Source organism: Mytilus californianus, unplaced genomic scaffold, assembly GCF_021869535.1.
Source record: "Mytilus californianus isolate M0D057914Y unplaced genomic scaffold, xbMytCali1.0.p SCAF_3, whole genome shotgun sequence".
NCBI lineage: Eukaryota > Metazoa > Mollusca > Bivalvia > Mytilida > Mytilidae > Mytilus > Mytilus californianus.
The window spans coordinates 96,619,684-96,831,602 of record NW_026262679.1 but is presented as its reverse complement, the minus strand read 5'-3'; the positions used below and the strand labels follow the sequence as shown (position 1 = coordinate 96,831,602).

General features: G+C 31.9%; 2 protein-coding genes and 1 long non-coding RNA gene across 11 annotated transcripts; 2 read left to right on the top strand and 1 right to left on the bottom strand.

The window, feature by feature from the left end:
- Positions 1-537: 537 nt before the first annotated feature.
- LOC127733286 (unconventional myosin-IXa-like) lies at positions 538-105,305 on the top strand. 8 transcript variants are annotated; one of them, XM_052242641.1, is made up of 46 exons: positions 538-768; positions 19,061-20,066; positions 29,290-29,384; positions 33,266-33,328; positions 36,552-36,651; positions 38,504-38,619; positions 38,848-38,902; positions 39,219-39,296; positions 40,243-40,332; positions 40,883-40,996; positions 46,777-46,911; positions 51,225-51,346; positions 51,884-52,025; positions 54,285-54,375; positions 55,115-55,216; positions 55,529-55,552; positions 56,243-56,327; positions 58,974-59,162; positions 59,527-59,566; positions 62,827-63,015; positions 64,358-64,468; positions 65,639-65,761; positions 69,686-69,835; positions 70,357-70,532; positions 71,088-71,249; positions 74,125-74,301; positions 75,000-75,036; positions 76,064-76,174; positions 80,239-80,428; positions 81,238-81,300; positions 84,269-84,337; positions 85,663-85,982; positions 86,731-86,856; positions 87,464-87,691; positions 88,146-88,251; positions 88,808-88,881; positions 89,329-89,409; positions 93,855-94,047; positions 94,497-94,625; positions 95,248-95,353; positions 97,666-97,797; positions 98,440-98,575; positions 99,993-100,138; positions 100,499-100,650; positions 101,193-101,239; positions 104,640-104,764. In XM_052242641.1, the coding sequence occupies exons 2-45, from the start codon at positions 19,197-19,199 to the stop codon at positions 101,225-101,227; spliced, it is 6,033 nt and encodes a 2,010-aa protein (XP_052098601.1). In that variant the 5' UTR covers positions 538-768; positions 19,061-19,196; the 3' UTR covers positions 101,228-101,239; positions 104,640-104,764. The 8 variants fall into 8 exon arrangements, with proteins under 8 accessions (XP_052098601.1, XP_052098594.1, XP_052098595.1 ...); XM_052242634.1 differs by lacking the exon at positions 101,193-101,239 and having other exon boundaries at positions 104,640-105,305; XM_052242635.1 differs by lacking the exons at positions 55,529-55,552; positions 101,193-101,239 and having other exon boundaries at positions 104,640-105,305.
- A 20,741-nt stretch (positions 105,306-126,046) lies between these two features.
- On the bottom strand, positions 126,047-129,868 carry LOC127733315 (uncharacterized). 2 transcript variants are annotated; one of them, XM_052242692.1, is made up of 3 exons: positions 129,316-129,854; positions 128,402-128,548; positions 126,047-126,776 (listed from the first exon to the last, which is right to left on the bottom strand). In XM_052242692.1, exons 1-3 carry the CDS (start codon positions 129,518-129,520, stop codon positions 126,295-126,297), a joined length of 834 nt encoding a protein of 277 aa, XP_052098652.1. In that variant the 5' UTR covers positions 129,521-129,854; the 3' UTR covers positions 126,047-126,294. The 2 variants fall into 2 exon arrangements, with proteins under 2 accessions (XP_052098652.1, XP_052098651.1); XM_052242691.1 differs by lacking the exon at positions 126,047-126,776 and adding an exon at positions 126,793-127,316 and having other exon boundaries at positions 129,316-129,868.
- A 32,594-nt stretch (positions 129,869-162,462) lies between these two features.
- Positions 162,463-167,741, top strand: LOC127733334 (uncharacterized). The gene is made up of 5 exons (XR_007997084.1): positions 162,463-163,092; positions 163,465-163,545; positions 163,834-163,911; positions 164,317-164,398; positions 164,903-167,741. It is a non-coding gene; the product is annotated as an uncharacterized LOC127733334 (long non-coding RNA).
- Positions 167,742-211,919: the final 44,178 nt, after the last annotated feature.

Below are 211,919 nucleotides of genomic sequence, written 5' to 3'. Positions count from 1 at the left end.
TTCTCTTTTTTCTCCGGAATAGGCTATTATTCAATATTTTATTGGAAAGAGCACAATAGAGGCGTGATCCAAGTACAGACAATAATATATCCAACCATAACCTCTTCTATAAATGAAATAAAGAATTAAAAAAAATGATTTATCTACTCTATATGTGGAAAATTTTGTGAAAATATAAGAAGTGGCAATTCTTACCTTTCATACCTTTAGTTTCATTGATAAAAAATAATTTGGACTCGTCCAGTGTCCAGTTTGGAGATCATTCAAGTTACTGTACACATTCATGCATGTTCTGGTTCAAATCAATGACCCCCCCCCCTCATTTTTTAAAACTGCAAAAAAGGTCATTCTGATTGGTATTGTCATAAGGTGCGTTGAAATGAACCGTGGTATAGCAAACATCGAATTCCCTCACAAAATGTTATCACGCAATAAAACAGAAACATAGGATAAATAGTTTATTTTGAAATTTCCCGCGATTAAATATTTTAAAATCCAATCAAAATACCTTATTTCTTCACTGCAAGATATGAGTAATGACCGGAAGGAAGTCAAATAATTTTCCGACCCAGACTGTGGACAAAATTGTTATGATTTCTATAATGGCAGGAGCGTATTAGCTTGTTAAAAGCAATATCCTATCCAGCACAATTTTTTACTAGACTTAGAAGGAAAATGCATCATTTGTCATACCACTGTTATGCATGAAGAGCAAAAAAATCAGCGATACAAGGAAGTCACCGAACCAAAAGGCAATTTGTAGTTTTGGTCAGTATCAAATAACATTCATTGCATTTACACAATAAAAATACGTCTATGAAAGAATTCTCCAGAAAATGAGACTGGTTGTCAAGTGATTAACCCTTTAGAATATTGTCTGTTGACAGTTGCCTTCCCTGTTCACCCGTTAACTGTTGCTGTTTATAATCATGAATGCTAGGACCATGTACAATATATATGATGTACCAAACATTTTACAATGCAAAACAATCATTATATAGGATTTCAGAAAAATATTTTTTTAGGTCTGATCTCCTGTACTTGGTGATCACTACACTACTGGAATAAAAATGTTCTGTTATTGTACCAGGTCAGACAGTATTGTGGTTTAACCTGTTAAAAAATTATGACATGACTTTACATGTACATTTGTAGCCAGGTCAATACCATCAACAGAGGCGGATTTAGAGGGTTTTTCAGGGGGCCCGGGCCCCCCCTTTTGTGGTTTTTTGGTTGATTATATAGGGAATCACTGAAGCATGACTGGAGCGGGGCCCCCTTATGAAAATTTCTGGATCCGCCACTGATCAACTTTTGGTTAATGTCACTTTCTTAGAAATTGAATGACATTGATCCTCATGAGTTTATATGATGTATCACTGATAAAAGTGATATAATTTCAAAGGAATCAAATCTGATAGTTTGGTACAAATAATGGTATCCCCAAAAGTTAGGAAACCGAAAGATGTTGCTTTTAATTTTAATTGTTAATTGCACTTTACAATATAAGTATTTCAACTTTTTCACTGTAAATTTATATTCCAATTAGGATTTATCTCCCACAGGTTATTATATTTCAATTTGTAGTATTCCCAACCTGTTTATATATATTTCTTTCATTATTATTTCATGGTAAAATCTAATATAAAACATGTAAAAAAAAAAAGACTAAATGATGGTAAGTTTTAACAATTATTGCAAGAATTGAGGACTGACTTTAATGGCATACATGTATGATACAGTAGCAACCAGATAAATTGTATGATTCCAATTTAACATTATACCATTCACTTTTCTCCCACCACAGTTACATGTATTTGTATATGGTTTTGATGAATAATGTGAATACTGTAAAAGACATTTATTTTTCACTTTTAGTCCTTTCTATCAGACTTTCTAGCAATATATATATCATTTGGAGTTTCCTGATTTTTTTTATGTATTTATATAAGGAAAGACCCAAGTTTTACATATTCCTGCAATTTTTGTTTACATTCTTTTTATACTCTCTAATAAGAATCACTCACTACAATTAGTTGGTTTACAGTAGTTGCAAAGCAATGTTTCAAAAAGAATACATCACAACCTAATTCAGTACTGAAAAAAGGGAATTATGATGATTTGGATTTGCAGCATTAAGAAAGCTAGGTTTCTTGTTTTTAGATCAAAGATGAGCACATGGAACCAAATTTTTTCTTTTGCGCTCCACAGAGTACACTGCAAAAATGTTAATTGGCAATCTGATTAATATACCGATACGGTGTCCAGGCTTTACTAACAAGGATCAGAGATTCTGAGAACATTCCTTTCTACTATCTACAGACTAAGTAATTATTAATATTATACCCCTGCAAATAAATTTTGGGGGGTATGTTGGAATCACCATATGCATGTCCATCCAGCTTCGTGTCCCATGCATAACTACAAATGTATTATACCGTAAGACTTAGGTTAACAAACTTGGTATACAGTTGCATTATGGGTTGGGTGTGTGTCATATACCAAATTCAGGTCACTGACCTTGACTTTGACCCCTATGATAGTAAAACCTTTTACAATTTGTGTCCTACTGGAAAGTTTTGTACAGTAAAACTTAGGATAACCAAACTTAGTTTGCAGTTGCAGCAAGGATGAGATTGTGTCACATACTAAAGTCAGGTCACTCTGACCTTGACTTTAACCTTTGACCACTGTGATAGTAAAACCTTATTCAATTTGTGTCCGACTCATTACTTTTGTACTTTAAAACGTAACTTAACAAAACTTGGTATGCAGTTGCATCATAGGCTTGGGGTGTGTCATATACCAGTCAGATCACTTTAACACCATATGATAGTAAAACCTTTACCAATGGGTGTCCAACTCATACATTTATCTTTTGTACCGTAAGACTAAGGTGTCCAGCTCATAACTTTTATACTTAAAAATGTAACTAAACAAAACTTGGTTTGCAGTTTCATCTTGGGCTTGGGTGCGTCATATACCAAAATCAGGTCACTCTGACCTTTGACCACTATCATAGTTAAACCTTGTCGGATTTGTATCCTGCACATAAATTTTGTACCATAGAACTTAGGTTGACCAAAATTGGTATGCTGATACATCATGGGCTTGGGGTGTGTCATATAAAAATAAGAAGATATGTTATAATTGCCAATGAGACAAGTCTCCACAAGAGACTAAATGACACAGACATTACAACTATAGGTCACCATACGGCCTTCAACAATGAATAAAACCCATACTGCATAGTCAGCTACATGTATAAAAGGCCCCGAATGACAAATGTAAAACAATTCATACATGTATACCAAAATCAGGTCACTCTGACCTTTGACTCCTATAATAGTAAAACATTACATCTGATTTGTGTTTGGTGCATAACTTTTTGTACCATATCACTAAGATTGACAGAAATTGTATGCAGAAGCACCATATTGACCTTTAATTTCTGAATTTACAGTATTCAAATCTCTGTCTTTGTTCCTTTAATTCTTTCAGATTGACCTATCAGTAACCATGTGTCAATCTTTCACAGTGGCAATGATTACCGGTATATAAAATGAATGTCTGAAAATCAAAAATCTCAAAATGTCATTGCTTTGATAAGCAAAGGATAGACACATGATACATGTATGTATTTCAATCAGATTTGTTGATTTGAAATCGCAAGAAAAAATCACCAGTAGGTTGATTTTTGTCTGCATATTTGTTATAGCAAAAAAATTGTCTAATATTGTCACAAATACTTGTATGATTTTACAAAAATTTTAACGGCATTCATTTAAGGGACACATTTTAGAGCCTATTAAATAAAGAAATCTTGGATAGATGAAAAAATAACTTTCCATTCAAAAGTTTTAAGGAAAGGGATTAAAAAATGAAATTACATACTTGTATGTTTTGTATAAATACTAGCAAATTTCAAATATTTTGTAAAGTAAGTCATGAAGGTATGTTCTTTGACAGTCTAACTTATGTCAAATTTCAACTTGACAAGGAAAAATCATTTGTTTCTTGCTGCTACCAAACACAATAAAAAGGTATGTGTTTATAGTTTCCTGACCTACATTTGTACAATAGTTTTGAGCGGGACCAAAATATTTTTTTAAGGCCCCGTTGCAGCAGTGGGGGCGTTAAGTGTTGCCCTTGCACGTAAATACATACCAAAATTGGTTTCCATTCATTTTGCCATTCTCTAACTTTAGTTTGCTTTAACAAAATGTTATGAAACTGATACACAATGCTTATTACCACAAAACACAGATCAAGTTTTGAATTTGGGTGGCGTCACTTTTACTGTTTTAGTGTTATGTCCCTTTACAAATGGAAAAAATTGCTGAATTTTTCGTGTCTGTTCTCTAACTAAAGTTTGCCTCAAACAAATGTTATCAATCTTGTACACAATGCTTATTACCACAAAACACAGATCATGTTTGAATTTTGGTGGGGTCACTTTTACCGTTCTAGAGTTATGCCCCTTTACAAATGGAAAAATTGATGAGAATCAGTATTGGATTAAGCCATAATTTTAGTTTTATTTTGTTTGTAGTTGATTGTATACACAAAAAAGATATAATAGGCATTTTTAAGACCTATTTTCCAAGGTTTTCCTCTTAAGATTATTATGATTAAGGTATAAGACAGTTTTTAAATCATGAACTTTTGACCACTTGTTAACTTTGAATTTTTAATCAAATGCCAGAAATGTTTGTAAGTGAAAATGAGTATTTAATGAATCTGACCATCTTTCAGTAACCACAGATAACATGTATGAGATAAGCCTTGGAAAGCTTTTGTGATGATACATTCTTGAGGATTGACCTGTGTTCTGTCACTTTTATTATTTATTTTTTAAAGTTACCTTTCATGTGCTTAGAAAAACAAATAGAGTTGTATGTGTTATGTACATTTGTAAACAAAAACTTCAGACTTGAGAGGAAAAGTAAACCAATTATCACACAAGAGGTATATATATGTATGATGTATAAGATATGACTGGTTTTTAATGTTGTCAATTTCATCAATGGGAAAAGTCAAAAGTTGCTAGTCTAGTGAAAAACGGTCATAGATTAAGATAGTATTTGCTTTCTGTTTAACTGTAAGTTAGTATTTAATTAGTCTTGTCTTGTGTAAATAAGTCAACATTATATATTATATTCATAAATGTTTGAAAATCTTAAATACTTATTTGAATAGCATATATACATGTACTTGTCAATATTTTTGTTTTGAGTATGTATAGTGATAGGTTAACATGTTAATTGTTATAATGAAAATATTTACTGTAAATCATTACCATTTACATGTATTTACATGTAATCCATAGTCATCAATATTTGAAAAGGGGAGGATGCTTTTGCACTTGATTGAATTAAGAGACAGATTTCTCTAGATACATGTACATGTACTCTATCCACTTTTTATTTTTTTAAGTGTGTTTTTGATATAATTCTGGCAACTTTCTATTTGTCTGCTGCCTAATGTAGGGTTCCATATCATTTTTTGTATCACAAAACTCTTATATATTTGTAGTTTAGTACAGATTTTTTTTATTTAAAAAAATGTGAAATGCATGCATATTGCAGTAAATGTGTTATGCTTTGCTGTCTTAACAAGCTAGAATAGTATCTACCATTTGAACTTGAACTTGCTTCTGCCATTACAGATCAATTTAACTGTCACTGTCAGTGCAGTGTGGAATTTTATTCCTTGTGGAAATAGAAAAATAATTGAAATGAAAAAAAATGTTTAATACATGAGCATGTACATATATATATAAAGTAATGTGGTGCTAAATTGTTGATAAACTAAGAAATTATTTAGAAACTAAGGTTCTAACTCCCTCGGGAAAAGTTGACTATACATGTAGATGAATTTGGTTGTTCTTTTTACATGTAGGTCACTTTTGCTCATATACATGTATGTATATAGCTCCTAACGAGTCTACATGTTTTTACATCCCAGCTTTCATATGTATGTTTAGATTTGAGCTTTCCTGATGAAGGTAAATCCAGAAAAGCGCTTAAGACACAAACTTTATACAGTGTTATTTTCATCATCTTAGGATTTTTCCATTGTATTTGCCATACTAGTGTCAAAAAAGATCAAAAAGATACAAAAATTGAAACAATATGAAATAATATTTGGATTGAAATCTTTATTCTGACAAACATTGAAACAGAAAGAAAGGAAAAATATAAAAATATGTAATAATACATTTGTATATAAATTATATACTAAATAAAAGAATTTTTAGTACTCTTATAAATTTGTTGGTTATCTTTTGCTTCTGTCTTACAGTATCCATTGTGTACCCCCTTCCATGGTGCATACTCTTTGAAAATTTTGACTAAACAAGCCCTGAAATGAAATTAACATTGTCTTGAAATAAAACATCGCACATAAATCAGTATTTAAAGGAAAAGATATAGCTATATAGATATGCATGTACATTCATAAACAAATATTTTAATTAATTTCAATATCTTTTGTTTGTACCATACTATATCTATATATATATACATATCACTGTTTTGGTAATACAAAAGTTACATTTTAAATTTTCGATCAGATAATAGGTCTGTGAATCATCCATTTCCTGTTGACAACTTATATATTTTGATTTTAACCTGGTCAGATGTATATGATGTATCTAAATTGATTTAAATCGTGTGATAATAGCCAGACTTATAAGTAAGGCATGATTGTTTTGTTTGCTCATGGAATGTTTAATCTGTTAAAAAATTGTTATTTGAATGAAATAATGAATGGATCAGACCACACCAATTCATGTCATTTATGGAAACGTTCTTGTGGTTTGATTAATGGTATTAAAACTTTAGGGAGTTCTTTCTTTAGCTTATTGAATTCACAACACTGTAAAACAAAAATCTACATACATTTGCCCCCCAAAATAGGACCTAGCATGCACCAAATGGAAAAAAGGCCCTGTCACAAAATGCACTAATATTTTTATGGTTGTAATTGGACAAGTAAAACTAATGTCTTAATATGCTTTCTTCAAGCAAAGGAGGTCATGTATTCCATTTCAACCAAGGTCAAGCTAAATATTTTTTTTAAATGGTACTGTACATTGTATGTGCTGCCGTTTCACCGATGATAGAATAATGTACGCTTGGTCTCATTATACTTTTGCGGTCGTATATTGCTATCTTTTGGTTTCCGGACAATAACTTAAGTTTAAGAGTATGGATCTCTATGAAATTTAACCAAAAGGTTCAATACCACAAAAGGAAGGTTGGGATTGTTTTTGGGGGTGATGGTCCCAGCCGTTAAGAATAAGGGGGTAATTGCCCAAACCTGTTCATGAATTATGGGCCAAAAAGGGTCTAAAACAAGCATTTTTCTAGTTTTCAGACAATGACTTGTGTTTAAGTGTATGGATGTCTCTTAAATTGTACCACATTTTACAAAAAGAAAATTTCTTCAAATATTATTTTTTTGGGAAAAGGGGGGGGGGGGGGGGGGGAGGTCAATTTTTTTTTGGGGGGGGTCAATTTTTTTTTCTTAAGATTTAAGAAATTGTCGATTTTCCAAAGAAAAATTGGGGGTACAATTTATTTTGCTAATTATTTGTATATAGTCTGAAAACAGATTTGCTAAGCATTGCGCGACAGTACAGTGTATTGCACAACAGCAAGAAATCTTCAATTGAATATAAATTCAAATCGTATAACCAATTTCAAGTTCTACATTTATTCTGTGTCAGAAACCTATAATGTGTCAAATATTTAATTACAGTCCAAATTCAGACCTGTATCAAGCTTGAATATTGTGTCCATTTTTGCCCCAACTGTTCAGGGTTGGACCTCTGCGGTCATATCCAGCTGCGCTCGGAGAAGCCGTTTATATTTTTTCCTGCAAAGATGTAGGGGCATTAAGGCCCGGTTTTGGCCCAAGAAAAAGTTTTTGAGAACTATTTCAAATTTGCACATAATATTTGAAAATGCATTAATTCAAGAAATATAAATGAATTACATTAGATTTTTGACATATTCTAACCAAATATGAAGTTGTTTCTTAGGTGTGCACATACTTTTCCAATCTCATATATACCTAGAGGTTGACGTAAAACAAGGAAAATCATGTAAAATATTCACATTTTGTCATAGTTTGTTGCCATGGTAACTCGTTAAATGTGAAATTTGTTTTTATTATCTGAACACCTTGAACCGTAGTGTAGTTTGAACAAAGTTAAGAATATGTATGGTAACTTTTCAATTTGCACTAATATTTGGACCAAATAAGGGCCTTATTGCCGTTACTTCTTTCTGTTTTGTTAGGTTCATTTAATTTTATGCTCATAACGTCATTCTAGTACAAAATACAGTTTTAATATATTTATATCACACTATTGGCCCTGAACTCGATAACTGTGAGTACTCAAGAATACTTTGTGTCTTGAGGCTTTTTGTAAGTTGTTTTTGTGCTTTGTGTTGATCAGATGAGTCAAGCCTTTTTCAACTGACTTTTACAGTATATTGTGCTGTTACACCACTGTCCCAGGTTATGGAAGGTTTGAACGATTGCAAACATGTTTAACCTTGTCACATTCTATCTGACAATATGTGTCTATCCTAAGTCAGGACTCAGGAGCCAGAAATTCTGTGCATGTTGTTGGTCATTGTCTATCATATTTGTATTCTAGTTTGAATTGTTTTACATATTGTCAGAGATTTGTATACGACAGCAAAAAATTTTGCGGTCGTATATTGGTATCACGTTGTCTTCCGAAGACATTTGGTTTCCGGACAATTACTTTAGTATTAGTGAATAGAAATCTATGAAATTTAAACATAAGGTTTATAACCACAAAAGGAAGGTTGTGATTGATTTTGGGGGTTATGGTCCCAACAGTTTAGGAAAAAGTGGCCCAAATAAGCATTTTTCTAGTTTCATGACAATAACTTGTGGTACAGTGTATGGATCTCTCTGAAATTATACCACAAGTTTCCATACCACAAAGGGATAGTTCGGATTGGCTTTGGGGGGTTATGGCTCAAACCATTTAGGAATTAGGGGCAAAAAAGTGAGAAAAAACAAGGGTGTCCTGGTTAATGGACAATTACTTAAGTACAAATTACAGTGTAAGGGAGGTAATTCAAACACAACTTTGAATTACCTCCCTTACACTGCTTTTAAATTATGTAAAAAGAATTTTTGTATTGTCTTGAGGTGATAAGCTGTCAATTCATTTTTAGAAGTTACTATTTTAATAATTTTAAAAATGCTGATTAAGGCAGTGATATTGTTGTCTTTTTTCAAAACTACCTCTACCGTTTTTTATTGGGAAAAATGCATATTTTTTAACTGAAATTGGGAAATTTGTATTTTTTATTCTAAACACATCTCCGATTTTTTGCTGACCTTTGCAGTCTTTTTTGCACTGTTGTTTTCATGTATATTTTGGTTGTCAGACATTTTCAACTTGAAAGGTACTTTTCGGAGAGGGGAAAGAAACAGAAGCAATGATGGTACTTAATGCATTGAAAACCACATGTGTTACAAACACCATGATGATTCTGATCAGAAAACCGGATCTCAAAAGTGCTTTCTAATATCAAAATAATAACATGAATACAATATTTACAAACATTACTACCAATGCCATCACTGTTTGGGGAAAATGTAAAACTTTTTGGGAGTAATTTTAAGCCATTTTTTTTAGTAATTGGGAATTTTCTCTAGGGGAAAAAGCCGAATTTCGGCTGTAATTTGAGGCAAACAATATCACTGTAAGGTTAATTAATTCTAGCTATGATTGTATGTCATTTTCTATTTTAAGACTTTTATGATGTATTTAAATGGGTTATTATGGTTGCAAACTCCATTGGAAAATTTGAATTGAAATTATGACCATGACTGAGGGAAAGAATTTTTTTTTGGAAAAGGGGGGGACAATTTTTTCTCCTCAAGATTTCAGAAATCAAAAAATAAATCCTTTAAATTTTTTTTTTTTTTTTTGAAAAAAGGGGGGGGAGGGGAGGTCAAAGAAATCAAAAAATAAATCCTATAAATTTTTTTTTTTTTTTTTGAAAAAAGGGGGGGGAGGGGAGGTCAATTCGCAACAGCATAGTGTATTGCAGAAAAGCATAAAAATTAATATAAATTCAAATCATATAACCAATTCTAAGTTCTTTGACTACAGTTATTCTGTGTCAGAAACCTATTATGTGTCAAATATTGAATTACAATCCAAATTCAGATCTGTATCAAGCGCGAATATTGTGTCCATTTTTTACCCAACTGTTCAGGGTTGGACCTCTGCGGTCGTATCCAGCTGTGCTCGGCGAAGCAATTTATTATAGCTTACTTTACAGTATGGGATTTGCTCATTGTTGAAGACCATATGATGACCTATAGTTGCTTAAATCTACCTCATTTGGTCTCTGGTGGATAGATGTCACTGACAATCCTACCACACCTTCTTATTTTTAGTCCCCTACTGTCGAAATCGAAGGGCACATTAGGTTTGTACTCTGTCTGTCTGTCTGTCTGTCCATCCATCAGTCTGGCAAATCAGTTTTCCACACTTTTTTTCTTCATGCTCGAAGATATTGATTGATATTTGGTATATAGTTTTATCATGACAAGTAACAGATCAAATTTGAATTTTGTTCCGGTCTGATGATTTTGTCCAGAGTTATGGTCCTTGGACTTAGTAAATTCACTTAAATAATCAGTTTTCTGCACTTTTTTTCGTCATGCATGAAGATATTGATTTGATAATTGGTATATAGTTTTATCATGACAAGTTACAGATCAGGTTCAAATTTTATTCGGGTCTGATGATTTTGTGCAGAGTTATGGTCCTTTGACTTATAAAATTCACTCAAATAATCAGTTTTCCGCACTTTTTTTCCTCATGTTTATAGATATTGATTTGATATTTGTTATATAGTTTACACCATGACAAGTTATAGATCAAGTTAGCATTTTGTTCCAGTACAATGAATTCTTAACTGGTAGGGGACTACATGTATTGTCTTGAGGATAAACATTCATAATAAAGTATTTAAAAAGTGCAATACCTGTGGAATTATGTCCTTAATGAAAGACTTGATTTAGATGTATGGTTACATTGTCTGAAAATACTGTCGCTCGTTACTGATCATTTTTACAATGTAAGTACAGAGTAAGAAAAAGACTGATATCCTCTAACAAGCATGGGAAGCTGCCATTATAAGGTCATATACTCTGAAAAGATATTGTCTTAATCAGTGATAACAATGACTTTGCCCTGTTGTTTCTAAAAAAAAAATTTGTATATTTTTATTGTTTGAAAAATGAGATGTGAAGATATAAGTTGTGAAGGATTACCTAAATCTGGGTCATTTATGACAGCAAGTCAAGTTTTATAACAATAAGAAAAATGTACATACTTCCTTAAACCTCCATATCCTTCTTACAGTGTAAAATATGTACATACTTTGTGTGTTGTATTAAATACTGGTAAGTTATACATTTATTTTCTCATTTTGTATTCTATGAAATTGATTGTTGTAAATCTGTATATTTGGAGAGAGGAATAATAGTAATCATGGTAATTCAAAAGAAATTTGAATACAGGTATTGTAGTTGAAATTTACAGCTGTTTATTTTAAATGTAAGTTTAACACATATGCAAAATGTATATCGGTAGTTTTCTAAAAAGGATGAAACAGGATTTTATCATTCAACATTTCTGTCAATTGTATGCATGACCTATCAGTGTACAAATTGATCAATCCAGATTTATAGTTTTTCTTGAGGAGGGTACAGATTGAAATTACAATATGGTCGAAACTACTTCCTATTGATTGATTGATTGTTGGTTGTCTAATGTCCAGTGTCAAATATTGCATGCATGATCAAGATGAGAACAAATAAACAATAAATACAATAGGCAGTTCCTGTAATAGAGGCTTTTCGGGATGAAGGTATGGGAAATTTGGAATGCCTCTGGAAAATGAGGGTATATTGGATAGGGACAGAAACTTTGCCTTGCAACAGGCTATAAATGTACCTATGGACCCACTTCCTATCAAACATCAAATGACAGATTGAATCCATTTAGTTTAGGTGTTTGTCATGTATGAAGAGGCTTGCTTAAATTCCAGTGACATTTTAGGTAAATTAACACAATCAATTAGCAACTTGTCCCTGTGGTGACTTTATCTAACTTTTTTTGTCATTTGTCCTTTTAAAAAAAGATCAATGGTTTTCAAACTTTTTTTTAAAAGAGGAAAAAAAGACAGAAGACACCATAGGTACAAGTTAAAAGATTAGTTTTTTTTTAGAAATTTTATTTTTCATTCTTTATATACCTTTAATTGATTTAAATTTTAACTCTAGGAGACTAGTTCTGCAATATTTGTTTTAGAGGTAAAATTCCAAATAATGTTTCATTATTTTTATCAACCTGGTATTGAACTACTTTAACTTTAAAAAAAATTGATAAGCATGACTTTTTGCAGTTCATGTTTTCATAAAAAAATAATAGTGATATTTAACTAAGTGAAATACCTTTTGTAACATAAAAGTGATATTTAACTACATTTGTAAGTGAAATACCTTTTGTAACATAATACAGTGTATATACATGTACATGTAGAAAGAAGTACCTGTACATCCAGATTTGACAAGATAAACAATACACATACATACCAAAATGTCATAAGATATCAACATAATCCGCTAATAATTTATTTCTCTGTCCAGATATGATACTGGCCCTCCTAATCATATTCCTTATCTTAACTGCCAGGGGAGATTTTTTAATTGGTAGTTTAGTTTATGACTTATCAATTGGGTTCTGCACTCCAAAATATTTTTACTAAAGATTTAAGTGATGGAGGTGGCTCTCAAAAACAGTTTATGGCTTTATCATTTGGATTACTGTACACAAAAATAAATTGTCTTTGGATGCAAATGATAAAGGTACTTGTAGTTTTCAAAACAAAGGTCAGTTATTTTTTTTTACTAAAATTCATACTGATTCCGGATTATCTTAGCAGTTAACTTATTTGTGGTCATTGACATAAAGCTGCTCTTTCTGGTTGATGGAAGTTGCAAGTTCAAAGATTAATGCAAGGAGTAAAGAGGGTCTCTTCCTTCTGGGCTGAGTTTGGTTTAAATAAAGGGTGTAATTATTGTTATCACTTGTATAGTAAATATACATTTGTAGTTTTAATTAGAAAGGGTGTCAGTCCTGTTACCTAAGACAAAAGTTTAAATTTCATGTTTTTGTCATACAATCAGCTGACCCACAAATATTTTTTTGAGTGGATGTTAAGCAACCAGTAATCAATCAATATTTGTTGAGCCTGCATTAAAAAGATTCCATTAACATGATTAAGAAATATTATGAATATTTTCTAACTCATACTTTTAGGACAAATGTATTGTACCAAAATACAGGTCAGGATATATTGATTTAATTATGGTCCCTCAATCCTTTGACTTTTCTTAGACATCAAAGCAATAGGATCCTAGCTATTTTAGAATTTAGAATAAGTTGTTGAATTTTCAGTCTTAATGAAGCTTTTGAGAATGAAAGTTTGATTAATGATGTGAGGTTACTGGGAATATCAATTTCCTATCTAGGGATCACCACAGGCTTTTTATACGACCGCAAAAATTGAAAATTTTTTGGTCGTATATTGGTATGACGTTGGCGTCGTCGTCGTCGTCGTCGTCGTCTGGCGTCGTCCGGCGTCGTCCGAAGACACATTGGTTTTCGCACTCTAACTTTAGTTTAAGTGAATGGATCTCCATGAAATTTTACCATAAGGTTCAATACCACGAAAGGAAGGTGGGGATTGATTTTGGGGGTTATGGTACCAACAGTTAAGGAATTAGGGGCCAAAAAGGGGCCAAAAATAAGCATTTTTGTAACTTCCAGACAATAACTTGTGTGTAAGTGTATGGATCTCTCTGACATTGTACCACAAGGTTCCATATCACAAAGGGAAGGCTGTAATTGATTTTGGGGGTAATTGCCTCAAAATTTTAGGAATTAGGGGCCAAAAAAGGGGCAAAAAACAAGCATTTTTCTAGTTTCATGACAATAACTTGTGTGTAAGTGTTTGGATATTTCTGAAATTGTACTACAAGGTTCCATATCACAAAGGGAAAGCTGGAATTGAGTTTGGGGGTAATTGCCCGAAATGTTTAGGAATTGGGGGCCAAAAAGGGGCCAAAAATAAGCATTTTTCTAGTTTCCAGACAATAACTTGTGTTCAAGTGTATGGATCTCTCTGAAATTGTACTGCAAGGTACCATACCACAAAGGGAAGGCTGGGATTGAGTTTGGGGGTGATGAATCATAAGGGGGTTCAAAAAATTTGGGGGGGGGGGGATTTTTTTTTTTTCTTTTTTTTTCTTTTTTTCCTTTTTTTTTTCTTTTAAAATTTTCCATTTTAAGTTGGTTATTTCTGATTAATATTTAAAAGCAAATAATAATGATATGGTAGGAGATACACACCAAACAGGATGTGTAAATTATTATATAATAAGTATTGTGCAATAGCAAGAAATTTTCAATTGCACAGTATTGCACAATTGCAAGAAATCTTCAATTGCACAGTATTGCGCAATAGCAAGAAATCTTCAATTGCACAGTATTGCGCAATAGCAAGAAATATCCAATAGCACAATATTGCGCAATAGCAAGAAATTGTCAATTGTACAGTATTGCACAATAGCAAGAAATATTCAATTGCACAGTATTGTGCAAAAGAAGATACTTCGTATAAATTGCTTATTTCTTGATCAATTTCAATGGGGTTTTATTCTTGAATTCTTGGGGTTCTTTAATATGCTGAATCTAACCGTGTATTAAGTTTTTGGATTTTGGGCCAAATTGAGGTCCAAAGGGTCCACATTGAGGTCCAAAGGGTCCAAAATTTAACTTTGTTTGATTTCATCAAAAATTGAATTATTGGGGTTCTTTGATATGCCGAATCTAACCGTGTATTTAGATTCTTAATTTTTGGTTCCGTTTTCAAATTGGTCTACATTAAGGTCAAAAGGGTCCAAAATTAAACTTAGTTTGATTTTAACAAAAATTGAATTTTTAGGGTACTTTGATATGCTGAATCTAAACATGTATTTAGATTTTTGATTATGGGCCCAGTTTTCAAGTTGGTCCAAATCGGGGTCCAAAATTCAACTTTGTTTGATTTCAACAAAAATTGAATATATGGGGTTCTTTGATATGCTGAATCTAACCATGTATTTAGATTTTTGATTTTTGGGCCCCGTTATCAACTTTGTCCACATTGAGGTCAAAAGGGTCCAAAATTAAACTTTGTTTGATTTCATCAAAAATTGAATTGTTGGGGTTCTTTGATATGCCAAATCTAACCGTGTATTTAGATTTTTAATTTTGGGTCCTGTTTTTAAATTGGTCTACATTAAGGTCCAAAGGGTCCAAAATTAAACTTAGTTTGATTTTAACAAAAATTGAATTCTTGGGGTTCTTTGATATGCTGAATCTAAACATGTGTTTAGATTTTTGATTATGGGCCCAGTTTTCAAGTTGGTCCAAGTTGGGGTCCAAAATTAAACTTTGTTTGATTTCAACAAAAATTGAATATATGGGGTTCTTTGATATGCTGAATCTAAACATGTATTTAGATTTAAGATTTTTGGCCCAGTTTTCAAGTTGGTCCAAATTGGGGTCCAAAATTAAACTTTGTTTGATTTCAACAAAAATTGAATATATGGGGTTCTTTGATATGCTGAATCTAACCATGTATTTAGATTTTTTATTTGTGGACCCCCTATCAAATTGGTTCATATTGAGGTCAAAAGGGTCCAAAATTAAACTTTGTTTGATTTCATCAAAAATTGAATTATTGGGGTTCTTTGATATGCCAAATCTAACCGTGTATTTAGATTTTTAATTTTGGGTCCTGTTTTTAAATTGGTCTACATTAAGGTCCAAAGGGTCCAAAATTAAACTTAGTCTGATTTTAACAAAAATTGAATTCTTGGGGTTCTTTGATATGCTGAATCTAAACATGTGTTTAGATTTTTGATTATGGGCCCAGTTTTCAAGTTGGTCCAAGTTGGGGTCCAAAATTAAACTTTGTTTGATTTCAACAAAAATTGAATATATGGGGTTCTTTGATATGCTGAATCTAAACATGTATTTAGATTTTAGATTTTTGGCCCAGTTTTCAAGTTGGTCCAAATTGGGGTCCAAAATTTAACTTTGTTTGATTTCATCAAAAATTGAATATATGGGGTTCTTTGATATGCTGAATCTTACCATGTATTTAGGTTTTTTATTTTGTGGGCCCGCTATCAAATTGGTTCATATTGAGGTCTAAAGGGTCCAAAATTAAACTTTGTTTGATTTCATCAAAAATTGAATTATTGGGGTTCTTTGATATGCCAAATCTAACCGTGTATTTAGATTTTTAATTTTGGGCCCCGTTTAATAAATTGGTCTACATTAAGGTCCTAAGGGTCCAAAATTAAACTTAGTTTGATTTTAACAAAAATTGAATTCTTGGGGTACTTTGATATGCTGAATCTAAACATGTGTTTAGATTTTTGATTATGGGACCAGTTTTCAAGTTTGTCCAAGTTGGGGTCCAAAATTAAACTTTGTTTGATTTCAACAAAAATTGAATATATGGGGTTCTTTGATATGCTGAATCTAAACATGTATTTAGATTTTAGATTTTTGGCCCAGTTTTCAAGTTGGTCCAAATTGGGGTCCAAAATTTAACTTTGTTTGATTTCATCAAAAATTGAATATATGGGGTTCTTTGATATGCTGAATCTTACCATGTATTTAGGTTTTTTATTTTGTGGGCCCGCTATCAAATTGGTTCATATTGAGGTCAAAAGGGTCCAAAATTAAACTTTGTTTGATTTCATCAAAAATTGAATTATTGGGGTTCTTTGATATGCCAAATCTAACAGTGTATTTAGATTTTTAATTTTGGGTCCCGTTTTTTAAATTGGTCTACATTAAGGTCCTAAGGGTCCAAAATTAAACTTAGTTTGATTTTAACAAAAATTGAATTCTTGGGGTACTTTGATATGCTGAATCTAAACATGTGTTTAGATTTTTGATTATGGGACCAGTTTTCAAGTTTGTCCAAGTTGGGGTCCAAAATTAAACTTTGTTTGATTTCAACAAAAATTGAATATATGGGGTTCTTTGATATGCTGAATCTAACCATGTATTTTGATTTTGGACATTGGACCATAATAGGTAAATTAAAAAGATTTAAGTTCTTAGACCACATTCTTTCTGTGTCAGAAACCTATGCTGTGTCAAATATTTAATCACAATCCAAATTCAGAGCTGTATCAAGCTTGAATGTTGTGTCCATACTTGCCCCAACTGTTCAGGGTTCGACCTCTGCGGTCGTATCAAGCTGCGCCCAGCGAAGCATTTTATTAAATATAGTGCTCCTCTACCTTCAATTTTTAACATCACCCTTCGACTTCCAGCATCACTCTTGATTTTCTCAGAATAAACCTTGAGTTTTGAGATAGTATATCACTTTGGAAAGTAATTCTTATAAGTGTAATTTTGAAAGACTATAATTAACATCAAAATGCATTGTGAAAGTGAAAAGTGACTTGTCTACCATGTAGGTAAGAAAGATAACTGTAGAAAGCCAGTGGCCAGAACATCTTAAAAATGGTTTAATTACTACAATAATGTAAAATATGTTCCTTATTGAAATTTCTACCCATGACTATTATTAAGTTTTTTTTTGTTTTTTTTTTGCCATAGAATAAAGATACATACATTTTTTTATGTCTCAGCCGTGTTACCCTTGTCCGTCTGAACATTTAAAACGTACATACGTCCAGAAATTGGTTTCTGTTTTCTAACATTAGTTTGCCTCAACCAAATGTTATGAAACTTTTTCACAATGCATATTACCACAAAATGCAGATCAAGTTTGAATTTGGGTGTTGTCACTTTTACTATTCTAGAAGTATGCCCTTTACAAATTGAAAAATTGCTGAATTTTTGGTTTCCGTTCTCTAATTTAAGTTTGCCTCAACCAAATGTTATGAATCTAATACACAATGCTTATTACAACAAAACTCAGATCAAGTTTGGATTTGGGTGGCGTCACTTTTACCATTCTTGAGTAATGTCCCTTTATAACGTTATATGTAAGTGGGGGCATCATCTGTGTCCCATGAACACATTCTCCAATTTATTGAAATACATGTACGTACATGTATATGTATTTCTATTTTAAAATAATTATATATATATAAGTACCGCCACTACTGCAAATTGAGTGCAAAAGGTATAAAATTTTTAAATATTTTTCTTTTTCAACTGTAAATGCTTATGTAAAAAAATATTTTAAAGGCTCATCCTATAAACATTTTTCTGATCTCTGCCATATCATTTATGTGTACATTTAAAACTTGAATTATTAACCTGTTGTAAATGATATTACTGATTCTTAAAGGATTTAAAACTGGAAGGAAACAGTTTTTCTTCTTCCTGTCAATTGTGTTTAAAAAACTTAATGAACAACCGGTTACAGAAAATTATTAAAACAAAATCTACCTCATTGGTTTTTAAACATTTTAAAGTCTATTTCCTGCAATAGCTGTCTCGTTTTTTCAAATTTTTCTGTAGTTTAATTTTATTTCTAGGTACATTAATTCAAGTCTTTTAATTGGGTTAGCTAAGTGCATTTTTATTAAATACAGCACAACCCAAGAAGATGTAAGTACTCTCTGACGACAATCATAAACAACTTATGACTTATTAATATCTACTGTAAATTCAGAAATTATTGCGTGCATTTATTATTGCGATTTTGTCAATTCAGACCAAAATGCGATTATTATTTTTGCGATACTGAGAAAATTTCGCTTAATTCATATAAAAAAATCCAAAATGTGAGTTTAAATTATTGCGATTACAACCCTGTCACATTTTTCGCAATAATAAAAACATCGATATAATACTGTATTTACAGTAACTTGAAGACTGTCATGCTATTTAGCCCTTTCAAATATCATTTCCATCATGTGTTTGTTTTTCTCATTGCAGGTTGACTAACTGTAACCATGCCAGGAGAGGTATTATCCTCCCTTGTTTGCTTTAACCCTATTTCCTGCTGCATTATCAATAACCTAAATATATATATACTTTATATATAAAACAAGGCATTCTGGAATACAAAAAAATGGCTGCTTCAAAGAAAGGAAGTGTTAGGATTGTCCGTAGGATGAGTATGGAAACGTACATGGTCCGCGTTTATGCAGGACAGTTATGCACAGATGAGTACACTTCAATAGAAGCAGAGAAGACCACATGTTCTGCGGATATTGTAGCAGCGGCGTGCCTTAAACTGAGACTAGGGGACCCTAATAATTATGAACTAGCTGAAGTTTTCTCCTCATCCGGTCAATTATGTAAAGAACGTAGATTGGAGCCATCTGAAACACCTGTCAGAATACAACTCATGTGGCCTAAAATAATGAATAGTGCAATTGATAGAACTTCTGGATTAACTGGTTATAGGTTTTACATACGAAAAAAAGATCTGGAAATTCCTGATCGGACGTTGTCGTGGAGGGAATGTTCACAAGAATTAAATGCAATAGAAACCTTTTTAACTAGCTTTCTACAACAAGTAACTTGTAACAAGGAATATTCAGATCTGTGCAACCTTCCTGATCTAAATGAGCGGACATTGTTAGACAACGTTAAATCACGATTTCAGAATTCAAATATCTATACATATGTAGGATCTATATTAATAGCAGTGAACCCATTTAAATTTTTCCCAATTTACAATCCCAAATATGTTAAAATGTATCAGAACAAACGATTAGGGGAACTGCCCCCTCACATCTTTGCAATAGCGGACACAGCATTCTTTACAATGTTACGGAAACGCAAAAATCAGTGTATAGTAATATCTGGCGAATCTGGATCTGGCAAAACTGAAACAAACAACTTATTATTACATCACTTGACAGCCTTAAGTCAGAAAGGAGCCCATGGCAGTGGAGTTGAACAGACTATTCTTGGTGCAGGCCCTGTTTTAGAGGTTTGTATTTTGAAAGCAGTATTATGTAGTATCCTCTTTTATGATAGGACACTTTTTTGATGTAGCAAGATGCGGGTATAACTGCCTTATCATATTAGAATGAATATTATACACAGTGTAGTAGAATATTTAAAAACTTTAATAATTATTTTTATGAATAGACACTTTTCTAAGTAATAGGGCAGAATTTTATAGATACCCCTGCACATCATGTTATTAGCTATAGTTTGCTGTTAAATAAACCCACATTTCTTTTTATTCATACATACACAGTACTAGTTCCTCATTTTATATTGATTTTCATACATGTAGCTCTCCCACCAGAGAAGATTCACTCACTCCAGAGGATGTTGACCTTTAATACACCACTTCAAATACTGTCAACCAACACAAGACATCCCATCTAACTACAAAAATGTACTTTCATTTTAACAATTTCAAAAGTCAAATTAAATTTGGACATCCAATAAAACAGTCATTGACAAAATTCCTGGGAATTAGTGAAATGGACAGTTGATGCCTTCAAACAATGACATTAGATATGACTTTGAGAAGCTGGCTTAAATTTTAGAGATTTAAAGATGGGTAGTACCGTACTAAATGTATTGCACTGTGTTTTTGATTATCTTCTTTTGCAAACATTTTTTAAATATATATATCCATTCAAAAGTTCTTTGGCTCAATGTCATGAAAAATATGTTTATTTTGAGGCGAGCCAGAATTGGTCAGATAGTATTAATAAGCAGTATTAGTAGAGAACTGCAGCATATGTTGCAACAGGATTGAACTATTCATTTCTTTAAGATGAGGGTTACCCTTCAAGTGATGGAATATCTCTTTTATAAGGAGTAAAATTCAATATCAAAGTAATAATTTGGAAATGGTTGATTTGTCTTTTCCTTGCCTATAACATGAATAAAGAATAAAATATTGTGCTTTGTTTACATGTATTTGATTATAATTATGATATATCAAAAGGGATGAAAGGAAACGCTTAAGTTATTGCACAGTATATCAGACGACATCAAGCATCAACACACAGCTTCTCCTGAATAAAACCCCCAGACAATCAAACAAAGACAAACAACACTTTAATACAAATCAGTTTTTACCAATAGAGTTTGTGATACTTTAATTGAAGGTTATACAATATCCTTTATCTTGTAGTGAGATTGTCTTACATACATGTACATGTATATAGATCAGCTTTTGTTTAAGGGAAATCCCTTGTTTTTGTCTTAAAACATTGAACGTCACTTTTGAAGAAAAGTAAATACACATACTGTATCCTCATGATTTATTTGCATACATGTTACTCACATGACACATTTTACTTTTACTAAAGTCAGCTAACTGAAAGGAAGTTATCTTTTCCTATCACCAAATCTATTTCCTCTTTCAAAGTTAGGCTAATTATGTTTTAATGTGATTTATATATATATGTTTGTAAGGACACCATCAGATTAAAAAAGTCGTGCACATAGTGTAATATTCTTAAATTTGGAATGATTAGTACATGTATGGAGAATTGCTCAAATATATATATGCAAAAGGAAAATTATGAACTGAATTTACTAATTTGAACCATGCATTTTTGTGCATAACTATAATAATGTTTTCTTTACTTGCAATAACATTTACAAATGTATGGTTTTAGCACAAGGATTGATAATAAGACTAGCCTGTATTTGATTTTTCTTTGCGCTTGGTAGAATTTAAGGAGATGTGGGGTATAGGTTTGTGAGACAGCAACCCAATCACATACAAAAACATCTAAAAGACATCTAATGCTCTACATACAAATACATTCTTCCACAGTAGAAAGATGTCTATTCCATATGCCAAGCTTTTCACAATGCTCTAAATTGCTTCAAAAGTGAAAACAAAAGTTAAGGTAATACATGTATCGTACGTACATAGATATAAGAAGATGTGGTATGAGTGTCAATGAGACAACTCTCCATCCAAGTCACAATTTGTAAAAGTAAACCATTATAGGTCAAAGTATATATATAAGTATCTGTATTTGTATGTTGATTTTTGTCGAGCCTGCGACTTTTGTCGCAGAAAGCTCGACATAGGGATAGTGATCCAGCGGCGGCGACGTTAGCTCACTTCTTAAAAGCTTTATATTTTAGAAGCTAGAAGGCCTGGATGCTTCATACTTTGTATATAGATGCCTTATGTTACGAAGTTTCCGTCTGTCATATGTCCATTGTCCTTGACCTCATTTTCATGGTTCAGTGACTACTTGAAAAAAAAGTCAACATTTTTTGTAATGTTAATTTCTTTCTTATTATGAGTAATAGGATAACTATATTTAGTAAAAAAAACCTTGCAAGGTCCTCATGCCCGTCAGACAATTTTCATTTGACCTCGACCTCATTTCATGGATCAGTGAACAAGGTTAAGTTTTCGTGGTCAAGTCCATATATCAGATACTATAAGCAGAAGGTCTACTATATTTGGTATATGGAATAATTGTAAGGTGTACATGTCCAACTGGTAGGTGTCATCTGACCTTGACCTCATTTTCATGGTTCAGTGGTCAAAGTTAAGTTTTTGAGTTTTTGTCTTTTTTTCTAATACTATATGCAATAGGTCAACTATATTTGGTGTATGGAAATATTTTATGATGTACATGTCAGTCTCGCAGGTTTTATTTGACCTTGACCTCATTTTCATGGTTCATTGGTCAATGTTAAGTTTTCATGGTTAAGTTTGTTTCTTAGATACTATAAGCAATAGGTCAACTATATTTAATGCATACATTGATTGTAAGGTGTACATGTCTACCTGGCATGGTTCATCTGACCTTGACCTCATTTTCATGGTTCATTGGTCAATGTTAAGTTTTCTTTGTTAAGACTGTTTCTTAGAAACTATAAGCAATAGGTCAACTATGTTTGGTTTATTGAATGATTGTAAGGTGTACATGTATTTCTCGTTTGGTTTATCTGACCTTGACCTCATTTTCTTGGATCATGTTAAGTTTATGTGTTACTTGTAGTTCAGCTTTATATTTAGGACTACATGTATCAACATAAAATCAACGGTTAGTAAAGAAGGCGAGACATTTCAGTGTGTGCACTCTTGTATCAGAATGTTGTGGGAAAAGTGTTTTTAAATGCATGGTAATTTGGGAAGTTTGTAAAGCATAAATGAGGTCATGTGGGAATCAGAATTATTGAGGTCAATTGATCATGAGATGTTTGGGAATTCTGTATAATATTAATATATTATCTTTGAGAATGGGTCGTTCGACTAGAAAAATCTATGTATTTTCATAAAGAAGTAAATATGCATGTAGGTAATTAATTCTTAAAAAAGTAAAGTTTTGCAAATGTACGTTTTGTACCTGAGAAGTTATCGTTTTACTTATTTTAGTTTAAAAAATGAATACATATGTGTATTGACATATCGTCCATGTACCAGAAATCTTTTGATATGTATTTAATGTATGATAATAAATAAATAATCACCTGTCTGTGTGGGTGTCTGCCATTCAAATATAAACCCCTAATTCTATATCACTGACCTATGTAATCAACACTTAAGAGCTTTGTAAGTTTATTTGGAGCACAGGTTGATCTCTGCTGATCAGATGCTTTGAGGTTGCATACATGTAGTTGTCCATCAGAAAGTTTTGAAATGTCTTAGTTTATTTTTAGTAAACTAAAATTGTGTTGGTCCAATGTAGTAACTTTTTATGTATTACATGCAAAGATTATCAAAGAAATTGCTCTGATATCTGACGGCATGATTGGAGGACTAGTGGCAGCCCTGGCTGAATAATACTGGTGCACTTAATTCCTTCAAACCTAAATTTCTTAGGTCAATTAATATTAGTCTTAGAAATTAAATGTCATATCATCTTCATTCTAGCTAGAAAAAAGAATTCAAAATGAGTAGAAATCGCAGAGCCACCGTAAAATAGTAACATGTACAATGATATTGAAATCTAATGGATGTGAAAAAAAAACAAATTCATAATTTCACACCTGACTTCTTTACATTTACTAACAACATGTCATAAGTCATAAATAAAAGTTGACATAATCCATGGTTAACAATGGTGTGTGTATAATGGTATTCAGGGCATCTGTTTATGAATTTCTTATTGCTAGAATAGTGAAAAATGATGTTCTGTTTACCTGTAGGCCATATAATTAGATGTTGTCAAAACAATAAGGTTATGTTGTAGATTGTACAGGTTAGAATTTTTACCTGTCTCAAATTTGAAATTTTACCTACATGCACATTTACACAGTACAAATGTAGTTTACATGTACACGTGCATTGAACAAATGCTGTAAAAAGGTTTAATCTGTAAGTCATGACTCAGCTATATCACAGTGGCAAGAAACTCTTGTTTGTTTTTTTTATTTCATATTTAGAAATTGTCCTTTTTAAGACGGTATAAATTTAGTGGTACCCCTAGAGTAGACAATTTAAGAAATAGGGTTTAGTCTTCTTCCTTTTGCAGCTTTTCCCCCTTGATATTCATCATAAATCCTTTGTCCCTTTAGCTTTGACAATTTTATCCCTTTTGCCTCCTGCTTTTAATGAAATTTTCTTTGTGCAATAGCGGCATGACTGTTCCAGAATCTTGCAGAAACCATGTGAATTTAAATGTCTTACTTCTGTTGCTTTTGAACCCATATTGCTGACAGAATAAGCATTATTATATATACAAATGAAAGGTGACTCAAAAAGATGTCTTGCCTAAAAAAAAAAAAAGCAAAAAAAAAACCCCAAAACCCAATATGTACAAACAAATGACAAATGAATGATGAGACACATTTTGAATTTAACAGGATAAAATGCGCTCACCACCATAGAAGCCAGCCAAGTAAACCTCAGGCTCCTGTTGAACATTGCTGCTCATGGGGAAAAAAATCCAAATCCCCAGAAACCACACTAACAGACATGTATACATAATTTGGTATTACGTGTACATGTACATGTATTTTAGAATGTATCATCAGTTTCATAAATCTCCTGCTTTTATTCGATTGAACAACTTTGAACCAATCTTTTTTGTTGAACAATGAACCTAACTTGTGTCTGTAACATGAATGTATCCTACAACTGGACATCACATTATTGTTACTTAGGTCAGGAGGGGTTTTACCATGGACTATAGTGATAGGACCTACACAGCTGCTGTATAAAAAATGAAAACAGCATGTTATGTATACCTTAAGCCTATAGCTAGCTTAATGAAAGGTATTTCCATGAAAGTTGTGTTTTTTGATAATTATTTACCCAGATGCTACAATTTTAAGACTGAAGATGTTACTTCAAAGGCTACATGTATGTTGATCAGAATGTTATCAAAAATTTCTGGGAGACGACTGTTTATGTACATTTTTTTGTATATATATATAGATTCTAAGTGATCAATACAGACTCGTTTAAGTTTCTACTTTTTGTTGCATTATAGTATACACATATACTTTAATTATATTTTTTTTTAAATCATTTGTATCTGTCAGTGATTGAAGATTCAAATATAAAATAAACACGATAAACCCACACAGTTATATCATTGAATTGAAGGAAAAAATCAACATATTTACATGTAAATTCAAAATGTATTTTATTCACATTGAATCATTGATGCATACAAGCCTTACACATTGAAAGTCACAAAATTCAGTTAATTTATGCATGATATGTACATGGAAAATCGGATTTGATTTGAATATGATATTTTATAGATTCCCTTGGGGTATTGGATACTATTTGTGGTATATTGATTTGGGTTAGTGTAATTCTACTAAGTGCTTTAACATAAAGGTCTGGTTTCTTTGAAATGTCAAAGTGGAATTGGTATCAAAATCATATTTTGACCAAAATTAGAGTTTACTGATTATATAGGTGTATTTTTTTAAATTCTTTTTCAACTATCATTACTGTGAAAAGCAAAGTTACGATTAAGAACAATTGCTGCAAAATCGCTTTTCAGCATGAAAAATTAAAATACAGTTTTACTTCTAGTAAATTTTCAATATATGTTTGAATTAGTTACTGCTTGAAAAAAAATGTTTAATCTCAAGTGACCAAAGGAGTTTTATGCTTTTAAAAGATGTTTGTTTTGCATTAAAATAATGTAGGTACATTAATGTGGTTTATATTTATAAGCAGAACTTTATTATGAAATATAATTTATGGTATCAAAATTCAGAGTGTTAGAAAAGAAATATTATGCAAAATCATTCAAACACATGAATAAAAGATCATGATGATACATACAACGATGACAGGAATAACCAAAAATATTGACAGTACATGTACATGTACAGCACCAACCACAAACAGGACTTTTCTGAAAAAGCAGACATACAAACAAAGACAACAACAAACAACATGAACATGGTTTAGATAGCCTGACTTGAGGGTTTAATTAGGAATGCATTGTCAATTGTATTGCGGGATTTTCTCTCTGGGTTGAAGATCATTGGTGACCTTGGGCTGTTTTCTACTCTTTGGTCGGGTTGATGTCTCTTTGACACATTCCCTGTTTCCATTCTCAATTCTATTGTATAGATGATAGAAATTGTGTAATCTTTGAATGTGAGAAATAATCATAATTTTAAAGATTTTTTTTTTTAAATCTCTTTCTCTGAACTTTTTTTAAGGAAATGAAATGACAATGTATTTGCATAAAAAAAGAAGCATGAACCAAAGCTGGCAAGATTAATGATGTTAGTCTAGTATTGATTGATTCAGTGACATATTTTTATGTGTATCAGTTTTGACAGTGAAATATGACTACAGGGTACTGAGGCTATTACCTTAAAGATCTGTGTCATGTGATTGTTTATTCTTATCTCAACACAATACATTAAATTCATATTTGTGTATTGGGGGAATTTGCAAAAATCAAAACAAACTTTGAAGTTTTTTCACATGGTCATTTCTTGTTTACATCTGTTAGACTGTTTGACTTGTGTCTTTTCGAAATTTTGAGAATGACATCTTGGAAATTGAAATTTATTAAATCCATGGGGAAAAATTCTTTCAAGGATAGAAGGAATTTTGTTTTCAATAATTTTCAACCCTTTTGAAGGTTTATGGATGAAATTTGGATATATTTGTGTTCATTTTTCGGATGTTTGCTTGTTAGTGTTTGTATAATTGTAAATATTACAGTGAAGAAGGTGAGATTAGAAACAGAAATTTCAGTATTCATTTATGTATACAATATAATGGTAAAAATTTTACTAATGTTTTTCTCTCCAAAAATTAAGAACCGAACAAGCATTGCAGACATTTTTGTACTAGGCAGGACTTATATTTCCAGTTAGGGCCACATTTCAAACATAGTTGATGTAAAAGAATTTAAAAAAGTTTCGGCATGGTGCACTGGACACTAACTGGGCCAATGGACAATCATTATTTACTGGTAAAAATAAAAAAACCTGAACAATCGATATTTTTACATTTAGTATAATCCAGCCTTGTTGAACATTTGGTTCTTATTTTGACAAGCTGAGTAAGAATTCAGATACAATTTAACTCAATAGTCTTGAATATTTGATATGAGAGTCAGCTAGACACCCTCATTTTTAGTGCATTCTCCATATTATTTTGGTAATTTTTTCAGGAAAACATAGTTAAAACTATATCTTCCATCAATGTTTGTTTTTTTTATACATTACACAATATGAGGCCTTAGTAATGTGTTGCAGAGTTATCCCTGCTGGACCGAAGAAGTCACTTTCCTGTCTGTCATTTTGCTTTTCCCAGCTTCCAAAAATGTTATCCCGTTACGTGAGGGATTCTGCTTGATTTTCATATGATGAAGACATAATCTTTCAATCAGTTTAATTGAGGTCTGGAGCTGGCATGTCAGTAACTGCTAGTAGTCCTTTGTTAATTTATGTTAATTATTGTCATTTTGCTAAGTTTCTTCTGTTATCTATTCTATGTCCCTTTACAAGTTGAAAAATTGCTGAATTTTTCGTTTCTGTTCTCTATTTTTATTTTGTCTCAACCAAATGTTATGAAACATATACACAATGCCTATTACAACAAAGCACAGATCAAGTTCAAATTTTGATGGCGTCACTTTTACCGTTCTAGAGTTATGCCCCTTTACAGTCTCTAACTTAAGTTTGCCTCAATTAAATGTTATGAAACGTATACACAATGCTTATTACCATAAAACTCAGATCAAGTACAAATTTGGGTAGAATCACTTTTACAGTTCTTGAGTTATGTCCCTTTTTAACTTTATATGCAAGCGGGCCCATCATATGTGTCCCATGGACACATTCCCCATTTATTCAATTTTGGTTCATTTATATGTTTCGGAGTTTAGTGTGACGTCCATCGTGCTGAAGTAGTATACATTATTGTTTAGGGGCCAGCTGAAGCCCGCCTCTAGGTGTGTGATTTTCTTGCTGTGTTGAAGACCCATTGGTGGCCTTGGGCTGTTTTCTACTCTTTGGTTGAGTTTTGTCTCTTTTACGCATTCCCTGTTTACATTCTCAATTTTATCTAGTCACCAAGGTGTTCACAACAGTTGTTTTCCTCCTCAGCAATTTTCTATTTTTACCAAATTAATGAAACAGCAGTTTTATTAGTGTACATGAATGATAATGAATATAATGCTGTGTTACACTTGAAGTTGGTATATTATTTTCTGTTATTGAAGACTGAACAATGGGTTAATATCTCGAGCTAGCTCATTGCCATAGATTATCCTTTCATTCACATAGACAGGAAAGCCTGGCCATTTTCAGTCTTGCTATTTTTGTGGGCAACAATTTTTGAAAATTGAGGAAAAATTGCAATTTTGAAATTAATTGAAATTAATTGAATCTTGATGTCATGGTTTTGGCCATTTCTTCATTTGAGCCTTAAAGAAATTTGGACTTCGATAACAAAATTGTGCTGTATTTATACTCATCAAATTCACTAAAAATCAGTACCAAACAAATAATAAAGAATCCATGTGTATCAGGTATGAGGAATAGGTATACATACAACATGGAAAACATGAAATAGGGTGGAAAATTATAAAGTAAAATGTGTTGTTATTATAGCTGTTTGCTACATAACATTAGGTACAAAAGTATAATCTGTGAAATCACTTTCTTAAAAAAAAAAAAAGCTACGGAAAACCTTACCATAGAATTATGGGAAACAAGTTACACAAATGAAAAGTAACGTTACCAGACAAAAGCTAAAATTGTATTTGAATTTATTTCAGGCTTTTGGTAATGCTAAGACAGTACACAATAATAACTCCAGCAGATTTGGCAAGTTTGTACAAGTCAATTACAAAGAAAATGGAATGGTTCATGGGTAGGTTTATTTGTACAAAGGATTTTATTTCATAATAATGTATGTAGATATGCTTATAATACATCTGACATGATATAGCAGTGGCGTAGCTTGTCTTCTGTTATTACCGAACAGGGCTGTTGAGGTTTTGCAATTTGAACGAGCGGAATCTATTATAACTGATAGCAGTTGTTTTATTTTACTTCATCATAATAATGTTAATATTCCTTGCACTAAGTTATACTACAGATTTATTAGTAAATTACAGGTACCTACATCCTTTTCAATGTTCTGATGAATACATAAATGTTCTCAAAAATATTTATCACTTTTTCAAATTGAATCCTTTCAGTGAACTTTCCAGATTTTAAATTCTTTATGAATAAAAGGAAATGGGTATGGGGTTTACTTTAATGACACAGCAAGTCAACAATACAGCTGTGAATCAACCAAGAGTAACCATGTCAGCTGACTTACAGAATGAAACAAATTCCGGATCTCAGCTAGCGCTTTACAAGTGGATGCAACAACAAGACTCAAAACGTGCACTCTGCAATGATGATAATATGCTCTTGGTTGGATTTGCTGTATGCGGGTTTTAATACCAGAAACATTACCAGACATCACTCTAGCACCATTTCTTAATAAAACTAGGAAATAAACACATGCTACATGTCAAGTACACCACAGCATTTTTATTGGTTGTGATTTGCCCTGATATTGCTTGGAAGGTCTTCAAATTCTTACATGGTTTTGAACTTTTTCACATTGTGAAAGTGACAACCGGAACTTGAACCGGTGAAGTACTAACGGAAACATTTTTGTTTTTTTGAAGTCTTTATAATGAATGAAAACAGTATTTGGTTGAAAATTTTATACAAAAACTGACATATGTATGAACTAACAGACATCTACAATACCTTGCTGGAATTAATGACTCCTTCAAATATTTAAAATTCCCTGCTAGTGAAAAACTATAAATTTAAAATAGTGAGAATAAAACTTGAGAACAACATACAAATTATTTTCTGTGCATGTTGATTAATATTGGTATATTTTATTATAATTGGCATCAAAGTCAATGAAACTCTGTGTACAATTGAAGTACTTCATGTAGGGGGGATGTCAATACAATAGGTGTTTGGAAGACATGGAATTATTGAAAAAATTCTGTCTGTCATTTGCTTAGATATTTAATAGAGAGTTGTATAGATCAGTATATCAGTAACATGGCTTACCCTAATATCAGACAGGTTAATTATGCTAAACTAATCATCTAAAAAAAATGTGGAACATGGAAGGTTAGACAACTTATTGTACAAACTTAAGAAAAAGAAGGATAGATTAGCTCATTGTCTTTTTATATATTTTAAGGTGGTTTTCATTGCATTTATACTTTTTGTAAGTTGATTTTTCTTTAAGGAAGAGTTTACCTTTACGAGGATGTTGTAAGACATAACATCCTTATTATGGATAATCTCATTGTGTAAACATTTAAATTTGCATGTTAAAATTACATTGATGTAAACTGTGTAAACCTTTTATTTTTATGTAAGAATTGCATTGAAGTAAACTATCTGCGTATAATGTTTCAATGAATGAAAAAATGGTCAGATTGACAATAAAATATACAAAATAATGTAGTTGTGTATGACAGGGAAAAAAATTGCAGTAATGTCATTTTGTATCCTTATCTCTATTGTTAAAGGTCAAGGGTGAGGAAAATAAATTCCATTGTTCTTTTAAAGTTTTTGAAATACAGAAATCATCAGTATACACTATGAAATAAATCACATTGTAAATGAATTAAAAATTATAAAAAACCCAACTACATGTCAATTAATTTCTTTGTAGCAGATAATTTATTTGATTTAGTACATGTTGAGGATGTGTGACAAAGCATAAAGTAAACTGTATGATTCAGTGGTTTGTCAGGGCAATGGAGTACCAGTTTTGTTAATAAATTTTGTCAGAGTCTTTGTTCACGAATGTGCATTAAAACTTTAGGGATCAATAGATTATGGTCTTTCAGTTTACAAAGGGTACTTGTTCAATAGTTTTAAACCATTGTTCTTATGTAACAGGATTAATACATGTAACTTGGATTCATTTATTTTCATTTGTTCCAATTTTGAGAATACTTTTAAGGTTACTGTAAATTCAGAAATTATTGCAATGTTTTTATTATTGCGAAAAATGCGACAGGGTTATAATCGCAATAATTTAAACTCGCATTTTGAAATTTTTTATATGAATTAAACAGGATTTTTCTCAATATCGCAAAAATTAAAATCGCATTTTAGTCTAAAATGACAAAATCGCAATAATAAATGCACGCAATAATCTCTGAATTTTTTACAGTATAGAATTTCTTCAAGTTCCTGGAAAATTTCATTTTGTTGGAAGTTTTATGGTTACCTGTACTATTGAAATCCATGAGAAATTAGTACCCTGTTCAAATTTCAAAGTTTTTGAAATTAAGCCACCTTACTTAGTTGGAAGGAAAAATGCAGTATATTAGTACACAAATGGAACAAAGTCTTGGTCCTAGATTACAATTACTCTGTGCACAGTCCTGCAGTTCATTTAAAAAAAATCTTTGGTGGATTATTTAATAAATTAAGACAAGGTGCATCAAATGGGTTTTTATCTTCATGAATTCAATATCACACCAATTTTTAGCAGTTAAACAATTTCACTGTTCCCATCACAGCCTGCAGACAGAATACCTATATCTTATAATGCATCAATATCTTTAGTTGGTTCATTGCCAAACTCAATAACTATAAGTTAACAATGATTTATACTGCTTGTTATTTTTTTATTTGAAAAACTAAGCAAGGAATTGGTTGTTAGCAGAATTATTGTTTTCACGAAAATGTAAAGGAAATGTTTGTTTACAGAATTAAAAAATGGGTCTGTATCTTTGAAATGAAAAAAATAAAAGTAAGATTAATGTGGCCTATTTTATCTTAAAATGTAAATGTATCAAAATAAGATTAGTTTGGCGCTATCTAGAACCTGTCTTAGAAAGTTTAGAATTGCAAACTAAATTGATATTCAGCCTTCTGTAAGTAGTATATATGTATTTACTCTTACCAAACATACAATACTAGGTTTTCAGGGTGCAGATTTGGTAAAATTGAAATTTCCAGTAATAATGGTATAAAGTAAAAAGATACAAGGCTTGGGGAATTGAAATGATAAGTAAGAGGAACAAATCTGTTTCCAAAAGACAATAAAAAATCAGAAAACTGAAGATTGAGCAATATCAAGAACTCTCAAGATATGCCAAAACCTATTTTTGTTCAATTTAGGGGTAGATGCCCTCACTTATCCAAAATTCTGTGCTTACCCTAAACAAAAATATTTAACTTTTATTTTAATTAGGAACCAGAAGGATTAAATAATCCATAGGGCAATATGGTAAATTAACCTGAAATGATAATATTGATTGTTGTTTGCTTTACATCCAGTGGCAAATATATCATACATATTCAGGATGATTAAATGCTGAGAAACAACTGTGTGTTTGTTTAATGTGTATAAAAGTCCTTTTTATATGACATCCAGTGGCAAATATATCATACATATTCAGGATGATGAAATGTTGAGGAACAACTGTGTGTTTGTTTAATGTGTATAAAAGTCCTTCTTATACGACATCCAGTGGCAAATATATCATACATATTCAGGATGATGAAATGTTGAGTAACAACTGTGTGTTTGTTTAATGTGTATAAAAGTCCTTATACGACATCCAGTGGCAAATATATCATACATATTCAGGATGATGAAATGTTGAGGAACAACTGTGTGTTTGTTTAATGTGTATAAAAGTCCTTCTTAATGAATTAAGTTTATTCAAAACACATTATAAGTTAATACTTCATCTTTTACAGAGCTATTGTGGAGAAATATCTTTTGGAAAAATCACGAATCGTCAGTCAAGCAAAAAATGAAAGGTAAGTTGGTCTCCATTCTGAAGGAATTTGTACAGTTTCATATCCTTTATTAAGGTAGCAATACACAGTTAGAAGTTAAGTTTCGCATTTTGGCCATGGTGAATTTTTGAAATATGAAAGTTTTTATTTTTGCGGTCGTATATTGGTATGACGTTGGCGTCGTCGTCTGGCGTCGTCCTGCGTCGTCCGAAGACACATTGGTTTTCGCACTCAACTTTAGTTTAAGTGAATGGATCTCTATGAAATTTTACCATAAGGTTCAATACCACAAAAGGAAGGTTGGGATTGATTGTGGGGGTTATGGTACCAATAGTTAAGGAATTAGGGGCCAAAAAGGGGCCAAAAATAAGCATTTTTGTAACTTCCAGACATAACTTGTGTGTTAGTGTATGGATCTCTCTGAAATTGTACCACAAGGTTCCATATCACACAGGGAATGCTGGGATTGATTTTGGGGGTAATTGTCTCAAAATATTAGGAATTAGGGGCCAAAAAAGGGGCAAAAAACAAGCATTTTTCTAGTTTCATGATAATAACTTGTGTGTAAATGTATGGATCTTTCTGAAATTGCACTACAAGGTTCCATATCACAAAGGGAAAGCTGGAATTAAGTTTGGGGGTAATTGTCCAAAACGTTTAGGAATAAGGGGCCAAAAAGTGGCGAAAAATAAGAATTTTTTTAATTTCCAGACAATAACTTGTGTTCAAGTGTATGGATCTCTCTGAAATTGTACTGCAAGGTACCTTACCACAAATGGAAGGCTGAGATTGAGTTTGGGGGTGATGAATCATAAGGGGGTTTAAAAAATTGGGGGGGGGGGGGGGATTTTTTTTTTTTTTTCCTTTTTTTTCTTTTTTTCAAAATTTCCATTTTAAGTTGGTTATTTCTGTTTTATATTTAAAAGCAAATAATAATGAAATGGTAGGAGATACACACCAAACAGGATGTGTAAATTATTATATAATAAGTATTGTGCAATAGCAAGAAATTTTCAATTGCACAGTATTGCACAATAGCAAGAAATCTTCAATTGCACAGTATTGCGCAATAGCAAGAAATCTTCAATTGCACAGTATTGTGCAATAGCAAGAAATATCCAATAGCACAATATTGCGCAATAGCAAGAAATTGTCAATTGTACAGTATTGCACAATAGCAAGAAATATTCAGTTGCACAGTATTGTGCAAAAGAAGATACTTCGTATAAATTGCTTATTTCTTGACCAATTTTAATGGGGTTTTATTCTTGAATTCTTGGGGTTCTTTAATATGCTGATTCTAACCATGTATTAAGTTTTTGGATTTTGGGCCCCGTTTTTAAATTGGTCCACATTGAGGGTCCAAAATTAAACTTTGTTTGATTTCATCAAAAATTGAATTATTGGGGTTCTTTGATATGCCAAATCTAACCGTGTATTAAGATTCTTAATTTTTGGTTCCGTTTTCAAATTGGTCTACATTAAGGTCCAAAGGGTCCAAAATTAAACTTAGTTTGATTTTAACAAAAATTGAATTCTTAGGGTTTTTTTGATATGCTGAATCTAAACATGTATTTAGATTTTTGATTATGTGCCCAGTTTTCAAGTTGGTCCAAATGGGGGTCCAAAATTAAACTTTGTTTGATTTCAACAAAAATTGAATATATGGGGTTCTTTGATATGCTGAATCTAACCATGTATTTAGATTTTTGATTTTTGGGCCCCATTATCAACTTTGTCCACATTGAGGTCAAAAGGGTCCAAAATTAAACTTTGTTTGATTTCATCAAAAATTGAATTCTTGGGGTTCTTTGATATGCTGAATCTAACCATGTATTTAGATTTTGGATATTGGACCATAATAGGTGAATGTCCAATTTAAATTTTTTAAATTCTTAGACCACATTCATTCATTGCTATGTCAGAAACCTATGCTGTGTCAAATATTTAATCACAATCCAAATTCAGAGCTGTATCAAGCTTGAATGTTGTGTCCATACTTGCCCCAGCTGTTCGGGGTTCCACCTCTGCGGTCGTATCAAGCTGCGCCCTGCGGAGCATTTTATTGTACAATAAAATTGATTTTTAGATAGTTGAAGAATGATATAGCCTTCCAAGTGGGTTTATATGAACCTCTAGATTGTTTTTAGCATGGTTTATAAGCAACTTTTCTTATTGACAGTCCGTATTTTCACATCCGTACCGCCCATAGGTCCAGAAATTATTGTAGTGTTTATCAAAGATTTGACCCTCGATCTTTTCAATTCAATTTTATGGAAAAACGAGCAGAAATGCATATGATTTTTTTTGCACCTCTTGATAGATAAATGTCTATGGTTTCAGGAAAGGTACCATAGACATTTATCACTCAAATGGATTGGAATTCTCCTTTGGACCAAATTTTGGAGACTTTTATGACATTTTCACTCCCCTTTTTGCAATAATTTGTATCAAATAGATACCGATTGTTGCTATGGTTACACCAAAAAGAGATTATATTTCAAAATTGTAACTATTGGAAATCAAATCTATGGAAGATGCTCTTTCCATAAATATACACATGCATAACACAAATATAAACCCTTATTTGTTAGATGGGGAGGAAAAAAGGGTGGTGAAAAATTATGAGTGTCAATTTTAAGTTTTTTCCTAACTATGTATTGCTACCTAATGCAAAGAAAATAAAAAAAATACTGTTTATTTATTCAAAACATAATGTAATTTTTTTTGTCTTTTAAAGTTTATTGAAGCTACTTTATCTTTAAGTAAAATATTACACTAAAATAGGAAAGAATAAATGAATAAGGGATAGTAATAATTTTATTTTGTCCACAATATGGCAAAAATTTATATATATTATCATGGGAAATCATGAAGCTCTAAACATTTCATGAAAATTTCATCTATACGAAAAAAATCATATTCTCTTTACCGGTAGTACCTTGGACCATGGTCATATGATGTTACAGACACGTTTCACAGAAAACATCAGCTTTTGTTTAATTTTTTCATGTATATGTTTGATTTGAAATGTGCCTGGATTAATTTCATATTTTGTACCTGTTTGTTTGTCAATATTAAGTATTTGTCATTATTATTTCATTTTTTGTATTCACTGCACAAGATTTCATGAAGTGTGATCTTCAAATGTGTTAGCAGAAAAAATTAACCTTAAATGAAAAATTTGTAAAATTTAGATTCTTTTACTAAACATAACAGTCAAAATATCATGTTTTCGTTGTAGAAATTACCATGTGTTCTATTATCTCCTGGCTGGATCAGATGAAGAAGAGAGAGAAACATTACATCTACTGGAGCCACAGGATTATACATATTTGAAACAGGTTAGGGCTAATTCTATCTCCAACCATTACAAAATCTCTACAGTATTGTAAAGTTTAGGCTAGAGAAGAGATGCTGTGGATTTTTTTATTATTCGTGGGTACCAATTTTTGTGGGTAAAGATAAATCACAAATTCAAATGTTCAACAAAGTACACATTTTCTATTGACTAATATGCAGACTTCAGAAAAACAATGAAATCAAATATCCATGAAAATAGAGTTTTTCCTCATTCCACGAAATTGTTTCCCCAGAATATAAATGAATCCTCCATAGTATGATAAGTCCACTTCCCTCTTTAATTCAGAAATCCAAAAGTATTGTCTCTCAAATGATTTCCTTCAGATGTTCACAAGAATTTAGTCTGTTGTATATCACAATTTGTGTGTTTAAAATTTGTTACATATTTGCTTTAGGACTTGATACCCTTTTCACTGAAAATTTTCCCAAATTGCCTCATTTTTGGTGGAGTTGGACATAGTCCCCAACACCTCATAATAAGGAGATGTCTATGGGAACTTGGATATTTTTCAGCAAAATTTACAAAAGATGGTACCAGTTTTGTTTAATCAACTGATCCTTTAGTTTTCAAAGCAGATCCCTGAAACTTCACAGAAAGATTGCACTCATGCTCAAGTTGTGCACTTACTTCTATGAAATTGTTTAAGAAATTTTTTCCCATTTCTCCATACTCTGGAACTTAATTATTTTCCAGCAAAATTTACATAAGATGATGTTGTGTACTAGTTTTGTGTAATCAGCTCCTCGTACAGTTTTCACCCCTTTCACATATATTGGAGTAGTGCACCTGCTAGTATGGAATTGTTTTAGGAATTCATTCTCATTTTTATTATGCCCTCCCTGCTAGTTAAAAGGGGCATTAAGTGTTACCCTTGTCTGTCCGTACGTACGTCGCAAAATTGGTTTCCGTTCTCTAACTTTAGTTTGCCTCAACCAAATGTTATGAAACTTATACACAATACTTATTACCATAAAACACAGATCAAGTTTGAATTAGGGTGGCGTCACTTTTAACTTTCTGGAGTTATGACCCTTTATAACTTTATTGGCAAGCGGGGGCATCATCTGTGTCCCATGCACACATTCTCCATTTATTTCACTCTTGGGACTTGAGTCATTTTCAGCAAATTTTTTAAAAGATAGTTTTAGATTTTGTTTTCAACCCCAATCTTTGGTACTTCACACAAAGTTGACAAACCTATCTAGGTTGTGCACGTTATGTTGTTGTTTAAAGATTGTTTTCCCATTTCATATATATTTCCATATATTTAAATGTTTATTATAGACCATTCTTCATTGTTAAAGAATAGTTCTGCGCAACTCTATATATATGTAGCTAGCTATCTGTCATCGATATAATGATATGAGCAACAAATTGCATAAATAAATATTTGGTTCAAGTATTGTATACAAAGGTGTTTATGTGGATAGAATATCTTTTTGGATTTGTACTAAATTTCTCTAATTAGTATGTGTAAAAAATATGTGTCATAGTGACAGCAGATGAAATAATCCTTTTCATTTGTCAATAGAATTAACACAATTTTGATTGCAAAAATTCCTCAATACATAATTTGATTTCTGTAAGTCAGAAGAAAAAACAACAAAACAACACTTGTGTAAATACATGTATCTTAGCTTTCACTATCTGACATCTTTAAAGAAGATTTGGAAAATAATTATCAGTGACTCTGACAAAATGAGTTATTTTCCAATACTTTGAATATTAATAGAGTATACTAACACGATATTTTAAAATCTTGCTCTCTGTTGTGGGCCAATTACTTGTCCATATCAAGTTTCCAGCATTTAAACAAATGTTTTGTTTTGTAGAGTGAATGTTTTATATTAGATGGTCTTGAAGAAGAAAGAGTAGATGAAAAATATGAATTTGAAAGGTTAAAACAATCTATGGAAATGGTCGGATTTTCAACAGTAACACAGAAAAGGTAAATTAAAACTCACCCCTAAAATAGCAAACACATCTCCAATGTTACCTAAACACTTCACACCAATATCACCACTAAAATTTGAGACAAAAAGACTAAACATGAAAAAAAGCATTTGTCAATTTGACAAAGAAAAAAATACTGAGTTTTTGATAACATGATTGTTATGTATGTTAAATGTTTTTTTCTTATCCAGGTTGTAATATTTCTTTATTTTTTTATTTTCAGAATATTTTCTGTGTTATCAGCCGTTCTGTTGCTTGGAAATGTAGAATTCAAAAAAGTAAGAAAATTTCCTTTCAGATAATGAAAGATTGTAATCATTCTTTAATGTAAAGTGTATGATCCAATTAAATAAAATCTGTTTTCATTTTACTGTACCCTAATTATAAGGTAATTTCTTATTTTGTTGGCTTGCAACCTTCTGTGTCAGGGCTGTTGGCATTTACTCTGAATTTACAGTATTCTCTTTATAAAGTATTCAGAGTAGTTCTTCCATTTAAAGGAATTTTTCTTCAGTAACATTTATACATTATGCATGCAATTCTCTAATACAGTGAACATTTCTTATAAAATTTTTTAACCATTGTCCATTGTAGAAAGGTGATCAACATCATGATGAATCTGTCACAGTGAAAACAGAATCCGTGGTACAAATCATTTCAAGTCTTCTAAAGGTAAATAACAAATGTATACAAGATACAGTGAAAATCATTTTATTTTCTATGTAATATCATATTATACCAGCTTGAATAGTTATAATTTCTAAAATAGTTTTACATATTTTTTTTGGATTTTTCCTTAACTTTAAAGGTTATTGGCTAAAGTTATAAAACCAAGCTTCATCAGGTCATGTCATACTGTGATATGTTTTCATTTCTTTTAATGTTTTATTTCCAGTTTGTTTAAAAGCTGGTGTATAATTAGTGAGCAATAGCTTACAGTGCATTTTGGTTTGCATATGCCAGTTCCGAGAAAGGGTAGTTAGTTGAATCTGTTTTGTGACTTCCATCACCATGTGACCAAAATGTAGGTATCGTCACTTCCAACACATGTTGAGTGAACAGGTGAAAAAATTTGATGCTATACTGCACAAAATGTTAGGGAAATTAAAATCTAATTAGTTGGTCACCCTTCAGTCATACGGGAATTAAGATTACTTACTAACGAAACATAAATTATTTCTAGAATACCCTGCAGAATGATGATTCTGAAAATGCTTGAAACTTTAATAGTGCAAGGATACAAGCCCACCTTCTATCTAGTAAATGACGTCATAATGGCGTGCGAAATCAACTCTTTTCCCGGTGAAAGACATGATTCAAGAAAAAGCCTATTATCTTTATATTATTGTATAAGGAATTTACAGTACTTTACTTTAACAGTAGTCCGTCTCTAAATATATCCACGACTGCCTATTGATCTTTGGCAGAATGCTAGTATCAAGGGTAGGAGCACTTGGGTTTCTTCTCTGGCCATGTTAAACCAGACTTCAAAATTATTATTTACTTTTTCCTCTGCAGGAATTAAAGTGACATTTCTTCCTCTTATCTGTGACTTTGTGAGCTGGCCTGTTTAAAAACTTCTTGCTCAATTTCTTATTGTAATCGTTACATTTTCCAGGTGAAGGAGAAGACATTAGTAGATGCCTTGACACAGAAAAGAGCTACAGCAGGAGACGAGACAGTGTTCATGAACTATAAAATGGAGGATGTAAGTGTTTATCCTCAGGAGTAACCATAGGCTTTTATTTTCATTGGTCCAAAATACCAGTTTTGAGAAATTTAGCATACTTATATTTTGGAGGTCATATTTTTATCAAATTGAAAATGTTAAATCTATAAAAAGAAATCACAAATTAAGATTTTTTTTTTATTATTTTATTTAATTTGCAAAATTTAATGAATTAGATTGACAAGCATAAGTTTGTCAGTCAGATTTTTGTCAAGTATAAAGTTAAACTACACTATACAAAGTGATATTGTCTCTGGCTTTCTAAAACAGGCAATTTATCTCTTCCTGAATAATAATTGAATAACTTCTAATTCAAATTGTAATTTCTTACTGAAAAAATATCATGGAAGACCTGAATACTGTAAATTCAGAAATTATTGCATGCATTTATTTCAAAATGCGAGTTTCAATTATTGCGATTATAACCCTGTCGCATTTTTCGCAATAATAAAAACATCGCAATAATTTCTGAATTTACAGTATTTGTATAGCTTTCTAATAATGAGTGATACTTGTTATTTGTTTTAAGGCAATAGCTACCAGAGATGCCATGGCAAAATGTTTGTATGGTGCTCTGTTTGACTGGATTGTTCTGAAAGTGAACCAGGCTCTGTTAGCAAAACGACATCACAGTGATCATCAGGTAAAAGAATTGTAAACAAGTTAGCGTATTCGTAGGATAAAATCAGTCGCTTAAAATAGTTTAGATAGGTTTTAAATCAAGAATAAGTATAACATAAATATCAGCGACTTTACTGAAAAGTTCTCTTCAAGATGCGTATAAAGCCGAGATATTTTGAAAACGAGCAACAGTAGTAATATTTTCTATGTTAGATTTGCATTTTATGGTTATCCAGTGTTTTCAAAAGAGGATTATACATAGTGTGGCCCCATGCATTTATTTAGACACCATCCTTCAAAATTTGAAATTCCCTATTCTTTATAAGCCCCATCCTTCATAATTCATGACCACCATTCTTTCAGACACAATCTCAAATCCTTAAAAATTTCTATGAAAAAAAACTGTTATTTGCGATTAAAATATGCTTGTTTGTAAAAAAGGGATTCTTTATTTTTCATAAAAGAAAATACAGGAAGTGCTTTCAGGACAACAAGTTTCTATATTGTGTTCTCTTTAAAATTTTTCTGAGCAAAATTTGTCATTATCAACATTGAAATATAAAAATATGGTACAAGAAATATCGGATGGAAATAAAAATGTATTTCTGGTTTCAGTATACAGGCCAATCAAATAAAGTAGTGAGTTCTATTTCTGTTGTATGTTAAAGAAACAAATTATTTATAAATAGCACATTTCACTCAGGGGTTTCATAAACTCATGGTAGCAAAGAAACACACTTAATGCACTGAGGCTGAATGAAAAAGGAAACTTAGTTGTGTTGTCATTCTCTTTAATGTCTGTTTTTCAAAATGCATGTTTGTAAAAGTTTAAACATCACATTGGTAAATATAAGAGCATTTGTATTGTTGTAGTTGTAGACATTTAATTTCCTTATTACTTTTTAAAGACAATATTGTGAAAGACTTTTGATTTCCTTGACAACTGTTTCATTATAACATACGTTGTACCTAGGGAAGGTGCTTTCAAAATGAGGCAACCCCTATGAGGAGAAATTTTGAATTTTGGTCCATTATACCTCCTCTATAATGTAACTTCTATTTACCTTAGGTAGAGCTATTTTCTCCACTTTTCATGTTTACTAAAATCATTTCCAAGATGATTGTTATACGTGGATGCCCTTCAGTTACTTTGGCAATTGTTTTTAGATCAACCAGTGTTGACTTCAAAAAGAAGCCTTCGTACCTGCCACCTTTTCAAAATCTGAATGGGTGATTTTAAGTGTAAGAGGAACTAATGCTCCTGTATTGAGTCCTATCATATTGCCATAACAATTTTTAATCTACTTCTATATTGTTTGATTGAGTATTTATATACTTAAATACCATTTTAAGTCATTTGAATGCCTGTTATGAGGTGTTCAGTTTATAAAATAGAGAATTCCAAAATCAAGGTCAGCACCTCTCATGGGGGATATCCCCCCATAAATCGTGAAAATTGGCAGGTCTGAGCTGCCTTTTAAAAAAATGCATTTACTATGGCTAGAATGATACTCTTTATTGATTTACTATGGTACTTTGCATACTTTTTTCAGACTAGAAAAGTGAGTATAAGGCACACCTTCTATTCATACATCTTTCTCTTAGTATATGCATAATATGCATATACATGCATTGCCAGGCAATATTTGTGGGTCTTACGTCATAAGTAGGAAATTCTGTTAAAACTGCATTTAACCTTACCAGCTTTGGTGAAATAAAACTTGGGATTTTTTATTCAACATTAATAAATTAAAAGGTGTTTTTCTAAAGTGAAAATAGAGGACTGATCATTTATATCTGCTTCACAGCATTCAACAACTTTAGTAAAAATCTTTTACTTCTGAAAATATTTTGTTGCAAGTAATCAGTTTTGTTTAAATTTGATCTAGAGCTGTTTAAAAAATTTGTAGGTGTTGAAACTCCCAACGGCTCAAGTGAAACTCAGATATTTGTAATGTAAAATCACTATTCAAGCTGTTTTACCTGAGCAATACTAGTTTCAACACACAATATTTGTCTAAATAGATCTTGATAAAATTTAAATTGAACTTATCTATTGTATGAAAACAGGTCAACACATATTAGTGGTTTCTCTTGTAATATCTGATTTATTTTATCCATAAGAACTTAAGCATAAGATGAAATTTGTTTTCACTGGAATATATGCTTATTTGAAGATTATTGTTTAAAATTTCAAATTAGATTTAAGTGAATCATTATAAGTATTACTATTTCCTCTATAATTTGAAAAAAATGTATTCCAATTCTTTATATAATCTTTTTGATACCAATTCTTTAGTGGATGTTTGAAAAAGTATATAGTCTTTCCTTATATTTGTATATGTGTTCCTGTCAGTTTTAAACCTCTCAATATTCCAATAACTTTTTGTATTCACTGTGTAAAAAATTTCACTTCTATACATAAGAATTATTGTCCTAAAAAGATAGTTTTTGATATAATGTCATTTGAGTTGGAGTTATTTCCCTTGGCTCTGTGTTTGAGGTGAAATTGGCTGATTTTCTTATTAGTTCCAACAAAATTTAAACTTGCTGTACAAGCAAGTCTGAGAAGAGATCTGTACTTAATCATAGTGATGAATTATGCAAAGCTTAAACAAATTAAAAGTGTTCAGAAATTAACCTTTTTAAGTCTAGAAATCAGTAGAACAAGTTGAATTTGATTGATTTATGAACAAATTCATGCAATGTTGATGGAAAACATGACTGGAAAGGTAAATAACTCTTTATTCATACTATTAGCTGAAGACTAAAGCCTGGCATAGTGTGTACAATATCAATGTGAATTGTGTTGTATGTTTACAAAAGATAGTAACTGTAAGAGCAGTATTCTGGGTGAAAACAAATTTCACAGCATTCAGATACCATACTAAATGTTCTATACTACAAATAGGTAGAAGTTAAAACTCAATTGCTTTAATGTCAAATTTTTATTTGAATTATTTTTGGTTAATAAAAAATATATATGGAAGACTTCAATGAGACAGCAACTCAAAAATCTGGTCTTCCAAGATTTAACATAGGAGGGATCATATTTATATCAATGCAACTTAGTGTCCTTGTCATTTTATTAACACTACCCCAAAAATAAGTAGAGAAATAATTTAACAAAGACAATAAAAAATATGAAAACTGTTTCATAAAGCAATCATGATGATGGAAAAGAAAGGGTATGGTGTATCAATTTGTGATTATAAATCACTTCCCACACATTCAACAAAACAAGAACAAAGGAACTGCTTTTATTGCTGTTATTCGTCTCAAAGTTACAGTGCGACCTTCAACATTAGTTTATGTAAAATAAAAAGAATTATGTGTGTGTAATTGATTATGTACATGTATTTTTTATGCAAGTAAGTTGTAGGATTACTTTGTGATACAGTTAAAATTAAACACTACATTTGAATATGTTTATAGCATAAACCAAGTATGTGTAAACCAATTGTCTTACTAGTTTTCTGTTCTATTTTAGATTTATCAATAGATATTTGAAATAATGTTGGATATGGAAACCAAATTTGCTTAGGCAAATCTATGATAAAGTTACCTCAAATAAGCTTTTTCATACGAGTAATATTGTTTTCAACATTTAATTTTTTTAATATTCCTAATTAATTTTGGGTTAAACTGACTACGGTATTAACAATTATTTTGGTGAACACAGTAATGGTTTATTCTGTAAAAAAGGAAAAGATGTTTGAAAGACAGTTATAGTTCAAAAAGCACTTGTATATGATATAAGGAGATACACATATTAATTACCCTGGATACACATATATTACCCTAGTGTAACTCTAGATGCAAGCATTTCCAAAACTCATTCATTACGACTTGAGCTTTTCACGTTTAATGCTTAGGCTAAATTAAGACTGAAGAAAGGTTTTTACTTCTAAAACAAAATGTTTAACTTGAAGGTAGATGCTTTGGCAATAACCATGTGCATTATTAAGGAAAGCCAGATGAATAGGAAAATATGTGTATGTGTGTGTTTGATTGAGAGCATGCATTTTATGTGTGATGTATTTTTTGTCTTCAAATTTAGAATAAAATCTGCATGAGATAAACAGAAAATCTAGATGTTGCATTGCAAAGTTTTTGTAATTGTGGGTATCACTTTATTCTTAACATGTGTATAAAAAATTCTTAACATATGTTTAAAATATTCTTAACATGTATATAAAAAATTCTTAACATGTGTATAAAATATTTACCATAAGTATTATGACATGCCATTAAGATATCTGATTTTTACTGATCACACATGCAAATTTAAGCTATAACATGCATTTTTTCAATGAATGCAGGCTTTAATATATTTTTATGCCCCGTCGCAGCATAGAGGACATTAAGTGTTACCCTTATCCATCTGTATATCCATCCTTCCGTCCATACATCCCAAAATTAGTTTCCGTTCTCTAACTTTAGTTTGCCACAACCAAATTTTATGAAACTTGCACACAATGCTTAATACCACAAAACACAGATCAAGTTTGAATTTGGGTGGCGTTACTTTTACTGTTCTTGAGTTGTGTCCCTTTATAACGTTATATTCAAGCGGGGCATCATCTGTGTCCCATGGACACATTCTCCATTAATATTTAATTCCTCTACAGAATTTACTAATAAACAATGTAGAGAGAGTAACTGCTTACATTCAAACACATTCACAATTATTGGAGATTTTGGTTTGTGGTTATGTTTACTGAACAACATAGCCTTTAAAAGTTAGAACATGCCTTGAAATTTAGTAATGTGAGGTTAATGATTATCCACTGAGGTTACATCAGGAAGGATTAATACACTCTCCAGTTTTCAGGCAAATGGTCAGTCCAGTTTAAATTCGTCATCAGCTAAATTTTATAACAATGTTAATCTTTGGAATCAATATATATGGCTGTGATGAAAAAGCTTTGACCTAGTGACTTGAACTTTGTTTAAATGGAGTACGGTTTAAGTATTTTTGGTTTTAACACCTGAAATATGGTACTTGAAAGAAAACAATGAAGGGTTTCTAGTGTAATTATACCTTGTTTTTATTAATTTTTGACTCACATAATAGCAAAGCTGTAATGACACTTAGGGATTACCTTGGTTGTCTTGTGTCATCATCCATGTTACATATGTGTCACACTTTGTTGATTCTAACTCTATGAAAACGGCTTGACAGAATTCAACCTGCACAGATTCTTTTGCAGGTTACATAGTTGTGTACCTGCTATTTACATTTTTGATCTGAATGATTTTCCCGGTCTCTCATACCAAAACATGGACTTCATTATTTCTGCTGATATTTTTTGGAGACAGAAGGCGACAAACATTTCCCATGAAAAACATACACATTTTCATAGTTACAGAATCTTGTATTTTGGAAAAGTAAAATTTATGCTACTTTTGGACTAATATTGAAAATTTTGTTGAATATTTATGCATGTTTTTTTAATTTCCTAAGAAATAGAAATAAATTCATGGTTCATTACTAATGATAATGAATAAAGGGGGAGAATAGTGAAAAGAAATAAAAAATAAAAAAGACATAAACATACATATATATATATATATTCTCAAAATTTTTTTGAGCAATTAACTTATATGGCAGTTTATGTTTTATCTCTACTTTATGTTAGCAAATTTAAAAAGAATTAAGTGGTTGAATATTTTTCTCTTCACACTGCAAATAGGTTTACATGCTAATTCATGTTTTATGCACAAATGGAAACATGTTTCCTCTAGATATTGCAGTCACTAAATACATACCTTTCTAACTTTAATTATGTCTTATTTCAGGGTAACTCTATAGGAGTGTTAGATATTTTTGGATTTGAAGATTTCACAAAGAATAGTTTTGAACAGTTCTGTATAAACTACGCCAACGAACATTTGCAGTATTACTTTAATCAACATATCTTCAAATTTGAACAGGTTTGTTGGCTTTGTAATCATATAGGTTCTTATCATATACTTTATACACATAATAGTCAACCTCGGAACAATATCTTAGGTCTATTATTGACCAGTTAAAAGGCAAAGAGCAGGCTAATGTTTATGAAAATTGCAGTTAAATTTGAGAGCTTGCTTTTTGGGCAATGTGTATATAGTTCATGTTTAATCTTTAAACTATTTTTTCTGCTAGTGTGTGATTAAATTAAAAAATGTCAGATTTAACGGCAACATTGTTATTAGGGCCTGCCGAATGGCGGACGTCCTATAGTGATCAGTCTGTCCGTCTGTCCATGTCCATCCGTCCGTCCGTCCGTCCATCCGTCCGTCCATCCGTCTGTCTGCCCGTCCGTCCGTAACAAATTGTGTCCACTCTATATCTAGAGAACCATTATGATTTCAAAGTTTATACTTGACATGTATATTAACCAACACCAGAGGGTGTGTCATAATGTATGTACAACTTCCTAGGTCAAAGGTCAAGGTCAAAAACTTTGGTTATATTTGACAACCCCATGTCCTATGCGTCGCTTCCAAAATTTCCTGACGACAGCCGGACATTTTTCAAAGAAATATTTTTGACGGTCAATGATCAGCTGGATACTTAAATGTAACTGAGAGGATGCATAAATTGATATATGTGTCTAAATAATTAGTAGTGTTATATGCAATAAATTTATTTATAACTGTTTTGTTTTCTTCATTCTAAAAATAAATAAAATATTATCCTCGGTATTGTGTCATTTTTCTGTGTATTGTAATACAGTAACCATCATTGCATCAATCAGCTTCAGTACCTGACTGTTCTCATGTTTTTTTTCTGTTTATATAATCTATCTTCTCTCTGTGAGTACTTAACACTTTGTAAATTAAGGCCATCTTATTTGAAACTGTTGATGTTGGCTTTAATTGCAGTACAACTTGATCATCAATACACGTGATACTTTTCTTTTTGTGTATTGATTACCTGACCACGTGACTTTTACAACTGATGCGGTATTTATAGATAACATTGAGGAGGCCCAATGAAGGATATTGTTTTAAACCGTGTAAAATCTACTGAACAGTGATAACATTTTTCTTTGTACAATGATAAGTACAAAATTAAATGTTTTTGCGTAGCCAGATCAGTTGACTCGTCGATCATAATTCCCACGGCGGGACTTAACTTTACGTCGGACATCACCTCTTTCTCTATAACATCGGAAATTGTCTGAATAAATTCGGAGGAGGCAACATTGTTCTCTTGATATAATTTAGAAGTGATCACGGCACCATTTAACTTAGTTAAATCATTTATTGACTGAAATTTGTCCATTGGTAAGTTGTCTTTAGCAATAAAGTAAGCATTACGGAACAAGGTGCACATTGCGCCGTTGTCAGTCTTTTCATGAACTTTCTCAAATACTGATACAATTGGATTACTTTTGGAAGCTGTCTCTAATTTAAGAGCTTGAATGTGGTCATTGCTATAAGCATGCTCTACAACGGCTGACTTTCGAAAATTTGTCGAACCAGGCTTTACAAAGTTATTTTTAAGTTTATGTTTTTGACAAATGTCACAAAACATGGCATTTAGCATACTGTCAAATCTTAACCATAAAAACAGTTGTAACCATTTATGAATAAAGCTTCTAGCAGATTTCGAATTTTGATCGGAATCGTCACGTTTACGTTTGCCCATGATGGCAGATTTGTAAAGTTCAATTTGAGACAAAGTCTTTATAACAGTCGGAGATTGTCATGATTGGATATTATTCTTTATGATTTTAATTATAAAAACAGTTTTTAATATGAAAACAAGAATAGAGAACGCCCCCTTATTTATTGGACAACTCAGCTTGGTACAGTTTTTCCTATATATTTTAGTAAATTTTCCCCTTGAGAGTACCCCAGTATTTAACACGATGTACAGTGTTAAATAAAATAATATATATCATACTTATTCATTTACAATTATCCTTATTTGAAGAATAACTTTTAAATATCAGGATACTTTTTTAAACTGAATGCTCATTTAAAATAATATCTATAAAGCGTAATTAAATAGGATGTTGTTCCATACACGCTTACATGTTTGACCTCGTTTACCTGATTACCTTTATGTACATTGTTATGAATCATTAATTCTATTGATAAAGACAAGCTAAGGACACCTCATCAAAGGTAACAAACCTGTAATCAGTGAATGATTTATGGCTTCAATATAACTTATTGAAGGGATAATTGTTTGACAGCTTGTTGTTATTTAAATAAAAGAAAACGTGTTTTTTCTACTTTTTATTGATGTACACAAGCTAAAGACCAAGCCGTACATTTATGTACCCAGAGGATTAGACTAACTGAGACACTTCAAAGTATCTGAAATATGCTGCTTCTGTTTTATTAAACCCAATTATGACCGAAATATCTTTGTGAAATAGATTGCCACAATTATAAACTAAAATGCCCAAACGGACATTTTTATCGATCGATAGTTGGTAAAAATTGAAATGACCGTTTCATGAAAATGCCTTGAATAACAAAATGTGGCACACCAATTCTATTTGACCGTTTGAGGCTGAGAGCAGCCGGTCTTTTTATGAAAGTTTCGGTCAAGTCCGGAATATATGACCGTTTTGGAAGCCCTGGTCCTATGGTAAAGATCGTGTCCGCTCTATATCTTGAGAACCGTTATGATTTCAAAGTTTATACTTGACATGTATATAAACCAACACCAGAGGGTGTGTCATAATTTATGTACAACTCCCTAGGTCAAAGGTCAAGGTCAAAAACTTTGTTAAGTTGACAACCCCATGTCCTATGGTAAAGATTGTGTCCGCTCTATATCTTGAGAACCGTTATGATTTCAAAGTTAATACTTGACATGTATATAAACCAACACCAGAGGGTGTGTCATAATTTATGTATAACTTCCTAGGTCAAAGGTGAAGGTCAAAAACTTTGGTTTCAGTGTGATAATTTCATGCGTGACACACATTATTCAGAATACTTTCTCACATGCGCAGTTCATCGTAAAGGAAGCACCTGTTTGACTCGAGAAAACAGTTCTGAATGTTATGAATAAAGTTCTATCTTTTTGATCGAAATTGTCGAAAGGTTTTGATTAAAAGTTATATCAAATATGATGAAAATACGTTCATTTGACGAAACTACGACAAGCGAACTGCAAATTGTGATCGTTTGAGAAATATTGAAATTAAAATGCGAACTGTCCGAGGGAAAACTCAAATGACGAAACTACGACAAACGAACTGCAAATTGTGCTCGTTTGATAAATATTGAAATTGAAATGCGGACTGACTGATTTTACTGGGAAAATAATTATGATGATCAATTATGAGGTTGATAAATAATTAACGCATTATTGACCCATCCGATGGCGATAAGCGGATTATCTGTAATCACAACTTACAACACCTGTTATAAATGTTAATTAGCTGAGGGTCATGAATTTGTCAGAAACAATAAGACAGGTAGAATTATAGTATTTTCATGCGAAAATATTTTTACTCTTTCTAAATTTAAGTGATGAAATTGATTTGGAAATTTTAGTCATTTTGAAATGACCAAAATGACGAGCGCTAGCAAATCACTGATTATTGTAATACTGGGTGAAATTCAAAAAAAAAAAAAAACAACAAATGTTTGGGTTGATAATTATAAGGATTAGACACATTCTGTTAGTGAGTACTGTGGATTCATTATTGTTCTTGGGATACCAGTTTTCATGGATTTCGTGGCTATTGGTAAACCACTAATTTAGATGTTCAACGAAGTACAAATTTTCTATAAGCTTGAATGCAGACTTTGGCCAAACCAGGAAATCAAGTATCCACAAAAAGTTTCCTCAATCCAAGAAAATTGGAACACACGAAAATAATTGAGTCCACAGTACATCAGCTTCGGTTAGTTTAGGATAAGACCTAAAGTGTTAGTTTAGTATAGCCCTATGTTGACAAGGTGAAATATTTGTGTAGATTTCATACATAGAAAATGAAAGGATATGGAGTAAATGTATATGGGACAAAATCGTACACAATACATAGAAAACATAGAAAATTATCAATGAACAGGGCTTTTATTCCTGTTCTTCATCTTGACAGTTGATGTTGGGTCTTCAACAATGAACGATTCATTCATACCCTACAACAAGGTCAAGACGGCCCCTAGCGTCGACTTAAGCGGTACTATTGATAAAAATAAAGCAAAGTTCACCTTATAACTACATTCAATAAGTCCATACCATTTTAAAGAAAATTTTGATAATATACCTATGTGTTTATTACTTTCAGGAGGAATACAAGAAAGAGGGAATTCAGTGGAAGAATATTGAGTTTATAGACAATACTGGATGTTTAGAATTGTTTTCTAAGAGAGGAACTGGACTTTTCCCTCTCTTAGATGAAGAGTGCAAGTAAGTATTTTATGAAGTGGTAATTTGGAAAGTAAGGGAAATTTTATATTCCCATACCAGTTGATGCTCTTATTTATTAACCTTGTCCAATTTAACTGAAAGTGGTTGTTATGTAATACTCAGCTTCAGTGTAAGGAATAATTATTAACTTTTTGTTCTCCAGCTTGATAATGTTAAGTAGTAATTAGTAAGCTAGTTTAAGGATAACCTTGTTTATATTTTTAAAAAAAGACTGAAACTAACAATACTCAAGAAATTGGCATAAAGGGAAAACATATATAGTGCAGATGAAAAGGTTAGTAATGCAAAAAAATTTGAGAAGTTTTTGAAATACTAAAAGCTTGTTCATTATTTTAGTTGCATGTTTAATTCCATTCATAGAATGAAATTAGAATTAATGATAACATAAATCACACATGTATATACTGTGTTCCTTTCTGTTGCAACCCCAGCACTCAAGGGTTCGAAAATAAAATACAAAATGAGATTGAGATAATGAAAAGAAAATCATGAAGATATTTATTTTGTTTCTTTCAGTTTTCCTGGTGCTACAAATACCTCTTTACTGACTAAATTTAATCACCACAACAAAAGTTACACATATTATCAAGTACCACAACTCAAAGAAGAAGCTTTCTTTATTGTACATTATGCTGGCAAAGTCAAATATCAGATCAAGGTATAGTGTTTATATTTAAAATTAATTTATCAGTGACAGAAATACAGTTTTGACATTATAGAATTTTAGCCTTGTAATTGGCATGTTCAATAGGTATTAAATCTTAAGTATACAATGTGTTCTCTGTCAGGGCTAGCTGATTCAGATTAAGTCCACATCTAAAAAATTTGCCTGTTAATTTGTTTTCTTATAAGGCAATAAAGTTTGATAAAAAAAAACAAAAAAGGTAGTTTCCTGGTAGTGTGCTGACAGACTGCTCAAGGTTGAAGATTAGTCTCCGACTTGCTTAAATCAGAGACTTCAGAATGGGTAAGATCTGCTCCCCTTTGATACGGTAAGTGCAAAAACCTGTCGGTTTGGAGGATATTATCATAGAACTATGTCAACATTATTGAGTATAAAATTTTAGCCGATAAACTTCTTATGCATATGGAGTTTGTGAATGGATATACCCTTTGGCATCCTTTTTTTTATTGCTATGTGAATAGAAGTCATATAGGTAATGGTTTAGAAAGCTAAGTTCTGAGCAATTTGTGCGAATTAACTCTACATCTGATGCATGATTCACTGTTTAAATGTTGTTCCAAGGAAAACATGAAAATGCTATATCAAGTGATCAGGGTTTAAGCATGGATTTTGTGGGCTTTAGTCACTTTTGAGCGATATGAAAATCAACCTTCTTTTGTGTAACAGCAAGGGACCAAGGATGTATATTACCATCTATACATCTTTGTCAGACTTTGAAGGACTTAAGCATGCTTGGCAGTTATAGCATGATTTGACTGGTTTGACCCTTATTATAAAAAGATTCCGATATAGGATCCGAAAATCAAGTTCCCATTTCACATCAGTTTGTTCCAGGGGACATTCCTGATCAACAAAAGTTGAATTCCATTTTTATAAAGGAGTCACAGCAGAAATGAACTTGCAATGATTATCTCACTGCATAATCATTATCCTTATAAAACGTTTAAATCAATATTTGGAAATCATTTCTACTAAGTCGAAACTAACGATGTACAAATCCTCATTGGAATGATTCTAATGACTGTAAGGGGGTTGTAAATATTAGATCATGTTTACTTTCAGTTTTAAAATGAAATGAAAACGGGAAGTGACACGTGAATAATAAATTCAAAATGAATCTGGATTCATCTACGGATTGGTTCGTGTTTTAAAAAAGGCAGGAAACTATAATTTTCTAAATTAATTTGCTTAGTAAGAGAGATATATTTGTCTCTCTTGTTTAATTTATACTAAATAATTTCGTATTTTAATGTTTTAGAGTCAATACTTTCACGCATGCGTAGTACATAGTACAGGAAGCACCTGTTTGACTCTTGAAAACATTTCTTAACGTTTTGAATAAATTAAGTTCTATCTTTTTAATCGAAATTGTGGAATGTTTTTGATGAAAAGTTATATCAAATATGACAAAAATGCATTCAAATGACGAAACTACGACAAACGAACTTCAAATTGTGATCGTTTGAGAAATATTGAAATTAAAAACATGCGAACTGTCCGGGGGAAAACAATTTTGATCAAATGACGATACTACTTGTGGTTGTTGAAATGCCGACTGACTGATTTCACTGGGGAAAATAATTATGATGGTCATTTTATGAGGTTTATTAATAATTAACGGATTAGTGACCCATATGATGGCGATAAGAGGATTAGCTATCACAACTTGTAACACCTGTTGTAAATGTTAATTACCTGAGGGTCATAAACTTGTCAGAAACATGAAGACAGGTAGATTTATAGTATTTTCATGCGAAAATAGTTTTACACTTTCAAAATTTAAGTGTCAGACGAAATTGATTTAAAAAACTATCGTCATTTTGAAAACCGTTTCGTTAATGACGAAAATGTTGAGCGCTAGCAAAATCACTGCCAGTGATGGTCATCATACATGTATAATAATAAGTAGGTGATTTTGACCTACATTTAATGCCTTAGTGTATTAAGCTTATTGGTATATATGTTAAATCAACTCCAGTTAGGCAACTATGACTTAGGACTGTTCCATTAAAACATGTATGGTACCCAGGGAAGGAACTTTCAATACGAATAAACAACCTGTAGAGACAATTTCAGAAATTTATTTTCCATATACCAAAAAGTATTTGACACCCACCAATAGTTGAAACTTCAAATTTCCTTCCCTAGGTCCCATGTTTGATTTTATGGAAAAGCCCTTGATGATTTCAAATAGTTAAGTAGAATTATAAACAAATTTGATTGATTTTGCAGGATTTCAGAGAGAAGAATGGAGACCAGATCAGACCAGAAATAGTCAGTGTACTGAAGAGTAGCTCACTCACATTTGTTAGAGAAGTCATGGGTAAGTTAGAATCCTTAAAAAAAGATTTTTTGTATATAACATGCCTTTCAATTTCACAAGAGTCTAATGCTTTTATATATTAATGGCAGTGCTTACTTACATTTAATAAAATGCATCTTTGAAACATACAATGTCACATTTGACCAAAACAAACAGCACACAAGAATTTCCTTGTCTTTAAATTACAGATTTTAAAATGTCCACAATACAGATATATTTTAAAGAAGTTCTGTGTAAAACATATAGTCCTATTATGTACAAACTGACTTCATAATTGTTGAAGCCATCAGACGTTTTAGCAGCCAGCAATAAATTAGTACAGTAAAATAGGAAGATACCAAGGGAACAATCATAATGGCATATCTATATACAACACCATGACAAATCAGTCTGCACCGTTAGCCACCAGTTCGATGCCCCAGACTAGTAAAATTTAAATGCAATTAAAAGCATTTGAAACAAAAAAATGTCTCTTTTAAGAAAAATGAGACTAGAGATCAGCCTACTTTATAGCTAAATATTACACTAGTTTCTAAAGCCATTTTTATTTCTGAAAATAGATCTGACAAATTACAAGAGAATATTTATAAGGTTAAACCATTGCCATTAAAACATCTCTTGTGGTGAATATATATAAGGTTAAACCATTGCCATTAAAACATCTCTTGTGAATGTATAAATATTAATTGAGCTGTTTGTTTCAATGTCGAAAAATGACATAGTATTGCATTTTTTTCAGGAATTGACCCAGTTGCCTTACTACGGTGGTCTATAATTAGAACGTTGATTAGAAGTGTATTTGCCTTCACTGCTGCAGGGGATAATTACAGAACTTCTAATAGTAAATATATAGTTAAAATTCTTTTCTTTAAGGTAGTTCAAAACTTTATGATTATGTAAGGACTCTATGTGTTAATGGCCTCATTAATCCTGTAAAATGAAATATGTCCAATTCATATGATTTATTCGTCTTTAGTTTGAACTATTTGGTTTTTCAGATTTTGTTTATTTCAAATATTATCTAGCATAATGAGGTCAAAAGAATAGGCAAATTTAAATTTTGTTGATGAAATGACAAATTGATAAGTTCACTTAGTGAGTGAAAAGCAGGAGCCGCGTTTGAATATTTATCAGAAATATGTTGTTCATATAGGCAGATGCTGTTGCAAATCACCTAGTAAGTTTTATGCATGCACTCAATAATTTCAAATCTAAATATAATAATGAAATACTTTAAAAAATATTTTTTAATTAGTTTTATTGTGCTCTAATGACTCCTGAAGTATTTGGTTACATGTAGTATTAACCCAACTTAAATATGGACATCTTACAAAATTAATATTTTGGTGGAAAATTAGATCTAATTTAACCCTATTGTTCTCTTTTTTAACTTGAGAACATGTTATAATAGAGATATCTGTAAAAGCAATCTAACATATACTTTATTAACTTTTCTGACATACTTAAAAAGTTTGTATTTGGTGATGGAACTTCTTTTTCATAAGTGTATCCATTCTCAAATATATAATGGTAAGTTCATTAAAAGCAGAGTATATGCAATTGGGTGATATTTCAGAATTTGCTTTTTGAACTCTGTGATCTGCATCTACATGTACACATAGAAAAAAAAATTTCATGTACCATGTCAAATTCAAGGGATACAATCAATTTGTGAAACAGTTAGAATGTATGTAAAAGACAGTGAAAGAAATGCATTTTTCACTTTAATTTGCCATTTCTTGAAACCTGTCCACAGATATTTGTTTAACACTTGTTCAGCATTATATAATTGAAAAAGTGATATGAATTATTTTGAAATGATTATTTAAAAAAAAATTTGTTTTTATCCGTGCTTCAATTATTTCAGGATTAAGGATAAATACAAATTCACAGAGAAGAGGATCAGATTATTCCCTACCAGATTCTCTCATACCTAGTGAAAATTTGCTCAGGTAGGATCTGTTTAATTAAACTTGTCACTCAAAGTTACATTCTCTTCTTTATTATGTTTTGTACACTTGAAAATATATTCTTTGTAAGGTCTGTATATTTCACTCATTTCCTAAAGTTTTTTTTCTCTTAGAAATTCATGTAAGCACAATGCTGGAATTTGTTTTACAGCACACATACTTATTTCACAGATGACTAATAAACTCTATGATTTTATCTTTTTTCCAATTTTCCGAAAGATGGGAGACATGTTATTTTTCTTTCAGTTCATCCTTCTGTAAAGACAAATTCTTTCACTGTTTACTTCTTAAGTAAACTTATACACATTGTTTTTCTCCATTATTAAATGTCAAGTTTTGTGTAAGTAAGCCCAAGAGTGCTTGCCACTGTTTGGTATAAATCAATGTTACCACTGCCACAAATGAGTTAACCTGAATGTAGAAGCCCAAATTTGGGTTTATCATTAGGTTAAACGTTTACTGTAATTTGTATTCAAGTAAGTTAAATTTTCATTTTCTTTGATGTTTTTTTATATCACTGTGTTTATTTTTCTGCTTTATAAGTTTTTAGTCACATTAAAATATTCATAGTGACTTAATTATATTTCTTTATTTAAGTGAGTGTTTATCTACCCCACTTGTGTCCCCTCCTTAGTTCAGCCAACAAATTACCAAAATGAAAATATCCATCATAAAAGATTTTAATATTTGTGAAAGCAAATATATTAGACTTCATTTCATTAATTCTTTTTAATTAAAAATGAAATAAACTTGAATTGACTTTCAATAGATGATTTAACTCAGCGAAATAGTTTTTTTTTACATTGGTAACTTTTGTACTTTAAAGATTTGTGAAGATAGCCAAGACGGCTAGTGTTTTAAGGAAAATTCAGTAAGTTAAAATGTTGTTATAAAATTGTTCCGATGCATGAAGTGGTATTTGGATGGCTGTGGAAACAATGTTGTAAGTTTTGATTGATATCTGCTGGTGATTATGAACATTGTTTTGTGGATTTATAAATATACTGGGATTTTCATACAATTTTCCTTTAACCTGCATTTGTGATGCAGGTTGTCTTGTTTTGATGTTTTCTTTATTTTGGGATCCCAGAGTGCCATATCTTTAAAAATAATTTCCAAGCCAATTTTATGTTGGGAATTGGAGAATACCATATATGTTTTTATGTTAATTTCCATATGGTTTTAAGTGTTATATTTTTGTTAAATTGATTTTTTGATTTTTACAGTTTTTTGCAATAAAAAATTAACAATAGACAAATTTTGTAAGCTCACTCTTAGCAGAGGATAATGGTCAGAATTCAAACGATCATGAAATTGTGAAAAAGTCATGGAATTTGTTTTCAGCAAAATATGACATTGAAATTTCAGTACCAAATTCTAAATTTTGATGAGATAGTCTTGAAATGTCATGAAACTCATGTTCGTTTCAATAGAGTTTATTAATCAGCAGAACAGTTCCAGAGCATGTCAAATGGTGAATATGATTTGGACTTTCGTGCAATGGTTAATACCCTTTGATGATCGTTTTTGAGATCTTGATCAATATTATATAGTTTAGAAATTTAAATACTTTCTGGAAAAAAAACACAACACATGACTAAATTTTTGCTTCTTTAAAAAAATTGTTAAGTAAACAGAACTAACTTTTGATATTTAGATTTGTCAGAATTTGTTACCCCCCTCAAAAGAAAATCAGTTTTATTATAATAAATGTGAATTTTGTATCTTGTTAAAGATCTGATCTGACACTACAAAGTGTGCATCAGTGGAAAAATTCAGAATTGCTCACTTCTAGTTTCCTCTTTCAGTAATCCATTGAACAAATTATTGAGTTAGATTTTCCTTATGTATTTTCTCTCTCTGTCTCTCTCTCTACAGACTTTTCTATTTCCTTTTCTTTTTCACAAGATACCTCCCCTTCAGCACAGCAAAAAATACCTTACATGGTAGGGTCTACTGTAGTTTACTGTTCATCTAGAAATAAATGTGTGCATTCATTAATGTGAATCGTCAAAAAATATCTGAAATGGGAAATTTATCACTGTGATCGCAATAAATTCTATTTAGATATGATTGATTAAAATTCAAAATATAAGCTTTATATAATACTATCGGAACACATTTACCTAATGAAAATGTCACATTGATTTCTTTATTTACAGCCTTTGTTCTTTCTGTTCATCATGATATTTTCCAACATTCTCTATATATGTAATATTGTCGTATAAATGTGCTTCATTGATTTAGAATGTATGTGTACTATTGCTGTTTCATTGCTATGGTTTTGAAGTGTAAATGTTTCATGAATTGTAAATTCTTGCTTTATTTCAAAATACAATAAAACCTTGTTCAGACAAATTACTATTGTTACCTTTGCAGCATTTGAATAGAGCTTTAAGGTTGACATATGATTTTATCAAAACACAGGACTTTTCCTTAGTCTCAATGAAAATCTTTGCTGTTGGGACTACCTAACTGAAATTGCAACCATGTCTAGACTACTTAATTGTGAAATTGCAACAGTTACTGTTTATCTTTAACCAGAACAAGGTTTTATTAATATTTTTGTTTGTTTTTTGCATCATGTTGTCTTTTTCTCTTTTAATTTGCATTACTTTATCTGTATAGTGCACGAAGCAAATCTCCATTGCATGATAAATCTGCATGTAATAATACAAAAGAAGACAGCGGTTGCTTCGATCCAGACGATGATGATGCTTTCTTAGACAGTGATCCAAGTGGAAAAATTTGTCTTACAAGTCCAGGATTGTCAAAAGACGAAAATCTTCTCATGCGTAAAGCTGAGAGAGTTTTGAAGTATGTTAATGATAATCATCGATTGTTGAAGAAATTCACACATGAAGATATTAATTAAGCAGAGAATATAAATATATATGCATTTCTTAAAAATAATCATTATAACAAGTTTTCCATGCTTGAAATTGCCTTCAATTGCATGTGATATTACATTTTAAAAGAAACTTGAAAATGTATTAACAATTAGAATCAATTCCAAGAAATTCTTACTTCATAAAGCATGATGCAGTATGGTGCCTAATAAAGCTTTCTGACACAATTGCCTAACAAATGAAAAAATACTGACACAGAAGCATACATGTTTAATAATTATTTCAAAGATATTAGATGTTATAACTTTTCGCTTGCCATTACTCTGTTACAGGAAAAACAAGTCATTCCGACCAAAGTCAAAGCCGCCTACAGTAAGTTTTTGTATGAAGTATTGCTTTATTTGTTTATAATTCCCCAATGATATAACTTTCTCTCTATTTATACCTCTGTCTGTCCATCCATCCATCCGTCAGTCTGTCAGTCCGTCAGTCCGTCCATCCGTCCCAGGTAAATTTTTTGTCACATCTTTCTCAGGAACTACAATACAAGGATTTCTGAAATTTGGTTTCAGTGTTTATATAAGTCAGCTATACCGTGTGATGCATTTTCAGATTCATCACTCAACAACTTTCTATTTACCGTCAAATATTTGGGCTGGGGGTATCATCAATGAGCAGTAGCTCGCAGTTTCACTTGTTTTTTTTAAGTTCATTTTTTATACGACCGCAAAAAAATTTTTGTGGTCGTATATTGGTATGACGTTGGCGTCGTCGTCGTCCGGCGTCGTCGTCATCGTCGTCTTGTCGTCGTCGTCGTCCGGCGTTGTCTGGCGTCGTCCGAAGACACATTGGTTTTCGCACTCTAACTTTAGTTTAAGTGAATGGATCTTTATGAAATTTTACCACAAGGTTCAATACCACAAAAGGAAGGTTGGGATTGATTTTGGGGGTTATGGTAATAACAGTAAAGGAATTAGGGGCCAAAAAGGGGCCAAAAATAAGCATTTTTGTAACTTCCAGACATAACTTGCGTGTTAGTGTATGGATCTCTCTGACATTGTACCACAAGGTTTCATATCACACAGGGAATGCTGGGATTGATTTTGGGGGTAATTGCTTCCAAATTTTAGGAATTAGGGGCCAAAAAAGGGGCAAAAAACAAGCATTTTTCTAGTTTCATGACAATAACTTGTGTGTAAGTGTATGGATCTTTCTGAAATTGTACTACAAGGTTCCATATCACAAAGGGAAAGCTGGGTTTGAGTTTGGGGGTAATTGCCCTAAACGTTTACGAATTTGGGGCCAAAAAGGGGCCAAAAAACACATTTTTTTCTAGTTTCCAGACAATAACTTGTGTTCAAGTGTATGGATCTCTCTGAAATTGTACTGCAAGGTACCATACCACAAAGGGAAGGCTGGGATTGAGTTTGGGGGTGATGAATCATAATGGGGGTTCAAAAAATTTTGGGGGGGGGGATTTATTTTTTTTTCCTTTTTTTTCTTTTTTTCCTTTTTTGTTTCTTTTAAAATTTTCCATTTTAAGTTGGTTATTTCTGATTTATATTTAAAATCAAATAATAATGATATGGTAGGAGATACACACCAAACAGGATGTGTAAATTATTATATAATAAGTATTGTGCAATAGCAAGAAATTTTCAATTGCACAGTATTGCACAATAGCAAGAAATCTTCAATTGCACAGTATTGCGCAATAGCAAGAAATCTTCAATTGCACAGTATTGCGCAATAGCAAGAAATATCCAATAGCACAATATTGCGCAATAGCAAGAAATTGTCAATTGTACAGTATTGCGCAATAGCAAGAAATCTTTAATAGCACAGGATTGTGCAAAAGAAGATACCTCCTATAAATTGCTTATTTCTTGACCAATTTCAATGGGGTTTTATTCTTGATTTCATGGGGTTCTTTAATATGCTGAATCTAACCGTGTATTTAGTTTTTGGATTTTGGGCCCCGTTTTTAAATTGGTCCACATTGAGGTCCAAAGGGTCCAAAATAAAACTTTGTTTGATTTCATCAAAAATTGAATTATTGGGGTTCTTTGATATGCCGAATCTAACTGTGTATTTAGATTCTTAAATTTTGGTTCCATTTTCAAATTGGTCTACATTAAGGTCCAAAGGGTCCAAAATTAAACTTAGTTTGATTTTAACAAAAATTGAATTCTTAGGGTTCTTTGATATGCTGAATCTAAACATGTATTTAGATTTTTGATTATGGGCCCAGTTTTCAAGTTGGTCCAAATCGGGGTCCAAAATTAAACTTTGTTTGATTTCAACAAAAATTGAATATATGGGGTTCTTTGATATGCTGAATCTAACCATGTATTTAGATTTTTGATTTTTGGGCCCCGTTATCAACTTTGTCCACATTGAGGTCAAAATGGTCCAAAATTAAACTTTGTTTGATTTCATCAAAAATTGAATTATTGGGATTCTTTGATATGCCGAATCTAACCGTGTATTTAGATTCTTAATTTTTGGTTCCGTTTTCAAATTGGTCTACATTAAGGTCCAAAGGGTCCAAAATTAAACTTAGTTTGATTTTAACAAAAATTGAATTCTTAGGGTTCTTTGATATGCTGAATCTAAACATGTATTTAGATTTTTGATTATGGGCCCAGTTTTCAAGTTGGTCCAAATCGGGGGTCCAAAATTAAACTTTGTTTGATTTCAACAAAAATTGAATATATGGGGTTCTTTGATATGCTGAATCTAACCATGTATTTAGATTTTTGATTTTTGGGCCCCGTTATCAACTTTGTCCACATTGAGGTCAAAAGGGTCCAAAATTAAACTTTGTTTGATTTCATCAAAAATTGAATTCTTGGGGTTCTTTGATATGCTGAATCTAACCATGTATTTAGATTTTGGATATTGGACCATAATAGGTGAATGTCCAATTTAAAATTTTTAAGTTCTTAGACCACATTCAATCTGTGTTAGAAACCTATGCTGTGTCAAATATTTAATCACAATCCAAATCCAAAGCTGTATCAAGCTTGAATGTTGTGTCCATACTTCCCCCAACTGTTCAGGGTACGACCTCTGCGGTCGTATCAAGCTGCGCCCTGCGGAGCATTTTATTGTAGATATGTTTTCATTGGGTTCTTAATAAAATTACATAAATAGTCAATTTATTTATATGAAAGTAAGGAAAGGGGTATTAAAATGTTATAATTTCCAAATATTACCTATTTTGTTAACAATCTTAGTGGACAGTATTGAGTAGTTGTTGATTAATTGAAATTTGATATTGGTTGTCCCATCTATGTCGGGTTTTGATGTAGACTGAAAGTGTCTATACCCATCACTCATTTGTGTGAGGAGTACAATGCTGTTTGAAAACCATGTTAAAAAATTGATATTAGATAATTTACACCATAAATCATAAAAAAGCTAATAGCCATTTCCTTGCATTCAGTTCAGTAAAGAAATAATTCATGTCAGCCATGGTTTACTGGAGATATAAGAGTTTTAGGGAAGGGTTAAAATTTGACAAATAATTCATTTCCTCTGGCTGCCATGAATTATTTCTAATTCACTAGGACAGCTCAGAACATTTGTTCTAATATATGACTATGAAAGACTTATTTGATGACTTTCAGATGCTAAGTGATATAAAAACACTAAAAGATATAGCCAGTCGTACTATGTATGGTAGTGGTAGAGATCCGTCTAGGAAACAGAAATCCAGTGTCAGTGCTCAATTCCAGTGGTCTTTAAATAGACTGATGTCAACGCTACAACAAGCTAACCCATTCTTCATCAGATGCATAAAATCTAATGCTGACAAGGTAAGGAGTGGCCCAGAAATTTAGAATGGTCTTCCCCTAAACAAGGTAATTAAGTGGTCCCCATTAAGAGTTATGGACTCTTTGATGAGTCTCTATTAAAATACTGATTTCTTCTTCTGGAATGAAAATGTCATCTTTCCAACCGTAATCCCAGTAGAATGAAGGTAAAAGACACAAGATCGTTCCTACATGTGAAGGATCTTTGGTTTAATAAAATAACTTACTTCTTTTGTAACATTGAAGTTTCAAAGACCTAATAGTTAACTACAAAACTAAAATTTAGTCATAAAGGTTGATATTATTTAATTGTATAGTCAGATATAACTATCTTCCTATTGTTCTAAAATCAATAATTTATGGAAGAACAAGTCAGTGGCACCGACAGGCAAACCTATTTTTGTCAGATGTAGCAAATATTGTAGGTTAAGAATTGAAGAGCTTCAATACCTGTTGTTAAGGTGTTCTCAATAAAGCATCAAACACATGGCAACAGACTTTTAAATTTTATTAAATGTGTCAAATCAGAGAATGTCTAATGCTGTCAGTAAATTTATAAATCCCTCTTTTATTGATATGCTTTTAAACAGAGATGGCAGTACAGCATGGTATTTATTGGTTCTGAATTTAATTCCAATGCTGACTGGAACTATAAGGAATGGAATTCTAGTATATGTAATCAAGTGGTCCTTTCTTGAAGCTTTATTTATACTTCAAATGCTCCAATGTTGCAACTGTCAACATGGGGCGGTTGTTGAGGTAAACTTGGTTAAGAAAACTGCAATTTTCATTTGAATGCCTCAACAGTACAAGCACTAGTGATAGTAGTTGGAAACAAAATTTAATGGACAATCACATTTTAGGCCATAACAATTATAACTTTAAAAATATGTAATAATCTCAAAAAATCTAAATACAGAATACATATTTATTTGGCTTCTTTGGTGTAAACATGAAGAAATATGTAACACTGTGGCTTTGATTTGTTATTAAGAAAACAACTGTTATAGTTAACTCCATATTATCTTAAGCTTTATATTTATTGTTTCTTTGTTTATTTGGAATCATTATATGTAACATGCCCTTTATGTGCCGATGACTGGTTTAATAAAGTATTTGTAAACATATGCGTAACAATTCCAAAAATTTTAAAAAAGGTATGAACAAGCCTTATGCTACACACTAACCTCCTTATAGGATCTTGTAATACACTTATACAGGTTAGCTCTCTAACAGTTGGAATTTTTGTATCACCAAACTTAAAAATTCTAGCTTATAATTAAAAAAAAAAAGGGATACAGACTAAATTGTTGATCTAATATTTATTATACCTCCTTATTTGTAGCTGCCTTGTACATTTGATGATGTATTGGTACTTAGACAGTTGAGATATACAGGAATGTTGGCAACAGTCAAGATAAGACAGTCAGGGTATAATCATCGACTCACATTTGATGTTAGTATTGTTGATGGTATTTTTGTTATATTAACATATGTCTTGTTTTCAATGATAGCAAAAAAGGTTTTTCTAAATATTCTATCAGTTAAAAACAGATTTTTTTAATATTTTTTCAATTATGTTAGGTGTGCAGGTGATAATTGATGATTTCAAAGGGTGTTAATAAAGTTTTAAATTGACTCAAAGCAACAACATTAGATACATTGTACATACAGAATTTTATTGTGCAAACAATATATTAGTCTGATGGAGAAATATTCCCTGTAAATTTTAGAAGTGTGTTTATCATAGTTTCAAAGAATTGATCTCTACTGTACTGTGTAAATGTACTTATTTCAGTCATAAAATTAATGTAAACTAATTACTGATTTACAGCTCTTTTCATAATGCTAGCAAGACAAAGGTTTGTTTGACTTGCTTGCTTTGTTTGTATAAATGTTTGCTCAAGCATTGTAAATAAGATTGACATCTGCAAACAATATAAGTAGGCGGAGTTAAACCTGTGTATAGGTAAATTTGATTATTTGATAATGTCCAATCAAATTTAAATATAATGTATACAAGTTTAAATCCGCCTTTTTATGTTGTCTTCAGATGTCAATCTTAATTACAATTCTTGAGCAAACATTGAAACAAACAAAGCAAGCAAGCCAAACTAACCTTTGTCTTGCTAGCATTATGAAAAGAGCTGTAAAAGAGAGGCGGAAGATACCAATGGGATATTCAAACTCGTAAGTCATGGTCAAACTGATAATGCCATGGCAAAAAACGAAAAGACAAACAATAGTCTACAAAACACAAAAAATAAATGATAGCATGTTGTAAGGGCCACTTTATATTGTTTGATGTGTTTGAGCTTTTGATTTTGCCATTAGTTAAGGGACTTTTCGTTTTGAATTTTCCTTTCCTTCTCCTTTCATGTAAGCAAAGTTAATTCTAGATCTCTTTCATTGTATATCTATAAAAAGTATGTTTAACCTACGGACCATAATATTTATAATACTATAACAGAAAATGGACATATTTTGCTGAAATACATGTATGTGTAGATGACAAGATTTTTCATATGTAATTCATTGTATTTTACATTTTTAAAATGGTATTTGTATATTGAGAAGTGTAACTTTAAGCAGTGTTAATGATATGCATTTTATTTGATATTTTCAGGAATTCATTCAAATGTACAAGATATTACTGCCTAAAGGATTACTGAGTTCCAAAGATGATGTGAAAGACTTCTTAGAACATATGAAATTTATGGAGGAGAATTATCAAATTGGAATAACTAAGGTATTTTTATACGACCGCAAAAAATTTGCGTTCGTATATTGCTATCATGTCGTCGTCGTCCGAAGACATTTGGTTTCCGGACAATAACTTTAGTATAAGTGAATGGATCTCTATGAAATTAAAGCACAAGGTTCAATAGCACAAAAAGATGGTTGGGTCAGAAAGGGGCCAAAAAAAGGAATTTTTCTAGTTTCCGGACAATAACTTTTGTATAAGTGTATGGATCACTATGAAATTGTACCACAAGGTTCCATACCATAAAGGGAAGGTTGGGATTGACTTTGGGGGTTATGGCCCAAACCGTTCAGGAATTAGGGGGGGTGGGGGTGGGGGGGGGAATGGGAAAAACAAGGTTTTTCAGGTGAATGGACAATTAATTAAGTATTAGTCTATGGATTTCTATGAAATTGAAACTGGCTATGCTGGTTCTAACATAAATTATTTCTGATTTATACAGAGAAACAACAAATACTGATATGGCAGGAGATACACACCAAACAGGGTGTGTAAATTATTATATTTAGTTTGTAAACAGATTTACTAAGTATTGCGCAACAGTAAACTATTGCACAACAGCAAGAAATCTTCAATTGATACTAAATACAAATCTTTTAACCAATTTTAATGAGGATTAATTTAAAGTCTTGAATTGTTTGAGGTTTTTACCATGTATTACCATATTGGATATTTGGACATTTTTAAATAGGTCTACATTGAGATCCAAAGGGTCCAAACTTAGACTTTGTTTGATTTCATCAAAAACTGAATTCTTGTGGTTCTATGATATGCTGAATCTAACTGTGCATTCAGATTTTGAATTTTTGGCCCTGTTTTCAAATTAGTCCACATTAAGGTCCAAATGGTCCAAAATTATCCTTTGTTTGAATTCATGGTTTTTTTTTATATGCTGAATCTGACCATGGAATTAGATTTGGGATATTGGATCATTAAGCAGATTAAATGTCCCATTTCAAATTTTTAAGTTATTTGACCACATTTATTCTGTGTCAGAAATCTATAGGTTGCATTTCTGTAAATATTGACAATGCAATTTCCCATAGGAACTCCTTTTACGGCTAAAACTGTACCACTTTTACTATGAAGTTTTGAACAAAATCTTATCCTAGAATTGAAAGTTCATATGCACTACAATTTTTTTCAAAGGTCAAAATATAGGGCTGTGCGGCATATTTTCAACGTTTATATGCCCTAAACTTTTCAGAGTTTAAACTAACACTAATTTTCTTAACTACCCCTACCTCGAATGAAGGGTTACCACAGATTTCAATGTAAACAATATGCACATGTATATTTACTGGTAACATTCCCAAGTTATGTCTCTATGAGATGGAACACAGAGAGCATAACTGGGAACCAGTATGTAAACAAAATTAATTTTCTATGAATATTCTAAATCTCCCCAAAAGAGGCGTGGTTTGAGAAACAGCTGTATTTACAAAGTGCAACCTATACAAACATTTATTCAAATAGAAAACTCTCTAAAATCAGTTTTTCTCACATTAATACTCATTTATCAGAATTATAGCCTGAAAGAAATCACTGTGTATACTCTAAGTTTTTTTTTACTGAACATTTTATACCCCTCCCCTGTTTCAATTTTTAAAAGAATTTGAAAACAAGACTTTAATTATTGCCAGCTTACCCTATTTGCATATTTTCTGATATAAAATGCCTAGAACCTGTTTAAAACTGTTTTGATAACATATTGAAAGCATATCAGAATACTATAAATGTTATGTTTAGCAGTCAATCATTACAACATTCAAGATTATATAAAATATCCAATCCTGCCTCTGTCTCCAGTCCACATCTTACTGTATGCCTATTTGTCAATTAAAGTTCACATTTTCTACCTCAAATGGTCAATTTAGAATTCTTGTCACAACAGTATCATCTGTAACCATATATCTGACACAATTTACCTAATAAATATACTAGAAGTGTTCAAACAAAGCCATATTTGCAATAGTTGTATGTATGCAGATACCAGTCTGAGATATAAATTCACTTAAAATGTTATAGAGATGACTGCTAACATCTAATTTTTGCATAACTTCCAAGCATAGTTATTGTTTTCTATATCAAGAACTTAAAAATCATAAAATCATAGCATTTACAAGTTAAATTATCTGTTTTATGACCCAGGGGGTAGGCAATTTTCTCTGTTTTTTGCCCCTGGGGCCTCAAATTTCCTAAATTATTCTGCTGTTTCTAGTAATTTGGAATATTTAGTACATATTCAGGATAGAACACACTATTGTAAGTTTTGTTGAGATATATTTGTATTTCTAGCTTGTATTTTTTATGCGGTGGTGACAAAAAAGCAGATTTAGGTGTTATGGCTTACTTTTGGGTTAATGACAGGACACAAACATCCCATAAATAATATTCAGGAAGGATCGATGAGTTTCAATGACTGCGAAGAGTAAATATAAGCACTTCTTAACAATTTAATTTACAAACATGCAAATATTATGAATTAATTTTGTATTCAGGACTTTAAGTAAACTATGCATACTGTAAACTGTGAATTTATGCTGAGTCATCATATCTAAGGCCCAGGATTCTATCAATCTTCATGAAATATTTATAAAACTTCATATTTGAGTTAATTTCTTTAAAATCTGTGAGATAAAGCAAATTTGGTTAAATTCTGAATGTTTTCTTTTTTCACCCTATATAGGTTGCATTTCTGTAAATATTGACAATGCAATTTCCCATAGGAACTCCTTTTACGGCTAAAACTGTACCATTTTTACTATGAAGGTTTGAACAAAATCTTATCCTAGAATTGAAAGTTCATATGCACTACAATTTTTTTCAAAGGTCAAAATATAGGGCTGTGCGGCATATTTTCAACGTTTATATGCCCTAAACTTTTCAGAGTTTAAACTAACACTAATTTTCTATACTACCCCTACCTCGAATGAAGGGTTACCACAGATTTCAATGTAAACAATATGCACATGTATATTTACTGGTAACATTCCCAAGTTATGTCTCTATGAGATGGAACACAGAGAGCATAACTGGGAACCAGTATGTAAACAAAATTAATTTTCTATGAATATTCTAAATCTCCCCAAAAGAGGCGTGGTTTGAGAAACAGCTGTATTTACAAAGTGCAACCTATAATGTGTCAAATATTTAATCACTATCCAAATTCAGAGCTGTATCAAGCTTGAATATTGTGTCCATACTTGCCCCAACTGTTCAGACTTTGACCTCTGCAGTCATATCCAACTGCTCCATGCGAAGCGTATTTTTAATGGCATTTTTTGACATTTAAAACATAGTGTATCAGTAAGTCACAGTTAAAGGGGCATCATTAGCTGTCAAATTCATATTCACCTATTTGAATCAAAATTCTCATATTTTATTTATACCACACTAAAAAGTATATCCAATTCACAAAAGTCCAAAAAGAAACAATTAACAATGCATGCACTCATTATTTATTTGCTTTTTGTGCATATTTTTGACTAGGTGCCATCTAATGAAACCTCGAGATGTCCTCAGAAGACTGCCGATGGTCATATAACTTTATATAAACATAAACATAAAAATAAATAGACCTACAAGCTCGTGCAATCGTATAATGATGATTTGTTTAGATTTGTTTAATTTCATGTCATAGATTAGAAAATATTTAAATCATTTTATAAGAATATAAAAATAAGAAGATGTGGTATGATTGGCAATGAGACAACTCTCCACAAGAGAGCAAATGACTAAGAAATTAACAACTATAGGTCGCCGTACAACCTTCAATAATGAGTAAAACCCATACCACTTAGTCAGCTATAAAAGGCCCTGAAATGATAAATGTAAAACAATTCGAACGAGAAAACTATAAGCAATTGATAAAATTGGTCCATATATTACAATTCACAAATGTTTTAGGTGTTTCTAAGAGAAACAGAAAAACAAAGATTGGATCAAGCCTTACATGTGGCCATCATGGAAAGAGTAATAAGAGTTCAAAGATGGTTTAAAACAATCTTTGAAAGAAGGAACTATGTTAAGATGAGAGCTTGTATTATAGTGATACAGGTTAGTTTTGCAAATATATTTAATTTGAAATTTTTTTTAGAAAACTGCATTGTTATTATAATCCTAGCAACACAGTTAATGAAGGAATAATTTTTTTTTACTCTTTGAAGTCTAAACCATTTATGTATGAGGAATGTATGAAAAATAATCATTTCTTCTGACAAAATATATGATGACCCCTAATATTTTCATATCAATATAATTGAAATGTTTACAGCAATAACAATTTATTTTAATCATAATTCTGTTGACAAATTTTCTAGGAAATGCAATTTTAACAGAAAAATTGCATATTTGTTGCCACTTCTTATGCACATATTATACATTTATCAACCTTTTTCGTAAAATTGACTGTTTCTCGGCAAGTATATTATTTTCTAGATAGTCAGATGGAGTTCAACAAGTTCTTAATGCAAACAAAATTTCATCAAAATCAGAAATATTGGCAAACAACATGTACTTTCCCTAAATAAAAAGTTTTAAAAAAAGTTGAAAGTATTATATATGTTTAACCATTACAGGCTTGTGTAAGAATGTTCCTGGGTAAAAGAAAAAAGCTAAGATTAAAACAGAACATATCAGCCTTGTGTATTCAGCGTTACATGAAAGGATGGCATCACAGATATACATTTCTCAAGACGTTATCAGCCACTCTCATCATACAGTGTTGGTACAGAGGTTATAAAAGTCGCAAGATGTATGTTTACTTTTAGATCAAATGAATACATTGCAAAGGAGTAAGTTTGATAAGGCCCTAAAATATCTACATGAATTTAAAAAAAATTTTATCTTGAAAAATTTAACTTAATAATCAGGGCCATATATGACCCATACCGAACTTACTCCTTTATCTTGGAAAGTTTAATTAGCAGAGGAGGGGGAACTAATGAACCAGCCAATTGTCTTATTTCATAATATTATTTACAAAGTTAATATAATAACAAGTAGGGAAATGTGGGTGTTAGAAGGCAATTTTTGCTCAAAACACTTTCACCCATGCGAATTTAATAAGATCTAATGTAATGGAAAATCAATTTTTTAAAATTTTTATTTTGATCAATGAAATGATTTTAATTAAAGAAAAAAATAAATTTCAGTTTGGCAGCTTTCATTTGTTGATCTTTTTTTTTAATCAAATCTGGATAAAAAGTTGTTTCTCTACCCTAAAAAAACCAAAATCTCAAGAGTATAAACTGCATTTAGTATTTTAACGAAACTTTTGTAAATGCATAATTTTGTATATACAATACAGATATAGGAAGCTGTTACTTGAGAAACAACTTGAAGAAGAGAAAGCCAAGCAAGCACAAATAGATGATTTACGATCCTCTAACAGTGATGAAGGTATTCTGACTAAAGGATCCAGTGGTGAAGAACTAGATGACATTGGCAGATCTCCTAGACGTGATTCATCGTTAGTATTTTGTTTTTGTTTTGTTTCTTGAACAGAAATGAATACATGATAATTCTTATATGATTTGCATATTAGAGAATACGTTAATATGATTGGTCGAGAGGACTTCCGGTAGATGTTCTTGACATTGTTTATTTTTCGATAGACGATGTTGACCGAACTTCTTTTCATAACCAATGAAAACAAGATGGCAGCGATAATAACACAATCCGGTTCGACGTTAACAAAATTTATTTTCACTTGGCGTTAATTGTTAAATTAAATAATAAACAAAAAACATTCGTTTGAATGATGATAACAGTTTTTGTAGTTTATATTTTATCAGATAGCAAATTTCATGGAGTACATATTTTTGTGTTAACAAACAAATATATTCATGCGCCAGGTCTATTCAATGACACTAATATACAATTTACGTGTGATAGAGGTTACGAGTGTGGAAAAATAAATTCTTTATCTCCAATTTTTAAGAATTATAAGGCTTAAACGCCTTTTTAAAGGAATTTATTGGTGTATAAACTGGACCAAGTCATTTGTTTGTGAGTGAATTGGTCCAGTTTATACATCAATAAATTCCTTTAAAAAGGCGTTTAATCCTATAACAGATGAGCAAAGCAGCAGAAAATATGCCTGTAAAAAGAAATTTGAAATAATCTGGTATAAGACTTAGTGATTACTTATGAATATACATTTTCACGTTTTGTAACTTTACAACCCAAACTCTTATGAACAATTTGAAATGTTATCAAGAAAATTCTGCAGTTCATTGAAAAATCTTTTATTTGGCCTAACTTTTCACTGAAATTAAATTTTGATTTAAGATTTACATTTATGTATGTTTTTAAAGTTGAGATAATACAAAACAAAAACAGGTAGTTTACGATCCATGAAGTCGCAATAAAAATAGTTGTGATGGCATGAAAAAGTTCCTTCTACATACATGTATGTTCATGAAAACATAATAGCTTTTGGTCAATTTTCAAAAAGTTATTTTGCCAACAAATATAGGGTATATGCAAGTACCTATAAATAGTTTACCACAATGATGTTCTGTATGAACCACACCACTTATGTTATTATTTTAGCAGTACATTTCTGGCTCACAATAATATTTCAAAATATGAGATTATTGTCATGTTTGTAGAAAATCTTTTGAAAGCAAAATCTCAGGGATAATTCTTAGTATTTGAAAGATCTTAAGAATTGAACTTTGCACTTACCTTTTAATTATCTTAAGGATTAAATCAGCTGATTTTGTAATACTTCGATATTTTACACTAAAAAGTAATCTCTCCTCTTATGGTTTTAAACATTCCACAAACTTCAGAATGTTTTTTTCTTTTACTACGATTCTGTTTTAACTGTAATTATGCAGAGTCATGTTTGTAAGAAAGCATTATTGTTAACCAAATGACTTCTGTAGTTGTTTATGCAGATACATGTTTGTAAGAAATAAATAGAGGCCATGTAAAATAAATGTTCTAGTTCTCAGACAATGACTTTAAAAAAATGAATGAGGGAGACAGGGTATTTTTTGGGGCGTTCAATATTTTTTAAAATCTGGTATGTATTCATGTTAAAGAATAAGATACCTAGGGGTTGATAATAAAAATCACAAAATCATAGTAAATACAACATGGTTGCAATACAAATTTGATTCATAACTGCGGATGTATGTGTATACACTAGAAATATACAAGTTGTAACAGTCTGATAGGTATGTTGTTTTTATAACACCAATGAGGTATGTGACATGAAACTGACATATCAAACCACTACAGTGCTATGCTGAATGTCAGAATAAAATGGTGTCTAATAAAATTATGCGTGCTAAAGATGAAAACTTTTGAAACCCCAAAATGCCTTAACAGAACAGCCAAAACTGTAAATTAGTATGAATGAATTGAGACACTTGGTATATGTAAATGAGACCCCAACCTAACAAGTCACAACACACATTGAAAACAAAAACATACAGCCATCCAGAGAGCTGCATAGGCAATCTGTCAGATAAATTAAAAACATGTTTGAATTGTCTGGATTCTAGAAAAGTTGTGAAAATTAAACAGAGACTAGCTGGAGAGAATTGTAACCTTAGTTTTGTTCAACTAAATAATCTTAATAAGTCTCTCATTAAATCAAAGTCAAACAATAGTTTTTTCTTTGGATTTTTGTCCTTTGGGAAATGCATCTTTTTGTCTGTTTTATATTTTGAAATAAACAGATAGAGCATCTACATCTATCTTCATGCTTTGTTCATAAAGCCTTTTTTGACAACATGTTCCTTAACAAATATCAAAACACATCAATTTCTAATGATTTCAATATGGTTATTTCCACCCAAAAGTTCAGAGATATTGCTTTGTCTATATATAATCAAAGATTGTGTATAAGTCTGAGGTTTTAGGCTGCACCAACAAAGCTCATGTATCAAGTGTATCTTAAAGGTCACGCAAGCAATCTCTTTGAGTAATTATATTGCACTTATTTTTTTACAGTTGTTTCATCTGTAATTTTAATGTTCACCAAAATATAGACCCATTTTCAGTTCTGTTTACATATTGGCATTTTGCAACTGTACGAGTTTAAAAGAAGTCTAAACTTCTACAGAGGTAAAAACCTGGGTTTTCAGAATGCATTGGAGTTATCACTCTTGACTCGTTTGAAAGCGATAAAATTTGAATAACACAAGTTTTTGCACATTCTATTTATTTGGTTTGGCGATAAATACAAGCCAAAGCAGGTTATTGGCTGGTGCGGCAGTGTCTAAGACCCAGAAAGTTAATTATTCATGGCCTGATGTAAATCAAATGACTACTCCAGCTGCATTTTGTATGCAGATACATGTTTGTTAGTAAAATAATTTCTGTTGCAGGAGTAGTGGTGTTCATGATGAAGACTCAGAATCTGAGACTGTTTCCCTAGAATCAAAAAGTCGAGATGGCTCGATAGTAACCCCACCTCCAACACCCACTGATGTTAAAATTATAGTGCAACCCACCATTAAAATAGAAGCAGATGAATACCTTAGACAAGACAAAAGATCATCAAGGTAAGCTGATCAAAAGTTTATTTTTACAAAAGTTGCCTCCCTTGTCTTGGTTTCTGTTTAGGTGGTTTAAAATGGGGAATTCAAATATATTTAAAAATGTTGGCCATTGAAAGTTTTTTAAACAATATTGAAAATAAAATTTCAAAATGAATATGTCAGAAGATGGTTAGGCTGAAGCTAGAGAAATATCTATCAAATGCCAAAAAATCATATAAATAGAAGGAAACTTTATCAGGTATAAAATATTTACATATAGTTTATATTTTTAATATGAAATTCTACGCAACTTCCTGTGTCAAAATTTACCATATATGGTTGGTATTATTGATATCATACTTTTATAGGAATACATTTCAATGGTATTCTGTAAATATGTTGATTATTTAAAAAAAAAAAAAAAGATTCAGATACAATAAGTTTGTGTCTAAATTAAAAAAAAAAAAAGTCAAATCAACAGTTTTGATATATTCCTTTATTCTTTCAATCAATATTGCTTTCAAATATTTGGCTTTGATAGTTCCTAATGAAGGTAAATCCAGAAAAGTGCTTCAGATGCATGCATTTCACTTTATTTGTTGTTGATATGGTAATCATTTCTGTCCTCATGAAAACCATTTATAGTAAGATAATGTATAAAGTAATTTTCACAATTCCAGGTTAATATTTAATGTATTTCCTTATTTTATTAAATTTTACAGAGTTCAAGATTTGGCCAGATTACATGAAGCAAAAGCAGTAAGTAATCTATTTTTCTACTTTTTCTCAAATTCTTTGAAATTAATGGAATTGTTTGTAAAAAACTTTCCTAAGGGAACATCCCAGTTACTATAATGTTGTAATATGATAAAATCCAACTTCTAAATTTTTCAGCCTCTGCATTGTTGTTAGGCAATGTATAAAAATCTTGTTATGTTTGAATGTATACATTATATAATAAAAGGTCATGCACAGATAATTGTAAAAGATAAATGTATGGAGAAAGCCTTCTGCTTGAACATTCAGAAATTGGATTTTATAATGAAAATAACACATTATATTTAAGGTTCTTAAAACTGAAAAAAATCTAATTGATATATTCTCTACTTGTGTAAATAATCTTGCATGTTTTCAAACCAACACCGCATGACATGTGGAATCTAAACATGCATGATATTTTTAACCTTACAGATCTTGAACATGAACCCACAAAATTTCTACATTTGTAACCCTTCCTCTCCCTCTTTTGCATATTGAAATTTTTATTTTTAGTAGAAAAAGGATTTTCTTTTGTTTGGTGAATTTAAGTATAACAGAACTCATTGATAAGGTTTTCACAAGGAAAACACAAATAACATAATGAATAAACAATATTATTTTTATGAGTTGTCTCCCATTTTAAGACTTGTTTTTTCAGTGTTTTTATCCACAAACTTTTTATTTTATGAATGATTTTGAAAATTTCTTTAAAATATGTAGAAAAAGAATATGATGGATATGAATCTTTCATTTGTCAGCAAAGTACCTGCTTGCTGCTGGTATTTTGACAATGTTCAGAAGGTACATTTTGGTTCCCTTTTCGCCCTGCAAAAATTGAACAATTGTTGAGGGAGGACTATTGAGAACTACTTCATACGTAAAAACAAATAAAAAGATTACAAGCTGGATTTTCTTTTCTTCTGAATACTAGCGAGAATTGGCTTTTCTAAGTACTTTATAAGTAAGATATGACTTGCTAAAAAAAAAACACTATTTCTATCTGTTGAATGGAATATTCTGATTCAAGGATGCCTTGAAAGAGAATTCTGACACAGTATCTCTTGAAAGAGGTCCAATGAAGAAAAAGCCGAAAGTTATTCCTGCACCTCTGGCTAAGCAGGAGTCGTTCTCTGATTTGGTAAGAAGAAGCTTTGTTTGGGTGTTATATCAGATTTTGCTTGAACCACAACACTTCAAAAACTAGATTCTATTCCATATATCTTTATGTTTGAATATGACACTAAACCTCTATTTGTCAATCAGTCGTTTGTAAGATACTGTAGTGTTTTTCTTTTGATAGACATCTTGAGCAATAAATATTGATATTAATCTGGCTTCACTTGCCATCAATATTTTATTTGCTCCCTCAAAATTTTTCAACTGCAAGGGCTTTCTTAAATATAAACATATGGTCAGTTTGGTTTCTCCAGTCAGGCTGTTAGACCCATGCTGATCTGGCTTCTATTTAGCTGTGCCTGCTATTTAATATGCAGCCATATCTTATTTGAAATGACTTCAGATTAGAGGTGGTTTGATTTTGTGTTATGAGAGTGTCTTGTTCTTTCCTCCCTATCATATAATTAATATTGAAAAAATGAATGACAAAATCCTAATGCAAAAAATTGAGAGCAAACAGTTCTGAAGTTATTGTTGAGGAAATAAACATGGGTTCAAAATTATGTAGGTCAGAGGTCTATAACCTTTTATTTTCACAACTTCAATTTTGAAAATTACAATGCCCTGAACCTTTAAACTTTGAATATTTTTTTTTATAGCAGCCCACTGACTTTGTAAAAGTGGCTGATAAGTTTGTAAATCTCCAAAGTCCAGAACCTTTCATCTCAAAAATCTATGTTGAACCCCTGAAGGAATTAGACAATATGTATACCTTCCAACATGAATCTTCTGATGAGAATCTAGAATTTGAATTGTTGTGGTCCAGTAGTTTGCAGAGTGTGCTTCATCTCTGTTGTAATAGTCAGTTTCTTGTCTGTTGTGTACTCTTTCACTTTGCACTCTACACTATGTTTCATACACCTGTCGCCGCTATATAGATCTATATAGATACTACACTCTTATCTATGAACTAGCACTTTGTATTAGGACTCTTACAGAGAACATATATAAGATTGTATATAGATTTCTCTAGTGTAAATTTTGATGTCAAGCAAGATAGAATAAAACATAGTATATAGCTGATGTGTTTTGAAAGTCTTGTCATGTTGATAAGTAAAAAATAATGTTATAAGAAATGTAGATTAAAAGAAAAAAATGTAGATTAACTATGACTTTTCAATGTACTGTGAATTGATTTATTTTCCTGGTACCAATTTTTTTTGTGGATTGAGAAAAAACTATTTATTCAAGGATAAATGATTTTTGTGATTTTGCATACAATCCTACTTTAGACAATTTGTTCATGGTTGGACATTTAAATTTGTGGTTCACTTAAATCAACAAAATCCAAGAAAATAGTGTTCCATGAATAAAAATGAATCCACAGTATGTAACATGGTGTGGGGTAGGTTATATAACATATAGTATAGGGGTACAGGTATTTTTCATAATTCCATGAGTTGTTTTCAACATACTTATTTATAATTTTTAAGTCACATAGGATCATTTTCGTCGAGCCTGCGACTTTTGTCGCAAAAGCGAGACATAGCGATTCTACATTCCGTCAGCGGCGGCATCCACAAATATTCACTCTGTGGTTAAAGTCTTTGAAATTTTAATAACTTTCTTAAACTATCCTGGATTTTTACCAAATTTGGACAGAAGCTTGTTTATGATCATAAGATAGTATCCAAAAGTAAATTTTGTATAAAAAAAATCCAGTTTATCCGTATTTTACTTAAAATGGACTTAGTTTTTCTGCCAGTTAACATTACATTCACTCTGTGGTTAAAGTTTTTAAAATTTTAATAACTTTCTTAAACTATCCTGGATTTTTACCAAATTTGGACAGAAGCTTGTTTATGATCATAAGATAGTATCCAGAAGTAAATTTTGCAAAAAAAAAAAATCCTGTTTATCTGTATTTTACTTGTAAACATGATAAATGGACTTAGTTTTTCTGCCAGTTAACATTACATTCACTCTGTGGTTAAAGTTTTAAAATTTTTAATTACTTTCTTAAACTATCCTGGATTTGTACCAAACTTGGACAGAAGCTTGTTTATGATCAAAAGCTAGTATCTAGAAGGAAATTTTGTAAAAATTTATTTCCTGTTTTTCCGTATATTACTAATAAATGGACTAGTTTTTCTTCCAGTTAACATTACAAAGTCTGCAGTTAAAATTTTTAAAACATTTATTAGATTCATAAATCATTCCAGATTTTTACCAAACTTGGACAGAAGCTTCTTACAATCAAAAGATAGTATCTAGAGGAAAATTTTTAATAATTTTTTCCCCATTTTTGTTGAGTCTGTGACTTTTGTCGCAAAAACGAGACATAGCGATCCTACATTCTGTCGTCGTCTGAATTAAGGAATAAATCATCAAGCCATGTAAAAATTGTCTTCTTTATCATTCGTTCATTCAATAAATTTATGTTTCAACTCTTTTATAAATCTATAGATTTGATTGCATACTGTATTCAATTTTTACAAGCATAACTTTTTTCATACATTTTAAACGTTTTATTTCATTAACTGTAAGTCTATTATGAGCATTCCCCTATCACACTGAAAACATAGACAACAGCAAAAGAAGGCGAGACACTGGGTTCCGCGGAACCCTTACGAATTTTTATGCACAGATATTAGATATTGTTACAGATCAGTAATTGATAATTTAAAAGACAGTCAATTCATTAGTACATTTTAAAATTAAAAAAAATGTAAAAAAAGCTGCATCACCTACTTTAAGGTGGAATAACTTAAATGGAATTTGAATAAAAATGATAGTAAGGGCTATTTAATAAAATTGGATGTGGGAAGGTAGGAAAGTGATTACAGCACCCCCACACCCATCATACTTTCTAGGAGTAGTTTTGCATGCATCAAGTTTATAAGCAACCAAAAATGACCGATCACTCATGTCCAAAATTAAGAATTTCTTTCTTACCTTCCTGCATCTATTTTAATGGAATAGTCCTATGTTATCTTGTAATAGGTGAGAGGATAACTCGTAGAACATTACTAATACTATAGTGTTATTAAATGTGTGTTTTCATATTGATCCTGTATTATGTCCAAGTACAGTTGTATTGGGTCAGGGCTCAGCCGAGGGTTAATACAGCTAATCGAGACCCAATATGACTGTATGAGGACATGATACAATATCAATATGAAACACCTTTTTTATGACACCTTTATTAACCCAATGATTTAAAATAATTACCGAAATTTGAAATCTGAAATACGACTAAAAGAAGACTTATAAGGATCAATATGAACTCATTTTCATTTAAATGCTAGGATTGGCGGATAATTCTAAAATTTAATAATGTAAGACAAATTATAGTTTTATTCAAATTGGAATAACCCTTTGAGCCTCTTGATTTATGCACAAATTATCCCTCATTAAAATGACGTCACAGGGGTATGTAAACAAAATGTCAATTGCAAGAAGTCTGTAGAGTGATGAAGAAACAAGCATCTAATGCAGAGGATAGCTTTCACAAACGACCTTTATTCGGAAACCTTCTTGAACCAATAACCAGAAGTTAAAATGTTGTAGTAAACATATTTTCTGTATTAGACCTAATGACCAGTTTTCAGACACATGGAATTGTAATAAATAAACAATTAATAATATATTTTAAGTCATTGGTTAATAAAATGAAAGAATGTGTGACTTGTTATTTGATATAAATGTGAAATATAGGTAATAGTTTGGTGAAAGAGTAAAAAATATATAGAAATAATGCTGTAAAGAGATTCAGACCTATGTTAATCCATTTTGTAAATTGATGTTTTTTCAGCCTGGCATAGATTTTCATTTATTCAGAGAATGTAAACTTTTCTAAAGAGCTTTTTCAAATAATAAGTAGACCAAAGGAACTTTATTACTTTACATATTTTCTAATGTGTACAGCTTGTTCATTATAACTTCTGATATTTTAAAATAAAATCTTTATTCGCCAAACAAAAAAAAGTTAGTTTTGAATATTTCTCAAGTAAAAAAAAAAGTTTGAATCGTACAATTCAGTATTAACTTCTGAATTTAACACTGATGAAAAATGTTTCTTTCTAGGAACCAACATCACCCTCGGATCAGTATGTTACTTCAGAAAAGAAGCGAATGGTTGAAGAGGCTCTAAAGAAGCCCCCACATCTGAAAGACCAGTTGGATGCTGAATCTCCATCATCAACATTTTCATACACAAGTCCATTAAGGAAGGCCAAAATATTTAAACACAATAGATTAAAGAACCTTTTGGGAGGTGAGTTTTTAGTTTTATTTTCAGAATCCCAACAGATTTCAGAATTTTATTTAACATTTTAATACCATAGCTGAGATTTGTTATTTTTACATAGAAAGGATAACAGAAAATACCCTCCGAAAAAAAAAGATCTACCAACAAAAACAAACAAAAACTAACAACACATAGTCCAGATACCTGACTTGGGATAGGCAGAGAAGTGGCGGTCATGTCTTTTGGTGTTTTTTTTTTTTTTTTTTTTTTTCTGTATCATTGAGTTATTATCTCAGTGATCTTTACCCCATATATCTTTTTAATAGTAGATACATAGTATCAAGAAAGTTTATAAATATGTTTAGTCTGTAGTTTCCATGGAAATGATAACTAGCTGGCAACAATGAAAATTCTTATCCAGTTTATTTACAAAAATATTGGATGCCTAGGTCTTTTTATTTTTATATACAATGACCAACAGGATGACAGTATTTTATCAGATTGTGAGTTTATATTTTTTACTGGAATAACCTGTGAAATTCTAATGACATGAATGTAATCTGAACTGACAAAAGTTAAATTATTTTCTAAGTACAGTAAGGTTTCTTGCACAGAAAAGTGCATTAAGAAGGAATCAGATCTAAATAAGGGATTATGTACTGTCTGCAAAAACCTCATTTTTTTCGTTTCATTTTTTTCATGCTTTTGTTTGCAGTCATATATGAACTCTATATACACATTATTATATTCGTAACTATATATTTTTAATAAAAGCCTTGTTAAGTGAAAAATATTTAACAGTAAATTTTTTATTAAAATGACAAGTTTGTTTATAGATATAAAAGAGTCTACTCAAACTTGTCGCAGATCGTCTTTTCGATTTCTTCATCGGGACAAGAGTGAGTAAATGGCCAGTCACTAAACATATAGCATGTCACATGACAGAATAATGGCTGATCGGTTGATATATTTGTAATAGACCATATATGGGGTTTGTGAAAACGTAGGCATGCAAAAAGGATGTAGAATGAAAAAAAGGTCTTTAGCTATTTAAAGGAATGGAATTATTACAAATCTCACAAACTCTATTAAGACTGATGAACTTTCGCATATATTTGTGTTTTTATAGAATTTAAAAGCATGACTGACACATTAGAAATGACAACCACAATTTCTTCATTTATGAACTGGCTTTTGCTATCCCTTTCATTTTTCTCTAGAGCGTGAATGCTGTGTGAGAAGCTTCAGAATTTTTGACATAGAAAAAAAATGCTTTGCTAGTGTTTTCTCTCCTTTGTCTTCTCTATTGAAGCATGTTGTACAACGACTCATCCCTCAAATCCTCAAACTTTTAAGCTTATCCCTCTATAGAATAAACATGAAAAAACTCAACTCCAGCAAGAGTGATTTTATCTGAAACTTTTTGTGTGTACTGTAATACCTAAATGTTGATTGTATTAAAATTCTCTCTCTGTGAAAATATCAAAATATGAAGTGGTTTATTTATCCATCAACTGTATTCACATAGCAAACAAAGGGGTAACTCTTTTCCATTGGCTGAATTTCACTTAAGAATTGAATGCTTCTTTTTGTAAATTCATTGGGGTGTAAAAGCGTTGACCGAAGTACATTTCGTATTTCCGCGCTTCGTTCTAAAAATGTACGCATGGTCAACGCTTTTACAACCCTATGAAATTACTAAAAGAACCATTCAATACTTATAATTACATTTTTTCGCTATGATCATGAAAACACGATTACTGTCAAGTTTTTCTTTTATTTACCTGTGCACTTTATTGTTGAAACGTGTGTCATCATGTATGTTACAACTCATGAAATTTATTTTGAAATGAAGAATGAAGTGAGATTCCTGTTAGCCAATCAAAATAACGTATAATAATGAAACATACATCTAATGTAATTATTTGTTTATGAGGTGATCAGCCAATCACTGTATTTGGATTATCACCCAGATTTCATGGATATACAATACTATGAGAAGCCAATCAAAACATTGTCGAGAATTAATCAGAATTCACTAACCACTGACGCCTCAGTGATAGTCATTGAAAAATCAACCAGTCAGTTATTATTTATGAATACTGAAGCAATAAATTAGAAAGTGATGCCAAAGGTAATAAATCAATCAGTATTTTCTTTAAAAAATAACATATATAAAAACACAAATAATCATGAAAATTCGTTCCTTTTATTTCAGCATTTTTATCAACTTTTTGGGGTAACAGAATTTTATTGAAATTTTTACCTGCAAGTACTTTAATGTAACACATATATACTTTGGAATCCCTGTCAGCTTTTACTAGTAATCAAATCTTGTCTTCATGGCTGCCTTATGCATTGAAAATTATAAATCCAATCTTATTTGCTTATGCTCTGTGGATAGTCCTTGTCTTGAATTAAGCTGTGACTTCTTTGTTAAAAATAGAGAGCATTGAGATACATAATTTGTGGGTAAGATATTTTGTAAATTATATATGATAATTTAACAGTGCATAGTTATCTTCTATTGGAATATTAGTTTTATGTAAAATAGATGAATATAAAAGACTGAACTGTTTTGGATGAAATGTAATCTAGCCTTTACCATCACTTCACTTTCTTTGTCATTGCCTTTTTGACAACTTTTAAAGCAGCCTCTACTTACATTAAATGATCCATATGATTAAATGTCCAGTAAGAAGTGTATTCACCAACTGTTGAATTTTTCAGTATATTTTTTACTGTACTTGGTCCTCAAACAAGAAGTATTATTTGAATGACCACTTCTAAAAAACACTTGAAGTAGATATATTACTTCCTCTTTCTGGTCTAATCATTTCCTTGCCTTATGTGTGTCAGTACAAACAAATTTAGACCTTTACCACCAAAACGCCCATATTTCAAGGTCTGAATTTTCATTCCTTCAGCCATTAAATTTTACTGAATGCCAATAATAGAAAAATTGCATAGACTGGGAGAAGTATGTTTTGTAAAATAATAATAGCCTAACTCCCTTTTGAAACTATGGAACACTATAGGAGACCAAAAAATGAAAATGGCTACTAACCCATCTAAGTTGACACCCGCATTGTAAGGGTTAATATACAAAAGGGCAAATTGTAAAGATTAGTAATAGACCTCTTTTGGCTTATCTTATTTTGATTTACAAAATGCATCTATTCATGCATCTTTTCTGTGATAAAAGACTTATTCAATAAATAACACATAGCTGAGAGGGTAATAGAGAAAATTGTTACCCCAAGAAAACATCAACTGAGGCAAAGCCAAGATTGACATTGCTTTTTTCCGTATTTTTTTTATGTTGACAGTCTTTGAAAAAGGCCTGTAGCCAAAACTTAGAACTTGAGCATTAATTAATTCCATTATACTTCAAGATTTTAGCAAAAAATACCATCTGTATTTGATAAAGCGCACAAATGATCAATTGCTCTGTGAAGGGTAATAATATATAAGCCATGACATAGAGTAGAATGTCTTTCTCGTATTAACCAATCAAAATCTGGTGTGAAGTATAATAAACTAAATTGATGTATGGACATTAATCCATACAACTTTAGACTAAACAATATTTATTCAGATAAATAATGACATAACAATATAATACACTTGAAATTAATATCTAGGATTCAGAAACAAGCACAGTTGCTTTTACAAATCTGTCTCCTTGCAACTTTAAAATTTTGTATAGGGTTAAGTTGTTGACCTCCCCCCATTTGAAATTTTGTGAATGTAGTTGTACTTTTCTTAAATTTGGAAGTTTTATACTCTTCATGAAGTGTGAAGAAATTAATCATATTTTCATTTTGTGAAGAAACCCGAACTATTTAATAAATTCTCATTTTGCAGGTAAAAAACCAAATCGTGAAGACAGTGATGAAGACCAAAGTCCAACTAACACTGATCGTAGACCACCATGTAAGTAGATTTTGTTTAACTCCAACCAATCATAATATAAAATTTTCATTTTAAATTTTTTTACAAAATTCTTAAGAAAATGCAACAACCTACAATTTATTAGTTTGATTGCCACCTATCTCCCTTAAAATTCTCTTAAACTGACAAGATTCTGAATTGGATTTATCACAAGGAAAGTCTTGTCATTAAATTTTTCAGGGTAAAAAAATATTGCATACAATAGAAATAATATTTATTTACATGTATTGATGTGTCCTTTAGGGCAGGCACCCAGTTTATGTAATAGGTCATCGACATCAATATCCATCTAATTATTTAAGAAAAATCTGAGGTGGCATTTTCATATAATTACTGAAAAAGGAAATGGCTTTCAGAGTTTTTTTTTATTAAATCAAGGGTTATCTATGAATGTTTTTTTTACATACATACAAAGGTGAATTTAGAATGATAAAAAAAGGCAACCATTTTGTTTATTTTGTATCCTTATTTCATAAATTAGCTGTATTAAAGTAATTCATAATAATCCAATAATAGAGTCATAGTCATTCAACAGAAATATGTTTATTTGTTTAAAATAATAGGTAAATATACATACTTATGGAATCATAACACTAGTATGACATTTGGCTTTTATAAAGGATATAATAATTTAGGTAAGAAACAGTATTTTGTGGTTTAATGTTAAACGTTTTTTTCTAAGACTGGAATCTTATACAGATTATATATGAATTTCATCAGCAAGAACAAAATTGCAAATCAAAGTATAACTTTTCCCTAAATTTTTAACATCTATTCAAATTTAATTCAGTAAACGATAAGCTTTGATCTGTCTGTTATGTATACAAAGGGTTGAAGAGTATTTGTGCATTATAGGAACCAGATTTTCTCTGTATAACTAGTAAACATGAATTTTTCCTAGAAGCAAATTATATTTGGTAAAATGATTGTTCCAGACATAGTTAAGGATGGTGATATGAATTTAGGATTAGCCTCTATGAGATAACAAAAGTAAACACAAATAGACATGATAAACTGGCTTTGAACTAGTTTTCAGTTAATGCCAGTACTCTCAGATCTGTAATTTATGTTTTTGTTATTTGTTGTGCTCCATGCTGATCTGATGAGTCAAGACCTTTCCAACTGGATTTTACAGTTTGTTCTTATGCTTTGCTGGTACACCACTGTCTCAGGTTTACTTATTGAATTTGCTGGTTGGTTTTTTCTATAGACTCAATTCTGTTTGAAAGCTTAATTTTATTAATATTTTGTGCACATGGGACAAATGATATTTTATATGAAATTAAAACTATGATTTGACCTTTCAGTTGGACTTATTGGAGGCATACCTGTTCTTCCAGGGCTTAGACCAGATCAGCTGTCCCCAACATCTCCCAAATCACCAACAGATGCCAAATATTTTCCTGGTGTAAAGAACTTATCACAAGAAGATATTCATGACAAAAAGAAGACACCAAAACGAGGAAGTAGTCGACGAGAGAAAGACCAAAACGATACACCTAAGCGAGGTGAATCACCTGCGCGGGATGTGAAATTTGGAGAAAAAACAGAATGGCAGTATCCTAGTGATCTTGTAATTACAGATTACAGAGAGTTAGCTGCCTTGGATGATTTTATTCTGAAAAAGGTGAATATTTTTTGTACTTTTTCAAATTTCAAAAGTGGTACTTTAGAGTAATGTTGCTGCAATGCAGTTTTTTTTTAGTTTTTCTCTATTTTTCACTCCTTATGACTGCTCATTTAGAAGCCCATAATTTTTAGCATGTTTTATTTCAATGTTAAGTTTTCAATTTTTCAACAACTAAGCAGCCCCCTCAAAAAATATAAACATAAAGTCAGTTAAAACATAATTCCTAAGGGTCAAGATTTGGTTTCATAATCAAAGATAATACTATTTTTTGCAAGTTATAAAGCTAGAGCAAGTCTATTTTTCTGATGAAATTTATTTACCCTGCTCTCTTCCTTATTAGTACTTCTGTATGTCTGTTTATAAATACTTTGAACTGCATGATGGATTTCAATGAAACTTGATGTAACATCCTATCAATTATATTCATTGATCAAAATAATTTTAATATAAGTATATTTTGAATGGAAAGTATTCAATTTAACACCTTTTCATATATACATTTGTAACACTTGGGAATATTGCATGCTGACTTTTGAATATAGAATACAGATAATTTTACACTTCTATACCATATTATTGATAATTTACTTAGATGTTATTGTCATCAATATAGTTTCTATTAATATATGAAGTGAATTCAGATTTCTGCAAGTTATCATCTGACTTTCCTTAACTTTTTGCAACAAAACTTTTTGTCTTTCTTAAATATATAAACCCTAAAAGTCTGTTTTCATTTTTTTCACAGCTGATTGACTATAGCAAAGAATTAAGTAAAAACAAGCAGAGTGAATCTGTATTTGATGATGTTTTCATGAGGTCAATGTCAGAATTTCATCTAGAAATGCAGGCCACTTTGTCAGTTGAAAAACAGGTAACAACAATTTTAATATGCTGAAGACTTATTTATGGAAATCTGGTGTAATGTATTTATGATATCATTAATCAAATGCTTTGATAATTGTTGCCACAGTTTTGAACTAGTAAAATTAGAATGTTTCAATTTCACTTGGTTGATTCAAATGTTTATATTTTACTTGAATTCTCTCCTTTATGGCCAAGTTATATCTGCATTTGTGGTTTCAAATGGATTGTCAATGGGTTTCTCAGTCCAGTAGAGTGAGAACACAATGAAGTCATATGACAACATCATTGAAGTTGCCTAGGAAAATAGCTATAAATAGATTACTGTGGATTCATTATTGTTCGTGTACCAATTTTCATTGAATTTGTAAGAATATGTGACCAATGATTTTAAATACTTTACAAAGAATAAAGCCAACCCAAGAAATCAAATATCCTTTAAAATACAATTTCCCCCCAATACATGAAAATTGGTACAAACAGAAATGAAAAAAACCACAGTATATTTGGTCTTTCAACTCCAGAAAGTTTCTCGGCTACAATCTCATTAAAATGCTATATCTTCCTCTCATTTTCAAAACCATAAAATATCTATAATTTAGAATAATTCATTGCAGAAAGGGAATATAGACATTCCATATAGAGATCTTCTACAGAAATTTGCTCAGATGCTGGAGGCTACATTAAAGAACAGGCACACTAAAGGCACTTTCCCAATTACAATGGGAGTTAATGCATTCCGTGGTTTTCTTGACGAGTTTATCAAACATAAACGGAAAGAAAGGAAAGATGACCAAGTACCCAAAAAGATTCGGAGAAGAGATAGGGCCAAAAAAGATATTTATGTGAGTAAATTTGTGTAGGCTTTCATAAGGAGCAGTAACCACATTTATGATCCTTTAAAATAAGGTTTGGCACTTGCAGAATAAGTAGAAAGCTTATATTGAAAGCAGTCTAAAATTGTAACGCAGTTGACAATGTTTTTATAAGTTATCATTTCTGATGACTTATGAATTCATCAAACTTTGGTATTGACCAATACAATACTATTTTCTCAGCAATTACTGGTCGTAGCTTTGTGATATATATAAGGCACTAAGCTTCATCTGGTCATGCCATTCCATGTGACATTTAAATAGTTTCTTTGATGTTCATCTTCCTATTTGCAGACAACTTTCATCTTGAACATTTCATGCTCATTTATGAAATTTCGTCAAATTTAGTCAACATCATTGAGCGGGGTGTTATAACTGAGTGTTGAACAAGTTAGACTTATTTTTATTTTTAAAATATTTTCAGGAGGTGATGGGACACAAGTTTATGTTAGTACAGTTTGGTATTCCAACATTTTGTGAATATTGTTCCAACCTTCTGTGGATCATGGAAAAGGGTAGTGTTTGTCAAGGTATGGATACATCATAACAAGAATATAATCAAAATATTACAATGTGTTAATTTATTTTATGTTGGCTATGGAAAATTTATTCATTGTTTTGTTGTCCCAACTGTTACAAATATCTATTGATATGAAGGAAACGTTTAAATTTCATGGCATAGACGTGGAGGAACCGTTAAAATTTCATGGCATTGACATGGAGGAACCGTTGAAATTTCATGGCATAGACATGGAGGAACCGTTGAAATTTCATGGCATAGACATGGAAGAACCATTGAAATTTCATGGCATAGACATCACAAATAACAAACGGCTTAAATAAGGAAATAGTTCACTAAAATGACCAGCATTCTTTTATGCAATACTTGTTATTACTGTTTTGTTTATACTTTAATAATGTTTTGTTGTCTTTTAATATATTATAGTATTATTGTTATCATTTCATGAAAATTTACCCCCAAAAGGAATTTGTGCAGATATATTAATTGGTTTCAGAGTGCTCCGCAAGTTCTTCTGTTTATGAATTTATTATTATAATTTAGATTATTGATTTATTTATTTATAGTGTGTAAATACACCTGTCACAAGAAATGTGTAAATAAGACAACAACTAAATGTAAAGGTGTTCAAGACAATCAGGTAAGGACTTTGTCAAATGCATGTGTCAATTCTTGGCAAGTGAGAGTGGGCGATATAAAAAAGGTTTAATTATAAAGGGTAATGAAACAAATGTATTTTTAGACACCATAAATTGTTATAGTTCAAAATAAAGTAAAGAATATTTCAGTTCAAAAAATGTGTCATTTAAAGGTAAAGTAAAAAATGTGTCAGTTCAAAGCAAAGTAAAAAAAAATGTGTCAATTCTAGGCAAAGTACAAAATATGTTATTTCAAGGCAAAGAGAAAAATATTTTGGGTGAATTTTATTTTAGAAATAATGTAATGAAGAAAATAACCAAAAAATTGCTATGACTTGTTAAAATTTTAGAATTCCCCCGTCCAAATATGAGGAATTTACATCATACTGAGTTGAAAGAAAAAAAGAATAAAAAAAAAATTATAGGTTAAACTGTACTATACATTTCAGATTCATGGCTCCTCGAGGCCATTTATTCTTCCTCCAATAATGGGTCCGAGAGGAAGGTCTCTCTTCAGACACCATCATAAGGTTTCAAATTTTAATGGAACACCATTAGATATCAATAGAAATTTGCTGACTATCCCACGAAAAAATGGAAACTTCTCAGTTTGCATAAATTGTTGGAGTTTAAAAAAAAAACTGATGTTTCAATGTCAGAAATTTAAACAATCGAAAATTCAGTCCATCAATGTGTCCCCTCAGGAATGTAAATGATCTACAAGATGTTATAAGTTAATGTCCCCTGCACAACATGGTACATGAATACAAATACCTTGTGTCTGTCATCTATTTGTCCTTCTTGTCTAGGTAAGGACTCTCATGTATACAATTCTTGCTAGATTTTTATAAAATTTATATCACTGGTTCATGTCAGCAAGGTCAGAGACAAGTTAGAAAATCAGTGCCAAATAACCATTTTTAAAGGGGCATTTCCCCATGGAAGTATGAATTATATGGAAAATTGCTTTGTAAGCACCCTCAAGCCTACATTTCTTGTAGGACTATTATGAAATTTATAGCGAAGGTTTATATCAGCAATGTCTGGAAAAATTTAGAAAATCTGTGCTGATGAATTATTTTTACAGGAGTTATGTCCCCTGGAAATGTAAATTTTATAGATAATTGCATTGTAGGTGCTCTTAAAACCACAATTCTTGCCAGATATTTATGAAATTTGTATCATAGGTTTATCAGTGTCCGATGATGCAGCTTGCAAACCAACATGGAATATGGCAGACATTGCTAAAAATAGAGCATAGGGTAAAAATGTTCAGAATGTTATGATCTTCATCCTGCCTATACACTTAAAGACTGTCAGATGACTTCTTTTAGGAGTTATTGTCCTTAAATGACAAATATTACTATATTTTGTTCATTTTTGTCTTTTATCTTGAAAACTAGAACAGATAGAAACTTTAAAAAGCTAAGATAATCAGCAAGACTTCATCTACAAATAAGCAAACATGGCTGAAATTGTCAGACGACTCCTTAAAGGAGTTATTGGTATTGATATTGACAATGGAAGATAAAAATGAACCCAATAATACAGCCTGCACAAGAATTTCTTAATATTACTAGTTGAGGAATATAAACTATACAAAACAGAAAGTGTATCTTTTAAATACTTTTTATTATGCTTGCCTAAGTCTAATTATTATCCTGTTCTCAAACTTTTGAAGTCTATCTTGATGAATGTATGAGTAAAGGGAGGTAATTCATTCGCTTCTGAATATGTAAAGCAAAACGTGAGAATTAGTCAGCAGATTTCTGTTGTAAAGCTTGCTGTAAAACTAACATTGTTTCTTTAACTGTTTATTCTAACCAGTACATTTGGAAGTGTAGATGTTGCTTTAACGTAGCATCTGCTCGCTCATCTTGGGAATTATTAGTGAGTTTGATTGTTGTCCATATTAAAAACAAGTTTTACTTACACCTGCATTTTTTTGTTTATACGATGTTTTTTTTATAAAATATTTAAGTTTTCATATTTAATGTTGTTTTTGATAGGGAGAGGAACTAAATGTATATGTTAGTTGAATCATTTTACACTTTTAAACAGAGAGAAAGTGGCAGTTGTCAGTTTTTTGTCACATCTGCAATGAATTGTTGCAGAATTTGAGACATAGATATGCTAATCCATCAAAGTCATAAATCATTTATATTAAGCTTCATATAATAGAAAGATTCAATAAATTTTATACAGGTTTTTTATAGTTTGAAGTTTTTTTTTGTCACATGATTTTTATTATACGACCGCAAAAATTAAAAAAATTTTGGTCGTATATTGGTATCATGTCGTCGTCAGCGTCGTCCGAAGACAGATGGTTTCCGGATAATAACTTTAGTATAAGTAAATAGAAATCAATAAAATTTTAACACAAGGTTTATAACCACTAAAGGAAGGTTAGGATTGATTTTGGGGGTTATGGTCCCAACTGTTTAGGAATTAGGGGCCCAAAAATGCATTTTTGTAGTTTCCAGACAATAACTTGTGTTAAAGTGTATGAATCTCTCTGAAATTATACCACAAGTTTCCATACTACAAAGGGATGGTTAGAATTGACTTTGGGGGGTTATGGCTCAAACCATTTAGGAATTAGGGGCAAAAAAAGGGGGAAAACAAGGGTTTTTCTGGTTAAAGGACAATTGAGACAATTTAAAAGCTGTGTAAGGGAGGTAATCCAAATCAAAATCCAAATCAATTTAAATAACAATGTTTGATTACCTCCCTTACACTGCTTGTTAATTATGTATTAAGAAATGATGATTGTCTGAGATACTGACCATAACTTGAGGGAAAGAAATATTTTTGGAATAAGGGAAAGGGGGAGGTGAAAAAAATTGGAGGGGGACAATTTTTCTCATTTCAGATTTCAGAAATTAAAAGAAAATTTCTTCAAAAAATTTTTTTTGGGGGGTTAATATTCAACAGCATAGTGTATTGCACAAACGCAAAAAAACGGGGTAAAATTTAATTTTTTTGGGGGGGAGGGGGGGATGGGAGGTCAATTCGCATAATGTATTTCACAAAAGCAAAAAATTGAATATAAATTCAAATCATATAACCAATTTGAAGTTCTTTGACTACAGTTATGCTGTGTCAGAAACCTTTTATGTGTCAAAAATTTAATTACAATCCAAATTCAAACCTGTATCAAGCGTGAATATTGTGTCCATTTTTGCCCCAACTTTTCAGGGTTGGACATCTGCTGTCGTATCCAGCTACGCTCAGCTAAGCAATTTATTTTCAGTTTATTTGAGGGAGTAATAGTACAAGGATAACTTTGCAAGGTATACATATCCATTTGACAAGGTTCACCTGACCTTGTTTTCATGTTCATTGGTCAACATTAAGTTTTTATGATAAGGCCCTTTTTCTTAGATAATATAAGCAATAGGTCAACTATATTTGGTGTATAAATTGATTGTAAAGTGTATATGTCTGTCTGACAAGGTTCATATCATTTCCATATATCATTATGCCCCACACTTTGAAGTAGAGAGGTATATTGGTGATGACCTATCATCATTGGTCATTGTGTTTCCTGGATGATAACTCAAATTCTTTATATCAGATTGCAATGGTACTTGGGATTATGGTCACATACAATGAGAGTAATATCCCTAATGATTTTGAGTCTAAAGCTCAAGGTCTTAGTTACTAAAAATAGACTGAAATTTGTGCAGACGAGTGGTTTCCTGCTGCCTATTCAAATGCTGAAAATGGGATTGTAACCTTACTTGTATACCAAGGTGTAAAATCATAACAGAATTGAATCATACCTTAAATACACAGAAAAAAGAATGCCAACATGTTACTACAAGCTTTTTCACTTCACATTTTGGGTGTTGGGTATGTGTGAGTGCACTTTAATAGATAATTTGAAGTTTATGTGATACTTGTAAAATTTAGATTTTTAAGATATTACTTTCAACATTAAATTCAGTATAGCAGGCGAGACATTTTTGCGTACGCACTCTTGTTTATTTTATTTTTTTTTTGCAAATAAGATCTCATGTTATTGCTGTTGTATTTGATCAACAATATGAAAGTGTTTTTTTTTTCTTTTGTTAAATGTGAAATTGCAATTGCAGTGGAATATTTTCAGTAACAATGAAAAATATTTGTGCTCCTTTTAAGTTCTTGTATTTATTTGGTAAGAATAATATATTAATTCTTCTTAAAACAACTAATATTAAAATGTGTGTGATTTTTTTTAGTTATTTTATTTTTTTTCAGTTTTTGTGTGCCTTATACATGTATACAAAGTTAATGACAGTTTATGTGCTTTTCAGCTAAGTCTAATTCAATTTTTAGCTTACCTAAAAAAATTTCAAATTTTTCTTGAAAATTGTGTTTCAATGTTAAATACAGCTTAATCTACATCATTTGCTTCTTTTTGGGAATATTCAAGAAGTTAAGATAATTTTTTTTAGTTACTGACTGCATACAACTTCTTACCTTATATGTAAAATGTTTGCTTAACTTTAAATATATACAATGTACTTTAATCAAAGCAAAAAACTTCATTGCAATTAAACATGTATATATAATATGTAATATATATATTTAAAGGCTAACATGTAAGATAAATGAACTTAAATTGATAATTTTTGAAGCCTTCAAATTTTGTCTGCAAATTGTGATTCCTTAATGAATTTAAACTTCAGAAAAAATTCTTCTAAAGTGATAGTTAATTTGTTAAGATGATTAATGGTGTGTTTGGATAATTTATGACAAATGATAATATTTTTTTTCTGTAGAAATTAATCCAGTCCTAATGTTAGAATATGTTGTACAATACAAAGTTTGATTTCTTCAGAAAGTGATAAGACTATAAGATTATTGAAAACTTTAAGTTGAAGTAAACTTACTTGAAATATATGTAAATAAAATGAAAGTTAAGCAGTTAACCAAAAAAAGTTAGTGACGTGAAATTCTTAAAAAAAATATCTGCTTTATTTTTCTGCAGTTTGCTGGAACTCGTGTGTTTGGTGTACAGTTATCTAGTTTAGTGTCGAAGGACAGAAAAGTTCCTGTGGTTGTGGAAAGACTTATAACTGTTATAGAGCTTCATGGATTATATGTAGAAGGATTATATAGACGAGCTGGAGCTCAGGCAAAAGTCAAAGTGCTAAAACAATTAATAGATAGTGGCAAAGAAGGTAATATGTTTCATGTATTTAAAGTATTAAATGTGTAAAAGGGGAACCCTGAACCCTGTTTCTGTAGGGGAACTTGTAAACATATCCTATATTAAATCTTGTCACCAGGATAACACCTTCATTTCTTCTCAGATCCTCTTCAAATTGTATAATTGGTTCCACTCATCAAAACCTTTGAGGAAAAAATGTGTAGGTCACATAGGGGAAAATCAGTAGTTGGCGAATGAAATATAAAGTTATCTTAAGAAATTGATAATCAGAAAAATTTGAAATTAGGAATTTTATTTTGAGACATGGAGTTATAAAAAATCCCATGTCAATTATGTTATGCTGGGAGATATGAGAGCATGTTCACCAAAGGTTCTTTCATTTAAAAACTCAGAAAATTCACATTTACTAAAATTCTTTATCGTTTACATGTTACATTAAATCTGTTGTCCTATTTGCAGATTTAGTGGCCATAGATACAACTGAATACCAAATTCATGTCCTAGCAGCAGTACTTAAGGGCTTTTTCAGAGATCTGCCAGAACCAGTATTAACCTATGACCTCTATGATGACTTCATTAGAGCAGCAGGTATGTAGTTTTAGGATAACCAGTGTTATATGTAAGTTGATAATAATTCTTTGGGTCAATATTATGATATTGAAAATACTTACATTATTTGTTTAATGTGCTAGGCTATTCAGAAATTATTATGATATAGAAAAAGAGAGGCGACAGATACCAAAAGTACATTCAAACTCATAAGTCGAAAAGAAACTGACAATGATTAACAATTAAAAGACAGCAGTAAAATACATAGTATAGAAAACTAAAGAGTGAGCAACACCAACATAACCGGGGGGTGATCTTAGGTGCTCCGGAAGGGTAAGCATATCCTGTTCACATGTGACACCCCTGCTACTCCTATGAAATACATTAATTAAGTTATATCAAGTTATAAGGCAGCATGTCTGAAAATAAGATTTTAAATATATGTTCTCCTTCGTTTGTAAGTTGGTAACAATAATTTTTGGTCAACTAGTTTCAATTTTAGATTTTCAACATACATTCTTTAGCTTTTAATTTTATTAAACTTTTGTGTTATGAATAAAGAAACATTTTAAATTGTTGAATAAAGGTAAAATTGAAAGACTGGAGGTGTAGAAAAAATATTTTATGTGAATAAAAGAATATGAATAATTGTACATTTCAGAAATTCATGATGAGAAAGAGAGAATGCAGTCTTTGTATGCAGTCATTGATAAACTGCCAAGACCTAATCATGATCTGTTTGAAAGAATTATATTTCACTTGGCTAGGTAAAGACCAGTTTTCAATGTTTAGTGTCAATTAAGATATTTCAGATTAGATTTTTTTAATGCATTTAATTGTTTTATTATCTTTTGGGGCCTGGCAACTTGGATTTTCTGCCCGGCAACATGGATTTTCTAAAATATAAATGGCAAGTTTAGTTTTTATACGACTGCAAAAAAAATTTTGTGGTCGTATATTGGTATGACGTTGGCGTCGTCGTCGTCCGAAGACACATTAGTTTTCGCACTCTAACTTTAGTTTAAGTGAATGGATCTCAATGAAATTTTACCATAAGGTTCAATACCACAAAAGGAAGGTGGGGATTGATTTTGGGGGTTATGGTACCAACATTTAAGAAAAAAGGGGCAAAAAATAAGCATTTTTGTAACTTCCAGACATAACTTGTGTGTAAGTTTATGGATCTCTCTGACATTGTACCACAAGGTTCCATATCACAAAGGGAATGCTGGAATTGAGTTTGGGGGTAATTGCCCAAAAAGTTAAGGAATAAGGGGCCAAAAAGGGGCCAAAAATAAGCATTTTTCTAGTTTCCAGACAATAACTTGTGTTCAAGTGCATGGATCTCTCTGAAATTGTACTGCAAGGTACCATACCACAAAGGGAAGGCTGGGATTGATTTTGGGGGTAATTCCCTCAAAATTTTAGGAATTAGGGGCCATAAAAGGGCAAAAAAACAAGCATTTTTCTAGATTCAGGACAATAACTTGTGTGTAAGTGTATGGATCTTTTTGAAATTGTACTGCAAGGTTCCATATCACAAAGGGAAAGCTGGGTTTAAGTTTGGGGGTAATTGCCATAAACGTTTAGGAATTTGGGGCCAAAAAGGGGCCAAAAAACAAGCATTTTTCTAGTTTCCAGACAATAACTTGTGTTCAAGTGTATGGATCTCTCTGAAATTGTACTGCAAGGTACCATACCACAAAGGGAAGGCTGGGATTGAGTTTGGGGGTGATGAATCATAAGGGGGTTCAAAAAATTTGGGGGTAGGGATTTTTTTTTTTCTTTAAAATTTTCCATTTTAAATTGGTTATTTCTGATTTATATATAAAAGCAAATAATAATGATATGGTTTGAATTAGGTAAATTAAAAATTTTTAAGTTCTTAGACCACTTTCATTCTGTGTCAGAAACCTATGCTGTGTCAAATATTTAATTACAATCCAAATTCAGTGCTGTATCAAGCTTGAATGTTGTGTCCATACTTGCCCCAACTGTTCAGGGTTCGACCTCTGCGGTCGTATCAAGCTGCGTCCCAGCGGAGCATTTTATTAAGGTTGATTTTCAAACAATCAAGGAAAGTCACACAATGTGAAATATTTTTTAACTTTCAATCTGTATCCATGTTAAAACTTAGGTGTCTTGTAAGTAGTTATACATGTAGCTGGATTTGGAGGACATTGAAGAACTTTTTATTAGAACTTTGAGTCTATTTTTAATTGCTCGTCACTAATTGTATTAAATCACCCAATGCATGATGTCTTTATATCCTTCCTTCAGAGTACTGACTTCTTACTGTATGAACAAATACATACTTAAATGTGTTTTTATTAGGGCCCCCAAAATGGGGGAAGCCCTATAGTGATCAGTCTGTCCGTCTGTCCGTCCTTCCGTCCGTCCGTCCATCTGTCTGTCTGTCCGTCTGTCCGTCCATCCATCCGTAACAAATTGTGTCCGCTCTATATCTAGAGAACCGTTATGATTTCAAAGTTTATACTTGATATGTATATTAACCAACAACAGAGAGTGTGTCATAATTTATGTACAACTTCCTAGGTCAAAGGTCAAGGTCAAAAACTTTGGTTTTAGTTGACAACCCCATGTCCTATGGTCAAGATCGTGTCCGCTCTATATCATGAGAACCGTTATAGTTTCAAAGTTTATACTTGACATGTATATAAACCAACACCAGAGGGTGTGTCATAATTTATGTACAACTTCCTAGATCAAAGTTCAAGGTCAAAAAATTTGGTTTCAGTTGACAACCCCATGTTCAATGATAAAGATACAAATTTTTTACCACACTTTATTCACAGCGGGGCCCACAGAGATGGCTCCCAATTGCAATGATATCTAGTTATATCTTCATATCTTGTTTATAATTACCAGAACTTACAGTAAAAGTGCCTGTTGGTAAAGAGCATTTTTATCTCTCTATTTTATGATCAAAATGATTGATTAGGTGCCCTATAGCAAAAATAAATGATTTATTGGGTCTTCCTAAATGTACTAAAGTGACTTGTTCTGTCATTTCTCTTTGTAGTAATAATCTAAATAAAAGAATATTTGCCTATTTCAGAGTGGCTCATCATGAAGATGTTAACAGAATGAGTGTCAATGGTTTAGCCATTATTTTTGCTCCAACTTTCCTCAGAACAAACAAAAAACTTCAAGCGCAAGAATCTTTGAATCAAGTGCCAAAACAAACCATGTAAGTAATTTATATATTATAAGATTAACCAGAAAGCAATTATGGCAGACAACAATCAATGGACTACAGGGTCCTGGCTTGGGTAACGACACATGTTTTGCACAAAGATAAAACATTATAAATTGAATTCCAAAATATGAACCTGCAATAAAAGTATAAGTCAATCATATTAGAAATAAGATCAAGAAACCAATAAACAATGAAAAATTTGGACTATGATTAAATCCCTTTTAGTCAAGGAAGGGTTGTATAGTGATCATTTTGTCAGTTTGTTAAATTGTGTATATGTTTTTTAGTCCTTTTTTCCTCCTTCACAATTAGTGCGTTTAATAAAACTATTTCTTAAATCTTCAGTTCAGGAATTTTGAAGCATTAACCACCTTCTATTTTAAGTTTGATGTGAAGTATTTTAATGGTTTCTTGTAAAAAAAGAACAAACAACAAAAACATGGAATTTGGATAATTTTACAAATGAGGTCCATGCTACTTTGAATTTATGAGCTCTCTTTAATTTTTGTGGTTTATATTAAAAAAAATATTCACTTAACATGGTTGTTAGTCATATGTCATTTTATTTTCACCAATTTCTCTTGACCTCAAACACAAAAAGTCCTTGATAATTGCATGGTAACTTTCTTGCAGAGTAATTGAAAAAATCATCAGTGAACAATTAGACAAATTAAGATCAACATTAGAAGATCTACAGACACTTGAGAGTGCAGAGATTACTGCAGTAGATCGGCTACAAGTCGTCAGAACAAGCATGAGAATCTCTAAGGTAAGAAAGTCAAGCATGAACATCTCTAAGGTAAATAAGTTGTCAGAACAAGCATGAGAATCTCTAAGGTAAGGAAGTAAATGAAACAAGCATGAGAATCTCTAAGGTAAGGAAGTAAATGAAACAAGCATGAGAATCTGTTAGATAAGAAAAAGATAATTAGGGCCCCGCCAAATGGCGGACGCCCTACAGTGATCAGTCTGTCCGTCCGTCCGTCCGTAACAAATTGTGTCCACTCTATATCTAGAGAACCGTTATGATTTCAAAGTTTATACTTGACATGTATATTAACCAACACCAAAGGGTATTTCATAATGTATGTACAAATTCCTAGGTCAAAGGTCAAGGTCAAAAACTTTGGTTTTAGTTGACAACCCCATGTCCTATGGTAAAAATCGTGTCCACTCTATATCTTGAGAACTGTTATGATTTCAAAGTTTATACTTGACATGTATATTAACCAACACCCAAGGGTTTGTCATAATGTATGTTCATTTCCTAGGTCAAAGGTCAAGGTCAAAAACTTTGGTTTCAATTGACAACCTCATGTCCTGTGGTAAAGATCGTGTCCGCTCTATATCTTGAGAACCGTTATGATTTCAAAGTTTATACTTGACATGTATATAAACCAACACTAGAGGGTGTGTCAAAATTTATGTACAACTTCCTAGGTCAAAGTTCAAGGTCAAAAACTTTGGTTTCAGTTGACAACCCCATGTCCTTTGGTCAAGATCATGTCCGCTCTATGTCTTGAGAACCGTTATGATTTCAAAGTTTATACTTGACATGTATATAAACCAACACCAAAGGTTGAGTCATAATTTTTGTACAACTTCCTAGGTCAAAAGTCAAGGTCAAATACTTTGTTTCAGTTGACAACCCCATGTCCTATGGTAAAGATACACATTTTTTAACGCACATTATTCACAGCGGGTCCACAGAGATGGCTCCCATCTCAATGATATCTAGTTTTCTCTACTAATTTGAAGGCATCTGTTGAAAAGTAATATTTCCTGGCAAAATCACAAATTTTCTGATTCATGGATAAGTTAAAAAAAAATTATTTAAAGAATAGAATAAAATTTGTTTTAAAGTTCATTTCCAAGAAAATTATGATAAAATACTAATTTTGTACAATTATTTGCAAATTTTACTGATATATAATACCAATCTTAAAAACAATCAACAAATCCAGATTGCAGTCTACATTTGCCACAATACGTCTAGCAAACAGTTAGTCAGAATGCAGTCCCTAAAGAAGTTATGTTTGAGGGTCTAAATAAGAGGGTCTCTTCTTTGGATATAGTGTAAAGATTAATTTATACTTCTGACTCATATATCTAAACTCTTGACAGGTAAGTTCTTTCAATCAGCATAGTTTAAGTGATGGGTACATTGATGTTTCTTTTCTATTTAGTCACCTACCAGGGAGAGAGCTGTAAGTCCTATGATACCAGATGTTCCTGTAACTGAGGAAGAGGAAGAGGAGGTAGAGATCTCTACAGATGTGGAGGAGGAAGAGAAAGCTCTGAAATCTCATTTACGATCAATCAGAAAGGAAAAGTATGTTGGTTATGAATCTGAAAACTCTAACATTTTTTTCAATACCCTGTGTCCGAGCGGCAGGTGATATTGTGCATTACATGAATTCGTCATATTCCCAATTTGACATTTATAGAATCATTCTTGTTTAATATTGTTTTAGTCTTCCAAAGGGACACAAAAGCTAAAATTTGATAAGTGTAGGCATCAGTTTATAATTGCAATCTCATGTTTAACCATATTTAACCATTTTCTGTAAAAATTAATGACATTCAAATAAAATTGTTTCATCTTGAGGCAAATTTTATCAAATGAACTTGTCATGGTGATTGTTATGTAATGATCTTTTTTTTTTCATGACACCATTCTTATCTCTTGCAGACAAAATTTAACATCAAAATTGCCAGCATTAGAATGTCGACATTTGTCATCGGATGATGACATCAACAGTACAGATGATGTTGACAGTACATATGATACTGCTGATGATTTTGACGAGAGTGAAGAATTTGCAATGACATTTGAACATCCAGGTAGATTGAGAAGCAGCTTTAGATGAACTTTGACCCTACAACTGTTACTGTTTTGAGTTACTACTGCTGCTATGCTCAGACAGTGTAAATTAATGGTTCAAATATCTCTGGCTTCAATTTAACATGTGATAATTATTGTGCATAAGATACTGTTCTTGGGTATTGAAGCTTTGCAGGAAGTTACGAAAAAACAAAAAAAAGTTATATGACACTAGGCCTTTGAAAACTTTCTTCAAGTCTGTTTCTGATATCAGTCCAAGTTTAACTATCTTTATTTCTGAATTTCTTAATTCTGGATGTATGCATGGTTCAATTCTATTCTAACCTCCATAACCATTTCTAAATCAGTTTGATAGGTATATAGATACATGTATAACAAACAGTTATTTCATTCCTACAGTGAATTTATATCTATAATTGATCTATCTGAATGTATGTCTGCTATTTACCACCCATAAGAAAAATGGTTAAGACAAGTTCAATGAAAAAATGCAATAAATATACAAGCGAAAGAAACAATTTTTTTTATTATATGTATTCAGACAATAAAGCCCAGAATCATGGAAAAATGCACTGAAGCCACAGTTAGGTAAAAGTACACATTTTTAGAAACTTTTGAAGCACTGATTATAATTATATCTAAAACCAGTTAAGAGCTAATGATAATTAGTTTATTTTAGTTGCTTTGGTGGCAGGACTAGAACATAACCAATTACTATCAATTCACGTTTATTATGTTTGCACACAAATAGATTTTTATCATAAAATCAGTTTTCTTTCAAGCTTTTTAACCTTTAATCGAAATAGTTATTATGGAAAATGTCTGGAATAACAAGGTGATTTTCTGTGGAACATAATTTTTATTTTGTTAGATGATATATTTTCTACTGATTTTATAGTAAGAGTTCATTACTCAAGGGAAATAACTCCACAGAATCAAAATGATTATATCAATCCACTCCAAGTTAGAATATTGTTCTTTGGGTTGTTTGCAGATAAAAGTAATGATGTCAACAATATTTTAGTTTTATTAGTGACCTCCTAAGATATGAATTCATAATTTTTTATTTTATTTTAAGAATTTTTTGTTGAAAAAATGATTTTTTTTTATTTCAATTTAAATTCTAATTATTCTTTTTTTTTTTTTTTAAAAGGAGAAAAAAATCATCTGACAAGGGAAAAAGAAAATAAATAAATCTAAATCTAATGATGGGTGAAGCTTTAATCAAGAAAATGTAAGAACAACAAATTAATTTGATGTGATCTTTTGGATGTGTTATATTTAACAAACTTGTTACTTACTTATCCTCTTCATCCCCAGTGGGACTATTACAGTTACAGAAACCACAACAAATGAACAAACTTGTGCGTTTGCATTAAAAAAACCTGAGGTTACACTTCATATTTAAATTTTGAAATCAGTATTCATTTCACCCAGAGCATTGTTAAGAATTTTTTTTCTGTTTATTTATTGATGAGAGTAGAATCAGTTATACAATTATTTCAAAGTGAATATTTATCTATGGTCTAATTAAATTAAAGGGCGCTTCTGCAATCTGGAAAGACAAAAATGGATGGGTGCTTGAATGGAGGATATAATTGTAAAACACAATGTATAATGTTATTTGTAAATAATTCATGAAAAAAAGTAATCAAAGTGTATTATATATATATATGTGGATGTTTGATGTGGTTAAAGATACAAAATGGAAGAGCATTTATGAAATGGTATTGAAAAATTGAAAAGCAAACATAAATTTCCTTCACTTGACTTCTTTTAAGGTAGCACTACAGTCAGAATTTTCTGACTCCAACCAACAGTCTTTAAAGATTAATTTCTCCAAAACTATTTAATGGATTTTTAAAATCTTTAACTCATTTTAAAGCTGAAATATAACTCTTTCTTAATCTATAGATAAATTTATTTTTGGTATGATTAATCTCAAAATATAGCTCATTAATTGCCAAAAAAGTGGTCTTCCAACTTGGATGAAAATGGCACATTCAGGTCAAATGGTAGTAAAAATTTGTTTTCATCCCTTTAATCAACTATTCACAATCTTCAAAACTGTGTCTCAGATTTTTGATATATGCCTCCAGTAATAAGATATATTATTTTTACTGCTGGATGCCAAACCTCATTTCACCTTTCATCTTTGGAGACCTATAAATTCATTTAGAAACAAATTATCCAAAAACTGGGACACGGTATTGTAGAAAATACTCCCTTCAATCACATATATCAAAGTCAAGCCAAAGGGGGTACCCATAAAGTTTCTATTTTCATTTTTTCCTTACAATTCTCATGAAAAATTGTTCTGAGAAATGACCTTAAAACTGAATTTCCTCTTAAGAACCCCTATAAATGCCACATAAATACAAAAATTCCACTGGGAACACCCCAGGAGTGTTCTGACACCATTACTTTATCAATAGAACCACACACATTGTGTCTTTGATGCTCTAATGCTGTAAAATTTGCATTTTGTGTGCACTGTAAAACACTAACTTGGCATTTGGCGGGAGTTTGACGTCACAGATTTGACCAACATCTGAGATGTAGTAATTAAATAAAGACAAAGCTCCGCCTCTGTCCAGACAGTCTAAGATAAGAGAATAACACGATTGGCCAGCTGCATCATAATTAATATTTAACATCATTATTCTCACAATAAAGAATAGTTTTCATTTGAATTTTAAAAAGAAATATAATATGATCATGATGACTGAAATTAGCTAAAATATTAAAATTGTGCATTAAAAGACATGTCCATAAAAAGATCGAGACCATCCCCTTCTTGAAAATAGACTGTCCAACATGATTTATGAGTTTCATGGAATTAAAAAAATTCACATAAACTTAAAATTAGTTTAAATGCCTAAAATTATTTTTAAATGTAGAAGACCAAAGACGAGAAATTTATACAGGCAGTCAGAGGCTTTCAAAGATACTTTCACACTCTTTTCCATAGTTTTTTTTTTCATTTTGGTAGATTTTTTCCCTTTAAATTTTTTCCTATTCATAACTTTTTCTTTTTCTCTGTTCTAAACTTCCATGTTTTATAAATTAGTTTTGTTGCAATGCAATGCGATATTTATCTTGTGGTCAGGGATTAACAGCTGTACACTGGTATCAACAGATGATTGACATATTAGCCCCTCCCAAATGCATATATATTTAGATTAATTACATGTGCTTTTATTTACATAAGTTCATTATCAATTTACTCCCTGTTGTGATATGATAATGACTTTGGGATTTTTACAAACTGTGCAGAATAATACTTACTTCAAAATTATGTGATAAAAAAAATATCTTCAAAAAATCATTTTTAGACTGTAGTGCTACCTTAAATATATATGAAAATTATGTGTTCTAAAGACACTCTCTGATGAAATAAAAATATCTATTTCTGATTTGATTGTGAAACAATTTAACACTTTTTATTTGGGGATTTGTATTGAACATGTGGAATCAAATTTCAGTCAATAGACAGTTAGTTTTAAATTAAAAATCAAACCTTTAAACTTGTTAGTTGTGTAAGGCCAGAGGTACAGTAATAGATTGTAAGTTTTAACATTGTCATGAATAAATTTCTTTCCTTCATCAGTTCTTGATACTGTTTATAAAGTTTCTTCAATACCTTTTTCTTCTCATTTCATACTTAAGTTGTTCCTTGATAAATCATAATTCATTTTAGGTGATGGCATTACTATCATTAACTTTAGAAGCCTGTAATATTTAATTTAGATTTACTTTTTGTATGCTCGGAATGATCAAAATTATATCTTTTAGATTAAGTATTTCCTTAGTTACTGATTCTTTTCACATATATTACCCATAATTCTTCATTTCATATTTATTACCCACAATTCTGTTGCTATTTAAATTGATTTCCTGTCCTTGTAGTAGTTTGCCTTTGTGTATATATACATTGCTTGCTTCTTGCATTGCCATTTATTCTCTTTTCTGTCTGCTTCAATTTCAGTCAGCCCACCAAAACAATTAGAACATTTGACAAAACGGAGAGCTTCAGTGCCATCAGCCAAACGTCTTCCAACAAAATATCAGGCCATATTGGACAAACAATCTGATGAAGAAGCTTTGTGCAAACAATCAGAAAATATAAATTCAAACGACTTGTGTGATAGCAGTGGTCAGTTAAACACACTGACCAATTGTCAAAGTGCATGTGAGATGACACATAGTATTCTTCTTCCAACATCAATGGAATCCAGTTATGTTGCATTACCTGCACGAACTTTAGACGATGACGACGATGATGAGATAATGGTTTGACAACAGGAACCATAATCTATAACGCAAATGTGCCAAATTAGTTAAGCCTTCAAAATGTCTCTGCATGATGCTATGTTAAGCTTTAAGAAGCTGAAGTCAAAATGAAACAGAATTAAATCAAAATAGTTTTATGGAAGGTAATTTTGGAAAGTGATATCATTTAGTGCTTAGGCTAAAAGGAGCTAAAAGTTAGTGTTTCAATACTAGTGACATTTCACAGGAGAAGCACAAATACCATACCCAGCTGTGCTGTGGCTTATGTAATTATTTAAATTTATTTTTAACAAAATACGTGTTGATCATGTATAAGCTGATTAATGTCAGTCTGAGAACAAAATAAAACTCCACATTTAAATATTTTTGCCTGTCTTTGCAATATTAGAACACCTCATGTTCATTGATGACCTTGAATAACCTTGAATTCTTGCATTGTAAATACATCATATTTATAAAGTTTCTATGATATTTCCTGTAATTTGAATTTGATATCTTGACTTGTACACTTTAAAATGAATATAATTGATAGTAATGTACCTTCTTTCCATAGTTTATATCTACAATGTAGGTCAATCCAAACCAATCAAAACTTTAAAACTCAAAATTCATTTTGGGCTTTCTTATAGATTTTCAGAGCAACATTCTGATACGCTCCCCAAAAATTGTGTAGATATATTCCCATTTCATTTTGGATATCATCTTTAAATGTAACTTTTTATCTGATATTCATTAAAGTTCAATGATTTACCTGGACATAGATTGGAAAAATTTTATGTTCGGAAGTTTAAATTTAAGTATATGAGTAGTATTTAGTAATGGTGTCTTAAAATTCTGATATGTCTTCTATCTCTTTTTTAAGAGTGCCTTATTAATTGTTATAAAGATTTTTTTCATAGTTGGTTTTGAATTTTTAACATAAGTTTAGGTCCTAGTTATAGCACACAGTAGCTAGCTTCAACTGGTTTTGGTAAATTTGTTGTTTCAAGAAATTGAAATAATAATTTTGTTTTCAGTTGTTCAAAAGATTGAAAAAAGATCTCACAACTAAAAGCTTTACACCAATTATGATATGTTGTGTTGTTATAGATTGTTCTCTTTTTAATTAATGTGAAATTATTTGTCTGACTTCTGTTTTAAATTTGATTTGTTGGGGAGGGGGAGGGGTGTTGATTGTTTATATTGATTAAATGTAATTTTGGATAGATGGTTAGGATTAAGTCAGTTACACAAATACTTGATTGAAAAAGGGATGTGTACGTTGGAGACAAGCTTTGAAAATTTCATCAGCCTTGTACTGTTAGAGACAAACATTTAATCTTTATGAAATTTTTTGACTTCCAAATTGCAAACAAAAGAAAATTTCAGAACAGCAAATTATATAGACCTTAAGAACTGGACAAAATCTAAACTTTAATAAAGTTTATGTTCAGTAAGAGAAATTTTAGCCAATAAAAAAGAAGCAGAAATGGACGCTTTTATTGGCACAACTTTTTTTTGCATCTGTTGCATCATATTTATTTATAGGGTAGGATAGGGATCTGTAGTGCTAATACATATAGATGTGCAATATAGCAATTGTGTTTACAGTTGCATTAGTTCATTGTGATGTCACTGCAAGGCATAAACATTTTTTTTTTTTAAATTTCATAAAAGTCATGTTTGAAATAATAAAAATTAAAAAATTCCACAGTTCAAACATTTTAAATTTATTTATTCAAATTTAATTATACAGAATATTTTACCATCTTTAAGCAAAAATCCTTCTTGTCATGTAGATTTTGTTTTTGTTCTTAATACACACAATCTCTAATAAACCTAAATGTCTGAAAAAATTTAGCTTCAAAGCAGCAAATATTTCAATTTTAAGTTGTTTTGTTTTGTGAATGTGATAATTTGTTTTGTGATTCAAAGTATTGACAGTGATATTAGATTAGAAATTTGAAAGGTCTACAGTAGATTAATTACTGCTTATATTGAATTATATATGATTTTGTAAAACATTTGTTTTCTTTGTTTGATTTAAAAAAAAATTTTGAGCAAAAGATGTGTTTATTATCGATTTCTGATAAATTTATTTTAACACTACATACTTATCTATAGAGATACAAACATACATTTGTGCTTGAGTAGTATGTGCCACATTGCTTTTTTTTAAATGATAACTGCAGTTTTAATTCAGCCTATAGAGTGGTAAAGGTATATATATTTAAGTTTTAAAAAATATTTGCAAAAAGAAATGATCACCAAAATGAGAAAAAGCTTATTTAAAGACCAAACAGCCTATTGTTGATGCGCATCAACTAACGCAACTTGGTAGTGACATAAAAGCTCTATGACGTTGTTTCTAGCCATGAAAAAAAAACGTCAAATTATAACGTCCTATTTCGCGTTTTTCACGGATTCCAACATGGTGTACGCTTAAAACTACGTCTTCCAAGAAAAGTGGAATTAAGCGTCGCACTGATACCTAGTGGAAATTAAACACAAATGGACACAAAAGATACTACACTATCTGTAACCTCCGTTCAAAAAAAAAAATAGTAAAAATATAAATTTTGAACTCGGCTTTTTGCATTTGCGCCGATCTGCATTTCACTTTTTTTCTTTCACTTACGCCGATTTTGTATTTCATTTGCGCCGATTGTGTACAGGTATATTATAGGTGAAAGTTATTTTTTTATTTATCATGTAAACCTCTTCCGTTAGCCAGTTGTACATATGTTATGAATTGTCAATTATAACATGTATATAACTGTTGTCCCCTGCTCACAAAGGGGAGGTGGGAGTAGAATTTCGAGAAGGATAAGTCAATTTAAAAGATATTTGTGCACTCTGTTTACATCCACTAAAATCACGGAGTAAAATTCTATTTACAGCATTTCAAAGCACCACAATAAAATCCATAAAAATGTAATACTAGTACAATGAATTATTATCTTGCCGAGAATTTATATGCCACACATCTGATATATAATTCTTTCTTGTCATTTTATCTTTTCTATACTTGTTGTACTTGCCAATAACGAAATCCATCTTTTCTTTCTCGTGTAAAAACGAAGTTCTCGAACAGTATGACCAAAATTATCTTAAACATTAGGGAACACTATTTATATCCATATATTACCATGCAATATACATTCTAGGTTTACTGCATGTACATGTATTTACTCGTATAGCAAATAAAGAATCGGGGCTAGTGATAAAAAAAATAAAATAGGCGCTAATGAAAGAATCAAATCGGCGCAAATTAAAGATCGAAATTTTCTTTAAATCGGCGCAAATCTCGTACGCCCGTGTAACTTTACACTGGTATATTTATATGACTTACGCTTAGAATTTTAACTTAATATGTGATTTTCAAAACTGAGTTTTCAGAAGGTTAGGCCGATAAACAATACTTTCTAGAAGTTTCGATATACTGGCAACGTATGTATGATGAGATTAACTTATTTCTTTAAGATTCTCGTTAATTAATGGTGATCTTGCAATGAAGTTAAATTTTATCTATACTGCTTAATTGACAAAATCTTATAGTAAAAATAAAAATGATAAAGGTACATTGTATTTTGTCTTTTGTTTCATTTCAAATTGTCTCAAGGAGAAATGATAAAAATATAAGAAATTAATATACTGAGTGAATGTGAATTAAAATAAAAACTTACGGTTTTTAAAACTAAACTTGTTGTAAATTTAACTTATGACAAAAACAATTGCTTCAAGAATAAGATCCAACATAAAATTTCTCACTTTCAAAAAGCTACAATGACCGGAAAGATTGAAAATAAATTTCGATTTTCAATGCCGGCAATCCGGCTATACATACAACCTTGTCTTTGTTTTAATTTCCAAAGTGAGCTATTTAGATTCATAATATTTCATCCTGTTTTGAGAAATACTTTATAGTTTTCAACGGAAAATTATTTCTTAGATTCTAAATCTATTTTTGAATTAAAAACTTATTTGTATTTTATATTTACTGTCTCGTTTATTCAAAACACGTGAGGTAGTAATAACGGGGATCGTATTTTATGATAGGTTAAATGGATGTAAAACGTTTTGGAATCAAAAACTTTAATTCATATATTATACCTATAATTTAAATTTTCTTATATTTTAAATATTTGAAGAAATAATGAATCCACAAACTAGATGGAATAATTTGTATACGCTCGTCTTAGTCGGGACACATAATGGTATAAAGAAGTCCGTCCGTGCTAATGTCTGTCCGTCTGTCAATAGTAGCGAAAGTGTGCGCTAGGGCGAAGTTCTGAAATTGACGCGACAAAAAAACCCACACATCTTGTCTAATATAGTCAAATAGTCTGTAAGTAATCATCTTTCATTTCTCTTTTTATTTTCAATGATTTTGCTAATGAGATGGAGAGGACAAAAACAGACTTTCCTTTCTAAAGCGTCGTAAAAGGTTATTTCGAACAATTTTTCATTCCGACGGATGGTGTTTCTGAAGGTTAATTTTGTGCGGCAACAACATCATGAGATCTGATACTGATACATAAATGTGATCGCTTGTATTACCGGATAATAAAGTAGGTGAATATAGTTGTTATTCTTGATTCTTAAAAATTTAAATGTGGGTTTCAAACGTCCAATTTGCAATGTTTTTTCAAACCGTGCGACAACAAGGAAAACTTGTACTATGACGTCAGATTCAATGTTCTGAAGAACGACAACACTTTTCTTCAAAACGAATGAGAAAAAAACATGAAAATTAATCATAACTTTTTTGAAAGGTCGGTGACATATACATTTTTTTGCTTTATTTTGAAGAGTACACATGGCACTTTCTTTCTTGAAATTTTTATGAAAAAATCACTGGTAGATATTTTTTAATAATTGAAACGTTTTTCATTCTTGCGTTTTATTTTTGGCGGGAATGAAATAAATCATATTTTTTCAGATCAAAACAATAAGAGTCTTAAAGTCTTGAACCTGTATTTGATAGACACAAATCTACTCTTTAACATGAAACAAGAATTATGCTTGTAGGTTTGATATAATGGTATTTTTTGAGAGTTTAAATAACAAGCAAATATCATGTTAATATTCGGGAAAACACGAAACTGAGGTTGCTATAGTGACAAAACTAAGTCGGTGACCCCCAATTTTTTTTATCATATTTTGTTCCTCAAAACATGAAATACCTTCACACAAAATTTTAAGGAAAAATCACTGGTAGAACTGAATAGGCTGTTTGGTCTTTAAAGTAGGTATTAATGGTGCAGAAGATTTTTTTTTTATATGGATTTTCCATCCCAGTCCTTTAAACCTATTGGATGGGGAAAGTTATGATTTGACTTTGGCTGTATGATAATGATTCTACTGTACATTATGGATATGTATAATTCAAGATTTATCACAATATATAGATTATATCATAATTGTTGTTCATGGTGAAATGTATGTCCACTAAGTTAATTTTAATAAGAAATGAGCGCTTGATGTGATTTGTTTTTGCATCAGTTAACTGTATTAAGATTTTCAACAGGTTCCTTCTCCCTTTGTTTTTCTTTCATAATGGGTTGGGGGAGGAATTTAAATATCCACATTATGTACACTCCTGATGTTGCACCTCAATGGTTTTGATCCCTTTAAGAAATTTTTGTAAATACCAATTACAAACCAGTGAGAAGTTTCTTTTATGTGGTATTGGCTCTTATCCATTGTTGACTACCAGATAATGACGTCTAGATGTTTGATTTTGGTAAACTTGTATCTTCTGGTTTATGTTTCATTGACTTTTATCCCACATCTCCTTTATATTTACTGGGTGCCAAAAAAAAATGTCTGTGTCTTATACATTTGTTTTTGCAAATTGAAAAAACGATCTCTTCTCACAGCCTGTTTTTATTTTATTTTTTTCACATTTTACATGCATATTACCGTCATTATATTTGTCAAATGTTCAACAGTTCAGTTTTCACCTTATACATTTGTAAAATAGGAAAATACATGTAATACATGCACACTTATAGTTAAAATGTAATTCAAATTACAGTTGTGTTCAATAATTGTTTGTCTAATATAGTTTGTAACTACACAATATAGTTTAACATTTGCAAGGGTAATAGGTCGCCATGATACATGTTATCAGGATTGAAATACATGGGCTTTCTTTTACTGAAGGGGTCATATTACAATAGGGTCGGGGTTAATCTATAGTTAGGGTTAGGTTTTAGAGATAGGGCTAGTGTTAGTGTTACTGTTACTATAGTATAGCTCTATATGGGTTGGGACCCTGAAATAATGGAAAGCCCATGTATTGCATTCCTGATTTTGCTTATCTTTGCTTTATCACTGATCTAACCGTACAAATTAATGTTTTCAATGGATCAATAAATTTTCTGCAGCAGTCCCTCCAGTGTTGTTGTTTTAAGACTTTCTACTTTCTAAATTAATGTTTTGATATATAGTTACATTTTTGTTGTACACACATACGTATGCACATAGTGATTTTAGATCATGTTGTTGTATAGTGTAGTTTATATCATAAATTAATATAAGGCCAATACTTATATATAAAAGTTAAAAAAAAAAGTGCAATTTTTTCTTTGAATTGAAGGTCTTCCGTTTTAAATGCTGAACACATTTGTGTCTTATGTTGATTATTTGGAAACAAAACTAGTGATTTATCTATGTAAATGAAATATTCCTAAATTAGACGAGGTTTGCTTTTCACCTAGGTTCATAGGACTAATGACAAGATGTAAACCTTAAAAAATTAAACAGAAACGAATATGGCTATTGATGAAACACAGGCCTGTATTGTGCAAAATGTTTTGTGTAAAGGGTTGATTTCATATTAACCTATTCTTTTACTTAAAAAAGTATAATTTAAGTTTATAAATTGAATGCAGATAGGACTCATGGACTTATTAGAAAACTAAATTTGTTTAACAGCTCAGTAAAATGAAAGATATCATCATTTTCAATACTCAAAATCATTACCATGACATCGAATGTATTTGATATTTGGATAGTAATATTTTTAAAATTGAGTTCTTCTTTCACTATTTTTTCAAAAAATCTTGCAGGGTTTGATGGCATTAATAGCTAAATAAACTGCTTTATAGATAATGTTTGTCTTTTGTGAACATTTAGATAGGGATTTATGTCTGCCTGCTGAAATAACTGGGTTTATGTGGTCTTCAATTGTCAAATAAAAAATGAATAAAATATAGACAACAACAACTATATTAGCTGTAGGTTGAAAGTTTGATTTCTATGTTACTTGTAAGAAAAAACAACCACTGTATACCCCACAGGGATCTACTCAAGTAGCCCTGCAGTTCACCAAATAAAAAAATGTTCAATAACTATTCCAGGCAATCGACTATCACTATAGTTATAGCAAGTTACCTTGTTAAGAAGTGTGGTTTAATCTGCTCTAACTCTCTTGATTCATACACAAAAATGTACATGCTGTAACATGAAATTGTACAATGTTAAAGGAAGTATTGTAAAAACCATTGGGACAAACGATGTAGTGTTTTGATTAAATATGTTACATTTTATATTAAATACATGTTATCTGAAGAACTGCAGACTTAATTGTTGGTTTTAATTGTCTAAGTATACCTTATATTCATGTACATTGTATATATACAATATATATTTATATAATCTCCTCAGGGAAAGAATGGGACCATATTACTTAATCTCAATGTAAGATGAATATAGTATGCTCAGATTATCAGGCCTAGTACTTTAAGAAATTCCATTAAATTAGTTTTGCCTGAACGAAATTCCATGTTGTAATGGAAATACAGACTTTTTTGGCGACATGAAACATAGGGTAATTTTAGATAGTAAAGATGCAAGAACTTCATTAGCTAACATACATGTTCATGTTAAGAATATTATTTAATCATGCTGCCCTCTCATCATCAAGATTAAGGGACATTACTCTTAAAAGTCACTGGTACGTTTGTGTCAACCATTTTCATCAATACATTCTAAGATTCTAGGTTACATAGATCATTTTCCATCTGTTTCAACTAAATGCTAAAAATGCATTGATGAAACTGACTATTACAAACATATTTCTGATTTTAAGAGTTGTCTTCCTTAACACAGTTCAACCACCCTTAAGCTTGATAAATGTATCATGGATTTGTTACCATTTAGGCCTTTAAAGAATATTTATTTAGGGTAAACAAACCAAGTTCCTTCATCTCTTTGTCAGGTAAAGAAAAAAATGATTCACACTGACAAATTATTGTCTTGCACCTCAGCAACAGTATTTACATCTATTTCCATCCAATTGATCAAGCCTAGTGTTAAATTAAATCAATTTGAAATTTTGAAATTTTGGGGAGTTTTGCAATTTTTTACCCATAGTGAACAATTCTTCATTCAAAAATAAACCATAAACTTACATTTTTTTCTCCATTTGACATAAATTAATTCTTGTTTCTCTAAAGTATATTGGAGTTGATTTGCAAAATTGTTGTCCTATGTTTTTGGTCTTGTGAACAATTATGATTTACTATGCAGAAGTTTTTATTTATTAATATATAGAACTATGAACTTGATGCGGAGGCCTCATAAATCGAAAAAATCTAGTCAGCTGTAACAATGTTATGTAAACAAGATTTATTGCTAACTTTATAGAGGTGGTGTAAAGTGAAACATAAATACCTATCAATCAGACATTCTGTTTTGTAAATATCGTATATAGTCTGTAATATTTATTCAAAACAAATTCAAGCCACTTGACTGAAGTTTGTAATAGATTTTCATAATGCATGTTTTAAATTATATTATATCATTTTTTTTTTGTTGATAATTTGAAGCCTGCAAATTTTTTCAAAATAGATAAATTTGGATCGGGGAACTGCTTCATAAAGCATGATGGAAGACTTGTTTGTAAGTACTTATTACTTAACAAATTTGTTTTAGGTGAATTTGTCTTTTTTTAGTTTAAATCCCCTGATGAATTTATTTATGACTAGTGCATATTAGATTTAGAATATTGCTATGTGCCAGCATTTTTTCCATTTGGTAAAAATAATTCATTAGTGCTTACACCAAATATCAGTTTCCAAACAAGTTAATTGGTGACTAATTGCTGAAGTGTTACTCCTAGTTATGGATTCTTTATTGAACAGTTTTAAACTAGGACATCATACTTTTTTTACCCCGATCTCGGAATAGGAAAATGTAAAAAGTCACATGACTTAATCTGGTTTAGTGTATTATATAGCTTAATTTCCTTTCCTTATCACTTGATCTGCACCAATCATGTTTACTGTGTTATTAATAGTGTATAATATTATTGAAAGGAACTTTGGCCCATTTATCTTACTGTGTGTATGTACGGATAGGGTCCTGTAACAAATTAAAATTGTTGACGATGTATAAAATTATAGTGCATTAATTGTTGAAATTTGTGCTCATGTCATATTACTGTTTATTATTGTATATTTATAAATATAAGTTACGTTATGAAATATGAGAGAGAAAGAAAGAAGAAAAAGAAAGTAAGAAAACAATGAAAGTGACAGAAAACTCAGAGTGAAAATTAACATTATTGATGTATGTGTTTGAAGAGTCAACACTAAGTGCTGAAATGATTAAAAAAAATATTTAAAAATTTTCCTTGTTCATTTTTGTCTCGCCTTGACGGATTCAAAAAGCGAGACAAAGGTATGCTGTTTCCGGCGTCAGCGGCTTCAACAATGTATTAGTTTGTGATTAGGTCAGTTTATTGGGAACCACTAGTGGTAGGTCAATAATATTTGGTATGCAGTTGTATAAGCATTAGCATATCTCATTTCCATGGAGATTATTTGGCCCCGTCCACTCAGTCATGGTCTATTGACTTTAAAACTTTTGCTTAGTTTTCATGTATTAGTTTGTGATTAGGTCAGTTTAAAGGGAACCTTTAGTGGTAGGTCAATGATAATTGGTATGCAGTTGTATAAGCATTAGCACATCTCATTTCCATGGAGAATATTTGGTCCTTACCCCTCAGTCATGGTCTATTGATTTTGAAACTTTTGTGTAGTTTACATGTATTAGTTTGTGATTAGGTCAGTTTAAGATGAACCACTAATGTTAAGTCAATGATATTCGGTATTAAGTTTCATTTCCATGGAGATTATATAACCCCACCCCCTAATTATGGTTCATTGACTTTGAAATTTTTACATAGTTTACAAGTTAATGTTTGTGTTTAGGTTTGTTTAAAGGGAACAACTTATGAAAAGTCAATGGTATTTGGTTTGCAGTTGTATTAGCATTGGCACATCTCATTTCCATGGAGATTGTTTAGCCCTGTACCTTCAGTCATGGTTCATTGACATTGAATATTTGCATAACTTACATGTTAAGGTATTGCTATTTTAATTTCAACATTTGCATTATCAAAATAACAAATAGGCGAGACATATCTCTGTGTTAACAGTTTATATATATCTTTAACAGACAGGCATTCTTTCTAATTCTCCAGTGCTATGATTGAACAGGCTCACTTGTTAGCTCACCTATCAATATAGGCAGTTTGAAGTATTTTCCATTTCTTGAAAATTAATGTCCGTCTGTCAATTTGAAGCCTTTTTTATACGACCGCAAAATTGTATATTGGTATGACGTCGTCGCCGTCTACGTCGTCCGAAGACACATTGGTTTTCGCACAATAACTTAGTTTAAGTGAATGGATCTCTATGAAATTTGACCATAAGGTTCATTACCACAAAAGGAAGGTTGGGATTGATTTTGGGGGTTATGGTACAAGCAGTTAAGGAATTAGGGGCCAAAAATAAGCATTTTTCTAGTTTCCAGACAATAACTTGTGGAACGGTGTATGGATCTCTCTGAAATTATACCACAAGTTTTCATACCACAAAGGGATGGTTAGGATTTGCTTTGGGGGGGTTATGGCTCAAACCGTTTAGGAATTAGGGGCAAAAAAGGGGGAAAAACAAGGGTGTCCTGGTTAATGGACAAATACTTTTAGTACAAAACATAATTTAAAGCAGTGTAAGGGAGGTAATTCAAATACATCATTTGAATTACCTCCCTTACACTGCTTTTAAATTATGTATAAAGTAATGGTTAATGAACAATTAAAACAATGTAAAATCGGTGTAAGGGAGGTAATCCAAATACAACGTTTTGATTACCTCCCTTGCACTGCATTTAAATTATTTTTAAAGTAATGCATATTTATAAAGGAAGACCAGTAAAAATATCTGCAAATGTTGCATTTTTTTTTTTTTTACAAAAAAATCCATATGAAAGATTTTACACCATATTTTAAATTCTATTATAAAATAGATTAAGTTAGCACTATGGTAAATTTAAATGGGTAATTATGGTTGCAAAACTCCATTGGTAATTTGAATTGAGATTATGACCATATCTTGAGGGAAAGATTTTTTTGGGGGAAAAAGGGGGGCGGTAAAAAGAAATTGTGGGGGGGTCAATTTTCTCTCATTTCAGATTTCAGAAATTAAAAAGAAAAATTCTTCAAATATTTTTTTTTTTGCCAAAAAAAAGTGTGTATGTGTGGGGGGGGGGGGGGTTATACGCAACAGCATAGTGTATTGCACAAAAGCAAAAAATTGAATATAAATTCAAATCGTATAACCAATTCTAAGTTCTTTGACTACAGTTATTCTGTGTCCGAAACCTTTTATGTGTCAAATATTTAGTTACAATCCAAATTCAGACCTGTATCAAGCGCGAATATTGCGTCTATTTTTGCCCCAACTGTTCTGGGTTGGACCTCTGTGGTCGTATCCAGCTGTGCTCGGCGAAGCAATTAATTAGAAAATGTTATTGTTTCGGAAATCACTTGGTTAGTTACAACCAAAGTTGGCCTAAGTCATCTTTAGGATGATTAATTTGAATTTTTTTCCTAAAATTCTGTTGCAAGCCCAACAGAATCATCTTTGATATAAATATTTTGCAAAGGTCTATTATAATTTGTTGTAGATGTGCGTTTTGTTCCATACCTTTGATCAAATACAGTGATTGGACAAACTAATCATGAAATGGCAGGTTTTCTAATCCAGGGTCAGCCCTCCTTGTAGATACTGATCTGATATTTGTTAATAAACTGTACAATGGATAGATATAGATTACAAGTCTTTTATTTTGCTTGATATACTTTCAAGTTATAAGAAACTTGCTTTTCAGATTAGTGTTAGGGAGGATTGAAAACTCTTTAACATTATTCAAACTGTTAAACCGATTTATGTACTTTTTCCAAGCCTGGAGCAATATTGGGGTTCAATTTACATTTTTCCTGGTTATACATTGTAAGATTTAAATTTTGTGATGAAAGAAGTAAAATGATTTTTATAAAAATTCAAAAATGTAAATTGCCAGAAAAATATGTATTTTCCAAAGTTTTATAATGCGATCAAATTCATTAAGCAGTAAACTTTTATAAAAAAAAGTACTTTCCCATTTTGATTTACTTTATTGTCTCGCATGCGACAAAAGTCACAGAATGTGAGACATGGGGATTACTATATGGAGGCAATGTAAACTATTTGTATAAAGCTTTATATTTCAGACAGGAGAAGACCTGGATGCTTCATATCTTGTATGCAGATACCTTATGTCATGAAGTTTCCGTCTGTCATATGTCCATTGTCCTTGACCTCATTTTCATGGTTTCTGCGACTGCTTGAAAAACAATTATGTTTTTTTTTTGTAATATGAATTTCTCACTTATTATGAGTAATAGGATAACTATATTTGGTATAGCGGTTCCTTGCAGCGTCTACATGTCCATCAGACAGAGTTCTCCTGACCTCGACCTAATTTCACGGACCAGTGATCAAGGTTAAAGTTATGTAATTGGGTCAGTTTCTCAGATACTATAAACAGTAGGTCAACTATATGTGGTGTATGGAATGATTGTAATGGGTACATGTCAGTCTGGCAAGTTTCATCTGACCTTGACCCCATTTTCATGAGTGATTGGTCAATGTTAAATTTTTGTGTTTTGGTCTTTTTTATGCCCCTGCCATAACAGAGGGGGCATTAAATTTTACCCTTGTCTATCTGTACATCCGTACATACGTACGTCCTATTGTTGGTTTCCGTTCTCTAACTCTAGTTTGCCTCAACCAAATGTTATGAAACTTATACACAATGCTTATTACCACAAAACACAGATCAAGTTTGAATTTTGGTGGTGTCACTTTAACTATTCTAGAGTTATGCCCCTTTACAAATGGAAAAATTACTGAATTTTTCGTTTCCGTTCTCTAACTTAAGTTTGCCTCAACCAAATTTTATGAAACTTATACACAATACTTATTACTACAAAACTCAGATCAAGTACAAATTTTGGTAGTGTCACTTTTCTTGTTCTTCAGTTATGTCCCTTTATAACTTAATATGATATGCAAGCTGGGGCATCATCTGTGTCCCATGGACACATTCCTCATTTATTTTCAAATACTATAAGCAATAGGTTAACTATATTGATGCATGGAATGATTGTAACGTGTATAAGTCTGTCTGGCAGGTATCATTTGTTTTTGACCTCATTTTCAGGATTCATTACTCAATGTTAAGTTTCTGTAGATTAGTCCACTTCTCAGATACAATAAGTAAAATGTCAACTATATTTGGTGTATGGAATGATTGTAAGGTTTACATGTCTGCCTGGCAGGGTTCATTTGACCTTGACCTTGACCTCATTTTCATGGTTCATTGGTCAATATATAGATTTTCCCTTGTTGAGCCTGTTTATTGGATGTTATGAGCAACTGGTTAACTGTATTTGGTGTATGGAAGAAAGACTGAAATCAATGCTACATAAATTGGCTGACCATACAATGTATCAGTGTCTCAACTCACTAGTGATATGTTTTCATGGTCTTAGATCTTAGATAATGTAATAGTCCTTTGATCTGTAAATTTGATGAGTGTATCCTATTCCTGATTTTGATATTTTGACAAATTAGCATGGTGGGGGATTCATGTAAAGTGCATGCCATTCTCTCTGTTTTTGTGAGATTTGAACGTTGGTAAACTAATTTTTCCTCAAATTTTAAGACACAGTCTATTTAAAACAATAAAGTTCTATATGAAAAATGGTTGTTATTCACCAACAGACGTCCTCAAACCTTTCATTTGGCATTAAGTGTACTTAATATAAAAATTGTCTAAATAAAGTAAAGAAATATAAGAATTACTTTTGCACTGTAGGTAAAAGATCCCAAAAATACAATAGCTAAAAGTGTTTGTCTTGTATAAAGAAATTTTTGTTTGAATTTCGGATTTATTTAGTTTAGCCATTGTTTAAAATGGAGGAATAAAATAGCAAATTGAAGGACAGACATCACTATAACCAAACTAAAGGAAGAAGATAAAAACGATTCATAAAACACAAACACTACTCTGAAATTTGAAGACCGAGTAACACGAACCCTAACAAGAAACTTGGGTGCAATGGCTTGGACACCAGTCTTGTTGCACATTACAAGCATAAAAATGATAACTTGTTCGATTAAGTTACAAAAATAGACAGAAGATACAGAAATTGACAATCAAACATCGTAAGTAAGATATAACTGAGGAAGGATGGCAGGATTTTATGGTCATACTTCACAAAAGATCTTTAGAAACTGTCAACCAAGTAGAACATTCGAAGGTTCTTGGCCAAGGAGATTCCCTGTAAGCAATATTTCTGTATTAAAAAATCCACGAACTGCATGCTCTTGAATAATGTTTCAATTGGTAGACATATACTCTATATGTGTTGCTGCTGAAATGTTTTACACAAAAATGGAAGTTTAAAAAAAAGAAATTTTAAGGAGCCTCTTTTCCTGTATTTTAGTTCTTAAAGTCATTTTACACGAATTTCTGGTAATTATAATGTTATGGAAATAATTGAATCAATGGATGTATATAGACTAAACAAAGCCCTCGGTATACGTTTTTTAAACATTTATTACGAATCCATAACGTATTATAATCGCCAAAAAATTACATTCTGTGATTGCTGATCGAAATCTTTGGCTGCTAATTGAGTTAAACATTCTTATTTTGGTGCCGAAGACTAACACTGGTGCATTCAGAATGTTTGGACTTGAAGTCAATATTGAGATCCTTCAACGCATGTTTGTTATTCATAATTTAAGTCGCAATTGGCTGGGTAAAGGTATTATAGATGATAGGTACAGACTTGTCCTTGAAGTACAAGAAGCACACACAGATGGGTTATGAAAAGTACGAGAACACTAAACAGATTATCATATTCCCTATGTTATTTTTCTTAGAAAGAGGATCTACGTGCTTAAAATGTATGCAATTAAATCGGCTGTGATCTTGAATGCACAGATGGAACATGATCGACATTTCGGCTTAAATCGGTTCTAGGGGATGACTCGAACTCACAGTGCGGTATGAGCTTTTGCACATAGTTTGAAGGACTGACTGTTACTTTGAAATAAAGAATAGTAAAACAAATGTGGTGTGCCTATGCTGTTTGTTTGTCGGAGTGCATGTAGGGATTTTGCGTGATGAATTAATGCAAAAAAATCTTATTGCCATCTTCAAAAAACATCGTCCATAATACTTGCTAGTTTTTTTTTATGAAAAATGTCTCCAAACATCCCGGAAAAGAAATAACTGACGAACAAAAGTAGTAGGCTCGGCTCGGATCGAACAAACCTTTTCAAATAAAAGTGATTGGTAGAAGCATATTTAATAGGGTACCAAACCCATTTTATGACATCATTCTAGTATCACTTGGAGTCAATGTCCTTCATCGGGCTTGGTTGTATCATGATAAATGTTTTATTTACTAATGCATTCCGCACCGTCAAACAACAGAAACCCCTAAGCAACAGTTAGTTGTCAGTTTATTTTCTACTTATGAATTTGAATGTCCCTTTGGTATCTTTCGCCTCTCCTTTAGCAACGTTTCCATGATTTGAATGAACCATGGCTTATTTCAATTATTTTGAATGACAAAAAATGGCAAATATAAACCTTCGGATATTTCCAAATGAATGCATGGAGATAAACTCCACCTGGTACTTGTTTTGAATATACATATATCTATTATTCGTTTTATGTGTTTGAGCTTTGGATTTTGCCATTTGATAATGGACTTTCCGTTTTGAATTTTCCTTGGAGTTGGGTGTCTTTGTTATCTTACTTTTTATATTTGTCAATGGGAATTTTGTTTTTGATAGGTAAAAAGAGGTTATAGTTCAATGATATCGTGATTAAATCATGTTCGTAATGGTTCAGTACTGAGATTCTTATCGTTTACCAAATAAGAAAAGTAGTGATGAAAATGAGCAAACGTTATATATGAATATGTTTTAGAAATAAGCGACAAGGATAATGTTTTATAATGATATTCAAGTCTTACAAAAAATGTTTCAATAGTAATTTTCAATAAAAGAGAGGCAGAAGATACCAAAGGGTGAATCTAGAATCATAAGTCGGAGAAAAACCGACAAAACCAATCAAAACCAGACAAAACCAGACAAAACTAGACAAAACCAGACAAAACTAGACAAAACTAGACAAAACCAGACAAAACTAGACAAAACCAGACAAAACTAGACAAAAACGAAAATCGACGAAAAGACAACCAACATTATATATAAGTATAGGTATAGTTTGAGACGTACAACAGATGGTATTATATATTTAGTGTCCTTAATCAATTACGTAAATACACCAAAATATTCGGATATCGCGAATCTTCCTATTTGCAAACTCAAAAACCAAGATTCCAGGTTGTTGATGAGGATATTATCTTTAGTATGAAAGCAGAATTAAAGTACATATAAATTACCAGCCGTTAAACACACTTTCAGTTACTATGATTAGATCCAACGAATGCCTGTATAAAAAAAATATTATGCCCATATAAGTACCGATTATCAGGTTGTCTGTATATTAATATTGTAAAATATCAGCTACGATTCACAATATGAAGCTTTTTGTCGAGTGAGCGCAGCGGACGAGTTCAAAAAGGCTTCATATATTGTCTCGACGAAACACAATAAAAAACACACAAAACACACACACAAAACGATAATATTTTGAAAAGAAAGGCGGGTCCATTCCCCAAACGCCTAAGTTGATAAAGTAATTCTTAATCATACAAGGCTGTTTGATATTTTTATTCCCTTACGGTTAAATGTTTCCCCCTCTAATTAGAAAATGTCTGCTTTTTAAAGACAACCTTTTAATAACTTTTTAAAAATCTAAACATAGCCGATAAAATCTTGGAACCAACAGTCGTATGCATCTCCTATATTTAGACTGTGAACTATTATTGTGAATGTAGTTTCATCAATAAATTCACAAATAAAAATCAGTTTAAGAAATTCACGTGAATCATTATTAGTAATTACATCAATCCCTATACATAGTCGAGATCTGATTTTAGAGTTGGAACGATTTAGGGATTTACATGGGAAATATCGTCTAATAAAGTATTCAGTTACAAAGCAGTCTTTTCATATTGTCAGCAATTCATGTCAATTTTGAAATTCGCATATAAGTGGACGGATTTTAAATGTCATGAATCCGACAAAGACTGAAACCTGTAGGAGCCTCGCCTGTTATGGCGTAGTCTTATGCGATATAAAATGTCACTAAACTTTTGATTTACTGACATCTAATCTAAATTCCACTGATGACGATCATGAAGGTCAGAGTTACTGGCAACAACACTATGCACTCGACGTGTCCGGGATATTACAAATACTTTATTTTGAACATTTTACGAGCATTAGAATTGACAAACACAGAAATATGTTGAAAGCGTCGTAAAAAAAATCTTTTGCGACAGTCAAATCCATTGTTGACTCAGATCTCTCTTCTAAAACAGAACAGTTACTTCTTTATTGACATTGAGATTGAAGGAGATGCACTAGTATGGACATATTAAGCAGGCATCTTATATGAACATTTTACTTCTGGTCATTTCGTATGGAAAAAAATATATTAAATTTACATATACATGCATATACATACCATAAATTACGTAAAACTTTTACCAAATTCTTTCATAGATACAAAGATTTGATTAGTAAATTTGGCTGTACCTGTAGGAAACTGATTAAAAACGGTATTTCACATCCTAAATTTTACGGTAATATTGTACTTAAAGCGCGGAAATCACTATGTGATCCGTGTAAACTCATCGAACCATTAAACAAACTTATTAGTAAAGGTTATCTTACCAATGTTGTAATTAGATCTTTGAATATAGTTTACATTGGCACTAATATCGATTTTGTCATCAGCAAATTAAAACATAACTAAATTTGTATTCTTTTCAAACGGGATGTATAAAGACACACCCACGTTCATTTTGATCTATAAAGAGGTTAAACTAACTATCCTACTGCCTGTCGATACATTTATTTTTGGCATTGCACAAGTCATGTCTTTTTTGCCTGTCCATGACGTTAAAATACTAAATCCCTGGGATGTGTTTTAGTTGATTTTAGTCTCTGATGCATGATTTTTTTATTATTAATTGTTTTTGGCTTTTAACTAGCTGTCAGTAACTGCGAGTACTCTCAAATCGTACTTTCTTGTTTATTTGACCTGTTGATACTAATTGTAATGCTTTTTTGTTATTTAATGTTATTCAGGGTTATATCTGGTCTATATACCAGCTTTGATAAGTGTTTGGTATTACTATAAATTTTCACTTCGTACTATGAACATCAAAATTATTTATTTTGTAAAAATATTTCCTTTCTCTATTTGAACTGTACACGTATACCTAACAACAAAATTATTTTCATTTACCTGTGTTTAAAGTAATTGCAAATGGCTGATATTTTTGTTCGAGCATATTGTTTTTCTTAAATTTTTTAACATTTCATAGCGGTATAACATGTTACTTTTATTATTCTTCCCTTAGTTTATTTATTTTATATTTACATTGTATCATAGGTCAAATTTATTTGTTCAGTGTATGTTCACTGGTGTTAATATGTCCTTTGATTGAGTTAAGCTATTTCAGTTGATATTTTATAGAGTGTCTTTCTATGTTGTGATGTTACACTATTGTTTCAGAAAAAGGGTGAAGGTTTGGTACCATTAAAACGTTTAAACCCGCTGCATTTGTTTGCACCTGTCCTAAGTCAGGAATCTGATGTTCAGTAGTTGTCGTTTGTTGATGTGGTTCATAAGTGTTTCTCGTTTCTCGTTTTTTATATAGATTAGACCGTTGGTTTTCCCGTTTGAATGGTTTTACATTAGTAATTTTTGGGGCCCTTTATAGTTTGCTGTTCAGTGTGAGCCAAGGATCCGTGTTGAAAACTGTACTTTGACCTATAATTGTTTACTTTTATAAATTTTGACTTGGATGGAGAGTTGTCTCATCGGCACTCATACCACATCTTCTTATATCTATGATAAAAGTACTTGATAAATTATAAACCAAGAGAGATAATTTTAAGCCAAGAGAGCAATTATTTTAATCATCATTTTCCAACAGAGACTTAACCGTACATTTGACATGTCAATTGTATCAGTCACATATTTTAAATTAAATTTAATAAATAAGAGATGAGTGAATATTACATAATAACAAATCTCTCTCTCTCTCTCTCTCCCAAAAATATACACACTCACCGCACAAACAGATGATATCGGAAAATTATGATATTAAAATGTTTTATGATCATATTAGTAAATATGACCGGTAAAAAGTTGATACTCATTTATATTGTCCTACATGTATGTGCCCGATATCTGCATTAACACGAATATGCGATTCATTCGTAAAGTAGGTACACTGTAAACAACATTGCAGTAGCAATATTATTATAAGATAGAAAGAAAGAATAAGAATTTGCAATTTGATAGAAATCCGACTGACTTAACCTTCTTAAAAGATACCAAAGGGATAATCAAACTCCTAACTCCAAAACGAACTGACAATGTCATGGTAAAAAACCAAAAAAACGAACTGACAATGTCATGGTAAAAAACGAAAAACGAACTGACAATGTCATGGTAAAAAACGAAAAACGAACTAACAATGTCATGGTAAAAAACGAAAAACGAACTGACAATGTCATGGTAAAAAACGAAAAACGAACTGACAATGTCATGGTAAAAAACGAAAAACGAACTGACAATGTCATGGTAAAAAACGAAAAACGAACAAAAGACAAACAACAATACTTGAGATTTGTGATCGTAGATACAACACATAATTTCATGAGCTTAATGTTTCCTGGTATCGGTTCTACAACATTTTAAAACGATAGACGTACCAAGTCAGAACTATGGCAACCAATTAACACATGTTCCAATAATAATGGTTTTCCGGACAATGGAGAGAGCATTGGACTTCACTTTTTTTTATTTTACCACATACAGTTTTAATTTTCTTGGGGTTGTGTTGAATGATGATTGTCTGTCTTTCTCAGAATACGGGTTTGAACGTCCTTGTGGTAACATCACACTTTTTTACATATCTTTTGATAACAATTGTAAAGCCGATGACCAATATGAACAGCCTTTCTAGCCATGTGTTATTAAAAAAAACAAACATTTGTAACTGTTTTCTGATTTTTTTTCATGGAAAATGAACATAAATATATATAACATACTGGTTTCGACTCAGAACTAATCTAACATAAATTAATATATTGAAATCTTTCTCGAATCATGTAGTAATTATACTGATTTCGTCAAGTGCATAACTTAAAATAAATTATCAAACAGTCGCTTTTTTTTTTTTTTTTCAGAAACTTCCTAATAGTACACATGCACATGTTTAACCCTAAAATGCTCTATTTCTGGTAGATTCTTTGACTTGTTGTTTCTCAATGTTGTGCGATTATTTATGCAAGAAGTGAAAGATGATTTAGCTAGCTGATATCTGAATTTAAAATTATTTCTTTCTTGTAACAATAAAAAGAATCGAAATACACAGAACATTTATATAGATATAAGAAGATGTGGTATGAGTGCCAATGAGACAAATCTCCATCCAAGTCACAATTTGTAAAAGTAAACCATTATAGGTCAAAGTACGGCCTTCAACATGGAGCCTTGGCTCACACCAAACAGCATGTATGTACGCTTAATGAAATCGATAATAAGTTCAATTCGTATGAAAATAAATAAATCTTAAACAAATTAAACTGAAGAAAAACAATAAATGTTAATAAATAAAAACAAAACGTGAAAGTCCGGTAGTCTAAAACTTCATTTCTCAAACGACTTCTGATAACTCTCCAGTACAACCATGTAATTACAAGTCTTTACTCTAATGTTCATCTACGTTTTTGCAAGAATATGGTTGATAGATGTTCCAAATCAATGTTATCTATTTCACACAACAAAAACTGTGCTAAAACCTAAAACACTTGGTCTCGTTGAAGTTTGATAGCTGAGACATCGTTGAAAGTTGGACGTGAACTTTGCAAGTTGCTAACGTTGTTAACCTTCAGCGTGTTTGGATTATCTACAGCCATTGGCTGAGGCATGCTATCATAAGTTGTTGAACTGCTCATGCTCGTTGAAATAGTCCTACCGGAACCAGAAGTTGACGATGTTGAAGGCGGCGAGTCAACATTTCTGGCATATCTTGGTTGACGAGGCGAATAATTTTTTGTATAATTACCTGGAGATATTCGTGACCGTTTTTCGTAGTAAGAATCATACTCATCTTCATAGTGACCATAAAAGTAGTTAAAATTCTGAACTTCCGGAACAAATAGAATACCGGCTATTATCGCCAAAATGAGAGCCACCAATGTTAATCCATAAGACCAAGCGATGGAAAAATTCGTCAAAAGTGCAAATATCCAAAGGACACTTCCGGTAAATAACAAAACAGCTGAAATAACAAAAGTAATGCAAAGTTCATGATGCACAATGTTTCTTATTTACAAGATTGGGGTTATACCTCTACTAGTAAAAGGTGTCGGTCTTCCAGACAGTGACGTTAACCCAGTTGAAGGAGGTAAACCACTGAAGCCTGTCGATGGAGGGTAAGCACTAGATATGCCGGTTGATGGTGGGTATCCTAACGATGATCCAGTGTATACCCATCTAGCCGGTTGTGATACAATAGGATCAGATCGAAGCGCTTTCCTTGTTGGTGGGGGAGTGGGACTAGGGGTTCGTTGCTCTTCACGACAACAATCACAATCACAAGCGCAGCAGTCTCCTCCCCCACAAACACCTGCACACATGTTTGACGAATAGTAACCGGAATTTGAATATGAAGAACACCATCCTAGTTCTGGTATGAGAAGGAGACCAGCTATTATTGCCAATATTGCTGCTATGATCACCATACCACACGACCATGCCATATAAAAGTTTGTCGGAATGTATGCCAGCCAAATAAATACGCCTATCAATGCAATTGCAGCTGGAAAGAAGAAAACGGATCTAAATTTCGAACTCTTGTTTTATACATCTATATATGCTACCACGATGGAGTGTGTCAAAAGCATAGAAAGATTAAATAAGCAAGGGATTTACTAAATACGACGATATATATGTGTCTTGCAAGTGTTTCGATGTTATTCGATAAGCCAATGGTAAGGATTCGTTCCAAATGCATTTGATAAGTCAATGGTAAGGATGCGTTCCGAATCTATTTTTTTAAGCCAATAGTATGGATGCGTTCCGAATGTATTTTGTAAGCCAATGGAAGGTAAGAGGGTAAGGATTCTAACTAAGGGATATAAGTGTAAATATGTGTATTGGGAAATATATACTAGTACATGTGGGAAAAAAACAAACAATAAACAAACAACACTTATAACACAATAAACAATAAAAAAATAACATTGGAAAAACAATACAAAACAAAACAAACCAATTTGTTCTTACCGTGTGCTCTTACGCCACTGTATGTATGTGCCAGTCCCAAGTCAGAGGCCAATAATTCAGTGGTTTTCATCTGTTGCTGTATATCCTATTTGTTTTTCGTTTATTGTTTTTTACATAAATCAGGCCGTTAGTTTTCTCGTTTGACTTGTTTTACATTTGTAATGTCAGGCCTTTTATAGCTTGCTATGTGGTATGGGTTTTGCTTATTGTTGAAAGCCCTACGATGACCTAAAGTTGCTAACTTCTGTATCATTTGGTTTTCTCATAGAAAGTTGTATGAACTTGTATCATTGGCAATCATAGTTTTTACCACAAATTAATGACTAGTATTTGTTCAGTATCGCATAAACAACAATTTACCAAGATTTATGGTTCGGCACCAAATAATAACTTATCAGTTCCAATCTAGGACCCTGCGTATTTTCAACTGTAGTGAATGCACAAAATCTTATTGGCTGTATATAGACAATAGTCGTGCTTATTTGCAATAATTGTTGTTTGCATAATATATTTCCCATGCTTTCTAATGAAAAAACGAATCTGAATATACAAAGATCGATTGTACTTTCGAAGTATTGGTAGAGCTGAGAACTGAAAATATTTGCTGTATAAACCCACCTGTTAGAAAACACATGACCATACAAAACACTGCATAATTGTATGTCCGGGCTCCTGCAGCGAAGACATAAATCCCTAAAAACACTGGGGTCACAAGGAACATGATCAATGCCATTACCTCAAAAGCTTGGGTGGCTCTGAAGTTATCTGAAATACAGAAGATTTATGTATACATGTAAAATTTTCTGAGATATTATTAACTCTAGAAGACAACAGTTACTATCTTATACTATATATGATGTATGTATGTTGCTTATTTGTAGTATGTAGTCAATAACTGTATAAAGCCTTCGTTGAGACGTATCGCCACATATTTCCGCAGAAGTTTTATTTCTGACGTTACACAGGATTACTGGTTTGGGGAATTTTCATGTATCCCAGCTCATGTTCCAAATTCTCGGCAGGTTTCTCATTTCTATCGGTTTCTAAACTACTTCCTTCAAACTTTTTCATATTGAAGGATTGGTGTGTTAATGTTTTTATTATCAGTGTTGTAATACATCGTATTTTCGGACAACGAATTACAGCATGTCATTGTGTAGTCATAACCAATAATCTATGTAATTTTTGTAATGTATGTAAAGAAATTCTTGTAAAAGTTATCTTATGGACGAATATTAAAAAGTGTCCGCTTTACAATAATGTTTTGGCTGTGGGTTTGTGAAACATTGTAGTGACTGTCAATGTAGATCAACTACAATCTCACGAAAAACTATAAAAATTACCAATTTAGTGAAGGAACAGTGTTTCTGATGAAAAATTCTCTCTCTCTCTCTAATTGTTTTTTTACTGGTCAATTCAAACATACTAATATATGTCGTTTTATCGACTTTTTTTTATAAAATACAAATAAGAATTAAAATTAGCATGTCTTTAATTTCCATTTGTATATCAGTTAAATATACTTTGCTTACCATTTTTATAAGATGATGGTATACTTTGAGTGTCACAAGTCCCAGATGTACACGTCTGAGCTTTCCACAAACCGACACTTGTCACCGTAGTACTATCATTTTGCATCCAGTAATTGGTTGCAAAACCCACTATGAATAAGATAGGAGCAATACACATTATAACAAAAGCCCATTTGGCCCAACCTGTTGAAGTCCCAAAGGGCATTTTGTTGAAACGCTTTTTATCCTTTTCCACTGAATTACTAGCTTAGAGATCACACGTATAGTATATCATACGCAATTACATTTTTGTGATGTTATCCAACTCTTGTTTGTCTAACAGTTAACTCAATTCGTGTCCTTTTATAATTTTTACTTTTTCTTCCTAAAAAATCCTGTTTATTTAGAAACTACTACATCGAAATTATAATAATTTTGTTTCCGTTATTCCTATATAAGTTTTTATATTTTGTAAATATTTGATTTCAAGAGAAACAGCTCTGAATAGATAACTATAAAGTATATATTTTATCTATTGATGTGAAATGTATGATGAAAATTAAATTCATGTATATCAGGGGTGATGGTCGTCAATCACATTAACTCGTTCAGAAACGTAATCAGAGATATTAAAAAGACTTTTGTATTTGGATTTCTATGCCTTTTTATACATGTGAATGCCAAATGAAAATACTAATATGATGTAAATTCTGACGATTCATAAGGTATTTTAAATAGTGTTGAAAGAGCGAAATTCAATGAACGAATTCAGTATTCAAGACAGAAAGAAATAAATGATCCGTTCGACAAGTTGAAAATATACAGAAAGGATTGTTTGTAATGTAATTGCTTCGTATCGAATAAAGTAAATGTCACAAAAATATTAAAAAAACATAAAGTGACGCATAAGTTAATATTAACCATTTCATGCTTTGAAATTAAATACACCGAAGTGCAGTCATAAAGTAACCACACAAAATATTCGTAAAATTGTAGACCATTAACATTTAGTTAAAACAATTAATTGACAAACGACAGACGAGGTGTTGTTAGGGTTTACAGGATAGAGGATAATGGGTGAAAGTGGAGAAAAAACACAAAAAACACAAAACACAGAAAAATTGCCTAAAAAATTAAAGACTATAGAAAGGAAGGACCTCCCCCCCCCCACCCCCCCCCCACCCCCCAAATTCCAAACCCTAACTTATCATTGTCATTGTTATATAAATGATTTATTTTCCGGATCTTTTTGATATTGTTACTTTTGAGAAGTTGAAATAAGAGCGGATATTATATAAGACCTTCATTATAGTATGAATATTTTACCCCATAGAAGTTTGTTTGTATCCAGAGCAAAAAATAACAAACGAGCTTCTGTATAGTATGAACATTTTATCCCATTTAGGCCTGTTTGTATCCAGAGCAAAGGACAGCTTTAATCTTACAGTAGAAGCCAGCTGTGTGGCAGAATTAATTTTCTTAATGTAATAAATGTTTAATTACCTCTTCACATAAAAAGCATGCAAACAAATTATTGATGCGTGGAAAGCCTACGAATAATAATTTTTAATATTTTGTTCAGAATGCGAAGTTATATCAAAAAGCTACTTATATGTTCTACTTAAGCTCGTGTGAATAGGAAACATAAATCATTTGGAATGCATTATGAAAATTATGTAAAGAGAGATCACTTCATGATATGTAATGTATTTCTTTGTGACTTTCGAATCAATTTTCTTCCATGGACAGACAGTATGAGAAGAGAACCATCACCCGTTTCATGATGTTAACAAAGCAGTAAATCAAATAACAAAATTACATATTGGTTGTTTTGATTCATTTTTGAAAATTCAGTGACCTCAAGTTTCGTTGCTACTGCCGAGCGTAGCGAGGCGAAACATTTCATTGTACAATTTTATGGTAAAAAATGGTACATTTTCCGTACGCTCCCTTGAGTTCCTCATCACCGACAGTAACTCTGTATCGGCTATTATGTTCATGGGACATGACGAAATGTTTCTGTGTTCCCTTAACTTAATCAATACAACACCATTGATAAGCGCTGTAGCACTTCAATCTCAAACTTGATTTGATTTTAGAGCTTTTTTCCTAATGCTTGTAGTTTGAAGGTTTGGTTGGCTTGCTTGCTTTGTTTGTATTAATGTTTGCTCAAGCATTGTAATTAAGATTGACATCTGCAATCAATAGATAGGTATACATTATACTCTGCATTATACTTAACATCCAATAACAATTAAGTATAATGTATACAAGGTGAAGCTCTGCCTATCTATTGATTGCAGATGTCAATCTTAATTACAATGCTTGAGCAAACATTTATACAAGCAACGCAAGCAAGCCAACAAAACCTTTTAACTACAAGCATTAGGAAAATAGCTCTAATTGAAAATTACAGGAACATGTTTCTTTAACTATCTTCAAAACTAATGGCCATCTAAGAAAAGGTAGACGACACTAAAAGGACACAAATTGTAATTCGAACATCATAACCAATATAACAGTTTTTTAAGTGAAATTAATGAAAACTATTTTTTAAATATTTTTTATGAGTCTCAGGTGACACTTATACCATAGACATGTACACCATACATCAAACCTATTGACTAAATACAATAGCTCTATTACAAATACCGACATAATATCCTACACATTAAGATAAACCTATTTCACCAAATAGAGTTGACCTATAATACTTGTATTTTTTAGAAATCCATGTCATCTTAAAAACTTAATGTAAATATTTTGGATTCACCCAGCTATGAAAAGTAGGTCGATAGTCAGTGTGCTTTCTACATTTTGAAATGTGAACCTTTTTTAATTGCCTTAAAGGTACTGCATCCTTAAAATGATACATCTGTATTGATTGGTTATTGTTCTCGTCTTGTATACGCATGAAATATTTGCTACTGGACATTCAGCAAGCAACAATCAATTAACTTTCAATCACATTATCATCACCATCTTTCACTTTCAGCAGAAATCGTCCTAGGTGCGAAAACAAATGAAAGTCCTATTCATATATCGTAAACGTAATAAATGAGCTGCGTCGGATAGAAATCGACCTTATGCAAGTGCACGTATAAATGTACATGTATAAGACTTTTATTGAAGTTTTGGAACATTCAAATACGGAATAAAAGATGAATGTTGGTCTGTTTTGAAGGGTTCCTATAACACCTCAATTTTCAAACAGTTGCAGACTTTGGTTTTTTTTTCAACCCGAAATAGGTTAACAGATACATTGATATTCATTTGCATAAGGTCGATTTCTATCCGACGCAGCTCAAATGATGACTGAGCTCTAGAAAAAGGTCAATATCATACACATATTCAAAAGGCTATGAAATAAAAAGAAAAAAAGAATTAAATGAACAGCTATCGACAGTGGTGCAAGCTTAAGACCACAAGTTTAGCAAAGTAATAAATCAAAACCTGTTCATTTCGGTATATTTTATTTTCTCTAATTCTTTGGCAATTTAACCCTTTCCGGCCCCAAGGCTCGGACTTTAAAATTCGATAATTTAACTATCTCAATTGGATAAATCCGATAATCCACTGGTACTAATGTAAGTATCTATATGTACATTCCATTTCTACTCTCAATTCAGTAAGTGTATCAATAAGCGTGTCTTGTATTGCAGAACGTGTAAATAAATACACATTTCTAACTCTGAATCAACCAGAAACCTGTCTTGATAATTCTTGTATCAAAATGAATAATATTTTTCAATGCTGCCACTTCAACCATGTCTAGTTCATGTCACACCTGTAGTATATGAAGCAGGAAAGACGAATATATTTTGCAAAGATTCTAAGAGAAACATTTTTGCTAGTAAAAATAGTAAGTTCTGACGCATATAATAATACATTTTATTTTAAAACATTTTGAAAAAAAGATTAATGACTTACCCATTTCATTTATCTCTAGTTTTATTTGGAGAAGTTAATTGTTCTTTTTAGGAAGCTATGAAATCTTTTTGGCGCATTTTTTTTAAACTTTGGGTTTTCAATTCTCATCAACTTCGTTACTGGTTTGACCTTCCTTCCAATTGTCTTGCGAAGACGAAACGCGCGTGTGGCGTACTAAATGACAGGTCTTGTATCTTTGGTGAGTTTTTAAAAAACATTTTCCCCGCCATTTTACTTTCTTCCGATCCTGTCTTTAATCAGAAGTTATATTCGGACAACAATATGCAAGCAACTACTACTTTTCTGGGCAATTTTTCCCAAATTTTTTGACTTTAACAAAATACCAACTTTATAAGTACTGCGGCTTTTTGTTTGTGGCAGAAGCGACAGAATAAATTCTATGCAGGAAAAGGCACATTGATTGAAATGAACACAGCATGACAACAATAGAAAGGTTGAACAAGTGAAGTAAGAGAGAACACGACATTGAGTTAGTAAAATTTCGAAACAAATATTCCAGAAAGAGCGCCTTCTATATCCTAGTAACACACACAGAGAGAGAGAGAGAGAGAGAGAGAGAGAGAGAGAGAGAGAGAGATTCTATATCCTAGTAACACAGAGAGAGAGAGAGAGAGAGAGAGCGAGAGAGAGAGAGAGAGAGAGAGAAGAGAGAGAGAGAGAGAGAGAGAGCTATGCTATTTCAGTTTGAAATAACAAAGACAGGTAAAGTCGAAATCTGACTTCAAATAAGTAAATGCAAATTGTAGATTGTGCTCCTTTTTGCAGCCTAGCCTTTAATATTTTAGAATGGTAAGAGCTACAGCTAACTTATCAAATTACTCAAAATGATTTGTCTTTAAGAAATGAAATGTTAACATCCAAATTCGCCTAAAATATACATTAAAAACTAAGACCACAGAGAAAAGAGTACCCCTAAATTTTACTCCTACTAAACTGTTAAGAGAGGCGAAAGATACCAAAGGGATATTCACACTCATAAGTCGAAGACAAGCTGACAATGACGAGGCAAAAAAACGAAAAACGAAAAACGATCAAAAGACAAACAACAGTCTACAAAACACAACATATGGCAAACAAAAGACTGAGAAACGAGAATTCCACCAAAATACAGAGTGATCTCAGGTGCTGCGGAATGGTAAGCAGATTCTGCTCCACATGTGGCACCCAACATAGGAATCAAAATTGCAGATACAGGATGTGCTACAACACTTCACTGCAAAGAAGTAATATATATATATATTTGGTTACTCTGCCTTGTAAGATCTTGTAAGTTACAACGTATTGTTCAACAAGGCTGTGGTCAAATGAATTTTGTGAGTAGTTTTATTGCCGAGGGTGTGTCTTGTTTTGTGGGTTTTCATTGGTTTGATGTGTTGTGACCTTCAATTTTTGGCCAGTGGAAAATTTCCCGCCGAAGTGTTTCAAATAGTCCTTTGTCTTCAGGCACATTCGGACAAAATTTAGAGAAGAAAAAGATTTGATGTGATCGTTGAAGCTGTTCGTAAAGTCACACATACAAGGTAGCCTGATATTTACCCCTTGATATTTTCCCAGATTATTTTTGTTTTATGGATCAAAACACGACTTTTTACATCTTTTCTCATAAATTTTGGATATGATACAGAAAACCATCTGACGTTGAATTTTCGATGAAGTTATGACTTAAATATGATATGCACTCAACATGGAAAGCAAAAATATGCCTTCATGGCTCGAGATATTTCGGTATAATATATGATTTTGAATTTTTGAGGTAAAGACGCAAAATTTCAGATTCCAATACTTTGCGGGATATTTTTTTGTTAATACTAAATCAAAAGAATATATAATTTTATAATGATTTTCGAGGTCATATTAGCGACATATTAATCTTGAATATTCGATTTACTTATTTATTTGTATTTAAAATTTCAAAAGCAGCGACTGATGAAATTGTGAAGCGGGCTCGTGTTCACTGTTGTTAGACAATGGAATAAATGCAAATAAATAAACGGAAGAGCTTGCACAGGTTATTAAAAAAACCAAGAGCTTATGTCAATGCAGAAAAATTAACTTTGCAATAGCAAGTACCTTGATATTTGTAAAGTGGCACACATTGAAAAAATATATATTCATTAGTGCAGATAGCATATTTTTTACCCAACTATGATATATGATACATTTTTTTAAAAATTTTACCCGCCCCCTGGGTTCACCTTCCTCTTTATATACAGAAAAACATCAACTGGTTGATGATTACTTTCTGGCGCATGCCTGGTTTAACAATATTGTTAATCATTAAAAATGTATTTTTGATTTATAATAATTTTTCAATTTTTATATATACAAATGTATATGTAAGTAATATTTTTCAATTTTTATTTTTAACTTTTGGTATGAGAACCTTGTTGAAAATTCTGTACCCTCTTTAGTCTCGATCACCCAGACGCATTATGAATATAGCGACGTTTGATTTATAAAATTCAAGCGTCTGGGTAACTGAGACTATACCCTCTTCTGGTCGACAACTTTTATTAGAAAACGACACATCCACTGTGTTCAGTTCCTATATACTAGATGTCCCTTTCCCAAACCCCATTTTGTCTATTGTTTATTAAGTTTCTGCTTTTTAGGACAGTCGTTTCTATTTACTTGATCGTCCTGAATATGCATGAAATATTTGCCACTGAAGGTCGTGCAAGCCGAAGGAATAATCAATTTATTAGTGATCCCTATTTTTTAAAAGTCAAATCGAATGAACCTTTGTCAGTGGTCAAGGTCAATGCAAGTGGGAAATGCTTTTAGCCGAGATTTTAACCTCTCGGCGCATGCATTTTTAAATTTGAACGGAATTCACGATTTGAGTCTGCAATTCCTTCACAACTGTTACGTTGAGCATCGATAGAAACAAAAACCAGTGAGTGATTGTCTTATTTTGTCAATATTTTTTCAGCTATTGGCCATAAATAAGGGGAAACAGCATTTTAGAATCTGAAAAAGGCGAAAAATATAACAAAAGGTTAGTAAAAATGTGTCCATAATTATTCTTAAAATGAACGAAAGTAACATTACAGGTCAGACAGGTCAGGAATAATCATCAATTGGTGGATTATACCTCAATTGACGTATAATCCACCAATTGACACATATTGGTATAGACCAATTGACGTATAATGCAAGTTTTTTGTTATAAAATGCTAGTGTGAGATAGGAGCATCATTTTGCAACTTACAACCTATTTTATGACCATTATTGAGTCCTCCGAAAGTTTCAGTTTTGTCAAAGCCTGCTGCATCTCTTGAGAATGCATGTGTACAACAAATCTTTTGTTGGAACATCTGTACTATTGACTATGATTGACTTTTAATAATGAAAGTCAAGTATTAACAAAGAGCTTCATTCACCTGTGGAGTTGTACTCATAATCACATGACTGCAGCCAGTATTGATGTCCATTGACAGGTGATTAGTGGTAAATTTGCCAATCAAGAATTGACAAGGTAACAATAGAAGAAACTGCAAATACAATTATTGATTAAATGCAATATGTTATGTCACTATACTAAACTAGGAATGTTTGACATGTTTTCATACAATAATATGGTTTTAAGAAAACAATGCTCCATTTTGGTTGAATAATTTGCTTTGAAAAACAAAGAATTATACGTCAATTGGTCTATACCATTATATGTCAATTGGTGGATTATACGTCAATTGAGGTATAATCCACCAATTGGTGGTTATTCCTGACCTGTCAGAGGCTGAGGTCTTATAGTCTCATAAATAGGCAACAAATGGAGAGATGTAATCCTCCTCCCATAAAATATTTTGTTTTTTGTATTTGAATTTTTTATAGTTAATATTCCTTTATATTGTCACTTATTTAAGGTTCATGTGGACCCTTTGGTTAAAATGGCTGCATTTTCACCTCGAAATTTACTGTGAGTACAGACAAACCTGTGTATCTGGAAAAGTTTTAAGGTTAGCATGCCCTAGATAAATAAAATTCAAATATATATTTTGTTTTAGAAAATTAAAAACATAACAGGATTTTGCAGTGCACTTTTTTTCATTCCTCCAGAAGGTGCCAAAATAAACTAAGTTGGGAAAAAGGTTTGAGAACTCCCCTACAAGTAATAATTGAAGTGAACTGTATTGATTGACATGAACAATATATGGACAATAGATACCTGACAATAATTGGTGATTTAAACTGTGTACCTGAGTGGACCATATCAAGTGAAACTTAACTGTTTGTTAATTTTATCATCTTCTGCAGGGACGAAAAAAAATGCACTGCAAAATCCAATTAAGTTTTAAATTTTCTAAAACATACAATGCATTTGAATTTTATAGATCTAGGGCATGCTATGCCTTAAAACTTTTCCAGGTGTACAGGTTTGTCTGTACTCAGAGTAAATTTCGAGGTGAAAACGCAGCCATTTTAGCCAAAGGGTCCACATGAACCTTAAAGTTGGCTAAAATGGCTGCGTTTTCACCTCAAAATTTCCTCTACAGACAAACCTGTGTATCTGGAAAAGTTTTAAGATAAATAAAATTCAAATGCATTGTATGTTTTAAAAAATTTAAAACTTAACTGGATTTTGCAGTGTACTTTTTTTCTTCCTTAAGAAGATGATAAAATTAACAACAGTTGAGTTTCACTTGATATGGTCCACTCAGGTACACAGTTTAAATCACCAATTATTGTCCATATCTATTGTCCATGTCAATCAATACAGTTCACTTCAATTATTACCTGTGGGGAAGTTCTCAAACCTCTTCCCCAACTTAGTTTATTTTGGCACCTTCTGGAGAAATGAAAAAAAATGCACGGCAAAATCCTGTTAATTTTTTAATTTTCTAAAACATAGAATATATTTGAATTCTATTTATTTAGGGCATGCTATGCTTTAAAACTTTTCCAGATACACAGGTCTGTCTGTACACAGAGTAAATTTTGAGGTGAAAATGCAGCCATTTAAGCCAAAGGGTCCACATGAAACTTAATGTGTTCTAGCTCCTATCCATTCATATTCAGGAAAATAATAGAGGGCATCATGTGTAAACTACTTTTATTGTCGAGCCTTCGACTTTTGTCGAAAAAGCGAGACATAGCGATCCTACATTCCGTCGTCGTCGTCGTCGTCGTCGTCGGCGGCGTCCACAAATATTCACTCTGTGGTTAAAGTTTTTGAAATTTTAATAACTTTCTTAAACTATCCTGGATGTCTACCAAACTTGGACAGAAGCTTTTTTATGATCATAAGATAATATTCCAAAGTAAATTTTGTGAAAAAAAAAATTCCATTTTTTCCGTATTTTACTTATAAATGGACTTAGTTTTTCTGCCAGGAAACATTACATTCACTCTGTGGTTAAAGTTTTTGAAATTTTAATAACTTTCTTAAACTATCCTGGATTTCTACCAAACTTGGAAAGAAGCTTGTTTATGATCATAAGATAGTATCCAGAAGTAAATTTTGTAAAAAAAAAATTCCATTTTTCCGTATTTTACTTGTAAATGGACTTAGTTTTTCTGCCAGTTAACATTACATTCACTCTGTGGTTAAAGTTTTAAAAATTTTAACAACTTTCTTGAACTATCCTGGATTTCTACAAAACTTGGAAAGAAGTTTGTTTATGATCATAAGATAGTATCCAGAAGTAAATTTTGTAAAAAAAAATTCCATTTTTTCCGTATTTTACTTATAAATGGACTTAGTTTTTCTGCTAGTTAACATTACATTCACTCTGTGGTTAAAGTTTTTAAAATTTTAACAACTTTCTTAAACTATCCTGGATTTGTACCAAACTTGGACAGAAGCTTGTTTATGATTAAAAGCTAGTATTTAGAAGGAAATTTTGTTAAAATTTTGTTTCATTTTTCCGTATTTTACTTATAAATGGACTTAGTTTTTCTTCCAGTTAATATTACAAACAGTCTGCAGTTTAAGTTTTTAAAACATTTATTAGATTCATAAACTATCCTGGATTTTTACCAAATTTGGACAGAAGCTACTTACAATCAAAAGATAGTATAGACAGGAATATTTTTATTAATTTTTTTCCTCATTTTTGTTGAGCCTGTGATTAACAGCAAAAGTAGGCGAGACACTGGGTTCCGCGGAACCCTTACGAATTTTTGTAATAGCATATGAATAATAGCAAAAACACATTCAAGAAATGAAAATAAGTAAAATTTTTACTAAAAACAATAAAACAAAATATATTTCGAAAATAGGTCTTCAACTGTTAAAGTGCCTATGGGTAAACAACCATATAGATTTTACACATGGTGGTCTTCTTTGAGCCTGATGACATGGCTACTTGTTTCTGCAGATTATAATATTATTGTTAGCCAGATCTTCTTCACTGTGTTTTAGCTCACTTGGTGAAAACATTGTGTGTCATTGAAACATCCTTGTCAGTTGAAATACCTGCATGAATACAGATTTTTTTTACTAAGTTTGAAATTAGTCCTCTATGATTTGTTTTGTTACTTTTTCAGAATTATTCAATGGTCAAACTGAAAGAAATATATTGTTAGGTTTGTCTTTGGGTTTTTTTGTGTTTTTTTTATATACATTCTGTGTAATTTTAGTTGAATATTGACATAATTGGACATTTTCATTGTTATAATGTTATAAAATGTTGAAAGGTTTTATTAAAAGTAATTTTTGTCGAGCCTGCGACTTTTGTTGCAGAAAGCTCGACATAGGGATAGTGATCCGGCAGCGGCATTAGCTAACTTCTTAAAAGCTTTATATTTTAGAAGCTAGAAGACCTGGATGCTTCATACTTTGTATATAGATGCCTTATGTTACAAAGTTTCCGTCTGTCATATGTCCATTGTCCTTGACCTCATTTTCATGGTTCAGTGACTACTTGAAAAAAAAGTCAACATTTTTTGTAATGTGAATTTCTTTCTTATGAGTAATAGGATAACTATATTTAGCATGTGCGTACCTTGCAAGGTCCTCATGCCCATCAGACAATTTTCATTTGACCTCGACCTCATTTCATGAATCAGTGAACAAGGTTAAGTTTTCGTGATCAAGTCCATATATCAGATACTATAAGCAGTAGGTCTACTATATTTGGTATATGGAATGATTGTAAGGTGTACATGTCCAACTGTTAGGGTGTCATCTGACCTTGACCTCATTTTCATGGTTCAGTGGTCAAAGTTAAGTTTTTGAGTTTTGGTCTTTTTTGTCGAGCCTTCGACTTTAGTCGAAAAAGCGAGACATAGCGATCCTACATTCCGTCGGCGTCGTCGGCGTCGTCGTCGTCGTCGTCGTCGGCGGCGTCCACAAATATTCACTCTGTGGTTAAAGTTTTTGAAATTTTAATAACTTTCTTAAACTATCCTGGATTTCTACCAAACTTGGACAGAAGCTTGTTTATGATCATAAGATAGTATCCAGAAGTAAATTTTGTAAAAATAAAATTCCATTTTTCCCGTATTTTACTTATAAATGGACTTAGTTTTTCTGCCGGGAAATATTACATTCACTCTGTGGTTAAAGTTTTTAAAATTTTAATAACTTTCTTAAACTATCCTGGGTTTGTACCAAACTTGGACAGAAGCTTGTTTATGATCATAAGATATTATCCAGAAGTAAATTTTGTAAAAAAATAAATCCATTTTTTCCTTATTTTACTTTTAAATGGACTTAGATTTTCTGCCAGGAAACAACACATTCACTCTGTGGTTAAATTTTTAAAATTTTAATAACTTTCTTATACTATTTTGGATTTGTACCAAACTTGGACAGGAGCTTGTTTATGATCAAATGCTTGTATCTAGAAGGAAATTTTGTTTTCTTCCAGTTAACCAAACTTGGACAGAACCTTCTTACAATCAAAAGATAGTATCAAGAGGAATATTTTTATTGATTTACTTCCTCATTTTTGTTGAGCCTGTGATTAACAGAAAAAGTAGGCGAGACACTGGGTTCCACGGAACCCTTACGAATTTTTACTAATACTATATGCAATAGGTCAACTATAAATGGTGTATGGAAATATTTTATGATGTACATGTCAGTCTCACAGATTTTATTTGACCTTGACCTCATTTTCACGGTTCATTTCTCAGTGTTAAGTTTTTGTGTTTTGGTCTGTTATTCTTCAACTATAAGCAATAGATCAACTATATTTGATGTATGGAAGGATTGTAAGGTGTATATGTCTGTCTGGCAGGTATCATCTGACCTTGACCTCATTTTCATGGTTCATTGGTCAATGTTAAGTTTTCATGGTTAAGTTTGTTTCTTAGATACTATAATTAGCAATAGGTCAACTATATTTAGTGCCTAAATTGATTGTAAGGTGTACATGTCTGTCTGGCATGGTTCATCTGACCTTGACCTCATTTTCATGGTTCATTGGTCAATGTTAAGTTTTCTTGTTTAAGACTGTTTCTTAGAAACAATAAGCAATAGGTCAACTATGTTTGGTTTATTGAATGATTGTAAGGTGTACATGTATTTCTCGTTTGGTTTATCTGACCTTGACCTCATTTTCTTGGATCATGTTAAGTTTATGTGTTACTTGTAGTGAAGCTTTGTATTTAGGACTATCAACATAAAATCAATGATTAGTAAAGAAGGCGAGACATTTCAGCATGTGCACTCTTGTTTGTAACTTGTATGCATAAAGTGGTCAGATCACAGTAATGTTTTTTTAAAAACTGTTTTAGTTACTTTACCACACAAGCATCAAATTATTTTTTGTTTTTGTCTCGAAAAGCACATTTTTTTTCTCTTCGTAACATACCATTAAATTTAGAGGCAAATACCCAGAAATTTGTTTTCCTTCAAAATATTTAAAAAAAAACTAACCCCCTTCCAAGATTCCAGCATGATTTTAAACATCCTTCAATCAATCAAATGATTTCATGAGCCATCTAAATACATTGAATGATAGAGACAATGGCTTTGTAAAGAGAGTACAATTGCTGTTTTGTAGGAACTTGCTATTACTGTTTTAGATGGAATTTAAATAAACAGAATGACTACATAATGACAGGACAGCTAGCCATAAAGGAAAGAAATTTGGCTGCTGAATGGTAAGTAAATGTTATTATATATAGCGATTACATTTTTATTAAGCAAGGAAGAAATAATTTCATTATCAGAGAAAATCTTGAATTATCTCCCATATTTATAGTATATTAGAGCTATTTTCCCAATGCTTGCAGTTTAAAGGTTTGGTTGGCTTGCTTGCTTTGTTTTTATGAATGTTTGCTCAAGCATTGTAATTAAGATTGACATCTGCAATCAATAGATAGGCGGGCTTCAGCTTGTATACATTATACTTAACATCCAATAAGTATAATGTATACAAGCTGAAGCCCTGCCTATTTATTGATTGCAGATATCAATCTTAATTACAATGCTGGAGCAAACATTAATACAAACAAAGCAAGAAAGCCACCCAAACCTTTAAACTACAAGCTTAAGGAAAAAAGCTCTAACATAAAGTTTAATATGTCTTTTCTAAATCAAACTTATAAGAGGGAAAAAAATTTAAAAGAGGATAATACAGAAATAATATTCTATATATGTACCGGTAACAGGAAAAATAGTTTTTCCTGATGAAACGTTTTGTAAAAATTAACTAGAATGGAACCCACTTTCAATTTTATAGAATTATCTCCCTTTAATCGGCAAAATATGTCTTCAAAGGAGAAATATAAACATCATACTGAAACCTGAGATTGAGTTGTGATATGATGAGGGTAAACATATTGTTAGAAAATTCATCAGCGTAGCACAGGTTTGCTTGTCAGTGTTTACAATCTGTTTCAAATCAAAATGAATTGTAACCTTTGGTTGGCAAAACACAAGAAAGCAAGAGCATGGCATGGATTAACATAGCAGCGGCACCACCCTACCATAACCAACTGCATGCATTCAGCATAGTATATAACAAATGCTATGCTGACTTACTGATCTTATGGTTGTTTTTACTCATCAATTTGCAGTAAATTTTATTTTAACTGACAGAAGTTGATGTATTGATAGTTTTCTGATGTGCTGGTAGTAACCATGTCCTACATCCTTAACTTATCAGATGCATGTTAACCTGTATCCTTCATGTATTATATGTATGCCAGCCTGTGTCTCATTCATGTATTATTTGTATGCCAGTCTGTGTCCTTCATGTATCATATGTAAAATTGCCAGCTGTATCTTAAATGGTTTAGATGTTGCCAAACCTGTATCCTTAACTTATCAGATTTATGAAAGCCTGTATCCTTTATGTATCAGATGCATGTCAACCTGTATCCCTGATGTAGTATATGTTTGCCACTCTGTGTCCTTCATGTATCATATGTATGTCAGATATATCTAAAATGTTTCAGATGTTCCTTAACCTATCAGATGAATGCCAGCCTGTATCCTTAATGTATCAGATGTGTGTCAGCCTGTATCCTTCATATATTATATGTATGCCAGTCTGTGTCCTTAATTCATGTATCATATGTATGCCAGCTGTATCTTAAATGTTTCAAATCTTTGCCAACCTATATCCTTAACCTATCAGATGTATGACAACCTGCATCCTTAATGTATCAGTTGCATGTCAACCTGTATCCTTCATGAATTATATGTATGTTTGCCTGTATCCTTGATGTATCCTATGTATGCCAGTCCGTGTCCTTCATGTATCATATGTATGCCAGCTGTATCTTAAATGTTCCCAATGTTTGCCAACATGTATCCTTAACCAATCAGATGAATGTCAGCATGTATCCATAATATATTAGATGATGGATGTATGTCAGCCTGTATCCTTCATATATTATATGTATGCCAGTCTTTGTCCTTCATGTATCATATGTATGCCAGCTGTATCTTAAATGATTCAGATGTTGCCGAACCTGTTTCCTTAACTTATCAGATGTATGACAGCCTGTGTCCTTTATGTATCAGATGCATGTCAACCTGTATCCCTCATGTAGTATATGTATGCCAGTCTGTGTTCTTCATGTATCATATGTATGTCAGCTGTATCTTAAATATTTCAGATGTTCCTTAACCTATCAGATGTGTGTCAGCCTGTATCCTTCATGTATTATATGTATACCAGTCTGTGTCCTTCTTGTATCATATGTATGCCAGTCTGTGTCCTTCATGTATAATATGTATGCCAGCTATATCTTAAATGTTTCAGATGTTTCCCAACCTGTATCCTTAACCTATCCGATGAATGCCATCCTGACTATCCTTAATGTATCAGATGTATGTCAGCCTGTATCGTTCATGTAGTATATGTATGCCAGTCTGTGTCCTTCATGTATCATATGCATGCCAGCTATATCTTAAATGTTTCAGATGTTTGCCAACCTGTATCCTTAACCTATCAGATGAATGCCAGCCTGTATCCTTAATGTATCAGTTGTTTGTCAGCCTGTATCCTTCATGTATTATTTTTATGCCAGTCTGTGTCCTTCATGTATCATATGTATGCCAGCTGTATCTTAAATGTTTCAGATGTTTCCCAACCTGTATCCTTAACCTATCAGATGTATGACAGACTGTATCCTTAACTTATCAGATGCATGTTAACCTGTATCCTTCATGTATTATATGTATGCCAGCCTGTGTCTCATTCATGTATTATATGTATGCCAGTCTGTGTCCTTCATGTATCATATGTAAAATTGCCAGCTGTATCTTAAATAGTTTAGATGTTCCCAAACCTGTATCCTTAACTTATCAGATTTATGACAGCCTGTGTCCTTTATGTATCAGAAGCACGTCAAACTGTATCCCTCATGTAGAATATGTATGCCAGTCTGTGTTCTTCATGTATCATATGTATGTCAGCTGTATCTTAAATGTTTCAGATGTTCCTTAACCTATCAGATGAATGCCAGCCTGTATCCTTAATGTTTCAGATGTGTGTCAGCCTGTATCCTGCATGTATTTGTGTATACCAGTCTGTGTCCTTCTTGTATCATATGTATGTCAGTCTGTGTCCTTCATGTATCATATGTATGCCAGCTGTATCTTAAATGCTTCAGATGTTTGCCAACCTATATCCTTAACCTATCAAATGTATGACAGCCTGTATCCTTATAGTATCAGATGTGTGTCAGCCTGTATCCTTCATGTATTATATGTATGCCAATCTATGTCCTTCATGTATAATATGTATGCCAGCTATATCTTAAATGTTTCAGATGTTTCCCAACCTGTATCCTTAACCTATCAGATGAATGCCATCCTGACTATCCTTAATGTATCAGATGTATGTCAGGCTGTATCGTTCATGTAGTATATGTATGCCAGTCTGTGTCCTTCATGTATCATATGTATGCCAGCTATAAAATGTTTCAGATGTTTGCCAACCTGTATCCTTAACCTATCAGATGAATGCCAGCATGTATCCTTAATGTATCAGTTGTATGTCAGCCTGTATCCTTCATGTATTATTTTTATGCCAGTCTGTGTCCTTCATGTATCATATGTATGCCAGCTGTATCTTAAATGTTTCAGATGTTTGCCAACCTGTATCCTTAACCTATCAGATGTATGACAGACTGTATCCTTAACTTATCAGATGCATATTAACCTGTATCCTTCATGTATTATATGTATGCCAGCCTGTGTCTATTTTTCATGTATTATATGTATGCCAGTCTGTGTATGTAAAATTGCCAGCTGTATCTTAAATAGTTTAGATGTTGCCAAACCTGTATCCTTAACTTATCAGATTTATGACAGCCTGTATCCTTTATGTATCAGATGCATGTCAACCTGTATCCCTCATGTAGTATATGTATGTCACTCTGTGTCCTTCATGTATCATATGTATGTCTCTCTGTGTCCTTCATGTATCATATGTATGTCAGATGTATCTTAAATGTTTCAGATGTTCCTTAACGTATCAGATGAATGTCAGCCTGTATCCTTAATGTATCAGATGTGTGTCAGCCTGTTTCCTTCATGTTTTATATGTATGCCAGTCTGTGTTCTTCATGTATTATATGTATGCCAGCTGTATCTTAAATGTTTCAAATCTTTGCCAACCTATATCCTTAACCTATCAGACGTATGACAACCTGTATCCTTAATGTATCAGTTGCATGTGAACATGTAGCCTTCATGAATTATATGTATGTTGTCTGTATCCTTGATGTATCCTATGTATGCTAGTGCATGTCCTTCATGTATCATATGTATGCCAGCTGTATCTAAAATGTTTCAAATGTTTCCCAACCTGTATCCTTAATCAATCAGACGAATGCCAGCTTGTATCCTTAATGTATTAGATTATGGATGTATGTCAGCCTGTATCCTTCATTTATTATATGTATGCCAGTCTTTGTCCTTCATGTATCATATGTATGCCAGCTGTATCTTAAATGATTCAGATGTTGCCAAACCTGTATCCTTAACTTATCAGATGTTTGATGGCCTGTGTCCTTTATGTATCAGATGCATGTCAACCTGTATCCCTCATGTAGTATTTGTATGCCAGTTCATGTTCTTCATGTATCATATGTATGTCAGCTGTATCTTAAATGTTTCAGATGTTCCTTAACCTATCAAATGAATGCCAGCCTGTATCCTTAATGTATCAGATGTGTGTCCGCCTGTATCCTTCATATATTTTATGTATGCCAGTCTGTGTCCTTCATGTATCATATGTATGCCAGTCTGTCTCCTTCATGTATCATATGTATGCCAGATGTATCTTAAATGTTTCAGATGTTTGCCAACCTATATCCTTAACCTATCAGATGTATGACAGCCTGTATCCTTAATATATCAGATGTGTGTCAGCCTGTATCCTTCTTGTATTATATGTATGCCAATCTGTGTTCTTCATGTATCATATGTATGCCAGCTATATCTTAAATGTTTCAAATTTTTGCCAACCTGTATCCTTAACCTATCAGATGAATGCCATCCTGTATCCTTAATGTATCAGATCACTACAAACCAGTAAAAGTCTGAAATGGCCTATATCTGTACTCGACTGTACTGATTTTTACTCGACCAGTCTGAATTGGTCTGAATTTTACTCGACATTACTCGACCCCAGTCTTAACCATACTCGACCGTACTTGACCCTTATCTTTGCCATTGAAAATAGTCTGAACTATTACTCGACCAGTCTGAAACAGTCTTAACCCATTCTCGACCTGTACTCGACCAATTTTTTCAGTCTAAACCATACTCGACCAAAGGTCAGAACAATACTCGACCAGTCTGAACTATACTTGACCAAAAAACCTATACTTTTTTTTAATTTTAGCTGTTAAAATTAATTCCTTTTTTTCTGACATGACAACAGCCACAATAAAATAAAGATATATATATATAAACTTATTTTTACATCCTTACATGGTTCTCAAATTTATCAAATAGAGATAGTTAAATAAAATTATCTTATATAATAATTTAATTATATTAATTTTAAAGTTTTAGAGTTTTGTTAAAAAAAAGATTTTCTTTTAATTAAAAACCACACCTTTACTGAGGGTAATAAAAACTTATTAAGGTGCTTCTTGTTTGGCATGTGTGTTTTTTTTTTCAAACTTAATTTTCCTAAATTCCTAAAGAAAAACTATAGTATATAGGTTTCATGGTTACATACAATAGTTATATAATTATCTTTTTAATGAGGTAACAACAGCCAAAAAATCACTGAAATTGTTTAACCTTATATTAGAAATATATTTATTCTTATTATAATTTGGGATATATTATATATAATATATATCAAAAAGGGATAAAAAAATTAAAGAAATAGATAAAATTTTTCTTCTGATTAGTGGTAGAGTATAAAGTAATACCTCCTGCTTGGGGCAAACTTCAAAAGGATCACACCTGGTCAGAGAGTATTAATTGCTAATTAACATTCATTAAAAATTGCAACATCCTGTAAAACTTAAATCACAAGGCCTTTTGAATTCACTAGATAAGTAATACACGAGTTTAAGAAAAAAGGACTTTCTTTTTACCTGTAAAACACACATGTACTGAGGTAATTAAACCTTATTAAAGTGCTTCTTGTATGCCATATCTTTAATTTTGACAAAAGTTATTTTAATTTAATTGAAATAAATTTTTTCTGCAACTTTGGAACACATTTCCTTTTTTAAATGGTTATCAAGGATTGCTATGGAAGTTCTATTACATGTATCATGATTATATTAAATTCTTGGTTTTACAAAACAAAGGTGTGATTTTTAAAATTTATTAAGTTGCTTTATATACCATTTTAAATATATTTTAATAAAAAAAATGTTCACTGCATTATTAACTAAACTCAACTGACACCATAAATCTATACAAGGCTTAAGTAAATGGTGAAAATTGTCCAGTAACCATAAAATATATCTGAAACATTCAAAAAAAATTTGAATAACATTGAAAATATTAGTCACAATTCAGTTTTGAGATTATTTGATCAGCTTGTTTTATTTTTATTTTAAAGGTGATATACATATGTAAGTGTTGATAAATATGGTGTTGAATTTATATTATGTTTATTGTGAAATTTTGGTTTCAATGCCAAATTGAATACATTTTAAATTTCAAATTGTTGTTCAAATTTCTAGCCAGGGGAAATAGCTGTTAAAAAGAGTTCCTAAATTGATGAAATACAATAGATAGATACAAAAATACGGTCTAGGTTGGTAAAAACTTAGTCGAGTATGGTTCAGACTAGGTCGAGTATGGTTCAGAACTTCAGACTAGGTCGAGCATGTCAGACTAGGTCGAGCATGGTTCAGATGAAAATAAAATGGTTAAGTACTGGTCGAGTACAAGTTCAGACTACAGTCCAGTATTATCAAGTAAATTTCAGACCAATTCAGACTGGTCGAGTAAAAATCAGTACAGTCGAGTACAAATATAGGCCATTTCAGACTTTTACAGGTTTGTAGTGGATGTATGTCAGCCGGTATCGTTCATGTAGTATATGTATGCCAGTCTGTGTCTTTCATGTATCATATGTATGCCAGCTGTATCTTAAATGATTCAGATGTTGCCAAACCTGTATCCTTAACTTATCACATGTATGACGGCATGTATACTTTATGTATCAGATGCATGTCAACCTGTATCCCTCATCTAGTATATGTATGCCAGTCTGTGTTCTTTATGTATCATATGTTTGTCAGCTGTATCTTAAATGTTTCAGATGCTCCTTAACCTATCAGATGAATGCCAGCCTGTATCCTTTATGTATCAGATGTGTGTCAGCCTGTATCCTTCATGTATTATATGTATGCCAGTCTGTGTCTTTCATGTATCATATGTATGCCAGCTATATCTTAAATGGTTCAGATTTTGCCAAACTTGTATCCTAAACTTATTAGATGTATAACAGCCTGTATCCTTTATGTATCAGATGCATGTCAACCTGTATCCCTCATGTAGTGTATGTATGCTAGTCTGTGTCCTTCATGTATCATATGTATAATTGCCAGCTGTTTCTTAAATGTTTCAGATGTTTGCCAACCTGTATCCTTAACCTATCAGATGAATTTCAGCCTGTATCCTTAATCTATCAGATGTATGTCAGCCTGTATCCTTCGTATATTATATGTATGCCAGTCTGTGTCCTTCATGTATCATATATATACTTGCCAGCTGTTTATTAAATGTTTCAGATGTTTGCCAACCTAAATCCTAAACCTATCAGATGTATGACAGCCTGTATCCTTAATATATCAGATGCATGTCAACCTGTATCCTTCATGTATTATATGTATGCCAGTCTTTTGTCTTTCATGTATCATATGTATGCCAGCTGTATCTTAAATGTTTCAAATCTTTGCCAACCTATATCCTTAACTTATCAGATGTATGACAGCCTGTATCCTTAATGTATCAGTTGCATGTCAACCTGTATCCTTCAAGAATTATATGTATGTTTGCCTGTATCCTTAATGTATCCTATGGTTGCCAGTTTGTGTCCTTTATGTATCATATGTATGCCAACTGTATCATAAATATTTCCCATGTTTGCCAACCAATATCCATAACCAATCAGATGAATGCCAGCTTGTATCCTTTATGTATTAGATTATGGATGTATGTCAGCCTGTATCCTTCATGTTTTATATGTATGATAGCCTGCGTCTCATTCATGTATCATATGAATGACAGTCTGTGTCCTTCATGTTTCATATGTATGCCAGCTGTATCTTAAATGTTTCCCATGTTTGCCAACCTGTATCCTTAACCTATCAGATGAATGCCAACTTGTATCCTTAATGTATCAGATATGGATGTATGTCAGCCTGTATCCTTCATATATTATATGTATGCCAGCTATATCTTAAATGTTTCAGATACTTGCCAACCTTTATCCTTAAGCAATCAGATGAATGCCAGCTTGTATCCTTTATGTATCAGATTATAGATGTATGTCAGCCTGTATCCTTCATATATTATATGTATGCCAGTTTGTGTCGTTCATGTATCATATGTATGCCAACTGTATCTTTAGTATTTCCCATGTTTGCCAACCAATATCCTTAACAAATCAGATGAATGCCATCTTGTATCCTTTATGTATCAGATTATGGATGTATGTCAGCCTGTATCCTTCATATATTATATGTATGACAGTCTGTGTCCTTCATGTATCATATGTATGCCAGCTGTATCTTAAATGTTTCAGATGTTTGCCAACCTGTATCTTTAACCTATCAGATGTTTGCCAACCTATATCCTTACCTATTACCTATCAGATGAATACCAGCCTGTATCCTTAATGTATCACATGCATGTCAACCTGTATCCTTCATATATTATATGTATGCCAGTCTGTGTCCTTCATGTATCATATGTATGCCAGCTGTATCTTAAATGTTTCAGATGTTTCTTAACATATCAGATGAATTCCAGCCTGTATCCTTAATGTACCAGATGTGTGTCAGCCTGTATCCTTCATGTATTATGTGTATGCCAGTCTGTGTCCTTCATGTATCATATGTATGCCAGCTATATCTTAAATAGTTCAGATGTTTGCCAACCTGTATCCTTAACCTATCAAATGAATGCCAGCCTGTATCCTTAATGTATCAGTTGTATGTCGGCCTGTATCCTTCATGTATTATTTGTATGCTAGTCTGTCCTTCATGTATCATATGTATGCCAGCTTTATCGTAAATGTTTCAGATGTTTGCCAACCTGTATACTTAACCTATCAGATGCATGTTAACCTGTATCCTTCATGTATTATATGTATGTCAGCCTGTGTCTCATTCGTGTATTATATGTTTGCCAGTCTGTGTCCTTCATGTATCATATGTAAAATCTTAAATGGTTTAGATGTTGCCAAACCTGTATCGTTAACTTATCACATTTATGACAACCTGTATCCTTTATGTATCAGATGCATGTCAACCTGTATCCCTCATGTAGTATATGTATGCCACTCTGTGTCCTTCATGTATCATATGTATGTCGGATGTATCTAAAATGTTTCAGATGTTCCTTAACTTAGACGAATGCCAGCCTGTATAATAATTAAAAATTTATGAATGAGATGGGTGTCAGCCTGTATCTTTCATGTATTATATGTATGCCAGTCTGTGTCCTTCATGTATCATATGTATGCCAGCTGTATCTTAAATATTTCAAATCTTTGTCAACCTATATCCTTAACCTATCAGATGTATGACAACCTGTATCCTTAATGCATCAGTTGCTTATCAACCTGTATCCTTCATGAATTATATGTATGTTTGCCTGTATCCTTGATGTATCCTTTGTATGCCAGTCCGTGTCCTTCATGTATCATATGTATGCCAGCTGTATCTTAAATGTTTCAGATGTTTGCCAACCTGTATCTTTAACCTATCAGATGTTTGCCAACCTATATCCTTACCTATTACCTATCAGATGAATACCAGCCTGTATCCTTAATGTATCACATGCATGTCAACCTGTATCCTTCATATATTATATGTATGCCAGTCTGTGTCCTTCATGTATCATATGTATGCCAGCTGTATCTTAAATGTTTCAGATGTTTCTTAACATATCAGATGAATTCCAGCCTGTATCCTTAATGTACCAGATGTGTGTCAGCCTGTATCCTTCATGTATTATGTGTATGCCAGTCTGTGTCCTTCATGTATCATATGTATGCCAGCTATATCTTAAATAGTTCAGATGTTTGCCAACCTGTATCCTTAACCTATCAAATGAATGCCAGCCTGTATCCTTAATGTATCAGTTGTATGTCGGCCTGTATCCTTCATGTATTATTTGTATGCTAGTCTGTCCTTCATGTATCATATGTATGCCAGCTTTATCGTAAATGTTTCAGATGTTTGCCAACCTGTATACTTAACCTATCAGATGCATGTTAACCTGTATCCTTCATGTATTATATGTATGTCAGCCTGTGTCTCATTCGTGTATTATATGTTTGCCAGTCTGTGTCCTTCATGTATCATATGTAAAATCTTAAATGGTTTAGATGTTGCCAAACCTGTATCGTTAACTTATCACATTTATGACAACCTGTATCCTTTATGTATCAGATGCATGTCAACCTGTATCCCTCATGTAGTATATGTATGCCACTCTGTGTCCTTCATGTATCATATGTATGTCGGATGTATCTAAAATGTTTCAGATGTTCCTTAACTTAGACGAATGCCAGCCTGTATAATAATTAAAAATTTATGAATGAGATGGGTGTCAGCCTGTATCTTTCATGTATTATATGTATGCCAGTCTGTGTCCTTCATGTATCATATGTATGCCAGCTGTATCTTAAATATTTCAAATCTTTGTCAACCTATATCCTTAACCTATCAGATGTATGACAACCTGTATCCTTAATGCATCAGTTGCTTATCAACCTGTATCCTTCATGAATTATATGTATGTTTGCCTGTATCCTTGATGTATCCTTTGTATGCCAGTCCGTGTCCTTCATGTATCATATGTATGCCAGCTGTATCTTAAATGTTCCCAATGTTTGCCAACCTGTATCTTTAACCAATCAGATGAATGCCAGCTTGTATCCTTAATGTATTAGATTATGGATGTATGTCAGCCTGTATCCTTCATATATTATATGTATGCCAGTCTATGTCCTTCATGTATCGTATGTATGCCAGCTGTATCTTAAATAATTCAGATATCAGATGTATGACGGCCTGTATCCTTTATGTATCAGATGCATGTCAACCTGTATCCCTCATGTAGTATATGTATGCCAGTCTGTGTTCTTTATGTATCATACGTATGCCAGTCTGTGTCTTTCATGTATCATATGTATACCAGCTGTACCTTAAATGTTTCAGATGTTTGCCAACCTATATCCTTAACCTATCAGATGTATGACAGCCTGTATCCTTAATTTATAAGATGTGTGTCAGCCTGTATCCTTCATGTATTATATGTATGCCACTCTGTGTCCTTCATAAATCATATGTATGCTAGCTATATCTTGAATGGTTCAGATGTTGCCAAACCTGTATCCTCAACTTATTAGATGTATGACAGCCTGTATCCTTTATGTATCAGATGCATGTCAACCTGTATCCCTCATGTAGTTTATGTATGTCAGTCTGTGTTCTTCATGTATCATATGTATGTCAGCTGTATCTAAAATGTTTCAGATGTTCCTTAACCTCTCAGATGAATGCCAGCCTGTATCCCTTATCTATCAGATGTATGTCAGCCTGTATCCTTCGTGTATTATATATATGCCAGTCTGTGTCCTTCATGTATCATATGTATAATTGCCAGCTGTTTCTTAAATGTTTCAGATGTTTGCCAACCTATATCCCTAACCTATCAGATGTATGACAGCCTGTATCCTTAATATATCAGATGCATGTCAACCTGTATCCTTCATGTTTTGTATGTATGCCAGTCTTTTGTCTTTCATGTATCATATGTATGCCAACTGGATCTTAAATGTTTCAAATCTTTGCCAACCTATATCCTTAACCTATCAGATGTATGACAGCCTGTATCCTTAATGTATCAGTTGCATGTCAACCTGTATCCTTTAAGAATTATATGTCTGTTTGCCTGTATCTTTGATGTATCCTATGGTTGCCAGTTTGTGTCCTTTATGTGTCATATATATATGCCAACTGTATCTTAAATAATTCCCATGTTTGCCAACCAATATCCTTAACCAATCAGATGAATGCCAGCTTGTATCCTTTATGTATCAGATTATGGATGTATGTCAGCCTGTATCCTTCATGTTTTATATGTATGATAGCCTGCGTCTTATTCATGTATCATATGTATGACAGTCTGTGTCCTTCATGTTTCATATGTATGCCAGCTGTATCTTAAATGTTTCCGATGTTTGCCAACCTGTATCCTTAACCAATCAGATGAATGCCAGCCTGTATCCTTAATGTATCAGATAATGGATGTATGTCAGCCTGTATCCTTCATATATTATATGTATGCCAGTCTGTGTCTTTCATGTATCATATGTATGTCAGCTGTATCTTAAATGTTTCCCATGTTTGCCAACCTGTATCCTTAACCAATCAGATGAATGCCAGCTTGTATCCTTTATGTATCAGATAATGGATGTATGTCAACCAGTATCCTTCATATATTATATGTATGACAGTCTGTGTCCTTCATGTATCATATGTATGCCAGCTGTATCTTAAATGTTTCAGATGTTCCTTAACCGATCAAACGAATGCCAGCCTGTATCCTTAATGTATCAGATATGTGTCAGCCTGTATCCTTCATGTATAATATGTATGCCAGCTATATCTTAAATGTTTCAGATGCTTGCCAACCAATATCCTTAAGCAATCAGATGAATGCCAGCTTGTATCCTTTATGTATCAGATTATAGATGTATGTCAGCCTGTATCATTCAAATATTATATGTATGTCAGTCTGTGTCCTTTATGTATCATATGTATGCCAACTGTATCTTAAATATTTCCCATGTTTGCCAACCAATATCCTTAACAAATCAGATGACTGTCAGCTTGTAACCTTTATGTATCAGATTATTGATGTATGTCAGCCTGTATCCTTCATATATTATATGTATGACAGTCTGTGTCCTTCATGTATCATATGTATGCCAGCGGTATCTTTAATGTTTCAGATGATTGCAAACCTGTATCCTTAACCTATCAGATGTTTGCCAACCTATATCCTTATTTATTACCTATCAGATGAATACCAGCCTGTATCCTTAATGTATCAGATGCATGTCAACCTGTATCGTTCATATATTATATGTATGCCAGTCTGTGTCCTTCATGTATCATATGTATGCCAGCTGTATCTTAAATGTTTCAGATGTCTCTTAACCTATCATATGAATTCCAGCCTGTATCCTTAATGTATCAGATATGTGTCAGCCTGTATCCTTCATGTATTATATGTATGCCAGCTGTACTTTAAATGTTTCAGATGCTTGCCAACCTTTATCCTTAATCAATCAGATGAATGCCAGCTTGTATCCTTTATGTATCAGATTATGGATGTATGTAAGCCTGTATCCTTAATATATTATATGTATGCCAGTTTGTGTCCTTTATGAATCATATATATGCCAACTGTATCTTAAATATTTTCCATGTTTGCCAAACAATATCCTTTACCAATCCGATGAATGCCAGCTTGTATCCTTTATGTATCAGATTATGGATGTATGTCAGCCTGTATCCATGTTTTATATGTATGCCAGCCTGCATCTCATTCATGTATCATATGTATGACAGTCTGTGTCCGTCATGTATCATATGTATGCCAGCTGTATCTTAAATGTTTCAGATGTTTGCCAACCTGTATCCTTAACCTATCAGATGTTTGCCAACCTATATACTTAACCTATCAGATGAATGCCAGCCTGTATCCTTAATGTATCAGATGTGTGTCAACCTGTATCTTACATGTATTATATGTATGCCAGTCTGTGTCCTTCATACATTATATGTATGTTTGCCTGTGTCCTTAATGTATCCTATGTATGCCAGTCTGTGTCCTTCATGTATCATATGTATGCCAACTGTATTTTAAATGTTTCAGATGTTTGTCAACCAGTATCCTTAACCAATCACATAAATTCCAGCTTGTATCCTTAATGTATCATTTGCATGTCAACCTGTATCCTTCATGAATTATATGTATGTTTGCCTGTTTCCTTAATGTATCCTATGTATGCAAGTCTGTATCTTAAATGTTTCCCATGTTTGCCAACCTGTATCCTTAACCAATCAGATGAATGCCAGCTTGTATCCTTTATGTATCAGATTATGGAGATATGTCAGCCTATAACCTTCATATATTATATGTATGCCAGCCTGTGTCTCATTCATGTATCATATGTATTTCAGTCTTTGTCCTTCATGTGTCATATGTATGCCAGCTGTATCTTAAATGTTTCAGATGTTTGCCAAACCTGTATCCTTAACTTATCAGATGTATGACAGCCTGTATCCTTAATGTATCAGATGTATGTCAGCTTATATCCTTCATGTAGTATATGTATACCAGTCAGTGTCCTTCATGTATCATATGTATGCCAGTCTGTGTCCTTTATTTATCATATGTATACCAGCTGTATCTTAAATGTGTCTGATGTTTGCCAACCTATATCCTTAACCTATCAGATGTATGACAGCCTGTACCCTTAATGTATCAGATGTGTGTCAGCCTGTATCCTTCATGTATTATGTGTAGGCCAGTCTGTGTCCTTCATGTATCATATGTATAATTACGAGCTGTATCTTAAATGGTTCAGATGTTGCCAAACCTGTATCCTTAACTTATCAGATGTATGACAGCCTGTATCCTTAATGTATCAGATGTATGTCAGCTTATATCCTTCATGTAGTATATGTATACCAGTCAGTGTCCTTCATGTATCATATGTATGCCAGTCTGTGTCCTTCATTTATCATATGTATTCCAGCTGTATCTTAAATGTTTCTGATGTTTGCCAACCTATATCCTTAACCTATCAGATGTATGACAGCATGTACCCTTAATGTATCAGATGTGTGTCAGCCTGTATCCTTCATGTATTATGTGTAGGCCAGTCTGTGTCCTTCATGTATCATATGCATAATTGCCAGCTGTATCTTAAATGGTTCAGATGTTGCCAAACCTGTATCCTTAACTTATCAGATGTATTACAGCCTGTATCTTTTATGTATCATATGCATGTCAACCTGTATCCTTCATGTAGTATATGTATGCCAGTTTGTGTTCTTCATGTATTGTATGTAAAATTGCCAGCTGTTACTTAAATGGTTGAGATGTTCCTTAACCTATCAGATAAATGCCAGCCTGTATCCTTAATGTATCAGATGTGTGTCAGCCTGTATCCTTCATGTATTATGTGTATGCCAGTCTGTGTCCTTCATGTATCATATGTGTGCCAGTTATATCTTAAATGTTTTAGATGTTTGCCAACCTGTATCGTTAACCTATGAGATATATGACAGCCTGTATCCTTAATGTATCAGATGTGTGTCAGCCTGTATCCATGTATTATGTGTATGACAATCTACCCTTCATGTATCAAATGTATGCCAGCTATATCTTAAATGTTTCAGATGTTTGCCAACCTGTATCCTTAACTTATCAGATGTATTACAGCCTGTATCTTTTATGTATCATATGCATGTCAACCTGTATCCTTCATGTAGTATATGTATGCCAGTTTGTGTTCTTCATGTATTGTATGTAAAATTGCCAGCTGTTACTTAAATGGTTGAGATGTTCCTTAACCTATCAGATAAATGCCAGCCTGTATCCTTAATGTATCAGATGTGTGTCAGCCTGTATCCTTCATGTATTATGTGTATGCCAGTCTGTGTCCTTCATGTATCATATGTGTGCCAGTTATATCTTAAATGTTTTAGATGTTTGCCAACCTGTATCGTTAACCTATGAGATATATGACAGCCTGTATCCTTAATGTATCAGATGTGTGTCAGCCTGTATCCATGTATTATGTGTATGACAATCTACCCTTCATGTATCAAATGTATGCCAGCTATATCTTAAATGTTTCAGATGTTTGCCAACCTGTATCCTTAACCTATCAGATGAATGCCAGCCTGTATCCTTAATGTATCAGATGTGTGTCAGCCTGTATCCTTCATGTAGTATATGTATGCCAGTCTTTGTCCTTCATGTATCATATGTATGCCAGTCTATGTCTTTCATGTATCATATGTATGCCAGTTGTATCTTAAATGTTTCAGATGTTTGCCAACCTATATCCTTAACCTATCGGATGTATGACATCCTGTATCCTTAATGTATCAGATGTGTGTCAACCTGTATTCTTTATGTATTATGTGTATGCCAATCTGTGTCCATCATGTATCATATGTATGCCAGCTTTATCTTAAATGTTTTAGATGTTTGCCAACCTGTATCCTTAACTTATCAGATGAATGCCAGCCTATATCCCTAATGTATCAGATGAATGCCAGCCTGTATCCTTTATGTATCAGATGTATGTCAACCTGTATCCTTCATGCATTATATGTATGCCAGTCTGTGTCCTTCATGTATCATATGTATGCTAGCTGTATCTTAAATGTTTAAAATGTTTGCCAACCTGTATCTTTAACCTATCAGATGTATGACAGCTTGTATCCTTAATGCATCAGATGCATGTCAACCTGTATCCTTCATGTATTATGTGTATGCCAGTCTGTGTCCATCATGTATCATATGTATGCCAGTTGTATCTTAAATGGTTTAGATGTTGTCAAACCTGTATCCTTAACTTATCAGATGTATGACAGCCTGTATCTTTAAGGTTTCAGATGCATGTCAACCTGTGTCCCTCATGTATTATATGTATGCCAGTCTGTATCCCTCATGTATCATATGTATGTCAGATGTATATAACATGTTCAGATGTTCCTTCACCTATCAGATGAATGCCAGCCTGTATCCTTAATGTATCAGATGTATGTCAGCCTGTATCCTTCATGTATTATGTGTATGCTAATCTGTGTCCTTCATGTATCATATGTATGCCAGTCTGTGTCCTTCATGTATCATATGTTTGGGAGCTGTATCTTAAATGTTTCAGATGTTTTCCAACCTATATCTTTAACCTATCAGATGTATGACAGCCTGTATCCTTAATGTATCAGATGTGTGTCAGCCTGTATCCTTCATGTATTATGTGTATGCCAGTCTGTGTCTTTTATGTATCATATGTGTGCCAGCTGTATCTTAAATGGTTCAGATGTTTGGCAACCTATATCCTTAACCTATCATATGAATGCCAACCTGTATCCTTAATGTATCAGATGCATGTCAACCTGTATCCTTCATGTATTATATGTATGCCAGTCTGTGTCCTTCATGTATCATATGTATGCCAGCTGTATCTTAAATGTTTCAGATGTTTGCCAACCTGTATCCTTAACCTATCAAATGTTTTCCAACCTATCTCCTTCACCTATCAGATGAATGCGAGCCTGTATCCTTAATGTATCAGATTATGGATTTATGTCAGCCTCTATCCTTCATGTATTATATATTATATGTATGCCAGTATTTGTCTTTCACGTATCATATGTATGCCAGTATGTGTCCTTCATGTTTCATATGTATGGCAACTGTATCTTAAATGTTTCAGATGATTGCCAACCTGTTTCCTTAACATTTTCCTGTGGCAGCCCAAATTTCCCTGACATTCATCCTCCTTGACAATCTCTATTACAAGACCTACCTATTGTATTTATTGTTAATTTGTTCTTGTCCTGAACATGCATAAAATATTTGCCACTGGACATTAAACAACCAACAATCAATCAATCTTATACAATATGTCAAGCTTTAAAACACTAATCTAGAAAAAGTGAATTAATTTAGCTGAGACTATCAAAGATCTTCCATCAACAAATTGCTAAATAATAAAAAAAGATTTCAGTTTTCAGGTTCATGGAAAACTCAATTTGGATGTCAGGTAATATTTTGTAAATGGTGAACAATAAGCAATTGAATAAATTCAAGATATTATTAGGTGTTAATGGTCATGATTATCTTATGTAAAGGGGAATATGTGCACTACATTATGAATTGACAGAAAAATGTGTTTATACAAAAGTAAATGTATTAATGCAAATAAATATCAAATAATGAATTCAGTAATACATCTTACTTACTAGCCATTTCTGTACTAACATTTAACAATATAACAGACCTATCCTTTTTTCTTTATCATTGGTAAGTCTAAGCTTTATTGGTCATTTCTGAGTTGTATTTTCTTTGTTTCTTGCTTTTTTGCTGGTTTGAATGGTTTCCCATATTTGATAGTTGAAATGTTATCTAGTTTTTGTAAGAGTTCCTTAGTTATGTATTCTGAATTTTATTTATTTGATATTTAAGCTTTAAAGTTTTTTCTACAGGTGTCACTTTATAAAAAGTTATTTCAAAATTTAAGCATTGTAGTGCATATAATTCATTTACTAAAGTTGTCCAGATCCTTGTCCCATGTTGTCTTATATCATTTATGTTTAGAGAATTTGGTGTTGATAGCAGCTCTTAAATGGTTTCTGTTTTTAATGTATTCAAAAATATTCAATGCTTTATTTAAAGCAGATTAAAAAAAAACATTGATAGACATTTTTGTCGAGCCTGCGACTTTTGTTGCAAAAGCGAGACATAGCGGTCCTACATTCTGTCGTTGTCGGTGGCGGCATCCACAAATATTCACTCTGTGGTTAAAGTTTTTAAAATTTTAATAACTTTCTTAAACTATCCTGGATTTGTACCAAACTTGGACAGAAGCTTGTTTATGATCAAAAGCTAGTATCTAGAAGGAAATTTTGTAAAAAAAAATCCTGTTTTTCCGTATTTTACTTGGACTTAATTTTTCTTCCAGTTAACATTACATACAGTCTGCAGTTAAAGTTTTTAAAACATTTATTAGATTCATAAACCATCCTGGATTTTTACCAAACTTGGACAGAAGCTTCTTACAATCAAAAGATGGTATCTAGAGGAAAATTTTTAATAATTTTTTCCCCATTTTTGTTGAGCCTGCGACTAACAGCATCGCTGTGGCAGAGGGGGCATTAAGTCTTCGTAACCTGTTGTCTGTACGTCTCAAAATTAGTTTCCGTTCTCTAACTTTAGTTTACCTCAATCAAATTTTTTGAAACTTATACACAATGCTTATTACCACAAAACACAGATGAGGTTAGCATTTTGGTGGTGCCACTTTTACTGTTCTTGAGTTATACCCCTTTATAATGTTATATGCAAGCGGGATATCATCTGTGTCCCATGGACATATTCTCCATTTATTTTAGATTGTGTCACCATGTACTATAAATCATTAAAACACAGTTAAAATATGAACTGCCAGTCCTTTTATGATGCAACAGTTCTTGAACTCAAGTGGTAAGTTTTTTTACAAAAACAATCAATTTATCACTTTTTTAAGATTATTTTTGGAACTGATTGTTGCGTTCTAGCTGACTTTGAAGCTTATAGTAAGGCAACGGTAAAATATTCATTTTTATGTGGTCTATTTTTTGGTTGAAGCTTCAAAGAACTTTTTCTGAATGTGAACAGTAAAGAAGAAGCCTTGTGTAGGGAGAGTGATCTCTGCACGTTAAAGAACACTTGCAACAACTCTCTGAGGGTCTGTAGGTTACCTGTTGCAAGGCAAAATTTCTGTCCCTCTCAAAGTTGCCCCTTTTTCCTAATGGTAGTTTAAATTTAAACCCTTCAACCTTGTTTACCCACTTTGCAAAACCTACCTACTGGAATTATTGTCCTGAATATGCATGAAACATTTGGAAATTAACTGGCTGCAATGAGATGGAATATTATGAAAGATTTATTATCCTAGCAAGAGATCTCCATGGCCAGAGCAAAGGCCTGATGGAAGATGATATGGTTTTCATTGGTGATGAGACTAATTTCAACCAGAAAGATGGGTCATTTCAGATGTATCAAGAAATCAAGGCTTTTCCATGTTTATTTTAAAGTATTCCATTTTGTTTATATAATTTTGCTTGCATAAGTTGTTATATTGAGAAAATGTAATTAAGACAGCAACCTAACAGAAGATATTGTAAACTGGTGAATAAGAGGTAAAATTATATTTGATTATTCACAGTAATGCATTGCTAATTGAAAAGTTAATGAGCAGAAAATACTAAGTAAATTTTTTTTTTACACTTTAATTTTAAATTTTTATTGCATATATTTATTCAACATTTTGTAGATTTCCCATTAATGGATTATAAAAAAAAAATTAAATGCCAGTGGTGAAATATATTTTATTTACAAAAGTTATTCCATCCTTTTTCAGATGTAGAGATCACACAAAAAGGAAAATTTAATGTTGCTGCAGGACTAGAAAAATTTGATAATGTTTTATCTCCGGTTCGTTAAAAAATATTTTAATCGTAAAGAGAGCAATGGTTTTGTCAAAATTTTGTGACATAGAAAAGTGGATGGTGATTATTTTATACTGGAAAACATTCAAATTTAAATCTGTTGTAAAGATTAATTTTAATTTTATAATTGGGAAATCAGGGTGGATTTATCTTCTTTTGGAGTAAAATGCTTTTGATATTGCTATGGATTTTAAATTACTGTAAATTCAGAAATTATTGTTTTTTTTCCTCCCAATGTAAATAGTGTGACTGGGTGAGTATAGCAATAATAAGAACTTGAATTCTGATATAGGATAGATATATATATGTATGCAGATTTTTCTGGAATCGCAATAATTAGTCTCATTTTCCAGCCGTTCATCAAAAATCACAATAATAAGTTTATAGCTAACTATTTACATCCTTTTTCAGATGCCGACATCACACAAAAAGATTAATTCAATGTTGCTGCAGGACTTTGCTGTTTTATCTCAGGTTTGTTAAAAATATTTAATGTAAAGAGAACAATTATTTTGTTTTGTTGCTTTGTCAAGTTTACTTATATCTTTAACGGGAAGTAACTAATGAACATAAAGTTTTGCAAAAACTAACATGATTTTTAATCAAAATTCTGTTACAATAAAAGAATTATTACAATTAAGGATGTTGATAATCTTTTAAACTGGAACACCTTCAAATCTAAATCTATATCAAGGAATTGAAATTGTTTAATTTGTAATTCAGCATTCAGGGTGAATTTAACTTCTTTAGCAGAAAACTAATATTGATGTTGAATTGGACCTGAGATCATTTACCTATTAATAGTTAATATTTTAAGATATATATAAACTTACTTTTTATTTTCAGTGTGGAACAGAAATTGAGATACATTGATGTCAAAAATTCTGGAGACTTGAGAATGAGAAACAACATTTCATCAACAGAACTGTTAGTAGCATATTTTAAATTCATTTAGGAGATAATTTTCATTTTTGATGCATCCATTCAATCTTTGTATTAAATAGACACAAAGAAAAGTCAGGTGCCATTTCATGATTATAATTAGAAGAAAGCGTGAATGAAATATTTCAAAGTTAAGTTATAGGAATGAAACTTTGAATATCATTAAAATCAGATCATATGCAGTTCCAATTATATCATTTATTTTAACTTTAAGCATTTTTGTTGTTCTTTTTTTCTTAAAGGAAACTAAACTGGGACTTTTTGTTTTTTCAGGATGAAAATAGCAAACAGGAAGTTGTCAAGAGATTGTTACCTCAAGTCTGAAAAGGTTCAATGCAAATTAAACACGAGGTAATCTTTTCTTAAATTTAAACAAATATTTTAGAAGGTTGATATGTATTATGGTCAAGTGGTCATATGTATCAATAAGACCCAGTCATCTAGAACTCTCTTATTTTTTACTAATATTGAAAAAATACATAGAAAAAAAAAATACAATCTGAATAATGGATGTGATATTCTGGAGAAATTGTTCAATTTTCAAAAATTATCTTTAGAACACTGAGCAACGTAAGCTGATTTTTTAGTGCCTGCTCAGACAGATTGGATTACTTTTACAGAATATCTAAAAAAGAAAAGAAAAAAAGACATAAAATCCAGAATAGAAATGAATTATATTCTAATATTCTACTGCTACCAATTAGAAGTTGAAGAATAAATATAAGTATCTCATGACAGTAAAATTTATTTTTTCAGCTTCATTCAATGCTGGCCTCTGTATTCACAAAGTGCCATGATTAGATGAAACTTGATGGGAAGAAATTTACTTGATGTTTGGGTAAGTCAGCATTACTACAAAAAAGCTACACAAATGCATTGTTAAAGAGACAGGTATCCTTGTATTAAATTTCCTTGTTAAAGAATTTAGATGACAGTTATTTCCCTTATTTCTACCAGTTTATATATTTATAGCTTCAAGGGGGGGGGGGGGGAGGGGAATGCATTGCTGAAAATTATTTCAAGGGAGACAATTTGAGTGATTTTATTGTCTTCAGGATTAATTTATAAATACAATGGTTTACAATAATCAAATCAGATTTGCTAATAGACCCGAAATAACATCATGATCTTACTGCAAGATTGATTTTGTATGCAAGAACCACCATTTGAAACATTTTCATATTCTTAAAACCAAATATTTGCCGTCTGGCTTGCATTGTAAATGGATATTCATTGGACACAAAATGGTATAAAAATCAAGAACCTTTTTGACTTAGCAGCAAATATTGTGATACAGAAATATTTTTTTTCTCCTTTTTATACTTAAGAATTCCATTTGTAGGTTATGTTTGATGGTTCCAATTCTGGATATTTTGGAAAAAAAGGTGAAAATGAAGGAAGGACATCAACACACACACCATCAGTTTTAAAAGAGAGAGACTCGGTTACAAAATATAATGCCAGAACTAATTTGCTGTGATAGTATATGGACTAGAAATACTAATTGGCTCCGGAACAAGTTGTGCAAGGGAAGAGACTTAAAATAAAACAACAGACTCAGGAATATGTTGTGCAAAACAAGAAACTTTTATTAAACAACAAAACAATAGGATATAATCAGTGATGAAATAAAAACTTTGTTTAGCATGAACTTTTTTATTTATTAGTTATAAAATTGAGGAGAGAAAGTCAATTATAATTTTCAAAAATGATTTTCAGAAATGTGTGAAAGGAACAGAGAGAGAGACAGCTAGGTTTTGTCATGATTAAATTTGTTCATTTTAAAGCTCACTGCTTATCTTCAATGTTTGATTAAAAATTTGTTTTTTTCTTTAGATCTGTTGAGTCGTCATGTTAAAATGTGAGAGAGGAAGAATATTCAGTTGTAAATATTTATCCTGTTTCAACCATAAAGCTCATAATATTATTACCATTTTTTTTAACAAGCAGTTTGACAATAGACAGTCACTCCTGGTTTTTTTTTTTTTTTTGCATTTATGGTTTAGACAAGATTAGTCTAAGAGGAAGGAAAAATGCAGTGTATGAAAGAGAGAAAGAAGGACTATGTAAAGGTCTATTCTTTTTCAGCAAAACAGCAGGTTCTTCGTTACAACTTTTTGTATTGAGATAATCAAGCACCTGCCAATTTGTTTAAATTGGATAAATCTTGGATGAGTATAACATTGTGTATGGAAAACTGTATCTTTAAATATGCATTTCAGACACACTTAGAATATTACATATTAGAAAATTTAGATGCTAAATATTCATTTTATATCTAAATAATCACAATCATGCTATATATTAAGTGTATCATTTTTCTAAATATTTATTTTCAAGTTTTCAACACAGGAAGTGTAATCTAAGTATGATGAATGAGGAGCTAATAGGTTTAAAATGGGCAAGGGGAGGGAATATACATATTTACCTCCTAATACTGGTTGCTTCCTTTGATGAAAGTTGATTTATTATACAGTATATTTAAGGGTTCATCAAATGTTATCAAAATTTGCCATTTTAATTGTAGAGCTTAGTAAAAAAAAAAAAAAAAAAAATAAATAAAAGAAACAAAAATTATAAAAAAGAAGAAACACTGTTATCTAAGTTCTAGGAAATGGCAGTATGGGTTGTTCTGAAATTTATAAGATGTATTGGATCCAAAAGTCTTCTTATAACTTAAATGCATCTGGTGTGTGTGTGAGGGAGCAAAAAATATTTTGTGAAGGTTTATTCTCTTTCAGCCAAACAGCAGGTGCTTCTTACAATTTTCAGTAGATGTCTCAAATGAGTTACCGAAACCTGCCAGTTGGTTTAGATAAGATAAATCTAGAAGCAGAAGATAGTATTTTTAGATGCTAATTTTTATTTGATTTTTTAGGCTTGAATCTATGAACAAAGAATATACACACTGAATATGACATGGATTAAAATTTTATTAATCAGCTCTCATTTTTTTTTAAACATTACAGTCCTGTTCTATTCTATGTGTATTATATCATTTTTTAAACTTTTCAACACAGAAAGCAAAATCCAGGTGTGATGAATGAGGAGCTTAAATAGAGTGAAGTTTAAGGCAAGGGGAGGGAATACACCTATTTACCTCCTTATTCTGGTCGCTTCCTTTGGTGAAAGGTAATTAATTAGACATCTATAGGAGCACATCAGATGTAATCAACATTTGCCATTTTGAAGAGCTTAGTAAAAAAAAAAAGTAAACTAAGTTCTAGGAAATAGCAATATATGGGTTGGTTTGAAATTTAATGATATCGTTTGGATATAAAATTCTTTTTACAGTTTTAATTCATCTGATTTGCATATGTGATAGAGAGAGAGAACAAGACTTTGTGAAGGTTTATTCTGCTTCAATCTAACAGCAAGTGCTTCTTTCGTCTTATTGCAGTCATCTCTTATGAGCAATTTTCAATAAAATAACTAAAACCTGTTAATAGATTAAGATTGAATAAATCCAGAAAAAGGGTCAAGTATTTTCAATCTAATTGAAAGTACTAAAAAATCAATTATTTTCATTATTTGGATTAAGTTAATATTGTTTTATTATAGACATTTTTCATAATTAGTTGTTAGATGAAGATGGAGACCATGATATTTTATTAAAACATTCAAATGTTTTTTTTTTTAAATTAAAAATTCTTTGCTGATAATTTTTAAAAGAAGCTATTACAAATTTGACAAATATTTACAATGGAATGAAAAACAGCTATTATCTCCCTTTATCAAGACACACTTTTTACAATAAAAGAAAACATGTATAAGAAAGCGAAAATATTTTAATAATTTCTAAATTTGCATATTTGTACTTTTTTTTTTTTTTTTTAACTCATAATGATTTTTTTTTTAACACTAGCTCATGATCTTTGCTAACTATTTTTTGTTCACAACACATGGAAAGTATACCAATTCGTTTTTTTTCTGTCTTTGTATGCAAAGATGAGTGTTTTTAAGAATAATTTACTCTTTTTGTATTACAAAGTTGCAATCTAACCAAACCGTTCACTGATTATTACCAGCTAGAGACCATTTGTTATATATATATATATATATATATATATATATTAGACATGTTTAGACTTGTTCATATATATATATATATATATATATATTGCCAGTAATAAAATTTACTTAAGAGAAATGCAGTCAGCTTCTATGTTAATATGGAATAAATGAAGGCTTTTTGTGTATGGTAATTGAAATAATAATATTCATTGATAAAAATTATTGAAAATTAGCAGTGATGGCTTGTTGTCCTATTATATCCCTACTCTAAGAGTTGGGCTATATTGCATTCACCTTGTCTGTCCCTCTGTCTGCCAGTTTGTTCAACAAATATTTCTGCCTCATTTTTCTCGGGTACCGCTGAACAGAATGACTACCATTTTGGTCAAATGCTTGTCAGTGATGAGTTGTAACATGTGAGCATAAGATCTGTCAGACACCTACTTTTTGTTTTCTGATACTTTGAATTTTAAAAACTGGTGATAAGATAATTTTAACAGTACATTGTCAATGATATTTGGTACACATTTATACCAGTTATATCCATTTTATTGAAATTTTTTGGTGTTCAACAACTGGTCCCCTTGGAAAAGCTAAAGAATAATGTTTTGTTCTATCCCAATTTACATCTGATGGTACCAGTCTTGTCACTAGCCTTTCAACTTTAATGTGAGTCTGACACATGGTCATGGCAAGGGTTCGACTCCAAACTTGATCAACAATGATTGCAAGAGTTTTCCTGCTACCAATAATAAACTAACTGTCACATATAGCCAAGATTACTGAAAGTGCTGTTAAACACCAACAAACTTATCAACTAGTTTTGTACTTATGAAGGGAAATAAAAAAGTCATATATTTTCTGATTATTGATTGCAGTAATTTTTTTCTGTTTGATTTAAAATTCATGCTGAATTGATTGATTGATTGATATTTGCCTAACGTCCAGTGGCAAATATTTCATACATTTTCAGGACGAATGCTGAATTGAATCTGAATGGGGGAAAACAATTGGTTTTTTGGTCATATTACATGGAAAGTGAAAGAATGTCTTGTTTACTGAGAGTGGTGCAGCCTTTTAAAAGTGAAACCATCTACTAGGCAGTGTCACGGTGGAAAAATGGACAAAATTTGATTTTGAACCTTTTCGGATATTTGTAACATAATTTCGTAAAATCATTGTTTTTCTTGTATATGAAATATTTCTCAGTGATTTTTGTCTCGCCTTGACGGAGTCAAAAACCGAGACATAGGTATGCTGTTTCCGGCGTCTGCGGCAACGGCGGCGGCAGCCAGGTCTAGTTCATGGTGAACCACTATAGTGGTAGGTCAATGATATTTGGTATGCAGTTGCATTAGCATTGGCACATCTCATTACCATGGAGATTATTTGGCCCCGCCCCCTCAGTCAAGGTCTATTGACTTTGAAACTTTGCGCAGTTTACATGTATTAGTTTGTGATTAGGTCAGTTTGTGAGGAACCACTAGTGGTATGTCAATGATATTTGGTATGCAGCAGTTTGTTTTTCAATTAGCTACATTTACTTCAATCTTACCTATTATTCTTTTATCTATTTAATTCGATAAATAAGTCTGTAAGTTCTATTGTTAATTATTTTGCTGTGTGCTAATTTTTCTATAACCCGTTAATTTGTATTTGTCACTCATTTAGAGAAATATTTGTCAAGTCTGTTCAAGTAATTTTTAGTTTGTCATATAAACTGTTTTATTATTTCGATATGGCAGATTGGATTTAGTATTACACTGAGCAGTTCGAACTCTGTACAATAGTATTGTATGCTGAACTATTAAATCACATATCGCGGAAACCAGAGTCGTCATATGTTGCAAGAGTTAGTCCCAGAGTCAGAGTCCGTGCAGACTCGTATTGTTTATTGTGTGCGTGTGTGGTTGCAGACCAACACATAACCCAGTCACAAGATACACCCAGTTTCTATTTGTGACAACAGCATGTGATCGTTGTGGGTTGTGGCAATTTTAATTTTCATGCCTAAAAAAATCACAGTATAACACTACATTATACAATATTTGTGCATGAGAATTTTTTTCTGTTAAGCATTTCTTTGAATTTTTTTTAAAGATGAGCAGTTTTGAATGTTAGCTAGCTAATAAGCTGTCAATTACAAGACAGGAAATTGGGTAGGAATATTTTATTTATTGCAGCATTTTCACTGTCTAGAAGTTTGTAGCCTATCGGAGCTATTGTTTGCACAAAATGACAAAAAAAATCTTGATTTTAGTACATTCAAGCTCAATGTTGCGCCAAATAAACTGAAATTACTTTTTTCTTTATCATTTTCTTGGTTCAATGATACACATATACGTAAAATACATACAAGATGAACTAACATAAACGATTTTCACAAAATTTGAATTTTTCTTGAGTCTTTGACCTTTTTTTCCATACTGTTACATTGCACAGTTGAGTCAAAAATTCAATCTTTTTGGCTAAAAATTTGTTTTAACAAGTAGAAATTGTTTAACACTATTCATGCTGTCTGTCTGTCCGTCCGTCCGTCCGTCACGATTCGGAAGACCCTCATATTAACTATAGGTACTTGGGGAAAGCATATTTTTTTTTAGCTCTCCCCTTTTTTCCAAAATATATCAGTGACTGTGGATAGTAAACTTGGAATTGATAGTAAATAGCTAAGACACATTATTTCTAGTATTTTATTTTCATATAAAACACAAAAACGCAAAAATAATCGAAATTAATAGAAAACAAAAAAATAACGGATTTTGGAAAAAGGGGGAAGGCTAAACAAATCAAAGTACTGAAGTACTGAACATCGGATGACCGCAAGTTCTTGTCGATGGTCACAAGCACTTGTCTCAGAAAAAAATCACATCTCTATAGCTGAAAGTTAATTTAATGTACAGAGAGATATTTTTTCTGAGACAAGTTCGTGCGTGGATGATGAATAAATGACAGGGAATTCAACATCACCGTAATAACTATTATATTGTAGTGATATGAATCAGTATACTTTGGTTTGTTGTTATATATTATATCAATATTTGTATATAACAGTTACATGTATATATAATTTTCATCCATTTGTATATCATTCTATTCTACTATTCTAATAATAGTGCAGTGGAAGTGCATGGTGGATACTCTTTTGTAATAATTCGATTTTTCTAATAGATTGGATTTGAGTAGGCATTCATATTTTCCCGCAAAACGTTCTTGAGATATTCTTCCGCATGCGTTAACACAATTTTTCTGTACGTGTGCATAGATATTAATGATTTTTTACTTATATATATATATATATATTTCTAACGACAAAACATTTTCATATTATTAATTTATGTTCTTAAAAATATATTTTTATGAGTATTCATCGAAGAAATGAATTTATAACAAGCGATAAGGAATGTTATTTTGCACTCGATAATGTCCGCGTATTTATAGATCGGTTACCAGTCAAAAACGAAAGTTACGTCAGTAGAAATCTCTGTGGCAACAATACATCGGAATGCCCTCACGATCATCGCGATGTAAAAATTGTCCTGTTCCCAAGTACATATGTGCAATCACAATAACCTCTAACATGTAAGAGCTTAAAAAATCTATTTTTACAATAATATTAAATCTGTTTAATTTTGTCCTTTTTCTTTTTAATAAATATTTAGAATTTCTAAAATCACCAAATAGTATTTTTTTACGGTTAAAACTATTTCCAAACTTAATTTCAATAACTGTACAAAGGGAAACAACTCATTCTTAAAAAAATACCAAAATCTTCATCTCTCATGTTAAGGTGTGAAATATGAATGAGCCAGTTGGAAAAAAAATGTAAGGTTTTTTTCAACCTTGTCTTATGTTTTAGATAGGAGTGCAATTTAGGAGTGAGAGAATGTATGCAAGAAACCTAGATTATCTGAACTAAACTATACTATATAATTACATTTTGATAAAAAAATCTTAACTGCATAAAACTTCTAAATAATACCAAAAAAATTGATTTTGTATAGAGATTATATTTTAAATTACATGTCCGTTGGGCATAAATATGATCATTATTTTATATATGATGGACAATCAACTTTTCTTTTATAATGATCGGCAAAGAAAAGGTGCATTAAGCATATTTAGTTATGATACCTACATGTTCATTTCTGTATATCCCTTCAACTTTGTAAATTTAAAAGTAAAAAGGAATTTCTTTTATATTTTCTTATCATTTGTATTTATTTAGATATGAAAATAAAGAGATGTTGAATGATTGCCAATGAGACAACTATCAATAAAGACTAAATGACAAAAATACAGTTCATCATACGGCCTTCAACAATGCCTGAGCTAAACCCATACCGTAAAGTATCTTTAAAAGCCCCAAGAATGACTAAATGTGAAACAATTCAAACAAGAAAACCAACAACCTGATTCATTTGCCCTCATGTCAATGATGTCTGTAAGCTGAACATGAATTGTAATCAAACTGGACAAAAATATCGCAGATTGTGAGTTATTGGTAAAAAACATACTTCAAATTATGTATAATACATGTAATTGAAAAGAATTTGTACACATTAATTTATCTTTACGCAGTTTGGTTTGATAACTGATAGTTTGGCAATATGTTACTGCAACCGTGCCATATTACAAATTATGTTTGCCTTTGTATGTAAGCACAAAAAGACAAGCTATTTTAATTACCGTTTACAGGGTAACACAATCAAAATGGTACTCTCCCCTTTATTGCATATTGTATCCTATTTATGTGTAATGTTAAAATTACAAGTATAATTCATATATTGAGATATGAATTCAGGTCCCTTTACAAATAGATCCGTTTACAGACGAAAGTTCCTACTCAGAAGAAAAAGGTAAAATCACTGTGAGACACGGTACTTCTATGATTTTTGCCAAAGTTTGACACTTAACTTATTAAAATATAGTTTAACACAGTAGCATATTTTATTATTAACATTCATAGTACTTTGTTTAGAGAACTAACTTTTATAATACTATTTGAGCACAAGTATAGCCTTAGTACCTATTTTAATCAGTCAAAGTAATGGGAGAAACAGTTTTATATGTCCGTAATATGGATTAAATGTACTCGGTTTTACTCTGTTTAATTATTATCCCATGAAAAACTAGCTTACAAATATTTTGAATCACTTGAATCACGACTTGAACTGTCATAAAGGGGAGGAAACTCAAATGCTTTATTAGTGAATATTGTGTATTAAACATGCTAAAATAGTACAATTTGTGATGTATGGGAGGAAACTCTTGATATCCATTTCATATGAGAAGCATAGGTTTCATAGAACAAATTATGAAAAAAAAAAATTGCATGAGAATGCACAAAGAAAAAAAAAACAACATAAAATGTATGTTTTTGCTACATTTTTCTTGACCATTTAAGCTATGTTCAAGCATGGAAGTATATATTACTTCCATGGTTTAAGCAAGTTACTGTGTTTGTACAAAACAGAAGATTTTGTTGTACTGTTTCAGATTAATGCTTCTTAACTTAAGACGATTTTGAATGGCAAAGCATAACTTGGTGATACATAATTACACGACCAATTGACTTTTTTAGATATATGATTCTTTTCATTTTCATATGTATTTCTTGTCACAATTCTATGTCCATTGTCAAAACAAGTGATTAAACAAAAAAGAAAAGTAAACAGAAGAATAAAAACGATTCTCAAAATGACAACAAAGGTGAAATTACAGGTGACAATATAAGTGTAAACAAACCATTCAAAACACCTATTGAACAGTCACGTTACGGTGGAGTAAACGCAAATGTAAATATGAGCCAGCCAAACCTTTCACAAGATGCAAGCCTTTTTTATACACAAATCCCATGTCTTAATCCTATGTTCCAGACACAAAACCAACAGTTATGCTCAAGCCCGAACCCCGGAATGTACCCACCACCCATACAGAATATATCACCCTTTACCCAACATACAACTTTACAACAGCGCCCAATTTGGATCGATGAACTTTTTCAGAGAATGGACAAAATGGATACAAAACTAAATAAACTTGACCAAATCGACTCGTTTGTTTCTTCCTTAAACGCAAAAGTTGTAAGATTAGAGCAAGGTGCGAAATCGTTAGACGATCGCTTGGACCAAGTAGAGAGGAGTACCCAGTTGATGAGCAACGCTCACGATACACAAAACAAGAATTTTTCCGATTTAAAAACAGAGTTAGATAAAATATCAAAACAGTTAAAAAGTAATAACTCTAATGTACCCAAAGTTGATCAAAATATTATATCATCTCTCAATGATATGAAAAGGGATAATCATAGACTACAGAACGAGTTGATTGAAGTTCAATTGAAATCAATGTGTAACAATCTTATTTTCTATAACATTCTTGAAACCACAGATGAAAACTGTTCTGAAACAATCAACGCGTTTTGTCATGAAAAACTTGAAATCGGAAATTCTGTTAGATTACATATTACAGATGCATACCGTCTGGGCAAAAAGGGTGAACAGATTAGACCTATTCTTGTAAAATTTGCTTCATTTGATAGTCGAGATCTGGTGAAAAAAAGTGCTAAAATTTTGAAAGGATCTAATTACGGAATTTCAGAGCAGTTGCCAGTAGAGATCCAAAAACGCAGAAAAGAAAAACTACCGACACTGAAGCGACTACGCGATGAAAATGTTAAAGCATATTTTGTGAGGGATAAAATTTACGTTGGAGGAAAAGAATACGTTCCATAGGATTCGTTCAGAGAACAATTTGAAAACTTGAAATGTTTGTGCTGGAATGTTCATGGACTCAACTCGATATATAATGACAACGATTTTTTGAATTTAGTAAACAGCTATGATGTTCTTTTTATTTGTGAAACTTGGTTAAATGATAATAACATAGTAGAAATAGATGGTTTTGTAAATATATCTTGCATTAATCGTAGCACTAATATAGGTACAAGAAATGAAGGTGGTATTGCCATTTATTGTAGACATTTTGTATGTAATGGTATCTCGGTAGAAAGAAAATTGCACTGTGGTATTGTCCTTATCAAATTGAATAAACAATTTTTCACCATTGCCAATGATATATATATATGCTTTTCCTACATTCCACACGAAAAATCTAAGTATTATCAGATCTGTGACAACGATTTTCATGAAATTATTGAAAACATTGTTCTTGAATATAATGAGAGGGGATCAGTATTTGTATGTGGGGATCTGAATAGTCGAGTAGGTGAACTTAGTGATGTTTTGTGTGATGATAATTTAGATAAATATGTCGAGAGCGTTGAGCATGTAGAAAACCCCAATATTTCTAGTAGACGTTCCATGGACACATTTGTGAACTCTTTTGGTCGTAAACTTATACAACTTTGCTATAATACTGGACTTACTGTCGCTAATGGTAGACTTGGGGACGATTTAGATGGAAAGTTTACCTTTTGTACAAGTAGAGGACGAAGCGTGAACGATTACTTACTGGTATCGCCGATCGACTATAAACTAATTAGTTACTTTAATGTGCTGCAATTTAATGAATTCTCCGATCATTCGCCATTAATTTTTCAACTTAATTTCTCAAACATTCGTCCACAGAACAAATTTCCAAAACTACACAAGTATATAAAATGGGATTCTAATAAGAATAATGATTACATGGAAGTTTTACAAACACAGCGTAGTGCGTTGTTCTCATTGGTAGACAACATCTCTTCAAAAAACGATCTGAATACAGCTGTAGGGGAGATCACTCGTATATTATATGACAGTGCTTTTAAAATTTTTGGTCGAGCAGTTCTAATTAAAGAAGACAATAGAAATACAGAAAGAAAAAACAATGATTGGTTTGATGAAAAGTGTAAATCAGAGCGTCATATTTTTCACCAAGTTCGAAACTTCTTTTTTCGACACCCAACTGATGTGAATAGACAATCGTATATCGATGCTAGAAACCGATTTAACAAGATAAAACGTCAAGCCCAAGTAAACTATAAACGGCGAATGGGCGTTGAACTTTGTGTCATTGCAAAAACTGACCCACGAAAATTCTGGTCCACTATCAGGCCTACGAATAGAACACGATGCACAGTTGAAAATGATGTTATGTTAAAACATTTCGAAAGAATTCTCGGCGAAAATCCACCCGATCTTTGTAATGAAGTATTGAACTTGATAAATAATGATCATTTTGAAAATATAGGCATAGATATCCTAGACTCTGAAATTACTGAAGATGAAATTGTGAATTCGATAAAAAAACTAAAATTGGGCAAAAGCGCGGGAGATGACCAAATTATCAGCGAAATGTTTGCTGCAAGTCCAATATTTTTTGCTCCAATTCTAAAAAAAACTTTTCAACTATACTTTTGAAAGTGGAATTTTTCCTGATACTTGGGCAGATGGTATTGTTATTGCTGTTCCTAAGAGTGGAGATTTGACCGATCCAAATAACTATCGACCCATTGTTTTAGTGAGCGTCTTATCAAAATTGTTCACGTCTATTCTGACGACTCGATTACTAGTCTGGTCCGAAGACGAAGATAAACTAATCGACAATCAATTTGGTTTTCGTCCTGGACATTCAACTATTGATGCTATTTTTGTTCTACATGGTATAATTGTACATATTCTACAACAAAAGATGAAACTATACTGCGCTTTCGTTGACTTTCGAAAAGCGTTCGATAAATTAAGCAGGAGAATTTTGATTTATAAATTACTTCGAAATGGAGTCAGCAGTAAATTTGTGGCCATTATTAAATCAATTTATGCGTCTGTGCGTCTCCGAGTAAGATCTGGTGGACTTATTTCTGATGCCTTTGACAATTTGTTAGGAGTAAAACAAGGCGAACCTTTATCTCCTTTATTATTCCTCTATTTTATTAATGATATTATTGAAGATATAACTGTTACAAATAATGAAGATGTAGTGAACCTGAATGGACTTTTAATCTATTTGATACTTTTTGCAGACGATACTGTCTTATTTGCCAAATCTGCCGAACTTCTTCAACAGTTACATGACAAATTATCCAAATATTGTAGAAAATGGAACATAGAAGTTAACAATGATAAAACTAAAGTAGTTGTGTTCAGAAATGGATGGCAACCTGTAAATAATCGTTTCATATATAATAACCAAGAACTTCAAATCGTAAATTCCTACGTTTACCTTGGAATGTTGCTTCACTTTAACGGGAAATTCTTACACACACAAAAACGACTGTCCCAACAAGGATCAAGAGCTCTCTCGTCACTCTTAAATTGTTTGAATAACATCTACATTTCTACATATCAACAATGTCTTCTTTACGACAGTATGGTTGGATCAGTACTGAACTATTCTTCTGAAATATGGGGTTTTCACCGCGCCAACGACATAGAGATTATTCATAATCGTTTTTGTAGGTTTGTTTTAAAATTAGGTAAACGTGCTCCTATTAGTTTTCTGTGTGGCGAGCTTGGTCATCTACCTATGTATGTTTTGAGAAAACAATTAATCTTAAAGTATTGGTTACGTATTGTTATATATAAACCAGCTTTTGTATATGATGTATATAAAATTTTATATGACGATGCAAATCAAGGTAAAATTAATTGGGCGTCTAATGTGCGTGATTTTTTATTTAGTCTTGGAATGAATCATATTTGGATTGACCAAAATAATATTAATATATCGTTTGATGTTATAAAGACACGCATTAAAGACCAATATCTACAAAAATGGTCAGCAGATATATGTGACTGTGAAAAATTAAGTGTATATAGAAGTATAAAGTTTGATTTTTGTCTTGAGAATTATGTAAGCTACATTAATAATGTTCACATTCTTACGAAACTACGAAGTGGTACTTTGAAACTAAATGTTGAAGTTGGTCGCTTCTCTGATATACCAAGAGAAATGCGTTTATGTGTATGTTGTAAAATGCAATGTGTTGAGAATGAATTCCATTTTGTATTGGTATGTCCAGCATATAGAGCAATTAGAATTTTTTTTCTGCCTCGCTATTATTGTTCATGGCCTAATATTTTTAAACTATCTTGTTTGTTGAAAGCTAATTCTAGATCGCTTACAATTAAGCTCTGTAACTATTTAAAGAATGCATGGAAAGCTAGATCTGATATTATTGGTTAGTTATGTTATTATTGTATTGTTCTCTGTTATCAGTCTTTTGTAACATTGTGTATATATTATGTATTGCCATAGCATGTTTTGTATGCTTTTGCAAATAAAATATTCAACTATTTAATTAGTGCCGATAAAGCATGACAATCCAGAATTGGCCCAACAACAGTAACAAAACAAAAAAAAACTCTCTAAAAAATAGTAATTTATACAATGCATAAAACAACTCAACTCCTAATCTAAAGTACTGCAATACTTAGAGACAGATAAAAATAAGCAATGTTGCTTGTTTCTGAGTCCTATTTGTTTATCAATCTCATATAATGTATGATTTAATTCATTGAGTTAAAAACTATTGTTTAAATCAGGTACTGCATTATAGAATTAATCTCATTACAAATGTTGTTAAGAACCAATGACTACATAAATGAGTACAGCAATTAGTTGATAGGAATAAAAGGACATGACATGTGCAGTGTACTTCAATGAGACAGCAATCTAACAAAAAAAAAAAAAAAACAAACACAAAAAGGATTTAGAGGTCAATATACAGTTATGTTCAGTCCAGGAATAGAGTATTTTCATATTACTGATTTTTGACGTTTGACTCCGGAGTATATAGTTTTTCAACATGCAAACAGCATTCAGCAATACAAAATAACATTGAAAAATTAGGGTGTATACCTTAGAGTTACCCATAAAACCTGCAATGATTTGAACCTATCAAAAGTTTTGAAAAAATTGTTACATGTGGGTCCACCAGAGGTATGCTTATTATGGAATACGTACTGATAAGTCTTTGTGAAAGAAAATAAGTGTAACTATTCATTTTGCTACTTTTATTTAAAGCTTCTACAAGTCTTTTAGAGGACAACTACTCTGATTCTGAAGCAGATGATTCAGAGACTATTAGGAGTGGACATGAATCCTCTGGTATTAAATTTCCTGTAATGAATATCATAATTCTAGGTTATAGTCGAGTGACATTTTTCAAAAATCCTCTCAGTTTAGGACTTTTATGCACCTACCTTACACACAGCTGAATTATATATCATTCAAAAGCTTATTATATGTTCTATCTGTTTTGCCTGGTCGTAACAAAATCGTAAGGTGCAATTTCTGTTAAATCAAGGTCAAAGGTCAATAATAAGCATTCCAAATTTTTGTTATAAGTATATAAAATGCTATTTTTTGTTTCTTGTATGATAAAATTTTTCAAAATATCAAATGACCTTGTAGAACAGGATACAATAATTCCAAATCAAATGAAAATTAAGAGGTTAGGTAGTGTTCGTTTTAACATTTCGGTGTAGTGTCTTGTGGTCTGTTGTTTGTCTGTTTGTCTGTTTGACTTTTTTGTTTCGGTCATGGTGTTATCTTATTGTCTTCGATTCATGGGTTAAGATTGTTCCCTTGGTATATAAATCATTTTCTTTACAGACACTTATAGCAGTAATGAGATCTCGAGAACAAATTAAAGCATGTAAAGCATTATAATGGGAAAAATAGCGATTTCACACATGATTTGGATAAAGTTTAAGAGGAATACTTTTTTATTTGAATAAAAAAAAAGATAATACTAGTACTTCAAACTAACAAATTTTGGCATGCGATTTATGTACGCAACTTTTATGAGTAGAAAAATAAAGCGAAAATATTAAATTCCGATCTTGTTTGATGTGAAAATAAAGTCAAAAAGTCGCCACTGAGGGACAGATGGCCTCCTTATACTAAAACAGCAATTTTTTTTTCTGAATACCTTTGATGTGAATATAATTTAGCCATCTACCATATAATTGCAATGCTAAAACCACAGCCAAGTAAATTTGGCTCATAGTCGTCCAAATATATATTTATTTTTCAGCAAAAGGTTTCTTAATCAAATTTATTTGTTACATGTAATTTTAGTAAACAGAAACATCCAACATACTATGTTTTGTCCGATAAGGCTTCTTTTACAACACGTTCTTGATGCTGATTGGTTGAATTGGCGGCGTACATGACACCTACATTGTAATTTTCGTCCTCATAGTACTTTTTACGGTGATATTGTTTACCCAGCTCGTATATTTAGATATGAGCTGGGCAAACTTATCGAACCTTTAAATAAACTTTTTTCTAAAAAGTAAATGATTCAACACTGTAATTAGATCTTTGAATATTGTTTTCATCGGTATGATTAAAGATTTTGTTATCAATAGATCAAAACCAAACTAAATATTATTGTTATACACTTATGTACGTTCACGCTCTTACAATCTGTCGATACCAATATGTTGTCATTGCACAAGGTCATGTTTTTTCTCGACTGTTAATGACGTCTTTACACAAAGTCCATTGGAAGGTTGATGTTTACTGATTGATATTTTTGTCTTGGATTCAGGATTTTTTTTCCATAGTTTTGAACTAGCTTTTAGTAACTGCGAGTACTCTCAGATCTGGGCTTTGCGTCTTTTGTGTTTTTGTTACGTTTTTTTGTGCTTTGTATCAAACTGATGAGTAAAGCCCTTTTCAGCTGATTGTTATAGATTGTTCTTATGTTGAACAGTTACACCACTGTCCAAGGTAAGGGGGAGGGTTTGACACCAACAAACATGTTTAACCATGCCACATTCTGTATGTCCCTGTCCAAAGTAATGAGCCTGTAATTTATTGGTGATCGTTTGTTGTTGTAAAAGTTTTGTTTTTGTTTTTGAATGTTTTATACATAAATCATGCCGTTAGATTTCTCGTTTGAATTGCTATACATTTGTCATATCCGTGCCTCGTAGAGCTTACTATGCGGTATGGGTTTTTCTCAGTGTTGAAGACCGTACAGTGACCTACAGTTGTTAACTTCTATATCATTTCGTCTCTGTTATTGCTGAGATTGGCAATCCTACCACATTTTCTTATTTTTTATATTATATTTTTAGCTATAGGAAGTCAAAGCATAACTAGAAGTATTGCAAATTGCTAGAACTTTTTTAAACCAAATTAATTAGAATAGCTTTTTTTCAATTTCTTGAATTTGATTCGTTCGATGCGTTTTACTTCATCAGGAACGCTCAAAACCCAAATTAGGATATATAACCACTTGAATACGAGCGGAGCTTCATGACCATCAGATGTCAACTTTGTTTTAGGTAGTTGGAACCTTAGTCTCCAAATGATTTCTAAATTTATCAACAGAGAATTAAAGAAGGATAAGATATAGAATGAAAGTCAATGTAACTGCAACATGTCAATAATTAGTTACTTGAAAATTACGTATTCTAATAAGGTTTCGTGGTATGTTACAAATTGATTTATTATCATTGAACACCACTCTGCTGATGGATTGTTGGTCCGGACCACAAGCACAAGTTCAGACTGTAATATCTCCCTGAGGCATATAGCTTCAGATGGTTTTGGCCATCCTTTTAGGTCCCATTAGGTATCCAAAGCAATTCTACATCTTTGGCTTACTTAACATTTAGTTCTCAGCATTACCTGATCAATAGAATTAGTCAAGAAAAACACTTTGAACACAGTATATTTGTTTTTTGTATCTTTTATTTTACTTTTCTATGTGCCTTTTTTGTTGTGAGAGAAAAGAGTTACTCACTGAAGTACATATGAATACACTTTGATTGTTTCTAAGATTTATATTTTTGTTTGTATAGTATTTTATTGTTTGATACTATAGCTAATTTTTGAATATGGAGATCAGAAAATAATAATAAAAAACCACTAGAAATAAAACATTTCAAAGCATTATTTTAGTGGAAAGTTTACCTATATATAAATATTGATTAAAAGGAAAATACTTCTTATGTATTATATGTATTACAAGTGGTGAGACTTTAACAAAATATTGAATCTGAATCTGCTTATAAATCAAAATCAGACCTTTTAACTACCAAGGCCTTAGATCTAGAATCTATTAATTTTTTTTTGTTAACCTTTTACAAACCCACGCATGGCAAAGGGGGCATTAAGTGTGGTCTTTGACCGTCCATCCTTCCGTCTTTCCCATTTTCGTATGAAAAGCTAACTTGATCGGGGGTATTCGTGTCCACAGACACATTCTTCAAGTTTTGCATCCCACATTTTTCATTTCAATCAGAAAACTACATGGTGAAATAAGGTAGCTAATAAGTGATGAATTATATTTTAAATGTCTTTTATCATATCAGTACATCAAGATTTGCACTCAGTTTCTATCAATAATAACCAGAGATATATATGTTATCTTTTTGGGCCCATAACAGAGAAATATAAATTTGTTTAAGCTTAATTTAAGAGATAGCTACATATATCTTTTGTTTAAATTTACATTAGACCCAAATGTATATATGTACCTGTGTTCTGCCTCCTGTTTGAAATGTACGGATTTGAGCTTACCAAAAATGTCCATGAAATATGTTAGTGTACACCTGAATAGTGAGAGAAGAAGAGATGCAGAAATCAACTATATTTTGTTTTAGGTCTTAGCATAGTTGAAATTTACAAATAGAAAATTGACAAGAATTGGCAACCAAAAACAAGGTATTGCTTATTTTTTAGGTTGGTAGAACACAGTTTTCTATAATCCATTTTAAGTGTTGTTATGGTTTTCATTTTATGTGTCACATTGATATTTAAATACACATGGTTTTTTTTCTTTTTCAGAATGGTTGAAACAAGGGGAGTTTGATCCAAACTTTGAAGATTTATCCATAAAAGTTCTTGATGAAAGACTTGCAAATTTGTATGCTGAATTAAGAACAGCTGATGGGGAAAGTATATGCAACAAAGGCTTTCAAGGGCATTAGAGCTTCCATTAATCGACATCGAGGTATGTCCAGTGCACGATGTAGTGACGATATCGTCGATATTGTCAACTTCGTTCATGATTTTATACCTGCTCGCAACATTGTCTACATAGTCCCCTTTTCTGTCTACATCGTTGACATCGCCGACATCGCGATGTTTACAACATCGTGACGACATCGTCTACATCGTCCCCCTTACCTGTTTACATCGTTGACATCGCCGACATCGTGATGTTGACAACATCGTGACGAAATCGTCTACATCGTCCCCCTTTCCAGTCTACATCGTTGACATCGCCGACATTGTGATGTTGACAACATCGTGACGACATCGTCTACATCGTCCCCCTTTCCTGTCTACATCGTTGACATCGCCGACATCGTAATGTTGACAACATCGTGACGACATCGTCTACATCGTTGACATCGCCGACATCGTAATGTTGACAACATCGTGACGACATCGTCTACATCGTTTTTCTTGCTGTCTATATCGTTGACATCACCGATATCGCGATGTTGACAACATCGTGACGACATCGTCTTCATCGTCCCCCTTTCCTGTCTACATCGTTGACATCGCCGACATCGTGATGTTGACAACATCATGACGACATCGTCTACATCGTCCCCCTTTCCTGTCTACATCATTGACATCGCCCACATCGTGATGTTGACAATATCGTGATGACATGGTAGACGATGTCGGCAATGCCAACCATGTAGAGACAAGAAGTTTATCAATTTCTATTTCAAATAATGTATTTATATTACGCCTGTGTCGATGTTCTTAATAGTAGAACTTATTTGGACAGTTTTTTAATGTTTGCAAATCTCTATCCTCCTCCTCCTCCTCCTCCTCCTCCTCCTCCTCATCCTCATCATCATCATCTTTGCAATGTTGACATTATAGATTACATTGTGAAACACCAGTGTTTTGACATTGTCTTTTTCGCGATGTCGGCAATGCCAACCATGCAGAAACAAAATGATGAAAGGATATAGACAAAGTAGTACAACACCATGTCGATATCGTTGTATTCAAAATTAACAATATAAACACGAGTAATGTGTTAGCGATATCGGCAATGTCAACGATGTAGACAAGAGTATGAAACGATATCGACAACGTTGTACACTATCGTGTTGACATTGTCTACCTCGCGATATTGTCAATGTCAAAGATGTAGATATGAGTATGAAACGATATCGACAACGTTGTACAACATCGTGTTGACATTGTCTACTTCGCGATATCGTCAATGTCAACGATGTAGACAAGAGTATGACACGATATCGACAACGTTGTACAATATTGTGTCGACATTGTCCACTTTGCGATGTCAACAATGTCGGTACTACTTTGTACACTGGACACGAATATGTTACAACTGACCCTTATAATAGGTCATTATCCCTATTCACTGATCCAGCCGTTTCATAAATCAAACAAGGTCTTTAAAGATGCGGAAAATAAAAATGGAAGTTGTGAAGAAAGAACAACCACCACCAATTTTAGAAGAGGACATGCAAAAGTTAGTGAGATCACCAGTTTTATCTATAAACACAACAAAAAGATTGCAGAACAAAGTGTGACTTGCTTTGACTCTTAATTTTACTTACACAAATTTCCTAAAACATCGTGATTACAGAACTAATATGTTTGTTTTTAAGATAGATGTTAATGGTATAGATTATGTAGAAATAAATGATGCTAATAGACAATCTGGTGAAGTCAGTCCAAAAATGTATGCAACAAGAGACATATATTGTCCAGAGGCCTCATTGATGAAATATTTAACAAAACGTAACAAAGCTTCAGAAGACATCTTCCAACAACCTATGTGTCAGAAATCTATGACTGATGACAATTGGTACACATCACGTCCCTTAGGGGAAAGACAACTTGCAAAAATGATGAAGAATATGTCAAAAGAAGCAGGACTGAGTCGTGTTTATTCTAATGTAGGGTTAAAGGAAACTATACTAAGTGTTTGGTATTACTATAAATTTTCACTTCTTCGTACTATGAACATCAAAATTATTTATTTTGTAAAAATATTTCCTTTCTCCATTTGAACTGTACACGTATACCTAACAACAAAATTATTTTCATTTACCTGTGTTAAAAGTAATTGCAAATGACTGATTTTTTGTTCAAGCATATTGTTTTCTTAAATTATTTAACATTTCACAGCGGTATAACATGTTACTTTAATCATTCTTCCCTTAGTTTATTTATTTTGTAATAACATTCTATCATAGATCAAATTTATTTGTTCAGTGTATGTTCACTGGTGTTAATATGTCTTTTGATTGAGTTAAGCCATTTCAATTGATATTCTATAGTGTGTCTTTCTATGTTGTGATGTTAAACTATTGTTTCAGATAAGGGTGAAGGTTTGGTACCATTAAAACGTTTAAACCCGCTGCACTTATTTGCACCTGTCCTAAGTCAGAAATCTGATGTTCAGTAGTTGTCGTTTGTTGATGTGGTTCATAAGTGTTTCTCGTTACTCGTTTTTTATATAGATTAGATCGTTGGTTTTCTCGTTTGAATGGTTTTACACTAGTATTTTTTGGAGCCCTTTATAGCTTGCTGTTCGGTGTGAGCCAAGGCTCCGTGTTGAAGACCGTACTTTAACCTATAATGGTTTACTTTTATAAATTTTGACTTGGATGGAGAATTGTCTCATTGGCACTCATACCACGTCTTCTTATATCTATAAATTCTCTTAATATGCCTATGAAACCTGAAAAAAGTACAGAAATTCTTAGTACAGTGTACACCTTAATTTATATTCAATTCGAGTGGCTCTAATAAACACGTAAAAGAATTATCTTGTTATAATATTACTAGCAACTTGGTTTAGAACTCAGCGAACACTATTGTATTTTAAATAGTCTGTATGAATTATTTGTGATTATTCATAGTAAAGTGATACAATCCTAGAAATAATGTAATTCCTTAGAATTTATATTCATATTGGATGCAGTCTTTGGTCAATATTATAATTTACACTGCAACAAGAATACGGGGGTATTTATGCTAAGCATACATAAACTCATGCTACAAAGTATTAGATCGAATCATATTTGTGAAAAAAAGGTTTCGGCCATGTTTTTGCTTCTGATTTTAAGTTTTTAAAAATTTACACAAACAATCGTGGTCAAGAAGTGGGACTTATAAATCTTATTTCCATGGAAATAATTTCATTATAGATACCAGGATTAACATTTTGTACGCTAAAAGCGCGTTTCGTCTTCAAAAGACTCACCAGTGACGCTCGAATAAAAAAAGTAAAAAAAGGCAAAATAAATTACGAAACCCTTATTTTGCACTACTATTTATAAAAAAACCTAACGAAAACCTGCTAGGTAAATAAAAAATAAAGTGATTTATTTATCTTACGTACGATTACTGTCTACATGGACTACTTGTTTGAAAATACTTTTTTCTTTGTCTCTTTAAAGAACTGCTACTTTTCATAGGTTATTTGCCTTGGACATTAAATCCCTTTTTATGATTAACAACAAAACATTGCAATTCAGTCTGAATAAGAAGCAGATTTCCAGCTCTCGAGGTTTGTATTTAGAATCATGAAGTTTATGTTTGTTTTGTATAAAAACACAACCAGTGTTAATAAAGATGTGACCTAATGAGTCCCCAATAGGAGACACAACCATTGTTAATATAGAAGTGACACAAAAGAGCCCCCAACAGGAGACACAACCATTGTTAATATAGAAGTAGCCTGAATGAGCCCCCAACAGGAGACACAACCAGTGTTAATATAGAATTGACTTAAATGAGGCCCAACTGGAAACACAACCAGTGTTAATATAGAAGCGACCTAAAGGAGCCCCCAATAGGAGACACAACCATTGTTAATAAAGAAGTGACATAATGAGCCCCCAATAGGAGACACAACCAGTGTTAATAAAGAAGTGACATAATGAGCCCCCAATAGGAGACACAACCACTGTTAATAAAGAAGTGACACAATGAGCCCCAAATAGGAGACACAACCAGTGTTAATAAAGAAGTGACATAATGAGCCCCCAATAAGAGACACAACCAGTATTATTATAGAAGTGACCTAAATGGGTCCCTAACAAGAGACACAACCAGTGTTAGTATAGAAGTGACCTAAATGAACCCCAAAACAGAGGACACAGCCTGTGTCAATTTAGAAGTGACATAAATGAGCCCAACAGGAGACATGATCAGTGTTAATATAAAAGGGACCTCAATTAGCTCCATTAGGAGACACAACCAGTGTAAATATAGAAGTGACCTAAATGAGCCCCCAACAGGAGACACAACCAGTGTTAATATAAAATTGACTTAATGAGGCCCAACAGGAAACACAACCAGTGTTAATATAGAAGTGATCTTAATGAGCCCCCAACAAGAGACATAACCAGTGTAAATATAGAAGTGACTTAAATGAGGCCAAATAGGAGACACAATCGGTGTTAACATAGAAGTTACTTAAATAAGCCCCATCCAAAATGTTATAAAGAAATACCATTTTATTATAATTAAAGGATAGTTTCTTCATCTTATTACTAATTACATCGCCTTTAAGGAAATGAAATACGTTTTTTTTTCTTCAGAAAGACAATACATATTTGTCCATTCCTAGCAATTATTCTTTTTTTACAAAAGAGCTTCAATTTCAAGCTTAAGAATTATTGTTCGAAATTTCGCAAATAAGATAAATCATTATATATATTCCTAGAATATTAATTTTCTTCAACAAAAAAAATGCCGGAACGGATCTTTTATATTTTCCGGTTTACAAATATTCTATATCTCTAATTAATTTGTAAGATAAGGTATGCCTATATATACGTGTATTTACAATAATAATTTTATTCAATTGATATAAAAATATTTGGCTATCGTCAAGTTAAAACACATCACTGGATTTATATAATGAAATATAATATCATATAATAAGATTATTTGTACTATTTTATGTTTGTCAAGATTCTTTTATTATTGCAGGAAAAACTGACAAAAGACACGAAGGACCAAGTAATTGTAGTGTAGCTAATTATCAGTTTACTGAACATTTTGATGTGGAAAGAAGTTCCGTTTATAAAGAAACGACGATTTTTGACGATCAGTCATTTATCTACAAGACAAGTGTTTCTCCATATGAGTCATATCTGCGAATTTACACAGACACCATACATCAAACCTATCCACTTAACATATTAGATCAATGACAAAGACTAATCTTATCACCTACATACTAAGATAAACCTATCCGTCAAATTAAAATTGCCATATGATACTGGTATTTTTTAGAAAATCATATCATTTTGAAAACTTAATGTAGATATTTTGGAGTCATTCAAGTTGAACTATGAAAGTTAGGTCAATATGCAGTGTGATTTCTACATTTTGAAATGTAAACGTTTTTAATCTACTTGAAAAGATACTGCTGTCTTAGTATTACACCTCTGCATTAGTTGGTTATTGTGATCGTCGTTTATATACACGAAATATTGCCACTGGAGGTAAAGCAAGCAACAATGAATTAATGAATAACAGTACTGTAGTTGAAGAGTTCCCTTGTCAATGAGCGATTTGATGGTCGCAAAAATAGTTTTAATGGCGACGCGTAGCAAGGTTGAACAAGTGAAGTAAAATTAAACACGACATTGAGCTAGTGACATGTTGGAAACACATATGGTAGAAACAACGCCTTAAACCGTTAAGTTATGAGAAGAGCTATACCATATCAATTTGAAAAACAAAGACAGGTAAAGTCAAAATCTGACTTCGAATAAGAAAATGCAAATTGTAGATTGTGCTCCTTTTGCAGCCTTTAATATTTTAGAATGGTAAGATATACAGCTAACTTATTGAATTACTCAAAATAATGTGTCTCTAAGAAATAAAATGTTAATATCTAAATTCGCCTAAAACATGCATAAACACGCAGTCTACAGATAATGGAGTACCCTTAAATTTGACTCCTACTAAACTTTCAAATTATAAGAAAGATTTGAAAGGTCTATTCAAACTAACAAGTCGAAGACAAACTGACAAAGACGTGGCAAAAAACGAAAAACGACCAAAAGACAAACAACAAATTACAAAAAAACAACATAGAAAACTTAAGACTGAGCAATACGAACAACACCGAAATACGGGCTGATCTCAGGTGCTGCGGAATGGTAAGCAGATTCTGCTACACATGTGGCACCCAAAATTGGAATGCAAATACAGGATGTGAAACTACACTTCATTGCAAAATTGCAAAGAAGTGATATATGTTTGGTAACTCTGCTTTCATTAGTGTGGTCTTGTAAAAGAAAAGTATCGCATAGATTTTTCAACACAATGTACTTTTCAAATCAGAATGGTACTCAAATATGAATTTAAAAATCTTCAGTAAAGAGAAAATAAAGACAAAACTGTACATGAGGTAAAACTCGGCAAACAGATATTTAGAAAATTCTAAAACGTCTGAAAAATCTTAATTCAAGGGGAGAAATTCCTTTAAGGAGTCTATAAATTATTTCGGTCATAACTGTCTTTGATTACAGAACTGTTACTGATAATTTTTGCTGTTAACAGTTTTTATATCTTTATTATACTTTTCAAAATACAACCAGAACCACAAGTTTATGAACGAGATACGACGAAAAATAAGAACGACAAAATTATTAAAGATAGATTGTGTGAAAGTTTTGTTTAAAGATTAGTGGTCTAGGAGCAATTCAGAATATTCCAGTATGCAGATATGGCAAGGTCTATGATTTTTAAGAAAACCCCAAACATGATTTGGAACAGTTCCACATGAACCATTTTCAAATATCACAAGGCCGTTTCCTTTCATATTTACCTTTTATTTTAAAAGTCAAACAATATGAATAATGAAATCATAAAACGGGACAATTGAATTCGACTTGATATATTTTATTACAGAAACTTTAAAAGTGTCAATTTTTTTGATATAATATTGTTTGAAAATCATTATTTTATATATACACTCTCCCCTCATTGTACATACAGGGTTGGATCCAGCAAACCTTTAATTTACAGGACTAGATCGAATCATATTTGTGAAAAAAGGTTTCAGTCATGTTTTTTGCTGCTGGTTTTAAGTTTTTGAAAATTTACCCAAAAATAGTGGTCAAGAAGTGGGACTGCTAAATCTCATTGTGAACCCCTTATTTTGCACTACTATTTATAAACATAAGACAAAGAAAACCTGCTGGATAAATAATAAATACCATTCTGTGAGTGATTTATTTCAATCTAACGTACTATGACCGTCTACATAGACTTCTTGTTTTTGAATATTTTGTTCTTTGTTTCTTTAAAGAACTGCTTCTTTTCATATGTTATTTGCCTTGGAAATTAAAATTTCTTTTTGAAGACCGACAACAAACCATTGCAATCGGGTCTATATAAAAGGCAGATTTCCAGCTCACGAGCTTTGTATATTTTTGTTCTGTGTAACAACAGGAGACACAACCAGTGTTAAAAATGAGGGACCTAATGAGCCCCAAATAGGAGCCACAACCATTGTTAATATAGATGTAACCTAAATGAGACCCCAACAGGAGACACAAGCATTGTCAATATAGAAGTAACCTAATTGAGCCCCAACAGGAGACATAGCCCCGTGTTGATATAGAAGTGACATAAATAAGCTCCTTACAGGAGATACAACCAGTGCGGATATAGAATTGACCTTAATGAGCCCCAAACAAGATACCAACCAGTCTGTATATAGAAATGATCTAAATGAGCGCTAAACAGAGACAAAACCAGTGTTAATATAGAAGTGACCTAAATGAATCCCCACCAGGAGATACAATCAGTGTTGATATAGAAGCGACCTTAAGGACCCCCAACAGAAGACAAAACTAGTGTTAATATAGAAGTTACCTAAATGAGCTACCTAACAGGAGACACAACCAGTCCTAATAGTGACTTAAATGAGTTCCCTCAACAGGAGACACAATTAGTGGTAAAATAGAAGTGACCTAAATGAGCCCCCAACAGGATACGACGACCATTGTTAATATGAAAGTGACGTAAATGAGCCCCATCAAATGTGTAATAAAGCAATACCATTTTACTATAATTAAAAGACAGTTTCTTCATCTAATTACATCGCCTTCAAGTAAATGGAATACTTTTTTTTTCTTTCAGAAAGACAAGAAATATTTGTCCATTCGTAGCAATTAATTATTTTTTTCAAAAGACATTCAATTTCAAGCTTAGAAATTATTAAATTTTCACAATTGAATTAGATCACTAACGTTACTATTCTGATATTATTTATTTTCGAGAACAAAAAATACCGGTACGGATCTTTTATATTTTCCGGTTTTCAAATATTCTATATCTCTAATTAATTTGCAAGATGAAGTATGCCTATATATAAGTGTATATATAACAATAATTTTATTCAATTGATGTAAAAATATTTGGCTATCGTCAAGTTAAAACACATCACTGGATTTATATAATGACTTACAAAATCATAATCAGATTATTTGTACTATTTTACGTTTTTCAAGATTCTTTTATTATTGCAGGAAAAACTGATAAAAGACATGAAGGACCTAGTGATGTTAGTGTAGCTAATAATGCAACCAAGAAGTATCAAGCTACTGAACATTTTGATGTGGAAAGAACTTCCGTTGATAGAGAAACGACGATTTTTGACAACCAGTCGTTTATCTACCAGACAAGTGTTTCTTCACATGACGGGACCTGCAAGTTTACACATACACCATACATCAAACCTATAGACTAAATATATTAGATCAATTAAAAAGACCAACCTTATTACCTACATATTAAGATAAACCTATCCGCCAAATAACAATTGGCATATAATACTTGTATTTTGATTAGAAAACCATGTTATGTTGAAAACTTAATGTAGATAATTTTGATTTATTCAAGTTAAACTATGAAACTTAGGTCAACATGCAGTGTGCTTTCTACATTTTGAAGTGTAAACGTTTTTAATCTACTTGAAAATATACTGCTGTCTTAATATCACACCTCTGCATTAGTTGGTTAGTGTGATTGATTCGTTGTTCATATACACGAAATATTGCAACCGGGTGTAAAGCATGCAACAATCAATTAATTAAAAACAGAACTGTAGTTGAAGAGTTTTCCTCGTCAATAAGCGATTTGACGATCGCAAATGCAATTTTACTGGCGACGCGAAACAAGCTTGAACAAATGAAGTAAAATTAAACACGACATTGAGCTAGTAACAAGTTAGAAACACATATGGTAGAAACAACGCCTTGTATCCTATAGTTATAAGAAGAGCTAGGCCATATCAATTTGGAAAACAAAGACAGGTAAAGTCAAAATCTGACTTAAAATAAGAAAATGCAAATTGTAGGTTGTGCTCCGCTTGCAACATTTAATATCTTGGTTGGTAAGTGCTACAGCTTACTTATTGAACTACTCAAAATAATTTGTCTCTAAGAAATAAAAAATTAACATCAAAATTCGTCTACAACATAAATAAACACACAGTCCACATAGAACGGATTATCCCTAAATTTGACTCCTACTAAACTTTCAACAGATAAGGAAGATACCAAAGGGATATTCAAACTCATAAGTCGAAGACAAACTGACAATGACGAGTCAAAAACGAAAAACAACCAAAAGACTAACAACAGTCTACAAAACACAACATTGAAAACTTAAGAATGAGCAAGACGAACCCCACCAAACTACAGAGTGATCTCAGGTGCTGCAGAAGGGTAAGCAGATTCTGCTCCACATGTGGCATCCAATATTTGAATCCAAATTGCAGACACAGGATGTGAAACTACACTTCATTGCAAAGAAGTGATATATGTTAGATGATTCTGCCTTCATTAGAAGTCTTGTTAGAGGAAAATATTGCATACATTTTTCAGCACAATGTAATGTACAAATCAGAATTGTACTTTAATACGAATTAAAAAACTTCAGTAAAGAAAAATAAAGACAAAACAGATATTTATAAATTCTAAAAGTCTCAAAAATCTTAATCTAAGGGGCGAAATTCCTTCGAGGAGTCTATAAATTGTTCCGGTCATAACTGTCTTTTATTATATAACTTGTATTACTGATAATTTTTGCTGTTAACAGTTTTTGTATATTTGTTATACTTTCAAAATACAACCTAAACCAAAAGTTTATGAACGAGATACGACGAAAAATAAGCACGTCAAAATTATTTAAGATAAATTGTGTGAAAGTTTTGTTTAAACATTAGTGGTCTTGGAGCAGTTAAGGATATTCCAGTATGCAGATATGGAAAAGTCCATGATTTTTAAGAAAACCCCCAACATAATTTGGAATAGTTCCACATGAACCATTTTCGAATGTACAAGGCCATTTCCTTTAATCTAAACCCTTATTTCTAAAAATCAAACAATATTGATAATGAAATCATAAAACGGGACAACGTTAACTGAATTCGACTTGATATATTTTATTACAGAAACTTTAAAAGTGTCATTTTTATTGATATAATATTGTTTGAAAATCATTATTTTATATATACACTCTCCCCTCATTATACATTAACCTTTAAATTACAGGACTAGATCGAATCATATTTGTGAAAAAGGTTTCAGTCATGTTTTTTGCTGCTGGTTTTAAGTTTTTTAAAAATTTACCCAAAAATCGTGGTCAAGAAGTGGGACTGCTAAATCTCATTGTGAACCCCTTATTTTACACTACTATTTATAAACATTAGACAAAGAAAACCTGCTGGATAAATAATAAATACCATTCTGTGAGTGATTTATTTCAATCCAACGTACTATGACCGTCTACATAGACTTCTTGTTTTTTAATACTTTTTTTTCTTTGCCTCTTTAAAGAACTGCTTCTTTTCATAGGTTATTTGCCTTGGAAATTAAATTCCTTTTTATGACCGACAGCAAACCATTGCAATCGAGTCTGAATTAGAGGCAGATTTCCAGCTCACGATGTTTGTATATAGAATCTTGAAGTTTATGTTTGTCCTGTATAACAACAGGAGACACAAACAGTGTTAATAAAGAAGTGACCTAATGAACCCCCAATAGGCGACAAAACCATTGTTAATTTAGGAGTGACCTAAATGAGCCTCCAACAGGAGACACAACCATTGCTAATATAGAAGTAACATAAATGAGCTCCCAACAGGAGACACAACCAGTGTGGATAAAAAGTGACCGAAATGATCCCCAAACGGGAGACACAACCAGTGTTGATATAGAAGTGACCTAAAGAAGCCCAAAGAGGAGACACAACCAGTGTTTATCTAAAAGTTACCTCTAAATAAGCCCCCAACAGGAGACACAATCAGTGTGGATAAAGAAGTGACCTAAATGGGCCAAAACAGGAGACACAACCAATGTTGATATAGAGGTGACTTAAATGAGCCCCAAACAGAAGGCATATCCAGTGTTAATATAGAAGTGCCATAAATGATACCCCTACAGGAGACATAACCAGTGCTGGTAAAGAAGTGACTTAAATGAGCCCCAAAAAGGAGACACAGTCAGTTTTAATATAGAAGTGACATGAATAAGCTCTTTACAGGAGACACAACCAGTGCGGATATAGAAGTGACCTAAATGGGCCTAAAACAAGAGACCAACCAGTCTGTATATAGAAGTGAACTAAATGAGCCCCCAACAAGAAACACAATGAGTGTGGATATAGAAGTGACCTAAATGAGCCCCGAACTGGAGACACATCCAGTGTTGATATAGATGTGACATAAATAAGTCCCCAACAGGAGACACAACCAGTGTAGATATAGAAGTGACCTAAATGAGCCCTAAACAGGGACAAAACAAGTGTTAATATAGAAGTGACCTAAATGAATCCCTAACAGGCGACACAATCAGTATTGATAAAAAAGCGGCATAAATATCCCCCAACAGGAGACAAAACCAGTGTTAATATAGAAGTGACCTAAATGAGTCCCCTCAATAGGAGACAAAAGTAGTGTTGAAATAGAAGTGATCTAAATGAGACCCCAACAGGAGACACGACCATTGTTTATATGGAAGTGATGTAAAAATGCCCATCAAATGTGTAATAAAGCAATATCATTTTACTATAATTAACGGACCAGTTTCTTCATCTAATTACTTATTACATCGCCTTCAAGTAAATGAAAGACAAGAAATATTTGTTCACTCGTAGCAATTAATTTATTTTTTACAAAAGAGCTTCAATTTCAAGCTTAGGAATTATTGGAATTTCACAATTGAATTAGATCATTAACATTAATATTCTGAGATTATTTATTTTCTAGAACAAAAAATACCGGAACGAATCTTTTATATTTTCCGGTTTTCAAATGTTCTATATATCATGTTAATTTGCAAGTTAAGGTATGCCTATATATACATATATATGTAATAATAATTTTATTCAATCTATATAACAATATTTGGCAATCACCAAGCTCAAACACATCACTGGATTTCTATGATTTCTATAATGACTTATGAAATCATAATGAGATTATTTGTACTATTTTACGTTTTTAAAGATTCTTTTGTTATTGCAGGAAAAACTGATAAAAGACATAAAGGACCAAGTGATGTTAGTGTAGCTAATAATGCAACCAAGAACAATCAAGCTACTGAACATTTTGATGTAGAAAGAATTTCCGTTGATAGAGAAACGACAATTTTTGAAAACCAGTCGTTTATCTACCAGACAAGTGTTTCTCCATATGACGCTTTAGTCATATCAGATCCATGTTTTCAGTACGGGACCTGCGAGTTTACACAGACAAAGATGACGGAACAGTATTGTAACTGTAATGAACAATGTCATCAGTTTAAGGACTGTTGCAATGACATCAAGAACAACGAAGATTTAAACACGGTATACACACCTTATTATCAGTGCTACAAATCATCCAGTAACAAATACAAAGGACTGTTTGCAGTGGCTAAATGTCCAGCTATGAAAGATAATACAACTGTTGCACATCTTTGCAAAAGCAATGAAATACTTGACGCTGGACCTTGTGTCGTTCATGAAGATGTCATATTCAAAAATAAATATTGTGCTTTGTGTCATAATATTACTTCCTATAAAACATTTGATCTTCAGTTTATTGGGGCAGACACAGCAAAGATTCCAGAAAATCTTTCTAGAACTGATAAAATACGTTATTTTTTCAAAAACAGCATTGGTTATCAATCAGTACCTTCCAATGGTACAGTCGTTCGTCCATGCATGCTAGGACTTGCCAGCAATAATGACAAACTGTGTCAAATGTTCATTAATCCAGTATATATGTTGATAAACAGAGTGTTACATTTGTACAGAAACCGTTTCTGTGTTCCAGACTATAATCGTGACTTATCCGACTGCGTTTCTAACAGATATGATTACCTAAGTCGTAATATCATCCACCCAATGACCATTTTGTTTTCATTCAAAGAAAAAGAAACTGAGGATGAAGATTGCACCATGTGGTCTGAAAAGGTAACTAAATTATAACACAAGTAGATATAAGAAGATGTGGTATGAGTGCCAATGAGACAACTCTCCATCCAAGTCAAAATTTATAAAAGTAAACCATTATAGGTTAAAGTACGGTCTTCAACACGAAGCCTTGGCTCACACCGAACAGCAAGCTATAAAGGGCCCCAAAAATTACTAGTGTAAAACCATTTAAACGGGAAAACCAACGGTCTAATCTATATAAAAAACGAGAAACTCTTATGAACCACATCAACAAACGACAACTACTGAACATCAGATTCCTGACTTAGGACAGTTGCAAACAATTGCAGCGGGTTTAAACGTTTAAATGGTACCAAACCTTCACCCTTTTTCTGAAACAATAGTGTAATATCACAACATAGAAAGACACATTATAAAATATCAATTGAAATGGCTTAACTCAGTCAAAGGACATATTAAAACCAGTGAACATACACTGAACAAATATGACCTATGATACAATGTAAATGCAAAATAAATAAACTAAGGGAAGAAAAATTAAAGTAACATGTTATACCGCTATGAAATGTTAAACAATTTAAGAAAAACAATATGCTCGAACAAAAATATCAGCCATTTGCAATTACTTTAAACACAGGTAAATGAAAATAATTTTGCTGTTAGGTATACGTGTACAGTTCAAATAGAGAAAGGAAATATTTTTACGAAATGAATAATTTTGATGTTCATAGTACGAAGTGAAAATTTATTGTAATACCAAACACTTATCAAAGCTGGTATATAGACCAGATATAACCCTGAATAACATTAAATAACAAAAAAACATTACAACTAGTATCAACAGGTCAAATAAACAAGAACGTACGATTTGAGAGTACTCGCAGTTACTGACAGCTAGTTAAAAGCCAAAAACAATTAATAATAAAAAATCATGCATCAGATAAAATTGATAATTGAAATGGGGAATATGTCAAAGAGACAACAACCCGACCAAAGAGCAGACAACAGCCGAAGGCCACCAGTAGGTCTTCAACGCAGCGAGAAAATCCCGCACCCGGAGGTGGTCCTCAGCTGGCCCCTTAATAAAATGTGTACTAGTTCAGTGAAAATGGACGTCACACTAAACTCCAAAACATATAAATGAACTAAAATTAAAAAACATACAAGACTAACAAAGGCCAGAGGCTCCTGACTTGGGACAGGCGCAAAAATGCGGCGGGGTTAAACATGTTTTGTGAGATCTCAACCCTCCCCCTATACCTCTAGCCAATGTAGAATCAAGAAACACATAGCAATACGCACAGTAAAACTCAGTTTAAAAGAAGTCTGAGTCCGATGTCAGAATAGGTAACAAAAGAAACTAAGCAAAATGACAATGATACATAAATTAGCAAAGGACTACTATCAGAGACTAAAATCAACTAAAACACATCCCAGGGATTTAGTATTTCAACGTCATGGACAGTCGAAGAAGACATGACTTGTGCAATGCCAAAAATAAATGTATCGGCAGGCAGTAGGATAGTTAGGAGTTTAACCTCTTTATAGATCAAAATGAACGTGGGTATGTCTTTATACATCCCGTTTGAAAAGAATACAAATTTAGTTATGTTTTAATTTGCTGATGACAAAATCGATATTAGTGCCAATGTAAACTATATTCAAAGATCTAATTACAACATTGGTAAGATAACCTTTACTAATAAGTTTGTTTAAAGGTTCGATGAGTTTACACGGATCACATAGTGATTTCCGCGCTTTAAGTATTTATTTATTTATTTATTATTTATTACATAGCTTTTATATAGCGCCTATCTAATAAACATAATACTCTAAGCGCTTAACATATAAAATTGAAGGAAAATATATATCACAATGCATACAATAATAGCAAATATATATATATATATATGAACATAAGAATGAAACAGAAATTAAATAGAATAATGATGTAAATTAAAAGCATTGAAAGGGGAAATATATATCACAATGAATACCATAAAAACATATTAGAATATAACAGTTAACCAAAATTAAATTAAATAATGATGAAAATTATAAGTATTTACATTCCCTGCCGTATACACACAAGTAAAACCTATAAAAATTTGCATTAAAGGATTTATTCACTTAGCTAAGAGAAAATATAAGGTAGAAATTTAACCAGTAAAACACAGAGAAAAAATAAATAAAACTGTCTCTTAAATAAAAACTTTAAAACTAAAAATTAAAAATTTAAATAAAATTAAATTAAAAAGGCCCTATCACTTAAACTGTTAGAATAATAAATAAATATCACAGGTCTTACACATCACAGTACGCCAATCTAAAAATATATGTCTTTAAACCTTTTTTTTTTAAGTACAATTTTACCGTAAAATTAAGGATGTGAAATACCGTTTTTAATCAGTTTTCTACAGGTACAGCCAAATTTACTAATCAAATCTTTGTATCTATGAAAGAATTTAGTAAATGTTTTACGTAATTTATGGTAACGAAATCCCTGACTTAATAATTTACAAGTGATGCATTGATTACGTTCGTTAAAATCTATGACATCACTACACACACGGGCATAACGAACGAGTTGGGATATATAAACACCGTATGATGGAGCCAAAGGAACATCGCCGTCTAAAAAAGGAAAATTAACAATAGGGAATGAAAAGTCGTCTCTTTTGTCGTAAATTTTCGTATGGAGTTTTCCTTAAGAGATTGAAATGTCCAAATCTAGAAAAGGACAACTACTGCTGTTTATGTTAGATTTAGTTAAAGTAAGTTCTATTGGGTAAATTTCGGTAGTATATTTAGAGAACTCTGGATCATTTATCGAAAAAATATCATCTAGATAACGGAAGGTTTTGTTGAATGTATCAACCAAATGTAACAATGACGTGTCTTTACTGAGTTTGGTCATAAACTGAGATTCATAGCAATACAGGAATAAATCTGCTATTAAAGGGGCGCAGTTAGTGCCCATATGAATACATACTACTTGTCGATACACTTTATCGCCGAAACGTACATATATGTTGTCCAGGAGAAAATCTATACATATTTAGGTATTATTTTGCAACTGCTGAGTTGTTCATTTCAAAGTTTATCAAAAAGCAAATAAAAAAAACTAATAAATGATAAATTGAATTTTTCATGTTAAACATGTTTTTCTTCTTCTGAAAAACAGAAATCCTCAACTTATGAAAATACATTTTTAAATTAAATAAAATGAAGTCAAAATAAATACAGTAAATGTCTACAAAAAAAATCCAGTTTTGATACAGGATTATATGTTTCTTCTCACAACATATCTATAAGAAAATGCTTCTTTAAGCTTATCATTAGTGATTATATTCTTGATCAAATTAAAGGTTGATTTTATAAAAAATTCCTTGAAAGGATAGATAGTTAAATATGTCTCATTCACTAGAGGATGAACAACCTTTTCTCCTAGACTCATAAAGTAATGGAGACCTTCGAGAAAATTTATTTGATTTACTTCTACATGAATATTGTATCAAAATAATTTTGGCGTGGTTTGGTTTGTGTATTTAAGTATTTACTTTTCTGTGTAATGTTTTGTTATCGGTGATAGTCTTTTCTTCGTTTCTCTTTTTTGGCTATAGTGTTGAGTGATTTTTATATTTAACATGTGATGTTCTCTCTCTCTCTCTCTCTCTCTCTCTCTCTCTCTCTCATTTATTATAGATTAATCATAATTTTCACTTTATTTTGATTATATTTTCAGAAAATAGAAAATTAGATTTAGATTTTTATTATAAAGTTTGCTCTCGAGATATAAAGCGTCTATTTCATGTTAATCTATGAAATCTGCATATTGATCTGAATATGACATCAAAGTTAAAAATACACTGAACATATAAAAACTAAAATTTAGAGGTCTTTTAATTTTTAATCTATCATATTATGGCAGATAGATCATGATCGGATGAATTAGGAGAATGAGCCATTGAAACTACTTATTTAAATTGTAAATTTCTTCTATGTATTTATTACATAGTGTAACCGTTTACCAACAGAAAATTTCCTATTTACAGTATTTAAAGAAAAGTAAGACTTATTTCCCCTCATCAATCACTGATAAGAGATATGTTTTATTTTTGATTTAAAAAAAATAATTTCTCCAGGAGCTTGTACATACATATTGCAATTGGCTTTGTTCATCACTTCCACCGTATCACACATCTAAAACTATGAGTGGCCCTTCCAAAAAAAAAAAGAACTTTCGATTTGTATTATATTGACGTTTAGAAGAACTCAGATCATTAACAGCAGTGTGTTCTAGCTCAAAAACAGCATCAGCAGTGTAATTAGGAAGAACGACTGAAATCGGCACTACACATGTTTCACGGAAACCATCACAATTTGGTTGATTGATACGACGTGTAACTCACAGGAGACTTAGATCTTACGATACATGAAAAATCCTCTGATCAGTACATTTACTGATTGTGGCCTATTATCTATTGCTACTGTGTTGAAATAAACGAATAAGTCTATATTTTGCGTTGTGTTACTTTATGATCAAATCTATACTTAAGGCGCCCATACTAAAGAACAAAGTAACGTCACAAACATAAGACGTAAAATACGGGAAACATAACTTTGTTAATTTGCACTATATTCTCAGCATACTGGGGCCCCGCAAATGCATATATTTCTATAAAATTGAAATATTTTTTTAACTGTCCATATATCAAATATAATAAAAATGACTTTAAGTATGATGAGCAATTACTCTCTCTTGAAATCACTGTAAGAAAATTGAAAATTAGCAGTCTCTATAGCGATAATGATTCGGACACAAAATTAATGTCTAAGAATTTGTCCAAGTTTTAATGTTCTGCTTGCCAAGCATAGCTGCCTCTCGCACAGGCATTGGTCTTCTGGTATTAACTTCATTCGTCTCATCGGATTTATTTCGTAATCCCTCTTCGCAGATCTCTAGCGGGTAAAGTTTGACGACTGGGCGAGTCGAATGGCTACTGTTAATTATGATAATTGCAGATCTGATTAAACCATTATTTCCAACAACTAATTCTTCAATAATTGCTATTTTCCACCGATTTCTTGGTTTGTCATCATGAACTTGCACAATATATCCGACCTGGATGTTGATTTTGTTGTCTTTTTATGAAACTCTCTAAGTGCTGTTAAATATTTGGACTTCCAACGGTTCCAAAAATGTTAAACAATGAATGTAAGTCTTTGTGCACGTGTTCATTATGTAAGGTCCATCATTTTTTTCTATGTCAATTCGTAAATATGGTACAGATGTACCACGACCATACAGTAGGTGGACCGGTGTTAACGGTTCATTATCATTAATGTCTGTAGAAACATAAGTCAGTAGATCATTTAAATTTTTTTCAATTTCGGAAATTAACGTGTGCAGTGTGTCCAAGTTTATCAATGCACGTCCAAGTATTTTCTTTAAATTCGTTTGAGTTAATGCGATAAGTCTCTCCCACCATCCCTCGAACCACGGGGCTCGGTAAGGGATGAATCGCCATTCGACTCCATGTGTAGATAAGGTCTCTTTGATCTTCTTGGATTCACACAGTTGTTTATTCTCTTGTGATGTTGAAATAATAGATGAAGCGTTGTCTGACATCATTACATGTGGTAAGGATTTCTTACAAGTAAATCCTCTGAATCCTAACAAAAAAGATTCTTCTGTCATTTCGGGTACTACCTCTAAATGAACGGCTCTTGTCGATGCACAGGTAAATAAACATATGTATGCTTTAATTAATGTTCCGTTCTTTTCCTTAGTATTTAGTGCTCCAGAAAAATCTACACCGGTGACGGTAAACGGTGGGGCTTCTTGGAGTCGTATTTTATTTTACGGAGGCGGGTCTGGTGCCCTGTACGGTTTTCCTTTAACTTTTCTACATGATGTACGTCTATGAAGTAATTTGCGAGTAAATTGACGCAACGACGGAATCCAAAATGTTTGACGGATTTGTGTAACCGTGGCATTAACTCCAGAATGTAAAACTAGTTCATACGAGGTCGAGACAATAAGTTCTGATAATCGGGTTTTTTTTGCTGGTAAAGGTGTTTTGCTGATTCGGGTATTGGCGCATTGTGAATTCTGCCCTTGCATCTCATTAAATAGTTCTAATCTAAATATAACTGAAGTTGTCGAAGTCGTGGCAATTTAGTTTTCTGTATCAGTTTTAACTTAACTTCATATCCATAATATTGTTGATGGCTGTAGTTCATCTGGCTGCTACATAGATATTGATAGCAGCTAGGCTAGCTACTCGTTCAATAGTCATAAATCTACGTAGCACTACATAGCCGCTACGATATTGAACGCAACCCTGGTGTCATTGTCTCAATGTTTCTAAAAGACGTAACTGTTCTACAATTGTGAATAAAACGTTGGACACAGGCTGTCACTCGCAAAAGTTTCTTGTATGATCCGTAATTGTTAATATTTATAATTCTATCAATTCCAAACTGAAGATTACCATTTTCGCAAGTTTTGCTCACCTAATCATCTAATGGTTTTTTGTCGTCGTCGGTAATTACGGATAAGGCTGTATTTATCTCTATATACATTTTCGGGTGTTTTGATGTATCACATATCCAATTCGGTCCTTTTTCTTCATAACGTACTTTCCTTGAACTGTTTCTTAGTGATACCACGTAATATTATTAATTCGTATATTTTATCAAATTTGATTCGTTCAGGGATAGTCACATGTTAAACTATATTTTCGAAGGTAGAGAGAAAACGGCGGATAGCAAAAAGCATATTGCACAGCAAAAAGCATATTACACGGTTATTTTTAGAATATCTAAAAACCGATATACTTTGTGACGTCATGTAATGAATTTCATGATATTGTTAAAAGTTTTATAGAAAAATATCTATGATCGATTATTTGAAGAAAAAAAATCTTCAAATACATAACATGTAAAAAAAACCATCAAAAAAGTAAATGAAATAACAACTAATCTGTTGTTATTGTCTAGGAGACAATATGATATCTATAAAATTACAACAAAATCAAATGACGATTTTGATACAAATATGGTCGGAAATTAATAATATAACAATTATAGCCTATTTATGAGGTCAATACAGGATATATCGACCCAAAGAAGTATATCGACCTCGGACTTCGTCCTCAGTCCATATACTTCTTTCAGGTCAATATATCCTTGTATCGACCTCCTACAAAGGCTATAATTGTATAATAGTAAATCAGCAGGATTTGTATTTCGTCGGGCAATTCTTCCATTCACAGTTGTTAGTTAATTTCTTATTACTGCGGCCATCAACTCGAGTTGTGGTAAAGTAAGTTTTTTGAGAGGCGTTACTCTTGTTTTTGCCATTACCAGTGAAGTTTCTTTCCCATTATGGGGAATAGAAGTATGGTCACCATTGGTCTTCCTCCGACCGGCGGTAAAACCCTCGTCAAAGTGGGGCGTCCGTTTGGCTGTGCGGGATGTACAAATTTGCAGCCACGTCCGGTCAGAATGGGGACGTTAAATCCGATGCCTCGTGTAAAGAGAGTGTCACGCTCTTTGCACGTTAAGAACCCTTGCAACAACTCTTTGAGGGGTCCGTAGGTGACCTGTTACAAGGCTAAATTTCTGTCCCTATCCAATATACCCTCATTTCCCGTGGCAGTCTAAATTTCTCCGACCTTAATCCCTTAATCTATTACAGAACCTACCTATTGTATTTATTGTGAACTTGTTCTCGTCCTGAATATGCATGAAATATTTGCCACTGGACGTTAAGCAACCAACAATCAATCAATCAATCAATCTTTCCCATTATTTAAGTATGCAACAACTCCGTAGGCTTTCATACTTGCATCCACAAATACATGCATCACTTTGTCGGATGTCTCGGTACTCTCACAAAAGTAGTGCTTATAAAAAGTGGTTTCTGTAGCGGTTTCTATGTCTTGAGCTAAACGATATTGTGCAAGTTCATGATGACAAACCAAGAAATTGGTGGAAAATAGCAATTATTGCTGGTCATGGCACCAAAATGTGTTGAAATAAACAAATAAGTCTCTATAATTTGCGTTGTGTTACTTTATGAACAAATCTATACCTAAGGCGCGCCCATACAAAAGAACAGAGTTACGTCACAAACATACATCGTAAAATACTAGTACGGGAAACATAACGTTGTTAATTTGCACTATATTCTCAACATAGACATTATGATTGAGGGTGGATTCGCACGATGCATGCATAGCAAGAAATGCTTACTCTGTCAACGCACTCGGTCTGCTCCTTTTAAAGTTCATGCAATTCCCTCATGTTTTTTTTCATCTTGATTTATTTTTTCGTTACGTATTTCCAAGATTTGAACATCAGAAAACTATTGTTGACGCCGATACTACTAATTTTTCATATACTTTTAAAACAAATGACATCTATTTTTTTTTTAAGATGCATGTTAACAACGAATGTACAGATTTAGAAACTTACACCAATTTCATGTTACAAACAGAAACATTTTACCTTGTATCAAGTATGACCCAGACAGAAGAACAGTTTTTATCAATCATTGGTACCTTTGTATGGAGCTTAACCCAGGTGATAGATAATTTAGATATATCGAAAACAAGAATTCTCTTCCCTAAGAATGAGAAAAGCAAAGCTGCAGAAGTTAGACTGGAAGTTACGATTACAAAACCATCTTTCATTCATGAAATAAAAATACTGCAGTACAATTTTAACAACTTAATGTGGGAAATGTTATTGGCTTATGAAAACAACACTATTGAAATCATCAAAGAACAAAATTTACCAATTTCACTGCAAAATGAATCTTTCAATATAATAAACAATGATAATATAATCCAATATGCAATTAATGACCTTTCACGAAGTGTTGTTAATAGATCTGAACACTTTGGTTGTAACAGGATGACAGTGTTTGCTGAACAAAACAGGTCGTTCAATTTACACGTAACTGCCATAGTATGTCATGAATACTATAGAAACCAAGATTCTGAAGACACAAAAGGACTGTCCTACTCTATAAAAGCAATCCTGACATACGCATGCTTTTCAATCTCAGTAGTGGCATTGGTTTTCTCTATCATGATGAACAGAAAGTTTGACCTCTCTTCAAGCATCGCAGGTTCTAACATGGAAAACATATCTATATCACTGATTGCTTCAAACATTTTGTTCATGATAGGTAGTTATGCCTCGCAAATAACATACGTGTGTTACACTATTGGAGTCTTTCTTCATTACTTATGGCTGTGTGTGTTTTCTTTCATGTTGATATCAGTTCTATACATAGCAAAGAACCTTACCTCAATGAAGTCAGGCAACAAAACAATAAAACATGCAGGAACCCTAACTCGTAGAGTTTTAACTGGGACTGGCTTGATAATTCCACTTTTATTTGTTGCTCCTGCTGTCATTCTGGATCAATTTAATGTTGCTGATTTATCTGTAGGATATGGAAATTCAGTTTGCTTTCCAAAAATTTATCCAGCAAATCTGATTTTCTTCACTGGACCAGTTGTCTTTTCTACTGTAATCAATTGTGTTGTTCTGTTTCGAGTTATATTTCAGGTTTGTTTGCTTCGTATGGAGATTAGACATCTTTTCAAATCTTCATATTTTCAAGATGCAAAATTGTTTTTGCGACTTGTCCTTTTATCTGGTATCTTTTGGTTCACAGGATTGTTATCTGGTATTTTTGAATCGGAATGGCTGCATTACATATTCATACTTCTTTGTGGTCTGCAAGGTTTGTTTATTTCTATTGCTAACTTGACAACAAGATATATGTATGGTAATGTAAAATCGACTTTCAGCAAGAAATCTCTCAATCCTTAAATCGGTTGATTGGCAATGGTTTTACTACACATCAAACCTCCCATTCCTTTGAAAAAATATAAAATTGGATAAAATGATCACCTATTATGCCCCATGCATATTTTTACCGTGCTGGTGGAAGACAATTTTGATAGAAGTTTCAGTCACAAACAGAAATTCTAAATGAAATTTTAAATCAATCTTGCTCCAGAGTTTGGAAGCAAATATTTACAGCATTTCAGATTTTCTCATTGATTGTTTGGGGAAGTTAAAAAAAAAATTAACTTACCTTTCATTACAGTCTGATAATAGCTGAAAATGATCATCAAATGTGTCATTCCAATAAAGTTTGGTAGCAATATGTCTTCAAAAAGATGTTTCAGATTTGTTTTTACAATGAACTATTCAGTAAATTTTATTTTTGTACTATATTTTATATATACTATGAAACAACATATGATGGAAAATAGTGTCATCTACTATCATATCAATGTCTCTTCTTGAAGCTTGATTAATATAACTTTAAGCTAACCATCCGTCGCCGTCGTCAATACTTTCATTTTTTTTTCTTTTAAACTACTTTACAGATTTAAAATAATCATCTGACAGGCAGGGTTTAAAAGAGAAACAGGGAATCATCTATTTACTTTGACATTTTCAGAAAAATCTGACTACAATGATCTGTAGTTATTGTCTTGATAAAAATAATTTTGTAGAATACTTCGCCTTTTTTCATATCTCAAAAACTACATTCGCAGATGAAAAATCAAAATTGTAGAACAAGACCTACATGTATTTATCCTGACAATCTTAGAAAATCGGATGACCAATTTTGGAGTAATGTCCCCTAAAATGTCAATTTACATTTGCTTTCGAAATTTAATGTAACTAGACTAAAATAATTATTGCAAAAATGATCAACAGAACAAGATCTAGCTCAGTATCTTAACAATTTGAGAAAAATAGAACAAGTTCTGGAATTGGTGCCTCTTGCATGTCCATTGCTAACTTACATTTTTAAAAACTTCTCATCATTTATTTAAATAGTTATCTGCCATGTTAAATTGTTATTTGCTTTTTATTTCAATTGGTATCTGTATGATGATTTGTTGTCTGCTTCTTTTAATTTTTCCTCCTTTTTTATAATTGTTGTCTGCTTATTTTTCTTGTTGGATAGGTGTCTGATTAATTTCAATTGGTGTCTGTTTTGTTGAATCGATGTCCGAGTTGTTACAATAGATAGCTTCATTGTTGTATGCTTGATTTGGTCGATGTCTGCATTGTTGAATTGTCATCTTCTCAATTTCTATTTGGTATCTGTATTGTAGAATTAATGTCTTTACTTTAATTTGTATCGGTTAAATTTAATTGGTTTTCAATAGACTTCTTGAATATTAAAGTATAAAAGAATGTTTGAATGTTATAATTTTTGTAAATTAATAAAGTTGATTTTGTCATTATCATATGTTCTTTTTAAGGTATATCATCTAAGATTAATAGAATCAAAACTAAGATGACGTATCAATATTATCAGAAACTAAAACAGGACTTCAGAATGGTCTCAATAACTTAGCCATATACTGTAAAAAATGGCAGATAGAATTAGATATTAAAAAGACAAAATACATGATATTTAATAGCATATGCTCTAAACTAGAACCATCATTTGTAAGTTTTAAAAACACTAACATTGATAATGTATCAGAATATTCATTTTTAGGCTTATTACTTAGATGTAATGGCAACCTGTCTTATAGCACTAAAGAACTATTAAAAAAGCCAAAAAAGCTTTATTTGGTTTGAAAGCTTATACAAAGTCTTTGACTAGTTTACCAGTCAAAGTGGCATGATTCCCTCATAAAAACAATTATGATATACAACTCTGAAGTAACCTACTTAGACACATATATCTCTCTTTTTAGAGCAAACAATAGAGCTTTAAATTCATGAAAAGAAGTAGACATTTTAAGTTTTACTGAATAAAGTCCAATTTAGAATTTTGTATATCTTTAATTGGAACTAGAAAGAATGCATTTAATCTTGCAACTAGAGCTGAATTTGGGAGACATCCTGTAGAATTTAATATTAAAACACAAACTTTATTATATTTAAAGAGATTTGAATGTTGTAAGTTAAATCCTCTTTTGAAAGAATCTTACATGCTTAGTAAAAATTAAGACATGGAAGTATACTGCTGGTTTACCTATGTAAAAAATATTCTATGTGAACTTAATTAAGATATAACACAAATCCAACAAGATACTAGTTCAGACCTAAACATAAACGATTCATTTGAAGGTTATATAAAAACAAGTTCTAAAAACTACTTTGAAAGTTTGATTCATAATAAGATGCAAAAAAAAAAAATGATGAAAAAAGTAGACTTTATTTATATAAGAACCTTAAACCAAATTCATTTTTTAAGACAATTTAAGAACACCAAACTTTACATATAGAAAATTAATAACAAAACTAAGATAAGTGACCATAGTTTAAATATAGAAAAAGGAAGACATTTTAATATTCCTAGAGAGCAGAGATTATGCCTTAAATGTAACATATTAGAAAATGGAAACCATTATTATTTTTTATTAGATTGAGAATTAAATAGGGAACTGAGAAACAACTTTTTGATAATTTGCAAATACACTTTTCTGTTAAAAGATTTGTCTGATGAATCCATCAACACCATCACTAGTAAATAAATTGGGGTCCTACATTAAAAAGTCATTAGGACTGAGGACAGGAGACTCTGGACTATTTACTGTTATTAAATGATTGTGTTTATATATGTGAATTTCAGTTATATTGTATACTTATTTTGTATTTGTCACAAAACTAATTGTTTCAAGTGTATATGAAAATAAAAATTTGAAATTGGTATAATTGAATTTTCTTACAAGTCACTTCACCTGTTCAGAAATGCAAACATGCATATTGACCTCCAGTCTCGAGTTATGAATCTACTGATTCTTAAATGGACTGCCATGTGCAAATGGTTAAGCTCCAACTTAAACATTGGATTACAAAACCACATACACAAATATTGTTGCTTTCATGTTCTCTGGGAAAGTAAACAATTCCTGCTCCACTATAAAAACCTTAAGTGTTTCTCATTTAAAATCCAATGATAATTCGAAATTGGTGACAAACAATTGTGGATTGGTAGATGTCTCTGATCTAAATCTAACAAAATTTACATTAACCAAACAAGACAAATACTGTATCTGGACCTGTGTCCACAGAGCTGTTTTGATGAAGAGCTTTTAGCGTTATACGAATTGGAAAATATAAAGTGTGAGAATGTTGTTGTTATTAATCTTGTAATACCAATCAAAGTGTTTGAATATAGTAGTTCGCATAATAGTTATGACAGGTCTCAAGACTAATGAAATGTTTCATCTCTAATCATTGAAGTCAGACAGGAATAGATTACCTTAGCTGTAATTGGCAAAACCTTAGGAATTTCGGGTCCTCAATATTCTTCAACTTCGTTCTTTATTATACCTTTTTAAACTTTTTGTTTCGAGCGTCACTGATGAGTCTTTTGTAGACGAAACGCGCGTCTGGCGTACAAAGTTTTAATCCTGGTATGTACGATGATTTTATATATTACTAATAATAGCAATATAAGAAGGTGGTGTGTTTTTTGCGAAAGTTTACATTCTAATAGATATTTGTAATAAAAAGATGTACATCTATACCGTAAATACCGTAAGCAAACCAAAACAGATGATTCAAATACAGGGCCGTATCTAGCCTCTTTTAAAAGTGAGGCAAAACATATTCGCCGAGCGGAGGGAGGCGAACAAATTTTCGGCGAGAGGTCTGGGGCCGCTTTTTTTTTTTTTATTTTTAATTTTTTTTTATTGAGTTTCGGCTTGCAGGAAAAACTTATTATACCTGTCAATTATGTTTTTTTTGTCAAATAAAGTTAAGAGGGGGCTGATTATCATTGATATAACTATGTGAATTCAGTTTTCATAACACACTTCAATTACAACTTGATGTAGTTCCTAACTGGGATAGAAAGGGTACACTCAGGGTAAACTCAGGAAAACTGTTCTAAAGACCTCATTGCTACATTTTGCGCTGTTTTAATATGTATACCGGCTGATTAGACTTTGAAATTTATTCACAGCTACTTTAAGTACCGCTTAAGTCGACGTTATGGGCCGTCTTGAACTTGTTGTACGGTATGAATGATTCGTTCATTGCTGAAGATCCTCCAGCGACTGTCAAGATGAAGAACAAGAATAAAAACCCTGTTCATTGATAATTTGTATTTTTTTCTATGTATTGTGTGCGATTTTGTCCCATGCACATTTACTCCATATCCCTTTCCTATTTAAGGGCCTGAACACGGCTTAATGCAAGTTTACGCCGTTCAATGTAAAAGGTCATATGGCAATACATTATTTTTCGTTTTAAATGATTTGATTCCGGGAGATTGGTTGTCTCACTTTAATTTAACCCATGTCAGCTTTTTAGTTTAACAGAAAAGAGAGCCAGTTTTGTATTCTTTAATATAAAGTTTAATTTTCCCTGAAAAAAACGACCAATTTTTCTATGTCCGGTAGCTTCGGATCTTCTAAAAAATATTTCTTGAACAATATCTGGACATGTAACATTGTCAAACCACACAACCGTTCACCCGTCATTACCGACCACTTCGACTTTGCTTTTTAAAGTAGTTTTCAAAATTAGACAAAAGGTCCTTAAATATAATAAAACTCAAGTTTAAGATAAAATTACCAATTTACAAATGAAATTCAACATTAAGACAATAGTCATAAAAAAGGGCAATCAATGAACAAAAGACAAACCCGGGAACAGATAAGGCACATAACGACAAACAATGCATTCAACACTGAAAACTAAAAATAAATGAGAAATATGGATCCTGAAAAAACAGGGGACGACGTCAGAGGGTGAACAGAACTTGCTTCTTGCAAGACACTCGCCGTGAAAACAATTCGATATGAAGACAAGCTTTTGTTTCAACTTATTATTTTATTTTTTTTTAAATTTCTAACGAAGTTACGGCCCTAAAATAAGGCCTAGCAGACCAAAATTGTCAGTGAAACAAATACGGCGATTTTGAAAAAAAATAAATAAAAAAAGAAATACAGATTTTGCCCAGATTGCCCTCTCGTCTCTTTACACGTCAAAAAAGGACAGACAACATCATGGGGAAAAGAAAACGGACAAAAAGACAAACAGTTCTAAAAAGTTACTATATAGAAAACTAGAAACAGTAACGTGTATTTTATTAAAACATGGGATGAAATGTTGTGCGCTTCAGAAGGGTTAAAAAGTTCATACACAATTCAAAAATTACAAAATGATATAAATATTAACATATTAAAGATGACAAAAACAATACAACGAAATATATAATAAAAGAAAATCTGCATAGTTTTAATGGACCTTGTAATTTACTATGAGTGAGAATTTTAACAATAGTTGAAAATATTCATGTACACCGGTAGGCCAATTGACCAACATGAAACGAGGAACAGTTGTTGAATGTCTATAAACATCAGTACAAAAAAGTTAAAAAATTATATCTTATTTTCATTTTCCCATATTTTACTGGAAAATGGATGAACATTTTTTTTTGTTTTGCAGTTACCATTAAGATACAGTCTGGGGTTAAAGTTTTTTTTAGACTTTATCAATCCTTCGTGCATTTCACGAAACACAAAAAACTTCTGCATGATCATGAAGTAGCATCCGATGTTAAATTCATATCAAATATAAATTTGTTCATTTTTCGTATTTAACGGAGTATATATATATTGACAGTAAACAATTAGATACAGACAATGGTATAAGTGTTTAACATTCCCTCAGTATGTTACCTTGATCTGTGTCTTCATGTTCAATTTGTAATATTTGAACATCATTTAACTACTGTTGCCTAAAACATCTTTTTCATACCTTCAAGGAATTGTATGAAACTTGGACAGATTTCGCTCAACACTCAAGAAATAGCATTCGAAGAAAAATTTTGATTTTGTTACTGTTTTGTATTTTATTATTAATTTTTTTTAGCTTACATTTAGATAATCTAGGATCAAAGATTTTAAAACATCGTTAAACTTTTTCAAATCTTTATGAAA

Excerpts from the sequence above, each read along its gene's own strand:
- LOC127733286 (XM_052242634.1), top strand. The coding sequence starts at position 19,197 with ATGGCTGCTTCAAAGAAAGGAAGTGTTAGGATTGTCCGTAGGATGAGT. Across the intron at positions 38,620-38,847 it reads TCAACAGTAACACAGAAAAG|AATATTTTCTGTGTTATCAG; the intron begins GTAAATTAAAAC and ends TTTTATTTTCAG. Across the intron at positions 75,037-76,063 it reads GATTACATGAAGCAAAAGCA|GATGCCTTGAAAGAGAATTC; the intron begins GTAAGTAATCTA and ends TTCTGATTCAAG.
- LOC127733315 (XM_052242691.1), bottom strand. The coding sequence starts at position 129,520 with ATGCCCTTTGGGACTTCAACAGGTTGGGCCAAATGGGCTTTTGTTATA. Across the intron at positions 128,549-129,315 it reads ACCATCATCTTATAAAAATG|ATAACTTCAGAGCCACCCAA; the intron begins GTAAGCAAAGTA and ends TCTGTATTTCAG. Across the intron at positions 127,317-128,401 it reads GGTCATGTGTTTTCTAACAG|CTGCAATTGCATTGATAGGC; the intron begins GTGGGTTTATAC and ends TCTTCTTTCCAG.